General features: G+C 40.4%; 2 protein-coding genes across 17 annotated transcripts; both read right to left on the bottom strand.

Moving 5' to 3' along the window:
* Window positions 1–47707: 47707 nt before the first annotated feature.
* LOC105476714 (Cdc42 guanine nucleotide exchange factor 9) lies at window positions 47708–227573 on the bottom strand. Of its 16 annotated transcripts, none has more exons than XM_071088441.1 (10): window positions 227556–227573; window positions 140030–140209; window positions 121373–121564; window positions 112331–112510; window positions 95139–95371; window positions 90852–90981; window positions 82826–82957; window positions 72348–72591; window positions 56765–56833; window positions 47708–50964 (listed from the first exon to the last, which is right to left on the bottom strand). In XM_071088441.1, exons 2-10 carry the CDS (start codon window positions 140153–140155, stop codon window positions 50783–50785), a joined length of 1488 nt encoding a protein of 495 aa, XP_070944542.1. In that variant the 5' UTR covers window positions 140156–140209; window positions 227556–227573; the 3' UTR covers window positions 47708–50782. The 16 variants fall into 16 exon arrangements, with proteins under 16 accessions (XP_070944542.1, XP_011731202.1, XP_070944541.1 ...); XM_011732900.2 differs by lacking the exon at window positions 227556–227573 and adding an exon at window positions 202818–202931; XM_071088440.1 differs by lacking the exon at window positions 227556–227573 and adding an exon at window positions 170662–170724.
* Window positions 143866–170168, bottom strand: LOC139360631 (uncharacterized). The gene is made up of 2 exons (XM_071088446.1): window positions 169812–170168; window positions 143866–155802 (listed from the first exon to the last, which is right to left on the bottom strand). Exon 1 carries the CDS (start codon window positions 170166–170168, stop codon window positions 169989–169991), a length of 180 nt encoding a protein of 59 aa, XP_070944547.1. The 3' UTR covers window positions 143866–155802; window positions 169812–169988.
* Window positions 227574–288358: the final 60785 nt, after the last annotated feature.

Raw genomic sequence — 288358 nt, 5'->3', positions numbered from 1 at the left:
CCCTGATGTTATTATTATGCATTGCAAGTATGTATATTACAATATTTCACATAACTATATATATTCATCTACCATGTACCCACAAAAATTAAAAACTGAACTATCTTTAGGCAAGGCATAAGAAAATTAGTCTATAAACCACAAAGAAAACTTTTAAATTTAACTGCATAAAACAAAACAAAACAAAAACAACATGCTCTTAGAAATGCATAAGAAAGAAAATACAAAGTCAAGTAGAGACTCAATTTTACCTCCAGGAGCCTATCCACATTCTCACTGTGAAGATGTGAAAAAAAAATCCTTTCATACCTCTAGTAGAAGGAAAGAAAAACTAATAATTTAAGCATACACCAAAAGCGTTTTTCTCCTTCATTCTGTTGTCTGTATGAATGAAGAAAGGCAGGTAGCCAACTTCATTTTACTGTAGCCTCCCTGTGCCACATCAGGGGAGATAAAAGAGAAAGACTAAGAAATTATTCCAAAGGTCATAGCTCTATCTTATCAGAAAAAAATGAATACACATTTATAAGACTATTGAACAATTCTCCTTTTCTCATATCTTTCCAGCACATCAACAGGGCTCCAGGATAACAGCAGTGGATTATAAACGGGAGAGATGCAAGGCTCAGACTTCATTTTAAAAGGAGTTCTGGGGAAATTCAAACAAAGCAAAAATGACATAAACAACAACAGTAGAGAAAATTACAATCTCTTATACTTACAGCCATGACAAAGATTAAATGTACCCTACCTCTTAGCCATATGCACATAAAATCTCACACTGAAGGACTATTTACCAGGCTTTCTATTACTGAATACATCATGTCTGGTTTTGAATAAAAAATTAAAATACATACTAATAAAGTCTGAAGAGGTGAGGGGAGCATCAAACCAGACTTGTATATGGCAGATATTATGGAATTATCAGACTAGAAATTAAAAATAACTATTATTATATGCTAAGAACTCTAATGGAAAAAGTAGACAACATACAAGAACAGATGACCAATAAGAAAAAAGAAGAATCAAATAAAAAAATCTAGAAATAAAAACCACTCTAACAGAAATGATTAATGCCTTTGATGGGCTCACAAGTAGACTGAAAATTCCAAACAAAATAATCAATAAATTTGAAAATATGTCAATAGAAAATTCACAAACTGAAATGCAATGATAACAATAGTACAAAAAAAATCAGAATATTGAAGAAAGGCTGTGAGGTAAACATGATTGTGTGCTAATTAACAACAACAAAAAAGGCTCGGCAGAATACTTATTAAAAACCAGAGAAGCAGATTGTGACTTTCAGGGTTACGTAGACTACTAAGGTTTCTAGAGTGCTAACGTCTATTTCTCACTTAGGAAGCCATTATAATCACATATTGCATTTGAGTTGTTGCAGTGAAACCAATTTCATCTGACAGATGAGGGATTAGGGAAGAGTATAGATACTGGCATTGGTCAGACCTTAAATCAGACCATAGTTTCATTTTCTTCAGCTGAATGATATTAAGAATGCTACCTTAGCTTTTATTTTTTTCTATTGAAATATTGTTTGCAATTGCAAAAAAAATAATTACAGAATATACTACAGTCATATTTTTTCCTGGGATGTTTTGCATTTAAAAGTAGCAGATTAAAAAGCAATTTCGTTTATTAACAAACTCACCAAGAAGAATGCCATCCAACATGATGAGGGTTTCCATTCATTCAGGCATTTGCTGGTTTCCTAGTAGTGTATGAGGCTAGTATTTTTATAGTCAACCCACCTATAAATAACAGAGCTTCTGATTCTAGCTGAAATTCTCTCTTATCATTCTAGTGGATCTTCAAATTCTATTCTCTTTTTAAAATTTATTATTATTATTTTAAAATTTTTGTTGGTATATAGTAAATATATACATTTTGGGGGTACATGAGATGTTTTGATACAGGCATGCAATGTGAAATAAGCACATCTTGAAGAACGGAGCATTTATCACCTCAAGCATTTATACTTTGAGTTAAAAATTATACTATTACATTATTTAAGTTATTTTTAAATATATAATTAAGTTATTATTGACTATAATCACAATCTCTCTATTGTGCTATGAAATAGTAGGTCTTATTCATTCTTTCTATCTTTTTGTACCCATTAACTATGCTTTAATACCCTTCAACCCACTACTATCCTTTCTAGCCTCTGGTAACCATCCTTCTACTATCTATGTCCACGAGTTCAATTGATTTGATTTTTAGTTCCCACAAATAATGAGAATATGCAACGTTTGTCTTTCTGTGCCTGGCTTATTTCACTTAACATAATGATCTCCAGTTCTAGCCATGTTGTTTTAAATGACTGAATCTCATTTTTTAATGGCTAAATAGTATTCCATTGTGTATGTGCACCACATTTTGTTTATCCATTCATCTGCTGATGGACACTTAGGTTACTTCCAAATCTTAGCTATGGTAAACACAGCTGCAACAAACATAGGAGTGCAGATATATCTTTGATATATGTTTTTCCTTTCTTTGGGATATATAACCAGCAGTGGGCTTGCTGGATCATATAAAAGCTCAATTTTTAATTATGTGAGGAGTCTCCAAACTTTTCCGCATAGCGGTTTCACTAATTTACATTCCCACCAACAGTGTACAAGTGTTCCCTTTTCTCTATATCCTCACCAGGATTTGTTATTGCCTATCTTTTGTATGTAAGACATTTTAACTGTGGTGAAATAATATCTTATTGTAGTTTTGACTTGCATTTCTCTGATGATCAATGATGTTAAGCACCTTTACTTATGCCTATTTGCCATTTTCATGTCTTGTTTAGAGAAATGTCTATTAAAGTATGTTGCCCATTTTTTGATAAAACTATTAGATTTTTAAATTTTAATTTACTCTTTTTGAGCTCCTTATATATTCTGGTTATTAGTCCCTTGTAAATATTTTCTGCATGTAACCCCCTTTGACATGATGCTATAAAACTTCCTTCTAGCCTGTTTCTTTGAAGATAGCCCCTTCTCTGCTGTGCTGCCCATTGCAACCTTGCTATGCATTTTTATACCTTTTCTAATAAATCTGCCTTTCTTTACTTCTGACTTTCTTGGTAAATTTATTTAGTGCCTGCTACACCAGCCCCTGCTAGTCACTACACATGACCTATTGGTGGCTTCTATGGGGACTCTTCTTATGGGGAACCATCTCTCTCTGTTTCTCTTCATCAACTCAGGACCCTTGGTGGACTGCATCTAAATATGGCCACAACTGAAGGTCTCCAGCTGGGGCTGCACTGCAGTGCCACTAAAAGGTGTTTATGTAGAAATATCTGATTGCCCCTGTTTGTTTAGGTGAGGGACCTAAGTTTGTTCGTTTTTAGTTTCCCAGTGGACAAATTCTACTATCCCTTTGGAAACTAATCACAATTGGCCAGTGCCACCCCCTGGTGGATCCTGAAGGCCAGGGATGAACAGGTTTGGCGTCCTTGCCCAGAAGGGAGGAAGGCCCTACATTTTTCTGGTCAAAAGCCCCCAATCCCTATGTGTGATGCAACTGGCACACATGTTTTGGGGATCTCAGACCCTCCTCTTTTTACATCTAAATTCTCCTATGAAGACAGCCAGACCTTCTGCTCCAGACATTCCTAAATAAGATGATTTCAAGCAGCCTCACAGTGGTGAATCTCCTTATTCTTGCCCCCTCTCCTCGGCTGGAAGTAGGCTCAGTTCTTTCATTACCCTTTTTCCTTATACTTGGCCTGATCACCCAGCATAGTTGCGTACCTGGACTGATCATCCAGTGTAAGGGCCCAGAACCAAGAGGTTCTTTCTAATAGGTGGGATGCCCTTTTAGAAAGTGCACCCAAGTCCTTCAGCAGATGTTAGTGGGATCTTTTTCTCTTGGTGGGACACCTTGAGAGAAAGTGTGGTTTGTGTCCCCAGTGAACATTAACTACCAGCTAATGTCAGGTCTTGCCAAGGGACAAGCTCCAACTGTTCTTTTGGACTCACCTCCGGGTTGCATCCTAAGACAATGAGACAAATTTAGCCTTCAGACTTTCATAAAGAAACATCTAATTTTCCTGTGTAATACAACATTATCCCTATTAAGAAAATACTCAAATTAGCCTCCTCAGTCTTTTATAACTGAGATCGGAATAAGGAGGACAGGGCTAAGGAGAAAAACAATATCAAGGGACAAAAGGTAACCTCGACTGTCGGCTGTGTTAAAACCCCCTAGCTCCCTTCAGGTTGCCCAAAGGACACTTCTTCAGGCAACTGCTATTGGTGCAGAAGTCCAGTCTACTGAAAGACAAACTGCCCCAATGAGATAAGTGAGAATAAGTCCCAAATGGCTTCCCCTTTTTGCCACAAACTCAGCCACTGGGAACAGGACTGCCCTGATGGCTGAAGGGCCCCTGGACAGAATCTCCACCTCTGATGGCCTTAAGGTGAAGGGGACTCTGCTCCAGCTGGCTTTCAAATCAAACATTGTCATCAACAGAACAAAGCAAAGGGAAACTGTGGAGGTGGCAAGTAAAGTTATAAATTTCCCTTTTGATTTCAAAAGCTGCCTATTTTGGAGATGCATCCTCTACCTCTTTCTGGAAATACCTACTGCTTACATAGTAAAAACCTGGAAAATTACTATCCGGACTTCAGTAGGCTTTTAGATTAAATTACTACTGGAACTGAGTACACCATTAAAAGAAAAAGTTTACGTTAAATTAAGGATACATAATAATGGCATGGCTAGTCTTGGAAAATTCTCTCAAGCAGTTAAAATCCTTTGCAATCTTCATAGTGCTCCAAACTCCTGGAAAGGGCACCAGCAGTCACGTTGTGCTGTAGGTCAATTGTGAGAAGACTTTACCCTCTTACAGTGGTGACCTGGGTTTAATTCTTATCTTTGAAAGTAAGTCATTTGCAGTTTAATATTTGCACTTATTCCATTTATTGATTTGTTTTCCTTCCAAGGACAGCTTCTGATTTTCTGTCTTGAAATTTTATTTTATCTGATTTACACTTGAGACAATTCTAGATATTGTAAATAACTTACCATCGCTTTGGAGACACCTTGTGTGCCCATGTTAAGTCATCCCCTGAGTTAACGCTTATTAATTTCACATAGGAGGTTACCTTTAGTAAAAGATTTGACAACCAGAAATATTAGCTATTTGTCTAGGCTAAAATCTGGCAATGAAAGATTTTAAAATAATTTTTGACAACTCAGTAGTTAGAAATTGACTTAATTTAAGCTGATATTTGGGCTGTATGTGCAGAGATATGGTTTATGAAATTTTGACTTGATTCTCCTTTTTTGTCTGTGTATTTCTATGTGTTGTGTGTGTAATGTTTATATAAAAGAGCTCTAAATAATTGGCTTAAAGAAAAATAAGCACTTAAACATAACATATTGTCAGAAAAATAGAAGCGCAGATGTCTTTTTGGTCATGTGACTCTAATCATCTTAAAAAATAAAGACAGTTTGAAGATCATTGGTAAAGGAAAATAAAATCGTTTTCTTTTTTTTGATGTACAATCCTAACATTAATTAATTAATTAATTAATTAATTTTTTATTATTATTATACTTTAAGTTCTAGGGTACATGTGCATAACGTGCAGGTTTGTTACATATGTATACTTGTGCCATGTTGCTGTGCTGCACCCATCAACTCGTCATTTACATCAGGTATAACTCCCAATGCAATCCCTCCCCCCTCCCCCCTCCTCCCTCCCCATGATAGGCCCTGGTGTGTGATGTTACCCTTCCCGAGTCCAAGTGATCTCATTATTCAGTTCCCACCTATGAGTGAGAACACGCGGTGTTTGGTTTTCTATTCTTGTGATAGTATGCTAAGAATGATGGTTTCCAGCTGCATCCATGTCCCTACGAAGGACACAAACTCATCCATTTTTTAAGGCTGCATAGTATTCCATGGTGTATATGTGCCACATTTTCTTAATCCAGTCTGTCACTGATGGACATTGGGGTTGATTCCAAGTCTTTGCTAATGTGAATAGGGCCGCAATAAACATACGTGTGCATGTGTCTTTATAACAGCATGATTTATAATCCTATGGGTATATACTCAGTAATGGGATGGCTGGGTCATATGGTACATCTAGTTCTAGATCCTTGAGGAATCGCCATACTGTTTTCCATAATGGTTGAACTAGTTTACAATCCCACCAACAGTGTAAAAGTGTTCCTATTTCTCCACATCCTCTCCAGCACCTGTTGTTTCCTGACTTTTGAATGATCGCCATTCTAACTGGTGTGAGATGGTATCTCATTGTGGTTTTGATTTGCATTTCTCTGATGGCCAGTGATGATGAGCATTTTTTCATGTGTCTGTTGGCTGTATGAATGTCTTCTTTTGAGAAATGTCTATTCATATCCTTTGCCCACTTTTTGATGGGGTTGTTTGTTTTTTTCTTGTAAATTTGTTTGAGTTCTTTGTAAGTACTGGATATTAGCCCTTTGTCAGATGAGTAGATTGCAAAAATTTTCTCCCATTCTGTAGGTTGCCTGTTCACTCTGATGGTAGTTTCTTTTCTTTTTTTTTTTTTTTGTATTTTTTTTTAAATTTATTTATTATTATTATACTTTAAGTTGTAGGGTACATGTGCATAACGTGCAGGTTTGTTACATATGTATACTTGTGCCATGTTGCTGTGCTGCACCCATCAACTCGTCATTTACATCAGGTATAACTCCCAATAAAATCCCTCCCCCCTCCCCCCTCCCCATGATAGGCCCCTGTGTGTGATGTTCCCCTTCCTGAGTCCAAGTGATCTCATTGTTCAGTTCCCACCTATGAGTGAGAACATGCGGTGTTTGGTTTTCTGTTCTTGTGATAGTTTGCTAAGAATGATGGTTTCCAGCTGCATCCATGTCCCTACAAAGGACACAAACTCATCCTTTTTGATGGCTGCATAGTATTCCATGGTGTATATGTGCCACATTTTCTTAATCCAATCTGTCACTGATGGACATTTGGTTTGATTCTAAGTCTTTGCTATTGTGAATAGTGCTGCAATAAACATACGTGTGCATGTGTCTTTATAGTAGCATAATTTATAATCCTTTGGGTATATACCCAGTAATGGGATGGCTGGGTCATATGGTACATCTAGTTCTAGATCCTTGAGGAATCGCCATACTGTTTTCCATAATGGTTGAACTAGTTTACAATCCCACCAACAGTGTAAAAGTGTTCCTATTTCTCCACAGCCTCTCCAGCACCTGTTGTTTCCTGACTTTTGAATGATCGCCATTCTAACTGGTGTGAGATGGTATCTCATTGTGGTTTTGATTTGCATTTCTCTGATGGCCAGTGATGATGAGCATTTTTTCATGTGTCTGTTGGCTGTATGAATGTCTTCTTTTGAGAAATGTCTGTTCATATCCTTTGCCCACTTTTTGATGGGGTTGTTTGTTTTTTTCTTGTAAATTTGTTTGAGTTCTTTGTAGGTTCTGGATATTAGCCCTTTGTCAGATGAGTAGATTGCAAAAATTTTCTCCCATTCTGTAGGTTGCCTGTTCACTCTGATGGTAGTTTCTTTTGCTGTGCAGAAACTCTTTAGTTTAATGAGATCCCATTTGTCAATTTTGGCTTTTGCTGCTGTTGCTTTTGGTGTTTTAGACATGAAGTCTTTTCCCATGCCTATGTCCTGAATGGTACTACCTAGGTTTTCCTCTAGGATTTTTATGGTATTAGGTCTAACATTTAAGTCTCTAATCCATCTTGAATTAATTTTCATATAAGGAGTAAGGAAAGGATCCAGTTTCAGCTTTCTACTTATGGCTAGCCAATTTTCCCAGCACCATTTATTAAACAGGGAATCCTTTCCCCATTTCTTGTTTCTCTCAGGTTTGTCAAAGATCAGATGGCTGTAGATGTGTGGTATTATTTCTGAGGACTCTGTACTGTTCCATTGGTCTATATCTCTGTTTTGGTACCAGTACCATGCTGTTTTGGTTACTGTAGCCTTGTAGTATAGTTTGAAGTCAGGTAGCGTGATGCCTCCAGCTTTGTTCTTTTGACTTAGGACTGATGGTAGTTTCTTTTGCTGTGCAGAAGCTCTTTAGTTTAATGAGATCCCATTTGTCAATTTTGGCTTTTGCTGCTGTTGCTTTTGGTGTTTTAGACATGAAGTCTTTGCCCATGCCTATGTCCTGAATGGTACTACCTAGGTTTTCCTCTAGGGTTTTTATGGTATTAGGTCTAACATTTAAGTCTCTAATCCATCTTGAATTAATTTTCGTATAAGGAGTAAGGAAAGGATCCAGTTTCAGCTGTCTACTTCTGGCTAGCCAATTTTCCCAGCACCATTTATTAAATAGGGAATCCTTTCCCCATTTCTTGTTTCTCTCAGGTTTGTCAAAGATGAGATGGCTGTAGTTGTATGGTATTATTTCTGAGGACTCTGTACTGTTCCATTGATCTACATCTCTGTTTTGGTACAAGTACCATGCTGTTTTGGTTACTGTAGCTTTGTAGTATAGTTTGAAGTTAGGTAGCGTGATGCCTCCAGCTTTGTTCTTTTGACTTAGGATTGTCTTAGAGATGCAGGCTCTTTTTTGGTTCCATATGAACTTTAAAGCAGTTTTTTCCAATTCTGTGAAGAAACTCATTGATAGCTTGATGGGGATGGCATTGAATCTATAAATTACCTTGGGCAGTATGGCCATTTTCACGATATTGATTCTTCCTATCCATGAGCATGGTATGTTCTTCCATTTGTTTGTGTCCTCTTTTATTTCACGGAGCAGTGGTTTGTAGTTCTCCTTGAGGAGGTCCTTTACATCCCTTGTAAGTTGGATTCCTAGGTATTTTATTCTCTTTGAAGCAATTGTGAATGGAAGTTCATTCATGATTTGGCTCTCTGTTTGTCTGTTACTGCTGTATACGAATGCTTGTGATTTTTGCACATTAATTTTGTATCCTGAGACTTTGCTGAAGTTGCTTATCAGCTTAAGGAGATGTTGGGCTGAGAAAATGGGATTTTCTAAATATACAATCATGTCATCTGCAAACAGGGACAATTTGACTTCTTCTTTTCCTAACTGAATACCCTTGATTTCTTTCTCTTGCCTGATTGCCCTAGCCAGAACTTCCAACACTATGTTGAATAGGAGTGGTGAGAGAGGGCATCCCTGTCTTGTGCCAGTTTTCAAAGGGAATTTTTCCAGTTTTTGCCCATTCAGTATGATATTGGCTGTGGGTTTGTCATAAATAGCTCTTATGATTTTGAGGTACGTTCCATCAATACCGAATTTATTGAGCGTTTTTAGCATGAAGGGCTGTTGAATTTTGTCAAAAGCCTTTTCTGCATCTATTGAGATAATCATGTGGTTCTTGTCTTTGGTTCTGTTTATATGCTGGATTATGTTTATTGATATGCGAATGTTGAACCAGCCTTTCATCCCAGGGATGAAGCCCACTTCATCATGGTGGATAAGCTTTTTGACGTGCTGCTGAATCCGGTTTGCCAGTATTTTATTGAGGATTTTTGCATCAATGTTCATCAGGGATATTGGTCTAAAATTCTCTTTTTTTCTTGTGTCTCTGCCAGGCTTTGGTATCAGGATGATGTTGGCCTCATAAAATGAGTTAGGGAGGATTCCCTCTTTTTCTATTGATTGGAATAGTTTCAGAAGGAATGGTACCAGCTCCTCCTTGTACCTCTGGTAGAATTCAGCTGTGAATCCATCTGGTCCTGGACTTTTTTTGGTTGGTAGGCTCTTAATTATTGCCTCAATTTCAGAGCCTGCTATTGGTCTATTCAGGGATTCAACTTATTCCTGGTTTAGTCTTGGGAGAGTGTAAGTGTCCAGGAAATTATCCATTTCTTCTAGATTTTCTAGTTTATTTGCATAGAGGTGTTTATAGTATTCTCTGATGGTAGTTTGTATTGCTGTGGGGTCAGTGGTGATATCCCCTTTATCATTTTTTATTGCATCTATTTGATTCTTCTCTCTTTTCTTCTTTATTAGTCTTCCTAGTGGTCTGTCAATTTTGTTGATCTTTTCAAAAAACCAACTCCTGGATTCATTGATTTTTTGGAGGGTTTCTTTGTGTCTCTATCTCCTTCAGTTCTGCTCTGATCTTAATTATTTCTTGCCTTCTGCTAGCTTTTGAATGCGTTTGCTCTTGCTTCTCTAGTTCTTTTAATTGTGATGTTAGAGTGTCAATTTTAGATCTTTCCTGCTTTCTCTTTTGGGCACTTAGTGCTATAAATTTTTCTCTACACACTGCTTTAAATGTGTCCCAGAGATTCTGGTATGTTGTATCTTTGTTCTCATTGGTTTCAAAGAACATCTTTATTTCTGCCTTCATTTCGTTATGTACCCAGTAGTCATTCAGGAGCAGGTTGTTCAGTTTCCATGTAGTTGAGCAGTTTGGATTGAGTTTCTTAGTCCTGAGTTCTAGTTTGATTGCACTGTGGTCTGAGAGACAGTTTGTTATAATTTCTGTTCTTGTACATTTGCTGAGGAGTGCTTTACTTCCAATTATGTGGTCAATTTTGGAATAAGTTTGATGTGGTGCTGAGAAGAATGTATATTCTGTTGATTTGGGGTGGAGAGTTCTGTAGATGTCTATTAGGTGTGCTTGCTGCAGAGATGAGTTCAATTCCTGGATATCCTTGTTAACTTTCTGTCTCGTTGATCTGTCTACTGTTGACGGTGGGGTGTTGAAGTCTCCCATTATTATTGTATGGGAGTCTAAGTCTCTTTGTAAGTCTCTAAGGACTTGCTTTATGAATCTGGGTGCTCCTGTATTGGGTGCATATATGTTTAGGATAGTTAGCTCTTCCTGTTGAATTGATCCTTTTACCATTATGTAATGGGCTTCTTTGTCTCTTTTGATCTTTGATGGTTTAAAGTCTGTTTTATCAGAGGCTAGGATTGCAACCCCTGCTTTTTTTTGTTCTCCATTTGCTTGGTAAATCTTCCTCCATCCCTTTATTTTGAGCCTATGTATGTCTCTGCATGTGAGATGGGTCTCCTGAATACAGCAGACTGATGGGTCTTGACTCTTTATCCAGTTTGCCAGTCTGTGTCTTTTAATTGGACCATTTAGTCCATTTACATTTAAGGTTAAGATTGTTATGTGTGAACTTGATCCTGCCATTATGATATTAACTGGTTATTTTGCTCATTAGTTGATGCAGTTTCTTCCTAGCCTAAATGGTCTTTACATTTTGGCATGTTTTTGCAATGGCTGGTACCGGTTATTCCTTTCCATGTTTAGTGCTTCCTTCAGGGTCTCTTGTAAGGCAGGCCTAGTGGTGACAAAATCTCTAAGCATTTGCTTATCTGTAAAGGATTTTATTTCTCCTTCACTTATGAAACTTAGTTTGGCTGGATATGAAATTCTGGGTTGAAAATTCATTTCTTGAAGAATGTTGAATATTGGCCCCCACTCTCTTCTGGCTTGGAGAGTTTCTGCCGAGAGATCTGCTGTTAGTCTGATGGGCTTCCCTTTGTGGGTAACCCGACCTTTCTCGCTGGCTGCCCTTAAGATTTTTTCCTTCATTTCAACTTTGGTGAGTCTGGCAATTATGTGTCTTGGAGTTGCTCTTCTCGTGGAGTATCTTTGTGGCATTCTCTGTATTTCCTGGATTTTAATGTTGGCCTGCCCTACTAGGTTGGGGAAGTTCTCCTGGATGATATCCTGAAGAGTGTTTTCCAACTTGGTTCCATTTTCCCCCTCACTTTCAGGCACCCCAATCAGACGTAGATTTGGTCTTTTTACATAATCCCATACTTCTTGCAGGCTTTGTTCATTTCTTTTTCTTCTTTTTTCTTTTGGTTTCTCTTCTTGCTTCATTTCATTCATTAGATCCTCAATTGCTGTTACTCTTTCTTCCAGTTGATCGAGTCGGTTACTGAAGCTTGTGCATTTGTCACGTATTTCTCGTGTCATGGTTTTCATCTCTTTCATTTCATTTATGACCTTCTCTGCATTAATTACTCTAGCCATCAATTCTTCCACTTTTTTTTTTTCAAGATTTTTAGTTTCTCTGCAGTGGGTACGTAATTCCTCCTTTAGCTCTGAGAAGTTTGATGGACTGAAACCTTCTTCTCTCATCTCGTCAAAGTCATTCTCCATCAAGCTTTGATCTGTTTCTGGCGATGAGCTGCGCTCCTTTGCCAGGGGAGATGCGCTCTTATTTTTTGAATTTCCAGATTTTCTGCCCTGCTTTTTCCCCATCTTTGTGGTTTTATCTTCCTCTGGTCTTTGATGATGATGGTGACGTACTGATGGGGTTTTGGTGTAGGTGTCCTTCCTGTTTGATAGTTTTCCTTCTAACAGTCAGAACCCTCAGCTGTAGGTCTGTTGGAGATTGCTTGAGGTCCACTCCAGACCCTGTTTGCCTGGGTATCAGCAGCAGAGGCTGCAGAAGATAGAATATTGCTGAACAGCGAGTGTCCCTGTCTGATTCTTGCTTTGGAGGCTTCTTCTCAGGGGTGTACTCCACCCTGTGAGGTGAGTGTCAGACTGCCACTAGTGGAGGATGTCTCCCATTTAGGCTACTCAGAGGTCAGGGACCCACTTGAGCAGGCAGTCTGTCCCTTCTCAGATCTCAACCTCCATGTTGGGAGATCCACTGTTCTCTTCAAAGCTGTCAGACAGAGTCGTTTGCGTCTGCAGAGGTTTCTGCTGCTTTTGTTGTTGTTTACTGTGCCCTGCCCCCAGAGGTGGAGTCTACAGAGACAGGCAGGTTTCCTTGAGCTGCTGTGAGCTCCACCCAGTTCGAGCTTCCCAGCAGCTTTGTTTACCTACTTAAGCCTCAGCAATGGTGGGTGCCCCTCCCCCAGCCTCGCTGCTGCCTTGCAGCGAGATCACAGACTGCTGTGCTAGCAGTGAGGGAGGCTCTGTGGGCGTGGGAGCCTCCCGGCCAGGTGTGGGATATAATCTCCTGGTGTGCCTGTTTGCTTAAAGTGCAGTATTGGGGTGAGAGTTACCCAATTTTCCAGGTGTTGTGTGTCTCAGTTCCCCTGGCTAGGAAAAGGGATTCCCTTTCCCCTTGTGCTTCCCAGGTGAGGCGATGCCTCGCCCTGCTTCAGCTCTCGCTGGTCGGGCTGCAGCAGCTGATCAGCACCGATTGTCCGGCACTCCCTAGTGAGATTAACCCAGTACCTTGGTTGAAAATGCAGAAATCACCGGTCTTCTGTGTCGCTCGTGCTGGGAGTTGGAGACTGCAGCTGTTCCTATTCGGCCATCTTGCTGTGCCCTCCTTTAGCCACCACAGTCATTTCTTCCCTTCTGTCAGACATAATTCCTCAGCTTGGCCTTGCCACTTCTATAGAGTGTGATAACGGACTGGCCTTTATTAGTCAAATCACCCAAGCAGTTTTTCAGGCTCTTGGTATTCAGTGAAACCTTTATAACCCTTACCATCCTCAATCTTCAGGAAAGATAGAACAAACTAACGGTGTTTTAAAAACACACCTCACCAAGTTCAGCCACCAACTTAAAAAGGACTGGACAATACTTTTACCACTTGCCCTTCTCAGAATTCAGGCCTGTCCTCGGAATGCTACAGGGTACAGCCCATTTGACCTCCTGTATGGACGCACTTTTTATTAGGTCCCAGTCTCATTCCAAACACCAGCCCAACTTGGACTGTGCCCCAAAAACTTGTCATCCCTACTATCTTCTGTATAGTCATATTCCTATTCACTGTTCTTGACTACTCATAAATGCCCTACTCTTGTTTATAGTGTCAGTTTACACTGTTTCTCTAAACCATCACAGCTGGTATCTCCTGGTGCTATCCCCAAACTGCCACTCTTAACTCTTAAAGTAAATAAATAATGTTTGCTGGCAGGGCTATGCTAAACCTCCTTAGTCACTCTCTAATTGGATGTCCTGGGTCCTCCCAATTCTTAGTCCTTTAATACCCATTTTTCTCCTTCTCTTATTCGGACCTTGTGTCTTCTGTTTAGTCTCTCAATTCATCCCAAACTGTATCCAAGCCATTCTATACGACAAATTCTTCTCACCCCTTACCACAAAATCCTCCAACTTGACCTCTCCCACTCTAGGTTCCCACACCGCCCCTAATCCCGCTCGAAGCAGCCCTGAGAAACATCGCCCATTATCTCTCCATGCCACCCCACAAATAATTTTGCTGCCCCAGCACTTCAATACTATTTTTGTTATTTTTCTTATTAATATAAGAAGGCAGGAAATCTGAGGGTCCAGAGTTCAAGTCCCTGTTCAGGGATCAAATTTCACTCGTGTCCATGTGAGGAGACTACCAAACAAGCTTTGTGTGAGCAACAAGGCTGTTTATTTCACTTGGGTGCAGGTGGGCTGAGTCCGAAAAGAGTCAGCGAAGGGAGATAGGGGTGGGACTGTTTTATAAGATTTGGGTAGGTAAAGGAAAATTACAGTCAAAGGGGAGTTGTTCTCTGGTGGGCAGGGGTGGGTGTCACAAGATGCGCAGTGGGGAAGCTTTTGAGCCAGGATGAACAAGGGGAAGGAATTTCACAAGGTAGTGTCATCAGTTAAGGCAGAGACCAGCCATTTTCACTTCTTTTGTGGTGGAATGTCATCAGTTAAGGCACGAACAGGCCATTTTTGTTTCTTTTGTGATTCTTCACTTGCTTCAGGCCATCTGGGCATATGCATGCACAGGTCACAGGGGATACGATGGCTTAGCTTGGGCTCAGAGGCCTGATAGCAGGTATGCCCTAAACGGTTCCCAGATTGACTTTTACCTTTAGCTTAGTGATTTGGGGCCTCGGGGTTTATTTTTCTTTCACATTTTCCTGATTTTCTTTTAAAAATCTTTTGGAGAAAGCATTTTAGAAGAAAATGATTCTCCACTCTCGAGTTTCATCTGATCTCTTATGGCTGGGATAGTTATTTCCTAGATGGGTAGGCCCCAAGTTATTAGGAAAGCTCATCTTTAGCAGGATATGAAGTCTCATCTTCTATGAAGATAAAATAAGGGGAGGAAAGCAGAAAAACAACAACAAACAGAAGGACAATCCTGGAAAACTGATATAGGCCACATTACTCTGAAGTTCATATATCAGTAGGCAGGTATGAAAGTGGCTAATGTATTTAAAAGGTTGCTGTTATTTTCTTCTGAAGTTTAAGTTGTCTAGTTTCAGCTCAGAGGGCTTTAAGCAGGAAAAAACTTGCCTTTCTTGTGTTAGAAGCAAGTAAAACTCCACAAAAAAAGAGGTGTACAGAAAAATAAACTTTAGATCTTGACCAAATTTGGGGATATCAGGGATTATCTGTACGGGGTGCTGCCAGTCCTCAGCAAATTGTCCTATTGGTTTGAACCACAAAGATAGCTCAAGTGGTATCAAGCTCCAATAGGAGATTTGTGAAAGGTTAGGGGAACCTCCACTCAGAATCCCTTTGTGGATGCCAAAATATAAAAGCTAAATATCTGAGACAGGTCTCAGTTAATTTAGAAAGTTCATTTTGCCAAGGTTGAGGATGCATGCCTGTGAAGTCTCGAGAGGTCCTGATAACATGTGCTCAAGGTGGTTGGGGCACAGCCTGATTCTGTACATTTCAGGGAGACATGAGACATCAATCAATATACATAAAATGTACCTTGGTTCTGTCCAGAATGGAAGGACTACTTAAAGCAGGGAAGGATCCTCCAGGTCATGGGTAGGTGAGAGACAAAGGGTCGCATTCTTCTGAGTTTCTGATTAGCCTTTTCAAAGGAGGCAATCAGATATGCATTTATCTCAATGAACTGAGAGATGACTTTGAATAGAATGGGAGGCAGGTTTGCCCTAAGCTGTTCCCAGCTTGATTTTTCTCTTTAGCTTAGTCATTTTGGGGCCCTAAGATTTCTTTTCCTTTGGCATACCTGCCACTGAAACTTACCAGTGTAAACATCTTATGCTCATTTTGCCTGTGCCTATCTATCTATCTATCTATCTATCTATCTATCTATCTATCTATCCTTATTGTTTGTTTTTACTGATGTATTCTAGAGTTAGCTGCACACACAATGAATATTTATTCCTACATATTTTGTCCTCAATCTCCTAAGAATAAGGGCATTCTCTTATATAACTGCAAGACAATTATCAAACATAGAAAAATTAACATTGAATCAACACTATTACTTAATATAATACTTATATTCAAAGTTAGCCAATTGTCCCAATAAGGTACTAAATAACAATTTTTCTCCCAGTTCAGGATCTAATCCAATCGAAAAGGTTGTTTTGAGTCTCTATGTCTCTTTAGTATCTTTTAATCTGAAACAATTCCTCAGCCTTTACTTTCATGATACTGGTAGTTTTAGAAGTATAGGCCAGATGCTTTGTAGAACTCATCCTTTTTTATGGTTGCATAGTATTCCATGGTGTATATGTACCATATCTTCTGAATCCAGTCTATCATTGATGGACATTTGGGTTGGTTCGAAGTCTTTGCTATTGTGAATAGTGCCACAATAAACATATGTGTGCATGTGTCTTTATAGTAGCATGATTGATAACCCTTTGGGTATCTACCCAGTAATGGGATTGCTGGGTCAAATGGTATTTCTAGTTCTAGATCCTTGATCCAGTGTAGATTTGTTTTATGTTTTCTTATCATTATATTCAGGTTATGCAATTTTGACAGGAATACCATAGAAATGATGTCTCTTGCTCAGTGTATTACATTAGGAAACACAGGATGTCAGTTTGTTCCATTATTGGTGATGTTAAATTTGATCACTTTATTACCATGAGACCTACCAGACTTCTTCAATGAAAAGGTGGCTTTATATTCTAATCCCAACTAGATTTTTCAACAAAAAATGTAGAATTCCAGACTTATTTATTTTGTTATTCCTCTATAGTGGCTAGCACAAAAGGAGAGAAAGGGCATTCATATGTACTGAGATCTTACCCAACAATAGACCAGTTACTATATTTATACTCTCTCCTTTTCTAACCAAACCCAAGATGTCAGTATTATTGCCCCAATTTCAAAATATGGGACAGAAATTCAAATTATAGGTAACTTGCTTGAAGTCACAACTAGTGTGAAACCAAAGTATCTGAGACAGGTCTCACTGAATTGAGAAAGTTTATTTTGTCAAGGTCAAGGAAGCCCAATGACAGCCTCATGAAGTCCCAATGAAATGTGCCCAAGGTTGTCGGGGCACTAGCTTCTTACAAGTTGTAACAAATATCAGGATTTCCATTTTTTCTTGGAGAAGCTGTAATCTTTTATCATATGTAGATCAAAAGGATTTTTTGGCAGCCAAGAACCTGGAAACACATTCTGGAAGTGATAATTTTCACAGGAAAGAGCACATCTATTTCAGTTGTGTAGGCCTGAGTTAAAGTATATATAGTAAAATCTTATTAACTGATTACTTAGAAAGAAGGCTAATCTGAACTAGAAAAATGTGTAAGTCTATTTTTTGTATTTATTTTATTTATTTATTTATTTTTAAATTATATTTTAAGTTCTAGGGTGCATGTGTACAATGTGCAGAGTTGATACATAGGTGTACATGTGCCGTGTTGCTTTGCTGCACCCATCAACTCATCATTTACATTAGGTATTTCTCCTATTGCGATCCCTCCCCCAGCACCCGACCCCCCAACAGGCCCTGGTGTGTGATTTTCCCCGCCCTGTGTCCAAGTGTTCTCGTTCAATTCTCACCTATGAGTGAGAACATGCAGTGTTTGGTTTTCTCTCCTTGTGATACTTTGCTGAGAATGATGGTTTCCAGCTTCATCCATGTCCCTGCAAAGGATATGAACTCATCCTTTTTTATGGTTGCATAGTATTCCATGGTGTATATGTACCATATCTTCTTAATCCAGTCTATTATTGATGGACATTTGGGTTGGTTCCAAGTCTTTGCTATTGTGAATAGTGCCACGATAAACATGTGTGTGCATGTGTCTTTATAGTAGCATGATTGATAAACCTTTGGGTATCTACCCAGTAAGGGGATTGTTGGGTCAAATGGTATTTCTAGTTCTAGATCCTTGAGGAATTGTCACACTGTCTTTCACAATGGTTGAACCAATCTGCACTCCCACCAATGGTGTAAAAGCATTCCTATTTCTCCACATCTTCTCCAACATCTGTTGTTTCTTAACTTTTTAATGATTGTCATTCTAAATGGCATGAGATGCATCTCATTGTGGTTTTGATTTGCATTTTTCTGATGACTAGTGATGATGTGCATTTTTTCATGTGTCTGTTGGCTGCATAAATGTCTTCTTTTGAGAAGTGTCTTTTCATATCCTTTGCCCACTTTTTGATGGAGTTGTTTGTTTTTTTCTTGTAAGTTTAAGTTCTTTGTACATTCTGGATGTTAGCCCTTTGTCAGATGAGTAGATTGCAAATTTTTCTCCCATTCTGTAGGATGCCTGTTCACTCTGATGGAAGTTTCTCTTGCCATGTAGAAGCTCTTTAATTTAATTAGATCCCATTTGTCTATTTTGGTTTTTATTGCCAATGCTTTTGGTGTTTTAGTCATGAAGTTCTTACCCATGCCTATGTCCTGAATGGTATTGCCCAGGTATTCTTCTAGGGGTTTTATGGTTTTACGCCTAACATGTAAGTCTTTAATCCATCTAGAATTAATTTTTGTATGAGGTGTAAGGAAGGGATCCAGTTTCAGCTTTCCACATAGCCAGTTTTCTCAGCACCATTTATTAAATAGGGAATCATTTAACCATTGCTTGTTTCTGTCAGATTTGTCAAAGATTAGATGGTTGTAGATGTGTGGCATTATCTCTGAGGCCTCTGTTCTGTTCCATTTGTCTATATATCTGTTTTGGTACCAGTACCACGCTGTTTTGGTTACTGTAGCCTTGTAGTATAGTTTGAAGTCAGGCAGTGTGATGCCTCAACATTTGCTTTTTGCGTAGGATTGTCTTGGCAGTGTGAGCTCCTTTTTTGGTTCTATATGAACTTTAAAGTAGTTTTTTCCAATTCTGTGAAGAAAGGCAATGGTTGTTTGATGGGGATGGCACTGAATCTATAAATTACTTTCGGCAGTATGGCCATTTTCGTGATATTGACTCTTCCTATCCATGAGCATGGAATATTTTTCCATTTGTTTGTGTCTTCTTTTATTTTGTTGAGGAGTGCTTTACATTCAACTGTGTGGTCAATTTTGGAATAAATGTGATGTGGTGCTGAGAAGAATGTATATTCTGTTGATTTAGGGTGTAATGTTCTGTAGATGTCTACTAGATCTGCTTGGTGCAGAGCTGAGTTCAAGTCCTGGATATCCTTGTTAACCTTCTGTCTCATTGAACTGTCTAATACTGACATTGGGGTGTTTAAGTCTCCCGTTATTATTGTGTGGGAGTCTAAGTCTCTTCGTAGCTTACTAAGGACTTGTTTTATGAATTTGGATGCTCCTATATTGGGTGCAGAGACTAGGATTGCAACTTTTTCTTTTTTTTTTTCTTTTTTTTTTTTGCTTTCCATTTGCTTGGAAGTTCTTCCTCCATCCCTTTTTTTTTTTTTGAGCCTATCTGGGTCTGTGCACGTGAGATGGGTCCCCTGAATACAGCACACTGATGAGTCTTGACTCTTTATCCAATTTGCCAGTCTGTGTCTTTTAATTGGGGCATTTAGCTCATTTACATTCAAGGTTAATGTTGTTATGTATGAAACTGATTCTGTCATTGTGATGTTCGCTGGTTATTTTGCCCATTAATTGATGCAGTTTCTTCCTAGCATCGATGATCTTTACAATTGGCATGTTTTTGCAGTGGCTGGTACCAGTTGTTTCTTTCCATGCTTAGTGTTTCCTTCAGGAGCTCTTGGAAGTCATGCCTGGTGGTGACAAAGTCTCTCAGCATTTGCTTGTCTGTAAAGAATTTTATTTCTCCTTCACTTATGAAGTTTAGTTTGGCTAGATATGAAATTCTGGGTTGAAAATTCTTTTCTTTAAGAATGTTGAATATTGACCCCCACTCTCTTCTGGCTTGTAGCATTTCTGTCGAGAGATCTGCTGTTACTCTGATGGCCTTCCCTTTCTGGGTTACCAGACCTTTCTCTCTGGCTGCCCTTTACATTTTTTCCTTCATATCAACCTTGGGGAATCTGACAAGTATGTGTTTTGGGGTTGCGCTTCTCAAGGAATATCTTCATGGTGTTCTCTGTGTTTCCTAAATTTGAATGTTGGTCTGCCTCACTATGTTGGGGAAGTTCTCCTGGATAGTATCCTGAAGAGTGTTTTCCAACTTGATACCATTCTCCCCATTACTTTCAGGTACACCAATCAAACATAGATTTGATCTTTTCATATAGTCCCTATTTCTTAGAGGCTTTGTTCCTTTCTTTTTACTCTTTCATCTCTAACCTTGCCTGCTCAGTTTGTTTCATTAATTTGATCTTCAATCACTGATACACTTTCTTCCACTCGATTGAATTGGCTATTGAAGTTTGTGCATGCCTCACGATGTACTCGTGCCATGGTTTTCAGCTCCATCAGGTTATTTAAGGTCTTCTTTACACTGCTTATTCTAGTTAGACATTCTTCTAATCTTTTTTCAAGGTTTTTAGCTTCCTTGCAATGGGTTAGAACATCCTCCTTCAGCTTGGAGAATTTTGTTATTACCGACTTTCTGAAGCCTACTTCTGTCAACTCGTCAAAGTCATTCTCCAACCAGCTTCGTTCTGTTGCTGGTAAGGAGCTGTGATCCTTTGGAGGAGAAGAGGCACTCTGATTTTTAGAATTTTCAGCTTTTCTGCTCTGGTTTCTCCCCATCTTTGTGGTTTTATCTACCTTTGGTCTTTGATGTTGGTGATCTACAGATGGGGCTTTTGTATAGATGACCTTTTTGTTGATGTTGATGCTATTCCTTTCTGTTCATTAGTTTTCCTTCTAACAGTCAGTTCCCTCAGCTGCAGGTCTGTTGGAGTTGGCTGGAGTTCCACTTCAGCCGCTATTTTCCTGTGTATCACCAGTGGAGGCTACATAACAGCAAATATTGCAGAACAGCAAATATTGCTGCCGGATCCTTTCTCTGGAAGCTTCGTCCCAGAGGGGCAGCTGCCTATGTGAGGTGTCCATCAGCCCCTACTGGGATGTGTCTCCAAGTTAGGCTACATGGGGGTCAGGAACCCACTCGAGGAGGCAGTCTGTCCATTCTCAGAGTTCAAACACCATGCTGGGAGAACACTGCTCTCTTCAGAGCTGTCAGACAGGGATGTTTAAGTCTGCTGAAGTTGTCTGCTGCCTTGTGTTCAGCTATGCCCTGCCCACAGAGGTGGAGTCTAGAGGCAGTAGGCCTTGTTGAGCTGTGGTGGGCTCTGCCCAGTTCAAGGTCCCTGGTCACTTTTCTTACCTAATCAAGCCTCAGCAATGGCAGATGCCCCTCCCCCAGCCAGGCTGCCACCTCGCAGATCAATCTCAGGCTGCTGTGCTAGCAGTGAGTAAGGCTCCGTGGGTGTGAGACCCACCAAGCCACGCACAGGAGAGAATCATCTTGTCTGCCAGTTGCTAAGACCTTGGGAAAAGCATAGTATTTGGGCGGGGATTGTCCCATTTTTCCAGGTAGTCTGTCACAGTTTCCCTTGGCTAGGAAAGGGAAATCCCCCAGCCCAGCCCCTTGCACTTCCCAACTTAGGCGATTCCCCCACCAGCTTCAGCTCACCTACCATGGGCTGCACCCACTGTCAAACCAGTCCCAATGAGATGAACCAGGTACCTCTGTTGGAAATGCAGAAATCACCCATCTTCTGCATTGATCACACTGGGAGCTCCAGACCAGAGCTGTTACTATTCGGCCATCTTGGAACCTATTTGAGGATTTCCATTTTTAAGGCAGAATAGTATTCCATTGTGTATATATACACACTGTGTATATATTTTCTTTATCAATTTATAAGTTGAAGAACTCTCATTCAATCCAGCGATTTCATTACTAGATATATCTCCAAAGAAATATAAATTGTTCCACCAAAAAGATACAGGCACCCGTATATTTATCATAGAACTATTCACAATAGCAAAACCATGGAATCAACCTAGATATCCATCAATGGTAGACTGGATAAAGAAATATGGTACACACACATCATGGAATATTACACTGCTATAAAAGTGAAATCATGTTCTTTGTGACAACATGTATGCATCTGGAGAACATTATCCTAAGCAAATCAACACAGAAACAGAAAACCAAATGTTCTTACTTATAAATGGGAGCTAAACATCGAGTACACATAGACACAAAGAAGGGAAAGATAGACACTGAGGTCTACTTAAGTGGGGAGGGTAGAAGGAGGGTGAAGGTAAAAAAAAAATCTACCTATCACATACTATCCTCACTATCTGGGTAACAAAATTATCTGTATAGCAAACCCCAGTGACACGCAATTTACCCATGTAACAAACCTGAACACGTATACTCTGAAGCTAAAATAAAAGTCAAATAAATATATACATTATTTTAAAAATATCTGTTGATAGACATTTAGGTTGACTCCATATCTTGGCTCTTGTGAATAATTTTGCAGTGAACATGAAGGTGTAAATATCTCTTTGAAATACAGATTTCCTTTCCTTTAGACATATACCCAGTAGTGAGGTTGCTGGATCACATGGTAGTTCTATATTTAGTTTTTTGAGAAACCGCCATACTATTTTCAATGATTTTACCAATTCATATTCCCACCAACAGTGTGCATGGGTTCATTTTTTTCTACATCCTTTCCAACACTTATCTTTAATCTGTTTGATAATAGCCATTCTAACAGGTATAAAGTGATATTGCCTTGTGGTTTTAATTTGCATTTCCCTGATAATTAGTAATCTGGGGATTTCTTAATATATCTTTTGGCCATTAGGATGTCTTTCTTTTTGAGAAATGTCTATTCAGACCATTTGCCTAGTTTTTAATTGGGTTTTTAATTTTTCTTATTGAATTGCTTGAGTCTCATATATTTTGGATATTAACCCTTTATCAAATATGTGGCTTGCAAATATTTTCTGCCATTCTGTAAGTTGACTCACCACTCTATTGATTGTTTCTTTGGCTGTGCAGAATCTTTTTAGTTTGAAGCAGTCCCATTTGCCAATTTTTGCTTTAGTTGCTGGTGTCTTTGAGGTCATATCTAAAACATTATTGTGCAAAACAATGCCATGGAGCTTCTCTCTTACGTTTTCTTCAGTAGTTGTACAGGTTCAGGTCTTACATTTAAGTTTTTAATCCATTTTCAGTGGGGCTTGTATATGGTATTAGATAATAGTCTAATTTAATTCTTCTGCATATGGATATCCAGTTTTTCCAGCACCACTTATTGAAGGGTCTGTTCTTTTCCTGTTGCTTATTCTTGGCACTTTTGACCAAAATCAACTGATTGTAAATGTGTGGATATATTTGTTGGTTCTCTGTTGTGTTCCATTGGTCTATGTGGCTGTTCATATGCCAGTACCATGCTATTTTGATTACAATAAAATGTAATAGCTTTGCAGTATATTTTGAAGTCAGATAGTGTGATTCCTACAGCTTTGTTTCTTTCACTGAGTATTGCTTTAGCTATTCAGGGTCTTAGATTTTCTTCTTTTTCTGTGAAAGATATAATTACAATTTTGATAGTGATTTCATTAAATTTTTAGGTTGCTTTAGATAGTATAAGCCTTTTAACAATATTGATTCTTCTAATCCAAGAACATGGAATGTCTTTCCATTTATTTGTATCATCTTTAATTTCTTTCATCAATGTTTTATAGTTTTCAGCTTATAGGTCTTTCACCTCCTTATGTTTATTCCTAAGTATTTTTGTAGCTAATGTAAATACAATTGCTTTCTTTATTTCTTTTTCAGATATTTTGTTGTTAGTATATAGAAATACTACTAATTTTAGTAGTTTGATTGTATATCCTACAACTTTAATAAATTCATTTATTAGTTATAACAGATTTTTGATAAGGTCTTTAGGGTTTTCCATAAGTAAGATTATGTCATTCACAAATGGGAACAATTTAACTTCCTCTTCTCTAATTTGAATACCTTTCATGTCTTTCTCTTCCCTAATTGCTCATTCTAAGACTTCCAGTACTAGGTTGCATATATAAGCGGTGAGAGAGAATCTTTGACTTATTCCTGTTCTTTCAACATTTCAACATTGACTATGATGTCAGCTGTGTGTTTGTCATATAGGGCCTTTATCATGTTGAGGTACATTCCTTCTATACCTAATTGCTGTGAGTTTTTATTATGAAAAGATGATGGATAATACTAAATTCTTTTTCTGCATCTTTTGATATGATTGTATAACTTTTGTCATGCATTATATTAATGTGGTGCATCACATTTAGAGATTTGCATATGTTGAACCAACCTTCCATACTAGAAAGAAATTCCAACTGATTATGGGAAATTACGTGCTGGTGAACTCAGTTTGTTATTATTTTGTTGATAATTTTTGCTTCTATGTTCATGAGGGATATTGGTTTGTAATTTTATTTCCTTATAGTGTCATTGTCTGGCTTTGCTATCAGGATAATGATAGCATTGCAAAATGAGTCGGAAAGTAGTCCTTATTCTTTAATTTTTTGAAAATGTTTGAGAAGAATTGGTACCAGTTCTTCTTTAAATATATGTTAGAATTCAGCAGTGAAACCATCAGATCCTAGGCTTTCTTGGTGGGAGACTTTTATTACTGATTTAATCACTTTACCCATTATGAGTTTGTTCAAATTATCTATTTCATCATGATTGAGTTTTGGTAGTTTGTATGTGCCTACTTATTCATATCTTCTAGACAACCCAATTTTTTGATGTATAATTGTTCACAGTAATCTCTTCCAATCCTTTGAATTTCTGTGGTATCAGTTGTAATATTTCCACTTCTACCTCTGATTTTACATATTGAAGTCTTCTTTTTTTCTTAGTCTCCCCAAAGATTTGTCAATTTTATCTTCTAAGAAAACCAATTCTTAGCTTATCTTTTCTTTTGTTTTTTAGTGTTTATTTCATTTATATCCACTCTGATATTTATTATTTTCTTCTTTCTGCTAACTTCAGGCTTAGTTTGTTCTTATTATTCCAGTTTCATTAGATGTAACATTAGGTTACACCTCCCAATGGGGGCCAACAGAAACATCATACAGGTGGGTGCCCCTGTGGGGTGAATCTTCAAGAGGAAGGATCAGGCAGCAATATTTGCTGTTCTGCAATATTTGCTGTTCTGAAGCCTCTGCGGGTGATACCCAGGCAAACAGGGTCTGTATTGGAAATCCAGCAAACTCCAACAGAACTGCAGCTGAGGGACCTGACTGTTAGAAGGAAAGCTAACAAACAGAAGGGAATAGCATCAACATCAACAAAAAAAGCCCATCCACAACAAAACCCCATCAGTAGGTCACCAACATCAAAGACCAAATGTAGATACAACCACAAAGATGGGACAAAACCAGAGCAGAAAAGCTGAAAATTCTAAAAACCAGAACGTCACTTGTCCTCCAAATGATTGCAGCTCCTCACCAGCAATGGAACAAAGCTGGAGGGAGAATGACTTTAACAAGTTGACAAAAGTAGGCTTCAGAAAATCAGCAATTACAAAATTCTCCAAGCTAACGGAGGACGCTCTAACCCATTGCAAGGAAGCTAAAAACCTTGAAAAAAAGGTTAGACATATGGCTAACTAGAATAAACAGTGTAGAGAAGACCTTAAATGACCTGATAGAGCTGCAAACCATTGCACAAGTACTTAGTGATGCATGCACAAGCTTCAATAACTGATTCATTCAAGTGGAAGAAAGGGTATCAGTAACTGAAAATCAAATTAATGAAATAAAGTGAGAAGACAAGTTTAGAGAAAAAAGAGTAAAAAGAAATGAACAAAGCCTCCAAGAAATATGGGACTATGTGAAAAGACCAAATCTACGTTTGATTGGTGTACCTGAAAGTGATGGGGAGAATGGAACCAAGTTGGAAAACACTCTTCAGGGTATTATCCAGGAGAACTTCCCCAACCTAGTAAGGCAGGCCAAAATTCAAATTTAAGAAATACAGGAAAAACCACAAAGATACTCCTCTAGAATAGGAACCCCCAAACACGTAATTATCAGATTCACCAAGGTTGAAATGAAGGAAAACATGTAGAGGGCAGCCAGAGGGAAATGTCGTGTAATCCACAAAGGCAAGGCCGTCAGACTAACAGCAGACCTCTTGATAGAAACCCTATAAGACAGAAGAGAGTGAGGGCCAACATTCAACATTCTTAAAGAATTTTCAACCCAGAATTATATATCCAGCCAAACTGAGCTTCATAAGTGAAGGAGAAATAAAATCCTTCACAGACAAGCAAATGCTTAGAGATTTTGTCACCATCAGGCCTGTCTTACAAGAGTTCCTGAAAGAATCACTAAATATACTAAGGAACAACTGGTACCAGCCACTGCAAAAACATGCTCAATTGTAAAGACCATAAATGCTATGAAGAAACTGCATCAATTCATGGGAAAAATAACCAGCAAACGTCATAATGACAGAATCAAATTCACACATAACAATACTAAACTTAAATATAAAGAAGCTAAATGCTCCAATTAAAAGACACAGACTGGCAAATTGAATAAAGAGCCAAGACCCAAAAGTTTGCTATATTCAGGAGACCCATCTCACATGCAGAGACACACATAGGCTCAAAATAAAGGGATGGAGGAAGATCTACCAAGCAAATGGAAAGCAAAAAAACAAAAAGAAAGAAAAAAAAAGAGAGAGAGAAAAGCAGGCGTTGCAATCCTAGTCTCTGATAAAACAAACTTTAAACCAACAAAGATCAAAAAAGGCCATTACATAATAGTAAAGAGATCAATTCAACAAGAAGAGCTAACTACCCTAAATATACATGCACCTGATACAGGAGCACCCAGATTCATAAAGCAAGTCCTTAGAGACCTATGAACAGACTTAGCCTCCCACACAATAATAATGGGAGACTTTAACACCACACTGTCAGTATTAGAGAGATCAATGAGACAGAAAGTTAACAAGGATATCCAGAACTTGAACTCAGCTCTGCACCAAGCAGACCTAATAGACATCTACAAAGTCTGCACCTGAAATCAACAGAATATACATTCTTCTCAGCACCACATTGCACTTATTCCAAAATTGACCTCATAGCTGGAAGTAAAGCACTCCTCAGCAAATGTAAAAGAACAGAAATCACAACAAACTGTCTCTCAGACAACAGTTCAATCAAAGTAGAACTCAGGATTAAGAAATCACTCAAAACTGCACAATTACATGGAAACTGAACAACCGGATCCTGAGTGAGTACTGGGTAAATAACAAAATGAAAGCAGAAATAAAGATGTTATTTGAAACCAGTGAGAACAAAGATACAATGTACCAGAATCTCTGGGACACATTTAAAGCAGTGTGTAGAGGGAAATTTATAGCACTAAATGCCCACAAGAGAAAGCAGGAAAGATCTAAAATTGACACCCTAAAATTGCAATTAAAAGAACTAGAAAAGCAAGAGCAAACACATTCAAAAGCTAGCAGAAGGCAAGAAATAACTAAGATTACAGCAGAACTGAAAGAGATCGAGATATAAAAAACCTTTGAAAAAATCAGTGAATCTCAGAGCTGGGTTTCTGAAAAGATCAACAAAATTGATAGACAGGAAACAAGACTAATAAAAAAGAAAAGAGAGAAGAATCAAACAGATGCCATAAAAAATAATAAAGAAGATATCACGACCAATACCACAGCGATACAAACTACCATCAGAGAACACTATAAACACCTCTATGCAAATAAACTAGAAAATCTAGAAGAAATGGATAAACTCCTAGACATGTACACCCTGCCAACGCTCTCAAGATTCAACTTCAAGAAGTTGAATCTCTGAATAGACCAATAAACGGCTCTGAAATTGGGGCAATAATTAATAGCCTACCTAACAAAAAAAGTTCAGGACCAGTTGGATTCACAGCTGAATTCTACCAGAGTTACAAACAGGGGCTGGTACCATTCCTTCTGAAACTATTTCAATCAATTGAAAAAGAAGGAATCCTCCCTAACTCATTTTATGAGGCCAGAATCATCCTGATACCAAAGCCTGGCAGAGACACAACAAAGGATGAGAATTTTAGACCAATATCCCAGATGAACATCGACGCAAAAATACTCAATAAAATACTGGCAAACCGAATCCAGCAGCACATCAAAAAACTTATCCACCATGATCAAGTGGACTTCATCCCTGGGATGCAAGGCTGGTTCAACGTACGCAAATCAATAAATGTAAATCGTCACATAAACACAACCAATTACAAAATCCACATGATTATCTCAATAGTTGCAGAAAAGCCTTTGACAAAATTCACCAGTCCTTCATGCTAAAAATTCTCAATAAACTACATATTGATGGAACGTATCTCAAAATAATAAGAGCTATTTATGACAAACCCACAGCCAATATCATACTGAATGGGCAAAACTGGAAGCATTGCCTTTGAAAACCAACTTAAGACAAGGATACCTCTCTCACCACTCCTGTTCAACATAGTGTTGGGAGTTCTGGCCAGGGAAATCAGGAAAGAAAAAGAAATAAAGAGTATTCAATTAGGTAAAGAGGAAGTCAAATGTCCCTCTTTGCAGATGATATGATTGTGTATTTAGAAAATCCCATCATCACAGCCCAAACTCTTCTTAAGCTGATAAGCAACTTCAGCAAAATCTCAGGATACAAAATCAATGTGCAAAAATCACAAGCATTCTCATACACCAATAACAGACAGAGAGACAAATCATGAGTGAACTCCCATTCATAATTTTTGTGCAAAGAGAATAAAATACCTAGGAATCCAACTTACAAGGATCGTGAAGGACCTCTTCAAGGAAAACTACAAACCACTGCTCAACGAAATAAAAGAGGACACAAACAAATGGAAGAACATCCCATGCTCATGGATAAGAAGAATCAATATGTTGAAAATGGCCATACTGCCCAAGATAATTTATAGATTCAATGTCATCGCCATCAAGCCACCAAAGACTTTCTTCACAGAATTGGAAAAAACTACTTTAAAGTTCATATGGAACCAAAAAAGAGCCCATATAGCCAAAACAATCCTAAGCAAAAACAGCAAAGCTGGAGGCATCACACTGCCTGACTTCAAATTATACTGCAAGGCTACAGTAACCAAAATAGCATGGTACTGGTACCAAAGCAGATATATTGTCCAATGTAACAGAACAGAGGGCTCAGAAATAACACCACACATCTACAACAATGTGATCTTTGACAAACATGAAAAAAACAAGCAATGGGGTTAGGATTTCCTATTTAATAAATGGCACTGGGAAAACTGGCTAGCCATATGTAAAAAGTGGAAATGGGATCCCTTCTTTATACTTAACACAAAAATTAATTCAAGATGGATTAAAGACTTAAATGTTAGACCTAAAACCATAAAGACCCTAGAAGAAAACCTAGGCAATACCTTTCAGGACATAGGCATGGGCAAGGACTTCATGGCTAAAACACCAAAAGCAATGGCAACAAAAGTCAAAATAGACTAATGGGATCTAATTAAACTAAAGAGCTTCTGCATGGCAAGAGAAACTTCCATCAGAGTGAACAGGCATCATACAGAATGAGAGAAAAAGTTTTGCAATCTACTCATCTGACAAAGGGTAATATCCAGAATGTACAAAGAACTTAAACAAATTTACAAGAAAAAAACAAACAACCCCATCAAAAAGTGGACAAAGGATATGAACAGACACTTCTCAGAAGAAGATATTTATGCAGTCAACAGACATATGAAAAAAGGCTCATCATCACTGGTCATCAGAGAAATGCAAATCAAAACCACAATGAGATAGCATCTCATGCCATTTAGAATGGCAATCATTAAAAAGTCAGGAAAAAACAGATGCTGAAGAGGATGTGGAGAAATAGGAATGCTTTTACACTGTTGGTGGGAGTATAAATTAGTTCAGCCATTGTGGAAGACTGTGCTGACTCCTCAAGGATCTAGAACTAGATATACCATTTGACCCAGTGATCCCATTAATGGGTAGATATCCAAAGGATTATAAATCATGTTACTATAAAGACACATGCACACCTATGTTTATTGTGGCGCTATTCATAATAGCAAAGACTTGGAACTAACCCAAATGTCCATCAATGATAGACTAAATTATGAAAATGTGGCACATATGCACCATGGAATACTATGCAGTCATAAAAAATGATGTGTTCATTTCCTTTGCAGGTACATGGATGACGCTGGAAACCATCATTCTCAGCAAAGTATCACAAGGACAGAAAACCAAACACTGCATGTTCTCATTCATAGGTGGGAATTTAACAATGAGAACACTTGGACACAGGGTGGGGAACATCACACACTAAGGCCTGTCAGGGGGTGGGGATCTGGGGGAGAAATAACATTAGGAGAAATACCTAATATAAATGATGAGTTGATGGGTGCAGGAAAGCAACATGGCACATGTATACCTATGTAACAAACCTGCACGTTGTGTACATGTACCCTAGAATTTAAAGTATAATAAAAAATAAAATAAAATAAAAAAATAAAGTTCCAAGGTTGGTTGAGATCACCCAGAAAGCCCTGGGACATGAAGTGCAATGCACTCGATAAATCAAGGCAATAATAATGATAGAAAAAAAAAGAAAATATACTTGATATAATTTATGTATTTTTTTTTTTTTTTTTTTTTTTTTAGACAGAGTCTCACTCTGTCACCCAGGCTAGAGTGCAGTGGCACGATCTTGACTCACTGCAAGCTCTGCCTCTCAGGTTCACACCATTCTCCTGCCTCAGCCTCCTGAGTAGCTGGGACTACAGGAGCCTGCCACCACGCCCTGCTAATTTTTTGTATTTTTAGTAGAGATGGGGTTTCACCATGTTAGCCAGGATGGTCTTGATCTCCTGACCTCGTGACCCACCTGCCTTGGCCTCCCAAAGTGCTTAGATTACAGGCGTGAGTCACTGTGCCCAGCCAATTTATGTATTCTTAAATTTGTTAACAATTATTTTGTATCCAAACGTACAATCTACCTTGGAGAATGTTCTGCACGCACTTGAGAAGAATGTGTATTCTGCTACTATTATATGAAATATTCTGTATATGTCTGTTAGGTCTATCTGGTCTAAAGTGTAGTTTAAGTCCAGTGCTTTCTTATTGATATTCTTTCTGGATAATCTGTTCATTGCTGAAAGTGAGCTATTGAAGTCCCCTACTATTACTGTATTATCGTGTATCTCTCTGTTCAAATCTATTTGCTTTTGTATTTAGAAATAATGAGAACCATATTAATAGGCATGAGGTAATACCTCACTGTGGCTTTAATTTTCATTCTGTTTCTTCCAAAAAAAAATTCTGGAAGATTTTATTTCAAACCAAGATGTAAAATATGTGAACATAGAAACTCTTTTGCCATAAGCAAATAGAATCAATAAATAAGAGCTTTTCAAAATGCAGTGCAGAACTTTTAAGAAAAAGGAGAGATTCTCTAGGTTTCACAATTAAGATGGAATGGAAAAACAGAAAAGTAGGTTGTAAGCTGATGCCATAGACAGTATACATAGTTGAGTCATACTCAGCCACAACCAAGCATTTGTATTTTAATGCTAATTTAGAGGCAGAAGACTGATTCTTGGTTCTTGATAAAACCAGATTTTAGGACTTAAAATCTTACATAAGCTCTGGAATATGGGAGCTGTCATAGATCCTTGGGTATCTAGTCCTGGGTGATTAGGGCAGAGCAATATTGGCATTGAGTGTGAGATCCTGATAGAGGGAATGTGGACTCTGAATTAGTTTGCATGTGAAAGGCACTGCTTAGAAAGTCATTTAAGATCTTTAAGAATTGCCAGCTCTGGGAAGGGCAGAGTCTCCAGTGTCAGCAAGGCACCAACATGTCAAAGGATCAAAATTGCAGCATACAAAAAGCATGATGAATACAGGTATAAGTGTTTCTTTCTGGTATGATGAAAATGTTCTAAGTTTGACTGTAGTTATTGTGACAACCTGAACATACTAAGAAACTACTAAACTGTAGGCCGGGCACAGGGGCTCACACCTGTAATCCCAGCACTTTGGGAGGCCAGAGTGTGCAGATCATGAGGTCAGGAGATTGAGACCATCCTGGCCAACAGGGTGAAACCCCATCTCTACTAAAATATAAAAATTAGCTGGGTGCAGCAGAGTGCACCTGTAATCCCAGCTACTTGGGAGGCTGAGGCAGGAGAATCGCTTGAACCCAGGAGGTGAAGGTTGCAGTGAGCCGAGATTGCACCACTGTAACTCCAGCCTGGCGACAGAATGAGACTCCATCTAAAAAAAAAAAAAAAAAAAAAATTAAAGAAATAAAACCTACCAAATTTTATGATTTAAATGAGTGAATTGTATGGTATGTAAATAGTATCTCAATGAAACTGTTACCAAATGAAAAGAAAATCCATACAAGTCTCTAAATAGAAATTGTAATTTAACCTAAGATAAATTACATACAAACTAAAATTAGATAATTTAGTCTCATTCAAAGTCAAATGTCTCAAATAGATGAGTTCAACATTACTTTAAATTTTAAAATAAATTTTCCGTGGTTGTGTCATTATCAACATGTTTATCAGTACACAAATTTTGTTCCAGGGATGCCATGGTAAATTAGCCACCATCATGTATCCCTTTGCAACAGAGTATGCTGATTATCACATGGCCCTATTACCTACAATGGCAGCCATTTTATTTCTACCACTGTAGATTTTTGGTATTCCTATGTATTCAGGGAGCTCACTTTTCAGTGCATAATATATAACTAACATCCCCAGAAAGAGCTAACAGTAAATAAAAAGCATTTTTTAAAAAGGTTGTACTCCCTTCAGTGATATATTTCTTAGGGATTTGGTGAAGGGTATCTCTTCTGTGCTCTCAATGGGATTAATGTAGCAGTTGTCCTAGCAGGTCATATGTTATAATGTTAAAATTTTTGGTTCCCTCTCCCTAAGTCTGGAATTTTTTCCTTATATTATGCCATGGAATTTCTGGCGTTTCTACCACCTTGAGCATAGGCCATCATGACGGCGAAGTTTCTGTATGCCAACTAAGGACAAATAACTAAGCCTATCTGCTCAAGAAAGATAAATGAATTCAGAATCTCAGGGATGTATCCCCAAATCAATAAATTCAATCTTATTCAAAATTATGTTCTTCTCTCATTGTTTTATCATTTTAAAAATTTATCTATACAGGTGTTCTTAATATTTTGTTGTTTTTATAAATTTTCCAAATTTTGCCACTCTTTTTGTACATACTCTTTCTCCTTTGGGGTTTGACTCTGTAAATCGTTCTGTTGCAACAAGGCCAGTTCAGTTTGGTCATTCATAATTATTATGACTTTCTTAATAGATGCTGGTGGCCTCCAATGTTTAGAGGTTAGAAGTTACTATAGACCTCCTCCCCTACAACCTCCATACCAGGCCTGATAGGTAGAATAATGAAACTCTAAAGATGCCCATGCCCTAATCCCCAAAACCTGTGAATATGTTACCTTATATGGGAAAGTGACATTTCAGATGTTATTAAGTTAAGGATCTTGAGATGGAAAGAGTATCCTGGATTACCCCAGTGGACCCAATGTAATCACAATGTTCCTTATAAAGGAATCATTGTCAAAAAGGCAGATGTGACAACTTAAGGAGAGATCAGAGAAATGCAGTCACAAGCCAAGAAATGCAGCCAGACTCTAGAAGTGGGAATTGGCAAGGACTGGATTCTCTCTCACAGTCATCAGATGAATGTAACCCGTTGATTAGCTAAAGCCCACTGAAACTCATGTTGTACTTGTGACTTATACAACAGCAAGATAATAAATTTGTCTTGTTTCAAGCATTCATGTTTGTAGTAATTTGTAGGAATCGGAAGCTTAAATACCAGATTACACAAAATAAGTTATCAGATTGACACATAAGACACAAAATATTTCTATTACCTGTTAGGTAAACTTGAAGCCTCAATAATTTGTCTTTTTAGATGTTCTGATCATATTTTGGGTAAAACTGTTCATTTAAAGTGGAACCTACAGTATTCTAGAGGAAGGAACCAGCTAATCTTATCACTTGCATAAAGCATACACAATACTCCAACTAAATGGAGGGATACAGGACTGTTTCAGATTCAAGTTTTAATCACCAATCCAAAGAATATGGGTTATAAGGTTTGCTTTTTTTTTTTAACATTATTTCATGTTTGATCAGGAGTCTCTATATCGTATTTCTAGAAAGTCTACATATCTTGTAAACCAATATTTTAATCAGTGAAAATCTACTTCTAGTATAAATTATACTAATTAATAAAACCGCTGGTGTTGATCAAATATAATTATAGCTGAAGAGCTTTTAACAACTGCCCTTGGAGTACAAAATTTCAATTAAATACTAGCTAATTACCCCTGGAGTGTGTTTACAGGGTTAAGGCAATTGGTTGCTCACAGAATATATATTAAAGCTAATGAATATGCATACATATCACTGACTGAAAGAAGAAATAAAATAACAGAATAGAGATACAACTTTCAATTAAATTGAATAAATAGTTAAAATTTACCCCCCACACACATCAAAATAAACAAGCAAGCAAACATAAAAAAACAATTAGCCCAGGATTCCTGGGCAAGATGGCCAAATATGAAAAACTCTGGTCTGCAGCTCCCAACAGGATCAATGCAGAAGGTGGGTGATTTCTGCATTTCCAACTGTGGTACCTGGCTCATCTCATTGGGACTGGTTAAACAGTGGGTACAGCACATGGAGGGCAAGCAGAAGCAGGGTAGGTCATAGTCTCATCTGGGAAGCACAAGGGGTCAGGGAACTCCCTCTCCTAGCCAAGGGAAGCCATGAGGGACCGTGCCATGAGGAATGGTGTACTCTGGCCCAGATACTACACTTTTCCTATGGTCTTCACAACCTGCAGACCAGAAAATTTTCTCGGGTGCCTACACAACCAGGGCCCTGCGTTTCAGCATAAAACTGGACGGCTGTTTGGGCAGACACCGAGATAGCTGCAGGAGTTTTTTTTCATACCCCAGTGGCGTCTGGACACCAGTGAGACAGAAGCATTCACTCCCCTAAGAAGGGAGCTAAAGCCAAGGAGCCAAGTAGTCTAGCTCAGCGGATCCCACACCCACAAAGCCCTTCAAGTTAAGATCCACTGGCTTGAAATTCTTGCTGCCAGCACAGCTGTCTGTAGCCAACCTGGGATGCTTGAGCTTGGTGTGGGGAGGGGCATCCGCCTTTACTGAGGCTTGAGTAGGCGGTTCTCTCCTCACAGTGTAAACAAAGCCACCGGGAAGTTCAAACAGGGTGGAGCCCACCACAGCTCAGCAAAGCCACCGTAGCCAGACTGCTTCTCTAGATTCCTCCTCTCTGGGCAGGGCATCCCTGAAAAAAAGGGAGTAGCTCCAGTCAGGGGCTTATAGATCAAACTCCCATCTCCCTGGGACAGAGCACCTGGGGACGGGGTGGCTGTGGGGGCAGCATCATCAGACTTAAACGTTCCTGCCTGCCAGCTCTGAAGAGAGAAGCAGATCTCCCAGCACAGCACTCGAGCTCTGCTAAGGGACAGACTGCCTACCCAAGTGGGTCCCTGACCCCTGTGTATCCTGACTGGGAGACACCTCCCAGCAGGGTTCAAAAGACACCTCATACAGGACAGCTCTGGCTGGCATCTGGTGAGTACCCCCTCTGGGGCAAACCTTCCAGAGGAAGGAGCAGGCAGCAGTCTTTGCTATTCTGCAGCCTCAACTGGTGATACCCAGGCAAACAGGGCCTGAAATGGACCTCCAGCAAACTCCAGCAGACCTGCAGAAGAAGGGCCTGTTAGCAGGAAAACTAACAAACAGAATGGAATAGCAACAACGTAAACAGAAAGGACATCCACACAAAAATCCCATCTGAAGCTCACCAACATCAAACATCAAAGGTACATAAATCCATGAAGATGTGGAAAAACCAGTGCAAAAAGGCTGCAAATTTTAAAAAAAGCAGAATGCCTCTTCTCCTCCAAAGGATCACAACTCCTTGCCAGCAAGGGCACAAAACTGGATGGAGAATGAGTTTGATGAATTGACAGAAGTAGGCTTCAGAAGGTGGGTAATAAGAAACTCCTTGGAGCTAAAATAACATGTTCTAACCCAATATAAGGAAGCTAAGATCCTTGAAGAAAGGTTAGAGGAATTGTTAACTAGAATAACCAGTTAGAGAAAAACATAAATGACCTGATGGAGCTGAAAAACACAGCACAAGAACTTTGTGAAGCATACACAAACATATATTAGTTAGCTTTTCTGCATAACAACCACAAAATATCAGTGGCATAAACAATGAGCATGTATTTAGCTCATGGGTCCATAGGACATCTGGAGGTTGGCTGATCTAGATTGGACTCAACTTGGCAGCTCTTCTTCAAGCTGCCAGTCTTATAGGACTTGTTCTTCCTTGTTTTGAAGGCAGCTGAGATGTGCTTTACTTATCTCTTATTTTCTTGCACGAGCAGGCTAGCTGTGATATGTTTTTCTCACTGTTGATGGCAGAGGAGTGAGAGAGCAAGGCCAAATATGTAATTAATTTTCAAGCTTCTGCTTGCATCTCATCTGTTATCATTGAATTGACCAAAGCATTCACATGGCCAGGTCTAAAATCAAGGAACAAGGAAGTGAACTCTGTTAATAAAGGTAGAAAGGGGAAAGGTAGAACAGAGGAATCTAACCTACCACAGTAGAAAAATATCTTCATGACTTTAAGTTAGGCAAATATTTCCTTGACAGGACACAAACAGTGTTGTGTTAACTATTCAGAAATTAGACTACTCTGAAATTAAAACTGCTTTATTAAAAACATATTATTTATTAAGAGGTGGTCAGAATTTAACATTAATGCCTTAGCAGGAATATCACAAAGATGATATCCAAATGGCTAATATTAGTCATTACAAAAATGTGTATTAAAACTATCATAAATCCACCAGAATTGTTAAAAAAAGATAGCTAATACTAAGTGTTAGCAAGGGTGTGGAACAAACTACTGCAACACATAACAGTATAGATGACTTTCATAAACATAATGCTAAGCAAATCCAAATATGACAGAAATACACTGCATGATTATGTTCATATAAAGTTCAAAAAACAGGCAAAATGAATCTAAGTGGTAGAAGTCAGGATAGTGTTTCCTCTTGGGAGGTAGTGCCTGAAAGTCTTCATGGAATGAAGGGTGGCAATAGAGAGTTTCTGGAAATTTTTTTTTCAAATTATTATTATTTGAGAGTTGTTTAAATTTGATATTTTTAACTTGTGGAAAACTATTCATCTGAGTCCTTATAATTTGTGCACTTTTCTATGTATGTTCTATATTCCAATTAAAGAATGAGCATAAAAAAATACCATATTTCATGATTAAGTTGGTTTATCTCAGAAACAGGTTTTGTTGTTGTTGCTGCTGTTTTGTTTGTTTTTCTGAGATGGAGTCTTTCTCTGTCGTCCAGGCTGGAGTATAGTGGCATGATCTCATGTCACTGCAGCCTTGACCTCCCCGGCTGAAGTGATACACCCACCTCAGCCTCCTGAGTAGCTGGGACTATAAGTACGTGCCACCACACCTGGCTAATTTTTGTATTTTTTGGAGAGACAGGGTTTTTCCGTGTTTCCCAGGCTGGTCTTGAACTCCTGAGTGAGTTTTTTTTTTTTTAAAGATCCAGAAAAGATTATTATAATTTACCATATCAATAAATTACAAAAGAAAAACATAATATTGTCTCAATAGATACATAAGATGCATTTGGCGAAATTTGATACCCATTCTAGATTTTTAAAAAATACTTAGAAACTTAGAAATAGGGTGGAAACTTCTTTAATATTTTTTAGAAATGTTAATATATTCACATGATTCCAAAATTTTAAAATGTAAAAAGGTGATCACCTAAAAGTCTCAGACCCACTTCCATATTCTCAGTCTTTTTATCACAAGAAATTACTTTGTCAGTCTCTTGTGTATCCTTCCAGTTGCTCTGTGTAAATATAAATGTATGTCTTGTTACCCCCACTCACTTCTATACCAGGGCTAAAATAATATAATAAGCCATTCTATACCTTTTTCCTCCAAAATCATTTATTGAATATTCTATCTTTTCACCACAGATTTATAAAGCTTATTATGTTATGTGTCTGGTGACCATGTATTTCAGTTTGTTTAGACTAAAGCTAGTCTACATTTGTTGTCACAGCATAATTATTAGTAGTTCCTCACTTCACTTTTAAATAAATGCTACCCTTTATATAGTAAACTATATGATCACATGAGTTCTAGGCCAATTCTGCTTAAGTTTGTTGCTAAGCTTTCTATATTTCAATGTACTTTTTGTCTTTGTCTGCACTTCTTCCATACTGCTTGTTTAAATAGGTTTAACTTTTAAAATTGTTTTAGATTTACAGAAACTCTGAGATGATAGTTGAGAGAATTTTCTTATATTCCCCAGTGAATTTCTTCTATTAGCATCTTACTTTACTATGATACATTTGCCCCAGTTAATGAATCAACATTGATACATAATGATTAACTAAACTACATACTTCATTTTATTAGTTTTCACCTAATGTTCTTTTTCTGTTTTAGGATCCCACCCAGGATAATCCATTACATTTAGTTGTCACTTTCCTTAGACTCCTTTTGACTGTGATAGTTCCTTAAACTTTCCTTTGTTTTTGATGACATTAACAGTTTAAAGGAGTACTAGTCAGGTATGTTGTAGAATACCCCTCTATTGGAATTTTTACGGTATTTTTCTCAGCACTAGACTGGTATTATGAGTTTGGGGAAGGAAGATCACAGAAGTAAAATGCCATTCTCATAATATCTACTATAGTTTAGATGTTTGTCCCCCAAAAAGTTATGTTAAAATTTGATACTCAGTGTTGGAGATGGGACCTACTAGGAGGTGTTTGGGTAATGGAGGCAGATGTATCATTAATAGATTGGTGCTTTCCTTATGATAATAAGTGAGTTATTGCTCTATTAGTTTCCACTAGAGCTGTTTGTTAGAAAGAGCCTGCCCACCCATCTCTTCCTTTCTCTGAACCCACGTGATCTCTGCACACAACACCTCCCCTTTGCTTTCCACCATGAGCAGAAGTAGCCTGAAGCTTTCACCAAATGCCTAATCTTCCAGCCATCAGAATCATGAGTCAAATAAACCTTTTTTCTTTATAAATTACAGTCTCAGACATTTCTTTATAACAATACAAATAGACTAGGAGAACATCATAGCAAGAATACATATAAAAATGATTTGTCACTTTTGATGTTGACCCTGATTACTCAGCTAAGGTAGTGTTTGTCAAATTATCTGCTATAAAGTTTATCTCCTTCCTGCCACTTTCAATGCTGTACTCTTTGAAAGAAAATCTCTGTGTGTATCCCACAACTATGGGGAGTTATGCTGCACTTCCTTGAGGGCAGAGTTTCTACATGTATTATTTGAAAACATATTGTTTAAGTAGATATAATTTTATAATCCATGTTAATATCTTATTACTGACTTTCAAAAAGTCTTGAAAAATCACTTTACTTTTTCATATAATGACTAGATTAGGTCAGGTAACATTAACTGTCTTGATCAAAACTGCATTTAATACGTAGATGTTTGGAATAGATCTATCACTATTAAGTCTTTGCAAACTTTGGACTTGTTACTTGGGTGTTTGGTTTTATGTTTTCTATATTTTACAATTTTCTCTGTGAAAATTTAACATGTTGTTAAATTTATTGCTAGTTTTCAAATATTTTTGATAATTTTGTAAATTTTATCTTTTTATTACACTTACTGACTGTTGCTGATGTATAGGAGTGTTATTGATTATATAGATTAAATGTCCAGCAACTTTGCAGAACTAATTCTCTTAGCAAGTAAGTTTGTAAGTCATAGAGCTACTCTTTATGGTAATGATGAATATGAATTTATCATGCCGACCATATGGTGGTGTATTAGTCAGGGTTCTCTTGAGGGAGAAAACTGATATTATATATATACACACACACACAAAACTAATATTGTATACATAGGAGTTTATTAAGTATTCACTTACACGATCACAAAGTCCCACAATAGGCTGCCTGCAAGCTGAGGAGAGCCAGTCCGAGTCCCAAAACTGAAGAACTTGGAGTTCGATATTCCAGGGCAGGAAGCACCCAGCACGGGAGAAAGATGTAGGCTGGGAGACCCGGCCAGTTTCTCTTTTCACATTTTTCTGCCTGCTTATATTCTAGTCATGCTGGTAGCTGATTAGATTGTGCCCACCCAGATTAAGTGTGGGTCTGCCTTTCCCAGTCCACTGACTCAAATGTTAATCTCTTTTGAGAACACTCTCACAGACACACCCAGGACCGATACTTTGTATCCTTCAGTCCAATCCAGTTGACACTCAGTATTAACCATCACAAGTCCATCCCTTGTCAACATGAACCCATACACGTCTCCTGAGATCATACATAATCTTCAAATAAAGACAATAATAAGGTCATAGTTACACCTAACATAATACAGCTATCCTTCATACAACTGGAAATGCACCCAATTCCTACCCAAATACTATTACATAAGGTTAACAATACTTAAATGCTGATGTGAAATCAATAAATCTTATATCACATGATAAAAAGAAAGGAAATAAAATTAAGATACTTTCTTAGTAGAAGTGTATCTATGTGCAAACCTTTTTTAACAAAAGGAGAAAATACTCATGACAATTACAGTCCTCCTTTCTGCAGCTGGTCACATGGTGATAACTAGTATCGATAACTACCTTCTTCTGTTGCCCATCCTGTATTCCCTATGACTTCAGCAAGCACCTCAACAGGTTGCGTATTTGTTCATGGTGGAGTGACCCAAACCTTCATTCCTGAGGGGTTTGGGACATTTGTAGTCCTGCCTGGATTGGACTATTGTAGTTTCCCATTGACCTTAATCACAGGGCATGGTAATACTAAGAGATATCCTAATGGATTTGCTGTATTCCATGCATACTCTTCCTTACCTCCATTGTGGAGTAGTAGACTAATTTCATCTTGATAGTCTGGGTCGATCACCCCAGCCAACACTGTAACTCCCTTCTAAGCCTGTTGACTTAAAGGTAGGAAGAGCCCAAAGTGTCCAGGTGATGATTTTAACTTCCAGTTTAATGAAATTGTTGTGTCTCCTGGTGGCAGTGTTTCTCCCTCTGGAACTAAAACCTCTAGGTCAGCAGAATGTAATGTTGCGGGAACAGGAAACAAAAATTTTGCTGGTGGATCACAAGGGGTGATGGTGAGTGTTGCCACTTTCATTTTCACCCCTTGATTCCTGGACCCGTGAATCCTGGCTATGGGAGAAACAGTACCATGTATTGGCCGCTGATTCAGAGCATACACAGCCTGGTGGAGAACTTTGCCTAGTCCTGCAAAGTATTGTCACCTAGTTGGTATTGTAATTGTGACTTCAAAAAGCCATTCCACAGTTCGATCAAGCCAGCTGCTTCAGGATGATGGAGAACATGGTAAGACCAGTGAATTCCATGAGCATGAGACCACTGCCACACTTTTTTAGCCATAAAGTGAGTGCCTTGGTCAAAGGCAATTCTGTGTGGAATACCATGACTGTGGATAAGGCATTTCATGAGTCCACGGATGGTAGTCTTGGAAGAAGTATGGCATGAAGGATAGGCAAACCTATATCTGGAGTAAGTGTCTATTCCAGTGAGGACAAACCTCTGCCCTTTCCATGATGGAAGAGGTCCAATATAATCAACCTGCCACCAGATAGCTGGCTGATCACCTTGAGGAATGGTGCCATAATGAGGGCTTGGTGTTGGTGTCTGCTGCTGGAAAATTGGGCACTTAGCAGTGACTATAGCCAGGTCAGCCTTGGTGAGTGGAAGTCCATATTGCTGAGCCCATGCGTGACCTCTATCCCTGCCCAATGGCCACTTTGTTCATAGGTCCATTGGGGGATGACAGGGGTGACTGGGGAAAGAGACTGAGTGATATCCACAGAACAGGTCATCCTATCCACTTGATTATTAAAATCTTCCTCTGCTGAGGTCACCCGTTGGTGAACACTCACATGGGATATAGATAGCTTCACAGTTTTGACCACTCAGAGAGGTCCATCAACATACCTCTTCCCCAAATTTGTTCGTCACCAATTTTCCAATCATGCTTTTTCCAAGTCCCTGACTATCCAGCCAAACCATTGGCTACAGCCCATGAATCAGTATATAATCGTACATCTGTCCATTTCCCCTTCCATGAAAAGTGCACAACCAGGTGCAGTGATCAAAATTCTGCCCATTGGGAACATTTCCCTTCACTTGTCCCTCAGGCAGATCCTAGAAAGGGGCTGTAATGCTGCAGCTGTCCACTTTCAGGTGGTGCCTTCACATTGTGTAGATCCATCTGTGAACCAGGCCCTAGTCTTCTCTTCCTTTGTCAAGTGATCATAGGGAAATTGCCATCAGGCCATCAGTGCAGGCTGGAGTAGAGAAGGCAGGGTGGCAGGAGTGGAGACCATGGTAATTTGCTCTAATTCCTCATGTGACTTATTTGTGCCTTCAGGACCTGCTCAAGCCTGTCACGTATATACCACTTCCATTTGGTGATGGAATGCTGCTGTGCAGGGACCACCTAATAGCTGGATAGGTCAGAAAGCACCCGGTTCATGATAAATAGTTCAGGTCACATGGTGACTTGATGACCCATAGTCAAACGTTCAGTTTCAACCAAAGCCCAGTAACAGGCTAAGAGTTGTCTTTAAAAAGGAGAGTAGTTATCTGCCAAAGATGGCAGGGCCTTGCTCCAAAATCCTAGAGGTCTCCACTGTGATTCACCTATGGGGGCCTGCCAGAGGCTCCAAACAGCATCCTTATCTGCCACTGACACCTCAAGCACCATTGGATCTGCTGGGTCATATGGCCCAAGTGGTAGAGCAACTAGCACAGCAGCCTGGACCTGATGCAGAGCCTTCTCCTGTTCTGGACCCCACTCAAAACTGGCAGCCTTTCGGGTCACTCGATAAATGGGCTGGAGTAACTTACGCAAATGAGGAATGCATTGTCTCCAAAATCCAAATAGGCCCACTAGGCGCTGTGTCTCTTTCTTGGATGTAAGAGGCGTCAAATGTAGCAACTTACCCTTCACCTTTGAAGGAATATCTTGACAGGCCCCACAGCACTGGAACCCTAGAAATTTTACTGAGGTAGAAGGTCCCTGAATTTTAGTTGGATTTATTTCTCATCTTCTGGCACACAAATGTCTTACCAATAAGTCCAGTGTGTTTGCTACTTCTTGCTCACTTGATCGAATCAGCATAATATGATCAATGTAATGGAGTAGTGTGTCATCTTGCAGAAGGCAAAAGTGATCAAGGTCTCTCTGAATAAGATTATGACACAAAGCTGGAGAGTTGATATACCCCTGAGATAAGACAGTAAAGGTATATTGCTGGCCTTTCCAGACGAAGGCAAATTGCTTCTGGTAGCACCTTATGCACAGTAATGGAGAAAAAGGCATCTGCCAAGTCAATGGCTGCATACCAGGTACCAGGAGATGTGTTAATTTGCTCAATGAAACCACATCTGGTAAAGCAGCTGCAATTGGAGTCACTACTTGGTTAACCTTACAATAATCCACTGTCATTCTCCAAGATCCATCTGTGTTCTGCACAGGGCAAATGGGAGAGTTGAACAGGGATGTAGTGGAAGTAAGCACCCCTGTGTATTTCAAGTCCTTGATAGTGGCACTAATCTTCACAATTCCTCCAGGGATGTATTTTTTTATTTAGTATTTTTCTAGGTAGAGGCAGCTCTAATGGCTTCTGTTTGGCCTTTCTCACCATAATAGCCCTAACTGTACCAGTCAGGGAGCCAATGTGGGGTTTCTGCCAGCTGCTAAGTATGTCTATGCCAATTTTGCATTTGGGCACTGGAGAAATGAACAAAGGATGAGTCCAGGGACCCACTAGACCCACTGTAAGTCAGACCTGAACTAAAACTCCATTAATTACCTGACCTCCATAAGCCCCTACTTTTAACTAGAGAACCACAATGACGTTTCAGGTCCCCTGGAATCAATGTCAGCTCAGAACCAGTGTCCAGTAGTCCCTGAAATGTCTGATAATTTCCCTTTCCCCAATGTACAGGTACCCTGGCAAAAGGTCAGAGGTCTCCTTGGGGAAGGATGACAGGAAGATTCACTGTGCAAGTTATCAGTAATGTAGTGGGGTCCTTCCTCAATGGGACCTGGCCTTACCTTCATTCAAAGGGTTTTGGGTCTGTAAACTGGGTGAAGTACGGAAAATGATTGAGGTCGTCATGATTCTCTGTTTTTATAATTCAAATTTGTCTTTCACCCATTCTACCTAGAAGTTTTCTCCTTATATAAATTAAGCAAGAATGCGGTAGGCTTCCTACCAATTTCACTGCTAGGAACACCGTGATTAATTAGCCAATGCCAGGGCTCTACATGAGTCAGACTATTCTGATTGCTGCTTTGTCTCTGCTGTCCATTTGGTAGCTATGCCCACCTTGCCATTGATGATTGAGTGCCAACACTTGGCACCTGCCACCTCGGGATCCAATTATTCCCATTGTATTTAAATTTTGTAGTTGAGTGACCATGGTTCTGACTGTTAAATCTGACATATAGAGAACAGCAATTACAGGGCTCTTCAAAGATGCAAGTGCTGTCCTCACAAATCTATTTTGCAAGGCACTGGTCAAGGGTACATCTTCTGGACCCTCCCAGCTGGGATGAGTAGGTCTAAAGTGATTAATCCAGTCCATCATCCCAATCTCCCTAAGCCTTTGGATCCCTTCCTCTATATTAAACCAAGGGAGATCAGGCATTTCCAGTTTGCTCACAGTTGGCCACCTTTTAATCCATCTTTCAGCTAACCATGCAAATAAACTATTAGAACCTTTTTATTTAACTCCCCAAGCTGCAACATTAAAAGCAGAGTCCCTACTTAATGGGCCAAAATCAGTAAATTCGGCCTGATCCAACTCTATGTTCCTTCCACCATTATCCCATACCCTTAATATCCATTCCCATACCTGTTCTCCAGATTTGCTTTTATAAATTAGATAACTCAAGCAGTTCTTTTGGAGTGAAGCCCACCTCCTCATGGGTCATACTCTCAACCTCACCTCTAGGGGCCTGCAAGGACTTTAGTTATAGGTCTAGAAGCAAATAGATGTTGTGGGTTGCTCCCGAGGAAAATCAACATTATTTGTCCTGTCAACTGCCTCAGGGGAGGCCATCACTGTTGCTTTAGGCAGTGTAGGGTTTATTTCCTCAGACAACGGTGGAAAGGCTGATGGCAGCATGGGTCAAGGAGGGGATGTTGCCATTACTGGACATGGGGAAGCTGTTCCTTCTGGCAAAAAGGTTCATCAGAGTTTTCAAACTCAGTGTCCTCAGGTTCATCAGGGTCTTCCCAAATGTCCCCATTCCAAGTTCCAGGGTCCCATTCTTTTCTAATCAATGTCCTCACTTTAACAGTAGACACCTGGTGAGGCTGTACATGTACCTTGCATTGCAGGTCAGCCACTTGCATGATAAGAGCTTGTGTCTGTTTTCCCCTATTTCAACTCTTTCTCTGCATTAGATAAGACTCTCACTCAGGGCAATCTTAGCAGATTGGAGACTCAGTATTTGCTTCTGAAGCCGGGAGACAGAATCCATTGAGTTCATCATTTTCTTTCATCACTTTGTCCACTCCTTGCCTCTCATGAACAGTGAATCAGGAGTATCAAATGCATTTATTTTACATTACTCTCTAAACAGTTCACATCAAAGATTATCAGTGTTATCCATATTATTAGAAGTACAGTCCTTAGCAATTTGGGGTCTAATCGCATTAAGTAGTCAACTCCAGAAACTCCAAAACCAATGAAAGAACTCTATCCTTAGTATTGTGTTCCTCTAGAACCACTCTTGTTACCAAAATTTGTATTAGTCATGGTTCTCTAGAGGGACAGAACTCGTAGGATATGTGTGTGTGCGTGTATATATATATATATATACACGCACACACACATATATATGTAAATGGGAGTTTATTAAAGATTAACTTACACGATCACAAGGTCCCACAATAGGCTGCTTGCAAGCTGAGGAGTAAGGAGAGCCAGTCCGAGTTCCAAAACTGAAGAACTTAGAGTCTGATGTTCGAGGGCAGGAAGCATACAGCATGAGAGAAAGATGTAGGCTGGGAGACTAGGCCAGCCTCTCTTTTCACATTTTTCTGCCTGCTTATATTCTAGCCATGCTGGCAGCTGAGAAGATTGTGCCCACCCAGATTAAGGATGGGTCTGTCTTTCCCAGTCCATTGACTCAAATCTTAATTTCTTTTGGCAACACCCACACAGACACACCCAGGATCAATACTTTGTAGCATTCGATCTAATCAAGTTGATACTCAGTATTAACTGTCACAGGGGGTGTTCAGAAATGATTCTTATGGTGATGAAGTGTTTCATTTTAGGTACCTTAAGAGAGAACCAAGTTTATCTTAGAGTATAAGACCCCCACCATTTGTCTCCCCACTTCTAGTGCCCTTGGAAAGTAGTCAGGGAAGACTGAGACCAGATGCTGCCCTCTTGTTCTCTGCAGGAGGTAACTGAGATTTATTTCTGGAAATTGGGGAAGTTAGGAATTGGCAAGATGCAGAAGTGACTGCTGAGAACTAAGTCCTGCTGATTTTGGTGGGGAGAGATGGCAGACTCTAGGGAAAAGGGAAATAATGGTGATAGCAGAGGAAGGGGTTAAATAAGGAGAGCCAAGAAATGGAGAAAGGGGAAAAGTTGGTGGAGAGGAGGGTTTAATTATCACTTTCTTCAAATCAAATCCTGGGGGTGGTGGTGGGAGGATCTTGAAGGCCAAGGAGGACAGGGCTCACACTCTAATCCAGAGGCCCAACATCTGCTCCCCCTTCTAACTCTATGAATTGGAATAATTATCTGGACCCTTTTAGTAAATAAGCATTTTATTGGGGTGTTTAGTTGCTCCGAAGAAAGGCAGGTAAGGCAATGTCAGAAAGGAACCTCTACTGGGTTTCCCACAGGGAGTATCAGATACCACATAGAGGCCTATTGACAGCAAGGAACATCTACATGCAGGTGACACCATGATGGAAGAAATAGTAAGGTTACTCTACCCACTCTGAGGAATAGATAAGGAAGATATCTACCTCTGAAGAGCCAGGACCAAAGGCTTTAGGAAGGAACTGAGAGTTGCAAATTCCTAAGTGATATGGTCTCTAGATGGGTTCAGAAGGCAGTCTTTAAGCTTCCATGAGGGCCCAGGGCCAGTATTGGGAATTGCTGGTATAAAGAAAAAGAGCAAGGTCAGAAATGGACCTTTAAGTCTTATCAAAGGGCTGGGTGACATGAAGGACAGTCCCATCCATAAAGACATTTGACTGCCCCTGGCTACAGGATCAAACATAATCCTTGTGGTCCACTCTTCCAGAAAACACATGGAAGGCCACAGGTGGCCCATAGGATGCCTGGGAATAGAACAGCAGGGCTGGCAGGTCAAGGCTGGATTGGGGTAAGCTGCCTCATACTAGGCAAATTCCCTTTATTTCACAATTGGCAACACACACACACACACAAACACACACACACACACAGGAATGAGAGCTATGCCAGGAGGTGTCTTTTTACTTCTTTTATTGAACTCCATAAATATTTTCATAAGGCTTTGTGTCATTACAACATTTTTTTTGTTAAACATTTTTTTAACACACAACTTTGACACTTGTTTGACAGAGTCAAACAGTCGGATAAAAGAAACAGAAGAACAAACTGGCAAATGCAGAGCAGCAAGGGTAATCAAAGTCACTGTTGCCCATCCATCCACCCCAGCCCACCCATCCCCAAAGCACTAAAAGATCACTATTTGGCTTCACACTAGAATTGTTAGAACTCTCTTGTTGCTGTTCTTATAGATCCATTAGAAATATACACATAGAGAGAGGGGGAGAAAAAAAGAGAGAATAATTAGATGTCTGTCTTAGGACTCCCGGTAGCAGGTCCCATAGAACACATTAGCAAAGCCTTTTGGAGAGCAAATCCTGGCCTCATTGAGTTGAGGAAAAGGGAGCTCGGGGCCATGTGGAAATGAGAGGATTACAGAATTCTTGGGGTTACCATTGCTGTCAGGACACAACAGGTTAGGATACTGAACCCAGGTATTTAATTGGGCTCCCCTTGGGGCTGTTGGCCACTGGTCTGCTTTGATGCTACAGGCTGTGGGAATACTCCAACCAACAGGGAGATGATTTCTTGTTGTTCACAAATTACTGGCATCTGGTGATGCCAGTGGGTTCAGTAGAGAAGTGAGGGTTGAGAGGTAATATCCCTGATCATGGAGCCCTGGGCACAAGGCCCAAGGAGGGAGGAAATGAGAGGGCCTAGTTAAGAAATGTAGGCCCAGAAACTTGTCCAAGCATCCCCTCCCGGTGTGCTGCCAACCCTCGAAGAAGCATGTCAAGGCCAAGCCTAGTGAGGAGGAGTGAGAAGTAGGAAAAAGAGGTACACTGAAGGGAGGCCTGCACAGCTACCAAAACACTCTGTTTGCCAGACAGGATATTCTAGCCTGGGTGCTGGGCACCAGGTGCCTTGCCAAGGAGGCTTACGTAGTTAGGTCATGTGCTGAACAGCGGTGGCCAGTCCCGAGCCCCGGCCCTCTCCCCAGATTAGGCTCATCCTTGACTTATAATACAAATCTGACTTGGTTGTGATGGAATAGAAGCTTAAATAGCTTGTAATTTGATTCCCACAAAGAAAAGATTCCCAGGCTGTTTAATGCCTGGTCTGGATCAGGAAGCATAGAGCAGTAAACATGTTAGCTATGCTGAAGCCTCCACACAGCTATGGCTGCTGCTTGGTAAGCTGAAGTCCTTTCATGATGAAGTCTTCTCCCATGGGGTTTAGGACAGACTCACAATCTCCACATTCCTCACTACAGTGGCTTGCTCTCCACAGCAGAGTTCATCCTTATTCCTTTATACCCTTTTTGTTGTTCAAGGTCTATCCATGAAAAGGGCTCTCTGTGGAGGAAAAACAGGTACTCCGACACCCATAGGAAGCCTGCCTCTTTGTGAAAGAAGTTCAATTTTCCCAAGCAAAAAGCTGGCCAAAAGCTAGCTTAAGGGTAGCAACCCTGCCTCAGACCCCTTATTCAGAGGGAAAATTGCCCCTGGGTCCCGCACTCACTTGTCCCAAATGTCCTGGGAAGAGAGGATGTTGGAAACAGGGCCTTCTTTGAGTGCCAGAACAGCTTTAACTATATCAATACCAAAAATCCTCCTGTGCTAGGATGGCAGGAGAAAGAAGAAAGAGAGAGGGAAAGAAAGAAGCCAGGGAAGATTGTCCATGCAATCTGTTAACAATGGGAGAAGTCTCACACAATTTTGGGGTGGTAGAAAATGCAGGTACAATACTGTGGATCAAGGCTATCGCTTTCCATTCCCATCCCTGTTCTTTCTTGTAAAAGGTTACTATCAGCCTTGGACCCTGTCCAGGTCAGTAATTTGAAGGCAGCTGATGATCTTGGTCAGGTGGGCTCTGTCTTGAACCCCTCCATACTCCTATCAACACTGTAAATGGGAGCAGGGACAACCAGGACACTGAACTGATTGCTGTAGGGATCCCTGCCCTAAACCTATCTGGTACTAGGGGGCAGGTAAATCCCTCCTCTGGGAGGCAGAATCTCAACCTCTTTGCTTCCAGTTCAGATCTTTTGGGCTAAGGGAGAGACAGGCCTAGGAGGAGGCCTATAACAAAAGTGACTTGAAAAAAGAGAACACCTGGATCAAATTAACCCCTAGATGTAAAATTGCAATGACCCAGCAGTGCTGCAACATGGGAAACCCCAGTGATAGAAGAAACAGCCCAAATGCAAAATGTTCCCTGAACAGAAGTCCACTCAGCATCATTATAGTCTGATACTCCCCTGCTTCTGTTTGGTTTTTTGATCTCTCCACAGTACCTAAAACACAGTAAAAAGCAATAGGAATACTGAGCAGTTATGTCACAGGGCACAACAGAGCATGTCCAGACTGGCATGACTGAGGACAGAGGATGCTGAAAAAAGGTTATTTGGGGCAACTGCAGGGCTGAAGGAACATTTGAAAATGATTGGCTGAAGGAGAGGATAAAAGGAGATCATTCCCTTCCTCAATGGAAAGTAAAAGAGGCAAAAAAACCCCAAACCTCCCAACTCTACCACATCAAATAAAATTAAAAATTCATCAACATCAGTATCATCAGAAAAGAAAAAAAAATACAAACATCTATGGTAGTAATGACAAGGCAGTGAATCACTCACAGGGGAGCAAAGAGATTATCTTAACAAGAAAAGGAATAAATAGAAATGTCAACTTCTGAAAGCAAAGGGAAGGGGGACGGGGTAAAAATGGAAAACTTTTACGACGGGATCACATGTTTGGAAGTCATTGGTACCTCTTCCTACCAACCACAGATTTCACTTGCCCCAAAAAACAGAAAACACTTTTGTTCCTTATCTCTCTCTCTCTCTCTCTGTGTATGTGTGTGTGTGTGTGTGTGTGTGTGTGTGTGTGTGTGTGTATGTGTACTCAAGGGTCTCTCTGTGTGTGTGTGTGTGTGTGTGTATAAATTTCAACAGTGCTTCTCCGAAAAAAGGTCCATCTATAAATATAATTTTATTTACTTTATTTTAAAATTATCTGCCTCCCTGTAGGTATCATTTTTTGAAGGGGGTTAACCTGCTGAAGTTTTGCCAGAATGGTGACTGACTGCGCTTGGGTTCGGTGAACTCAAAGACCTGCGACTGAGCGATGCCGTCGGGGACCAGGTACTGGCCGTGGTTTAACGGGTCCTGCGGTGGTGGGTAGGACGGAGGAACTGAGCGGGCAGAGTTGACACCTAGAGTAGATGAGAGATCAAAGGTAAAGGGTATAAGTTATGTAACAAAGGGCTTCTCAAATTACCCAGTGACCACTCTGGGCAGACAACTCAAGGCAGACTGGTTTAGAGAGTGTGAACTAGTATTACAAATCATCCAAGGGGAGAATTCCTCTTTCAAACAGATTTTGCAATACCATGGTTACTACCGCAACCCTACACACTTCCACATCTAGTCAGGTGTCAAAGAAATTTTGGGTATTGCTATCATCTATTTTACGGGTGAGAACACTGATGTCTGAAAAGAAATGTCATACCCAAGGTCACATGGTAAGTTAGTGACAAAGCAAGGGTTAGAACCTACATTCTTTGACTTCTCAGTTCAGAGCTCTTTCCAAGACACCAGAATCCCTTATGCAGGGCTTGGTCCTGAGAAGAACCCAACACACTCTATTTCTCCTTTTCCAGGTCCCCCCTGGAAGTTTTAAAAGAGCCTGGTTAAGAACTATTGACTTCAGGATAAGTTTCTGGGAGAAATTTTCTAAAAGCATAAGGTACAAGTGATTTAGTGTTCTGTCCTGGGTTGAGAGTGATGAACCTGCATTTAATAGGGAATTGACATTAGTGGGTGAAGGAGAAAGTAAACTTACTATCAGAAGGTATAATTCATGGGGAGCAAGGAAGACAGAATATATGTGTGTCTTTTCCAACTGAATAGCTTAAATGACACTAACATTAAAAGACTTCTCAACATTTGTAGATAGGTTTGCAACCATCAAAGCAAAATCCACATTAATGGAGGATACCAGGAACCTGGAGGCCTAAAGTGAAAGTTCAATCCTGATCTACATTCACAGCAGAATAGGACGAGACATACAGCATACAATTCAGACATGCCAGGAAGGCTTCTCTGCTGCTCCCAAATACCTTCCTCATCTTCTACTCAGGGTCTGAAATTCCAACATTACAGTTACTTTGTCTTTGCTTGATGACTAAGTTCCTTTACTCTGGAAGTAGTATCATTTAAGCCATCATCAGCCATTGGCACTTCAGTGAGAAAGATCAGATTCTTTTCTAAGAGCTAGTTTTGCAAGGTGGTGTCAGAAGTATTAGGGTATTGAATGCCAAGAGACAATACAGAGATATTAGAGAGGGAGTTTTGTGAGTACTAATTTGATTTTTTTTTAAAAAAGCACTTATTTGAAATCATTACAGATTCACATGCAGTTTTAAGAAATAATAGAGATCCTGTGTACTCTTTACCAAGTTCCCAGTTTTCCCAATGGTAACATTTTGCAAAACTTATAGTACAATATCACAGCCAGGATATTGACATTATAACAGGATACAGTCAAGATATAGAACATTTCCATCATTACAAGGATCACTGTTGTTACACTTTTATAACCACAATCTCTTCCGGGTATATATCTAAAATAAAGGAAATCAGTATGTTGAAGAGATATTTGAATTCCTAGGTTTATCGCAGCACTATTCACAATAACCAAGATATGGAATCAACCAAAGTATCTGTCAATGGATGAGTGGATGAAGAGAATGTAGTATATATACACAGTGGAATATTATTCAGCCACAAAAAGAATGAAATCCTGTCATTTTCAGCAACATGGATGGAACTGGAGCTCATTATGTTAAGTGAAATAAGCCAGGCACAGAAAGACAAATATCAAATGATCTCACTCAAATGTAGGAACTAAAAAAGTGGATTCCATGGAGGTAGAGAGTACAATGATGGTTACTAGAGGCTTGGAAGGATGGTGTTAGGGAAATGTAGAGAGGTTGGTTAACAGATTCAAAAATACAGTTTGATAGATGGAATAAGTTCTAGTGTTCAGTAGCACAGTAGGGTATCAGTAGTTAACAATAATTTATTGCATATTTCAAAATAAATAAAACAGAAGATTTGAAATGTTCCCAACACAAATAAATGATACACGTTTAAGGTGATAGATATCCTAATTACCCTAATTTGATCATTACACATTGTATGCATGTATCAAAGTATCACATGTACTCAGTAAAGATGTAGAGTTATTACATATCAATACAAAATAAATTTTAAAATCAATTGGGCATATTTGTGTACATTTATTTCTGGGTTCTGTGGCGTTGATCTAATATGTCCACCCTTCTGCCAAAATTACATTGTCTTGGTTAATATAACTATATAGTGAGTGTTGAAACTGGGTGGATTGATTACTCACATTTTATTCTTCTTTTTCAAGATCATTTTAGCTATTCTAGGGGACTCATTTGATTTTGTGCTGGCCCCAAAGTCTCTGGAGATGGAGTCTGTGCTCATAGCCATGGGGAGCTGTATATTGATCAAATTAATTAGGTTTATGTACCAGGAATTAGCATATAACTTTCAAGAAGTTATACATTAATTCTTAAAATGAAAGCAGCGTGAAAGACAAAGGTCAAGTGAAAAGGCCTTTCTTGGGGCTAGAACTGATATTCTCTACTGTTATTTCAGCCAGGCTCCCCATGTCCCAGAGCAGTAGACTGAGTTGATAATGTCCCAGTGTTACAGATGGGGTTGGAAGGGGACACTAGAGTAGTACCTATCCAGTGACATCTGCATTGGAGACCTCTTAACAATGCCCCACACTTCCTGTGATGGGTCATTGAAAAGGTCAAGGAACCCAGCTTTCATGGTTATCTTAAAGAACCCCTTCTTGCTCTTCCCATGTACATATTGTAACTACTGAATTCCTACATTTGAGAACCACTTCCACATGTATGGCACCCTTGAGTCTCAAAATATATCAGTTATTACAGCCCTGGACTAGGAGAGTCTTGAAGACCAAAAATAGAAACAAGGGAGGAGATTTGCAGTAATCTCGGGTGCAGTGGCTCACATCTGTAATCCCAGAATTTTGGGAGGACGAGGCGGGGGGATCACCTGAGGTTAGGAGTTCAAGACCAGCCTGGCCAACATGGTGAAACACCATCTCTACCAAAAATACAAAAATTAGTCAGGTGTGGTGGCAGGTGCCTGTAATCCCAGCTACTCTGGAGGGTGAGGCAGGAGAATCGCTTGAAACCAGGTGGCAGAGGTTGCAGTGAGCCGAGATCACACCATTGCACTCCAGCCTGCATGATGAGAGTGAAACTCCATCTCAGAAAAAGAAAAAGGGAGGAAGGAAGGAAGGAAGGAAGGAAGGAAGGAAGGAAGGACGGAAGGAAGGAAGGAAACTAAATGAATTTCTTTGAAGACTTTAGAATTGCTGTTAAGGAAAGAACTGTTCAAGTGAACCCAGTATTTAGACACTGGGAGACAAGAAAGGCCCTAAAAGGAATGGCCTGGAGATACATAGGGTGGGGAAGGACCTTGACCAAAATGCTTGGCATGAGTTAGCAGGGCTATCTTCTGGTTAACTAACTCCTGGTTGCTTTATAGATATTCCCTTGTTTGAAGTGTTCTCAGTGAAAAGACAATTCAGTCTCAGATATGCTTGAGGAAACTGGGCTTGGATAAAGGAGTACCATAAAGGTTAGCATGGTGGATGTGATGGTTAATAGTGTCAACTTGACTGGATTGACGGATGCAAAGTATTGTTGCTGGGTGTGTCTGTGAGGGTGTTGCCAGAGATTAACATTTGAGTCAGTGGACTGGGAGAGGCAGACCCAAGCTCAATCTGGATGGGCACCATTTAAACAGCTGCCAGCATGGCCAGAATAAAAAGCAGGCAAAAGAACACAGAAACACTAGACTGGCTTAGCCTCCCAATCTACACCTTTCTCCCATGCTGGATGCTTCCTGCCCTCAAACATCAGACTCCAAATTCTTCAGCTTTAAGACTCGGACTGGCTTCCTTGCTCCTCAGCTTGCAGATGACCTATGGCCTATTGCGGGACCTTGCAATTGTGTCAGTTAATACTCCTTAATAAACTCGTATATATATCCTATTAGTTCTGTCCCTCTAGAGAATGCTGAAGAATACAGTGGGGGAAGTTGCGGAAATCAGAGTGAGAAAGTTCAGAAGTTGAGAGCATCCAGGAGACAATGGCAAGGTGTTAAGACGGTATCCCTTTTGCAGCCTGAAAACTTCAGTTGGCTGGGGCTCTTTTCTGCTCACATTTTTGTCTGAGGAATTGGAGCAAAATCTTAGAGTTATGTTAATATAGGCCATATCCTTACTGACATTAACTCCAGATTGCTTTCTAACACCATCTCTCACATGTTATTATAGCAATCAAAAGGTTGGGAGTTAATTCCCCACCGTAAATTAACTCCCAACTTTTTGGTGGCTAATTAAGGCTGGCCTTATTCCCTATATAAGGGGAATCACAGTCCCATGATGAGGAAAAGAGACAATAAGGGCCTCCCAAGAGCAAGAAGTAATAAGCAATTGAAGGGGAGGCATGTCTAGTCAGCAGAGCTAGGTTCACTGCTTAACTGGAAATCAGATGTTCACAGGCATTCAGCCTCAATCAAAAGGAGCTTCAATGGAAAAAAAATAATGCTTTACATGGCTGCTGGAAATTTCAGGAGACTTGAATCTGATCATTTTGGATGGTGATTCATTCAGAACCACAAAGCAGACTGAGAAAGCAGAAGGAAAGGCCTGGGGAAAGTAAGGTCTCATTAAGATTGCCCACACCTAGGGACAGTGAAAATGGCTATCAGTAATAGAAGCGGCTGTCAGTAATTGATGCAAGACAGAAAACCAAACTCTTTTTCCAAGCATGGGGCTTCATCAGGACCCTGAGATGGAGAGGAGAAAACAGTGGACTCTGAGTCAAGCCAATTTAAGGTTCAGAGTTACTTCACTCAAAGACCCTCAGCTACCTCATCTGAGAAATAGTTAATACTGCCCAGCTTCTCAGGATTATCATAAAGATCAAATGAAATAACTTATATAAAGTGACTGACACTGAATAGGTATTCTAATAAGCAGAAGGTAGTTCCTTCCCTTTGACTGAGCATGGTAGTTTTCTTCTGGTTCATGATAAAAGAGAAACTAAAGCTTTACTTCAGATTTAAATTGATTTGCAAGGTATTTTTTCTTAAATACTTTGGCTTGCAGTTGAGAGAAAGAAAGAGAATATCTGAATCTTTTGTCTTGGCTCAGTTTGAGGTTCTTTATTGTGATTCGGGGCTCCTGATTTGGCACGTGCCCCCAGACCAGTGACAGAAAGCTGAACAATATCTTTATACTTTTTTTTTTTAGATGGAGTCTCACTCTGTCGCCAGACTGGAGTGCAGTGGCACAATCTCGGCTCACTACAACCTCCGCCTCCCGGGTTCAAGTGATTCTCCGGCCTCAGCCTCCCCAATAGCTGGGACTAAAGGCGTGTGCCACCATGCTTAGCTGATTTTTGTATTTTTAGTAGAGACAGGGGTTTTACCATGTTGGCCAAGCTGGTCTCGATCTCCTTGGTCTGCCTGCCTCGGCCTCCCAAAGTGCTGGGATTACAGGCGTTAGCCATCACGCCCAAACTATACTTACTAATAAAGCATATATATACTACTGTCCATTGATCTCTAAATTATTAGTAAAGTTTCTCTTATTTTTAAGTAAGAAAAAAAAAGAGGAACAGAGGTTCTCTTTTTGCTAAACTCAATGAGCTATCTTTGGACACCAACACCCTATACCATTCACTCCTTAGCCTTAAGCATTTAAAACCATTTGCTCCCTGTCATCAAGGACACCTAGGGACCTGGATATTCCTTCACCACCCTCAAGTAAACCTCAGCACAGAAATGGGCCTAGGAATATGTAAGCATATAGTTTTTGATTCCACAGTCTTTCACAGAGACTGAGTGGGGCTGAGGAGGTAAAGGCAGCTTTACCTTTTTGCTTAGGGACTTTTCTCACAGTCATTGCAGCCTGCCTCTTCTGGTTTTCAGAAATTTCAAAGCCTGAAAAAGAAAAATATATGATTTTTAAAATGAGAAACACATACCCTTCTTGAGTGTATAAATGAGTAAACTTTTCTGTAAGAAAGATTTGGTAAGACATAAGACATAACAAAAATCTTGAAATACAAAAAAAAAAAAAAAAAAAAAAATCATTCCCTTTAACCCAGTAATTTCTTTCTAGGAATTTCATTAAGGAAATTTGTCACAAACTTGAACAAAAAGTTAGCTACAAAAATGCACATCACAGAATAGAGCCAAAAAAAGAATCATGGACATGGGCTAAGAGTCTGTTAATGGAGAATGGTTAAATAAAGCATGACACAGGGAAAAAAAATATTTTGTAACCAAAAGCAAAACTATAAAAAAGGACATAGTGAGGCAAAAGATATAATTCAAAAAGAAAATATATATACAGACAATGAAAGTTTCAGAAGGAGGAAAAAATCAAATGGAAAATAGTAATAAAGAAGTAACAAAAACTTGGCTAAGGGGAAAAAATATATATATATACTTACTGTAGAAAGAGTAAAAGGTTTTACTAAGTCCCAGGCAGGATGAACATACATAGATGCACATCTACATATTGACTAGTATAATTCCCAAACTTCAGGATAAAAAAAAAAAAACTCTGACAAGCTTCGCAACAGAAAGGACAGCTTACTTAACAAAAAACAGACATTATATTACTAGAATCCTCATCTGAAATATTGGAAGGAATAGCCTTCTTCCTTTTTTTTTTTTTTTTTTGGAGGCAAGGTTTTGCTTTGTCACCCAGGCTGGAGTGTAGTGGCATGATCATGATCATGGCTCACTGCAGCCTTGACCTCTCAGGCTTAAGCAATCCTCCGACCTTAGCCTCCTGAGTATCTGGGGCCACAGATTCATGCCACCATACCTTGCTAATTGTTTTTAAGTTTTATTTTTTGTAGATATGGAGTCTCCCTGTGTTTACCAGGCTGGTCTTGAACTCCTGGGCTCAAGCAATCGTCCCACCTCAGCCTCCCGAAGTGCTAGGATTACAGGCATGAGCCACTGTACCCAGTGTAATAGCCTTATGAATAAACCCTGGATCAAAAGGAAACCATACCTGAAGTTATAAAATATCTAAAAATAAATAAAAAGGACATTTTATATTAAAACCGCCCTGGGAGTGTCTGCTTTACGCAGGTGTAGATAGGGATGAAACACGTCCTAGTCTCCTGTGGCACCCCTAGGCTTGCTAGGATTAGGAAATTCCAGCCTGGTGAATTCTAGTCAGACCGGTTCTCTGCTCTTGAACCCTGTTAAGATGTTTATCAATGACAATGCGCGCACAGTGGGACATGGAAGTTCATTAGTGATTCTAGTTTCATCCTGACCTTGTGGTCTCGCCCTGACCTTCTGCCTTGTGATCTTTTGTTGCCCTTAAAGCATGTGATCTCTGTGACCCACACCCTATTCATACACTCCCTCCCCTTTGAAAATTGCTAATAAAAACTCGCTGGTTTTACAGCTCAGCGGGCATCACGGACCTGCCAACATGTGATGTCTCTCCCGGACACCCAGATTCAAAATTTCTCTCTTTTGTACTCTTTCCCTTTATTTCCCAGACCAGCTGACACTTAGGGAAAATAGAAAAGGACCCACGTTGAAATATCGGGGGCTGAATTTCCTCTGATATCTGGCACCCACATGGTTTTTTTCCCAAGTGCATGTGGGAACCTGATTCCCTTTGGTAGGTGTGGAGAAACATCATCGGTTTTGTCCACAGAAATGCTTGTTTGACTCCCTGATGACTGGTGAGTAGTCTGTGTATGGTCCAGGTTAACTATGGGTCATGCAGAGTCTAAAGGTCATGCTTATCTCTGCTACATTAAGCTCCTGTTAGAACAGGGCAGTGTCCGAATAACCATGGAAAATATGGTCACTCTATTCAAGGTGGTGGGAAAACACTGTCCTTAGTTTCCTGATAAAGGAACCCTAGATGTAGAACTATGGGATCATGTTGGTGCAACATTCTGGGAACTGGTCTCAACAGGGAATTATGTTCCCGCCACTGTTTGGGGTGATTGGGCCTTGGTAGTGCCATCCTAATGCCACACCAATCCTATGATCCCCTACAGTTACCATAATTCTCTGAATCTGATGACCCTCCACCTCTTCCTCAACCATCCTCTCCTGCATTGACTTTGTTATCTGATCAGCCTCTCTCCCTTCAGCTACTCCTCCCCCATCTGACAATGTTGAGGATTCAATGTCTAACTCTGGTGACTTTGGATTATGGTCACCCCCTGATGATCTTATTTCTTTTCACGAAGAGCTGGTACCAGTAGCTCCTGCGGCCCCGACTCAGACAGCCTGGGACCACATATATGTAAATTCTTCTCTCTTCAAACCTCCAGAATCACCTAATGGCTCCGGGACCAAACTACAATGTACCTATAATTATTCAGGCCCTCCCCCATCCACTTCAGCCCCTCGCCCTCTTGTCGTTTCAGTTCCTCAACCGGTCAGTTTGCCATCCACTCAGCCTGCTCTGTACCCTTCTTCACACATGGACACCAGTAATCACCAGTATACTTCTGCTCCTTCTGCTCCCTCAATACCCCTTTCTCACACTCTCATTCCGGTCCGACCCCCTCACCCTCAGTTTCCCTTATCTACACATGCTTTTCCTGTCACTTCTATGCCAACTCCATCTCAGATGCCTACTCTTGAAACTTCAATGCAATGCTTATTATGCCAAAACAAAGAAACAAGTGGATTAGATGCATGGACTTATCCAGTTAGGCTAGACCCTCCTAACTTCTAAGGTGTACAAATGCATTGTTATGTACCTCTTAATCTTACATTTTTAAAATAATTTAAGGATGCTTGTACTCAGTATGATCCTACTTCTCGTTATGTTAAAATGGTATTTGAAACTTTTTGTACTGAGGTCATTTTGCTTCCTTTAGACTGGAACCTTTTGGCAAAAGCTGTTCTAACCCCATCTCAGCATTTACAATTTCGTACCTGGTGGTCAGAAGAGGCCCGTTTGCAGGCTCAGCTAAGTCAGACTAATGGCATTCTAATTACTCAGGCTCAGCTCACAGGCTCCAGTAGTTTCTCTGATGCTTATGCCCAATTAAACTTTGACGCTCTTACCACGGAACAAGTAACAAAGGTGTGTATGAGAGCTTGGGATAAATTACGCGCTCCTGGCCAAGCTCCTGTTTCTTTCACCATGGTTAAACAAGGTCACTCTGACTTATACCCTGATTTTTTAGCTAAATTACAAGATGCCGTTCAAAAATCTGTCTCTGATGAGCACACTCAATGTATTGTCCTTTGTATGTTAGCTTTTGAAAATGTGAATCATGAGTGTAAAATGGTCATGCGTTCTATCCAATAACAAAATTTACCTGATCATGAGGTGTTTGTTGCCTGCATATATTAAGTCTTCTGAAGGCATTGGATCAGACACCCACAAAGCTATTTTATGGGCATGGGCCATGAAGGACACCAACCAAACTGGTCCCACTAATTCTTTTCTTGGAGCCTGCTATAATTGCAGTCAACTTGGTCATACTCGAAAAAATTGCACTGTTAAAAGTGGCCAAGCCTACTCAACAAACACGGCCAAATGCTGATGCTACTGTTTGCCCACATTGTTGCAAAGGTAAACATCGGGCAAGTAATTGTAAGTAAGTATGGAAAATCCCTGCCACAACACCAGGAAAACGGGGAGTGGGGCCAGTCCCAGGCCCTGATATCAAATGGGATGCTTCAGACTCAGACCAACGTTGCGTTTCCGCTTCAGGTGGTCCCAATGCAGCCACCAGCACAAACAAATTTACCTACAGCCAACCCAAATAGGTCCCAGCCTCTCCTTCTGTCTCAGTACAATGCTTGTCTACCTCTGTGGAAGGGGGCGGGGTGGTCAATCTCTGTATACTATTCCTCTACATTTACTACCTAACTCTTTGCCTTTAATTGTCCCCACGGGGGTCACTGGCCCTTTACCTCAACGTTTGGTGGGCCTGGTGTTAGTTAGGGCATCCACCTCTGCTAAAGCAATCACCATTCATACTGGTATCATTAATTCTGATTCTGTTGAAGAGATTAAATTAATCGTGTCTGTCAAGGTTCCTGTTTCCATTCCAGCTGGTGAGTCAATTGCTCAATTGCTTTTACTACCTAATATCATTTTAAACAAAGGAGATAAGACACGTGGGATGGGCTCCGGCGGCAAAAAGGCCACTTATTGGATTTTTGTAATTTCTAAACAACGGCCCACCTGCACCATACACATTCAAGGAAGAAAGTTTGAGGGCCTAGTAGATACTGGTGCTGATGTTTCTATTATTTACTCTAATTTATGGCCTTCCTCCTGGCTTAAGCATCCCGCTAACATGGGACTAGTAGGTGTTGGAAAATCCGAGGAAGTTTATGAGAGCACATTTATCTTGCCTTGCACCAGCTCTGATTGTCAAAAGGGTACAATTCAGTCTTATATCATGCCAATCCCCATTAATCTTTGGGGTAGAGATTTGCTGGCACAATGGTGGGCTGAAATTAATATTCCACATAACTCTTATAGTGCTCCCAGTCTGTGTATGATGGAAAACATGGGGTTTGTTCCTGGACTCGGTCTCGGTTCAAAACATGAAAGGATTACTAAACCCCTCCCAATTACTGTAAAAGAAGACAGAGCTGGTTTACATTATCCTTTTTAGTGGCAGCCGCTACAACACCTCCTGATCCTGTCCCTTTACAATGGAAATCTGACACACCTGTTTGGATAGAGTAGTGGCCGCTTTCTAAAGAAAAACTAGAGGCTTTAACTCAATTAGTTTCTGAACAGTTACAACTTGGAAATGCGGAACCTTCTCTTTCCCCCTGGAATTCTCCTGTGTTTCTAGTAAAAAAGAAATCAGGCAAGTGGCAGATGGTAACTGATTTAAGGGCCATTAACACTATAATTAAACCTATGGGGGCCGTCCAACCAGCCATGCCTGCCCCTGCTTTAATACCTAAAAATTGGCCTCTCATAGTTATTGATCTTTGTTTTTTTCATATTGCTTTACCTAAATCGGGTTGTGAAAAAATTACTTTTACTGTACCATCTATCCATAATCAAGAGCCTGCAGCTCGTTATCAATGGAAAGTACTTCCTCTGGGAATGCTAAATAGTCCTACAATCTGCCAGCTTAGGCAAGTGCTTTCACCAGTTCGAGCCCAATTTCCTCAGGCCTATATTCTTCATTATATTGATGATATTTTAATTGCTGCCCCCACTTATAAAGAATTAATTGACCATTATCAAAGTTTGCGCCGCCGTGTTACAGAGGCTGGATTACACGTCGCTCAGGATAAAATTCAAGAGACCACTCCTGTTCAATATTTAGGAATGGTGGTCAATAAACAACGTATTCAACCTCAAAAAGTTCAAATTAGGAGAGATTCTTTGAAAACTTCAAATGACTTCCAAAAACTTTTCGGTAACATTATTTAAGACCTACTTTAGGTATTCTAACCTATGTACCGTCTAACTTATTTTCTATGCTGTGGGGAGATTCCAATCTCCGAAGTCCCAGGACTTTGACCCCCGAGGCTTCACTAGAACTGGAATTCGTAGAGGAAAGAATCCAGACCGCCTATTTACCTAGAGTACAGCCATTTCAGCCTTTTCAGCTTCTGGTTTTTGCTTCATTACACTCTCCTATTGGACTAATAGTTCAACATAATGATTTAGTGGAGTGGTGTTTTCTTCCTCATTCTGTGTCAAAAACTGTGTATTTATCTAGATCAAATGGCCACTCTAATTAGACAGGCATGGTGTAGAATACTTAAAATTTCCAGATTTGATCTGAATTTAATTGCAGTTCCTTTAAATAGGCTGGAAGTTCAAGCCGCCTTTCAACGTTCTGTACTGTGGCAAATTCACTTGGCTAATTTATTGGCGTTATTGAGAATCATTATCCAAAGAACAAATTGTTTGATTTTATAAAAATGACGTCTTGGGTGGTCCCTCGATTAACCAAAGATCAGCCCATTCCTGAGGCCGTTACAGTATTCACTGATGGCTCCAGTAATGGCAATGCTGGTTATGTAGGTCCTACAGACAAGCTTATTTCTACCCCTTATACCTCTGCTCAAAAGACAGAGTTAATAGCTGTCATTACTGCCTTACAGGAGTTCCCCAAACCTTTAAATATTGTCTCTGATTCTGCCTATGTTGTACATGCCACTAAAAACATAGAAACCACTACTGTCAAACATATTGATAATTCTGAATTGGCTTCTTTATTTTCAAGGTTACAACAGGCGGTTCGCCAATGTAGACACCCTTTCTATATTATGTATATTAGATCTCATACCACTTTACCAGGACCTGTGTCTGCCAGTAATCATAAAGTCAACTGTTTGGTCTCTTTTGCAACCCAAGAAGCTCAGGAGTTCCATAATCTCACTCACGTCAATGCTGCTGGATTAAAAGATAAATTTGCCCTTACCTGGAAACAGGCTAGGCTTATTGTTCACAGCTGTCCTCAGTGCCAGGTTTTTGTACTTCCAAATCAGGAACCTGGCATTAATCCCAGAGGCCTAACTCCTAAGGCTTTATGGCAAATGGATGTGACTCATGTTAGCTCCTTTGGCAGACTGTCATACGTGCATGTCTCTGTAGATACCTTCCCAGGTTTTATCTGGGCTACTTGCCAAACAGGGGAAGGCACGGCCCATGTTAAAAAACATCTGTATTCTTGCTTTGCAGTTATGAGGCTTCCATATCAAATAAAGTCAGACAACACCCCTGGATATATTAGTAAGGCTTTTGATTTATTTATGAAACAATGAGGAATTTCCCATATTACTGGAATCCCTTACAATCCTCAGGGACAGGCTGTGGTGGATCGGGCCAACTGCACTTTTAAAATCCGATTGTCCAAACAGTCAGAACAACAAAAACATAATTTAACTACCCACCACTCCCAATTACATTTAACATTGTTTACTTTAAATTTTTAAAATGTTCCTAAAGATAATAATCTAACTGTAGCTGAATGCCATTATACAGGCAAAAAATTCTCCCTAAACAAAGGCAAGCTAGTGTTATGGAAAAACTCCCAAACCAATACCTGGGAACCTGGCACAATTATAACGTGTGGGAGAGGATATGCTTGTGTTTCACCAGGAGATCATTAATCCCCTGTCTGGATACCCACTAGGAGACTCAAGCTTCGTGTGAATACTGACGACGAAAACCACATGGAAAAGAGGTCTGTGTCAGAGACTGCCCTCAGACGTGGTGAGATCTGTGCTAACTCCTTAAAAGCTGGCACACCAAATCACAATAGGTCTGATTCAATCCTCCCTGATGGCAATGGAGACCCATCTAACTAATTCCACTTCTCCTGATTACCTTTCTTTTTCTCCTTACAAACCTAAAAATCTCAACATTTCTATTAGCCTAAAAATAACATCTCTCTGTTTTCTCTTCCTCCTTCAGCACTGAATCTCACTTACAACAGGTTTTATTTAATGATTATCCTCCTTATAATTTCTGTCTCACCAGTTTCCTCTCACACTGATTTACCTGCTACACAAAATTATTCTTATTTGGCTTAAGTGCCTTTTCCTCCACTTATTCGACCTCTCACCTGGAGAGATGCTCCTGTAGAAATCTACACTAACAATAGTGTGTGGATGCCTGGAGCTACAGGTGACTGTTGCTCTGCTCAACCAGGAGAAGAAGGCACTGCATTTAATATTACCATGGGTTATAAATACCCCACTCTGTGCCTCAGACATGCACCTGGTTGTACCACCTAGAAATTCAAGTCTGGGCTGCTTATCTTCCGGAAAGATCAGCTACAGAGGAACTGGGCCATTTGGTCCATAGCCTCTCCCTTTCTCCTTTAAAACAAATGAAAGGGGGAGTAATGGGAGATACCCCATACTTTCAATATAAACCTGCAGGAAAACCATGCCCTAAAAATTTTGAGGGCCCATCTAAAACCTTAATTTGGGAAGACTGTGCTAACTCACATGCGGTAATATTGAAAAATGACTCATATGGTTTAGTAATAGACAGGGCACCAAAGGGCTATTTAAAAAACAATTGCTCCTCTGGAGGAAGGAAACGCCTGGAGGCTACTTATTTTATTTCTTATTGGGAGAAAGAGAATCATCATTCTACTTTGCACAGGAGGTTCAGCTCATTCTTTCCCTTAAAATGGGAAGATAAAGGCATTTACCCCCTCCCACCTCGAGGCCTCATATGACACTCCCCATTCTGAGCCCAAAACACCCAGAACTTTGGAAATTGGCTATTGCTATGTCTGGGCTGCGAGTACGGGAAGGGGAAACTATTCTGTCTGTGTCCCCGCTACCATCCCCCTCTCTCAGTATCAACGTAGATCCAGACATTCTGTTTCACTTACCTCTAAACTGACTGTTCCCATACAGAGTTGTGTTAAGCCTCCTTACATGCTGTTAGTGGGAAGTATCAAAATTTGGACAAATAATCAAACTGTCCAATGTATTAATTGTCATTTATACACTTGTATTAACTCCCATTTTGACTCCAGGAAAAGTGTAATGTTGGTTCGAGCTTGAGAAGGAATCTGGATTCTGGTAACCTTGCCCAGACCTTGGGAATCCTCCCCCTCAATACATTTAATTAATGAAGTGTTACAGCGAATTCTAAAAAGATCTAAGAGATTTGTTTTCACTTTAATTGCTGTGATCATGGCCTAATTATAGGCACTGCAATGGCCACCACTACTGAAATGGCGTTACATCAATCTATTCAAACAGCTCATTTTGTTAATGATTGGCAAGCCAATTCCACCCAAAGGTGGAATTCTCAACAAAGCATTGATCAAAAATTGGCTAATCAAATTAATGATTTAAGACAGTCTGTTATTTGGCTTGGAGATCAAGTAGGGAGTCTCCAATATTGCATGCGAATGCAGTGTGCTTGGAATACTTCAGATTTCCGTATCATCCTGTATTCCTACAACGAGACTGATCATTCATAGGAAATGGTCAAAGGACACCTTCTGGGTAGGGAAGATAATTTATCATTGGACAGAACTAACTTAAAAAAAAAAAACAAACAAATTTTTGAAGCCTCCCAAGATCATTTATCCATTGTGCCTGGAGTTGAGGCGTTAGATCAGGTGGCAGAAAACCTTTCTGGACTAAACCCCACCACTTGGATTAAGTCTACTGGGGGCTCCACTGTAGTAAATTTTGGAATTATGTTTCTCTGTTTAATCGGCTCATCTTTAGTGTGCCAGACCAGTCACAGACCAGTCAAAGAATCCTGCGTCAAAATCAAGAGAACGAACAAGCCTTCATCACCATGGCACATTTATATAAAAAGAAATGGAGAGATGTTGCAGGAAGTCAGGGACCCTGAATGGAGGAACTGGCTGAAGCCATGGCAGAAGAACATAAATTGTGAAGATTTCATGGACATTTATTAGTGCCCCAAATTAATACTTTTATAATTTCTTACACCTGTCTTTACTGCAATCTCTGAACATAAATTGTGAAGATTTCATGGACATTTATCACTTCCCTAATCAATACTCTTGTGATTTCCTATGCCTGTCTTTAATCTCTCAATCCTGTCATCTTTGCAAGCTGAGGATGTATGTCGCCTCAGGACCCTGTAATGATTGCGTTAACTGCCCAAATTGTTTGTAGGGCATGTGTGTTTGAACAATATGAAATCTAAGAACCTTAAGAACAGGATAACAGCAATTTTCAGGGAACAAGGGAGATAACCTTAAAGTCTGGCTGCCTGTGGGCCGGGCAGGACAGAGTCATATTTCTCTTATTACTGAAAACAGACAAGAGAAATATCACTGAATTATTTCCCCAGTAAGGAATATTAATAATTAACAGCCCTGGGAAAAGAATGCATTCCCAGGTCATGGCCTCTAAAATGGCCGCCCTGGGAGTGTCTGCTTTATGCAGGTGTAGATAGGAATGAAACATGCCCTAGTCTCCTGCAGCGCCCCCAGGCTTGCTAGGATTAGGAAATTCCAGCCTGGTGAATTCTAGTCAGACCAGTTCTCTGGTCTTGAACCCTGTTAAGATGTTTATCAATGACAGTGCATGCACAGTGGGACACGGAAGTTCATTAGTGATTCTAGTTTTGCCCTGACCTTGTGATCTCGCCCTAACATTCTGCCTTGTGATCTTTTGTTGCCCTTAAAGCATGTGATCTCTGTGACCCACACCCTATTTGTACACTCCCTCCCCTTTGAAAATTGCTAATAAAAAATTGCTTGTTTTATGGCTCAGGGGGCATCACAGAACCTGCTGACATGTGATATCTCCCCCGGACACCCAGCTTTAAAATTTCTCTCTTTTGTGCTCTTTCCCTTTATTTCTCAGACCAGCCGACACTTAGGAAAAATAGAAAAGGACCCATGTTGAAACATCAGGGGCTGAATTTCCCCTAATAGATTTCATAAAGATAGAGAGTGGAATGGTGATTATCAGTGGATAAGAAGGAAAGGCTCAGGTCAATGGAGAGGGGCTGGTTAATAGATACAAAAACACAGTTAGAAGAAATAAGATTTAGTTTTTGATAGGACAGTAGGGAAATTAGAGTTAACAATAATTTATTGTATATCTCGAAACAGCTAAAAAAATTTTGGAATGTTCCCAACACAAAGAAAAGATGAGCATTTGAGGTGATGGATATCGCAATTACCCTGATTTGATCATTACACATCATATACAGGTATCAAAATATCACATGTACCTTAAAAATATGTATAATGATCATAAATACATAAAAAGATCAATTCTCCCTGATAAGCCTGATTAAAAAGATTAAAGTGAGAAAATAAAAATATATGAAATATTATGAATGAGAAAGAAGAGAGATAACCACAATTATGGAAGATATAATAATTAGAAAATATTATGTGTAGATATATAGCATTAAATTAAAAATCCAGAGGAAATGAACAATTTCCCAGAAAGATAGAAATTATCAAAAGTAACATACAAAGAGGCAGAAATGTACAGAGTCTAAAGAAAACTCTACCTTAATTTTCCTGAAGCATACAGAACAAGACTTTGATGAAAGAAGAGCAGAGCCTTGTTCTTAAATGTGAAAACTTAATAACAATGCCAAGCCTTTACATATTAACAAATTTAATATAATGCCAATCAGAATCCAAATGGGCTTTTTATGCCAGTTTTTATGGCAGCATTTTTAAACCTAGAATAAATAAATTTGATATTCATATCAATGAATAAACATCTAAGAACTGCTAAGAAACAATGATAAAAGAAGAGTGAATAAGAATTGATTGTACCAGGCATTAAAACTTTCTCAATATACTGCAATTAAAACAGTATAGTCTCGATACAAGAAGTGACAAACAGAAGAGTGGAACAGAATAGAAAGTTTAAAGACACATCTAAGTATATATGCAGAGTTACTATATATCAAAAATGGCATTTAAGTTGTGTGGAAAATAAATGATTTATTTAATAAATGATGCAGATGCAACTGGATATCCACCTGGAAGAAAAAAATGAGACCCCTTCCTCATGCCATATAAAAATGTAAATTCCAGTGGATTACAGTTCTAAAAATAAACCAAAAGTATATTTTTAATTAGGAAATTTTATAGTTTTGATGGCAAGAGATCTTAAGCAAGATGAAACTAGGGGCCAAAAAAGGAATAATAGATACATTTTTTCAAAGTAAAAAGTTAAATATTTATAGAAGTAGGCAATATAAACAAACTCAAAGGACAAAAAACAGACTGGTGAAAACGTGAAATTCATGACCAACAAAGTGTCACATCCCAAATATAGAGTCCTTCCAAATTTATTTTAAAAGAATGACAAAAACTACAAATGAATAAAGGGTATGAGACAATTCACAAAAGAAATGAAAATAGCCATTAAGCATATGGAAAAAAAAAAAAGGTTCCAACACTTTTTTTCAATTTACTAGTTGAAAAATGGCAAACTGAAACAAACAGATGCTATCCAGTGCTGGTGAGGGTATGGGGAAGTAGGTACTCATAAAATTATGCTAGGAGTATAGATTCTACAAATCTTTCAGAATTTAATATGTAAGTATGTATTAAAACCGTTCACATTCTAACATTCAATCATTCCACTTTAGGGTATCTATCCTACAGGAATAAAAGCACCAATAAGTAACAATGAGATATGTACACGGATATATATTACAGCAATATCTGTAGTGGGAAATAAAGCTAAATATAAAATGAATGTCTAGCAAAAAAAAGAACAATCAGCCCTCTGTAACCATGGGTTCCACATCTGGATTCAATCAACTATGGATCAAAAATAATCAGAAAAAAGCGGCTGGTTGCTTCTGTACTAAACACATATGGATTTTTGCCTTGTCTTTATTCCCTAAACAATACAGTATAACAATTATTTACATAGCATTACATACATAATACCTAACATTGTGTTAGGTATTATAAATAATCTAGAAATGATTGAAAGTATATGGAGGATGTACATAGGTTATATGTAAATATTATATAATTTTATATAAGGGATTTGAGCATCCATGGATTTTGATATCCACGGGAGCCCTGGAACCAATATCCCGTGCATAGCAAGAGATGACTGTGGTTACTACATAATATTATGGAATGTTATACAGCTGTTTATAAGAAAAGTGTGATGAATTTATTGATATGACCATTTCACTATAGTCCTCACTAATATAGGTGTTGCTATGAAGGTATTTTACAGATGTAATCAAAGCCCCTGATATGGTTTGGCTCTGTGTTCCCACCCAAATCTCATGTGGAATGGTAATCCCCATGTGTTGGGGGAGGGGCCTGGTGGGAGGTGATTGGCTCATGGGGGCAATTTCTCCCACGCTGTTCTCATTATAGTGGGTGAGTTCTCACGAGATCTGATGGTTTAAAACTATGTGGCACTTCCCCCTTGCTCTCTCACTCTCTCTCCTTCCACTATATGAAGAAGATGCTTGCTTCCCCTTTGCCTTCTGCTATGATTCTAAGCTTCCTGAGGCCTCCCAGTGATGCTTCTTGTGAAGCCTGCAGAACTGTGAATCAATTAAACCTCTTTTCTTCATAAATTACCCAGTCTCAGGTAGTTATTTATAGCACTGTGAAAAGGGACTAATATAGGCCCTAATCAGTTAACTTTATATAAGGGAGAATATCCTACATAATCTGGATGGACCTGACTGAATCTGTTGCAAGACCTTAAAAGTAGAGCTTAGGTCTCCCACAGAAAGGGCAGAAATTCTACCTGTGCACCACAGCTTTAGCCCATGTCTGTGCCATTTCATCCTTCTCATGATCTTCTCTTCCTGACTGCCTGTAGATGACAGCTTTGGCCTATGTCCATGGGTTTGAGCCTGCCTGTGATCCTCCATTTCTGACTGCCTGCTCTATGGAATTCTGAGCCACTTAGCCAACATTCACAATCGCATAAGTCAATTCCTTGTAATAAAATTTTCAGCAGTGGTATGATAGATCTCCTATGGGTTATGCCTCTTTGGTTGAACCCTAACTGATACAAGGGGTTATAGTTAGATTCTATATTATTTATCTGGGGAGTTACCTATGATAAATTAAGCTAAAAAAGCAACTTACAAGGTAATATATATAATTTTTATATAAAAGTATTATATTTGTATATGTTTATATGGGCATGAGAAAAGTATGGAAAGGGGAATACTGAACTGTTAACACTGGTTATTTCATTCAGTATGGAAGTGACAGAAGGGAAAAGAATGCTAAATTTTCTTTATGTATGTCCATATTTGTTTAAATGGTTATAATGGTCATGCATTAATTTTATAATTAAAAAGTAAAAATTAAAAAAAGCTATGATAAAACTATATGACCCTCATAAAATAATGATTAAAAATATGAAATGGTTTGATAGAAATGCTAATAATGATGAGTGAAAATGAGGATACAAAATTATATCTATCCACCATAGAGAGGCAGGTATGGGGAGAGAAAGAAAAAAAGATTCAGTCACCTTGGTTTTTCTAATTAGACACATTAAAAAGGCTGGAAATATATATCAAAATGTTTATGAAAGTTATTACTGAGTATGTTGATGTGTGATTTTTACTTTTTTCTTATATTTTTCTGTTGTTTTTTCTCCAAATTTCCTACAATGGAAGTGATTTACTATTATCAAACCAAAAAAAAACCCTCAATATTTTTAAAGATGAACATATGCCTGTTCAGAAAGTAATTTCTGGAAGCTTTTCTATTAGAAGCATATAGTTAAAGTCACAGGTTTATTAGGGCATTGTGTGGGAGACATTGTGTTAGAGCCAATGGGAATGGCAGGGACCTTCTAATTGATTCAGGGTCTGAATACTAAGACCATTCCTTTAATAACTCTAACAGCCTAGGCAGGGTCAGTGGCTGCTGCTGCTTGCCATTGAGAGGAGTAGCCAGCAACATTTATATACCACTCCACATCATGTCCCAATGCAGTGTCCACATACTAAAAGCAATCTGATTCCAATGAGACTCAAAGTGAGTTATTAATGTGCACTCTACGCAAGTTCTGAGGAGAAGACTGGAGTTAGATTTGTCTTTCTGACCATCCTTTCTTACCTCTGGACAATTTCAATCACCAACATGGAAGGATAAGAGAACCCTTTTGTACCAGGATTCAACGAGTAGGCCCATTTTTCTAGAGACGATTTCCACAAACTTGAGCATACAGGCATTTTAAAGTACAATTTCATTCCCATAAGCAATGGGGCAAAGACAGAAACTGTATGTCTTCTCAGGGAATTAACAAGTCTGGTTGCTTGGTATTTTTAATGACAGAAAGGCAGGACCATGAGCAAGAGACCAGACAGTACTTTATAAGTCACAAAGCTATAACCAATGGCATCTAAATCCCACAGTTGGGAAGCAGCATGAAAAATATCTCTACTATCTATATCCCCTCTGGAAAAGAGAAACAAAAAGGCAAAAAAAAGTATGTTTCAGTGTATTCGAAATCATGAAAATGGTCATGGTTTTAGGTCCTGTTATATTTTCTATAGTTTACTTTAAATACTTCCACACAGAAAGTGTGATGTGTATGTGCATATTATTTTAATCTATAGTCTAGGGGGATTTAGTTAACATCTGAAGTATCCTAATCAGGAGTACAAACTATGCACCTAATGACAGAGAGCTGAGGCTTTATGAAGATTACAGAACAGGTAGTGTAACTGATTTTTGTTTATTTGCTAATAAATGTATGTTTGGGACAATCAAGCCTGAGGCCTGAGGCCAGCTTTCAGTGTGATATTCTTAGCTAGTAGGGGAGGACAACCTATAGTTCAACCTACCACTGACTAATGGAAGCTATTGATACTTACCAAAAACAACCTAATAATAAGGAACCACCAAAGTAGCTTAAGTCAGTCTGCAACAGAAATCTTCCCTCTGACTCTAGGAAAATGGAAACCAATTCAAACCTCCTATGTTCTTCATAGCCATATTCTTCTTTCTACTCTCAGGTCACTTACCGATTTTTTCATCTTCCTGTACCATTTTCCTCTCTTCTCTGAAAGCCCTGAGCCAGCGTATTTTTTCCTCCAGCTTCTTGGCAAAGAACAGATGTATCTCCTCAGTCTCCTTGTTGTGAAGCTTGAAGGCATTCTTCATGCTGACATTAAAGTCATCATCTCTGCCATCCTCAATGTCAACTACCTCATATTTATCCATGTCAATGCGGCCTTTGTAGTATAGGATGTCTCTCCGGATTAGGTCCTAGATGGGAAGGAGAGGTTTCTTGAAGGTATGTGCAGGGTGAGTACTAGAAGAGTTGGCACATAGGCACAGCAGAATGCTAACACTGTCACCATTTTGAAGTAGCAATGGGGGTTGGTTTGTTCTAAATTTGGCCAGGTTATATTAGCAGTCTGACATTGACAGGTTGGTTAACTAGATGCCCAAAGAAAAAGCCTCTGTCTCACCTTGAAAGATCATTTCAGACACCAGAATCAATCCCTGGACGTGTGTGCAAGTCTGCTGATAGGAAGTAGGAAACAGTAAGTCACACAAACACAGCTAGCAAGGGCGTCTTCTTTTCTAAAACATCAGCAAGCCCACTAGAGGTATGAAATGAGCTGGCTGGTTGCCTAGAGTGTGTTCAAATATCTGTGCAGGCCAGTGAGACCTGAACACCAGAGGAGGACTGAGTGGTATGAGTAGCTAGGAGGCCACAGACTGTTGGCAAAGGATTACCTAGGGAGGGTCTAACACTTAGCACTCTGCGGATTTTTAGAAAAGACCCAGTCTGACAAGAGAAATGGAGGTAAAAGTAAATAAAGAAGTTCACATATCAACACAGATGAATGTCACAAATCTTATGGAGAAAAACAGAAGTTGTGGATGGACACAAACAGTATGTTGCCTATTTGTTATTGCTGTTTTGCTCTCATTTATACAAAATTGTATTAATCCTAACTCTAGTCCATGAAACACTCATAATTGGTTCATGCATGGCATTTTTATTTCTCTATTCATTTACTTACTTATTTTAATAATATAAAGCACTGGTGAATCTGCCACTAATACAAGGCATCCTCCATCCTAAATCCTATGTTCATCATTTCCATGGTTTCCTTTCTATATAGTTTTACCTCATCTATATCTGTTCCCTTGAAAAACATACAATACAATGCCACATAATGTTTAAAGACACATAGTATGTAGAAAATTATAAAGAAATATGTGACAATGATATATGCCAAATTCCAGACAGTACAGAGCAGAAAATGGGGAGGGGCAAGAGAGGAAGGAGAAGAAAAAGAAGCAGAAGAGAGGGTAGGAAGGAAAACTATTTGTAATTAATTATTTCTTAAGGTGGATAGTAAGCATGTGGATACTCATTATATTATTTTTATATCTTTTTGAATGTGAAATATTTAATAAGTTAAAAAAGAAAACAGAGGGACGGATGAAATGACATATAGACGTATGGAATGTCAGATCTTATAAATATCTTGAAGTGGTCTTTCAGCCCCTCCTCTTCTTGGCGCTGCCCTCAGCCTCCTCTGATAACACATCCCCTGCTGGGAGATGTGGTATGGCTGAGTCAGGCTGAGGAAGGCCCCTATAAGCCCTGTCCTGACAGATGTCTTCAGGCCAGCTCTCCCTCCTCTCTGCTTTATCTGCTCTTTCAGTCAGCTGGACAGTCAGAAATGCTCATTAATTTTTATTAGCATATTACAGTTCAATTAAACCATTCCCATTCTACTGAATTGCCTTACTTGACTCACTTCTCAGCTGTGTGCTCCCTATGAAGGATCTTCTTTTGGCCACTCACATTCCCAATCCTAACTCTTCACACTGTGCAGTACACTGAGATTTTCAGTTGGGCTGGGAAAGGCTACCTTGCAGGATTCCCAGCATAGCTCTGTCAACCTCAAAGGCCCAGGCTGGAAAATACAGATGTCATTGAATTGCTTTTGAAAAAATAACAATCATGTTGCTTTTTTTCCTCCCATAATGACTTCATATAAATAAGAAAAGAATATAGATGGATTCTGATCTATTGGTTGTCCCCAGGATCAAGTTCACAGGAGAGGAAGAGTTCAGCTATACAGAGAGGGCCAATGTTGTCCCAAGCCTATTTCAGAACCTGGGTTCCTTTTACCATGTTCAGTGTGCACAAGCTCAATCCTGGCCAAAAGGATAGAGTGGTACCCATACACTGACTTGCACAATTCTCAGGAACACTTTTTGAGACACGTGTATAAAAAGTGGGCCCTATCAGGCTAATCTAAGTACAAAACCAGGACAAGCTAGGGAGAATGTATGAATTTAATTTATCTTGATCTCAGAAAGGTTTGAATTGTGCCTTACCATACATAATACAATACATACAAACCTGGAAAGCCAGATCTGAACCACACATTCTCACTGGACCACACTGCCTAAAACAGGCAGCCTCAACTTCCTTGTTGCTAACTTCAGTTCGCAGCCTCCTTCCACTCCGCCCCCATTCCGAGTTGGTGTGTCATAGTCATTGAGACCTTTCAACACCTTTGCTATTTCCCAAAAATAGAAAGAATATGCATGATCTTGGAACTACATTAAAAGCATCAATTGAACCTCCTATTGTTTCTTTAGATATTTAAGGATGACAAGAAGCTAAAGAGAATTTCTGCTTCTGTGGTGGGGAAACATGGCTAGAAAGATGTGTCACTAAAATTATTCCTTTGCCTGTTCTCCCTGGTCCCCTAGAGGGTTAAATGTGAGTTTTCAGGCACTAGATTAGTCATAAGCCAAATGTAGAGATGTGATAGGAATAATTAAGAATGACCTACCAGTTCAGGAATTCCAATCATAAAGAGTAGCTAAGACTATAAGCAGTAAGCAGCATGGAACAAAAGAAAGAGCATGATGTAGAGTCTGAAACCCTGAGTTTGATGCCTTGCTGCTTAACCTATCAGCTCTATGGTTACAGACAAGCCAGTTAACCTCTCTGAGCCCCAATTTCCACAACTAAGAAATGAAGACAGTTTTCCTTACTCTGTAAAATAGCTACAAAGCTCTAATATAAACATGTCATTTCCAGGACATGAGGCCAGACTTGTCCACCAAATACAGCCTTGAACTTTCTTGCTCCTGGGCCAGTGTTTCATAGTCCTTAAAACCCTCTTTTAATAAACTTAAAAGAAAAAACATCTCACTACCTCATTTAGCTCATTCAGACTTTCCAAATAATTTAAATATTGTGAGTAAAAATAAGTCAAAGCAAGGGTAACTCTGAATATTTTTTCAATTTACATAGCTGCCCCACTGTCCCTGGAAATTCTATACATCCTTTCAGGACAGGGTGGTATTTGCCAAATGGTATTTGTCACCAAACAACAGATATATATTTGGGGTCACACTAATATCTGCTCTCTGGCCCAACCAGGCTTCCTATTCTAATCTTAGCCTTTGAGGTCAAACTTACACATTCTTCTTCCTCAAAGAAACTCCCTGACTGCTCAAGCTGATGTGGCTCCCCTTCTCCAAATTCTAACACCAATTATGAAGGCCCTGACATACTACACACTTGACACTTAGCCACCATGCTGCTCACAGCTTTTAGTTTGCCTGCCCATTAAGGCTGTGTCCAGCACTCTATCTTCTTTGGTCTTGCTTCACTCAGGGTTTGTCCAGAGAAGAGCAGCTGACAAAGCCCCGGAGTTTCCTCTGGTTGTCCTCTGCACATGGCAAGGGGACAAAGTCCTCCTGAACCCTGGTTGCCTGTGGTCCTATTGGAACCAGGCTGCCTACATGCCACTTGTTAATGGTAGTCTGAGTGCCTTCCCAGGGACATGGTGAGCAGGTGCTCAAAACAGATGCTATTTGGATCATCACAACTTTCCTGCCTAATGAAGTTTATCATTTCCAATAAAATGCCAGCCTTCCTCCTTTTTCCTTGTGCTCGTCTGAATTGGGAGACATTAAGGGAGCTAGTTCCTCCCCAGGAGGATCCTGGCAATCTGCAGACAGACACTCAGGCTGTGGTCCTAGTCTGTGGCTCCAGCAAGAAGTCTACTCTGTCCCTGATGCTACATAACTGAACAGCTGGAAGCTATTTCAATTTGGCCTCACTGGGTATGCCTGGAGTTTAGTAAGACGTTGCAGGATATTATCTACAAATGACAGATGCTGCAATCTGGGGAATGTAACTGTTCAGGATTGTAGCCTGCTTCATTTGTTTGTAAATAAGGTCCTCCCTGCCCCTTTATAGAGGGGACACTAGTTACTCTTCTCTAGCCTTTTCTCTCCAGATCCTGGGGAAGGTACATGGGGCTTGGACTGGATTAATTTCTCTCACTACTATATTCCAGCATCCTAGAATGCATGCTTAATTACAACAAAATAACAACAACAATAACAGCAACAGTGACCCCTTAAATAGCACATATTATGTACCAGGTACTGTCCTAAATGCTCTGCATTTATTAACTTAAATAATCCTCCAATGTAGGTACTGTTATAACCCCATCTGATGAGGAACTATAGACATAGAGAAGCTAAAAAGCTTTCTCAGGAATAGAATGCTTATACACTGCTGATGGGAATGTACGTTAGTTCAGCCATGATAGAAAGCAGTTTGGATATTTCTCAAATAACTTAAAAAAGAACTACCTTTTGACCTAGCAATCCCATTACTGGGTATGTACCCAAAGGAATATAAATCATTCTACCACAAAGACACATGCATGCGTATGTTCATTGCAGCACGTTTCACAGTAACAAATACATGGAGTCAGCCTAGATGATGATCAATGATAGACTGGATAAAGAAAATGTGGTACATGTACACCATGAAATACCACAAAGCCATCAAAATAAATGAAATCATGCCTTTTGCAACAACATGGATGGAACTGGAGGCCATTATCCTAAGCAAATTAACACAGGAACAGAAAACCAAATACCACATGTTCTCACTTACAAGAGGGAGCTAAATATTGAGTACACAGGGACACAAAGAAGGAAACAACAGACACTGGGGCTTATTTGATGGTGGAAGGTGGGAGGAGGGTGGGAATAAAAAACCGCCTATCGGTACTATGTTCATTACCTGCATGATGAAATCATTTGTGAACCAAAATCCAGCAAGATGCAATTTACCCACGTAACAAATTTGAATATGCACCCCCTAAAGCTAAAATAAAAATTGGAAGAAAAAACTGAAAATTTTCCAGGAATAAAAGATACTACATGGCAGAGCTTGGCTTTGGGTTCAGGCTGTCCAGCTCTAAAATCTCTGCTTTTGTTTACAATGTGCTATATTGCCTCTAAATAAAAAAGTACTGAACGAATTATTAGTAACACTGCATATATAGTAATAGTATTAATAGCTAACATTCACTAAGTACTTACTATGTGCCAGGCACTACACCTGCATTGTCTCATTTAACCCTCACAACCTCCCTTCCTTGTAGATAAACTGTCATTCCCATTTTGCAAACAAGGGCATAATTATAAGCACAGAAAGTTTGTCCAAGGTCATATAGCTCACGGGAGAAAGGAGATTGCCCTCTAGTCTGGCCCTAGCATCCATGCTCTTAACCCTATACTCCACTGCTCCCCATTACCTCAGGTGGTTCTCTCCCAAAGCCTCTTGAGATGACTTCTATCATCAGCCTGATTTGACATTGAGGACGATAAGGACAAAGTTAAAGAACTGGCCCATGGTTAGAAAAGTTAGTAAGAGACAGAGTAAAGATAAGTACCCAGGAGTTCTGGTTTCAAATCCCCTTCTTCTTTCTGCTCCAGCCCCATCTCTATTGCTATTATTGAATTTATAAGCTGTCCCAAATAGCTCATCCTTCAAGTCTGACCCTTCAGTGCAAGACGAAATTGTCCAAATGCAGAAACTTCCCTGAACAGAAGTCTTCTGCCCAACATCATTACATGCTGCTTAGTTCTGATTCCCTTGAATATGGTGAAAGCAATGAGATAAAGAGCAGTTATGACACATGGGACAACAGCACATGTCCAGACTGGCACGATAGGACAGAGGGTGCAGGAAAAGGGGATCTGCTCCTTTCAACAGTAAATACTCAAAGAGGAGAAAATCTCCCCAAAGCATCAAAATAATTTCCCAAATAATTATATCAGGAAGAAAATAATAAAACACATCAAAAACTAAAATAAAAATGTAATGAAACAGAGGAGCAGAGACAGACAGTATAGATAATACGAAAAAAGAGAACAGAGTCTTATTTGGATTTTTTGAAAGAAAAGTTAAAAGAGTGGTGACAGCAAAAATTAAAGAAGGGGTCACATAATTAGAAGTCACTGGTGACTTTCCCACATACTATAATTGCCATTTTAAAGGTACCTTCACATACGCCCACGTGCTCTCTTGCTCTCTTTCTCTCCTTCTTTCTTTCTCTCTCTCTCTCTCTCTCTCTGAAACAAGCTACAAGCTGCATAAGTTGTTTAAGCTGCTCTGAGTGGATTAGTCAATCCCAATTCCCAATGTACAAAACAGGCATAAGTGACTGGGAATTAAGGGAATCTTAAGAGTTGGATGAGAACTTGGTGGTGAGGCCACATGATCATGGAAAGAGATCAGTGTTTCAATGTTTACTATACTATCTTTGGCACATAATAATGTAGCCCATATTTGGGTACATCTCGTGATGAGGACCTCACTACTTTATAAGGCTATTTCTTTGTTGGAGGTTGGGTAAGATGAGATTAATGAGTACTAGGCACTCTATCAGGCATTTTATATGTATTGATTCCATTTAATCTTCATGACAATCCTGTAGAATAGTTATCATCACCGTTTACAATTGATATAATGGAAGTACAAGAAGCAAAAAGTCACTTGCTTGAAATCACATAGTTATCAAGTATTGAAACCAGGATTTGAGCCCAGAATTGTCTGACTACAAACTTTATGCTTTTTCTATCACTTTATATGACTTCTGTCTGCAAGGAAACCATGGGAAAATCTGAAATGCAGGAGGATACTCTCTGTCCTGTGCAATCCTCCTATCAACTAATTAAGTTACTGGCAAAACAGACTGAGTTTTATGGGATATGACTCGTTCTTAGAAAGCCAATGATGACCCCTGTGGCCACTGTATCTCTTTCTAAATGTTCACAGGCTGTTTAATAATCAAGTACAGAATTTTGACAAGCTCAATGGTAATATTGACATAAATATTACCAATGTGGAATCTGGAGCCAGCTTATCTGGATTTAATTCCTGGCTCTATCACTCATTAGCTATTTCACCTTGGGAAAATCATATAACTTATCTAGGTCTCACTTTACATATCCTTAACATGGAAATAATAATAGTACCTACCTCATAGGTTTGTTGTGAGGATTAAATTGAGTTAATAAGTGTAAAGTTCTTAGAACAGAATCATAGAAGCACTCAATAAATGCTAGTTCACTAATATTTTATGGTTGATCTCTACTTTCTAGAACATACAATTTTTGCTTTGAAAACTGGTACATTCTCCTATCTATAGTCTTCTCACAGATCTCCTAGAACCCATAATTCTGTCAAGATGACCTACAGCAATTCCACTTGGGACATCTTCAAATTATTTCAGTGCCCTGGGATGTATATTTTTAAAATAACATCATATTTAACTTCTGTTAGACTAGAATCCCTATGAAAGTAGAGCTGGTTGGCACAGAAGAGGGGCTCAATATCTACAGAATGAAAGAATTCAGAACAGTAAAGTACTCTCTTACAACCTCAGATCCTTTGGGCTTCAATTCCCTTTGAATCAAGTTTATGCCTTCTTTTCCTTGATAGAGAAGGAATTTATATTCCTCTGTTATCAGTAAACCATCTGCCTCAAATAGGAGGTTGTCAGACTATCACTTCTTTTTTCTTCTTCATTTGAACATAGCTTTAAAAGTAATTAAAATTAAGCATTTTTAAAAACTAATTTTGACTCATTCTAGGATTCATGAAACTATTTTGTCACCCCTGTTAAATATTATATATAAAATATTATATATTATTTAGCCACTTGCTAGGGGTCTTTATTTCCTCCTTTTTGAATATGAGATCATCAGAAAGCTTAATGTGGCCATATTTCATTATTTAGCATCCTCACCTCCTTTCTTCCCAGTAAAAAGGATTACTGAACTTTCAGATATCCATTTAAATTGTGTGCTTGAGGTGAGTGAAGTGACAGTCTCACTCACCTTGGCCCAATCCAGACATTCCCTTCCTTTCCTCCATGGATTCTCTTTGTCAAAGGAATTTTCACCTCCAGAAAGCCTAGTTCATTCCTCCCAGCTCTATCTCAAGAAAAGAGTCTTTTGTAGTAATGACAAAGGTCCCTAAACAACCCAGCAGACAAAATACCTTGTCTCTTTGCATACTTTCTTTTGGCCCCATGATCATTTTTTCAAAAGTTTATCCCTACTTGCTGAATGGAAAGGTTTATTGTAGATAACAAATGGAAATCTTCAAAACAAACATCAGGTAGTTTTAACGGCCTTTGAACAATTAGGCTATAATTGCTCATGTTCTGGTGTCAAGAACACCCAGGTATATGGAGTTAGTAGCCTTTATACCCCAGACTCTAGGCTGGCTGTGTCTTGGGAAGAAAGCCTATGGTTCTTGTAAAAACAAGAAAGCTGCCTTCTGTGGGAAGCTATGATTGCTTTGAGGTTTCTCTTGTTTTCACCATCCCTGTTATATGCTTCCCCTACCCTGTCAGCTTGGCTGGTTTGAATCCCCAGCCCTGTCTTGACTTCTAGTTTCTTCCTAATCATTGGCTCTCACAATATGTGGCTTAGACTTGGCTCATTACTCCATCTTGGTCTTCCATTGCCCCTTGGGTTCTAAGTTAAGCCCATTGTTTATCTTGTTTCTTCCCCTTTGTTTTTGACTTCTGACTCATTGTTTTATGTTCTGGATCCTGGTCTATCTCTTATAGCCACTGCTTTCTAGAGCCTAGTTTCACACTTTAGTTAAAGTAATCCCAGCCTTGGCTAACAGATGCCAAAATTAATAGGGCCTGGGGGGGTACAGAACTATAAAATAAGCCAGGTTCCTATTTGTTTACTGTCTCTATGCCTACTTGTTCTAAGTGTAAACACTTTAGTGGGAAGAATAGGCACATTACTGTTAGTGACATGGCTGATATGCTGAGAATTTCCATGGCCGCCTAAATTAACCCTCAAAAATCCTAGCTCCTGATTTTATGAAAGTCCTGAGAAGAGTTGGGAAAGCTAAAAAGAAGCATTAGTGTTTGGCCGAGTTTCAGATTCATAAAAGTTCTCTGTTTGAGGGTCAGCTCCATACTAAGGTAAGTTATTATCCCCATTAACTGACTGGCTATTGGTTCCAGAGTGGACATTCAGAGCTTATCACCAAACACTGAGGCAGTCTGAACCTAAGCTCAGTTTTTTTCCCCTCAATCCACTGTCAAAGCAAATGGATAAAGATTCAATACAAGATATGCCACACACATACACACACAGAGGACAGGGGGCTTAAAACAACTGTGTGGTTCATGTTCCAGCCCAGAAAAATATAACACTATTTACCCTGGTATTCTGTGACTCAGCACTCCTCTTCAGAGGCATTCACTACTGGGTGAAGGAGAGGACAAAGGGACTGGATGATGGCAAAAGAGCCAAGGGTAGGATGGTGAATCTGTAACGTCACTCTAAGCATTCTGGTTTATTCCTCCATTTTTACTTTCCCTGGTCCCCAATTCTTCCCAATCAGTCCCTGGAGCCAAAACTGGTCTGAACTCTGCTATGAGTGAGGAAGTAGGGGGAAAAGTATCCCATAAGGAGGAGTGATGCTTAGAACATACGCCACCCTTCCCAGCCTCACCAAGGAGAAGAGTCCAAGAAACCAACATTCACAGTTATCCAGGAGTCAGTGACAAGAGTAAGACCTCTCCTCAAATGGATTACAAAGAAGGAAGAGTGGAGAAGAGCACAGTTGGGGGTTGTGGGGAACCAGTGTACCTTGTATAGGAAATAGGAAGAGGCATGGAAAAAATTCCTATATTACAAAGGTACCTACCTGTCAGGGCAACAGTAGGAGGCTCCTTGTTGTTTCCCAGGGCAGGGAGGGGCCACATGGCCAGAGCCATTAGAGTGGAAATGAGGGAAAGTGCTCAGGGAAACTACTATTTACCAACTAAGATAGACATATTTCAATATTTTTAACAAATGGTGCAGACCAGCAGCTCTGGGTAGAAGAAAGTGAGAAGGAGCACCCCAGGGTCATTAGGGCAAAGGGTAAGAAAAATACCAAGATGAAATGTACCAACTTCAGAGTTTTTCACTGCCCACAAGCCAACCCTGCCTGTGACATTTATGCCACATTAGTGCTCCTGATACAGAACTGCTGCAAATCTCCTGTCTGTTTTCCCCCCATCAGTATTTGCCCACTTTGTTGGGAGCCTGGGGATGATGAAGAGGAGGGTCTGGTACCCCATTAGGTACCCATCTCCCTCAGGGAAGAAGGGGGCAGGGTTACCTTCTTGCAGAGGACCATCTGGTGGTCAAACAGGAAGAAGACCCGCTGCTGGTTGCGGCCGTAGGGCTGGTAGATCCAGGCCATCTCCCCAGTGTAGATCAGCTCCGAGCTCCTGTCTAGGATGTCCTCGCCCTGGGAAGGACATGCGATGATGAGAGGCAGCCAGGCAGAAGGATGGCACCATCACCTGCCTGGAGGCACCCAAGGCTGGGCATAGACTGGGACAGTAAGAGGCCAGAAAGGCCCTGGTAGAGACAGAGGGAGAGAGGGACTCCTGGGACTCCTCAAAAAGCTTTACAGCTCTGTGAGCTAGGAAGACCCATTTTCTTATTCACCCCAAGGCCAAATGTGCCCCGCCACCTGGGACTGCTACAGCTTTTCTATGCCAGTTACCCTCTGGTCCTATAAGTTCTCTGTCATGTATATGTGTGTGTTTGTGTGCGTGTATGGAGAAAGAGAGAGAGAGAGGATATATATATGTATATATATATGATATGTATATATAGTATCATATATATATTACATATATATATATATATATATATATAAAATCTCCATCTCTCTTCTCTATAAATCTCTTTTTCTGTTCCAGTCTCTCAATCCCTGCTGTGGTCTCTGTCTCTTTCTAATACTTAAAGAATAGGCCTTAATCTCACTGCTTCCCACATGAGTAGAAAGAAATGGGAGGACAAGAAGGAAGATGGTAACAGAGGGAGAGAAAAAGAACCCACTCCCCTCTTATAATTGTTTTTCCTTCTCCTCTCAGTTCACCAAAATCTACTGATTGAATAAGAAACTTAACTGCCACATGCTTCCCTGGTCTGTTATCCAGAGAGCCTAGAACTACTTCTCCTCCTTGCTACAAAGAGTCAGACACAAATAGGCACCAAGACACCTGAGTCCTAGCTAATTCAATTCTATAGAGTTTCCAAGTCCTACCCCTTCTTTATGGCAACTCTGATAGGTCAGAAGTATGCTGCGGGTGTGTGTCAGATGTCAACGTAGACCTGGCCCCTGTCCTCAAGGAGCTTACGTCTTCATGGAGGAGATGAATGTAGGTATGCTCAAAACTCATGAAACACAAGGCAAACCAGCACCGAAGTTGTGGGCACAGGGGTGAGTGTTCCAGGGCCTATGTGAAGATAAGGACAAAGAGCAGTGTCCCAAGACACAGAAGAATTAATATTTCCTGAGCACCTATATGGATCAGACAGTGTGCCAGATATTTTCAATCTATCTTATCTGAGCCTCACGATAGCCCTGGGAAGTAAATATTCTTGCTCCTATTTTACAGTTTGAGGTACAAAAAGATCAAGTGATAAGCCAAAGGTGCCCAACTAGTTAGCTACAGGTCCATGACCCAACTCCAATCTCTGGGGTTCCACAGAGTATGCTCACTCCTTGTACTACATTATACTGTCTTTAGGGCAAAAAGGCATTGGAGAACCCACTCCTTCCTCTCTCTAGGTGTCACTTTTTCCAGACGTAGTATGAGGATGATCTTCATGGTCTTAGTGCTGATACCTTGATGCTAAGATCTCAGCTTTACACCCAAAAGCTTCAAGGCAAGGTTAGAGATAGAGACCTTCATACCTCTCAGAGATAATCAGAGGCAAACACAGATCAGGCAGGGTAGTAGGCCAGAGAGTGGGGCATCTAGAAATGGTGTATTCGAGCATACCATTTTTTTCCCCAGTCGAAAGGATGGGAAGGAAAGGGGGAACTCAGTAGAATTATTTTCTAATAATAGAAACCCGCCCCTACCCCGAAAAAAAAAAAGGCTTAGAAATACTGCTTCAACTCTAGGCTCAAGACTTAGCCTCAATATTACCTAGGAACTAGGTAAACACTCCTTCTAGAGGGGCTGACATACTAGCACAGAACCTCTGGAGGCCTGATACTGGGAAAGAAAGCCACCAGGGTTGTGGTCCAACCTGCTCCCCAGCGATTTCCTGCTGGAGGGATGGGAAGCTGAGAGAGGTTCTCGCCCTGATGCAGGCTAGGAAGATGTGCTACAGTCCACTTTGAATATGTATGAAGTCCAATAAAGCCATAAAAGAGAGCCAATGCCATAAGAAGATGGTCAGAATGACTTTTAAATATACCATTTACTAAATGTGGATGATACGACCAGGAGGGCTACCCAGTATTATCTGGTCCATCCACTCCCCCAGTCAGGGGCATCTCAACTCTGAATTTCTTTGTTTGTTTTTTGGAGACAGAGTCTCCCTCTGTCACCCAGGCTGGAGTGTAGTGGCATGATCTCGGCTCACTACAAACTCTGCCTCCTGAGTTCAAGTGATTCTTGTGTCTCAGCCTCCCAAGTAGCTGGCATTACAGGCGTGCGTGTGCCACCATGCCCAGCTAATTTTTGTATTTTTAGTAGAGATGATGTTTTGCTATGTTGGCCAGGCTGGTCTCAAATTCCTGACCTCAAGTGACCCACCCACCTCAGCCTCCCAAAGTGCTGGGATTACAGATATGAGCCACGGTGCCCAGCCTCAATTATATTTTAATTACTTGCAACATGTAACTCCACCAAGTAGAAAAAAAAATTAAAATAATACTCCTCTGTGCTCACCAACCAGACTAACCTTGAGCAACACACGTAGTCTTTCTATAACTCAGTTGCTTCATCATTGAAATGGGCATAATAACAGTACCAACTTCATTTGGGTGCTGTGAGGATTATTTAAATTAAAACATATAAAGTGCCTAGAAAGTACACATCACACTATAAGCTCAACATAAGTGATACTTATTATCTTGACTATTACTGTGTGCTCCAGTTTCCATACCTATCCTGTCTCCTAGTAATACAGCAATCCAGTAAGTGATGTTTTCTTATTACCCCAAAACCAAGGTCAAAGAAATTGGAAGTAATTTGCCCAAAAGGGCAGAAGCTAGGTCAGAAGCCCTCCAAAACCTATGCTCTTATCCACCAAACCACATTAGAATGATGGCCCCCACCCAATCTCCTCCCACCATCGCCAACCCAGGGAACAACCAGCTGCCATGGAAGATTTCTAAGGTGAGAATCTCAAAAGACCTGGGCTCTGAGTCCAATGCTGCTACCAACTCACTCTCGAGTTGGAAACTAGCTTAAACTCTCACAATCTGTTTCCTCATTTGTAGAGTGGGAATATTAAAACAGTTCCTATTTGACCCACTTCACATGGCTGTTTGAGAGCATCAAATGAGTTCATGGAAAGGAGACAGTCCTCTCATTGTTTAGAGATCTCACCCTTGCTTCCTCTGCTCCACTTATATAACACATCTCTTTGTCTTGCCCCAAAAAGTACAACTCCTTCCAAAACTCCCCAACTGTGGGCCTTTGGATCTGTTCCCTTCCTCCAGGATTTTGCCCACACTGTTTCCTCTGCTGGGATATGTTTGACCCCACTAGATGTTCAAGGCCACATCTCATTGATCTCAATATCCTCATTGCCCAACATAGGGTCTGGCATATGAGGGGAAATGCTCAAAACATAAATCTCATAATTTCACATATTTGCTCAAAAACCCTCCAGTGGCCCCCATCTCACTCAAACTAACAAGTCAGTCTTATGAAGACAGGATCCGACCTCCAGTCACCTCCCTAACTTCATTTGCTCCCACTCTCTCGCTCACTTACTCTACTCTGGGCACACTGGCTTCCGTGTTGTTCCTTTAGCACACACTCCCATATTTCAGGGTCTTTGTGTTTGTTTTCACCTCTGTCTGGAATTCTATGCCCCAAGAAAGCCACATGGTTTGCTCCTTCCTCTCCTTCAGGTCTGTTCTTAACTGTTGCTTCCTCAGCTAGTACCCCCATTACTCCCTAACCTGCTATCCTACTTTATTTTTCTTCAGAGGCCCATCTACCTGATGATATGTTTGTTGCCTCTTTTCCCTATTGGAATATAAATCAATGAGAGTGGAAACTTTGTCGTGTTCACTGATGTATGTGCAGAACATAGAATAAGGTCCGACACAGAGTACTTGATATTTAAGTACTCAATAAATACTGTTTGACAACTAAACCAATAGGTGTGGAATGAACAGTGGCCACAAAAAACTACCCAAAGCTTTCTTGCCAGCTTATCTACCTTTCTTCCTTGGGGTCAGAGCCTGAGAGAAGAGGCCTCTAATTCTAATTCACCCCATTCTGCCTGATTTCACCCCATTCTAATTATAGGCCAGTTGATGTGGGGCTGTAATCTGAGCAGATCCAGGGAAAGGATAAGGGGAATACCATACTTTTTAACTAGTTTATTTTCAATGCTGCCTACTGTCAGGAAGGAAGAGGAATAACAAATCCATCCAGCCCTACATTTGATCTTCTGGTCCCAGGAGTATGCCTCATCAAGCCACTTTAGCTTTTAAGTAGATGCTTTTGCTGCCTTCATCATGTTGGGTTTTCTTGTTTCCTCCAACTCTTTGGATTCAATCATCAAATAGTAAACTGGAACAGGTCTTTGGGTATTATACAACCAGGCTGGGAGGAGAGGGAAGCCACAAAGAGGAAATCACAACCACACATAATCAAGCTCCCAAACATGAGCTACAATCTTAAGTTCCTGCTACAAATCTCCAGAAAAAAAAAAAAAAAAAAGATTAAAAAGAAGCTATCCAGGATATGTTACCTTTCCCTTGTTTTCAAGTGGATTAAATGAGTGTGCAAGGTGGCAAAGTGACAGCTCAACCAAACCTCAGTGTCACAGAAATTAGAAATAGGAATTTCCCAGAAACTGTAGTCCCTGGGAACAGATTATTCTCCCTGCTTTTCCCACATACTGCTCTAATGTATTGATTAGTAGAGAGATGACTGACACTTTTATTCATCCATTTGATTTTCAGGAGTCTTCGGGGGTGGGGTAAAAGGAGAGGGACTTCAGGAACTCTAGTCCCTACAGAATGGTAGAGGGCAGGGATAATAACCAGAGTTGGGCAAAGAGACCAAGAATGTTCATGGAATAAGCTAAGAGAAGGGTCAGGCCTTGATATAATGCAAGGCTTCCTGCTCTGTAGCCAGACACTCTGATTTATTGAGCAGACACTAATTGCCTGCATGCTACCCTCCAAATTCCTCTTCAAGGGAGATTAAGCTCTGAAGGTTTCCCCTATGACTCCTCTTTTTCATTTGACAAATGAAGCTGAAATCATCATGTGGATGCTTTAGACAGCCACTCTGTTTGTTCAAACATCTGGGAGGCAAGGGGGTGGCAGAGACAGCAAAATATGGCGTCTTGTTCTTGATTTGCATGGTCCATTCACAGCAGTCCTCAGCAATCTGGCAGAATATCTCTCCCTGCCTAGACAACTTCTTGGGCAGGTGGAATGCACAAATAACCTATACCAGGGAATCTGAAATTGAGCCACCAATCCTAATAATCATCAAGCCATGGAGTATCCATGTCTCACTGCTTTCTTGGGGAGACTCCCCAGCCCTCACCCACCACCTGACTGGGATTTGGATGACCTCCCCAAGGTTGTCTCACTGTCTTATTTAAATATAGACTCTTTACTACATACAAAAAGCAAGTCATTGCAGTATCACAAAGAACAGCAATTGGGCTGTGAGAGGCAGAAGGTTGAAGGAATAAGTGGTACATTACTGAAAACAACGCACAAGGAATCAGGAGACTAGATTCAAGTTCCAGCTTTGTCACTGACTTGCTGTGTGGCCTTGGTAGGAAATAAGCCTCTCTCTGCCTGTCTGTCTTCCACCATCACTGCAAGGTGTTTGAGAGTAAGTGTGTGAGAGTATGTGTGTATGTACATATGTGCGTGTGTATACACACAAGAATCATCAGGGTTGTAGGGGGAGTCCTCAAGAGCCTTTGTGATTCTGACATTCTAGACGTCTTTAACACAGGTATGGTGAATATGACAGAAACTTTAGGCTTGGCCTCTGAAATGTTCCACAGTGGCCTCAGTCTGACAAGAAGACCATGAAGAATTTTTCTTCCTACAAATTGCTATAGGCTGAATGTTTGTATCCCCATAAAATTCACATGTTGAAACATAATCTCTACTGTGATGGCATTTGGAAGTGAGGCCTTGGGGGATGATGCTCATGAGAATGAGGCTGTCATGAATTAAATGGGAACAGCATTCATAAAAGAGACCCCAAAGAGTTCTCTCATCCCTTCTGCCATGTGAGGTTACAATGAGAAGACAACAGTCTATGAAGAGGGCTCTCACCAGGCACTGAATCTACTGGTTTCTTGATCTTAGACTTCCCAGCTTCCACAACTATGAGAAATAAATGTCTGTTGTTCATAAGCCACCCAGTCTATGGTATTTTGTTATAGCAGCCTGAATGAAGTAAGATGTCAATTTAGATAAAGAAAGGCTTTACCAAGCAGGAGCGTACAAGGGATGTGTGGGCTTACATGAGATTAGAGTACCAATCAATCAGGCTAACAAAGGAGGCAGAAACTGTTAGAACCGTGTTTTTGTAGCCCCATCCAGACAAACATGCAGGAAATTCCTTCGGAGGTGCTGAGTCTTTAAATCATACCCCAGTGTTATTGAGCTTGGTGCTACTGAAGCTCCCTGGGTAGGCCAGGGAATTTCATGCTATTTTTGGTTCCCCATGGCTCCTGCTCCAAGGACTGATGCCCCAGAGCATACAGGGGAATTAGAAGGTCTTCTAGGCATTGGGAAGTTGGGGAGATGCTCCAGGGAATAGGAAGACAACCGCTGCTGGGCACCTTCTCTTATAAAAAACCCTGCCAACGAGAGAGAATAAGGCCAGCTAATCCACCTTAATTTTAGTGTTTTAGAGTTGATGGGCTTGCTAGAAGTCATTTGGTCCAGCTCTCTGCCTCTAATCAGGCAAATGGCCAAAGCAAGGCCAACACAAGGAAAAAAGGACCCACAATTTTCTAGTAAGTCTGGCCCAGTGCTGGCTTCTGCTTAAGAGAACGAGGATCTCTTCATCTAGACAAATTCCTTTCTCTGAAAATCAAAGTGCTGTTCTACTTATATGGGAACATTATCCTTCAAATATAACCCTAAAGGATGTCAACTGATCAGAACTGTGGTCTTTTTCAGCAGTCTACATTAAGGTAGGACAGAGGTAGCAGAATAAAAGGAAGATGACTTTTTTCTGGGCCTTGGTTAAGTAGCTGTTTGTGAGGATGATGCTTGGTTCCCTTGGAATGGGCTAAAATACTTTAAGTATTAAGAGAGATACTACCTCTTAATCACTGAAAATGACACTTGAGTTGAGGTCAGGGGAATTGGGAGCAGACCCTACCTCTATATTGTGACCACAAGGCTTAAGATTGCTAATCCCTCCCTAGTAGCACGTCCAGCCTCTCCCATCTTGGTTATTTTAGCCAGCAGACTATCAGATTGCACAACCTGGGTCTGCAAGACATATGCGAAATGTCATTACTCCTGGTTCTTTTGGTGGGCATCTAGGAAGGAAAGGTCTTTCAGAATTCAGAGAAGTCATGGCTGTCTGCAATGAACTGGAAGGCTCTCAGGTATTATTTTAAAAACAGATGATAAAACTGTGGATTTGGCAGGGATGATGGTTGTGGCCTAAAGTGTACAGGCCTAATAGAGAGACCTAATAGATGTGTCAGGGTGAGTGATATAACTGATTAAAAAAAAAAAAAAAAAAGTATGTTGGCTATCCTGCATGGTTGGGAACAGGAGAACCAACCTTGTATTCCATGTCTGAAAGTAAATTAGTATATACTACTTCTTATCTAAGTGTGAATCTGTTGGTCATAAATCCAGAAAGAGCTTTGAAAGGCTACTGAGTCAACCCAATTGTTCCCTGGCAATACCTAAAGAAATGAACCTTTCATTTCTCAATGAGGTATCATCACAAAAATTCTCCAATCTTCTTAGAAAGTTATTCAAGTATCCAACACTTCTCGCTAGCAGGAAATTTTACCTTGAGTCTAATCTAAATCCTTCCTGGTGCTCTTCAAATCTAATTTCTCTTCACCTATCCTTAGGTAAGATGGGAAGCTTTTGCCAAGCTATTCAGATTCCCCAATACCCTGGTTGGTAAGTTTCCTACCTCCCAGTCTAGGACAGAAGCCTGCCACTGAGCAATCTTGTCAATATTCTCTAAACGTCGCTTGCGTTCGTTGATCTGCTGAGTCACATTTCTCATGACAGCCAAAGCAGCTGCCACATACCTGTAGTCACTGTGAAAACAAAAGAGTGCAAGTTGAACGAACCAATGTGCCAGAGAACCAATGTGCTAGGTGCCAATCTTAACATCCACTCTCCTCTACCTCCTTAGTAACAGAGTCCTGATTTTCAAATGGGAACCCACACCACCTAAAGACTACATTTCCTATCTTTTGCTTCAGCAAAAATGACTATGCATCTAAGTTTTGTACACTGATATGTAAATAGAAGTGTTGGGTAGTATAAGAATTAAAGAAAGAGGAGAGAAACATGAAGGATGGCTTTTCAGTCAACAGGGAGAGGTTAATTTAAATAAACCTGAGAGGAGCGGCTGGCCGAGTTAGGTCAGAGCCACACTTTCTTACAGACTAAGAGTTTTTAAGGATTCAGGGTGGGAGAGTTTATCAGAGGCATAGACTGTTTCTGTGCCTCTTTGTTGCGCTTATCTGGGAGAGAGAGTTGTGTGTCTGTTCCCATACATCTTTTTGCAGCTGCAGGCATATCCCCTGAGTCTGCTTTTATCTTCTCTATCTTAGTGCACCTGAAGGAAAAAGAATGTGCTTATTAATGGCCACTGTTTTACTGGGGCCCATTGTATGAGGGTGAAGTTTGGCAGTTACCCAAGAGACTTTCCCCTGACCTCCTTCTGTGCCTGAGCTCTCTTACTGTCTGCTATTTCTGGCTGCTTGTAGTTAGAAAAGAAGTGATTTCTTGAAATGCATGAGCCTAGAAAGGGAGCTGGAACTTAAAGTGGTGGTGCTTGTCCAAGATGATGGTGTTCCTGCTCTACCAGGTAGGCCTTCTGAGAAATCACCTTTAAGGAAGTGAGCAAACCCTTCTTTAGCCTTTACTCAATCCTGATGCTTGGAATGTTGATGTGATGGCCGAACCTCTGGTAGCCATCTTGGACCATAAGGACAAGGTCAATACCCTAGGCATAGGATAGCAGACAGCTGTAGGGTGCTCATGTTTCTGATAGCTGTTGGGTGCTCATGACCATGGGGCCGCCATACCAGTCATAAACTTCAGAATACATACTTCTTTTACATGAGAGACAAATGGGCCGCTATTTTTTTGCATCACTTTTTTTGTGTCCTATCTGATACAGCCAGCCAAGGACCAAAAAGGGAGCCTCACACATGACGCAGTATAGACCACCTTACCATCTCTTCCATCATCTATTTCTATGGAGCTTCTGCCCAAAATCACTGTGAAATATCATCCTCACGTTTGCTTTTGCACAATATAGAAACAGAATGTAGTACAGTGGGTAAGAACACAAAGTCTGAAGCCAGACTTTGTGGGATCAAATGTCAGTTTTTCTCACTGACTAGCAGTGTGGCCTTTGGCAAGTCTCACTCCCTCTCTCATTGACTCAATTTTCTCATCTGTAAAATGGGGAAAAGTATAGTTTACTGAAGGTTTCATAAATTAAATACAATCATCCATGTAAACTATTTTACTCTTGGCATATAACAAATGTTAATAGTATTACTATTACAAATCAAACATTTCTGTAGTAGAGACATCACATGGGATGCCTCTTAAAACCCCCAGTCTCAGAAGTATAATCCTTGGCCTCACATCCTGGGACCCTGGATAGCAGACATGTTGAGAGTTACATATCCTGTCCAGGTTTTTTTCTGCTGTTCTTTTCTGATTTCCAACTGAATGGCTCTTGAGAAAGGCAGGTTGATAGGGAGATCTCAGCCATTCAGTGGGGGCTAAAATAAACTGAGAAGACAAGAGGATGCATTACAGTTCAGTGTTAACACCTTTCCTTAGAGAAACTGAAAATGCCTTGTGGTCACTAGTCTGCTCAATCTCTCAGTACCATTTTTTTTTAAAGGAAATAGAAAAAAAAAAGATGTGCAACAACTGCACATCTTTGCACAACTGCACAACTGCACACCCACAACATTGAATAGTGGGTTGATGGACCAAAGAAAGGCAGAGGAAAAGGACTTCTAATTGCCAGGAAGATCCTATGTAGTACCTCCTCTTAACTTGCATCCTTCACTCCAATCTGTGCTCTGCACACCTGTCAGAGCCATAGCTCTCAAACAATGTTACAGTATCACCTCCAGTGAAAGGCTCTTCACTATACTTCCTAACCAGTCTATTCTGTCTCAAGACAAATATGTTAGAGAAGTCTTTATTCTGAGCCTCAATGAATGTTAGCTATTATCAGTTTTTCTTCTGGATCCCACTGCTGACCCATATTGAGCTTATGGCCAACTAATACTTCCTAAGTCTCTTCAAAACAAACTCTCTCAGCCTGTCCTTGAGCTATTTATTTCTTATCTTAGACACAATGGTAACACTCTACATTTTTTTCTGTTACATTTCATTCTTTTACAGTTAGTTGCTCCAACATATGAGGATCTTTTGGGCTATGTGACATTACCAAAGTTTCTCCTTGGCAAGATGTCTGAGCCTGACACTTAGAAGGAGGTAGAGTGGTGACAGAAGGGAAGACTGCAGCACAGAAGCTGCTAACATAATTAAGTGCTCCTATTCTTTGGACCCATTTTCTGCCCCTGTACCTTTCCTTTCTCTGATTTGAGGAGATCAGTGCTCTAAGCCACTTTCTGGGAAGTAAAGCACAGAGCTGTACTGTCCAATATGGTAGCTACTAGCCATATTTAATTAAAATTAAGTAAAATTTAAAATTTAGTTCTCAGTTGCAGTAGCTATGTTTCTTAGTACTCAATAGTCACATGTGATCGGTAACTACTATACTGAATAACACAAATATAGACTATTTGCATTGTTGCAGAAAGTTCTACTGGGCAGTCCTGGCATGAGAACGTTCATTTCCTCTACGCCAAGACTACCCGGCCATGGATTCCTCACTGTCAGTGTCCCATACTGCCTATTTTTGCCATTTTTAGCTGGCTGCCTTTCTCAAAATGGCTAGAGGGGGAATGTGCCCATCTCTAACCTGTCCTACTAGTTTTAGCAGTCGGCGGGAGAAGAAAGGAATGGCTGTGGTTCAGCCAAACCCTGGTCAAAGCCCTCAGATGAGGTCTGGGCCCAGCCTCTTACTGGGGAGAGTAACAGAACAAAGAGTTTCTACTTCCAGACATGTCAGCCAGCCTCCCTCTTACATGCAGTCTTCATTCTCATCAACTTAAGGAAGGTAGGGTAGGGAATATATGTCAATCATCTGTAAGAAAAGTCAGTATTCTTCTCTATTTATCATTTGTCATCTAATCTTCTCCCTCAGAGGCCTTCAGTCCAACCTATCTGAACACCTATCTTACTAAGCTTCCAAGTTGGCATCAGCCTTTAATTGCCTTCAAATCCAAGCTACTCTTGACATGCATGGCAGGAGCCATCATCTTAATATAGATTCCTGAGACCTGCCAAAAGGGGTTGTCCATGTCGTGGGAGTTGTGCTGGGCCGAACAGGTCACTCTGAGAAAGGGCAGGAATTGATGTAGCCTGACACTGCCTGAGCGACTCTACTGTCACTCTGGAGCGCAAGACGGGGGAGGAGAGGGAATCAGGAACCTAGATGTCAAGAGGACTTTGAAGCAGGAGTTCCAGTCACAAGGTGAAAGTGCACAGAAATGGCAAATCCAAATTGAATGTCCTATCTTTTTGGTGCACACCAAATCCCCCAAAAGCTCTGATGTTGTTTTGACCTAAGAAACTAACATAGCTTTGAGTTATGCTTAAAAACTTTTTTCTGGAACTTTTAAGATGAATTATGCCATATATAATTTACCCAGTGAATATTATCAGTCCACAAGTATGATTTAGCTCCATTGCTTGGTCTCTTTGGGGCTAACTTTCAGACCCAGATTCATTAGGCCTTGGGTGTGGGCCAGTTGGTTTGGTTTACATATTTGGGTTCATTTTTGAGTTGATGTTGCTTCTCTAACAAATCATATCTTATATGCTTTAGTGGTGCTGGAGCCCTAGGCAGATTTCAGATTTTAACCCAAATATAGTGGCCCTGGACCCTCCTTTTGTGTGAGTAACAAAGCCAGTGATAGCTCTGCCTTCTGTACCCTGTTGGCTATGAGGCAATCAAGAATGTATCATCCTATTTTGTAGATAAGTTAATAGAAACTCAGAAAGGGCAAAAGGATATGTATTCTCAATGAGAACCAACAGATAGAGGAAGTTCCCTCATTCACTCCTGACTCCCTCAATCCCTTACCTGTGGTCTTGGGCAGTATACTTTAGGAGCTCAGCCAACTGTAAGGGATACTTGCAGATCTTCTGCACTGGAGTCAAAAGGAAACCATCGATAGCAATGTCAATCATCTGCTGCAAGAGGCGACAGGCCTCAAAGAAGTGCTGGTAGCGGCTGTCTTTCATCAGTTTGGAGAGCTCCATGCAAGCATCCAGGTGGTTGTTACAATACTCAGAGTATATCCAGAATCCATCTTGCTGTGGGAAAAGAAAAAACAGAAAAGAAAAGGCTACAGAGGACCCCAAAAGAAGTCTTAAAGTAATGGAAAGAGAGATCATATTCTTAGGCAGAAATATTAAAATGATAATGAAGTCAATTATTCTTAAATTGATTCATAATTTAATAATACAATAGCAAAACAAATTATTTAGTAACAAGACAAACTGACTGTAAAATTCTTATAAAAAAATGAGTAAATAGCAACAGTAGGGACATTCTGTAAAAGAAGGGTAACGAGGGAACACCGGTCCTAACAAGAGTAAAACACAGCATGGCAATAAAACTCTGGGACTGGATCACAAAAAGTAAGAGATCAGTGACTCTACTTCTGGCAATGACAGACTAAGTTGTTGCAGACAAACCCTGCCACTGAGAATAGCTGGAAAAGCTAAAAATAAATAAATATCTGTATGAAGGAATCACATAATCCAGACCCTGATATTATCTCCATAAAATGTCCCTAAAGAAACACAATGTGATGAAGTGTTTAGAGGTAAGGAATCTAAGATGTATGCAAGTTAAACACTAATGGCTGAGAAAAAAATGTATGAGTGTGTGTATATGTATATATATGGACATATAAATATGTATATAAAGAAAGGGGAAGAGGAGAGAGTCAGGAGAGAGAGGGAAAACACACTCAAATAGTAAGACAAAATGGTGAAATGTTAACAACAGGGGAATCTGGGTATGTTTTGTATGGTTATTATTTTTCAACCTTTCCATAAGTTTGAAATTAATTCCAAGTAAAGTTTTAAAAAAACTCTATAATTTTTATTATACATTGACAAGTACTTAATAAAAGATAACCCGATGTATTAGAATAGAAAATGTTTATAAAACCCAAGAGAAACAACAGGCAATAGAAACTAATCAACAAAAAAATCAAGATGGAGTTATTATATTAGGGTTGAAAAACAAGCAAAATAGCACATAAAAAGAATAATATACCATGATCAGGAGAGACTTATCCCAATCCAATTCACCACATTAACAGATTAAAGGAGAAAAATTACATGATTGTTTCAATAATGCAGAATAAGCATTTGAGAAAATAAATTTATGACAAAGACATCAGCAAACTAGAAATAGAAAGAAACTACCACAATGTAATAAAGGGCACCTATGAAAAATGTTAAGCTAATTACTTGGTAAAATATTGAATGCTTGCCCCTAAGATCAGAATAAGACAAAAATGCCTGGTCTTACCATTTCTAGTTAACACTGTACTGTATGTCCTGACCAGTGAAATAAGAAATAAAAAAAGGAAATAGAATATAGACTGAAAAAAGAAGAAATAAAATGGTCTTTTTTTCAGAGATGACATAATTGTATATGCATAAAGTCCTAAGAAAGCTACAAAAAAGTACTGGAACCAATTAGTGAATTTGGTAATGTGTCAGGACACAAAGTCAGTGTACAAGAATCAACCGTATTCCTGTGTAATAGCAATAGACTACAGGAAACTGACGTTTTAAAATACCTTTACACCAGCAGCTGAAAAAATGTTAAATACTTAGAAATCAACTTTTAGGAGAGGATGTCAGTAAGATGACAGAATAGGAAATATCAGCCTTCCTTTCTTCAGCAAACAACAATTTGGTAGCTATCCATGAACAAAAAATAATTCTGGAAGAGCTTAGGGGTCCACTTAAGAAGCCACAGCAATATAGTGAAAGAAAAAGTCAGAAAACAAATACACAAAAGTAGTAGGAAAAATAGTTTCATTTTGCCTGCATCACCCCATCCCCATAGCTGGCACTGCTCATTATGGAATGGAAACTCCTTGGATCTTGTGTCCTACATACAGGGAGAAGGAGACAGGAGTATACAACAAGGTTCCCCAGCTTTATGGGACACTGCCCAAATTAACAGCTTCAGTTTCATCCCACCCAGATCTCTGAGAAGACAGATATAGCCTAGATATCTGGAGACAGCAGAGAGCAAAGAATAGGGATTAGTTATATCAGTATCAGCAAAGTAGCAGGAGTCGCAGTGATCTGCCGTGGCCTGCTCGACACAGAGCCCCAGTAGGCCTCTCTGTCAAGGACCTCAACAGCCCTCATAGCCACTGTGTACCTCCTGTAGATTTTACCTCTCAAGATCCTTCAGTGTTCAGTCACAGACCCCAGAGGCTTTTTCAGCTTTTACTGCTAAGAAAACCAACTGCTAGTATAGTAACAGCAGACCCCCTGCAGCTTATACTGCTAAGGGTCCATGGGTTGTTTTTTTTTTCCTTCTCAGTTTTAGGAGAAAACAAACAAACAGCAACAACAACAAAAAAACCCCTGCCTGAGCCATGTCCCTTCTTCTTACTTCCTGGAGCCACCCAGAGCTGCCCAACTGCTGCTGTGGTTACTATAGCCCAGTGGGAAGGGGTGATGCAGGCCAACAGCTTTCACATTCTCCAGATCCCTGATCCACCAGAGCTTTCCCTCTCCCATGTCCAGAGCTGCCTGAGCTACTCCTACCACAGGTGCCTTGGCCAAAGGACCCAGCACAGGAGCCTTTGCATTCTCTAGGTACTTAAGCCATTACTAGGCCAGAGCATCCAAGGAGACAGTAGTAAGTACTGCCTCCTTGGATGCTCTGGCCCAGTGACCCAGCACAGCTACCATGCATGTACCTGCAAACAGCCCTTGGATGCTCTGGCCCAGTGACCCAGCACAACTACCATGCACACACCTGCAAACAGTCCTAGGGTCCCAAACTAGGGGTTCCAGTCTCACTACCACGTGTTACCAAAGCTGACCTACACAGATAGGCTATCACACAAATTCTTCTAAAGCACACATGGAATACTGTCCAGAATAGATCACATGTTATACCACAAAATAAGTCTTACCGAATTTAAGAAGATAGACATCATATCAAGTATCTTTTCTGGCCGTGATGATATAAAACTACAAGTCAGTAACAGGAAGAAAACTAGAACATTCTTAATCAGTAGAAAATAAACAACATATCCCTGAATAACAAATGGGTCAAAGAAAAAATCAAAAGGGAAATTTAAAAATATCTTGAGACAAATGAAATTGAAAGCACAACATACTAAAACCTTTGGGATGCAGCAAAAAAAGTTCTAAGAGGAACGTTGATAGCATTAAAAAAATCTGATATAAACTATCTGATATTACACCTCAAGAAGAAGAACAAAGTAGACTCAAAGATAGCAGAAGGAAAAAAAATAAAAGATCAAAGCAGATATAAATCAGAGAACAGAAGAACTTAGGGAAAAATATCAACAAAACTAACTTGGCTTTTAGAGAAAATGAGCATATAGGTAAATAAAATTAGAAATGAACATGAAGATATTACAAAAGATGTCTCAGAGATGAAAAAGATTACAAGGGACTATTAGGAACAATTGTATGACAACAACTTGGAAATACCAGAGGAAATGAATATATTCCTAGAAATATAAAACCTACTAAGATTGAATCAAGAAGAAATAGAGAGCCTGAACATTAACAAATAAAGAGATTGAAGTAGAAATTTAAAATCTCCCAACAACAAAAAATCCCAGGACCAGATGGCTTCACAACTGAATTCTACCAAATACTCAGATAAGAATAGTAGCAATCCCTCTTGAACTCTTCAAATACATATATACATACATACATACATACATACATATGTATATACATAAAAGAACTAAATGTTCTCAAATGATTCTAAAGTCAGACAAAAACACAAAAAAAGGGCCGGGTGCGGTGGCTCATGCCTATAATCTCAGCACTTTGGGAAGCTGAGGCAGGCGGATCATGACGTCAGGAGATCAAGACCATCCTGGCTAACATGGTGAAACCCCGTCTCTACTAAAAATACAAAAAAATTAGCCAGGCGTGGTGGTGGGCGCCTGCAGTCCCAGGTACTCGGGAGGCTGAGGCAGGAGAATGGTGTGAACCCAGGAGGCAGAGCTTGCAGTGAGCCGAGATCGCGTCACTGCACTCCAGCCTGGGCAACAGAGCACAACTCTGTCAAAAAAAAAAAAAAAAAAAAAAGAAAGAAAGAAAAAAACTACAAGCCAGTATCACTAATGATCATAGGTACAAAGATTCTCAATAAAATAGTAGCTAGCCAAATTCAGTAACATATCAAAAAAATCATACATCATGACCAAGTGGGATTTATCCCTGGGATGCAAGTATGGCTTAACAAATCCAAATCAATTATTGTGATACATTACACATCAGCAAAAGGAATAATTTAAAAACCACATGGTTATTTCAATAGATGCGGAAAAAGCTTTCACAAAGTTCAACATCCTTTCAGGATAAAATATCTTCACAAATTACGTATTAATATAAAAAATTTCCTCAACATAAGAAAGGCCATTTATGAGAGGCCCACAGGTAACATCATAATCAATAGTGAAAAATGGAAAGCTTTTCCTTTAAGATCTGGTATAAGGCAAGGATGCCCACCCTTGCCAATTTTATTCAAAACAGTACTAGAAATACTCACCATGGCAATCAGATAAGAAAAATAAATAAAAGGCATCCAAATTGGATCAGAAGTAAACTAGCCCTATTTGGAGATAAGATGATTACATATGTAGAAAGCCCAAAAGACTCCCCCCAACAATAAAAAAATAAAAAAATAAAAACTCTTAGAACTAATAAATGAATTCAGTAAAGATGCAGGATACCAAAAAATCAGTGTACAAAAATCAGTTGCACTCTTTACACCTATACTGATGTATCAAAAAAAGAAATTTTAAAAAATCATATTTATGATACCATCAAAAAGAATGAAATACTTAAGGAATAAATTTATTCAAGCAGGTGAAAGATCTGTGCACAGAAAACCAAAACACCGTGATGAAAGAAACTGAAGAAGACACAAAGAAATGGAAAGATTTCCCACGTACAAGAATTGGAAGAACCAATATTGTTAAAATGTCCCTACTACTCAAAGCGACATATCAACACAATCCCTATCTAAATTCCAATGGCATTTTTCATGGAGATAGACAAAAACATATATAAAATGTCTATGGAACCAAAATAGACCCTTAATAGCCAAAGCAACTCTGAGAAATAAAAATAAAGTTGGAGGCATCACACTCTTTGATTTCAAACAATATTATAAAGCTACGGAAATCAAAACAGTATGCTACTAGCATAAAAACAGACAGATATACCAATGTAACAGAACAGAGAGTCCAGAAATAAACCCAAGCAAATATAGTGAACTGATTTTTGACAAGGGCACCAACAGGACACAATGGGGAAAGTATAGTCTCTTCAATAAATGTGGTTGGAAAAACTGGATATCTATATGCAAAAGAATAAAATTGGGCCCATATTTTACACCATACACAAAATTTAACTCAAAATGCATAAGAGACTGAAACACAAGAGCTGAAATCATAAAACTACTAAAAGCACTACTGCTGTGCTTTTTCTTATGACACCAAAAGCACAGGCAACAAAAGCAAAAAGAAACAAGTGAGACTGCATCTAATTAAAAAGCTTCTATGTAGAAAAAAAAAAAAATCAACGGCATGCAAAGGTAGCCTATGGACTGAGTGAAAATATTTGCAAACTGTATGTCAGATAAATGGTTAATATTCAAAATATATAAGGAACTCGCATCATTTCATAGCAAAAAAACAAATAAACAAATAAACTAAGAAATGAGCAAAGAATTTGAACAGACATTCCTCCAGAAAAGACATAAAAATAGTCAACAGGTATATGATGATGCTCAACATCATTAATCATCAGGAAAACGCACATCTAAACCACAATGAGAAATAACCTAGCATCTATTAGGATGGATATTATCAAAAAGATAAGACATAACAAGTGTTGACAAGGGTTTAGAGAAAAGGAGACCCTTGTACACTATTAGTAGGAATACATATTGGTACAGCAGCCACTGTGGAAAATAATACCTTTAAGATGTTCCCAAAGAAATTAAAAATAGAATTATCATATTATCCAGTAATCCCTCTTTTGAGTATATGCTGAAAGGAAATGCACTCGCCACCTTGTAAAGATATCTGCACTCCCTTGTTCACTGCAGTATTAATAACAATAGCCAAGATGGGGAAGCAAACAAAGTGTCCATTAATGGATAAATGGGTAAAGAAACTGTGGGGTGTATATGTATATGCAATATGTTGCCTCTATTTTAATAAATTACCTCTATTTTTAATTTATATATATATATATCATATACATACAGAGACGCAGAATAGAATATTATTCAGACTTTAACAGGAAGGAGGGAAGGAGATCATGTCATTTATCACAACATGGAGGAACCTAGAAGACATTATGCTACATGAAATAATCCAGTCACAGAAAGAAAACTACTACATGATTTCACTTATATGTGGAATCAAAAAGAAAAAAATGAATACACAGAAACAGATTAGGATGGTGGTGACCAGAGGTGAGGGGGTGGGAGAAAATGGGAAGATATAAGTCAAAGGGCACAAAGTTGTAGTTATGTAGGAAAAGTCTAGAGATCTAATGCACAGCATGGGGACTAGAGTCAACAATATTGTATTATACACTGGAAATTTGCTAAGAGAGTAGATTTTAGATACTATTACCACAGAAAAGTAACTATGTGAGATGATATGTTAATCTGTTTGACTGTAGTCATCACTTCATCATTTATATCGAAATATCATATTGTACATCTTAAATTTATACCTTAAATATTTTTTAAAACAATCAAATTTTAAAAGGTCAAAATCATAGAATGAAAACTAGAAAACAATCCTGAGCGAAATCACAAAAAAATAGAAATAAACAGTTAAATGTTCATGGATCTGAAGACTCATCATATCAATGTTCCCAAAACTGATCCACAGATTTAATGCAGTAACAATCAAAACACTGGTATGGTTTTTGTTTGTTTTTGGTAAAATTTGGCAAGATTATCCATAAATTTATATAGAAATACAAATAACCTAAAATAGCTAAAATTGTTTTGAAAAATAACTATGTTGGAGGAGTTATGCTACCTGACTTAAAGACTTGCTATGAACCTATATTAATCAAGAAAGCGGGGTACTATTACAAGAATAGTCATATAGATCACTAGAACAGAAGAGTGCACCTAAAAATAGATCTCCACATATATGCTTAATTGATTTTTGACAAAGGTGCCCAGGCAATTCATTAGGGGAATTAGTATTTTTTAACAAATATCCATACAGAAACCAATTAACCTTGATCTGCACTTTGTGCCATATATAAAAATTACCACAAAAGGGATCATAGGCCTAAATGTAAAAAACAAAACTACATAACTTCTATTTTTAAAAAAGTAGAAAATCGTTATGCTTTTGAGATAGGCAAAGAAAGTAAGAAACAAAAAGCATGACCCATAAACTAAAATAAAGCGATAAACTGAATTTCAATAAAATTAAAAGTTTATGCTTTTCAAAAGATACTCTTAAAACTAAAAATAGAATTACCATTCAATCCAGCCATCCCATTACTAGGTATCGACTTACATAAAATAAATCATTATATCGAAGGAATACTTGCACTTGCATGTTTACCACAGCACCATTCATAATAGCAAAGATAAGGAATCAATCTAAGTGTCCATCAACAAATGAATGGATAAAGAAAATATAGAACTTCTACACAATGGAATGGTACTCAGCCATAAAAAGAATGAAATTATGTCATTTGCATCAACATAGATGAAACTAGAGGTCATTGTCTTAAGTGAAATAAGCCAGGCACAAAAAGACAAATATCACATGTTCTCATTTATTTGGGGGTGCTAAAAAATTTGAACACATAGAAGTAGACGGTGGAAAAACAACAAAGGCAGGGAAGTGTGAGTGGGTGAGAAGGGAGAACATGAATATAAGTGGGTTAAAGGGTACAAACATAAAATAGAAGGAATGCATTCAATGTTCAATAGCAGAGTAGGATGACTATACTTAAAAAAAATGCATTGTACCCCAAAACCTGACTTGATCACTATGCATTATACATATGTTAAAAATTTCTCACAGACTCTATAAATACGGACAATTTTAAAAAGACACAGTTAAGGAAATGAAAGGCTAAGCCACAGACTGGGATATAACGTCTGCAAATAACTTATCTGACAAAGGACTTGTTAACAAAATATATAATTCTCATAACAGAATGTCACCAAAATAGCACAGTATAAGTTATGTAGCTTTACTCTCCTCCACAGAAAACCAAAAAGAACTAGCCACTGCCAAGATTATCAAAAGAAATATTCCAGAACTCAATGACTGAAGCTGTGACAATCCCAGAGGCCACAGAGAACAGAAAAACTGCAAGCAAAATGTAAAATAGCTCCTTCTCCAAGCTGCCAGGCACTGTGTAGAAAGGTACCCTCAAAATCAAGGTTCCTATACTGGAAAAAGTAAAAGTGGACAGCTAGCTTCCCCACCATCTTAGATCCCTTTTCAGAAAAATTCTTCCTGCCTCAACCTGTAAGAAGCCTCTTGAATACCTGCAGAGTAAAAAATCCCAAAGGCAGCTAGAGTTAGAGGGTGGGGATGGGGTTAGCAACACCCAGTGCATGAAACTCCACAGCTTTCCTTCACCTGAACTCAAAAAAAGACACCAAATCAGAAAGGGTGTTCAACAGCATCACGTTGCAGGAGGCACACTTCATCAGTCCTCTGGGAACAAACCTCCATCCAGCTTCCCACAGAGCTGGGATATCTTTGGGATTCCTTCCCATCCAGGATGGGTAGCACTTTGAACTTGAGAAAGACTATGTCAAATCTGGGTTCCGGGTGCCATCTAGTGTTGAAAAGGAGGCAGTGATCTCAGGCTAAGGGAGCTAAACAGTCACTCTGCACAAAACCTCTAGACAAACATACTTCTGAAAGACCAAACCAAGCCAGACAGTGAAGACTGGAATAAAGAACTAATCCTTCAATGCAAATGCACAGACATACATTCATAGAAAGAGCAAATAGGAAACCATGACATTCCCAAATAGACAAAATAAGGAGCTAGTGACTGACCCTAATGCGATGATGTTGTGTGAGCTCTCAGATCAAGAATGCAGAATAGCAATTTTCAGGAATTCAGAAAATGCCAATATAACACAGAAAAGCAATTCAGAAATGTATTACAGAAGTTTAACAATGAAATTGAAATTTTAAAAAATTAAACAGAAATCCTAAAGCTAAGAAATACAATAGTCAAACTGAAAAATGCATGGGATGGTCTCAACAATGGAACTGATCAAGCAGAAGAAAGAATCGGTGAGCTCTAAGACTATTTGAAAACTCACAATAAGAAGAGAAAAAATAATGAGAAAAATGAAGAACACCAACAAGATCTAGGGGATAGCCTCAAAAGAGCAAGCCAAAGGGTCATTGGCTTTAAAGAGGATGTTGAGAAAGAACAAAAGGTAGAAAGCTTATTCAAAGTAATAATAACAGAGACTTTTCCAAACCTAGAGAAAGATATAAATATCCAGATATAGGGTTAAAGACTACCAAACACGTTCAATCTAAATAAGATTACCCTAAGGCATATAATAATCAAACTCTCAAAGGTAACGGACAAAGAGGGGAATCTTAAAAGCAGCAAGAGAAAAGAAGCAAATAACATATAAAGGAGTTTCAATTCCTCTGGTAACAGATTTTTCAGTGTAAGTCCTACAGGGTGGGAGGGACAGGGGCAACATACTCAAAGTACTGAATGAAAACAAAACAAAACAACCTCCCATAAATACTGTGCCCAGCAGAGTCATCCCTCAAACATGAAGGAGAGATATAGACTTTCCCAGACAGAAGTTGAGGGAATTCATCAGCAGAAGATTTATCTTACATGAACTGCTAAAGCCAGTTGTTCAATCTTAAAAGAACACTACTATGTAAAAAGAAAACATCTGAAGTTATAAAATAAACTGGTAAATGTATGTAGACAAATTCAGAATAAATTATGCAGACAAACACTGCGTTGTGGTGTGTAAACCGTTCATAGCTTTAGTATGAAGACTGAAAAAAATCTATCAAAAATAATGACAATTTATTAAGGTCAGCCCGGCCAACATGATGAAACTCCATCTGTACTAAAAAATACAAAAACTAGCTGGGTGTGGTGGCATGTGCCTATAATCTCAGCTTACTCAGGAGGCTGAGGTAGGAGAATCACTTGAACTCGGGAGGCAGAGGTTGCAGTGAGCCAAGATCGTGCCACTGCACTCCAGCCTGGGACACAGAGCAAGACTCCATCTCAGAAAAAAAAAAAAGGCAATTTATTAAGGGATAGGCAATGTAAAAAGATGTAAATGGAGACAACAAAAAGTTAAAATGTGGAAGTAATGGACTTAAATTGTAGAGATTTTAGTTTTTAATTTTTCTTTTGATCTAAGTTAAGTTGTCATCAGTTTATAATAAGATGTTCTAAGCCCCATAGTAACTACAAAGCAAAAACCTGTAAAAGATACACTAAAAAAAGCAAAGAATTAATACATACCACCAGAGAAAAATCACTGAACAACAAAGGAAGACGGTAGTAAAATAATGGAAGAGAGGAGTTATAAAACAATCAGAAAATAATAACAAAATGGCAGTAGTGAGTCCTTACCTTTCAAAAATAACACTGAATGTAAATGGGACTAAATTCTCCAATTAAAAGAGAGTGGCTGAATGGATTAAAAAAAAACAGCATCCAACTATATGCTGCCTACAAGAATTTCACTTCTTTAAGTGAATTTCTAGTGAATAAGACACATATAGACTAAAAGTGAAGGGATGAAAAAAGATATTGCATATAAATAGAAACCACAAAAGAGCAGCAGTGGCTACACATATATTATATGAAATAGACTTCAGGTCAAAAACCGTAAGAAGAAACAAAGAATGTCACTATATAATAATAAATGAGTCAATTCAGCTAGAGGATAGAACAATTATAAATTCATATGCACCCAGCACTGGAGCACCCAAATATATACAACAAATACTAGTAGATTTAAAGGGAGAGATAGACTACAACACCATAATAATAGGGAACTTCAACACCCACTTTTAGCAACGAACAGATCATCCAGACAAGATATCAACAAAGAAATACTGGATTTCAGTTGCACTATAGACCAAATGTACATAACTGAAAATAACTGAACATGTCATCCAACTGCTGCAGACTACACATTTTTCTCATCAGCATATAGAACATTCTTGAAAATAGGCCATATGTTAGGCCATAAAGCAAGTCTCAACAAATTTTAAAAAGTCAAATTCATATCAAGTGTCTTTTCTCACCACAATGAAATAAAACTAGAAATCAGTAACAAGAGCAACTTAAGAAACTGTACAAATACACTGGAATTAAATATATTGCTCCTGAATGACCAGTGGGTAAATAACAAAATTCTTTTAAAAAATAGAAATTTCTCAAAACAAATGAAAATGAAAACACAAGATACCAAAGCCTATGAAATACAGCAAAAGCAGTACAAAGAGGAAAATTTATGGCAATAAAAGCTTTCATCAAAAAAAAAAAAAAAAGAAAGTCTTCAAATAAATAATCTAGCAAGTCACTTCAAAGAATTAGGAAGGCAAGAACAAACTAAACCCAAAGCTAGTAGAAGGAAATAAATAAAAAAGGTCAGAGCAGAAATAAATGAAACTAAGGCTGAAAAATACAAAAGATCAATGAAATGAAAAGTTTTCTTTGAAAAGATAAACAAAATCAACAAACCTTTAGCTAGACTAAGAAAAAAAGAATACCCAAATAAATCAAATTAGAGGGGAAAAGGGAGAATATAACTGATACCACAAAAATACAAAGGATCATTACAGAGAATATGAACAACTACAGGCAAACAAATTGGAAAACCTAGAAGAAATGGATAAATTCCTGGATACATATGACGTACCTAGGTTGAACCATGAATAAATAGAAAATCAGAACAAACCAATAACAAGTAACAATATCAAAACAGTAATAAAAAGTGTCTCATCAAAGAAAAGCCAAGGACCTTATGGTTTCACTGCTGAATTCCACCAAACATTTAAAAAAGAACTGATACCAATTCTATGCAAATTATTTCAAAAAAGTGAAGAGGAGGAATACTTCAAACTCATTCTATGAGGCCAGCATTACCCTGGTACCCAAACCAGACAAAAACACATCAATAAAAGAAAACTACAGGCCAATAGTGCCGGCAAACACAGATGCAAAAATTCTCAACAAAATACTAGCAAACTGAATTAAACAACACATTAAAAAGATCACTCACAGTGATCAAGTGGGTCACATCCCAGGGACAAACGTTTGGTTCAACATATGCAAATAAATAAATGTGATACATTACAGTAACAGAATCAAGGACAAAACCCATATGATCACTTCAACAGATGCTGAAAAAGCATTTCATAAAATTCAAGATCCCTCCATGATAAAAAGACAACAAACTGGCTACAGGAGGAACATGCATCAAAATAATAAAAGCCATATATCACAAACCTAAAGCTGTCATCACACTGAACAGGAAAAAAATCAAAAGCCTTTTCCCCAAGATCTAGACCAAGACAAGAATGCCCACTTTTACCACTTATGTTCAGCATAGTACTTCATGTCCTAGCCAAAGCAATTCAGGCAAGAGAATGAAATAAAGGGTATCCATATTGAAAAGGAAGAAATCAAATTATCCTTGTTAGCAGATAATATAATCTTATATTTAGAAAAACCTAAAGACTACATACACACACAAAATGCTGGAAATGATCAACAAGTTCAGTAAAGTTGCAGGATACAAAATCAACATACAAAAAGCAGGTGCATTTCTGTTTGCCAATAATTAACAATCTGAAAAAGAAACCAAAAAAGCAATCCCATTTAAAATAGCTACAAAAAATAGGAATAAATTTAACCACAGAAGTGAAAGATCTCTAGAATAAAAACTAAAAAGCAGTGCTGAAAAAAATTGATAACTACACACAAAAAGGGAAAGATATCCCATATTGATGGATGGGAAGAATTAATATTGTTAAAATGTACTGCCTAAAGCAATCTATAGATTAAATGTAATTAATTAATATTAAATTAATATTATTGAATTAATATTGTTAAAATATACTACTGAAAGCAATCTACAGATTAAATGCAATCTCTATCCAATCTCTATCAAAATACCAATGACGTTCACCACAGAAATGGGAAAAAAAAATCCTAAGGTTCATATGGACCCACAAAGACCCAGAATAACCAAAGCAATCCTGAGCAAAAACAACAAAGCTGGAGGCATCACACTACCTAACTTCAAAATATACTATAAAGTTATAGTAACCAAAAAAGCATGGTACTGAAATAAAAACAGACACATAGACCAAATGAACAGAATACAGCATCCCAAAATATACCCATGCATTTACAGCCAATTCATTTTCAATAAAGACACCAAGAACACATATTGGAGAAAGGACAGCCTCTTCGATTTATGGTCTTGGACAGATTGGATGTCCATATGCAAAAGAATAAAACTAGACCCCTATCTCTCACCATATGAAAAAATAAAATCAAAACGGATGAATGACTTAAACGTTAAGACTTGAAACTATAAAACTACTAGAATAAAACATTGGAAAAATGCCTCAGGTCATTGATATGCACAAAGACTCTACTGAGTAATACCTCTAAAGCACAGATAACAAAAGCAGAAATAGCCAAATGGGATTATATCAAGCTAAAAGCTTCTGCACAGCAAAGGAAACAATCAACAGAGTGAAGCAACAACATACAGAATGAGAGAAAATATCTGCAAACTATCCCTCTGACAAAACATTAACAACCAAAATATATAAGTGACTCAAACAACTCAATACCAAAAACAACACAAATAATCTGATTTCAAAGTGGGTAAATGCTCTGAACAGACATTTCTTAAAAGAAGACATACAAATGGCCAATAGGTATATGAAAAATGCCCAACATCATTAATCATCAGAGAAATGCAAATCAAAATCACAAGGACATATTATCTCGCCTCAGTTAGAATGGTTATTATCAAAAAGACAAAAAATAACAAATGCTGAAGAGGATGCACAGAACAGAGAACTCTCATACACTGCTGATCAGAATGTAAATTAGACGGCCATTATGGAAAACGGTATGGAAAACTAAACATAGAAGTACCATATGATCCAGCAATCCCACTGCTGGGTATATAATATATATATCCAAAAGAAGAAAAATCAATATGTCAGAACAGATATTTGCACTCCCTTGTTTATCACAGCACTATTCAAAATAGCCAAGTTATGGAATCAACCTAAATGCCCACTGACGGATCAATGGATAAAGAACATGTGCTATACATACACAATGGAATATCATTGAGCTATAAAAAGAAAATCCTGTCATATGCAGCAACATGGATGGAACTGGAAGACATTATGTCAATCGAAATAAGCAAGGCACAGAAAGACAAATATCATGTTTTCACTCATATGTAAGTAGGGGCTATAAAAGTTGATATCATGGAGGTGGAGAGTATAGTAGTAGTTACCAGAAGTTAGGCAGGTTGTGGGGAGAGAAAGATGAAGAGAGGTTGGTTAATGGGTATAAAACTATAGTTATATAGAAGAAATAAGTTCTAGTGGTTGATATCAGAGCAGTTAACAATAATTAGTTATATATTTCAAAATAGTTATAATTATAAAAACAATTATAGTTAACAATAATTAATTGCTTGTTTCAAAATAGCTAGAAGATTTGGAATGTTCCAAACACAAATAAATGTTAAATGTTTGAGATGCTGGCTATCCCAATTACCCCGATATAATCATTATACATTGTATTTATGTATCAAAATGCCACATGTAGTCCCAGCACTTTGGGAGGCCAAGGCGGACGGATCACGAGGTCAGGAGTTTAAGACCAGCCTAGCTAACATGGTGAAACCCCATCTCTACTAAAAAAAAATGCAAAAATTAGCCGGCATGGTGGCACATGCCTATAATCCCAGCTACTTGGGAAGCTGAGGCAGGAGAATTGCTGGAACCCGGGAGGTGGAAGTTGCAGTGAGCCAAGATAGCGCCACTGCACTCCAGCCTGGGTCACAGAGTGAGACTCCATCTCAAAAAAAAAAAACAAAAAAACACACTACATGTACCCCATAAATATGTGAAAGTATTATGTATTAATTTTTAAGAAAAAAGAACTCTCAAAACAATAAGAAAACAAACAATACACTTAAAATGGGAAAAATACATGAACAGACACTTCACCAGTTTTTATACAGATGGCAAATAAACACATGAAAAAAATGCTCAACATCACTATCCATTGGAAATGCAAATTAAAATTACAATGAGATACCACTACACACCTACATGTTAGAATGGCTAAAATAAAAAAAAAAAAATTAGTGACTGGCTGGGCACGATGGCTCACGCTTGTAATCACAGTCAGCATTTTGGGAGGCCAAGGCAGGAAGATCACTTGAGGTAAGGAATTTGAGACCGGCCTGGCCAACATGGTGACACCCTGTCTCCACTAAAAAGACAAAAATTAGCTGGGTATAACGGCACATGCCTGTAATCCCAGCTACTTGGGACAGTGAGGCAGGAGAATTGCTTGAACCTGGGAGGCAGAAGTTGCCACAAGCCAAGATTGCACCACCGCACTCCAGCCTGGGTGCCTGGGTAACAAAGTGAGACTCTGTCTCCAAAAAAAAAAAAAAAAAAAAACTGATAATATCAAGTGTTGACCATGTGGAGTAACTAGAACTCTTGTGTATTATGTATTAGTAGTGAAAATGAAAAATGGTATAGAGACTTTGGAAAATAGTTTGGCATTATCTAATAAGTTAAAAAATCTACCATGCCACCTAGCAACCCTAACCCTGGAAGCCCTTATCCAAGAAAAACGAAAACATATATTCTCAAAAAACTATTGTACCTAGAATGTTCATAGCAGTTTTATGCATTAGAGTTCAAAACTGGAAACAACCCAGATATCCATTAATTGGTGAATAGGTGGTGTATCCTTGCAATGGAGTGCTACTAAGCAATAAAAAAGGATAAACTAATGATATATGCAACAACATGGATGGATATCAAAGGCATTATGTTAAATGAAAGAAGCTAAACACAAAACATTATATACTGTATGATTTCACATATATGACATTCTAGAAAAAGCAAAATTTCAGATAAAAAGGAGATCAATATTTTCCAGTAGCCAGGAGTAGGGGCACAGATTGTTTGCAATGTCAAGATAAGAGGACTTTATGGAGTTATAGAAATGTCCTATATTTTGATTATTATGGTGGTTATACAACTATATACATTTGTTAAAACTCCTTAAAGTATACACTTAAAATCACTTAAAATGAATGAATCTTATTGTATGTAAATTATATCTAAGTAAAGCTGATAAAAATGAAACTCTAGAACTAATAAAAGGGTAAACAATTAATTCTTTAAAAGGAAAAATAATACATTAAAAGAGATAACACACTGTGAATATTTTGAGTTCCTCAAAAAATACTGAGTCTCACGGAAACTTAACAGAAACAGAAAAGGGAAGATGAAGAAAAATTCTACTGGTAACTGCCAAGAAGGAAAGGGAGAGGGGAGGGGAATGGTAAAGAAGGAGAATCCTAGGTTGCTTCTAATGGTACTCCACCACATACGACACTGCCACGCAATCAACAACAGCCTTGTATGTGCTCCCTTGTGGACTTCTGTGAGAGTTTCTCTGGAATATACATTCGGGAATGGAACCAGCAGGTCATACACATGCTTAACATTTATAGGGCAAATCACAGCACTTTTCTAAGTCCTTGTTTCCTGGCTGGAGACCAGGGGTCAAAATAAGGGCCCGAGAGGAACCCATTCCCCACTGCAGGGACAAAGCAGCTGAACAGAACCAGACAGTTCAAACGCTCCTTCCATTGTTTCCTAACACCTCTCAAAACCCTCCCCAAATAGATAAGATACTTACGTGCTCTAGGAAGCAGGGTCCTATCTCGCTGAGGTGGGGGTCATCATTGTTATACTGTTTCTCCAGGTCTCTCACAAAGCCCATCTGAAATCTGTAGATATCTTCAATGTTCCCAAAGATTACCTTCAGTTGCTCGTCACTGAACATGTCCCTTCTCTTCCGGCACTGCTTCAGATAGCCCTGCAGACACAGAAAAACCCTAGGTTGAGGAAGTCCCTGACTTACAGAAGGCTTTACACTTCCTAAGCACTTAAGAGCCTCATTTTGGTCCCAAGAAGTAGGCATGGAATAATTATTTTCATTTTTCATATGAGGAAACTGAGGTTTACAGAAGGAAGTCACTCCCCCAGTGAGTAATTAGGAAAGCTGGATTGCCAGCAAAGGTCTTAAGAGTGCAAAGACTCCAAAGTACAGGGCTTTTCCCTTCATTCTCTATGAAGAAGACCCCAAAAGTCAAATATCCCTTTCCAAGAAGCTGGCTGACCACATTTTCACAGGTCTTATTAGCTACTGGTTTAGCTGGATCCATTCACATCTCTAAAGTTCTATTCCTTATAAGACCAACCCAAAGGTCTTAATAACATTGACAAAAATTTGGGAACAGAGGCCAGAATAGGAAAACTTCCCATAAGAGAACATAAATTGACAAGACAAAACCATTTCTTTAAAAAGAAAAAATTCCCTTATGAACTTTAATGTCAGGAAATAACCAGGAATAATAGTTGTTTATCATTTTAGACTTTCCCTGTTGTGTACATCGAATTACACATACGATCTTTTCTTAGACATTCATGTCTTCACATACTTTAAGAAAATGCATTCATACTATTCACATCATGCAAATATCTGCCAAACCATTTCTCAAAGCAAATGTCTCAACTATCTAAGGTAGCTGGCCAGGAGTGATCATTTAGATGAGCTCAGCCAACAAGCCTATGCGTGCCTGGACATGGTGTTTCTAACACAGCAGGTGTTTAGGACACATTTATTTACAAATGTGTGGCCAGCCTAGATAGCTCATTTACAAATGTGTCCTAAACACATTAATGTGTCCTAACACATATGTCCTAAACACATAAATGTGCCCTAAACACATAAAACACATTAATAAAGATAACCACTGATGAAAGAGAAAAAAAGGATGAAAGAGATTCTTGGTCTAGTAAGAAAGCATTGGGGTAACATAAAGACTCAGGGCATAATGTAAGTCAGGACAAAAACAGCCCTGATCTAAATTGCATCTTCCATTTGGAACCTACTATTATGGGTTTTCACTTGATAGTTACTGCCCTCATTAGAAATCAGTAGCACATAAAAATGTTCTTGGTGAGGATAAATTATGGTCATTTGCTTTCATCAAACAGCTAAGTGAAATTATCTTAATACCTTTCTTAAGGGTTGAGACTCCAAGGAAGAGTTTTACAGGGACTGATTTACCACATATAGCCCTGTCCCTATCCTCACTTTGTCTCCCTTAACACAGCTACCAATGAGGTAATCTGGGCACACTCCAGGAAGATCCTCATCCCTGGCTTCAATGCCTTTTACTGACCCCTACAACAAACCTCACTTCCCATATCTGTTCTCAGTCTCCAATTTAGCCATTAATTAGTAAGTGTCTTTAAACAGTAGGCAAATTAATAGTCTATGCCTATGTTGACATCTGTTTAACTAATGATTTGTACCCTCATTGACTGACAAGTTGAAAATTTCCTGCATTCTTTCATATGCAATTTTTGATTAGGAAGAAAATTCCCAGAACACCCTTTTGGCTCCACTACCTTTACAGAGGTTGCTCCCCAAATTCTGCCTCCCTAGAAAGCTTTACATTGACTACCAGAAGGAATGGCAATAAACCCCTGTAGGCCCTTCCCTGCCTAATATGTAATTACCAGAGCCTAGTATGTCTGAGTTGGTCTGCGCCTGTGTGCCTGTCTATCTGTCTCTTTCACCCTACCATCTCTGGACATTTCTTAGCTACAATGGAACAGGGAGAGCAGTGAGCATATCATCTCAACATTAAATGGGAGTGGAGGCTTCCTTACCCCTTCTCCCACTTTTTTCCCCTAAGGCAGGCCGAGGAGCACAGCTGGGGGAAAACAGTAACAGTGGCACATTCAATATATTACTTCTAGGTAAGTAATAGGTACTGATGAGTGACCACAATGGGAGACAGAAGAGGCCAGCCTAGATAGCTCATTTATCTCCTGAGAAGCCAGTTCAGAAAATATTTAATAGTTCTATCCGCTGCTCCTATTTGAAAAGTCTCAGGCGAAAAACAAAACACCATAAAATCACCAAAATTCAACAAGGATACTAGAAGTCAGCATCAGCATAAAATATAACAGAAATAAAAATAAGAGAGTGGTCTTAGGAAAAGAGAATTAATGAAGATTTCAATCCAACTTCCTAAGTCCCTAAATATATTATTTATTGCCACTCTCAAGGAAATAATTTTCTTTCTATTATATGTTGTATGTTATGGTAGGGGATATATCAGGAAGAATGTCCACAGGATGGTAGGAACCTAGAATGTTTTATCAACTCTTATTTTTAAAGCCAATGATAGACTATAAATATATTCTGGTACATTTAGCTTGATGAAATATTACATAGCAGTTAAAATGATAATTAGGAAGACCATGTAGAAACATGGAAAATTGTTTATGATACAATGTTAACAAGTAGAACATAAAATGGTATATCAGTGTGATTACAACTCTGTAAATATATATACATATGGACAGATTTGAAGAGATTATGCAAAAGTGCAAATAATTCTGCTATAGTTGATGGATTCTGGCTGATTTTTGTTCCTATTTTTAAACTTTCTCTAATGCTGTTTTTTAATTGTCTTCATGATCAAAAATGGGATCTCTTTGCCAGAGAGTGTAAAGAAAAGAAAATGCAGCTATAAGAAGGTTGCCTGGAATGAAATATTATCAAGAAAAGAAGAGGGAAGACCCAATGTCTTCTTAAGATCTCCTGCAGCCCTAGTGTCTAAGATTACTCACTTGCTAAAGATTACAAATAATAGATGTAAACTGCTCTTATCAAAAAATAAGCGATGAGACATAAGAATATGGGAGTAGCTGGATAACCCCAAAATGTCACCCTCGACCTCTATATCACACAAGCTTTTGGAAAAAAGAAAGGCCAGGAGAAATGATTAGCTCCCTGGAGTCTTGCCTTTTTTATCCCCTTCTTCTGGCTGGCCTGAAGGCTATCAAATTTTCCACATCAGTGGTGAACAGAGGGTAGACTTAGGGGGTCAATTAATACTTGTCTCCTCTCATTCACTCATTTTTAAAGGTATGTAAGTTTAAGATGAGTTGGCAGTGAAATGTGATTGCCAAAAAGCCTAATACCATTTTCAGTTAGAAAAAAGAAGAAATATATTGCGAGCCAAAAATGAGAGAGGTAATTGGAAGGTAGTCATACCACTGCAGGAGAGCAGAATTAAATTCTGAGTCCACCCTCTTTTCAGAGGAACACCAAGAAAATAGCACACAGCCAGAGGGGAGTGAGCAGGGTAGGGAGGTGCCTGAAAAGCAACATAATGAAGAATAATGGAAGAAATAAAATTTGTTTATCCTAGATAAGTCTCAGGGCCCACTGAAGGCCTGTCACAGGGCAGGGGGAACAAAAGGGGTCTGTGGCTCTTACTGCCAGGTATGCTTTGAACACCCTTTGACCCCATCTGAATGGTAACAGGGAACAGGGTACTATGGCTCAAGGGAGGCAGTTTTCTAGAGCCTAAACTCTGTCTCCTAGGAGTAAAGTGGGCATGGGTGGGCAGGCAGGCCACAGAGTAGCTAAGATAAATGTGGGTATTATCAAATCAGTCACAATTGGCATAAATTAGCCCTGGCATTGTTATGGTAACAGCGAGGAAAGCTGCCCATCTATTTCACTTTGTTCTTAAACTCACCAGGGCTGATGTACGAGTTGAGACCTAGTGCATTGATCTAGAAGTAATGCCTTGATATGGGATATAAACAATACCCAAGATCTCCAGAAAAGATCCTAGAAACTACCAGGAAATAGGATGAACCAATGAGCCCCTGGATCACCTGGGGTTTAGGAAATTCTTTAGGGAAGGTCCTCACAAAAAGTTTAGACCTCAGTGTCTCTGTCTCTAAAATGAAGACATCGAAAAAGATTTCCATGGATCCTTTCAGTTCTGACATTCTAGGAGTTTCATATGTCTTTTTTTTGCCTGGAAACTGAGGCCTGATGGGAGACCTGACAACCATCTTGAAGATTTTTTTAAGAAAATTAGGAGACAATGACCATAGTTGTTATTCACAGCTATATCGTCAAAGTTTAACAGAATACCTGGCATATAGTTGCTGCTCAGTTATTTGTCAACTAAATGCTAATTAGTTCTTCCCATACTGGTGATGATCAAAGGTAAGTTAGAAGCAGAATGTTCAAATTGGTGGTTTTCTTTTATTTCCTTCTTCCCCTCTTTGAGATAGGAAACCCTTTCTTCAAATGAAATAAAAAAGATATTAAAAAACAAGAGAATGAAGAAGATACTTGCAACATGGAAAGCTGACAAGGAGTTCATATCTAGAATATACAAGGAACTCTTATAAATCAGCAAGAAAAAACATAAGAAACTCCATGAAAATGGGCAAAGAATAGGAACAGGGCAAAGAATGTCCAGATGGAATGGACAGGTAGGGCCTATGGCAGGCAGAAGCCCCTCCCTGGGCTTGGTGTTTTAGGCTGACTAGCTGACTCATACTTTTATCCTAGCATGCTGTACAAATATTACTATTTTATACATGTGTTATCATTTTCTATGTGCCAAGATGTAAACACTATTGGGATGTATTGAGATAGGCAATCTGCAGAAGGGAAAACCCAAATGGCTAATACATTTGAAAACCCTAGGCTTAAGATACCAAATGGAAATGACTTGAAGCTACAGCATGCCTAAAGAAGAATTTCTTGATAGTGAAATGGTATGATCACTAATACAGATGAGTGAAGAAAGGTAGGCCAGCTTCTCTGGAGGCATTTGAAGACAGAATGTATTTCATAGGTATCAGATGGCTGAGATTATCTTCCTCAAGAGAAAACAGACAAGACAGCTTTATAAAGCATCTTTAGCTCTGCTTACTCTTGCCTCAGTTTCCTTGATTGTACTTTGAGTTCTAAGGTTACAAAAGGCAATATCACCAACTGTTGGTCAAGGTGATCGAGAACTAAACTGAAGGTATTTTATACCACTGTCTGGGTTTAGAAAGAAGAATGTAATCTGCAGAGAACTCATTTGAAAAGATTATGTCTCTTACTGACCTCATTGAATGACTTCAATTAAAAATCACTTTATTTCCCACTTCTTCATTTGTAATATAAAGGTATTGTAACTTAAATGTTTGTAAAGCACTTTCTGCTCCCAGGAGGGAAAAAGAATGTCCTCTAATAAATAGTGTGACTTTTTTTTATATTGAATATAATTTTCCCCCTTTCCACTTCAACAAGTACAAGAGTAGGAAGTGTTTAGAGCTCTCCCATAACCTACAGAAAGAGTGGTTTATGAACACATTCGTGCTTGAGTAAGACATGCTTCCAAGGGTACCAAGAAGGAAGAGGCAGAAAATGCAGAAGTAGCCTGGCTCACTATCACAGTTTTTCTCTAGTGAGGGCATATCTACATCTTACAGAACTAGAGAAAAAGTAAGAGCCAGACAGAACCTAAAGAGCTCCTCCAACCTATGCAATTTAGAGATGGGGGACAAGGCCTAGGGTGGAAAAGACTCATCTGAGATTCCCCAGTCAGTTAGTGACCAAGGTAGGTCCTGAACCCAGCACTCCCATTTCTGAGTCTGGTATTCTTTCTGATAAATCATTCGCTCCTCACAGCTTTTGGTTTAAAGATTACACGATCCTGGGCTAAACTACTGTCTTCTGATCCAGCTAGACACAGCTTTCTCCACCTCCCTTTTGATGCCTGTGATTATAGGGTGAGACAAAGAAATGGCTCCCATTTAAATACTTCAGCACCAATAATCGTTGAAAAAAAAGGAACCAACAAATTGTCAACAAAAGGTTTGATTGGGTTGGCTGGATTGGAAAACTCCTTAAAGCAGGATCATATCACCCCCCACTTTCTGGAAAGACAAATAGCTTCCATTGCTGTCCTGAGCCTGTGTCCCATAGGAGGAGGCCAAGATGTGTGGGAGTTGGGAGAGCCTTCTAAGGACTTCCACTGGGCTAGTACCTAAGAGCTCTGGGAAAATAAATTTGCTTCTTAGAGACTCAATCTATTGATCTAGAAAATAGGAATAACAATAACAACTTTTGTCCTCTTTGAAGATCAAATGACATATGATGTGAATGTACTTTGCCAATCAAAGCAGTACATACATATGAGCAATTATATTTAATTTTGAGTTTAAGCAATATTTATCAAGCATCTAGTATGTACCAGGCACTGTGCTGGGGGAATATATCAGTAAATCAATAGATGAAAACCCCTGCCTTTCATGGAAAGTACATTCCAGTAGAGGAGACAGACAATAAACAAAATATATAAGTTAAATATATAATGTCAGACAGATAAATGTAACAGATAGAAATAAAGCAGGAAAGGGGCAGAGGTAGTGCAAGGTTACAGGTTTAAATAGAATGCTTACAGAAGTCTCAAGAAGATATTTGAGCAAAGACTTGAAGGAGTTGAGGATGGGAGCCATGTAAATGTGGGGTGGGGAGGGAAATGCTTTAAGCAGAGGGAAAAACCAGTGCAAAGGCTCTAAGGGAGAAGCATTTTAGTAATGCTGAAGGAAAAGCAAGAGGCCAGTATAGCTGTAGTAGTAAAGAAAGCATAGCATAAAGGAGCAGGAGGTGAAAGTCATAGAGGCAAGGATGGGTTGACCACACAGGCCCTTGTAAACAATAATAACTTTGGCTTTTACTCAGGTAGAAATGGTGAGTCACTGGAAGGTTCTGAGCAGAGGAGTGATATGACCTGACTTAGATCTTGACAGCATCCCTCAGCTACCAAGTGAAGAATAGACTGTACTTAATTTTATGAAAAACACTATGACATTGTAATATAGGTATCATTTTGGAGCAATGCTCCTCAAACTTTAATATGTATTATACATCAAATAGTAACTTTGTTAAAATGCATACTCTGATTCAGTAAGTCTGGGTTGGAGCCAAAGATTTTGCATTTATAACAAGTTCCCAGGTGATGCAGATGCTGCTCTAAAGTATAACACTTTGAGACAAGAAGTTATGTCCAGGCCTGGCACAGAATAGAATTCCACTAAAAGTTTGCTGAATGAATGAAATGTCAGTGGTTTGATGCTGAATGCCATGTAGCACATTCCAAGGGGGAATTTTTTTTAGCACCAGCCATTGATGTGAAGGGAGAAGGAAGGAAAGAAGGACATCTGGATGGATGGGTGAATAAATTTAAAAAGGGGGCAAAAAAGAAAATTACCTTTTTCCAAATACAACATATGTTATTGCAATATTCTATTTACTTAATTTCCTCAACAAACGTAAGAAATTGTTATAATGAAGCCCATTGGAAAAATAAGAAAATTGAATGTCAGAGGAGTTAAAGGCTATCTTCAAGCCCACAGGGTTAATTAATGACCAAGTTAGAATGTGAAAAACCAGCATTTCATGTCCCCAGACCTCTTGTTCTTTCTACTCTATCTTGCTGCCTCATGGCAGGGCAGGGAGTGGGGCGGTGGGAAAAGATAACTTTTAATCTTCCTGAAAGGGGTGAGAAAATGAGTTGAGATAAAGAAAGTTCAGGTACAAAATCCTTGGCCTTGGTGCTTCCAGAGCTATACTGTCCAATGTGGCTGTCATTACAGACACATGGTTACCTAAATTAAAGCTAATTAAATGTAAATACAATTTAAAATTCCACTTCTCAGTCATACCAGCCACATTTTAACTCTTCAAAAGCCACAAATTGTTGGCTCATAGCTACTATATTGGAGAATGCAGACATGGAACATTTTCATCATTGCAGGAAGTTCCATTGGGCAGTACAGATGTAGAGAAATAAGAACTTTGAAAAATGTTGGAGCTGTACTACTGACTCCACAGTGGACCCTAGGCTAGGGGACAGAAAATAGAACCTAACCCCTCCTCTGGAAGGAAGGAGACCAAAAGATTCAATGCAGAGTTTTCCCTGAGTCAAGAAAAAAGATACAAGAGTGTGTGTGTGTGTGTGTGTGTGTGTGTGTTTAATCCTTTTAAAACGCTGCCTTCATTTCCCATTGGTTTTCCCTTCCTGTTCAGTAAACTGCCCTTTGAAAATGCCAATTTGCATCTACTAAGCTTAAGAGAGTACGAGAGTAAAGGCTCTCATCTTCATTTAGGACAGAGAGATGGAAGGAATGCGGTTAGGGAATGTAGAGAGACAGCTCCTGGGGAAAAAAGTGACATACTGAAGGAGCCCAGGTTTGTCCATCCAGCCTTCATCTTCTGTAGATTCCTGTCTCCAGGCTCTTTTCTGCTTAAACTCACAACCAGTGTTCTCCAGGTGAGACAGTTAAGACCAGCAGCATCAGCATCACCAGGGATGCTCATTAAACCTAAACATGCTCATGCCTTACCTGAGACTGATAATTCATGATGTGGGGGACAAGAGTGAGAGGGCTGCTTAACAAGCTCCCCCAGAAACTCTGGTACATGTTAAAGTCTGTGAATCACTGGCTTGGCGGGAGATGCATTTTCCTTTAATGAATGAGGTTAAGCCCTTACATGAGATGGCTGTAACTGGATCAGATACCAAGAAGATAAAGGTAGAGACGCAGGGGAGAGAAGGAGGAAGACACAAAGAAAGGGTAAAGGGAGAGAGACAATGAATATAAATGAATTAATATTAGAGAGAAAATGTGAAAAACAGAGATTGAGAAACGCTAAGGAAGCAGTTTCACCTCACTGAACAGAATCTGGGAGGCTACGTGCCCTTTCCAACATTTTGGGACTGTCACAGGCGGGGCCCAGGAGGGTTGTTGGTTCTTCATGAAGTGCCTCCACATGAACCACCATGGTTACCTCACAAATATCCTTGAGGTGCTTGATGTAGTGACGTTCAGTGCTCATTATCTCATTGATGACGTTGGCCCGCATCTGGTCCCGGTTCTGTAGTGGCCGCCCCAGACAGAGGCAGTCTGAATTGGGGTCCAGGTGTCCATTCTGCACATCACTGGGCCCCTCCTCCACCTCATCCTCCTGGTTCACCCAGAGCTGTGGATGCAGGCAAAAGAAAAATAATGAGTTAGCTTCCTTCTTTGAGAGGTTTCCAGACAAGTAAAAAAAGGATAAACTGAACTTCTCAGGTATTCAGAGAACCTTCAACCAGAGACCTCTGCAAGTAGAATTCCAAACCTGGCTCTAGGGTGACTTTTTGCCCTGGGCATGGGTTTAATCTTCTCTAGGTCTCTGGTGACCTATCTTTAAATAGAGTGGAGGGACTACATTCATTCATGCTGGAACACATCTAGGTAGCACAACTGGATTTTTTAAAAGGTTAAGCTATACATCTTGAGTGCCACAGCTGGATTGCTGACAAAACACAGCATTTATGCACCTGCAAGTATAGAGACCAAAGTTAAATACTAGAATGGGTGTCTTGAAAACAAAGTTCAGTGCTGATTTCTGCGATAGGACATAAAAATAATCATCAAAATTTGACTGTAAAATGCCTTGAACATGCAAAGATCTCTACCTCTTCAAGATTGGGATGGGGATGGGAGAATATTTACCCATCACATACTAGCAATAGCTATTAATTGGCACCAACTATACACCATTCACTGTGTTAAGAGCCTGCAATATACTGTATTCAGCCCTGCTAGATAGGTACCACTATTACTACCATTTCACAGAAGAGGAGACTGAGGCTCAGAGAAGTTAAGTAATCTATCCCAAGTCACACAGGAATCAGAGGAGCTGGGATAGGAGCCAGTCTGTCTGTCTCTAGAGCCTATGCTCTTTTTTTTTTTCTTTTTTATTATACTTTAACTTCTAGGGTACATGTGCTCTTAAACACTGTGCTAGAACCTTTGTGCCCCTGGTTCTAAGGAAGACAGGAAAAGAAAAGGAAAGGGCTTGGGCCAAGGTGGACAGACAATTATTAGAATCATCAGAAACTGATGAATTCAGTAACAGTTGAGACTGTTCATTCTAAATCATGAAGGCAGTGGGAAGCTAAAAAAAAAAAAAAAAAAAAAAAAAAAAAAAAAAAAAACCTTTGGGATGGCCGAGTGAGATGTCTCTGGATCTTCTAGATGACTTTGACGGAAAATCAAGAAGATGGCCAAAGAAGATGGACCTTCCCACCACCCCCCCAGTCCTAGGAATTGCGGAAACCATGGGGGCAGGAAGCAAAAGAAGGGTGGGCCCACTTGGCAGAGTGACAAAATTTGTCAGGGGTAATAAGCAAAGAGCTTGCCAGTTGTCTCAACAGGTTTAATCAATTCTCCATATTTTCCATATTTTCCTTCCTTAAACCCCAGCTTTTTCCACATTCCTGCCTCAAGAAGCTGAGATCACACAATTTAGATGCATCCCTATTTCTGCCATCAGAAAAGCCTTTTAGTGGGTAATCATTCGGGAGGAAGAGGCTTTGGGATAGAACTAGAAGGACGGTAGTTACTTCCCAACTCTGTATATTCTTTCCTCTTTCTTTCTCTCATAGGAGGTGAGGGGGCATGATTACCACTCAGTGAACTTAGAGATGTCACCAGCATATATCTCACTAAATTGTCACAGGCCAAAGTAAATAGAGCTCACTCTGTTTTTATGTATTTTGTATACACAGCCAAATTTGCAAAATGTATCTCTATCCAAAATCTATCACCCTCTGCAAGTGCTCCATTATAAATCTCTTTCCAGCTTCTAAAAGGTCAGCTTTGTGTCTTCAATATGCTAATAGCTGTCCTTTAATGCAATCAACAGGCAATATGAGAGATAATTATTCAAAAGAATGAACCTGGGCAAAAAAAAAAGTGATTTAAGGCACTGAAACAAACATCTCATATACATGATGCTGTCTACTTGTAACAATGAAAACCTCACCCTCTTAATAATCCATTAGCTTTTCCCTGCTTCTCACAAAGCAAGCTAAGTCCTGCTATGGAAAGGGTAACATAGGCGGGCCTTTAAAGAATAAGAATCATTTATTTTCTTCTTAGGAGTTTAAGAAAAGTCAGGTCCAAATGTTGGCTTTTGGATAGCTGGAATAAGATGAAAATTTTGAACAATTCTAGTGGGAAGGAAGACAGGATATGAAGGAAGGGGGAGCAGATGCAAAGGCAGAAACAGAACCACATTTAGGTTCAAGCTATACACCATGACACTATCGTTCCAAATAACAATAAGAAAAGACGAAGGCAACTGCAGCCAAGTGAAAACAGATTCCTTATAAAGAATTTGGTAGAGAAGTCCCTTCTGGTTATAACTAAAGGCCTGTGTAGCAGGGTCCTTCATAAGGAGCTTCGGAGAAGACATCTTCATCTACTCTACTGCAACAACCCCAGAAGCCCATTCCTTAGGTTAAGATGCTGCTTTCACTGCAAAGAACTACTAACAGATTCATTCATTCATTAAATCTATGCTAAGTGCCGATAATGTGCCAGATATTAGGGATACAACAGCAAATAAAAAAGAAATCACTGCCCTTTATAGAGCTGACATTTGAGGGAAGATGTTTCTTAGCCTAGAACAAGGTGGCACATAAGGTCTAACTGTTTTTCTCCTGATCCCAGGTTCCCACAAAACATCCCCTGGGCCTAATGATAAGACTTTCTGGTCTAACCTCTAAGTTCTCTGCTCTTGAGAGCTTCCCTGTTCTGTGCAGAGGAAGGTCTTTGTCTGCATGTATGTCAGAGTGCATTGACACAGGTCAGCCCATAAGCTTATCTGCCCTGGTTGAAATATCAGACAAGAGAGCCTTTATCAACCCTGCCCAACAATCTGTGAAGGCTAATGTGTACCTTTTCTTCATTAATGCTGCAATTAGCACATATAGATGCCTGGGTGACAAGTAAGAAGATGGACAATGCCTAGAACCTGCCAGGTTGAAAGGCTGTCCTGGAAGTCCTCTTAGAGTACTTAAAGGCTGGTTTCCCCAGCCTTCATTGAACTCTGAAGCAAGGCTGATTAATGCAGTTCAATTTAACAAATACTTACTTTGGACCTATTCTGTGCCTAACCACTAACTGTGAAGGACATGCAGATGAGCAAGACAACTCACTCCTCCCTCCTCCTTCTAAACCATGGAGTGCTTTCCAAACTGAAGACAATGTCTGTTCTTTATTGCTCCCTTTTCTATTTTCACTGTCATTGCTCTCATAGTTTTATACCTGAACAAGTCCCTGGGTGATCCTCTAGATTTTACCCTCCCCACATACCACTATTAGACCAATTTCCTTGACTATCACATTGATTGGCTAATCCCATCAACCCAAAATCCTTAATAGCTCTCCACTGATTATAAAGCAAGTCCAAATCCCTCACCCTGACATTCAAATATTACCATAATTTGACTCTAATCTGTATTTCCACTCTTACTTCCTACTACTTCCTTCAGGAGTATTGGGCTCCTCCCAGACTGGTCTATTTTCCGTCCACAAATACTCCCATCTATGTCCTTTAATCCCGTGCTCAAACACAGAAATACTATAGTCCAAAGGCTTTCAAAAACTTCAGCAACAGTAATCCATCCTCTCAATTTCGTAATAAAGAAACTGATATCCACAGAGACAGCCAAGGAGTCAGCAATATACCCACATCTTTAATATGCATTTTAATTTTGTGCCTTCCATTTTTTTCATTTTTAAAATTATACGTTATACAAGAACACATTTGCGTTGCAAAAAGTTAAAATAGAAAAAAATAGATTAAAATTATTAAAATCATGGATGAAAGAAATATTACTACCAGTCCTACAGAAATAAGAATTAAAGGGAATATTATGAACAATTGTATGCCAATAAATTACATAACCTGATGACATGGACAAAGTCCTAGAAAGGCACGAGCTACAGAAACTGACTCAAGAAGAAACAGAAAATCTGAGAAGACCTATAACAAGAAAAAGATTTAATGAATAATTTCATGCAATCCTGAAAACTTCCCACATGGGGAAAAAACAAAACAAAACAAAACAAAACAAACAAACAAACAAAAAATCTCAGGACTAGATGGCTTCACTGGTGAATTGTACCAAACATTTAAAAAATAACTAACATCAATCTTTTACAAACCCTTCTAAATAACAGAAATATAGAAATCCTCAATAAAATACTAGCAAACCAAATCCAGCAACATATTAAAAACCAATTGTCGCCAGGCGCGGTGGCTCAAGCCTGTAATCCCAGCACTTTGGGAGGCCGAGACGGGCGGATCACGAGGTCAGGAGATCGAGACCATCCTGGCTAATATGGTGAAACCCCGTCTCTACTAAAAATACAGAAAACTAGCCGGGCGAGGTGGCGGGCGCCTGTAGTCCCAGCTACTCGGGAGGCTGAGGCAGGAGAATGGCCTAAACCCGGGAGGCGGAGCTTGCAGTGAGCTGAGATCCGGCCACTGCACTCCAGCCTGGGCGACAAAGCGAGACTCCGTCTCAAAAAAAAAAAAAAAAAAACCAATTGTCCACCTTACCAGATGTGATTCCAGGAATGGAAGGTTGCTTCACATATGAAAATCAGTCCACATAAGTTACACCATATTAGTGAAGTAAGGTTACAAAATCCCAGATGATCATCTCAACAGGCACAGAAAAAGCATTTGCAAAATCCAACACCCTTTCATGATTAAAAACAAAAATACTAAACAAACTAGAAATAGAAGGGAATTTTTCTCCAAATAATAATGTACATTTATAAAAAATCCATAGTTAATACCATATTTAATGGTGAAAGACTGAAGGCTTTCATCCTACAATCAAGAACAAGACAAGGATATTCCCTTTCATCACTTCTATTCAACCTTATACTGAAGGTTCTAGCCAGAGCAATTGCACAAGAAAAAGAAATAAAAGACATTGCATCAGAAAGAAGTAAAACTATCTCTAGTCACAGATTATATAATGTGATATACAGGAAATCATATGGAATCCCCCAAAAAATAAACCTGTCATAATGAATAAATAAGTTCAGCAATGTTGCAGGATATAAAAATCAATCATGTTTCTATATACTAGTAATGAACCATCTGAGAGTTAAATTAAGAAAACAATAACATTTAAATAGGAACAGAAAGAATACACAGGAATAAATTTAACAAAAGAAGTGCAATCTTATACAATGAAAACTGCAAAGCATTACTGAAAGAAAGTAAAGAAGAACTAAATAGAAAAACCTCTCCTATTCATGGATTGGAAGATTTAATGGTGCTAATATAGCAATACTCCTCCAATTAATTCAGATTCAACACAATACATATCAAAGTCTCACCCGGTGTCTGCAGAAAATTGAAAAACTGGTATTAAAACTCATATGGAATTTCAAGGGACCCAGGATAACCAAAACAATTTTGAAAAAGGAGAATAAAGTTGGAGGACTCATACTTTCTGATTTCAAAACTTACTACAAACCTACAATAACCAAGAGAATGGGGGACTGGCACAAGAATAGATATAAAGATCAATGAAATAAAACCAGGAGTCCAGAAATATATCCTACATTCATGCTGAACTGATACTTTTCAAAGGTGCCAAGATTATTCAAGGGGGAAAATATAGTTTTTTCAACAAATGGTGCTGGTACAACTGGATATCCACACGAAAGAGAATGAACTTTGGCTCCTACTTCACACTATACACAAAAATTAAATCAAAATGGATGAAATATCTGAATGGAATCAGATTATAAAAGTCATCAAAGAAAACATAGAGGAAAATCTGTAACCTTAGACAATAGTTTCTTAGATATGATACCTAGAACACAAACAACCAAGCAAAAATAAAGCGGACTTCATCAAAATTAAAAACTTTGTGCTACAAACGATACCATCAATAAAGTGAAAAGACAACCCAGTAATGGGAAAAAATATTTGCATATCATATATTCGATAAAGATGTAGTATTCAGAATATATATAACTTAACAATAAAGTAACAGCCCGCTTAAAAATGGGCAAAATATGTGAATAGACATTTCTCCAAAGAAGACATATAAATGGCCAATAAATATATGAAAAGATGCTCAATATCGTTAGCCATCTGAGAAATGCAAACCAAAACCATAAAAAGATACCACTTCACACTTCCTAGAATGGCTATAATAATTTAAAAGGTCAATAACAAGTATTGACGAGCATGTGGACAAATTGGAACTCTCATGCACTGCCGGCAGGAATGTAAAATGGTATAGCTGCTGTGGAAAACATTTTGGCAGTTCCTCAAAAAGTTAAGCATATAGTTACCATATGATACAACAATTCCACTCCTAGGTACGTACTCAAGAGAAATAAAAACACACGCTCACACAAATTCTTGTACACAAATGTTCATAGTAGCATTATACATAACAACCAAAAGTAGAAACAACCCAAAAGTTCATTAATTGATGAATGGATAAACCAAAATATAGCATACTTACATAATAGAATACTATTATTATTGGAAAATTGCTAAGAAAGTACAATTTTAAATGTTCTCACTACAAAAAATGATAAGTATACAAGGTGACGATATGTTAGTTTAATCGTTCCACAATATGTGTATACATACATAAATATATATATATATCAAAACATCACATCCCCCAAATATCCAGTTTTATCTATTAAAAATGATTTTTAAAATATGTTCCAGAATTAGACAACGGTGACGGTTATAGAGCTTTGTGAATATACTAAAACCCACTAAACTGTATACTTTAAAATGGTAAATTTTATGGTATAGAAATTATATCTCTATAAAAATAGATACATAAAAAGCTGAAACTGTCTAGATAAGGTGAAATTTCCCCTGACTGTTCCCCATCCTAACCATATTCTACCTCTCCTGAGGAAACCATGGTTATGGATTTTCTGTGAAATCCTTGTCAACCTCTCTCCTTGCATTTATATACCTATATGAATATTCCAACAGACTCACCATTGTTCCATATGATAAAGTGATTATTACCCAGCCCTTGGTACACCCTCTTCAACATCTTTAGTAGCCCCTCCCTGCAAATGGATCAGTAGTTCTAAAAGAAAACTACCATAATATCCAGTCAGTAATTCCTTCATAAAGTCAATAAAGGCCCAAGGAGTGTCTTAGAAAGCCAGCCGGCCCCTGTCTCCAGCAGTGTAACATTTCTAAGAAGAGAATGGGTAAGTGGTATTGTCTAAATCTCACCTTGATATTTTCAAAGGCCAAATCTAGTCAACAAGAGAGGAGTAAAAAGCAAGACATCCTTTGAGAAGGTGATGGGTTATTATTGCCAGTCTCATTGAACAATAGACTCTCAGAGCTATAGAATCAGTTTATAAAGGAAATGGAAGGTGGACTAGTCCATGCCACTCCTTGCTCCCCAATCAATACATAAACTCCCTTGACAACATACCCTGCCAGCAATTGCACGGCCTATAAGCTTGAACACAACGAGTGATGAGGAGACCAGTGTCTCCCAAGGCAGCCCTTTCCTTTTTAAGATAATTCTAATCATGAGCTCTGTCTCTGTCTGAATAAAGTTGCCAGCCAAAAATCTCAGCAAATACTACAAAGGGGAAAAACACAGATAAAGGAGAGAGTATGGAGGGAACGTGAACTCTTCCATAACAAAGGTCACCAAAAGGCCTTTTCTCTGCCACCACAGTGAAGCAATGGCGAGGTGTGGATACAAAGGTGAATGTGAGGGACTGAGAGGAACCTGGTTAGTTGCAAGCAGAGCTCCCACTTCACACACACACACACACACACACACACACACACACACACACACCCTGTTTTAGAGCCCCATTCTCAGCCTTCAGGAGGATCAGAAGTGCTTAGGGATCCCTGAAAGTGCATGCCAGGAAGCACTTAGCATTCCTGCCTGGCACAAAGACAATCAGCATGGTATGTACAGTCAGGCACAGAAACTACTCCTCTACCCCTCAAGGGAAGATTTAATAACTGTCACTAATTATATGAAGGATCATCATAAGAAGGCTGCTAACAAATTGTTCTCCCTCTCCAGCACCGACACAATGAGAAATAAGGAGCTCAACCAGAGCAATGAAAATTTTTGTTATATAACAGACAAAAAGAGAAAAAGAAAAGACCTGTGTGAATATCCTGTTTTTGCATTCATGGCTTTCCATCAGCACATTAAAATGGGCCTGACCCACTGAGCTTCACTGCTCTTCAACAGACGTGTGGCCTCAGGCAAGCTACCCTTTCCATTCATTCCAACACATTCTGTTTATTCACACCTCTGTACCTTGTATCCTTCTAATGCCTGCCCCCTACTCCCTCTTCACGAAGGCCTTCCCTACTCTTTTCTATCATTCTTCTTTTGTCCCTGGCTTCTCTGAAAACCTAGTTCAAGAACAGTGCCTTCCCACAGACTCTCTTACTTGGACTTCAAAACAGCCCTGTAAGGCAGGCAAGCAAACCTTTTTCTTTACATTTCCCAGATGAGAAATCCAAGGCCAGATAGGGGGATGCATCAAAGTGGCAGTCAGGATTGAAGCAGTCTCCGGACTCTTAGGCCAAAATTAGGAGAGACAGTCTATTACAGTGTTTGTAAAGGGTGAAGACTCAGGAGACTGATTTCAAATCCTGGCTCTACAACTGCCTCGGAGTAACACAGAGTAAGCCACTTTAACTTTTCTGATCCTCAGTTTCCTTATCTCTGAAATAGAATAATATCTTTCTATCTCATGGGGCTGTTGTGAGGATTAAACAAGGTAATGCATGTAAAACAGTTTCTAGCACTGAGTCAAATATTAGCTGTTCTTGTTATTATCCCCTAGGTTGGTATCATCTGCCCCTAGAACAATGAAGCAACATATGAGAAACACTGTCCTTTCTAGTCAGGGAAGAGTTTTAGGAAGTACTTTTGTAATTGCTTTCACAATTGTCCCAAATTTCTTATACTCCAAATGCCACCTCCTTGACAACTAGACTCAAAAACCCTTCCCAACGAATGGAGACTTATTTAGTCGAGGCTGGAGGTATTGATGATTTCTGCCCATGACAAGGCTTCTTAAGGTGAGAACTCAAGCTAGAATGGGGGTGGATTGGAGTGTAGGGAAACCCTTCACAGATAACGTAGCTTCCTTCCCAGTCAAGAAAACTTCCTTCCCAGTCAAGAAAATGAATCTAATCCCTTCCCTAACTATGAACTACACTCCACGCTACCCCTAAGTCTTCTTCTTTCATTGGTTTTCATGGAATTATCCTGCTTGGACTTTGATAGAATTTAGGTTAATCAGTTAAGTGGCCACAAAAGGAGTGCTCTGCCAGGACCTTTAGAAGTTCATTTCTTCTGTATTTCCTTTGATTTGCTTTCTGTTTGAGCTAAAATAAAGAGAAGGCTTCTATTTAAGCTATTCAGATATGGAAGTACTGATTTCATTACGAAAGCCACACTAGGGAGAATGCTGAAATCAAGCCGACCTGAGTTACTCATCCCCCGGAAAGCTTGCAATTATTTGACAGACATTTAGAAAAAACAAAAACAAAAACAAAAAAAACCACTTCAGGATGGTGGATGTGGCAAAACACTGGCTTTGGAGTTGGAATGCGATCTTGTTTGGGCTATGCCATTTACTAGCAAGTTAAAGGCAAGTCTGGCAAGGTCTCAATTACTTTCTGATCCTCCAGGATAGTACCAATGCCCTAGATGGCACCTGTTCTCTATTGAGGCTTTTCCCGCAACATCTATCTTATGTTTTTTACTCCTTTCAGCCTGTATCCAGGCTGATGTAGTCTCCTGTAGCTACTGAAGTCATATGCCTCTTCCCGACCTCACTTCTTATGAATCTAATCCCTTCCCTAACTATCCTCTACTTTCTACTTGCTAACATTTGTACAAAACATTATACCGTCTACAGACTGAGAGGAGAGAGGAATGAGGTGTGAGTGCTAATGAGTATGGAGTTCTTTTTGTGGTGATAAAGAAGTTCTGGAACTAGATAGTGGTGATGGTTGTACAACACTGCAAATGCATTGAATTGTATACCTTAAAATGATTGAAATGGGGAAGCTGATGTTATGTTTATTTTACCTCAACTAAAAAAAGATTTGCTGGGATGGTGGCTCACGCCTATAATCCCAGCACTTTGGGAGGCTGAGGCAGGTGGACTGTTTGAGTCTAGGAGTTTGAGATCAGCCTGAGCAAAATGGTGAAATCCTGCATCTACAAAGAAATACAAAAATGAGCTGGGTGTGGTGGCGGGTGCCTGTAGTCCCAGCTACTCAGGAGGCTGAGGTGGGAGGATTGCCTGGGCCCAGGAGTTTGGGGCTACAGCGAGCCATGATCATGCCACTACACTTCTAGCTTGGGCAAAAGCGTAAGATCCTGTCTCAAAGAAAAAAAAAAAAAAAGAAATTATGGAGAAAGGGCTAGAAAAGTTCTTGGAGTATATCTGTTCCAACCCCTCCACCTTTCAGAGGAGCAAAGTGAGATTTGGCAAAGGGAAAGAACTTTACTAAAGTAACAGAGCTTAGGCAAATAACCTCCCTTATGCATAAGTTTTCATATCTACTATCAGACTCTTGCAGGATGGGCTGAAGGTCTAGAGTACCTCTGTATTTTCTCAGTAGCCATTTGATAATCATCTGTTGGGTGAATGAAATTTTATTAAGTCCTTAATTCTACAAATTAAGAAACCATTTTCACTATATACTCCCTGCCTCTGGATACCTGGTCACCATGCTTTACCTGCTTATTGAAGCACACCAAACAACCTGATGTTGGACCAAGTAATACCAGTCACTTGTCATGACAACAAAGCCACCCTCTTTCTGCTGCCTACTGATGCTACACTCTACCTACTGTGCTGGACTTTCTCCCAATATTTTCAGTTGGGAGGGTCCTCACCCACTGCACACTCTCAGCCTATCCCAACCCACAAGGGAAAGTGAACTTCCAGGACCTTCCCCAAATTCAAGTTCATCTGTTGTACTGTTTTCAGGGCTACTGCTGGCCCCGTCCCATATATAGCATCTTTATTAAGTGTACCCTTAACAGTAAGCTATGCTTACTTTATATGTAACTAAATGTGGGAATGAGTCCATCCCACACATGGCATTCAGGGTCAAGCTCTACTGAGCAGCAATGTCAATAACTGTACTACCTTAATAAGCTTATCAAAACAAAGAGTTGGACGAATGGGCAGAATTTGCAGGTCTATTATTATGGCTCTTTTCCCCCAGGACATCTTAAAAAGAAGGTTTTCAATCCTTTCCTTTGTTCCTACATATAACACAGTGTTCCACCATTTATTTGTTCATAAATGGAGACTAACTGCTGATGTATGGCCCTAGTAACATTATTATGCCTGTTGCTAGAGGTCAGAACAGCCAAGATAGAACATTGTCCAATTACATGTTCAGCAGGGTCATTAGTTGTAATATAATTCCTATTAGTCTTGAAAGCCTGGCAGTGTCAGCATGTCCAGGCTTCCATGTAGCCCATGTACTCATATAAGTGGCTGAATGGAGTGGGCCTTGAATGCCCAGATGGCCCCAGTCTAGCCACTCACACATAGCAGCAACAAGAAGCTGATTCATCCAAATAATGGTTAAAAGATGAAAGCTCAGAAGCCTGGAGGACAGGAGAGGCTTGGCTGACCTGGTCTTAGGTTTCAGATCTCTGACGGGCTGCAGACAGAGTGGAGAGTCAGTATATTCCCAGAGGGTTTGAGAGAGGAGCAGGGAGAAATGAGGATATTATTTCTACCATTTATATTAAGAGTTTGCTGCAAGTATTACCAGTATTATTATTGAGTGTTTCCTATGTGTCAGACCCCATTGTCAGTGCTCTTCCTGTATTTTGTTTAGTTCTCCCGACAACTTAATGAGGTAGGTGCTGTTATATCCTCAATTTAATGATGAGATCACTGAAGCACACAATGGTCACTTTGCTAATAAATGGAAAGACTCTGATTTTAATCCAGAAAGATTATCTCCAGAGCCAGTTCTCTTGGACATTTACACCCTTCCCATGAGTAGAAGCTTCAGAAAGACAGATTCTAGTTCAACACAAGGACAAACTATTTCAGATCTGTCCTGAGGTATAACTGGTGGCCTGAAGAGGTAGGGAGCTATCTGTCAGTTTTCACCTCCGAAAACTAAAGAAAAGGGGACCCACCCTCTTCTGAGTACCGTTTCCTTAGTGACCCTCTAATATAGAGGACAACAGACCTCTCAAGATGCCAGATACCCTTAGCACTTGTCTAGACCACTCCAGGAGGTGGCTGTTGCTAAGCACTAGACAGTCACTTTTGTTCAGGACTCAGCAAATACTGGTGAGAAGATATTAATAGCACTAGAGCCGTATAAAGATAAGCGGTTTCACTCTTACTCATAATGATAAATATACTGATGAAAAAAGAAAAAAGATATATACAAGTATGATGATTTTCCAAAAATTTTGTACTTTACAAAGAGCCACAGAAACAGACCTCATCTCCAGGTACTCAGTCATGGTCCTCCTCTCAAGTCATCACACCACCAAGGCAGTATACACATGATGCTAGGAAGGCCTAAGCTGATCCCCAAATGAACCCGGGGGGTTGATTACACAGAGTAAAACAGGTGCCAGGCCCAAGATCATAGCCTCAACTCAGGCAGCCACCCAGGTTACAAATCCGTGCTATGGGTCAACAATAGGGCCTTGGAAAGCCCCAAAGCCAAGAAAACAATTCAGAATGTCTCCTACTGGTGCCAACTCTTAAATATCATCTTCCTATTGCAAAAAGCAACATATTTCAAGACATTGGCTCACACTACAGCATAAGGGCTAGTAGCTGGAAATAACAGAGTAGGTCAAGCTTGGTTTACAGATGTTGGCCAGGTTCTCAAAAACCCAGGGTAATTTTAGCTCTGGTCCTGCCTGGAGGCTGAGGGATAGGCTATATGACTCTCAAAGTTGCTTTCAACATGGGATTTCTATGAGGGTGACCTGCCCTACCTAATTTGGAGGAATCATCTGGGTGATGTAACAGCTACATTTAAGGATCTCTCTGAGCTGAAGAGGTCTCCATATTAAAAGAAAAAAATAAAAAACCCCCAATTAGCCAAATGATGTACTAGATGATGTAATCCAAAAAATGTGCATAGTGAGAAGCCATTAAGATGGATTCTGTGAATGCAAATTAGTTCTAATAATGCCATTTGAAATTCTAGTACAGGGGAGAGAAATTGCCATGGTCCAGGGAGAAAGATTCTCCCTGCTAATGTCAGCCTAAACTCACAACCTATAATGTGCTACCTCTAGAGCCACAAGCAAGACCTTCTACATAAATGATATAAATGTTTAAGACTAGAGACTTATGAACACTTTGAAGCTTGAATGGATAAACAAGGGTTGGTATATTGAAACTCCTCTAAAGAAAGCAAAAACACTATTGCCTTTAGTCTGGAATGGAAGGTAAGTCCTCAAGTGTTAACAGTCTTGTTAGCAGCCCAAGCCTGCCCTTTCCTGATTGTGCTATAGGCCAGAAAGCACAGGATTAAGATTCAGAAGGGGATAACATCACTAAAAGTGGTGGAGCAGGGCACACAAAGAATCAGTTCTTCCACTGAAACAACCTTAAACTGGCAATGAATGATAGAACCCATTGTTTTAGAACTCTAGAATCTAATCCAAAACTTGCAGCAACTTACAGGGGACTGCGTAACGCAGAAAAGGGCAGCAAAAATTCGGTAATAGAGCACTGAAGCACTTTTGCTTATCCCCTTACCATCCCTCATTCCCCAGTGGCTGAAGTGACAGTGGCCCACATTCCTGGTGTGGCTTTCTGGTGCCAGGAGATAATGACCTTGTTCTTTACAATATTTTAGCTGCGCCTTTTGACCTGTTTGGCACTGAGGGACTAGCACAGAGGTTGACCTCTGGCTGGAGAGGCTTTCCAGGCTGTGGCTGCCTTTGTTGAAAGATTTAAAGACATACACTGCTCATGCCCACTTGGGACAAGGGATTGTGGACAGGACAAACAGCAAACAGATGCAATAGCACAAGAAGGAGGAAGCTAAAAACGAAGTTTCTTTGGGAAAAAGGAAGTTTCTTTGGGGAATAAAGGCCATCATGCATACCAGGGAAGTCACACTGTAACACGCATGCCCAGGACCAGACGCATGCTCAGAAAAAACCTCAGAGGACCATAGGCTTGTATTTCTGGAGGATGTGTGATCTACATACAAACAGGAGGAGAAGGCTGAGACAAAAGAATTGATGACCTGGCACAGTCTCAAGTGAGTACCCCAGCTCAGAATCAAGCGGCAAAAACCAGGAAAGTAGTATTGTTTTTTCTTCTTGGCTCCAGATGTTTAAGGAAATGTCAGGTTATTGGCTGACCAACGAGATAAAATAACAGAGACTTCAGCAACCATATATAACAAGAATACAGTCTTGCAAAAATAGTTGGAAAAAGTCACTAAACAAATGGACAACTGCAACCCTCAACAATCAACAGTAGCAAACCCTGGGGAGAGAAGAAAATCTGATTTCTAGAGTTACCACATTATAATATTCAAAATGCCAAGTTTTCAACAAAAAATTACGAGGTCTACAAGAAAACAGGAACATATGACCTATTCACAGGAAAAAAACAATTTGGCAGAAAACATACCAAAGGAAGCCAAGACATTAAACTTATTAGACAAAGACTGTCTAGTAAAAAGTTGTCTTAAGATTCAGGAGGCCTGGGTTCAAGTCCTGGCTTTGCCACTAATTCCCTACATGAGAAAGCAAGTTATTTCCATTTTCTGGGCCCATATCTCCTCAGTATTTATACAATGTGGAGGTAGGGTGACTAATGGCAACAAGCTGGGTCCTTGGGAGATAATTTATCCTACAGATGTGTTCTGTTTGATGCTCACTGTGCTTCTTTAAAAATATGAATTACTCATTAACATTTTTAAATATAAAGAGTTTTACATAAAAATCCAATTCCTGGCTTTTCTTGAAATACTAGAAGATCTGGCCCCCCTGGGCTTTCCTCTCCACTATACCCCACTCTAATGATGGAAAACATCCAAGTCACTTTTGCTGTCCTTAGATGGGGCATGGATTTCCCAATTGGACACAGGCGCCCCTTGTCTCAATTTGCTTCACTCACTTAATTGGCCCCTGTAAGCATCTAAGTTGGCCACTCTTGGCTAAGATGGGTCTTTCCAGTTCTAAATCTACAGTGAATCTAGGGTTTCATAAAGGTGAAAAGCTTTTCCCAAGTATCTCTTTTTGCAGCCAAAATGAGACAAAATACAAATAAAAGCCAGGTCACACTCTAGAACAATGGGCTTTCCTTTGAAAAGTTGGGTTTCCATGATATTTGGTCTGTAGAAAACCAACAAATGATGTTAATGACTGGCTTAGATCATCCTTTCATTTCCGTACTTCCAAGCAGGCCAGAAATGAGAGAAATAAAGAATTTGAAAGAACAAGAAAAGTATATATCCAGCTCCTGATAACACCTCAGCAAGCTCTTTACTTTCTGACCAAACCCGTGCCTTGTCACATGAGCCCATCAGTAACAGGCTGTAATGTGTCCTGTTCACAACCTACCCTTAATTAGGCAGCAAGCTCTCCTCAGGCCATGGCCCAAAGTCAGAAAAAAAAAAAAAAGCCTCCTTTTATGCACAGTGACAAAGGAAAAGAGCCTGAATGACTTGAAGTTAGGGCCTATTAGACAAAAGGAGGCCCACCACAGACATGAGAGTTGAGACACAATCATATCCTAGCAGTTTACCCTTAGCTCCTAGCAGGGAAACCAGCCCAGGAAAACAGCTGAAGATGTCAACAACTAGATATGAGGACTGATGTTCAGCAAGTTTAATTCATTTAACCTTACCTACTACTGGGAAGGTATATCAGCTCCTACATTGCTCTTGTGAAGCCATGTCCCCAGTACAGAAAGGAAAGAACCTGAGCGCGTGCGTACACACACACACAAGCACATACAAGTATGAAATTCTGAACAACAGAGGAGACAGATGTGAATAGGTTGAAGACACATATACCTGGTAAGTTCCTGTACAGTGGCCAAATGGCATCATAATTCGTATTTACAAGTATCCAGCATATCACAGGTAACAAAGCATTTTTACAAGACTGAATTGTCCCCATTTTACAAGGAAGAAAACTGATATTTGAAGATGCATAGGAAGCTGCTCAAGTTACAATTCTAATAATAGAACTGAGGCAAGAATCTGGGTTTCCCAGACTGCAGGTTGGGTTTTAATGTGTAACAACAGGTAGGGCTAACTTGAACAGAACCACACTAAACACCTTGATTATCCATCCTAGGGCTCAAATGTCAGCAATGAGACTTCCAGGTAGGGAATGAAGATACCGCACCATGTCAGTCACCAATTTAGTCAAATGATCTTATTTTACTAGCCTGGAGCCTGGGTGTTAGTGTTTTTGTTTGTCTGGGTTCTTCTTGTTGTTTTTTGTGCTACTGAAGTGATTCTATTATATAGCCAGGGTTGAGAACCACCTGGGCTAGACTCTATACCAAGTGGCTGCTGGGGCTGTGTTCCTGTAGGAACACTCCTCCTGGCCTCGGACTTAGGGACATTAATGGCGCTCACTGATATTCTGAAGTCTGGCTCTGTCATTTGCTTCCCTGAGCAATCCTGGCTTGCTCAATCATTTCCCCCCATCCTTGGATTTACTATTTATTATAAAAGTGACATTTCCCTGAAAATGAAATGCATTTGGATTTGGGTGACATCATCATTGGGTACAGTTTAATCCTTCTTTTAAAGAGGGAGGTCTGTAAGCACAAGACATACCAGCTGTATGCATACAGGACCTCACATTAGTCCTGAAGGTCTGTGGTTATTGATATGCTTTTTCTGACTATCCCTGGGACTGATTCATTAACCAGCAAAGATGAGCTGGGACACAGATGGCATTTGCAGACTCTGACAGAAGAGAAGAAAAGATTGGATATTTCATTAGAAGATTCTCATGATAGAAGGGAATGAGAGGTAATTTTGTCCCTTCCTCTGCTTCTAGGCAGTGCCCTCACCTAAACTGTCCCAACCAGGTAACAATGCTTTCTGGATTTTTTGCCTTGAGGAAGGAGGCCTCTATCAACCTCAAGGGAAGCCTTGATATATGGACCTTCTTGGAGCTAAGAAGGTGGTGGTGATTATTATAATTATGACAAAACAAGTTACCATTGGCTAAGTTCCTAATATCTGTCTAGCACTGTGCTAGACACCTTATTGGCATGTATGATCTAATTCCTTACAAAAAGTCTGTTATCCCTATTTTTCAGATGAGGAAATCAGGGCTCAGGGAAGTTAAAAATCTTACCAAAAGCTATAGAGCCAGAAGGTAGTAAAACTGTATCTTAAGTTTTCTAACTCCAAATGTCCTCTTCCTTTCTTTATATCACATTGCCATAATTCTAATCTTAAGGCCCTTCAACCTCTACGAGCCCTAGAGCTAGCCCTTCTGATCTTTTGTTTGGGGTCTAGAAGACTTCGGCCTAATTTTACAGGAGAAACTAACAAAATGTGATAGGCTGTAGTAAGGATGGTTATAACACACCCTCATGTGGCTTCAGTACTTGTCTTGCCACAAAGCAGTTTTCGCATGTTTTATCTCATTCACTGTGACATGCCCTGGCATTAAAGAACTGTCAAGACCATTGTGCAGATGAGGAAAATCAGAGCTCAAAATAGTCAAATAACTGATTCCAGCTCACAATTCCAAGAAAGAATAAGAGCTGAGACACCTAACCAATGTTCTTTCCCCATAGCACCCTGAGGTCATAAGCACATTGGGATCACTTCCTTTACAGTAACCCAGAAAAAGCAAAAGCTGCTGAGAAATTCCTCCCAAGAGCCTCTCTGTTAAGGGCCAGATTCTTCATGGTACAATGTCAAAGAGGCAGAAGGCTTGCAAGACCTTACATGCCACTTGCTTCCCACCCCCGGCACATTTAGATCCCAGCCACTTGATTCTCTTGAAAAAAGTAAAATCTGATATCAGTAAGCTCCAGCCCCTGGGGGGCAGGGAGCTCACACTCTTATATTAACATCTGAACACACAGTGACAATACACAGGGGTGTGAGAGGCAATGAAGTAGACAGGAAGGAGAGGAGGAGAAGAGCAGAGGAGCAAGAGAAGGAGATGGGAAGAAACTACGAGAAGAAAGGATAAAAAAGATGAGAAATAGAAAGTAGAAAAAAAGAGATAAGAAAGACAAAAGTTCACAGCAATATAGGGTTAAAAAGTTATTCAAAAACCACCAAGGCCAACCCCAAAAGAGGAAACCAAGACCCAGACAAGGTAAGTGATTTGTACAAAGGTGGGAGGTGGTGGGGTGGGGGGTGTTAAACAAGAGACAAGGGAAAAGACTAAAAATTAAAAGGGCACAGATTAAAGGAAGCCCAGGTTCTCTGTATGAGACAATTTAAAAAAAGGAAAAAAAAAATATGAGAAAAGCCACCAGGAGAGAAATAAACAGGAGAACAGAGGCTGGTGAAGGGGAAGCCAGGTACAGGCAGCCAAGGAAATAGGAGAGGAGAGTGAAGACTGACACTCACCCTCACAAAGCTGGCAGGAAACCATCCCTCCTCATCGTCGATCTGGCCCCACCACCAATCCTTGTTGGAAGCATCCAAGACTTTGATGACGTCGCCAGCTTTAAATGCCAACTCCCGGTTGGCCATGGTGACGTGATCCCATACTGCCTCAGCACTAACGATGGAATCTCCAGTGATCAGCTTAGGAGACAAAATGAGAATGTGTTCAGTCCACACAGCTACCTTGCTTGCCCCTTCCCCCACCCACAGAGCTCTACTACTTATAGAAAAACTCATATACTCGAGTGGTGAGAGATAGGGGTGAGGGGGATGGCACTGGAACACAAGTTCCATTGAACTACAAGACAAACAATACTGTCAACTCTCTGTTAGTCAGTGCATGGAATGACCCAGAATATGAATATGTACTACATATGTCTTATGCTTTTTATCCCTAATCATGAACTCCTCCTACGCAGAACAAAGAAAGCTCCAGTCCATCTCTCCTTGGTGGTTCAAGGTGGCTCTGGGTCAGGAATGGGTGGAGAGGCTGAAAGCAATGGCTAAAATGAGAATCAAGCTTATTTGCTTTCAATTCCCTGTGCTCCTCCCCCTTTCCTCCTCCTCCTTGGAACTGACTAATTGAGAGTTGGTGGTACATTATTTAACCCCACTGTGCCCCTCCTCCTGGGGTAACAGACCATAACATTCCTCACGCATAATGGACCCCAGTCCTGCAGCCTCCTCCTCTCACTCACACATGATGCCATCCAGAGAGGTTATGGGTAGGAAAGAATATGGCTTTCTGTGATGCCTTACACCCAAGAAACTCAACTTTAGCACAGATTCTCTCAGTGGTTTGTACAACCATTCTGTGAGACACGGTAGGGGGAGAGGTCGGGGTTGACTTCTGCATTTGATGGATGGCAAAACTTAACAAGGAAGTGAACAGATGAGCTGGAGATCACCCAGCAAGGCAGGACCTGTGCATGGAATGGACCCTAACCCTGCTCACCAGACGTTATGGCTAGCAGGACTGGGCTCCACACAAGAGCAGGCAGACATCTATTCCACTGCTGTACGAGCAAACACACATTCATGAAATTCATCTAAGCACAGTGATAGGGATGGGGTGAGGGTGGGGAGGTAGTCTGCCTCTCTCTACCATCCTGCCCACTGTGTTATTTTTTCTTTTTCCCTCAACTGTTCCAGCTTGTATGGGCCATCAGTCTTCTCAGCATTTGAGGTAACACATTCCAGAATAGAGAACACATGGCCTATCAGGCAAAGAGACTCAAGCACTCTCTCCCCAGCACTGAATTTCTGAACAAGTCCTCTAGAAGTCAGCTTTTCCATCAGCCTACTTTGCTCAAGGCAATAATGGCTCCATAAGACCAAAACTAAAACAACTTAAAGATAATCGAAATAGTCTATGGAATATATATCCTCTCTCATATATCTGCCCTCCAACACGCTAGCCACAGAATAACCCTAGGTTCTCAAAATAAATGCACAACAAATATGAACACATATATATGAACACGCACACACATACTCACACGCTGATCTTTGACTTAAGTTAACATGTTTTGTTCAGGTCCTGCCTGATGCATCTGTCATGGCTCAGAATTCGTCTTTGTGCCTTCCATAGAAGGTAAGGCATAGGGAGAGCTCTTCAGGATAGATAAAAAATGAATTTCCAGCAGGACCTTTCACAACACCACCTTTCAAATACCTCATGCTTTACGTTTTGCAAAGTGTTTTCATATATACTCCATCACTTGATCCTTACGGAATAAACTGGGCCTCACTATTACCATTCATTCATTCATTCATTTTAATTTTTTGAGATGGAATCTCACTCTGTTACCCAGGTTGGAGTGCAGTGGCGCAATCTTGACTCACTGCAACCTCCACCTCCTGGGTTCAAGTGATTCCGGTGTCTCAGCCTCCCAAATAGCTGGGACTACAGGCACACGCCACCATGCCCAGCTAATTTTTGTATTTTTAGTAGAGATGGGGGTTTCTCCATGTTGGCCAGGCTGGTCTCAAACTCCTGACCTCAAGTGATCTGCCGACCTCAGCCTCCCAAAGTGCTAGGATTACAGGTGTGAGCAACTGCACCTGGCCATTTACCTATATTCTAAATATGAGGAAACTGAGGCTCAGAAATGTGACCTGGTCCTTCAGCCAACAAGACAAGTAACACATTATGAAGCTGGGTCTTCTAACTTTGTGTCTTCCTATAATTATCAAACTGTACTACCAATGTCTATTCATTACCTACACTGAACTCCATCTATGATATCATAAGCCAGTTGGCTCCTATTCTTAAAGAACCCTACAGGAGATTTACACAGCCACCTTTAATCATAGGTGCCCATGAGGCTGAGGACATTCATTTTTATGTTGAACTTGCTTTCTTCCAATTGTACTAAAAGTCAATTTCTCCTTATTTTGGCTTCAGTGAAGAAAAAGAAAAGCTGGTCACTGGCCTACTAAAGTAAATTTTTATAGAGAAGTCTCCCCTCTCCTGGAAAAGATGGGTCCCAAGTGGGCATTGTTAGAACTCAGTAAGCACATACAGCCCCAACCCAGAACACCACTAAGACCTGTAGTTTAAAGCTATATTCATAGCTTTTTATCAAGGGTCAAAGAGTATCTCAGCATCAATTACCAACCTTCTGCTCAGGACACTATCTGTGGTGCTCTTTGAGGTCCCCCAGGCCCAGATCTGGCTGATTCCACTGTCTATATTTTTTACTTTGCAGTCTTCTTTTTAGGAACTCCATGCTTGACTTTTCCCAGAAGCAGATAGCTGACTTTTGTCCCCCATTTAGTCCAGTTGATATACCTGGGCCCTCAGGTCACAAGGCTCAGCTATACCCTGGACAAAGCCAATCTAGGACCTAGTGGTCACAAAAACAACTAACCAACTTGCAAGCCTGTTGTCAGGGCCTACTTAGAATCAATGACTGTCAGAATTGGACAGAATTTTAAAGATCATCACCTTCATGCCCTCATTTTATCGATGAGGTTTAACAAAAGTACAGTCATCAAATGGTCAGCCTCCTGGACCAGGGTTTTTTCTAACATAACACCACAGAGAGGGAAGACAGGTAGAAAAAATAATCTGAATTTAAGACCTTGTTATACTACTAAAGGTGTAATGATAATTATGATGATGTTAGCTAATACGGAGCGTTTACTATATGTCAGGCACCATTCTAAACATGTTATAGACATTCATTCATTTAAGCCTCACAGAAGCCCTGTAAGGAAAAACTATTACTACTCATATCTTACAGATGAGGTAGCTGAAGCTCAAAGAAGTTAAATAATTTGCAATTCACACAGCCAATAACTATTGAAGCCATCATTCCATTACAGGCACAGTCTGGCTCTAGAGACTCTGCTCTTAACTTACAAACTATTCTACCTCTGGGTCCCAGTTTCTTCACATATAAAATGGGGATAATTCTACTCTACCATCTGCTTTGTAGGCTATAAAACACTGAACTGAGAGCTGACAGGTATATGCATGGAGGTGAGAGGAATGCTAATCCAGAAGGGATTAATAGCTGTGTGGGGCTTCTGTGTTCTCTCCTCACAAACACAAGCAGGAGCAAGGGGATGTTCCCCCTTCATCTTCTGAGTTGTTTTTAAAATGTAAACTAAACTTAACCAGGAAATTGGTTCCAAATCTTCCATTTGAGTACAGAATTAACTTTTAACTTGCTACAATTTTTTTTTTAAATGCACTTTGCTCTGCTCATCCATCTTCCATCCAACATTCATTCACTGGGCTCCTACTGTGTGTGGGGATCTGCTCGCTATGACTCAGTTGCAGTCCTTACCTGAAGAACAAAGGGTTTCCAGGTACCAACAATGCTTTCCAGCAGGATGCAAAGGTGGTTTTATGGGCAGGCAAACCTACCTTCAATTCTGGGCTTTACTACTTTAGAAAGTAGCAATGACAACAGGAGGTGAGGAATAGAAGGGGAGTCAGAGAGAAAAACTTAAATGTAATTGTCAGTATGTAATTATGACATCTAAGAGTACAGTTTCACAAAAGCCAAAGACAAGAGTTTCTAATTATACAACCTTGGGTCTCAGTTTTTTCATCTGCAAAATGGTGGTAATGATGTTTGCCTCACAGGCAGGGTTATAGAGAGGGTGAACTGAGAGGGTGGATATACAGTGCCTGGCATGTGCTGGCCTAGCACGAGACTTCAGAGAAAGGAGGTTGATTATACATGGGCATTGGGCTCTAGAAAGGTTTTGTGTGGCAATGAAGATAGCCCTTAAAGAATGGGTAGGATGGTGCCAAATAGAGAAGGAAAGGGAGGGGCATTTGAGGCAGAGGAATGAGATTAAGCAAAGTCTCAGAGATGAAGACTGGGAAATGTGATGGTCAACGAGTAGTGGAGTTTGGAGAGAGTAGGGTTGGGAAAGGGGAGTGGAGGGAGTGATGGCTAAAAAGGTAAGTGAAGTCATGTTTGGAGGACATTGAATCTAGTTTGAGGAAAAGAAAAAGGTCAAAGTTGATTTTTGGGTGCAAACGTCAACTAAAGCATAGGGTAAATTAGAAGGAAATATTGGCTTGGCTTGGCTTTGCAGGAGAAGAGACGACAAATTTTCTCTTTAAAGTATTAAATATGGGGGGCCAGCAGGACACCCAGGTGGGTGGGAAGCTCAAGAGCAATTAGGGTATATATACAGGTTAGGGAATCAATGGCCCAGAAGAAATTGTGAAAATCAGAGTTTGCCCTGGAAAAATGTGCTAAGAAGTCCAGAAGCCTTGGGAAATCAAGATTTATGTTTAAAGATGGAATGTGAGGTAAGGAACAGAAAAAGAGCTACACAAACAAAACTAAATGAAGCTGTTAGCACATCATTAGGATACAAAGGAGTATGATCTCTCAAACTCCAAGACAAGAGTTTCAAGCAGCAACAGCTCATCAACATTATCAAATGGTACAGAGCTATAAAAAGAAAACCAAGAAAAGGCCATTTGGGAGTAGCGATAGCAGGGATTATATTCTCTATTCCCAAACTGGTTTATATTCCCCTCCCTGCCAAAATCCAACTGTTACCATCCTTCATCTTGCAAGCCTATCATAAAGCCAGAAGATGGAGCAGCATCATTCTAGAAAGGTACTCAAAGAGCTCTGAGCCTTAGGACAGTAGTACTGTGGCTTCTAACACAATAATTCCCAATCCCCAGGACATTTTAGAGGAAGCACTAAATATAGGGTGGCTCTTGCTCAATCTTACAAGTGAGGGGGACACATAGTGTTTCCCACTCCCACATCAACGAAACTTTTGGACATGAATAAGAGGATGGGGAGGGTTAAGAGTCCTGCATTATGCTTAAAGACGGAATAGGGTATTATTTCTTTGTATCCAGATTTCTGAAGACAATCCTAATATCAAATATTCTATCTAATTGCTCCCCACAGTAGATACATCTGTTATCAGCTGTCATGTGCCTTGATTTTTAACCTAGAAATATGATTGCTATACCCTGGAAGAACTGGGAATCTGAGATCTAAGGCAGGTCTCTGTGACCAAAAAAGGCATGTGTGTTTGCAGTGAGCTTGGGGTGGCCAGTGGACCCTTTCATTGGGAACAAAAGAAGAAATGGAAAAGACAGAAGGAAAGTAAAAGAGTTAGAAAGGGAAGGAGGAAGCAAGAGAAGCTTACACTTGAAGAAAACATACACTGGAAACTGGATAAAGGGCTATCTTTTGTGATTTCAACCTCTATAATTCTCCAACGTAAGCATTAACATCTCCGTTTTTACTGAAGATAACTTGTGATATAAATCAAGTAGTCCACGGTTACCCAGTTAGTAGATGGTGGAACAGATTTGAATCTCCAGCTGGCCTTACTCTACAGCTTTGCTATTTGCCAGTCCCCCAAGGTACCTTCAAATGGCAGGGAGGGGGACCAACTCACCCTGTGAATGACCTAAAGGTCAATTCCTCAGAGGGCTTGTTAAAACACAGGTTGTTGGGCCGCATAGGTCTTGAGAATTGATTAGGTAGGTCTGAAGTGCAGCTTGAGAACCTGCATTTCAAACAGATCCCCAGGTGATACTGATGTTGCTGGTCTGGGAATCACAACTGGAGAACCACTGCCCTAATGGACTTTCCTAGTGTAGGCCCTACCCTTGCCTCTTCTGATGCCTCATTCTTCACAGATTTCCCCATGCCACACCAAATGTTGTGCTCCCTGCCTCCAGCACTGCCTGCCTATCTCCAAAGCCTTCCTCAGTGGTTGGTAAATGTCTGAAAAAGAGTATTTGGGGTCATGTAAGGAGCATGCCCAAAGTCAGGCTGTGTTAACACAGGAAAAAACTTGGGATTATGGCTGTCATCCAGTCACTTACCTACAACTTCTTGTTATTCCCCTCTAACTCAACAGCACCACTCCCAAAATAGATATTTAATTAGTTTTGGTGGCTGTCAGAAATATTAGTGTTTTAATAATAAGAAGCAGAAGGGAATTAATATTAATATATTAATTAATTAATATTAATTAATATTAATATTAATATATTAGTGTTTTAATAATAAGAAGCAGAAGGGAATTAAAAAATGTGAACTTCACATGTTGTATGGAAAGCAAGTATGCCAATTGCCATGAAGGTAGATGAGCTGGACCTGCCTTCCAAGAAGCTTCATAGGAGGAAAAGTAGGGACATGATGGGGGTTTGCCTATGAGGTTTTCTCAGTTTGGTGTCTGCCCATATCCTCCCAGAAGGCCCCCTTCTCCTTAACAGCTAAACTTGGAGAAGAGCAAATTATTTTCCCTTGGTCCCTTAAGCATATCTAAAACAAGCTGAGATTTTATGCCCTCTCCTGAAAAAGCTAGATCTCCTTTTAATACAGCCTTGTAAACACTCTGGCTATCTTGCCCAAAGTGTTGAAGGATAACCATCCTCCCTATTTTTGGAAAGGTGTGAACCAGGCTGCCCCAACAATAGCTACGAGGTACCACAGTATACAGCAAAGACTCAGATTGGCTATAGGAAGAAAATCTGCCAGTAACTCACCAAATGATCTTGGACAGGTCCCTTTCTCTGTCTCAGCATTTTTTTTTTTTTTTTTTTTTAGACAGAGTCTTGCTCTGTTGCCCAGGCTGGAGTGCAGTGGTGCAATCTCGGCTCACTGCAACCTCCACCTCCTGGGTTCAAGCGATTCTCCTGCCTCAGCCTCCAGAGCAGCTGGGATTACAGGCACCTGCCACCACACCTGGCTAATTTTTTGTATTTTTCATACAGACAGGGTTTCACCATGTTGGCCAGGCTAGTCTCGAACTCCTGACCTCAGGTGATCCACCTGCCTCGGCCTCCCAAAGTGCTGGGATTATAGGTGTGAGCCACCATACCCAGCCTGTCTCAGTTTTTTTACATGTCAAGTGACAGACTGGAACCATATAGATGATCTCTCAAGTCCCTTCCAGCTCTGGTATTCTACTGAGGCTAACAATTACTCTGCAAAGGACAGAGATTTCATTATTGCAGCGTATTTCTCCTCACCCTTCTTTGTGCTTGATAGGATGCTTTTACCGCTTTCTGCTCAAAAAAAAAAAAAAAAAAAAAAAAAAAAAGAGATTTTTTTTTTTCCTGAAGATAACTCACTCAAGCATTGCCGGCAACAGTCAGACTATCTGGGAAAATTGAGAAATGGGCTTCCCACTTAAACCCTTGACTGCCGCATTCAAAAGTCAATAGGGACCTTTGCTTTTTGTTCTCTCCACTTAGTTCTTCAGATAAATCATCCTTCTCATGACATCAGTTCTCACTCACCTCCAGTCCTATATTTCCTACTGCCTGCTCCACATTTCACTGGATAGTCTGCTACCACCTCCAATAAAATGCAAAATTCATCATATTCCCCCATTCTCCCTCCTTCTCAATTTTTCCCATTTAAGGAAAATCTTCTGGGCTTGCTATTTCTTTCTTCTAACCGGCTTCCTTGGCCCCTACAGGTCTGTCCCTTCCTCAAGCTATGCCTTAATGATGCAAATCTTAAAGCATTTTTGCTAGTATCACTCCTCAAGCTCAAGAAGCTTCAGTAACTCCCCACTCTCTCAAAGCTCTCCTTAATCTAGCCTCATCTCTGGATCCAACCTTTGCCTCTAACAAGGCAGGGGTTTTCTATCACTCTTGCCAGAACGAGTCTCTTGCATCCTTCTCATGACATCAGCTGTCACTCACCTCCAGTCCCACATTTCTTACTGCCTGCTCAACATTTCACTGGATGGCCTGCTACTGCCTCCAACAAAATAATGATCAATCCTACTTCTGTGCCTCTGATTTGGCCATATCCTTAGCCAATGGTTACACGTAGCGACACTGGAGCCAGGCTGCTTCTTCCTAGCTGTATGATTGTGGCCAACCTACTCCTTAATCCCTTCTCTGATGACTCCAGGCTGTATCCTCTCTCTCTCTGCCTCTTTCAGTAACCTTATCTACCTAGGATAAGGAGAAAATGAAAATTTGGAAGAGTTATTCAAGTTGTTGACTAGAGTATTATTCTTCAAATAACCAGAGTGTACACTTCTAAATGATAGGTCTAAAACATAAGCTTAATCCATAATGAACAATTTGTATACTCCATCTAAAGTTCTGACTTGAGTTCTAAAAGCAAGCAAACTCTGAGGCAGAACACAGCAATAGAGTAAGCCTCTCTGTCAGGTGGCAGAACAATCTATGGGGCCAAGGAAATTGTTTACATAATATGTACCCAGCTGCCCTATATGCCAGGCAATTGTTGCCAGGATTTATTGCCAGGTGGCTTCTATGGAAGGCCAGTTTTTGCTAAACATCTGTACAGGTGCCCAATGATCACCAGGGAAAGAAACAGAGATAGATGCTAGGTAAGAAAATTCCCACCATGAATATCAAAAACATCCCAAGAGTTGCCTTTTCTTTTCCTCAGGTTTTAACATTTCGCACTTGTTTCCAGTTTCAATGTGGTTGTTGCTATTGCCCATAAGTAAATAATTTCATTTCTTGGCAGAATAATTAATGCACTCAAGTGATAATGACTCTAAATGTGCTGAATGGAAGTATGTAAATATATTTTTTCATGACACAAAATCATCTTTTTCCTAATTTGGGTGTGTGATTTGTGAGTCATCACACATCAGCTTCCTTCAATATCCCATTATACCATACAGTTTTCACTTTAATAAAATGAAAGATCTACTGTTCAGCCACACCTGGCAGACACAAAAGGTAAGCCTATATAGGGGTCAGCCTTGAGCAAGACAGACCACCTGATCTAGAGTTCAATATGAACAGTGGTCATAAGCCAATTCACACTTTCCAGGACCTTTTAGGACATTTTAGCTTGGGAAACCCAGAGAAGCCCCTTAGAGCATGATGCCATCTGGAATATTTTCTCATTGAGGCTAATAACAAAGAACAGCTTCTTCCTGCACTTCTTCCAAAGGAAGTTAAAAGGTGATCTCTGCTCTAATGGTGACCCAACAGATGAGAGAAGGGTTGTTGCTTGCTTTTCTGGACCTTAGCAATAGATGGTAAGAAACCCAAGGCAGTAGCTCAACCAAATGGGCTTAGGAGTTTCTGAAGTGAGACCCAGCTGCTGCCTCAAAGTTCACAATGTTAAGAACTTGGTCTTGTTGAGAGAATGATCCCCTTTAAAGAAAATGCAGCCAAATGGGCCAAGGATTGCACAGATCAGAGAAAGACATGTTTCTAAATGACCAACCTAGATGATGTTGGCTAGAGAAGGTTCTATACTACAACAACTCCCAATCTGATAAACATTAGCTTGTATCTCCAAAATGTCTTGGAAACAGGAGTAATTGTCAAGTTATTCTGGGATATTTTGGCCTGACTCAAGCACTTCTGATGCATTATGCCACTGTTTCTTAATGTGAGGTTCACAGACCCCTGCTCAGAACCACCCTAATATTTTTATTAATAACAAACAACCAGGGTGATTCTGAATCACATGCCACATGGAAACCAACTGTCTTAATCTTTCTGGGACTAGAGAGTTTATATTACAGGAATTTCCCCTTACTGCACTGCGCCACTCAGAAGAAACCAGAATCTCTGGAACTCCAACTCTAGGCTTATCCTTCTTGTGCTAGATTCCAGAAAGTCTGAGGAATTATGGTGGCCTGTCCGAGAGGATTTCTCCCAGCCTGCCTTGAGAGACTATATGCTTCTGCTCTGTTCCACCCTCATTCCTGTCCAAACCTTCAGGCACTGAAGCTACCACTAGTTCTAATAGAAAGTCCTAGCAGCATCTCTCTATGCTATAATCTGGAAGCAATTTCCTAGAGCTGTATTAAATCTCCCCAAGGCAACCTCCAATATTCTAAGAGACAAATGGTTAGTAAAAATAATAATAATGGACTTAGCAATGCCCTCTCCAAGAGTTCCTGAGTCAGAACATGCCATCTCAAGCTTGAGGTTACCCTGACCTTCACCCATCTGTTGAGCCAGCTTGGGTCATATACCCAAAATGTTCCCGCCTTGGGAGTCATGCTCGTCTTCTTGGACTTGGTGTGAATGCTGAGCTCCAGCTACCCACTGGAATCTTTTGTTGCCTTACTACCCTGAGATATGGGAGCTGACCAGGACAAGCCTAGGGAATATGCAGGGATGCTCTAAGAGCCACAAATCCCTTAGGCGACCTAAACTCATCTTAGAGTCTGCATCTGGGTTCCTCAATTTCTTCATGTAGTCCCCTTAGGACCAGTCCTGGGAGCTTTAACTTTTCCTGGACTATGACTTGAAGCCAGGCCTTGGAGTTTTCTGGGCAGGGGTGGGCTTCCTTTGTTTCCAGAAGGTAGGAGGAGGGGAACTACATGAAGAATCTGTCCTCCATGCCTCCCACATGCATGGTTCTATACTCAACACCACAGGCAGAGGGTGGGTGGGCAACGCAGAGAGAAAAAGGGAACATCATTTTTTATCCATTTGTCAGATGTCGTGTTAAAGTCTTGTAGAGAAAGGAGAGCGGAAGGTAGGGGGAGGAGCAGGAGAGGAGATAGGTTGGAACTAATGGTCCTAACGTCATTAAATGTAGCCATCTGGTTTACAGTGGCAAGAACAGGAACAACATTTAGTTAGGAGCACTGTGACCTGCTCCTATATCTAGAGATGAAACAGGAAAAATAAATACATTTCAATTAACTGAAACCACCTTCAAGTCTGCTGAGCATGCCCAGCAAGGAAATAGGCTTGCAAAACCTCTAGACCTTGGCATGTTTCCAAAGAGAATGTAAGTATCTCCTAGGGAGTTTTTACAGCCTAGAGACTACATCTACATTTAAACAGCCCATCAAAAAGTGGGAGATAGTTTCCAGTGGTGCAATGATTTCCCTCTGCCTATTGGTTCACTGTGAGAGAAAAGACATCCAGCCAAGGCCAAGGCACCTAGCAATGCCTCTAGTCCATGTCAGAAGCCTTTTATGCTCAGGAATGGAGTATGTTCTCCTAAAAAAGTCTAGCCCAGTCCTGGATGAGGAAGTGGCAGAGGGATTCAGTGAGCAGCCATTGGATCAGGCCCCAAGGGACTCAAACTGGCTGAGCTGGCTTCCCCTCAGACATTGTAACCAAAGACTTAGCCAGAGGGATACAATGACTAAACCTAGGCTGCCAGAGAGGACAAAATAGAAGCAAAATCATACACACCCTCAAAGCTCAGGAGGGATGGCACCAGGTCTGTGTCTACAGGAAAAGTGGTTGTGCTTGTAACAAAACAATGTCAAGTAGGTTTGCTAAACTTATGTAAGGAAGCATCTGCCAGTCTGGGTTAGGTGAAAGTGGTGGGGGTAGAGAAGGGAAGGAAACCAAGGCAGCTGATAGAGGGACAAAGCATCTAGTAAGGTGTCAGGGCTTGAACTCCTTTTAACTGTCTCAGCTCAAGAGCCCCTTCAAAGGCAGTGGATTCTTATATTCAGAGTTGGTCAGGATTGGAGATTTCCAAGTAACTAGTTAGCACACCTAGTTCAGTCCTCCCTTTCTTACAGGTAAGAAAAATGAGGCTCCAATGAGAAAAGTTTCCTAAGGCATCAAGTTAATTAGCAGCAGAGCTGCCAAGATTAGAAACCAAGCCTATAGTCTTAGAAGAATGGTAGCCAATAGTTTTTGGATCATGTACCTCTAACGTTAAAAACAAAAATACAAACATTTAGCTATTCTTGTCACAAAAAAGTAATTATGTGAAATGACAGATATGCTTCACTATAGTAACCATTTTACTATCTATCTATATTACAACATCATGTTGTAAACCTCAAATATACACAATAAAATTTATTTTTTAAAAAAAACAAGAAACACCTATTCCAATATTTAAATACTAATGCAGTATGTGTTTTATTTAAAAAAAAACTCCACAAAATAGAAATTAAATAACAATGAGATTAACAATTTAATATATAAAGAACTAATATTTTCTCCCTCACTTTGGAGGTCACTGCTTTCAACATTTTCTGGTGCTTTTCTCTCCCACTGCTCTATAGATATCATCCCTTCAATACTACAACCAGAACCTGCCTTTCCCTCCCTGCTTAGGGTCCCAAACAGGTCTGACCCTGAAGATTAAAAGATAAGAACACTTTAGTATGAAGGATGAGTAAAGATACTTCCAGAATCTCCCTCACCACCAGATGTTTTTTGCTAAGGAATCTCAAATTCAAATTCACACTAAAATGCAAATGTCAGTAATAAAAACTGGGATGGGAAGAATGAGCTCCAGGTGTAGCTTGATTCTGGACTTGCTATATGAACTTGGGCAGATTCAGCTCCTCTCCGAGCCAGTTGCATTAAATTATTTCAAATGGAAAGTTGAGGTCATCTTTGATATATGCTGCTGCTTTGCTTCTAAAAACAGGTTTTGACAGGGGTGGGGTAGCCCCCCCCAAAAAAAAAAATGAAACAAGGACATCAGGAGAGGGATGGGGTGGAATAAAAAAGGTCAGAAGACAAAACCTGAGTATTTCAAATTTTTGCCATGGGCTATCCCCCACTCAAAATACAACTCCAGTACAGGGATGGCTTTTGGGTTCACTGGCAGAAGGAAAAACACTGCCTCTTCCACCCATTCAGACCACTGGGTTCAAGCCACCCAAAGTGTCTATGAAAATATTAAGTAGCACTTCTTCCATCTGTTCAGAACATCACAATTGCTAAGTTGGCTTCATATTCATGAGCTCAGTAGATCCTGCCAGAAATCCTGGGGATAAGCAGAGTGGGGATGAGTTGTTCCATTTTAAAGGTAAGGAAACTAATTCCTGAAAAAAGGAAGTTACCCAGCTATCCCAGGAGCACAGAGGCCAGGAGAAAACCTAGATCTACTGTGCATGGTCCAGTGAGGTTTTTTTCCTAATAATAAAAAAAAAATGGCTAACATTTATTGAATGCTTACTATATGTCAGAGACAAATCTAAGTTTTTACACATAATAACTTGTTTGATCCCTAGTTTAAGATAAGGAAACCAAAGTTCAGAAAAATAATGAAGTAACTATTGAAGTTCATGGAGCCAGAATCCAAACCTGAACCTAGACAGTTTCATTCTAGAATCAGTGCTCTTAACCTCTATTTTCCACGGCACATCTTCACATCCCCAAAAGGTGAAATTCAATGAAGTATCAAAGAATCTCCAAGGCACAGCAAGGTGCAGAACAATATGTGTTGTATATTACCATAAAAAAGAGAAAGAGGAATATATTCATATTTGTTTATACATCCACATAACATTTTTCTGGAAGGACTCATTGGTGGCCTCTGCAGAGGGCAGGGGGTGGGAGAGAGACTTTCCACTGTGCACTCTCTTGGACCTTTCGAATTTTGAACCATGTGAATATATTTCCTATCCAAAAATAAAAATTTAAAAATGAGATATCTATGGTCAAAAGAGATTAGGAAACTGCATGGCTACTTCTTGGCAAGGCTGAGCCAGCTAATCTTTTCCTATTCACTTCTGGGCTCTCAAATTTGAAGAAAAGTAGTTCCTCTCCCTGTTTTTCCTGAAGCACTGCATTCCCCCCACCCCACTTCCCCGCCCCACTGCTTATCCAATCCCACAGAAGACATCCCTCAAAATGACTACTGTAGTCATTTTGGAGGTTTGAGCAGCAAAAGTGAAGATTTGTACAGATTGGATTAGGCTCCCACAGCTGGTCAGTGAAAGATAGGAAAATAATGCATCAGCAGCAATACAAATGAAGACAGAGACACAAAAGGCCTTTTCCTCCGATGCCTACCCCTCAAGGCCTGAGCTCATCAGATTCTTCCATCTAGGCTCAGAATAGCAAAAACAAGCAAGCTAGAAAGACTCCAGGAAATCTGACTGAACACAAGAATCTGTGGCATACAAAGGAAAATCACACTAAGGGAGAAAAAGCAAGCCCAGATGGGTTTTAATGTCCCCATTGAGGCCAGGTGAAATTCAGCCCAAATGGTCTCCAGAGACACTCCCAGTTTTGGTTCTTGGATTATTTCCATAATCTTATCCCTCAACTGTTAGCACAATCCTCCAGAGATCAAGGCCCTCAAATATATTTCCTTAGATCCCTTTCAGCCGACCCCTTAGGCAGGTCAGAGGTACTCAAAAAAACTGTGAGGAGGTGGGGGTGACCAAGGTGGATTAAGTGCCTCCAAGAATCCTCTTATTGTCTTGAAGTGGCTTAAACCGGCAGAAGGATTGCTCCTCACAACAGCCTAACATCTCCAATTCTTCACTGCTTCCAACATGCAGGAGACAGTGGGACATGAGCTGCTGTGGGAGGGATGAAAAGTAAATCAGTGTGTCTCTCTTGGGCAAGCAGGGAAAGTGCTGGGTAAAGCTGAGCCCCAGAGAGCTGTTTGTCAGAGAAAAATCTAAGTTTTTATATATATTTACTTAAGTAGCCTCTGGCAGCTTCCTTTAGCACTGGAATTCATTGGTGGCAGCCCAGGGCCAGAGTACACTGGGTTGGGAATCTGAAGGCATGGCTTCTAGTACTGAATCCACCACTGCCTAATCCTGTCACCTCAGACTTGTTTCTCCTTTCTCTGAGCCTCAGTATTCCCATTTGTAAAATTGATATAATAATGGCTTAAAAGAACAGTATGGGGAAGGGGTAGAGAAATAAAGTGAAGTTTCTCAATTACCTCCAAACTATGTGTAATTACAACCTGGATGAAATCTTAACAATCCAAAGAGCAGGAATACAAGTTCAACATTTTACAAGACACTTTTCACATCCTATGTCACAATGAAGTCTTGCGCTTAAAACTCCTATGAGAGACTACAGTTAAGCCCATTCCACAGACCAGAAAACTGAGGGTCAGGAGAACTTTGCCCACAATATCCGCAGCAAGGGGAAACTTGAACTACATAGTGCCTGACCTTCTCCCTCTCAGTAAACCAGATAAAATGGCCATGAGCACAAACACTTACAAACAGTATTCTCTTAGAGCCAGAGCTGGCACTCTAGGCTGCCTCCTCTGGAAGGTGGCAGGTACAGGTGACCTGGCCTTGCTTTCTAATTTAGGAAGAAATCCCTGCTCCTGATGCCTCCCCTTTGCTCATTACCTAAGAGATTCCTAAGGAACCAAAGCTACATGACCACCTAAATGTTGCAAATCTGTTTTTTTTTCCCAGAATGACTGACCTGGCATTGAAAATCATCTGTAGAGGTGGGGGTAATCTCAGCATAGCTTTAACCAGCCTGACTCCATGAGGGTGTCTTCTCTTGGCTCCTTTTTGTGGCCTTTTCTGTCTACAGCTACTCCAATAGGAGTCAGGTCCAACTGTTGGCAGTAATTGAATCCAGTTTAGGGACAATGATGATGCAGCTTTATGCATGGAGAAAAGTGTATCTTCAAAACATCTTCTCAACTCTTAGCCTAGCTGAGCCTTTCCATCATCTAAGGGCAATACTGGATGTTTTATAAATAAAACAAGTAAGACTCAGACAGCAGAGGGGAACGTGACTGAGACACACTGTAAGAGGCAGAGCAGCAACTGAAACTCATGTTTCTTGACCTCAAAGCCAAAGCTGAGAAATGGGCATGAGGCTGTTATAGTTAATAGTAACCCAACTGAGGCTCTGAGGATGCTGCTCCCAGGCAAGCCTGGTATTCCCCAGCTACCTGTATCCGTGCTTCCCACCCTTCCCTAAGACCCAATCTAGGGCCCTGTCTTTCCAGCTTCAGCCTTTGGTACCAAGGACCACAAAGGCTTCCCCAGGACACCATGACCTGGTTTCCAGCTTGAGGAACTCTAAAAATAGCAGGTCTTCATTAGTGGGGCCAGATGGCCCAAGATGCTGTGCCTAGGGGCTAGGTTGTGGTCATTAAGGATGTGGCTGGTCTCAGGCCACCACTAACCCAGGAGAGGGTGGGCCACTGCCCAAAGGCATCTCCTGCTTATGCATCCTACCACTTCCGCTCACATGCTAACAACCACAATTTAGATATATTTACTCTAGTCCAGGTTGTTATTTCATTCCCAAGAAAGATGAACTTTAATATTCAGTGACTTTAGGCCTTCTGGGACATTGCTTCATAACCATATCACTCCACAATGGTTTGTAAGTGAACTGGGGGATGAAGGAGTAGGCTCAAGCTTTCTGCATTGATCAGTCCCAATTTGCGTTTTCCATTCTTCTGCATCTGCCTATTAACTCACATCTGAGGGCTCTGCTCTGAACCCTGTTTACCTTACAGAGACTGCTACAAAACATGCCATCTTGAACATCCATTTTATTACTGAGCTTACTGCCCTCTCAAGTCTAATTTCAAGGTCAAAGGAGAGCCAGAGCAAACTTATGGAGGCCCACCAGCTGGGACCAGTACCCTGTCATGCCCACTTAGAAGAAAGTGACAGCTGGCTGGCCCTAAGGGAAGGACGTGTTCTGCGTCAAAATGTGTCCCACAGGGCTGTGTGGAGCATGTGGATATGTCCCATAGGTGTGTTCAAGTGTGACTCAACACTCAAGTGTGGAGTGTTGTTTGCCCAAGTATGTCTTTAGGAGTGTGTATCTCAGGTACAGAAGTGCATGTCCTGGGTAAGAGTATATCTGAGAGTGCATCTCAGCATGCCCCATATATATGTGGGTGCACAATTGTGCCTTATATGCATCCATGTGCATTCACACATGCAGATGTGCACAAGCATCCCTCGTGTGTGTTCCTGTGTGTGTATCCTGCCTGTGCTGAGAATGTGCAAGTGTGAATATTCCTCCCATGTTTAAACGAATGTGTGTTCCAAGTGTGTTAATGTGAAAATATGCTCCAGCTGTGTGTCCCATGTGTGTCCCAAATACAGCCTATGTGTCTGAGTATGTGTAAGTGTGCATCGCATATGATCTATCATGTATGTGTATGTGAAGGTACGGGCATAGAGCATGGATAGACAGCAAAGCTGAATCAATTTTCTTCCCCATCAATTTGTTTCTAACAGCTTTCCTTCAAGTCTGGGTCAATCTGCTCTTAAGCAGCACAAAAGACCTGGGTTCAAATTTCATCTCTGTCACTTCCTGAATGTGGTAATCACAGGTGCTTTTCCCAGGAGGCTTAGCCACCCTTCATTCATCTAAAGAGCCTCATAAATGTAAGGTAAATTAGCCAATGGCTGAATAGAGAGAATGGGTGAAGATCGAGGACAAATTCTGAGACTTTGGGCAAGTTCCTGTCTCTCCTTAGACCTCAGTTTCCCCAGCAGCACACTGAAGGAACGAGCTCAATGCATGGGTTCCTCTCACCGTTACCCAGTCACTTATCAGCTAAAGTACTATGGACAAACTCTCCTCCCTCCTCCCAACACCACAAAGAACCAGTGTGTAGATATGTGCATGTGGATTAGCACCTGCAGATGTCTCATCCCAGCTAGGCTCTCTCTAACCCTCAGCAAGCTATTGGTTGTCTCCCTATTTCTGTCATTCCACACTCATTTTCCCAGTGGCCTGAACCAACTGGAGTAAAAGCAATGGCATACAATCTCCACCAAAGCCCAGGCAAAATGACATGTATTTTATCCAAATCACTCTTCTCCATCCTTTGTGATGACCACAGACACTGGTAATGGTAAAGAGCCAGCTTTTAGGATCAAGGCCCAGTCTTTAAGAACACGGCCAGATAAACCCACAAAAACATCCAAACTAAGTAGGTCACAAAAGACTGCAGAATCTGGGGCCACTTTTCTTCATTTTGAAAGGCCTTTCATGTATCCCTGGACAATATGATATCCAGATGAATTTATTGTAGATCCAGTGGATGCACCAAAGTACCAATTAATGGTTCAATGCCAACCTATCCAGTTATCCAGTTGCATCTGCCTACTTCTTTCTTCTATCTTGATTAACTTTTGTAAAAATGCTTAGAGCCAGGTGTGGTGGCTCACTCCTATAATCCCAGCATTTTGGGAGGCTGAGGTGGGTGGATCACTTGAGGTCAGGAATTTGAGACTAGCCTGGCCAACATGGCAAAACCCCGTCTCTACTAGAAACACAAAAATTAGCTGGGCTTGGTGGCACGCAGGAGAATTGCTTGAACCTGGGAGGCGGAAGTTGCAGTGAGCTGAGATTCCACCAGTGCACTCCAGCCTGGGTGACAGAGCAAGACTCCGTCTCAAAAAATAAACAAATAAACAAAAAACAACAACAAAATACTTAGAAGCAAACTACAGAAGGAATCTTAATAAATGGCTTGCCTAGAGACACTTGGTACTGGTGAGTTGGTAATATCTAACTCCATATGCTATGTTCTTCCTAGCACACCACTGACTTTACGATACAGTACTGACCCGAGTCAATCAAAGCAATTCTCTGAGCTTCAATTTCCTTAGCCATAAAATTGGGAAAATAATCTTGGCTTTGGCCACCTCATAGTGTAATGGAGAAAACAACATGTGTCAGGAGCAGAAGACTATATAATAGTCTTTATTTTCTTGTCCTGTCCCCAGATCAGTGAGATGTTTCCAAACAAAATAATGCAAGTATAAGTGAAGATAATGCAAATATAAGTTGATTTGTTCTACACAGCTCATTGGGCAAGAACCTGCAATTTCTAAAGCAATTTTTGATCATATCATGAAAACTCAATAATCCACACAAATTCTAGCCAAGGATCTAGAGGACAGAATTGTTTTTTAATTGCCATGTCCCTAAGTGGTTTATGGCTTGATGGACTTAAGAAGGTGCTAAATAAAAACACAATTCATTTTCGTTTTCTTCCAAGTCCCTCTTTTAACTTTGCAGGAGATGAGGAGAGAGAAAGTTAGTCTGCTATTCATAGCAACACGTATGTGACTGCATGGGAAATGGAGCTTGGGATAAATAAAAGAAAGCTTATTTAAAAACAACAACAACAACAAAAATCAAAAAACAAAACAGTTTTCCACCAAGCACCCAAGACATGGGTCAGGTCACAGGGCCTTTCTTCTTCCAAGGGAGAGAAGTAAAAAGAGTCCTCCAAAAATGACAGAGAGAAATGAGGGACAGAAACAATGGGATTTGTTCAAGGTCACACAGCAACTGACTTCACATTTGTACCTCCATTTTACTCATGTGTACATCTTTCATTCAACCAAACCTTTATAGAGGGCTTACTGAGTGTCAGGCCTCCACTGGGACAGTCATCCACAGATAATTTCTGCCTGAACTGAAAAATAACAAACTCCTAGTTCTGTGACACTTTGCTTTCCATCACACCACACAGGTTTCCCCAAACAACCCTTGAAAGACCACAGTGGCTTGCACATCTTGTAGGTCCAGGAATTCACATCCTTGCCAGGCAATGTTCTAATTCCAGCACTACTATAAATGTACCACATTTCCTTGGGCAAGTCCTTTTCTTCTCTAGGCCTAGTTCCCCAGCTTCCACAATGAGGAGATTAGAATCAGGACAGCTCCAGCACCTCTTTTTCTAGAAAATATAGCTAGCTGCCTGCAGTGACTTTAAGTGGCACTATAATTTCCAGAGCTGAAGCCCAGAAGGCCAGGCTGGAAGCAGCTATGTAACAGTAAGTCTTTGAACATTCTTTTTCTCACCTGTGAAATGGAGATAATCTCAGCTCTACCAGCTTCATAGGGCCATAGAGAAAATCAAGTGAGATGATGTACAAAACCCACTGAAAAGCCTAAGACTGTTCAAGGGGAGTAGTCAAGAACCAAGTGAATATCCACTAGCCCCAGTTGCTTTCCTCTTAATCCAAGTAGAGTGTAAGTCTTCCCATGCAGTTCAGTCTAAATTTACAAGACATGCACCTCAGCTGGTTGCATGCTCCAAAGGAAATTAATAAATCCCTCCACTCCCTTTGGGTCCTAAGCACAAAGCAGTCTCATCATTTTGCTTTTTTCTGAGCTCTCCTGCCACGCAGGGCTTATCAGAGCCCCTCCTAGAGATGCCTAGCTCCTCCTCTGCCTCTATCCCAATGCCAAGGCACCTACTGCCCAGCCTTCTTGCCATCCTGCACAATTCACAGAGGGAGGAGGGAGAGAGTAGGTGGAGGAGAGGCTGTGGGAGGTTCAGCTAAAAGTAGCTACTGCCTTTAGGCACCACACTCTGAGGGGGTGGGGGGTGGGCTCTTAGTACATCCTTCCTGTAGCCAGCTGGGCACGGAGGTGCATGGCTTTCCTTTCTCTAATGAAGGCAGGCAGGTGGAGAAATCAGCTGCCAAAGCCATTCCCAGAGCTGGCTATGGATGTGCAGTGCCGGCCTCCTCTGGGCCCTGAGGGTACATGGCCACTCACAGGGCTGCATCTACTGCTCTCTGCCTCAGGAGAGCTAATGTGGCCTTCAGGAGACTCTGTGTTCCCCTCACCCCCATCCCACTCCCTGGAACTTCAAGGACTACTAACAGGCCTGCTCCCCCTCCAGGAGGTTATATAATGCTCTTGTTCTCCCAGCCTCTTGTCAGCTTGCTTTCTCCAACCAAACCTGAAAGAGCATTCAGGTCTCTGATCCAGCCAAAGGAGCATACAGCCAGAAACCTATAGGGCAGGTAGCAAGTTACAGCAGGCAAGAGCCCTATTTAAAGAATCAGAATCCCAGAACCATCACTGCAACTTTGGACACGTCCCTTTCCCCTCCTGTGCCTTAGTTTTCTCACTTGTAAAAAAAGGAGTGGGGGCAGTGTGTTGTACTAGGCACTTTAATATCTGCCCCTATGTGATTCTCTGTAAATCCTGGCCACTTAAATGAAATACCCACCCCCATCACACAACACCATCCAAGGGTTCCCTATCTCCCCAAGCACTATGGCTGGACTTGGCAGAGCCATCTCCACTCTTCTAATTCCAGTTCCTCTAGTGACCAAAATCTGCATAGGCAAGATGATTGCCTGGAACTTTAGACTCTGTCCTCCATACCTGCCCCATGCCCATTTCAACCAGACAAGCTGTGCTTTTTCCTGTTTTATATAGAAGCTTCTGGCTAACATTCCATTTGAGAACATGGCTCTTTTACTGAAACCACTCTCACTTTAGTGACATGGAAACTGAGACCTAGGTGGGAAGGGCCTTGATCAAGATCTGGCAGCAAGGTAGGTACAGAGCCAGGGCTTAATCCTAGGGCTCCTGAGGCCTTTTCTTTTTTCTCCTACTGCATGTCTGCCTTCCATATGCTATCCTTCTGCCATGCATGTACAACTTTCCTTCTTCTCTGCTACCAACACTCAAACTTGGCGCTCAAAGATCAATGCCCAATTCCCATCAGGGGCCTGGAACTAGCACATAAGAGTGATAAGGGCAAGAGAAAAACTGGCCTGAACACATCCCTCTCTAAACCTTTTTCCTTCCTCCACATTGCCCCTTTTTGCTCCTTTCTTCAAAGCTTCCTCCTGAATACTGCTCTATGTCAGTAAAACCCCTTTAATTCTCAGAGTTATGACTGCATCCTGACCACAGAGTCCACTATGCGGGCTATACCAGAAGCACTGCAGAATGTTTGGTATCAAGACGCCTTAGAACTACCACTACCACTAGTCACTACCACTACCTGTGTGACATTGAGTAAGCTGCTTAATCTCTATGAGCCTCACTTTCTTAACTAATTTTAGGTTTGAGGAAGAAGCCCGTGAAATAAATAGGAAACCTCATTTGTTGAAATTCTTATTAATAGAAGTAGTATTATTAACCAAGTGAATGGCTACTTAAAGTACTGCAGGAAGGGGCTCTGAGCTGTCAAAGCAATCCATCTTTTTCAGACCTATGAGACTGGTTCTATATCTATGAGAGGCAATTCTCAATTATCCATATGAGATATTTCTTTAATAAACAGAATCCCAAACTGGCACACCCTTGCTACTCAATTCACTGTACCACTTCCTTCCCTGTTTGGCAGCCAGTGCGCGTTCATACAGTCTCCTTTCCTGCTTGGCAGCCAGTGGGTGCTCAAAGAATACAACCTAGGTTCACTTGTTCTAAAAGAAACCTAAGCCAAGTATAATTAAAAAGGCAAAACTGCTATCCTTAAAACCATCCTGTGTATTCTAAACCTGCTAAAATGGATCTCTGGATTACCTGCAAGATTTAAATAATATCTGTACTCGTGTTGATCACAAAATAAGCACATATTGTTGGAGCTAGAAGAAATCTTTGAAGTCATCAAATTCACCCATCCTTATTTTGCTGATGAAGAAAACCAAATTTCAGAGGAGAGAAGTAATTTGCCTGAGGTCACTAGTAAATGAGCAGAATCTTCCCCATCATGATAGCAAATGTGTAGGAACTGAATTTTTTTTATTCCTGAAGGGTTCAAACCATCTCACAGCTGATTATTTTAAATACAATTAGGTCTCCAGACTACTCATTCCCTAGGGTTGATTCCTCCTTTTTAGAGTGAGCACAAGCCCCTGGAACTTATCAAGGCCCCCACAGTCCTAGAATAAAATCTCACCATCTGTGAAGCTTGCCTAGTCACATGTGTGATAAGTCAGACAGACTGAGCTAACATTTCCTATGAAGCATTCCATAGCAGTCATTCTCACCCCTGGCTGAACATTCCCATCACCTCAGAGAACTTTTAGAAAAATATTGATGCCAGGAAGCCACTACGACCAACTCAATCAGATCTCTCCCAAAGATTCTAGGAATTGTTGTTACTCTTAATATTCCAGGTGATTCCAACGTGCAGCCAGTGCTGAGAACCACTGGGTTAATGGAAACAATTAAGTAAAACAACAAGAGAAACATACACAAAGAGTTTCCGGAACTCTTTGAGCACAAAATATATTCTGTTTTAAAGCTAAACCCATTATGTCCTGCTTTTTCAAAGAGGAGAAAGTAATACACAGAAACTACAGTTGTAGTACTGACCCTCCGCCAAATTCTGAACCCAGTTTAGAAACATTCGCTTTGTAGGCACAGAAAGAAAACAAGAAGCTCTGGAGCCCACAACCAGATTTACCATGAGTAAGAGGCCAAGTAGCTTATACTCCCTTTTCTGATGGGGCTATCAGTTTGGCAGATGCTTGCTAAGAACCTAGCATATCTTGATGCCCACAAAGCATACAACAAATCTATCATGCTATATTATTCACATTAACACCTTGGTAGGATAAATGCTAGCACAGCCAGGTGCAGTCTGCACTGGTTGACCAGATACATACAAAAATTAACATGTCCCAACTCCAAGAGGGGCTCTGGTGAGGTGACAGAAGAGCTAGCATTAATCATATCATAGTAAACATTTCTTTGAATCAACAATTCAAATGACATTTATTCAGTGTTCAAATAATGCAATGCTAGAAGAGGCTGCTAACCTGTTGTGTGACATGAAGAAAAAAAAAAACACCTCCCAAAGGCTAGAACAATAGTCCAACCAAACAAAATAGAGTTTAACTGATGCAGTGCTAGAAGGGACTGCTAATTTGTAGCACAGCATGAAGAAAAAAGTTTAAAATCCACAGAAAGCTAGAATAATGGACCAACATATTAAGACAAAATGTAGCAAATTTGGTTCAAAAAACCCTAAAGTGGCCAACTTCACAAGAGAGTAGAGGACTGGACTAGACAGGAAACGGTTTGGACCTACATGCTCAAAGGCTGAGTCTTAACCCTGGCTGCACATTTGAATCACCTTGGGGAATTTTAAATTAAAAAATAAATAAATAAAGCTCCCTGGGATCTAGTCCATGAAAATTAAATCAGAATCTCTCAGATAGGGGGCCTGGCATGGGTATTTAAAAAAAAGCTTCCCAAGTGATCTGAATGTTCAGTGAGGGTTGAGAATCAGTAGAAGGCTGCATTATTAGACATTTCACAGACAAAACAAAGTTCTTTTGCACTTGATCTCAGTCAGGTGGCACCTAGAGTAGCATGAACAGTTCTGGGCAGCACATTTTTAAAGAAATATAGAAAAATAAGTGTGCTTCAAAGAGAAGAACAATTGTATGAAAACTACAGTTCCTTCAAAACATTCTGTATTTTAGACTTCAGCAATTCACACTGGCCTTTCACCTTGAAGATCCCAAATAGTGAGTTTTCATAAAACTAAATAGAACTCATTAATGTATATTCAAGACAAAAAAGGCATTTTATTGAATGAAAATTCTGAGCAAAAGTGCTATACAAATGAAAGTTATTTAAAAGCATTAAAAACGTGAGTAGCTGAGGAAGCTAGTATGACTTCAGGGATGACTCCCAAATCTCCCTCCCTGCTTCCTTCCCTTTCCCTTTCCCTTTCCCTTTTCCTTCCCTTCCCTCCCTCCCTCCTTTCTTCCTTCTTTCCTTTCTTTTTTTGTGATGGAGTCTCACTCTGTCACTCAGGCTGGAGTGCAGTGGCACAATCTTGGCTCACTGCATCCTCCACCTCCTGGGTTCAAGCCATTCTCCTGCCTCAGCTTCCCGAGTGGCTGGGACTACAGGCGCGTGCCACCACGCCCGGCTAATTTTTGTATTTTTAGTAGAGACAGGGTTTCACCATGTTGGCCAGGCTGGTCTCGAAATCCTCACCTCAGGTGATCCACCCGCCTCAGCCTCCCAAAGTGCTGGGATTACAGGCGTGAACCATTGCGTCAGGCCCTCCCTCCCCACATTCAACATCACACTACCTAGGAATGACCAACTCTGACTCTCCTCTCTGTTTGAAAGGCAGACCCACTCCCATCCCAACAATCTTGCTGACCCTTACTTTCCTCATCTGTAAAACTGGGAATAACAATCATCTCTACCCACTTCACAAGGCTGATGTGATGCTCAAGTTAGAAAGGGTGTGAAATTCCTGCGTAAACTCTATAGGCCCATGCGCTGATAAGGAGTTATTAGTATTGTCATTACTGGACTGCTTCCTGAGGCTTCTCTCCCCTCTAGGTTCTTCCCCTTCTAGTTTTTCCTCTTTGTACTTTGGTGCTAGAGCAAAGTACAATAAACTAAATACTCTACAGAGCTAGATCCACCTAAGACAGAAGGAGACACTCTGGGCAGATACTGGAGAAGCTAAACTTTCATCAAGGATTCTTGGAAAGCCAGAGACTTGGTTGGCCTAGAACAAGTTGCAGAGCTGGAAATAAGAGCTAGAGAGTCTAAGATTCCCCTCCTCCATTCCATTTCTTGGGGCAAAGCCACTGGAGCTAGATCCAGATGCCTTGTAGGAGGTCTTCTGAGGAGGCAGTTATTTTGGGAGAAAAGGCTCAATTCTTACATCCCTGCCCAGAGCAAGCACTCTGCAGGCCAAGGGACCAGAGGCTGAGATGGCAGACAAAGGTTAAAGAGGAAGACATGCTTTGTTACCATCCCTCAAACCACCAGACTGTGACCTCTGGCTGCTCTCAATCTGGGCCTTACCTCAAGGGCAGAAGAGCACCTCACCTACAGCCTTGTTGGAATCTTTCAGCTCCCTAGTAGCTGAATCACACACACACACACACACACACACACACACACACACACACACACACCGGTGGGTGAGAGTCTCTGAGCCAGGGTCCAAGCCCTGTTCACCAGCTCCATTATCAAACTTGCTCTTTCAACTTGTCCAGCCTCCCCCGTCAGAAACTACTACACCAAAACCACAGAAAGAAAAATTCCCAAATTCTATAAAGCTAGGCTGATCAGGATTCCCCAAGCCACAGACAAAATTGGGGCACACTGCACAAGCACACTGCAGGTTCTGACAGATGGAGGCTGTCTCAATGGAAGAATGCTGTTCAGTTTGTTCCCACCAAGATATCACTTCACCCCCTCCCTGATGCAGCCAAAAGTCAGGGTGAAAAAATTTGTTTTTTCAGGGCCTGCAGAGCTTCTGGCACTAAAGCTAGGCAGTGAAATGGCACAGTTAATCTTAAGGAGATGGGACTGACTAGAAAGGAATTTGAACCCAGGAGTTTTCTAATAAACAATCTCATAGCTGGATGAGGCTAGGCTGTATATGTCTGCTGTGGACATGTTTCCGAGGCATTTGCGGGAAATGGGGATTCTGTTCTTTCTTTGTTCCCTCCCCAAAAGCATCTCTCCAAGTCCCGCTAGGCTCTAGCCCTCTTTCTCTAGAGTCACTGGTGCCTGGGCCTTTAAAGGGTGGGCTCTGGAGCCCAGTGGGTGCTCAGTGATACAGGGGTTGCTAGGATACTAGTAGAGGGCATTTTCTTTAATTCTTTGATGAGGATCCGGGAGCCAAAATCCCTAAGCTGGGATTTTGTCCCTCCTACATAGCAAAAGCTTATCCTATACTCAAAGGGGCCAGAGAGGAGGGAATGGAATGGAGGAGCTTTATTGGGAAAAGTTGGGACAAATCAGAGAGGAAAAGTCCTCTTGTCTTTTTTACTTCTCACCCATTTACAGTGGGGAGGTGGGAGGAGGAGGTGGTGTCAGGGGTGGGAAGAAAGGGAGAAGGAGAAAGATTAAGAGAGAAGGCAGAGGAGGAAGGAAAAAAGAAGACAAGTCAAAATGCATAGGGTTCCACTTCTCTGGGCTGCATTTCTCATTTTCTCCCACTCTTTTTTTGCTAGAGAAAAATGTCCTCACAAGTCTGAAGGAGAAATGCCAAACCTTTAGGATTCACACAAGTAAAAAGTCACACTGCTACCTTTTGTTCTCTACTCTCAAATTCCCTTCTGGTTGCTAGATGGTGGCCTGCCATCTGGCTAGCAACATCCCTTTATTTGCCTGGAGACAATTTTAAAAGCGCTAACCCATTTCAACAGCTAAATTACTAATGGAAGGGCTCATTCAAGACAACTCCTTAGCCTGAGGGGTTTTAGGTGGTGAAAAGAGGACTGGCATGGGTGATACCCATCCATCCCAGCATTTGTGAAATCCTTATAGGTCCTAGAACAAGGAGGCCATTCAGAACTGTGGAACTCAATACCGTCTTTCCTCATTCCTACCACCACACCCCGCATCCACACTCAGGAGTGTGCTCCCCCACACACCCCACCATGAACATACTGCCACACACCCTACACACATACATTCCCAGAGGCTTTCTGCCAAAGGTCTGTCAGGCTCACAGAGGATAAGGTATTTCATGACACTACTTAAGTCATAAACCGAGATCAAAGACTAGTCTCAGAGACCCCTGCTCCCCTTGGGGGGAAAAAAGTCAAAAAGCTTTCCCTTATTGTTGTCCCAGTTTCCTTCCCAAATAACTAGGCAAAAAAAATCCCTTAGCTTAAACTTGTTATCCAGGCTCTACTACCAGATATCCTTCCCCTCCTCCCACCACCCTTTTGATTAACATTTTGTTTTCCTTTTCACCTGTCTTTCCAGTTCATCTCCCCCCACGCCCACTGACTTCAAGTGTCTAGGGGTCATAAAATCATAAAATGCAAGAACTTGGAGGTCACCTAGTGGAAGCATCCAAAAATGCCAATGTTACTGGGAATCTCAAACCCACCGAGGAGGAAAAAAAGTGCCCAAGGTCAAACAGCTGCTGAATGGAAAAAACAAAAAACAAAACAAAAAAAAAACAGGTCTGCAGCTGCCCAGCAAAGAGCCATTCCCCACTCTCCAACACTGTATCAAAACAAAGTGCCCAGACAAGATATAAGCTTACTTCAAATAATACACTGAAGCTAAGGGGAAAAAAAAAAAGAAAACTCACTAAATTATCTTTGCAAAGAAATAGGTTCTCAGTTCCATCCAGGGGGTCTCCACAAACGGATCAAAGAGTAATTAATAAGAATCAGTGCCAGCAAACTTCCCAGATCATGTTTACACCATGGTACTAATCTCATAAAAACCTCAGCTTCTCACCCACACCAAGTCAAGGATAGCATGCTTTGAGGCCCCAAACCCCCTCTGACGCCATTAAATAATACTTTCTGGGTCCTGTGGCCAAGACAATTTCAAAGGCCCTCTTCACAGCCCCTCTCCTTTCAGAATCATTTCCAAAGAGACTGGAAAACCGGACATGGAACTTGACAGCATAATGACAGCAGATTTGCACATCAGACATGAACAGCCACCCACATGGGTGGAGGGGGAGCATGTGTGTAGATGTGTATGTGCCCTGATTCACTGCTATAATACATGAGCCATAAATGGCATTATTTCAAGCCAGGTAAGCAATGGAATGGGGAAGGCCGGCCTACATTAACAGGGGAGAAAAAAAAAAAAAACGCAAAAAAACAAGTGTTATACAGACTAGCATCGCAGACATTTCTTTTCCTGGCTCTGCCAAGAGCTTTCTCAGAGGAAACAGAAATATAAAAATAATAGCAATCGCAATAATAACAGAAACCACCACTACCATCTGATACAGACAAGCAGTCATATCTCAAACTGAAATGTCGCTTCCAGCTCATGTTTTCCATGCTCTCATCCCTTTCCATCTAGACATTTTTGGTTTTTGGTGATCAAATTTAGCACCAAAATTTGGTAACTCTTAATTTAGCACATTACAGACTTTCAGTTTGTTATGGGACTGTTTCAATTACAGAGACCTCTGATCTTAAAGTAACAAACAAGGGAGCAAACAATAACATCACCACTTTCTCATCAACCTTATCAAGTTATATTTAAAATGTAGTTCAAGAACATCATTGCAAACGAGATTACCCCAAAGGAGCCATATCCAAATACTATTATTCCCAAGGTGAATAAAGAGCTGGGTTCGTGTGTGTGTGTGTGTGTGTTTGATGAGACAGACAAAATCCCCAAACTCAAATCCAGGGCTACAATCTTTGGGAAAGGGAGCCCAAATAGCTCCTGTCAAAGTCCTCTCTTGCCAGTTCAAAAAATCAGAGAATGCTTTTACATACTATTTCATGATTCCAAAGACACTAACATTTTAAATATCTTAAAGCTTTAAGGTTCAAGAAGTGTTTTAAATGTGGCTTCTTTCAAAATTGAACCCTGGAGAGCAAATTGAGATTCAAAGGACACAGTCACCAACTGCCAGCACAACAGACCCGTGTCACTTCCCAAATTCTTGCTGCTCATTAGAGACTAAAGAATCATTTTCCCTAAATCCATTCCTTGCATCGATTATTTTCTCTCTAAATATCCAGTGCAAAGACTGTCTTTCCCACGATTGCAAATATTCATCATGCTCTTCCACAAACGCTTTTCCCCTCAAACAAACCCAAATGCACTCCTGATGGCAAGAGAAAAATTTTGACTAAAATTCCCTGATGGAGTTTAAAGGTAGTCTTCAAGGAAATGAGTTGAGAAGACACCACAGACTGCAAAGCCACTGTTTAAGGACGCAGAGCTTGCTCCATGAACGCCACATAGATTAAAAATGCACACACGCATGCACACTTAAATAAAAAGCATTTCTTCATCAACAATTTCACTCAAGCAATAGGCAACTTTAAGAAGGCACGGGCATTCTTAAAAGACAAGACACGACAAAAGATTTAGGGAGAGATAATATACCAACGTCATACATATCACAGCGAGGCCATGTTGAAGCTCAAAACGTTTTCCCCCCTGAGTAAGAAAGCTTGTTCTTTCTCTCTCTTTCCCTGTCTGTCTGTGATTTTTTTTTTCTCGGTGGCTCTCGGGATGAAATCAAAGCGAGAGTTCGCGACAGCTCAGGTGGCTGGACTCCATTCAGCGCGTTCCCAGGAAAAACATGAGTATGACATTGACAAGCAGGAGGACTACAATCACGGCAAAAACGACTACAGTTTGCACATCCAGGGTCATGGTGCAATGCAGAACACTGTAGTGTTCCAGGTGGGGGGCCGGCAGATTGGGAGATGTCAGTCTCTGTTCTGTCAGACTGTCCATACAGCCACCATGCTAGAAAGGAGAGGAGGAAGTAGGATGGTTAGGGAAGGGCTGGGTTTGGCGCCCGAGTTTAGTCGGGGGGAGGGGAGGGGGATGGGGATGGGGTGCTTGGTTTCCCCCTTCTCAGGATTGGGCTGATCTTCGTCCCTAGCTGAGAAATCTTAGCTTGCGCTGAAGTCGGCAGAGTCCAGCATTCTCTCTCGGGCGCCACGGGAAAGGCAAAATCCTAGCTTTCAAAGGGAAAGGCGGGGGGAACCTGTGAGTGGTTCTCCGGCGCCTGCTCAGTCTGTCCGGGCGTGCGTCCGTCCGCCTGCCTGGCTACCGGTCAGTCTCAGTCTCCCCTACTCCCTTTAGTTCGCTCGCTTTCCTAAGCTTGCTCGCTCTCTTCGCTGGGCTCCCGGCTGCCAGACACTCCTTCGATCCCTGCCTTGCTGGCCCTATCCCTCTTCTCTCCCCATCCCCCGCTCAGCCCGTAGGCTGCCTTTTTATTCACCGAGCGACTGCGGGCGCTTGCGTGAGGCGCGGCCAGAGCCACTGACATACCCGCCGACCAATAACAGGTGCCGCAGTAGCACGTTCGCTGCCCAGGGGCGGGACTTGCGCTGGCGTGCTAGCCGCGACCGCCAATCAGAGGGCTCAAGGCTCCCAAGCAAGCTCGCTCTCTCCAGATCGGCGAGAGTCACCAGGCACCAGTTTTGGTTTGGGGGTGGGGAGTTTCTTGGGGGCGGATAGAGGGGGTATATAAGGAGATGGGGGAGGAAAAGAACTGGGAAAGAGGGAGGGAAGGGACCCAATAGGATGCAAAGGAAGGAGATCACGTGAAGAGGGAGAAAAAGAAGAAAACACGAGGAGGAAGGAGAAGAGAGGGAAGATAATGAAGAAAGAGAATTGTGGGGAAAGGCAGAAAAAAGGATGGGAAAAAAAAAAAAGAAGGAATGGGGGGAAAAAGATAGGTAGCTGTGGAGAAGGCATGTACCTAGCAGCCACTTTGAGCCTGGGCCAAGGAGGAAGCAAAGGTGCCTTTGGCCACCGCCTAAGAATTTACAGGCAACTCACAATTAGCTATAAAAAGCTAACAAACCAGTGTTGTGGACATAATCACAGGGACACACGACAGAATTTCCAAAATCCAATTCTATTTGGCTTTCCCTGATACCACTGCCCTTACCTGGTCAGATTTCCTGTCTTAATTATTGTTTCTTCAGACTAGGACAGTTAGCTTGCACTTTTCCAGCATTCTGGGTACTATGAAGGGAAGCCAGCATAGGGTTAAACATTTGCCATGGAAAATCCTCTATAGAACTTGCAATCTGCTTGTAATCATTACCCTGCTCTGTGACCTGGTATCTGGAGCTAAGCGGGGATAAGCCATGGAGTGGAGACCAGAAGGTTTCAAATTTACTCTCAGCCTTACCTCAAGCTTGCTGTATGACTTTTGGGCAATTCCCTTTTCCTCTCAGGGGTCTGTCTTCTGTCTCCCTGTTGTCAATGAGGACTTAGACTTATCTGAGAATTCAGTTAAACCTCAGAACCCTCACCTCAGAAAAAAACAATTTCAGTGGTTCCCTGGGCCTTCAAACCAAGGACTCCCTTACACAGGAGATCTCTCAGAGCCTTTTTGCTCTTATATTAGAGGATTATATGACTGAACAGTAGGTATATACCTAAGAAAAATGAAAACACGTCCACACAAAAACTTATACATGAATGCTAATAACAGCATTATTCACAACAGCCAGAAGATGGAAACAATTCAAATGTCCAACAACTGATGAATGGGTAAACAAAATGTGGTATAGCCATACAATGAAGTATTATTTAACAATAAAAAGGAAATGAAATACTGATACATGCTACAACATAGATGAGCTTTGAAAACATGCTAAGTGAAAGAGGTGAGCAAAAGGCTTTTGTATTATTCCATTTATAGAAAATATTCATATAGTTAGGGTAAATACTGTTTCATGATGCTTTCGTTTCAGTTATATACAAATATAAATGTACTGGCCTGTGATGTGAAATGTATTTCTTATAGCAAGTAATACTCAAAACAGTTTGAAAACTACTCTTCTAGATTATGTTGAGACAGATACTGGTGATCAGGACAGTACCATAATATAAGCCACTACAATCTGTCTACTCGTCTTTGAAAGCTCAGTCTTATCCTGTCTCTATTTCCTCACTATCTTTTGATCCCTCAACCCACTGCATCCTGGCTTTACCCTCATTATCCTATAGAAAACTGAATCCTCTTGTGAATAGAGAAAAAAAAAAGTGTTACTAAATCTCATGGCCAAGTTTCAATCTTTACCTTTCCTAACTTTTCTCGCATTTGACTCCACTGATGCCTTCCTCAATCCTGAAATGCTCCTTTTCCTTGGGAACACCATCCACGTGACCTGTATGTTTATGCTGTCTTCACTTCCTGCATGGGTTCTTCTTCATCCAGTCATTAATGCCATGATTTCTCAGAGCTCTTCTGATCACAGTCCCCTTTTCTTCTCATTCTGCATTTGCACTAAATGGGCTCATCTACTTCTAAGGCTTGAACTACCATCTACATTGCACATTGATGCACCTCCTTTCAACAAAATTACAACACCACTGGGAAACAAAACAGACATAGGACCTTGCTTGCACATAAGCAGAGAGCTGCTGATGACTCCAAGGTAGCTCTCCTGGACCCCAAAAATGAAGGTCCTACTGCTTTCTGGATATCTCCTCCTTAATATCTCACAAGCATATCAAACTTTAAAAGTCCCAAATTGAAGTCATCTCCTCCAACTCTTGCTGATTTCCTTCTTCCCCTGAGTCCTTTGTCTCTTGGGAATGGCAGTCACACACTGAACTAGCCAGAAACCAAGAAAATATCTACAAGTTTTTCCTCTCCCTCACCTCATTGATGGCCAACTAGTCTTTTAGTCCTGTTGATTCTCTTCCTCCTTAATCTCTCTCATTTGTCCCTTTCTCTCTCTCTCTGCTGTCACTACTTTTAATCAGTTCCTCATCATCTCTGATCCATCATAATTCATTACCTGTTCTCTTGTGCTGCTCTCCCTCCCCAATTAAGCCTGTACTCTTCCACCCCAATTCTTTCCTCAAAAGCAGTTTTGCTCTTCTCAATCTTGTGTTAGATACTCTGGATTGGTTTTTAAGGATCCACTCCTTCTAGCCTGCCTTCCTATATTGCTGAAAAGCTAAAAACCAAAAAACTGCAACAACAATAAACTGGCATTTCCAAGATTCCTTTGCAGCCAGCGTTCTGGATATGACATAGTGATGCCAATCATATGCACATGCACAATATTTAGAAGGAGGTGGTTGGTAAGGCATAAGTCATGTCTCTGTTGCTTCTGTTGGAAAGTACAATGGTGAAAGTGTTGGGGATTTTTGTGTGTGTTACCATAGGTTCCAGTGTCTAGCCACTGGCTTTGTGCATTCCGAGAGCCAGAGAATGGGACTTTTTTTTTGTTACTGAGGATCTGGTAGGCATAGTGATACTCTAGCCAACAGATGGTTAGGGCTGTGGCAGCTTCCTCATTCCTAAATTGCAGACAAGGCAGCATGCTCCTAGAGCCCCTGACGCCTCATCTTCCTGCTTGTCAGAGAGAGAGAGCAGCTACCCTGACATTGTTCTTGGAGGCATAGCCTAAAGCTTGCCCCTCCAGCCCTCCCACCAATTTTGTAAGCACTTTATTTTATATATTAAAACCCCTTCTGCTGAAAAGAACTACAGTGGTTTATTTTTGCAGCTGAAATCTGACTTATATAACGCCTCTGTTCAAAGGCCTTCAATAGCTCCTCTGCGCATTTAAGGCAAATTCTGTAGTGTGGCATAAAATGTCCTGCCAATCTGATGTCCTTTGGCCTCTGTATCCTCAGCTCTTACCAGTGCCCTCTCATTCTCTATTCTCTAGCTACATAGAACCTATGGTAGTTCTCATAACTCATGAGATTCTCTTGCCTCAGGACCTATATAAACTGCTGCTTTATTTCTCCAGCTCCCCATCTCAAAGCTCAGCTGAGGTGCCACCACCTCCAGAAGGCTTTCTCTAATGTTGTCTTCCTCAAAAATATTCTGAATGATAGTCCTCTCCCATAGGATCCTATGTTTAACTCTCTTGAAACATTTATTAAACTGTATTGTATTTTTTTCTTGTCTGTATCCTTTACTGGACTGTGAAGCTAGGAGGGCAGAGACCATGACTGTCTTGTTCACTGCTTTCTCCCTTTGTGCCCAGCACAGTGCTGTACACTTAGGTGCTTCATAACAAACATCTGTTGGATGCATGAATGTCTCCTTCATCCACTGGTCTCCACTCAAAGACTCATATCTTCCAACCACAGAAGGCAAGACCTGATGGAACCACAGAGAAAAATCTAAGCCCTTATATTCCAGGTTCACAGAGAAGGGATGCAACTTGTCCAAGATTACACAGCTAATTGCTGGCAGAGTGGGAACCAAAGCCCTTGTATCTTAAGTCTCAAAAGTACTTTTGGGAGATTTCAGACCCTGGAACATGGCATTTGATACCAGCCCTGTCCATGTGTGGGTAGCTTTCTGAGTTATATGAACATTCAACTTTGCTCACAATTTTTTTTTTAATAGACGAGTCCTCTACATTTGGAGTAGCAATACCCCCTCCCAGATATATCCCTTCTTGCTGACAAGTCTCAAGGAATTAGATAATATCTTGGTCTAGCACAACTCCGGTTCCATCCTGCCATCCCTTCTGCAACATCCTCGCTAAGTAGTTATCCAGTCTCGCTCCAATACCTACAATAATGGGGCAGTTGCTCTCTCCCAAGACAGCCCGTTCATCTTTGGGACAATCTCAGATGGCAGAAAGTTATTCTATCTCTTTGAGCCAGATGTTGTCACTACTTTTACCACAGCCAGGGCTGAGGAGCTAATCACTGCATGAGAGGGTCTGGAATAATAATGCCCTCAAATTCACACTAGTTCTCGGGTCTGAAAGGCAGTTCAACAGATTATGATAATGATAGTTAACACTTACAAACTGCTTACTCTGTGCCAGGCACTGTTTGAAGTCCTGTACATACATAAACTCTTTTAATCCTCACAACAACTCTATGAGGTGGGTACTATTATTGTCCTTATTTTGTAGATGAGGAAACTGAGGCAGAATGAAGTTAAATAATTTGCCTAAGGTCACATGGCTAGTAAGATATGGAGCGCAGATGTAAACTCAAATTGTCTAGCTCTAGAGTCTGCTATTAAACACTATTCTATATAAATGTCAATAGGTGACACATGTCCCATCTTTCAATAACATCTGACATGATGTCTTCTAGGTCACAGGAATAAAGTGTTTCAGTGTCCTGATCTGGGCCCCAGTGGCCTACCTCCCAAACCCAAGATCCCTAGTTCTCAAATCTTTTCCTTCTATCGGGGAAAAAAAACACAATTCCTAGTTGTCCTTTGCTTCTCATGTTTTGAATAGTTCCCAAAGACCCACTTCTGCCAGGAAGCACTCCCAGGCAAAGTTCCATTTTTTTGTCCCGATCCCCACTGGTGCTCACTTATTTCCCATACAACCCCTACCCTATCTTTCTTATAGTCCCTCATGCTTGCTACAGTCTACAGATATTGAATCCTGTCTGTTTATTGTCTTAGCTACTGATACAACTAGATGCTCTTGCATGTTCATGGATATCATCTCTATTTAAGACAGGCTGCCCCCTAAGGACAAAAACTCCTGTTTAGTTCAATTATTCAGCACAGAAATCACTACTCCTCCAAAATCAGTTCAATTCAATAAGCCCTTATTCTGACAGCTAAGGGATACAGAGTGGATCTCAGGGATTTTACAGTTTAGTGGGAGAGCTAATCAATGATGCACATAATTTCAATGTCATACAGTAAGTATCCCAAGCACAATCAGGTAATGAATAAAGTTGTTGATGATTACAGAAAAAATAAATAATTTTATGTTCAAAAGGGAAAAAGAGATCATCTCCTCCCAACCTCCCTGTGTAGGTATCCTCTCTACAGTATATGAAATGTGAGGGAGAGGAGGAGAAGGAAACACCTACTTTGGGCCCACATGGTGCTAGGTCTTTTAACATATTATTTTACTTAATTATCCCTAGAAGTTTAAGAAGAAGAAATTGTTATTATTTTAAAATTTTAAAACTATACCTGAGAGTGCTTACATCATTTGCCCATAACCATACAAGTTTGATGAAGCAGTAGCAGGATTTGAATTGAGATCTCTTTCCAAAGCCACCCTTTTCTTCAATTATCTCTTGTAAGTTTTGTCAAGCAGCTGCTGGAGTCTTTTCAGTAATAGGAAACTCATTCTGAAGTATCCAAGGCCATTATTCACTTTTACCTGAAATTCACTCTTTTATGACTTCTGCCCATTTGTTAGAGTGCTACCCTCTGGGCCATGGGGGGGAAAAAAAAAACTGAGTCGTTCTAAGCAATAGAAAGCAGAAGACATATATTGTGGGTTCAAACCCTAATTTCTCCTAAGCAACCTCTCTGCATGCATGTGCATGCACACATACATACACACACACATGTTTTCCATAAAGAGATATATTACCATTTCTTTAAGCTCTTCCATTTGTGACATGGTTTGCAATCCCCTCCCCAGGCTCATTGCTCTTCAGTGTATCTAATCACTCAGAACACATATCCAGGTGGGAATGACAATGAGCAGTAGATAGGGACTATCACCTCCCTTATTTTGAACACTGGTCGTCCTGTTAATGCACCCTTAGGAAAAATTACCTGCCTCACATTCACATAAAATGACTTATGCTCAGGCGTGCTGATGTGTCCCCACAATGCCTTGGAAAGTTCGTGCGAATTGAGAAGAGCAGTGGATAGGAAGTTAAAACTCATACGTAAGTCCAGTCTCTGCTTCTTGGTAGCTGTGTGACCTCAAACAAGTCTCTTATCTTTCCAAAAGCTCAAACGGCTGACTTATTTTTAGTGGTAGATTTTAAAAAGCATTGGTAGTTTTAAGTCTTCAACAGCCTTGCCAAAGGTGTAGCAGGCATACACTTGGTTTCAGATGGTAACCTGTACAAATGACCATGGGTGATTAGCTTAAGTTGAATAATTGGGTTGCATAAAATTGTGTGGTGGAGGGTAGAATTTTAGGGGGAAAATCAAACATAGGATTAACAATTTGACTCTGCCCAAAGGCTTTTTAATTTTTTAAATTTGTTTAGCTCTTTCACCTCCTCAAAGAATATTTCCCTCACAACCCTCTCTAAGATTACACCACATCACTCTCTACCCCCTTATGCTGCTTTTCTCTCATGGTCCTTATCACTACCTAAAATATTATATATTGTTATTGTCTATTGATTTATTGTCTCCCTTTATAAAATGTAAGCTCCATGAAAGCAGATTGCTTTGTTCATATCTGTATCCTCAGCACCTAAAATAGTGCTTAGCACTCAATAAATATATTTTTAATGACTGAATAACTAAATTAATGAATGAATAAGTGAGTGAAGAGCAAGGCATAGCCCTGAGGACTCACAGTGTAAAATGTAAAGGAAGTCTTGTTATGGAAAGTATTCTCTGCTGCAGCCTGCGAATGCCAGTCTTCACCCTTCTCCCACCTCCAAGGGTCTTCATTAGTAAGTACTCCTCTAAAAGGTACTATAAAGATTACAGGTTGAGAATTTCAAGATCTCTTTGGTTTTCTGTTCTCTGATGACATAGTTGCCACCCTACACCACCACCCAGAAGCCTTTCCCTCAAGAAAAACTGCCTATACCACCCTCCTGTGGCTAATGACTGAATAAATACCTGAGTAAATACCCAGGAAACAGCAGTTTCCTTCTGTTCCTTCGCATGAATCTATTTTGGGCCTATTTCATATTTATTTTAGGCCTCTTTCAGTTCTATTTCAAGCAAACTAGTAGGCCAGACCATCTGGCTCTACTCAGGGTAGAGAGAGAACTGGTTGGAAAAGAGCAGCAAAGGTCTAAAAGCCCCTTTAGAGGAAGTACAATGGTTTCCTGTCAAGCTCAGGATCTTTCTGGGGCAGCTAAAGTCAATCATGCATCAGTTCAAGACTGTGGTGGGGAGTGAACATTTCTCTCAGTATCAGAACCCAGTGTTTAGTTGTAGAGCCTAATCTCCTGGATAATTCAACTCCTGAGCCTCATAACTCATTCAGTCAGCTAAACCCCTCTGACCTCCGTGTCCAGGTGTATTTGTTTACAATTTTTATTTGAACTGCAAACCATTAGAGACCAATGCCCCTAATCACCCATCATCAAATTAAGCATGGAGCTTTGCTTGTAAGAGCTACTCAACAAGAATCACATAGATAAGCAGGTAGGTGGGCAGGTAGGTAGTCAGGATATGGTAATATGTTGAAATTGCAAAACATGAGAGGGGGTGAGTATAGCTGGGGATTTTGTAAGAGGCTAGATTATGTGTCAGAGGGAAACTAAGGAATTCACTTTGAGGGACTGTATTTTCTGTAGAAGGCCAAGATAGTCTAGCAATTAAACTCCTGGGAAAATGTTAAGAAAGGGCTGGACATCCCCAAAGATTGGTAAAGAAGAGAAGTGTGCAGGACACATAAATAGATGGGGGATTGTAGAAATTCATGAGGGCCTACCTAAGACTGCTGAAGCTCTCTGTGGACTGATAGGGAGAGATTTTGAAGATATACAATGTGGAGAAAGCAAGATGCAGAATACAGTTGACCCTTGAACAACACAGGTTTGAATTGCACAGGTCCACTTATACCGGGACTTTTTTCAATAAAAGTTAATACAAAGTGTGCCTGCCTCTCCTGCCTCCCATTCCACCTCCTTAACTTCTTCTGCCTCTGCTATCCCTGAGACAGCATGAGCAACCCCTCCTCTTCCTTCTACTCTTAAGCCCACTCAATGTAAAAACACTGAGAATGAAGACCTTTATGGTGATCTACTTCCACATAATGAATAGTAAATATATTTTCACTTTCTTAGGATTTTATTAATAATATTTTCTTTTCTCTAGCTACATTATTGTAATAATACAGTATATAAAACATATACAGAATATGTGTCAATCAACTGTGTTTGTTATAGATAAGACTTCCAGTCAAGAGGAGGCTATTAGTAGTTAAGTTTTTAGGGAGTGAAAAGTTACACGTTGATTTTCAACTTCATGGAGGGTGGGATTCAGTGCCCCTAATCTCCACGTTGTTAAAGGGTCAAATTTAGTATTATGATGTGTGATCTTTTAGGTAAAGAAGAGGGGAAATAAAATATATTTGGATTTGCTTATATCTGCATAAAGAAACTCTAGAAGGATACATAGAAAGCCATTAAGTTTGTGATCTCTGATGGGTAGATAGAGAGATAGACTGTATACATTTTTTTCGTTTGATTTTTTTACCATATAAATATATTAGCTATTCATATATTAAATTTAAAAATGATAAATCCATTATGTGATCTTAATAAGTCCTCTTTCTCTCTCTCTCTCTCCCCGTGCCCTCCCCCCACCCCGTGCTTCAGTTTATAAAGCTAGGAAGATCCTAAGAGTTAGAAGTAGTGTATAGCCTTATGGCTAAGAATATAGGCTCTAGAGCCAGCCTACTGAGATCCAACCTTAGTTCTTTCAATTGCCAGTTGTGAGAACTTGAACAACTTATTTAATGTCATTGAGCCTCACTTTACTCATCTTTAAATCAGGGAGAATGGTAGAATGTCATGATACTCATGCTGCCCCTCATTTTGAGCAAACCCCTGACTCTCAGTCACCTAGTTTCCTCATTTGCAAAACAGGAGTAGGTGTTCATGAGGGTTTAATGAGTGAATAACTGTAAAGTACTTACAACAATGTCCAGCACATAGTAATGCTCAATAAATGATAATAAATACTATTATTTGAGGGTGTGATTATATGTGCCTAGCTTTAGGCAAATCATAAACTCTTTGAGCCTCAGTTTCCTCATCTATAGATAGACATAATGCCTGCCAAAGAGATGATGAGATCATGGATTTGAAAGTACTCTGTGGAATGAAAACTCGATTAGTATATCAAGAATTGCCATAGTTCAACTTACAGAATGGGTGAACATTTTTGCAATCTATCCATCTGACAAAGGTCTAATATCCAGAGTCGACAAGGAACTTAAACAAATTTACAAGGAAAAAACTAACAACCTCATTAAAAAGTGGGCAAAGGACATGAACAGACACTTCTCAAAAGAAGACACTCATGAGACCAACAAACATTTAAAAAGTTCAACAATGCTGATCATTACAGAAATGCAAATCAAAACCACAATGAGATATCATCTCACTGCCATTCTGACTGTCAATTATTAAAAAGTCAAGAAACAACATGCTGGCAAGGATGTGGAGAAAAAGGAATGCTTTTACACTGTTGGTGGGAATGTAAATTAGATCAACAAGTGTGGAAGACAGTGTGGCAATTCCTCAAAGATATAGATGCAGAAATACCACTTAATGCAGCAATACCATTACTGGGTATATACCCAAAGGAATATAAATCATTCTCTTATAAAGATATACGCATGTGTATGTTCATTGCAGCACTATTCACAATCGCAAAGACATGGAGTCAACCGAAATGCTCATCAATGATAGGCCGGATAAAGAAAATGTAGTACATATACACCATGGAATACTATGCAGTAATAAGAAGGAATGGGATCATGTACTTTACAGGGACATGGATGGAGCTGGAAGCCATTATCCTCAGCAAACTAACACAGGAGCAGAAAACCAAACACTGCATGTTCTTCCTTATAAGTGGGAGCTGAATGATGAGAACACATGGTGGGGAAACAACATACACTGGGGCTTGTTGGAGGTGTTGTGGGAGAGAGAGGATCAGGGAGAATAGCTAATGGATGCTGGGCTTAATACCTGGGTGATGGGTTGATCTGTGCAACAAACCACCATGGCACATGTTTACCTAGGTAACAAACTTGCACATCCTGCACATGTACCCTGGAACTTAAAAGTTGAAGAAAAATAAAACAACAAAAAAGAATTATCACAGTAGAAAAATGTGAAGTACTAAATGAAGATCTCACCTATTCAAGGCCCCCCCTTCCCACCCCCAGCATTCCAAATAAGATTGTATCAGAGGGGCAAGTGGAGGTCTTTAAAGGCCATGAGTCATTTCTGTATTAAGTTTCAGGAAATGAGTCCCAGTTCCCACCTCCCAAAAGCAGAGTGGACAAAATGAGCTGCACACCAGTAGTTGCCAGTCCATCATGAGATGCCAAGTGTTTCCATGTAACTGTTCCTATTTCTAGGAGATGCTAGAGTTCAGTGCTGCCCCCGCTCCCCTCAGCTGCTTTTCAGAAAGGAAAGGAAGTAGCACCAGTTCCAAAGGCTCACTCTCCCCTCTCCACACATACACCCAGTTAACAAGGATTTAAAAATTAAAAAAAAAAAAAACCCTCACTTAAGCAGGAGCACCAACTCTTCAGATCTTAGCAACCTTAGCAACCAGCCCTTACAGTCGTATTTTATGACATAGAAAGTTGTTTCATAACCATTATCTGATTTGTACCTCACAAAAGCCCAAGGAGACTGGAAAGGGGTAGTGGTGGGGGTGGGGTGGTTCATCATTCCCATTTTCCAGAAGGGAAAGACTTTCTGAGGAAGCAAATGACTTACCACTGCTCTTACTGCTTTATGAAAGAGTGGAAAGAACAAAGGATTAACAGCCAGAAGACCCAGTTCCGGAAAAAGTGTTTTGGAATCTGTACAGTTCTATACATTTGGGATTTTTAAAAATTGTCATGCTAGAGCCAGGCCTAGAACCTGAGTTTCCCATCCTCCCGGTCAGAATTCTTGAAGCTTTACTATACTGTTAATGGAGAAGGGAAGAGCAAATAAGGACCTAGAAAAAATTATCCCCTAAGAATAACTGCACCTTACATGTAAACAGAATTTTACAGCTTCCTAAATACTGTGGCTTTTTATCACGTATCAACCTCCTGACAACCTTGTGAGGGAAATGCAGCAGGAAATAGGAACCTAAAATTTTAACCACCCACATGCATACTTCCTATCCATCTTCTCTGCTGCATTTTTCTCCTTAGCATGTAAAACTACCATATTACATATTTAGTCATGTTCTTAGCATATAACTTCCCTTTTAGAATATATGTTCCCTGAAGACAGAATTTTTGTCTGTTTTGTACACACATCTAGTGCCTAGAACAGTGCCTGCTGCATAACAGATGCTCAATAGTACTGAATGACTGAATGAATGTGTGTGCATGCACATTGAGAGGAGGAAATGGAGGCAGGGAGAAAGGCCCCATTTGTGTAAACTGATATCCAGAGGAGTTAGGTAATTTTTCTACGAATGACTTCTGAAGTGTCTTGTTTCAGCCTGTTCCCCTCACCCTACTGCTTGGCTGGTTCAGTGGCATCTTACCTGGGCCAAAAGAAACATTTTCTACCAATGCCTCTGTCCTCTCTAGGGCCAGCTCCAGGCTTGATGGCTACAGGTTGCCTGAGGTTCACCCCTTCATCAGCTCATTCATCCACTCCACAAGCAGTAACAGAGTGCCTGTTATGTCTACAAAAGGCATTCTGTCAGGCTTCACTGCCTTTACATACCCAAATGTATGCACCTCACAAACACCCAAAGGGCTTTTCTGAGTTTCCCTCTCTGGAATGTACAATGGTGAAAGAAGAAAGGGCAAAAATCATTTGAGTCTTCTCAGCACATGGCCTGAGTGTACCTCTCTTCTGTGCCCTACCTGCATTTTCCTCACTAAAGAACTGTGCCCCTCTAGCTCTCATCTTGTGTCCCCTACATGTGTGTGCCTAACCTCAGCTGAGCCATCCAAGACGCCTGATCACCAACCCTAGTCCCCTATGCGGCCCCTCATCCACTCCGACAAGATGAAAGAAACAATCACGAACCAGGAAAACCCACCAAACTACAGGAAAGGAACTGCTCAGAGAAAGAAGGAAGTGGTTCATAAAACAGCCACAGCAGATGATTAAAAACTTCAGTTCTCTTTAAAGAAGTTCGAGGTAAACAATGTCTCTGGTATTGAAGAGGTGAATATGTTTACAAACCAAGGAACAGTGATCCACTTTAACAACCCTAAAGTTTAGGCATCTCTAGGAGTGAACACTTTCACCATTACAGGCCATGCTATGACAAAGCAGCTGACAGAAATGCTACCCAGCATCTTAAACCAGCTGGGTGCAGTTTGACTACTTTAAGGAGACTGGCTGAAGCTCTGCCTAAACAATATGTGGATGGAAAAGCACCACTTGCTGCTAGAGAGGATGATGATGATGAAGTTCGAGATCTTGTAGAAAATTTTGATGAGGCTTCCAAGAATGAGGTAAACTGAATTGAGTCAATATCTGAAGAAGATAAAACTTGAAGAAGTTACTGGCAGCTGCTATTTTATATTATGACTGCTTTTTAACAAATTTTTGTTTATAGATCTGATAAAATCTAGTTCTCTAATATTTTTAAGCCCAAGCCCCTTGGACACTGCAGCTCTTTTCAGTTTTTGCTTATGAACAATTTGCGCTTTGCAGCTAATTAAGATGAAGAAGGCTGGGAAGAAAGTTTGAGATAAAGGTAAATAAAGTTATTTAGTTAAAAAAAAATTGTGCCTACCTCATAATTTCGTTGAGAAGATTATATTAGATACACATGCAAAAACATTTAGAACAGCGCCTGGCACAAAATAAATGCTGGCTTGGTAAAGGTAAGCTATCTTTCTTAAGACATACTGCATTTATAACCTTATTCCTGGTACTCCTCACCTCTAGAATGAAGGAGACTGGGCACTGTTCACTCCTGGGAAGTGAGAAGAGTAATGACCAAATAATTACTATGGAGTTATACACCTGGTTTTCATTCTGGCTCCGTTTGGAGATAGTTGTATGGAGAAGATATTCCACCTCTTAAAGCCTTAGTTTCCCCACCTTTAAAGTAGGGAGAGTGTTGTTGTGAGGATTACATGAATTCATGCATGTCATGGCACTTTTTATTTCAGTAGCTTTTGGAGAACAAGTGGTTTTTGGTTACGTGGATGAATTGTATAGTGGTGAAGTCAGATTTTGGTGCACCAGCCACCCAAGTATTGTACATTGTACCCAATATGTAGTTTTTTTTATTTCTCATCCTCCAACCCTCCCCCCTCTGACTCTCCAATATCTATTATACCACTTTGTATGCCTTTGTGTACCCATAGCTTAGTCCCCACTTAAAAGTGAGAACACACAGTATTTGATTTTCCATTCCTGAGTTACTTCACTTGTAATAACAGCCTCTAGCTCCATCCAAGTTACTTCAAAAAACATTATTTACTCCTTTTTTATGGCTGAGTAGTATTCCATGGTGGTTTATATACCACATTTTCCTCATCCACTCATTAATTGTTGGGCACTTGGGTTAATTCCATATCTTTGCAATTGTGAATTGTGCTGTGATAAACATATGTGTGTAGGTGTGTTTTTGATATAATGACTTTTTTTTCCTCTGGGCAGATACCCAGTAGTGAGATAGCTGGATCAAATGGAAGATCTACTTTTGGTTCTTTGAGAAATCTCTATACTGTTTTCCATAGAGGTTGTACTAATGTATATAATATTGTTTGACTCTGTGTCACCATGCAAATTTTACCTTTAATTGTAATAATTCCCACGTGTTAAGGGAGGGGCCAGGTGGAGATAATTAAACATGGGGGCTGTCTCCCCCATATGGTTTTTGTAATAGTGAATGAGTTCTCATGAGATCTGATGGTTTTATAAACATTTGGCATTTCCCCTGCTGGTACATTTTTTCTTTGCCTGCCACCATCCACTTAACATGTAACTTGCTCCTCCTTGCCTTCCACCATACTTGTAAGACCTCCCCAGCCATGTGAAACTGTAAGTCCAATTAAAACTCTTTCTTTTGTAAATTGCCCAGTCTCAGGTATGTATTTATCAGCAGTGTGAAAATAAACAAATACAGTAAATTGGTACTGGCAGTGGGGTGCTACTAAAAAAGTTCCCCAAAATGTGAAACTTTGGAACTGGGTAAGAGGCAGAGGTTGAAACAGTTTGGAGGGCTCAGAAGAAGACAGGAAAATGTGGGAAAGTTAAAAACTTCCTAAAAACTTGTTACATGGCTTTGCCCAAAATGCTAATAGCAATATGAACAATAAAGTCCAACTGTGGTGGTCTCAGATAAACATAAGGAACTTGTTGGTAACTGAAGCAAAGGTAACTCTTGTTATATTTTAGCAAAGAGACTGTTGGCATTTTGCCCCTGCCCTAGAAATTTTTAAAACTAAACTTTAAAAAGTAATTTATGGTATCAGGTGAAAAAATGTCTAAGCAGCAAAGCATTCAAGATGTGACTTGGGTGCTGCTAAAGGCATTCAGTGTTATAAGAAAAGCAAAGCATAAAAGTTTGAAAAACTTGCAGCCTAACAATGCAATGAAAAAAAAAAAACTCATTTTCTAAGGAAAAACTGAAGCAGGCTACAGAAATTTGCATAAATTACAAGAAGTTAAATGTTAATCCCCAACACAATGGGGAAAGTGTCTTCAGGGCATGGCAAACCCTCCCATCACAGGCATGGAGGTTTAGGAGGAAAAAATTGTTTCTTGAGCTGGGCCCAGGGTCCCTCTGCTGTATTCAATCTAGGGACTTGGTGCCCTGTGTCCTAGCTACTCCAGCCATAAATAAAAGGGGCCAAGGTACAGCTCAGGCTGTTGCTTCAGAGGATGCAAGGCCCAAGCCCTGGCAACTCCCATGTGGTGTTAAGCCTATGGATGCACAAAAGTCAAAAATTAAGGTTTAGAAACCTCTACCTAAATTTCAAAAAAATATATAAAAATGCCTGGATGCCCAGGCAAAAGTTTGCTGTGGGAGGCAGGATGCATAAAAAACCTCTGCTAGGGCAGTGTGAAAGGAAAATGTGGGGTCGAGCCCCCACACAGAGCCCCTACTGGGGCACCACCTAGTGGAGCTGTGAGAAGAGGGCCACTGTCCTCCAAACCCCAAAATGGTAAATCCACTAACAGCTTGCATCTTGTGCCTAAAAAAGCTGCAGACACTCAATGCCAACCCGCGAAGGCAGCCAGGAGGGAGGCTGTTCCCTGCAAAGCCACAGGGGTGGAGCTGCCCAAAACCATAAAAACTCGCCTCTTACATCAGCGTAACCTGAATGTAAAATATAAAGTTAAAGGAAATCATTTTAAAAATTTAAAATTTAATTGCTCCACTGGATTTGAAACTTGCATGGGGCCTGTAGCCCCTTTGTTTTGGCCAATTTCTCCCATTTAAAATGACTGTGTTTACCCAATACCTGTACCCCCACTGTATCTAGAAAGTAACTGCTTGCTTTTAATTTTGCAGGCTCATAGGCAGAAGGGACTTGCCTTGCCTCAAATTTTAAAATGTAAACTTTTGGGTTAATGCTAAAATAAATTAAGGCTTTGGGGGACTGTTGGAAAGGCAAAATTGGTTTTAAAAAGTAAAAACATAAACTTTGGGAGGAACCAGGGGTGGAATAATATGGTTTAGCTCTGTGTCCCCACCCAAATCTCACCTTAAATTGTAATAATCCCTACTTGTCCAGGGCGGGGCCAGGTGGAGATAATTAAATCATGGGCGTGGTTTCCTCCATACTGCTCTCATAATAATGAGTGAGTTCTCACAAGATCTGATGGTTTTATAAGTGCCTGGCATTTCCCCTGGTGGTACATTCTCTTTGCCTGCTGCTATCCACATACAATGTAACGTGCACCTCCTTGCCTTCTGCCATAATTGTGAGGCTTCCCTAGGCATGTGAAACTGTAAACTGTAAGTCCACTTAAACCTCTTTCTTTTGCAAATTGCCCAGTCTCAAGTATGTCTTTATCGACAGCGTGAAAACAAACTAATACAGTACATTTCAACCAGCAGTATATAAGTGTTGCCTTTTCACCACATAAATGCCAACATCTATTGTTTGTAGACATTTTAATAATAGCTATTCTGGCTGAGTAAGGTTGTATCTCATTGTGGTTTTAGTTTGCATTTCCCTGATGATTAGTCACATTGAGCATTTTTTCATATATTTGCTGACCATTTGTATATCTTGTGAAAGTACTTTGAAAATATGAAATACCAAATGAATGTGAAGGATTATTATTACATTGAAATAGTAAAGGCTATCGTTAATTGAGCCCTTGCTATATGAAAGACACTGTACCAAGTGCTTTAAATGAATATTATTCATTTAAATTAATATTTCATACTCAAAACAATAGTACCAGTGACTGGATATTATCATTATTCCGGTTTCATAGGCAAGGCATGATGATCAATTTTATGTGTCAACTTGGCTGAGCCACAGTGCCCAGATAATTGGTCGATTATTCTGGATATTTCTGTCAAGGTATTTTAATAGATGAGATTTACATTTAAATTGGTGGACTTTGAGTAAGCCAGAATACCCTGCATAATGTAGGTGGGCTTCATCCAATCAGTTGAAGAACTTATTATTATTATTTTTTTTTTGAGACAGAGTCTCATTCCATCATCCAGGCTGGAGTGCAGTGGCATGATCTCGACCCACTTCAACCTCTGCCTCCCAGGTTCAAGCGATTCTCATACCTCAGCCTCCTGAGTGGCTGGAATTACAGGCATGAACCACCGTGCCCGGCTAATTTTTGTATTTTGAGTAGATACAGGGTTTCACCATATTGGCCAGGCTGGTCTTTAATTCCTGACCTCAAGTGATCCACCTGCCTCAGCCTCCCAAACTGCTGGGATTACAGTCATGAGTCACCATGTCCGACCTGAAGATCTTAATAGAATTAAAGACTGACCTTCCCTGAGCAAGAAGGAATTCTGCCAGCAGACTGCCTTTGGACTCTTACTGCAACTCTTCCCTGGGTCTCCAGCCTGCCTACCTACCCTGCAGATTTTGGACTTGCACCACCAAAACTCTGTGAGTCAACTCCTTAAAATAAATCTCTCTTTCTCTATGTATGTACATAACTTATTGGCTCTGTTTCTCCGGAGAAACCTCACTAATAAATATGGAAACTGAAGCTTAAACAGGTTAAGTCACTTGCTCAAAATTACACAGCTGGTCTGTGGCAGAGCCAGAAAGCTAGGGGTCATCTGTCTTATATGTCTCTGAATTAATTCACCAGCAAGTCCCATTTATTTTATTTCAAAAATGGATGTCGGTCTTCCCTCCTCTATCCAACTCAAATAGCTGAATGGATTTTTGCAGCAGCCACTCAATTGGGCTTACCATCTCTGCTTTCACCATCTCCTATCCATTCTCTACAGGGCCATATGCAAAAGTCCTTTTCTTGTATCACAAAGCAGACCCTATCATTCCACTCCTTTGAACACTTCCTATTGTGTTTAAAATAAATAATGCTTGCCATGTGCCCAGTACTGCCATGCACACTGTGAGCATGTTAACTCACTTAATCCTCACAATAACAGGATGAATAGTGTCATTATTTTCCTCACTTTTCAGAGGGCATTACTGAGGCACAGATTCGGTAACATTCTCAAGGTCACATAGCTAAGAAGTGACACAGTCAGAATTTGAACCCAGGGAGTATGGTTTCAGAGTCTGTGCTATTGACCACTGAACCACACTGACTTTGAGTATAGCCAATTCATACTTTCCTTGGGCTTACAAGGTTCTTTGTGAGCTGGTCTCTGCCTTACTCTCTACCCTCCTGTCATGCCACTTATCTCGCTCTCTCACTGTGCCAGTCACACTAGCCTTCTTTCTGTCTCTCAAGTGTACCAAGTTGCTTCAACCTGAAGGCCTTTGCATGTGCTATTCCTGCTGGCTCCCCTCAACTTCCCATAAGCCGCACTGTCTCTTCCTTTTTAAAATTGTAATCCAAATGTGTCAGGATCTTTCCCCAAGTCTCTACACAACTGACTCAGCTGAAATGTCATTTTCCTGGTGTGCTAGGCTGACCCTTTGACAATATATCTCCTCATGGCAATAGGATCTTTTAGAGATAGCTAAATGCATTTCTCTCCTCCACTGTCCAGTTTCCATCATCTAGCAGCTTAATCACTTACAGAACTAACCACATTCTAACACACACACACACACATCAGCATCATATGAAAACTTTACAAAGCAATGATATCTTAAGAAGAAGCTCCTCACATTATGTCAGGACTGTTTGGTGTTTTTCTCAGTCTTTTCTCCAGCACAGAATCCAGGAAGTCTTGGATTGGGGCAGGAGGGATTGTTCCTTGTGAATAAAATTCCTATTGGATTTCTTAGCACTCAGAGGAGGAGAAGGTATGATCTTCTAAGGTATGAATTCAGGGAAGTGGAAAAGACCATACTCTGCCCACCCAAGTGTGTGTCTCCTCTGTCCTGTCAGGAATAATGATTACTCCCCACATTGATACAGAGTAGCGCAGTTCACACAGCACTTTCCCATCTATACCTACTCAATCATCTGATTCTCACAGCAGACTGGGAAGATAAGCGAAGGCTATGTGATAGTTAATTTTAATGTATCAACTTGGCTGAGCCACAGGGTGCCCAGATATTTGATCAAACATTACTCTGGGTGTGTCTATGAGGACTTTTCCAGATGCAATTAACATTTGAATTAGTAGACAAAGTAAAGAAGATTGCCCTCCACAATGTGGATGAGCTCCCATCCAATCAGTTGAAGATATGAATAGAACAAAAAGGCCTAGTAAAAGGGAATTCCTCCTGCCTGACTGCTTGAGCTGGGACATTGGTTTTTTCTAGCCTTAAGACTTGGACTGAAACATCAATTTTTCTTGTGTCGCAAGCCTGACGGCTTTCAGACTGGCATTCACACTATCAGTTCTTCTGGTTCTCAGGCCTTCATACTAGGGCTACACCTATACATTGGCTCTCCTGGGACTTGAGCTTGCAGAATGCAGATCTTAGGACTTCTCAGACTCCATAATCATGAGCAAATCCATTATAATATCTATCTATCTATCTATCTATCTATCTGTCTGTCTGTCTGTCTATCTATCTATCTATCTATCTATCTATCTATCTACTTATCCATTCACCCATCCATTCTATTGGTTTTATTTCTCTAAAGAACCTTTGCTAATACAGGATATTATCCTCATTTAATTGATAAGGATCCTGAAGTTCAGAGAGGTTTAGCAATTTGGCCAAGGACATATAGTGACAGCTGCTGGTGGAGGTAGGACTCAAACCCAGGTCCATCTGACTTTTAATCATACTTTTTTTCCCAAGAAATTTCTACAACAGACATTCATTTCAGTCAGAGTATTTGAGATTGCCTATCATAATATCTGTGGAATTTGCCTCTGGTTGTCAAATGCAACCCCTCTCCTTTTCCAGTTCGCTCTGCTGGTGTCCTGTGTCGCCAAAGGAATCCTCCACTACTTTGTTTCATCATGTCATTATCCTTTCTACCAGGCAAAGCTTCTGAGCTCTTCTTGTTCTAGCCCCAGTACACATTTCCAGAATTACAGGCTCCAGCCACACCAGAACACTAATGTACTATTTCCAGAACTTATGATTCCTTTAATGTCTTGATTCTTTATCTTATGTTGTACCCTCTGCTTGAAACATCTCATGCTTCACCTACCATGCCTACTCCCCATCCCAAGCAACCGTGCTATGTGAAAGGCTGTAAAAATGCAGTTTATATAAAAACCCTAGAAGATAACATAGAAAACACTATTCTGGACATAGGCCCTGGAAAAGATTTCATGACAAAGACACCAACAGCAATTGCAACAAAAACAAAAATTGGCATATGCAACCTAATTAAACTAAAGAGCTTCTGCACAGCAAAAGAAACAGAGTAAACAGACAACCTACAGAATGGGAGAAAATGTTTACAAACTATGTATCTAACAAATTTCTAATATCCAGAATCTACAAGGAACTCATACAAATCAACAAGCAAAAAAAATACAACCTCATTAAAAAATGAGCAAAGGACATGAACAGACATTTCTCAAAAGAAGACATACATGTGACCAACAAGCATATGAAAAAATATTCAACATAATTAATCACTAGAGAAATGCAAATCAAAACCACAATGAGATACCATCGCACACCAGTCAGAATACCTATTATTAAGAAGTGAAAAAATAACAAATGCTAATGAGGTTGCAGAGAAAAGGCAACACTTATACACTGTTGGGAATGTAAACTAGTTAAGCCACTGTGGAAAGCAGTTTGGAGATTTCTCAAAGAACTTAAAACAGAGATACTATTTAACCTAGCAATCCCATTACTGGGTATATAGCCAAAGGAATATAAATCATTCTACCATAAAGATATATGCACATGTATGTTCATCACAGCACTATTCACAATAGCAAAGACATAAAATCAACCTAGATGCCCATGACAGTGGATTGGATAAAGAAAATATGGTACATATACACCATGGAATACTACACAGCCATAAAAAGGCAAGAACATGTCCTTTGTGGCAACATGGATGGAGCTGGAGGTCATTATCCTAAGCGAATTAACACAGAAACAGAAAACCAAGTACTGCATGTTCTGACTTACAAGCGTGAGATAAACACTGAGTTCACATGGACACAAAGAATGGAACAATAGACATTGAGGCCTACTTGAGGGTGAAGGATGTGAGGAGGGTGAGGACTGAAAAACTACCTATCGAGTAATATGCTTATTACCTAGGTGAAGAAATAATCTATACATCAAACCCCATGACACACAATTTGCCCATATAACAAACTGGTACACATACTCCTTGAACCTGAAATAAAAATTAGAAGAAAAAAATAAAAATAAAAAATAAAATAAAAAGTATATTTAAACACTGTCTCTTGGAAGCCCTACTCAATACCCTGAACCCCTCACCCACCACATTCTTGCTCCCCTATTTTCTTACATTATCTTCTTTATACATTCCTAAAGCATTTAGTCCAGCCTGTCTTTATTTCCCCCCTACTCAATCCTAAGCTCCTTGAAGACATAAGCCACATCTTCCTTTGACTCTCCTACACCTCCGTCCAGTACAGTGCCTCCGAAATCATAGCTTCTAGCTAAACATCCATTTTCAGCCTTGTTCATCATATCTAATGACTGGAGACAACCCAATTCACCATCAACAGAGGACACAATGGAATCCTATGTAGCCATACAAAAGGAAGGCTCTCTACTTGTACTGATATATAATAATCTCCAAGACATATTGTTAATTAAAAAATAGTTAACTATAACAATGTAAGAATATGCTACTATATGCATGAAGAAAGTGTGTGTGTGTTTCTGTGTACTTAGGTATATGCTCATGAAAGCTCAGAATATCCCAGCATGAACACCTAAGAGCCTGATATCCGGGGCTGCTGCTGGGGAAAAGGACCAGGTAACAGGATGAAGGGAAGAAGGGAGACTTATTTTTCACCACATTACCTTCCCTACTCTGAGTTTTATACTCTACACATGTATTAACTATTCAGGATAAAGACATAATATTTGTCATGAATTTATTACATGGGAGAGGAAACATAATTGACTTCTTTAGTATTGACATAAATTTATTTCCCAGATTAACTTGAAAGGACCCTGAGGAATGCAACATGATTAGTCAGTAATAAAATAAAGCTGTGTTTCTGAACCAACTAGAATGGGCTCTGACTCTGAAGGAAATGTAAAATAATAACAACAAATATTTATATGACTTTTACTCTGTATCAGGCATTGTTCGAGGTGTTTTGCATGTATTCACTCATTTCATCCTTACAAGTATGCTATGAAATAGGTATGCACTACTATCTTCCCACCTTTAAAGATAAGGATACTAAGGAGTCAAGTGGGATGCCCAGGACCACACAAACAATAAGTGGCCAGAGCCAAGGCAGAAGAGTAAAAGCTAGTGATACTGAGACAGTATCCCCGGCACCCAGCAATTTGTAAATGATCAATAAATAAATTGGATAGATGAACAGATGGATAGATGGATGGATGGATAGGTGGAGGAATTGATGGGTGAATGAGAGGATGTGTGTATAGGTGAGTGGATCAGTGGGTGAATGAGAGGCACATAGAGGAACGGGGAGTAGATGGGTCATGGGTGGATAAGTGGGTTGTGCAAAGAGTAAGCCTTTTGCAAACAAATAGATTTGGATTTGAAATCTTATGTTGCCCTTTGTTTAACCCTGAGAGAGATGCCTAAGCTGTCTATTCCTGTTTCCAAGCTGGACTAGGCTATGAATTCTGGGAAGATAGAGACATTTTTTTGTTTTGTTCCCTGCCACATCTCCAGTGGATAGAAGAGTACCTGACACACAGTAGATGCTCAGTGAATATCTGTTGCATGGATTTATAAACTAACACATAAACACATGTAGACATTAAGGGACTAATTTTGTAGGGGTTAATGTGAGGATTGATTGGGATAACATTTAATATAACTGGCACATGCATAACAGGTGAGCTTCCCTTCCCTTGGCCCTACTAAATTTACCTCACAGAAGAAGCACACTCAATGGAGAATTCAGATCTGTGGGTTCTTATTCCAGTGACTGAGCAGCTGCATGGTCTTGGGTAAAGCACTCTCCTTTTCTGAACTTCAGTGTTCACAATCTATAAAATGAGTAGTATTCAAACATTTTGTGTGGGGGATGGAGGGAATACAGGATAAGAAAAACCCCCTTTTTCCAAAATCTTAAGCAACAATCCAATGTATAAAGCAAAAGCCCAGGTGCTGTAGACCAGAGGTGAGAGATCCACACTCCTTCCTGCTCCTTTCTCCCCCTCCCCAAGGCACTGCCATGGTAACCCTAGGGCTCAGAGCCAGGAGTCTGCAAACCTTTTCTGTAAAGGGCCAAATACTGAATTTTTTAAGCTTTGGGGGCCATATGGTCTCTGTCACAACTACTCAACTCTGCTTTTGTATAACAAAGGCAGCCACACACAATAAGCAAATGAATGGGCATGGCTGTGTTCCAATGAAAGTTTATTTATGGATGCTGAAATTTGAATTTCATTATAATTTCATATACTTGTACCACCAAACACTATTCTTCATTTGATATTTTCCTAGCAATTTAAAAATGTAAAAATCATTCTTAGCTTGTTGGCTAGATTTGGTCAGCAGGCTATATAGTTTGTTGACCCCTGATCTAAGGAGTTGAGCTAGATTATCCCCAAGGTCATCCAACTTGGACATTATAGCTCAGGCACTCCAGAAGCAACACAAGTACTGCAGAAAGTAAAGCCTGAAACAATAGTGCTGACATGTAAATTTTAGAAAGTAGATAACAGTGGACTGGGTCTGTTCTAGGTTAGGAGAATTAAAAAAGGAGGTTCAAGTTCTGCTCCTACCTCTCACTTTCCCAGGCTGTACAGCACTTTTAAATGTTAGGTAGTTCATCTACCCTCAGAACTTCAACTGTCATCAATGCCTCCCAATCCCTTCTGAGCTCAATATCTGATCACCAACTGCCTATTAGATATCTACAATGTAAGACTGTCCAAGCATCTGAAACTCATCAGGGCTGAGACTATACTACTGTACTAGTCATCTCCTTCCCCTAAATCATCCAGAAACACTGCTCTATTTTGCATCCCCTATCTCCATGAAGCATGTCATGTATTAGCCCATTCTCATACTGCTAATAAAGACATACCTAAGACTGGGCAATTTATAAATGAAAGAAGTGTAATTGACTCACAGTTTAGCATTGGCTGGGGAGGCCTCAGGAAACATGATTATGGCAGAAGGGGAAGCAAACACATCCTTCTTCACATGGAGGCAGCAAGGAGAAGTGTAGAGCAAAGAGAATAAAAAGCCCCTTATAAAACCATCAGATCTTGTGAGAACTCAGGCACTATCACAAGAACATCATGAAGATGACTGTCCCCATGATTCAATTACCTCCCCAGGTCCCTTCCATGACACATGGGGATTATGGGAACTACAATTAAAGATGAGATTTGGGTGGGGACACAGCCAAACCATAACATTCCACCACTGGCCCCTCTGAAATCTCATGTCCTCACATTTCAGAACACAATCATGCCCTTCCAACAGTCCCCCAAAGTCTTAATTCACTCCAGCATTAACTCAAAAGTCCAAGTCCAAAGTCTCATCTGAGAAAAGGCAAGTCCCTTCTGCCTATGAGCCTAGAAAATAAAAAGCAAGTTAGTTACTTCTTAGATACAATGAAATTATAGACATAAAGATGCCTAGATACAAAGACATTGGGTAAATACGCCTGTTCCAAATGGGATAAATTTACCAAAATGAAGGAGTTACAGGTTCCATGCAAGTCCAGAATCCAGTGAAGCAGTCAAATCTTAAAGCTCCAAAATAATCTCCTTTGACTCCATGTCTCACATCAGGTCCACTCTGTGGGTGGACTCCCACAGGCTGGGGCAAATCTGCCCCTCTAGCTTTGCAGGGTACAGCCCCCTCCAGGCTGCCTTCATGGCTGGCATTGTCTGTGGCTTTTCCAGGCACACAGTGCAAGCTGTTGAATCTATCATTCTGGGGTCTGGAGGACAGTGGCCCTCTTCTTACAACTTTACTAGGCAGTACCCCAGTGGGGACTCTGTGTGGGAGCTCCAACCCCACATTTCCCTTCCACACTGCCTGAGCAGAGGTTCTCCATGAGGGCTCCACTCCTGCACTGAACTCCTTCCTGGACATCCAGGCATTTCCATGCATCCTCTGAAATCTAGGCAGAGGTTCCCAAACCTCAATTCTTGACTCGTGTGTACCCACAGGCCCAATATCATGTATAACCTGCCAAGGCTTGGGGCTTGTACCCGCTGAAGCAATGGTCTGAGCTCTACATTGGCCCCATTTAGCCACAGCTGAGATGCAGGGCACCAAGTCCCAAGACCTTACAAAGCAGCAAGGCCCTGGGCTGGCCCATGAAACCATTTTTTCCTCCTAGACCTCCAGGCATTTGATGGGAAGGGCTGCTGTGAAGCCCTCTGACATGCCCTGCAGACATTTTCCTCATTGTCTTGGCAATTAACATTTGGCTCCTTGTTACTTATGAAAATTTCTGCAGCCAGCTTCAATTTCTCCCCCAGAAAATGGGTTTTTGTTTTCTATTGCATTGCCAGGCTGCAAATTTTCCAAACTTTTATGCTCTGCTTCCCTTTTAAACATAAGTTCTAATTCCAAACCATATCTTTGTGAATTAATAAAACAGAATGCTTTTAAGGGCACCCAAGTCTTCTCTTGAATGCTTTGCTGCTTTGAAATTTCTTCCACCAGATACCCTAAATCATCTCTCTCAAGTTCAAAGTTCCACAGATCTCTATGGCAGGGGCAAAATGCTGCCAGTCTCTTTGCTAAAGTAAAGCAAGAATCACCTTTGCTCCAGTTCTCAATAAGTTCCTCATCTCCATCTGAGACCACCTCAGCCTGGACTTTTTGGTCAAAACCCTTCAGTCGTTGATCAGCGTCAATTCATAGTAGATCCTCTACATTTGTGTTGAATAAATTAATAACCCAAAAGTACCTATAAAAAGGCACTTTATCCCCATTTAATGTAAGAGAATACTGAGAATAAAGTAGGTTTGACAATTGGTAATAGTTTCAGGACTGAGAAATGTAAAAGCCAGGCCCTAAACCTAAGGCCTAAACCATTCTCTAGGAAGCTCCAAACTTTTCCACATCTTTCTGTCTTCTTCTGAGCCCTGCAAGGTGTTCCAACCTCTGCCCATTACCCAGTTCCAAAGTTGCTTCCACATTTTGGGGTGTCTTAATAGCAGTATCCCACTCTACTGGTACCAATTTACTGTATTAGATCATTTTCATATTGCTATGAAGAAATACCAGATACTGGGTAATTTGTAAAGAAAAATAGGTTTAATTGACTCACAGTTCCACATGGGTGGGGAGGCCTCACGATCATGGCAGAAGGCGAAGGAGGAGCACGGGCACATCTTACATGGTGGCAGACAAGAGAGCCTGTGCAGGGGAACTGCCCTTTATAAAACCATCAGATCTTTTGAGAACTCACTTACTATCATGAGAACAGCATGAGGGTAACTGACCCCATGATTTGATTACCTTCCACCAGGTCCTATCCATGACACATGGGGATTATGGGAACTACAATTCAAGATGAGAAGGGGGTGGGGACACAGCAAAACCATATAACCATCCATCTAGTTTCACAAAAAGATTGTTACTAGTAGGAAGCATAGGAGGACTAGGATATGTCAAGTCTTTATTGATCCTTCACAAGATTGATGGCAGCATTTTTACTATTAGCAACATCTATCAGGCTTTGGCCCACAGTCCAAAGCTGAGTACAAGCCCTTAGATTCTGTGTTTCTACAATCGCAGGCATACAGTTCAACTAATCATGACAATGACTTCTGGTTATCTCCCAAAAACATCATTCTTCCCTTCTTCCTCTGTATTAGAAACACCATTCCCAAATTTTAGGTGTACACTTGCCACCTAGTTTATATAACTGCATTTCCTAGCTTCCCTTGCAGCTAGCAGCAGCCATGTGACACAGTTCTTCAATGAAACATAAGTAGAAGTATTAAATAGGACTTCTAGGAAGACTTCTTAAAAAGGAGGGGTCAAGAACTTTTCCTTCTTTTTTGCCTTCTGAAATTATGGATGTTAATCGATTTTCTTGAGCTTTAGCACTCATCTTGGACTATGAATAATGGAAGCCAAGTGCTATGGATGATAGAGGAGAAAAGTCTCTAAAAACTTCCTGAAGCTGCCATAGTGGCTCAGGTAGGTACGCCTGTTTCCTGATTTTTTTATGTGAAAAAATAAAACCTGTGTGTTTTAAGTCAGTATAGATATTCTTCTGTTATTCATAGCTGAATAAAGTAAAATCAGCTGTTAAGCCTTGCAGTTGGTCCTTCCATCTGGAGAGATTGCCACAGAGTCATATATGACTCTTACACAGTTCATATGGCATTTGGCATGGAATTGGTCCACAATTCCATATTCTTATCCAGAGTGGTGGCACACCAAAGATGTGGCAATGGGAGCAGACAACCCAGGGTGCAGGCAATAAGAGTACACTAGCTACAGAAAAAACTTTTTAAGACTAAAAGTCAAAGTGTTTTCTATCACCATGCACCAGCAATTTTAAACAACATTAGAAATAAAACATTCCTTCCTTAAAACAACAAACGAACAACAACAACAACAACAACAAAAAAAAACAAAATTTGGTTGGTCAAAGTTTTAAACAATTGTTGTGGTTACTATTGACTTTTAATAATATATATGAAGCTTGAAATTAGCATCTTTTTATTTATCCTTTAATCGACACTTTATTCTACATGGAAGTTGACTCAGAGAACTCCCAGTTACATCATTGGTCCATGACGCACACAGTTGTAACTACAAGTGTTCGTTCAGCTCATTTCAGTTTGTAAAGGTTCAAAATCATTCAAGAGAGCTTTAGGTCAGTTTTGTGTCTGTAATCCCTCTGGTACTATATGTTTCAGCATTTACATAGTAGGTTGAAAGTAAACAATAATAACGTAGTGATTATAAAGACAAAGAAACAGAATGTGGGTCACTTCAATTCTGTCATTCCTGTGACCAATTGTAGTTTTATGTGTGCTTAAAATCTAAAACAGTGAAACAATGAAAACTGAAAGGTGTAATACTTCTGTTTAGAGAGTGCACATTGTAGTTTATACATGAGATAAATTTTGAATTTGAATATGTTTACCATTAAAATGTATTGTTTTCCTTGGTAATTGAAAATTAAAGAACAAATCAAGAAAATAATAAATAGTACTGATGATTACTGAAAATAATTTTTTCATATAGAAGACTATAAAAAATTATCCATTCCAGATATTACAGATAAACAGTAGGTATACCACAACCTTGAGGTGCTAACAATACACTTAAACTTCTTCTCCAGAATCCCAGAAAGCAAGATATTAATTTATTGGTAATCCACATAGAACCAAGTCTCAGTTAGCCCTAACATGGTCAGAAGACCAAAAACAGATCACTCGAACATTGACTTAGATATGAAATGCCCCTCCATGTATACACCCACTCTATGTTCTTTCAGGCCCCACTCTTAGCTATCTGAGGGTCCAAGCAGGTGATCAGAAAGGAGAAAGACATGTTATCATCTATAAACAATGATGTCAGTCATTTCATATAGACCTCATCTCTACCATTATCACCCTGATCCAAGCAACCATCACTTCTAATCTGGGCTTCCTCACAGTTCTCATCCTTGTACCACTACAATTTAGTCTCCTGTTAAAATTTAAGTCAGATCATGTCCCTCATCTCTTCTAAACCTTTCAATGGCTCCCAATTTCAGTCAGAATAATGCCCTATAAAAGTGGCTGTTTTCTCTCTGACTTCATCTATCCTTCTTTCACATAGTAATTCTTTATCCCAAGGACACTGGTCTCCTTGCTGTTCTTTAAACAAACCAGTTGTGTTCTTTCTGGATGTTCCTTATGCCTAAAATCCTCTTCTCCTAAACATATACACAGAGTTTGTTCCTGCACTTCCTTCACATATTTGCTCAAATGTTCCTTAACTAGTGAGGCTTTGATGGATACCATCCAACTTCCCATGTCTCTCTATTCTCTTAACAAGTTTTATTTTTATTCCTAGTGATTACCATCTCCTGACATAGTGTATATTCATTTCCATTATGGTTTAATGAACCTCCCAAACACTAGAATGTGAGCTTCATGAAAGTGAGGAATTTTTTTTTTCATTGTGATCTCCCCTGAACTTAGATCAGTGTCAATTCATAGTAGATCCTCTACATTTGTGTTGAATAAATTAATGACCCGATAGTACCTATAAAAAGGCACTTTATCCCCATTTTATGTAAGAGAATACTGAGAATAACGTAGGTTTGACAACTGGTAATAGTTTCAGGACTGAGAAACGTAAAAGCCAGGTCCTAAACCTCAGATATGTTACTCTGAGAACAGTGTTCTTTCCACTTTAGGCATACTGGCTAATCCAGCACAAACTGGCATTGCAGGAAGAAGCCATGAATAAATAACAATTTACCATCCAGTGTGAACTCACAGTTTAACATCCTCTATCTATGAGACAGATTTTATTCTGTAAAATCTTGAACAATGTTGTATGTTCAAGGACCATGATTTACATGTAACACTTGAAATAAGTTACTACAGTCAAATGTTCTAAAAAGAAATCTCACTGTTATAAAAAGCTCAGTTTGTACTTCGGGCACCTTGCAAATTAAAGAACAAGGAGCAAAGACCTTTCAACTAGCCACATTATAAAATGGTGGCTAGATACACAATCCCAATTTGTTTATAATGAGCTACTAGTTAAATTTTATCCAATAGATACTTCTAGGAATCTGAGAATCTAAGACCTGGAAGGAATTTTGGTGATTATTAACATCCGCATTTAATAGGTAAGAAATCTGAGGCCCAAAGGATTTCTATTAGTGGCAAGGCCAAAACTTAGAGGTTCCCTGCCTCTCAGGCAAGAATAGAGTTTACTACTCCCATCTCTTGCATTCTGGTAAAGAGCTAAATAAATGCTTTCATCATATAATATTCACTGCCTCAGTCCTCTAAAAATATTATGAGATTTTTCCCCATCAACCAATCCTTAATTACGTAGTCTCCACAAGATGTCTGCGACCCTTTTCTCTCTCATACACAGTTGGCAAAATTTCAGATTTCTCCATTAATTTAACCTGCTGTTAATGAGTGGCTCTGGGCCCCTATACTTCAATATATTTGGAAGAGGAAGGAAGTCTCACCCTGACCCAGTTCCCAGTTGCCAGAAATGCCAGGACTGGCATGGGTTTTTTTCAGGCAATTTTTTTTTTTTTTTTTTTTTTTTGAGATGGAGTTTCGCTCTTGTTGCTCAGGCTGGAGTGCAATGGCACAATCTCGGCTCACTGTAACCTCCGTCTCCGGGGTTCAAGTGGTTCTCCTGCCTCAGCCTCAGGCATGCGCCACTACACCCAGCTAATTTTCTCTTTTTAGTAGAGATGAGGTTTCTCCATGTTAGGCTCATCTTGAGCTCCTGACCTCAGGTGATCCACCCGCCTCGCCCGCCCAAAGTGCTGGGATTACAGGCGTGGGCCACCGTGCCCGGCTTTCAGGTAAATTTAATGGCACTAGATCATCCTGAAGAAAGTCCTTTCCCAAGATCATGACCCTGTTCCTTTCTGTCTCTTTCAGCACCATTCGAACAGATGATTGGTGGAGCAGTTGGGAAGGACTGACAGTGAGGAGACTCAAGTGCTAGACTCAGCTTTGCCTCCAAGGAGTTTGTGGCCTTGAGCAAGTCTCTCCCACTCTCTGGATCCCAGCTTTCCTGGTTGGACAGCAAGGACTCTAAGGTCTTTACCTGCTCTAATCTTTTCTGGTTCTACAAACATTTGATGTAGCTTTAACGGGACCTCAGGGAAGTAGGGAGGTCTGAGAGGAAGGGTCTCTTGAAACCCTGGTACATAGGCATATGAACTGGATGCCCTTAAGAGCCACCGAAACAGAGATCTAACAAAACTCTGAGGAAGGGAAGAGGACAGGTGCTCTGAATATAGTCCTAGCCCACACCAGATTCCCTCCTCCCTTCCACAATGAAAGCAAAAAAGGAGTTAAATATCAGTTTTTGCCCAACCACTTCAGGCTACTTTCCTTCATCTGCGTGTCATGGGAGGCAGTGTAGAAGTGTGGGCTGTATTGCCATCAGTGCCTGCTGACCCAACCTAACTGCCCTCTAAGGCCCTTTTGCTTATGCCTCCCAACTGAGGACAAAGTCATGGTGGCCTCCCACTCCCCAGAGGCCCTAAGCAGGCTTAAGCTGCTCCTGGCTAAGTCAGAGAGGCATCAAAATGCAGCCACCACTTCCTCTCTGCAAAAGGAAGTCATTCCAAGGTCTCCAGGTGGAGAAGGGAACACCATGGCATAAAATGAACTGTTGGAGGATTATGCTAAACAAACACACAAGCACACACTCCTTGAGAGGGAGAGAAGAGCTCTGTTAACTGACTGTGGCCCAAACCCATTTCCAGAATGTGGGTTTCTGCAGTTGTCTCTCCTTGACAAAGCCCCAAGTGTGGACAGGGTGACCCCAGCCCAGACAAGGAAGGGCTTCAGGGCCCCCTCAGGCAGCTTCCTGAGAGAGAAAGTGTCTCTCTGGCCCTCATGCCCTGGGGCTGACCAGGGGAAGGAGTTGCAGGAAATCTAGCTGAGGGCGGGGGGCGGGGGGAGTCATGCAGCTCTCCCATAATGCCCCCTCCACAATTCCAGGCTTTGTGACTGTCCCCTCCCCCCCCCACAACCCCGTGCCAGCTTGTCAGCCTCCTGCGAGCTTCACTGCTTCCAGAGAAGCCCTCTGCCATCCCCCTTCCCTCTCTGGCCTCCCAAGTGACCCCTGGGATGTTCCTGGGAACATCATCTGGCCCCCACCCCTATTCCACCTTAATCTCAGAGGGAGATAGAAAAGTGGAGGGGGATGGGAGGGGGGTTTCCTGGGCAGGCGGGCGAGCAGGGACTTCTAAAATGGCCACAGCAAGCTCACTGGTGTCTCAAGGACGGCGGCTAGGGCGGTGGGCAGAGGCCAGGGTGCTCACTGCGTTGTGGCTCCTTGGGGGAACTGGAGGTGGGGCTGGGGGACTGATAGGCTCAAGCAAGGGAAGCCAAGGCTACATGCACTCACCATTCCCGATCCTCCCCTTATCCACTGCATGGTGCTTGCGAAGTCCGGCTTCTCTGAGGCCCCGGAGCTGGCGCGAGTTGTCGCGGGCTGACTAGGAGGGCTGGGCTGAAGCAAGCGAGAGCCCCAGCGCCCCCTCCGCCTCCCCTCCTCCACAACCCTACAGCCCAATCCCCTCCGCCCCGGACCTCGCCTTCAGTCAGGTTGTTCCATGCCAACCGGCAGGCTCTGTCTCTCCGCCCTGCTGCTCCTAGAGGTCTTGGCAGGGAGAGGTGCGAGTGTGGGGGTTCCCAATGGGCTGCCTTTGTCCCCCACCAAGGCTTGAGAATTGTGGGGGTGGGATGCAGGGAGAGGATGGGGGCGAATAGCCTCCGCCCGCCCAGAAGAAGGCAGCTGCTACCTCTGCCTGCCTCCCGCTGCGCTGGAGTTAGATGCTGTTTATTGTGGGGCTTCCCAATTGTGTCGAGTCAGCGGAAAGTCCTTTCCAAAGTTACCAGAGGTGTTGGGCCAATCTCCAGAATAATAAGATCCTGCCCCAATGGAGCCATGCCAGCACTCTAACGCCTCCCTCCCCCGCCCTCCCTCTGCATACTCCCTTAGGGTCTTCTCTCTTTGTGTACTCTCTTAGAGCTTTCATCTGCATTACTTTCACTTCTCAGAACAACCCTGTAGAGGCAGGCATTAGTATCTCCATTTTACAGATAAATAAATGGAGGTTTGGAAGAGGGATGGGGCGTAAGGTCACATTAAAAATAATAATAATAATAATAATAATAATAATAATAATAAAAAGATAAACCCTCGACTTTACCCTCTGCAGCTTTCCAAGCGTCTTTCGACTATCTCTCCCTCTCTCTCACACACACACCACTCCAGGCTTCTCCTTCATACCTTTAGGAACATGAAAGGTAGCTTGTTGATGGACAAATTTTCCATTTGCTTATTTTGCTGAGAATGAGTTGAATGTACATCAGCAAAACAGGCAAACGGAGAAACCGCCCGCCTCTTTAGGATTCCCCCAACTCTGGGGAACACAACACAGGCTGGTACCTTTGCTTAGGCTAAAAATTGACTTTGTCAGTCACACTGACATCTGTTATTATCCCTTATAGTCCTCACAGTAACTCTGAGATGGACGCAACAGGGATTCTTAATTGGCCACTGTTACAGACTTGAACACTGAAGCCCAGAGACTGAAAGACATCTGCTCAAAGTAGCACAGCCTAACAAGACAAGAATCCAAGGCTCCTGACTAGAAGAGCAGGTCAGGCAAAGACAGAATTGTGAAAACAGAGGTTGCACCCAAAGTATGATATTAGAAAGAAGTTCCTGGAGATAATTGGCATGAAGACATCACTGGCCTGTTACACATACAACTTCATTTGTCCTCTTCTTTTTAGCATAACTTCTGCACTTCATCTAACCTGTTGTTTTGTCCAGGCAGAGCTGGCTAAAGATAGAAGCAGTACCTTAATGAGCACCCCATCATGGGAGGTATACAAGCAGAAGCTGAATGACCCTTTGGCAAGGGATTCCTGAATTAAATGGGAGGTTGCCCTGGGTGACCTTTCAACTTCCCTCCCAAGTCTCGTAACCCAGGCATCAGTGATTCCACAATTTTCTCTCACTTTCCCATCTCTGGGCCTTCTCTCATGCTGAGTATCTTGGATGCACCTCCCCTGCCAACCATCCCATTCAAATTGTCATGACTGTTTAAGATCTGGCACCAGGCACACCACCTTTAGAAAGCTTTCCAGGAATACGTCCAGGCCCTGATTTTGTCATCTTTCATTTGATTCCTGTAGCACTATGATTTTGCTCTCTCAATTAAAAATGATCTTTTTATTTCCTGGTTGTTACGGGCTGAATTGTTTTCCCCCAAAATTTATGTGTTGAAGTCCTTCCCAGTACCTCAGAATCTGAGGACTCGTAGAAGACAGTTATCTACAAATCAAGCCAAGGAGAGAGGCCTCAGAAGACCCAACCCCACTGATAACTTGTTCTCAGGCTTCTGGCCTCCAGGACTATAAGAAAATCAATTTCTGTTGTTTAAGCCACCCAGTCTGTGGTATTTTGTTATGGCACAGCCCTAGCAAACTAACACAATGGTCATATGAACATTTTACTATCCCCTTTCACTTAAATGGCATTATGGTTTTTTGAAGCAGTGGCAATGAATTACTCATTTCTGTATCTTCTACAGTGGTGACTGGCACATAGTAAATACCCAATAAAAACTTGGAATTTTTTGATGGATGCATTCATTTGACATTATCATTTAGCCCCTATGTGCCAGGCATTGGGACAGATGCTCAGGATACAAGACAAAGTTCCTCATGGACCTTACAATCTACTTAGAGAAGAGGGAGACAATAAATACGTAAACAAGCAAAATATTTAGAGATTGTAATATGTACTCTGAAGTATATAAACCAATTTATGTGATGTGAGTAGCCCTGGAATTGTAGAAAGTATCTGTATCAGTCATGGTCCAATCAGGAAAACAAAAACCACCCTAGGTCTTTTAAACTGTGAGCATTTAATGCATTACACTTGCAGAGCTAAAAAGTCAAACAGAGGATGGTGCAGCAACCTAGCATTTAACAAACACAGAAAGCTGCTACCACTCGTAGGGATGGATGGATAACAGATGACATCATGCAGAAGCTAAAATCACGGGTTGGACAGCCTATTGGAAGCAGGTACCATGAATGGAGGAGTTGTTCAAGAGGAGCTGGAGCCATGGAGGAAAACAGCTACCACCAGAAAACACTTCTGTGATACAGGAGGTGGGAGAAATACCCTGGGTTCTCCCTTCCTCCTAGCCACTAATCTCCTTTACATGTCTCCCACTGGACAAAATAAGTGAGAAAGCAAGGAAATCTAAGAAATGTAATTTTCAGGAGAAGAGGGAGAATGGATCTGGATGCAAATAGGCCAGTGTTAATATAGAGTCTAGGGACTCCTGCAAAAAAACAAGTGCCTAGAGACTCCTGCAAAAAAACAAACAAACAAACAAACAAACAAACAAAAAAAACCGGTGTTGATCCCAGAAGTGTAAACAGATGCTGTTGAATCTGGTCATTATTTCTTGAGCACCTATTTGCCTAGAACCATATGAGTAGTTAGAGGAGATATAATATAGTTGGTAGGACATAATCTTTGAGGTCAGAACAACTTGGATTGTATTCAGTTATTGACTTTGCCACTTACTTGGGCAGATTATTCAATGTTCTCTGCCCTGACAGTTTTTTTATCTGTGAATAGGGCTGACAAGTTTGTTACAAAGATGTGATAAATTTGTCTAAGGAAAGTACTTAGCACAGGGCCTGGAAGCCAGTAAGAATTCAGGACAGGACAATAGAAATCTGGAAAAGGGGTTTCCACAATCTCTGTGTTCACTCTCTTGAAGTCCTGTGATCTCCCAGAAGCCTATCTGGTACCTACCCAGGCACCAGTTCTCCACTCTGGTAGAGAGCCATGAGCAAAATGAAGAGAAAGTCATGTCCCAGCTTATCTGTTACTCAGGTTCTCCAGTCATACAATGAACATACTAATTGTCTACCTAAGAGTGTTAAAAAATCACTGATCCATAGATATCAGAGTTGGCGTTAATAATTGTAAGGATTATTTCCTCCAACAGTCTCATTTTACTGATGAGAAGATATAGCCCCAGGGAATGGAAGGAACTCCCAAAGTCACAAAGTTAGTGGCTGAGCTGGGATAAAAATTCAAACCCTTGATTCTCCAGTGAGTGGAGTGCAGTAGTGAAAAAGGATAAATACTGAAAGGACACAATTACTATAATTCTAAATATTGGAGGCCTAAGACTAATGTGTATATTATAAACTCTTATCTTTTTTTACAAAGCAATATTTGGTACATACATTACTATCTATTTTTATTTATTCATAAAATCAATAAATATGTGTGCCTACAATGTTCCAGGTATAGTATGTTAAGCACTGATTCCATAGCAGTGAACAAGATGGACAGATTTCATGCCCTCATTTCTATTCAATGAACAAGTAAATCCGGTAAGTAAATGTGCTAATACAGATGGTGATAAATGCTCTAAAAGAAAGAAAGTGAAGGGATAGGGTAACTCTGAGGGAGGAATGGGAGTTTAGATAAGGAAGGCTTCTCTAAGGAGAAGGTATTTAAATTAAGGCCTAAAGGCTTAAGGAGAGCCAGCCATGTAAGAGGTAGGGGGAAAGTATTCCAGGCACAGAAAACAGAAAGTACAGAAGTCCAAAGGATTGAACTGGCATGTAATGTCACAGGAACTAGAAGTGCAATGAGGCTGAAACCTAGAGAAAAAGAAGGAGAGTGATAGGAGACAAATTTGACAGAAGCCAGGTCACATAAAGCCTTGAAGGCCATAGTAAGACAATCTGGATTTGTTCTATGAACTACAGGGAGAGAGGGGTGGGAATTGATGGATTTTTAAGCAGGAGAATAAACTGATCCGATTTACCTTTTTAAAAGACAACTCAGCCTGCTATGTGGTAAATAGATTGAAAGGGGACAAAAGGTAAAAACTGTTGTAGTAAGACAGGGGAAAGATGATGGTGACTTGGACTGGAAGAACAGTAAAAGAACAGTAAAGATGATGGACAGAGGTAAAAAGACTTGAGATATATTTTAGAGATAGAAATAACAGAGCTTGATGATGGATTGGATGTGGAGTATGAGGGGAAAAAATGAATAAATTCCAGATAACTTTAGGTTTTTGGTTTGCAATACTGGGTAGATGGTGACACTTTGGCTAAGGTGGGGAGACTGGCATAAGCTCAGGTTTGAAGAGGGAAAAAATCAAGATTTCCATTTGGATGTATTGAAAGTGAGCTGCCCAATAGATATATTATTAGAGGGGATGCCAGGAAGACAACTAGATATGAAAGCCTGGAGCTCAGGAGAGAAGATCTGGTTGGACATATACATTTTGGAGTCTTCCTCATACTTATGATATTTAAAGTTCCAAGACAGGTTGTAATCATCTAGGAGAGAACACAGATTTTTAAAAGGGCCCTGGACAAATTCTGAGGTTCTTAACAATTAGATAAAAGTTCCATAGAGAATGAGAGATATATCTATAGAGACTGAGAAGCAGTGGCCAATAAGGTAAAAATAAAAAAAGGGTAAATCATATTCAGGTGAATGTTGCAAGACTAGCTGTGTGAAATGTTGAAAAGTTAAATGATACGCCCATTGTACTAGCAACAAGGTTGGTGATTTTGACAAAAGTAGCTTCATGGCATGAGAGTAAGAAAGATCATATTGGAGGGGTAGAGGAGTGAATGAAGGGAATAAAGAGTGAGCAAAGGTAAACAAGTAGAGACAGTGAGTATAGACAACTCTTTGAGAAGTTCTCCTGTGAAGGGGATAAGACAAGGCAATATTTGGAAGGGGATGTGAGGTCAAGGAAGTCTTTTTTATTCTTTTAACATGCAAATAAGGACATAGTGATATAATGATTGGAATGAGAGGAAAGGCTTATCACATAAGACCTTGCTAGTTGAAGCATGGTCGACAAACCAACAACATCATCATCACCTGGGTGCTTGTTAGAAATGTAGAACCTCAGGCCCCATCCCACATCTACTTAATCATAATCTACATTTCAACTAGATCCTCAGATTATCTACATGTACTTTAAAGTTTGAGAAGCACTGGTTCAAGAGCGGGAATACCTGCAGGTGCAAAGTCCTTCAGAAAGTGAGAGGGGATGGGTTCCAGAGCAAAAAGATTTGCCTTGACAGGAGCAGAATCACTTCCTGAAATCTAGCAGAAAAGAAGAGAAAATGGGTAAATGTGCAGGTGATGGTGAGCCTATAGATTTGGTGAATAAACGGGTAGGAAATGCCCCTATAACGTTTTTAAATGTTTTCTCCATGAAGCTGAGAGAGGATTATGGAGGGAGGTGTCAGTGGAGGTTACAGAAAGGAGGAGCAAGTGTGAAATAGTTCTTTCAGCACAGTGGCTCTCAACTTTGGCTGCATATTGGAATGATGTGGGAAGCTTTAAAAACCATAGATGTCTAAATCCCACCTTCAGGGATTATTATTTCATTGGAATGGGATACAGCCTGGGCATCAGGATTTTAAAAAGCTCCCCAGATGATTCTAATGTGCAACTAAGGTTGAGAGACACTGTCTGAGAGGGAGTTGAAAAGTAAGCACATCAGGGACATATGGTAGGGTTTGCAGGAAATGTTAAGCATCTACAAAAAAAAATAAATAAATAAAAATCAGTATCTCTTAGGAACAGGGGCACACAACAAAATAAATGTTGAGTGCCTAATTCAGACTTGTGGTAAAGAAAAATAAATCATCTCAACTGTAGCAATTGTCTCCAGTCTATTTTGCTCTTCAGGCACAGGCATAGAAATGACAGGTGGTTGGGTGAAATCTGGAGGAGATTTGCCATGCAAATACAATGGGAAAATAAATGGATAATAGAGTTGCAAGTATTTGTGAGGAAGTGATCATAATAGTGGACCAAGGAATCCAAGCCAGACACAAGGAAAAAGAGGGTATGAAGAAAGGTATTGGGTAATGGGGTAAGGTCAATTAAATGGTAGGGACAATGAATTGGAGATCCTGATGATGTGGAAGAATTGTTGGAAATGTATCAAAGTGAACTGGAATAAGAGGACAGAGTAGTCAGAGAGAAGACGCTTGAAATCAATCAACATTGTGGAAGTAATCCAGTTGGTTACTGGTTGTGACAAGATCTAGAATGTTATCACAGAAGTGTTCTGGTAGAGTGAAGTGAATAAAAAAGTTGTTAAAGGTGGGGTCATTGTTGAATAGGCCACCTACAGGAATGTTGAGGTCATACAGACAGAAGAAAGGATTAAGACAAGTGATGATCTAGAAGCTAAAGTCTTCAATGAATGAGAAAGAACATCCAGAAAGACAGTCTATCAACCAAGAATTATGTATTAAGTGCCTACTATATGCCAAAGTCTGTTCTAAGTGCTGGGTATACAGCAGTGAATAAGACAGACTAGGTCTCTATCCTCAAGGAGCTTATGTTCTAATGGACAGATTTAGACATTGAACACAAAAACCAAAAATAAGGTAACATAGCTACTAAATAATTATTATAAAAATAATAGTGTAATAGCAGGTGACTGGTAGAGGGAGATACTGTTTTACCTAGGCACACAAAGAAAGCCCCTCTAAAGAAGTGGCATCTGAGTTGACACTGGAATGATTAGAAGAAAACAGTCATTCAAAGGTCTGAGGAAATAGCATTCCAAATAAGAAGGAACAACAAAGGCAAAGGCCCAGAGATGGAAATGAGGCTGAGATGCACAAGGGATAGGAGGAGATGAATGTGGCAGAGTTTGGGTAACTATAATTATTGATAGAAAATGATATCAGGGACACAGGCAGGGCCAGAATATCAGGAAATGAAAGCAAAAGGAAGAGATAGTGGGTGGCAGAGGCAGATGGCATGTGCTGCAAAGAAGCTGGGGTTCTGAAGGCAGAGGGGAAAAAATGGGAAACATGATAGATGTTATCCTCAAATAAGCTAATACAAAAAATTTAAAGCAAGATGTTAGTGCAATGGGAAAAGTACATATAGGTACATACATAAATATAATCTTAGACTTTGAGAAGAAAAATCCAGCTAAATGAATTATCAAGGTAATCTAGCCCCTTGATACTACTCAAAATATGGGGCTACATCACCTGAGAGCTTACTAGAAATGCAGAATCCTAGATGTACCCCAGACCTACTGACTCAGCATGAACATTTTCATAAGTTCGCCAGTGACTCATGTGCCCATTAAAGTGTGAGAAGCTCACCTCTAGACCAAACTCCTGTCATTGTGTTGGAGCCATTAGGGTGATTTTATTTGCCCTGCCCCTCTCAAAAGGAAACATCTTTATCAGTATTTGGAAGCACGATAGTCAGAGATGCTGAGGACAAGCAGAATTCCTGATTTTAAAAAAAGGTTTACTGAGTGTGTGGGCTCCCATCTCCTCTGTGAGAACATCAGCTAGGTAGATATCCCCCTCAGAACACAATTCTTCATCCCCATGTTTTCCAAACATGTCCCTGACACTGTACACCCACGGTCCCCAGGGAAACTTGAAGCAAGCTCTTGAAGCAGCTCCAAGCAGATCAGGGAAGAGCAGAAAGTGGTCACACTTGTCTTCCTTCAGACAACAATAGTCAAAGGCTAGAGACAGGATCAGATGCTGCTCAATAAGCTGCTGCAGAAAGCATCACCCTGGAAAGTAGGGGGTCTTGGCCCAATAGTCTCCCCCAGGCCACTTCAGCTTGATCACCCAGTCAAATGAAAGGCCTGTTCTTTCCAACAAGGTATAGACTCATTAGTTAGTCTCATTCTTTAAGCTCTCCATGGGCTCTCTACTGTCAAATCTGTATAACTGAAGTGACTTTAAGTTCACTTCTTCCTAACAACTGTCTCTTTCCTCTTTACTTCCCTCTTATCTTCGTCCTCCCATGCCATGCCTTCAGCCTCAAACAGCTTCCTGTCCACCAAATAATTTGCTCTCCAGTTCACTATTAATTTTCAGGACAAAGGCAGGAGCTGAAATAATGGCATGAGAAGTTTCAATTAGATGATGAGATTTAACCTCCATCCAGACATGGTGTTGATTAAATCACTTGGGTGGATTCAGGACCTGCAAGTCTCACATATATTATGTATCTCTGCAAAGATTCTCTGAAAAGCTAAATTCACATATTAATGTCCAATCTTATGAATCCCCATCACTGAAGGTATCCAAGCAGAGTCTAGAAAAGTACCTGCCAGTGATGCTGTAGAATGACTCTTCCATTGATAGAAGGCTGCACTAGGGAACCATGCAAAGAAGTTAGGGAGCCAAGGGGAGAAGGGCACTGGACTAGGAGTTAGGTGACTGCTAACTTCCTATGTAACCTTGGATAAGCTATTCAGTCTCCTCATCTGTCAAATGATGTGTGTGATTAGAACCTCTCAATACTTTTTGACCTCTGCTTTTGTAGAGTGTGGGAAGGGTCCTTCAGAGGCTAATTCTTGTCCTGGGAGACATGTGGGAGACTGAGTGGGAGGAGTTCTAGGCTCCACTTTAACCAAAGTGGTTCTCCTTTCTCACCTGTTTTACACATTAAACTTCCAGGTAAGATTATGATTGAACATAGTTCCTGCTTCTAAAAAACAAACCAAAACTACATCAAAGGCTATAAATGGAAAGTCTGGACAACTGACCTCCTGTTTTATTTGCCCACCACAGTGTCTTAAATGCCTTTTGGATGCTAAACAATATGTTTTTCAAAATACTCAATGTATTTTACATAAAAATCTGGGCTTCACATAAAAATACAGCTTCTTTTGAAACACTGGAAAGTCTGGGCTTGTATTCCTACCTTGCAATAATGAGCTTGAGCTCGACAGCAGCTACGTTCCTTAGAGCCAGAGACCCTGTCCACTGGCCCCTGCCCACCTTCTGCAGGCATCTGCGTGGTGACCAGATGCCTGGTCACCAGAGACCACTGCCCTCCAGGTTTCTCTGATTTTCAGCTTCTTTACCCCTCCACAGGTCTAGGAGACCAAACCCAGAATGGGTTGTTCTAGAAATGGCCGTGTCCATGCATGAGGAGTGAGGTCTACGTAGAGCAGTGCTTCTCAAACTTTAATGTTCATGGGTGTTTTTGTTAAAGTGAAAATTCTGATTCAATAGGTCTGGGGTGGTGCTTAAGGGTCTGCACTTCTAACAGGCTTGCAGGTAATGCGGATACGGCTCATCCATGAACCACACTTTAGATGTTAGGAGCCCGTAGAAAGAAGAAACAAGTGAGGAAACAAGAGTGTTGGCCCTTGGCCCCTATTCTCACTAACCTTCAGTGATCTGGGGAAACCACTAAACCTACTGTTTGGTGGGCCTGCTAAGCCTTTTTCCAGGGAGGTGGTGAGAAAACAAAAAGAGAATCTTCCAGTCGGAGGAGTGCTTGAAGAGAAAAAGAATTACAAAGAAAGCCAGCATGGTGTCTGTTTAGAGGGAGGTGAGGCTTCTTCCAGGGGATCTGACCCCCTTCCCTGACCTCAGATGTCTTAGACCACCTCTCAGGTTTGAGGAGTTGATTCTTGAGCTCCAAGGGAAACTTGTTTTATTGGCAAAAGTTTTGAGAGGGTGAAAGAAAGGAGAAGAAAATGAGGAAAAGGAGGAAGAAGATAAAGAGGAGGATGAGGAAGACAGGGAGGGGAGGAAAAGGAGAGACAAGAAAAATGGAAAAGAAGGAGGATGAAGACATGGTGATGAATGAGGAGAAAAGAAGAGGAGGAGGAGGAGGAAGGAGAGAGGATAAGGGAAAGAAGGAGGGATGAGGAGGAGGGAGCCTTAAGAGATCAAGGCTGAAGTTTTTCCTAAAGTCCCTGTATTAGTTCATTCACATACTGCTATGAAGAAATACCTGAGACTGAGTAATTTATAAAGAAAAGAGGTTTAATTGACTCACAGTTCTGAATGACTTGGTGGGGGGTGGCTCAGGAAACTTACATTCATGGCATAAGGCACCTCTTCAAAGGACAGCAGGAGAGAGAATGTACAATGAGCAAAGGGGGAAGCCGCTCCTTATAAAACCATTCGATCTCATGAGAACTCACTGTCATGAGAACAGCATAAGGGAAACCAACCCCATGATTCAATTACCTCCCACCAGGTCCCTGACTTGACACATGGGGATTTTTATAATTCAAGGTGAGATTTGGGTGGGGACACATAGACAAAACACATAAGGCTTCTCACTAGACTCCTCTATCCTCATTGGGCCCCTCCTCACAGTAAGGCATTCTCATAGGAGGATCCTAAGGTCCACTTTCCAGCTCTAAAATTCAATGCTCTTCTGAAGTGCTATGACAACAGGATGAGCTGGCTCCATCCAGCCTGCCTATGGTGAACTGTCTCTTCTTTCTCTCCTGCGTCACACCAGGAGCCACCCAACAAAGCCAATGCTTCCTCTTTCTGATACGATAGATTTACAGAGATCATATAGGCTGCTGTGGAATCCCTAATGGGGTAAACTGGGAAGGAGAAGAGAAGGCATTGCCTCTACACATATACATATTAGTTGCCAAGGCCTGTTACCTCTAATCCTATGGCATTTCTTCTGTGTATCCCCTCCTCTCCATACCCATAACCACTACCCTGGGTCATACTCTTGTTTATTATGTCTCTCCTGAACCATCCCATTGGCCTCCTATGTGTCCACTCACCTAAATTTTTGCTGCCTTCCAATAAATTCTCACAATGCTGCTGAAGTTATATTCCAAAATCACTGCTTGAATCAGATCAAACACTTTTAATGACTCCCAATTGCATACAAGATTAACTTCAAATTCCTTAGCAAGATACTAACAAGTATCTACAACCTGTCCCTAAGTACTCTTCTACCTACTTTTTAGTATCTTTGTATATTCTCTCAGAATTTATTTTCCCCTACTTCTGGCTGTCTACATTCTAGCCATCCTTCCAGGTCTGGATCAAATGCCATCTATTTATTGAAGCCTGGACTCAAGTTGAAATCCACCTCTCTTTCTGTAAATGCAAATGACATTTTGCTGGTGCACTTTTTCAGCCACTTGCCACCACTTCGTTTATGTAGTTAGCCATTTATGAACTTATCTCCTACATATAATTTTGCTTGCTCATAGCCTGTCAGAGCCCTAGTGTTGAGAGGCTCTCAGAAAATGCTTGTTGAGTGAATTGGTGTTCAGAGAAAGGAGAAAAAAAGGCCAGAGCTTGGGTTCGGACAAAGGCAGAGCAAACTCTGAGAGGGCCAGAGAAAGCTATGCAGGGTCCAACTTTCACCACTCTGAGGCTTGCTAAGGATGCCTCCATCTCCTCCCATGTCTCTCTTGATGACTGAAATTTCCAGAGTGACACCCTTTGGGGTTGGAAACATTTTGGATGTCTCTGAGAAATGCAAACAGCCTTGAAAGAGGGAAAATACCTAAGGCAGTGATTCTCAAAGGGTGGTTTGCAGACTTTCAGTGAATGGTGAAGTGGATTCATATGTGTGGTAAAATCAATTAGGTATATCGTGATGAGATTTTTTTTTTTAACAGAAAATATCAGACTACAAGTAAGGTTACACCAACATCAGCTGGAAGCAACATAGGACTTGAGCTAGTTTGCCTCTCTGTACCTCAGTTTCCTCATCTGGAAAACAGGAATAATAATAATACCTATATCAAAAAGTTGCTATGAGGAGTAAACAAGTGAGTACATGTAAAACTTTTAGCACAATGCCTGGCATATGTTAGCTCTGATAATAGTGATTAGCTGTTGGGTGGAAGTAGAGGTAGGGTTGAGGGGATTGCAGAAAGGACCACTAAGGATGATGAAGGACTTTACCAAACCTGATGCAGACCATGTGGACTGACACCCATATATGATAGGTGCAGACTATAAAAACACTTGTGTGGGCAGCTGGCAAGATGGCCAAATAGGAAAAGCTCAGGTCTGCAGTTCCCAGCGAGATCAACACAGAAGGCAGATGATTTCTGCATTTCCAACTGAGGTACAAGACTCATCTCATTGGGACTTGTTAGACAGTGGGTGCAGCCCACAGAGGGTGAGCAGAAGCAGGACGGGGCTTCACCTCACCTGTGAAGCTCAAGGGGTTGGGTAATTCCCTCCCCTAGCCAAGGGAAGCCATGAGGGACTGTGCCATAAGGAATGATGCATTCCAAACTAGATACTACACTTTTCCCATGGTCTTCACAAGATGTAGACCATGCGATTCCTTCTGGTACCTATGCCACAAGAGCCCTGGGTTTCAAGCACAAAACTGGGTGGCTGTTTGGGCAGACACTGAGCTAGCTGCAGGAGTTTCTTTTCATATCACAGTGGTGCCTAGAATGCCAGCAAGACAGAACCATTTACTCCCCTGGAGAGGGGGCTGAAGCCAGGCAGCCAAGGGATCCCACCCCCACGGAGCCCAGCAAACTAAGACCCACTGGCATGAAACTCTTGCTGGCAGCACAGCAGTCTGAAGTCGACCTGGGATGCTCCAGCTTGGTGGGGATAGGGGTATCCACCATTACTGAGGCATGAGTAGGTGGTTTTCCCTTCACAGCATAAACAAAACCACTGGGAAGTTCAAACAGGGCTTGAACCCACTGCAGCTTGGCAAAGCTGCTGTAGCCAGGCCACCTCTCTAGATTCCTCCTCTCTGGACAGGACACCTCTGCAAAAAGGCAGCAGCCCCAGTCAGAGGATTTTAGATAAAACTCCCATCTCCTTGGGACAGAGCATCTGGGGGCAAGAATGGCTGTGGGTGCAGCTTCAGCAGACTTAACCTTTCCTGCCTACCAGCTCTGAAGGAAGCACTCGAGCTCTGCTAAGGGACAGACTGCCTCCTCAAATGGGTCCCTTACCCGCATGTCTCCTGACTGGGAGACACCTCCCAGCAGGGGTTGACAGACACCTCATATAGGAGAGCTCTGACTGGCATCTGGCAGGTACCCCTCTGGAACAAAGCTTCCAGAGGAAGGAACAGGCAGCAATCTTTGCTCTTCTGCACACTCTGCTGGTGATACCCAGGCAAACAGGGTCTGGAGTGAACATCCAGCAAGCTCCAGCAGACTTGCAGCAGACGGGCCTGTTAGAAGAAAAACTAATAAACAGAAAGGAATAGTATCAACATCAACAAAAAGGATGTCCACACCAAAACCACATCTGAAGATCACCAACATCAAAGACCAAAGGTAGATAAATCCACAAAGATGGGGAGAAACCAGCACAAAAAGGCTGAAAATTGCAAAAACCAGAACGCCTCTTCTTCTCCAAAGGATCACAACTCCTCACCAGCAAGGGAAGAAAACTGGACGGAGAATGAATTTGACAAATTGACAGAAGTAGGGTTCTGAAGGTGGGGAATAACAAACTCCTCCGAGCTAAAGGAGCATGTTCTATTCCAATGCAAGGAAGCTAAGAACCTTGAAAAAAGGTTAGGCGAATTGCTAACCAGAATAACCAATTTAGAGAAGAACATAAATGACTTGATGGGGCTAAAAAACACAGCATGAGAACTTCGTGAAGCATACACAAGTATCAATAGCTGAATTGATCAAGCAGAAGAAAGGGTATCAGAGATTGAAAATTCACTTAATGAAATAAAGTGAGAAGACAAGATGAGAGAAAAAAGAATGAAAAGGAACGAACAAAGCCTCCAAGAAATATGGGACAATGTGAAAAGACCAAACCTACATTTGATTAGTGTACCTGAAAGTGACGGGGAGAATGGAACCAAGCTGGAAAACACTCTTCAGGATATTATCCAGGAGAACTTCCCCCAAAATAGCAAGACAGGACAACATTCAATTTCAGGAAATACAGACAACACCACAAAGATACTCTTCGAGAAGAGCAACCCGAAGACACATAATCATCAGATTCGCCAAGATTGAAATGAAGGAAAACATGTTAAGGGGGGCCAGAGAGAGAGATCGGGTTACCCACAAAGGGAAGCCCATCAGACTAACAGCGGATCTCTCTGCAGAAACCCTACAGCAGAAAAGCCAGAAGAGAGTGGGGGCCAATATTCAACATTCATAAAGAGAAGAATTTTCAACCCAGAATTTCATATCCAGCCACACTATACTTCATAAGCGAAGGAGAAATAAAATTCTTTACACACAAGCAAATGCTGAGAGATTTGGTCAACACTAGGCATGCCTTACAAGAGCTCCTGAAGGAAGCACTAAACATGGAAAGGAACAACCTGTACCAGCCACTGCAAAAAACATACCAAACTGTAAAGACCATCGACACTATGAAGAAACTGCATCAACTAACAGCCAAAATAACCAGCTAGCGTCATAATGACAGCATCAAATTCACACATAACAATATTAACCTTAAATGTAAACAGGATAAATGCCCCAATTAATAGAAATAGACTGGAAAATTAGATAAAGAGTCAAAACCCATTGGTTTACTTTATTCAGGAGACCCATCTCATGTACAAAGACACACATAGGCTCAAAATAAAGGGATGGAGAAATATTTACCAAGAAAATAGAAAGCAAAAAAAGCAGGTGTAACAATCCTAGTCTCTGATAAAACAGACTTTAAACCAACAAAGAAAAAGGAAAACAAGAGCATTACATAGTGATAAAGGGATCAATGCAACAAGAAGTGCTAACTATTCTAAATATATATGCACCCAATACAGGAGCACCCAGATTCAGAAAGCAAGTTCTTAGAGACCTATAAAGAGACTTAGACTCCCACACAAAAATAGTGGGAGACTTTAAAATGCCACTATCAATATTAGACAGATCAACGAGACAGAAAATTAACAAAGATATTCAGGACTTGAACTCAGCTCTGGACCAAGTGGACCTAATAGACATCTAAAGAACTCTCCACTGCAAATCAACAGAATATACATTCTTAGCACCACATCAGATGTATTCAAATATTGACCACGTAATTGGAAGTAAAACACTCCTCAGCAAATGTGAAAGAACAGAAATCATAACAGTCTCTCAGACCACAGTGCAATTAAATGAGAACTTAGGACTAAGAACCTCACTCAAAATCACATAACTACATGGACACTGAGCAACCTGCTCCTGAATGACTACTGGGTAAATAACGAAATTAAGGCAGATATAAAGATGTTCTTCGAAACCTATCAGAACAAAGATACAACGTACCAGACTCTCTGGAACACAGATAAGCAGCGTTTAGAGGGAAAATTATAGCACCAAATGCCCACAAGAGAAAGCAGGAAAGATCTGAAATCGACACCCTAACATCACAATTAAAAGAACTAGAGAAGCAAGAACAAACAAATTCAAAAGCTAGCAGAAGAAAAGAAATAACTAAGATCAGAGCAGAACTGATAAAGGTAGAGACACGAAAAACCCTTAAAAAAATAAATGAAGCCAGGCGCTGGTTTTCTGTAAAGATCAACAGAATAGATAGGCCACTAGCCAGACTAATAAAGAAGAAAAGAGAGAAGAATCAAATAGATAGAATACAAAATGATAAAGGGGATAGTACCACTGACCCCACAGAAATACAAACTAACATCAGAGAATACTAGAAACACCTCTATGCAAATAAACTCAGAAATCTAGAAGAAATGGATAAATTTCTGGACATATACACCCTCCCAAGTCTAAAACAGGAAGAAGTCGAATCCCTGAGCAGACCAATAACAAGTTCTGAAATTCAGGCAGTAATTAATAGCATACCAACCACAAAAAGTCCAGGACAAGATGTATTCACAGCCTAATTCTACCAGAGGTACAAAAAGGAGCTGGTAGCATTCCTTCTGAAACTGTTCCAAACAATAGAATAAGAGGGAACCCTACCTAACTCATTTTATGAGATGAGTACCATCCTGATACCAAAACCTGGCAGAGACACAACAAAAAAAGAAAATTTCAGGCCAATATCCCTGATGAACATCAGTGTGAAAATCCTCAGCAAAATACTGGCAAACCGAATCCAGCAGCGCATCAAAAAGCTTATCCACCACAATCAAGTCAGCTTCATCCCTGGGATGCAAGTCTGGTTCAACGTACACAAATCAATAAATGTAATCCATCACATCAACAGAACCAATGACAAAAAACATGATTATCTCAACAGATGCAGAAAAGTCCTTTGATAAAATTCAACACCTCTTCATGCTAAAAACTCTCAACAAACTAGGTAATGATGGAACATAATTCAAAATAATGAGAGCTATTTATGACAAACTCACAGCCTATGATATTGAATGGGCAAAAACTGGAAACATTCCCTTTGAAAAATGGCACAAGACAAAGATGCCCTCTCTCACCACTCCTATTCAACACAATATTGGAAGTTCTGGCTAGGGCAATCAGGCAAGAGAAAGAAATAAAGGATATTTAAATAGGAAGAGAGGAAGTCAAACTGTCTCTCTTTGCAGATGATATGATTGTATACTTAGCAAACCCCATCATCTCAGCCCCAAAACTCCTGAAGCTGATAAGCAACTTCATCAAAGTCTCAGGATACAAAATCAATGTGCAAAAATCACATGCATTCCTATACATCAATAATAGACAAACAGAGAGCCAAATCGTGAGTGAACTCCCATTCACAATTGCTACAAAGAGAATAAAATACCTAAGAATACAACTTACAAGGGATGTGAAGGACCACTTCAAGGAAAACTACAAACCACTTCTCAAGGAAATAAGAGAGGACTCAAACAAATGGAAATTTGTAGATTCAATGTAATCTACAAATTCAATTGTTGTAATATTGTAATATTCAATTACAATATAAATATAGTAATTTATAGATTCAATGCTATCCCCATCAAACTACCATCGATCTTCTTCACAGAATTAGAAAAAAACTACTTTAAAGTTCATATGGAACCAAGAAAGAGCCCACATAGCCAAGACAATGCTAAGCAAAACGATCAAAGCTGGAGGCATCATGCTACATGACTTCAAACTATACTACAAGGCTACAGTAACCAAAACAGCATGATACTGGTACCAAAACAGAGATATAGACCAATGGAGCAGAACAGAGCCCTCAGAAATAACACCACATATCTACAACCATCTGATCTTTGACAAACCTGACAAAAACAAGAAATGGAGAAAGGATTCCCTATTTAATAAATGGTGCTGGGAAAACTGGCTAGCCATAAGTAGAAAGCTGAAACTGGATCCCTTCCTTACACCTTACACAAAAATTAACTCAAGATAGATTAAAGCCTTAAACATAAGACCTAAAATCATTAAAAAAAAAAAAAAAAAAAAACTGGAAGAAAAACGAGGCAATACCATACAGGAGATAGGCATGGGCAAAGACTTCATGACTAAAACACCAAAAGCAATGACAACAAAAGCCAAAATTGAAAAATGGGATCTAAGTAAACTAAAGAGCTTCTGCACAGTAAAAGAAACTATCATCAGAGTGAACAGGCAACCTACAGAATAGGAGAAAATTTTTGCAATCTATCCATCTGACAAAGAGCTAATATCCAGAATCTAGAAGTAACTTAAACAAATTTACAAGAAAAAAAAACCCCATCAAAAAGTGGGCGAAGGATACGAATGGACACTTCTCAAAAGAAGACATTTATGCAGCCAAAAAACAAATTTACAAGAAAAAAAATCAGACTATCCCATCAAAAAGTGGGTGAAAGATATGAACATACACTTCTCAAAAGAAGACATTTATGCAGCCAACAGACACATGAAAAAATGCTCATCATCACTGGCTATCAGAGAAATGCAAATCAAAACCACAATGAGATACCCTCTCACACCAGTTAGAATGGTGATCATTATAAAGTCAGGAAACAACCAATGCTGGAGAGGATGTGGAGAAATAGGAATGCTTTTACACTGTTGGTGGGACTGTAAACTGGTTCAACCATTGTGGAAGACAGTGTGGCGATTCCTCAAGGATTTAGAACTAGAAATTGACTCAGCCATTCCATTACTGAGTATATACCCAAAGGATTATAAATCATGCTGCTATAAAGACCCATGCACATGTATGTTTATTGCGACACTCTTCTCAATAGCAAAGACTTGGAACCAATCCAAATGTCCATCAATTATAGACTGGATAAAGAAAATGTGGCACATACACACCATGGAATACTATGCAGCTATGAAAAAGGATGAGTTCATGTCCTTTGCAGGGATATGGATGAAACTGGAAACCATCATTCTCAGCAAACTAACACAAGAACGGAAAACTAAACAGCGTGTGTTCTCACTCATAAGTGGGAGTTGAACAATGAGAGCACATAGACACAGGGAGGGGAATATCACATACTGGGGCCTGTTGGGGTTGGGGGCTAGGGGAGGGATAGCATCAGGAGAAATACCCAATGTAGATGACGGGTTGATGGGTGCAGCAAACCACCATGTCATGTGTATACCTATGTAACAAACCTGCACATTCTGCACATCTATCCCAGAACTTAAAGTATAATTTTAAAAAGTTAAAAAAAAAGACTTGTTTGCATGCATTGACACAGACACACAGAGTGGTCTCACAAACCCTTAGTCTCTATCAGCAGCCAGGTGTGCTGGTTGCTTCACTCCTATGAGGAATCTGTGCCTGTCACAGAATAAGGTGCCTGAGGCCAGGAGGAGAAGGGTGCCCTGGATTGTGGCAGCAACTATTAGAAGCAGTGAAAATATCCCAACCCCAAACCCCAGAGCCTAGATTGAGACATTCTCATGAAACCCTGGCAGCCACACAAATTAAATCCAGGCAGGCATAAGACAACGTGTTTATTTTTCTTCACTTTTTCTCTCCTTTTGTGCTATGATTCTTTTGTGAGCCTCCCTCTAGAACCTCTCAGGGTGTTTAGGTTTATTTTATATTCTTGAAGAGAAGGAAAGCAGTAAAGGGAAGGATACAGTGGGGGAAGCATTTGTTTTATTTATTTATTCAAATAATATTTATTGCATACCTTCTATGTGTTAGGCACTGTTCCTGTTCCAGGAATTGGGGATATTTTGGTGAATAAAACTGTCAAAATCCTTGCTCTTATGGTGCTTATATTCTAGCAGGGAGAGACAAATGACAAACAAATAAAATATATAGTATGTCAGATGGTTATAACTGCTATTGACGGGAAAAGCAGAGAGGGTGGGGAAACGTATTATGCAATTTTTAAAAGGATGGTCAGGGTAAGTCTCATTGAGAAGATGACTCATAAACAATACTTGAGCAAGGTGAGATGCCAGCCATGCAGACATCTGAAAACAGAATGTTCCAGACGAAAGGAATAGCCAGCAAGGCCTTAAGGCCGGCATGTTCCAGGCAACTCTAAAGAAGAGTGGGGAGGCTGGTGCGACTGAAGTGGAATGAGCACTGAACTATAGTAGAATATAAGGTCACTGAGGTAATGGGGACCTGATCATGTAAGGTCTTAAATATAATTGTGAGAATTGAGCATTTACTCTTAGTGAGATGGGAGACAATTGAAGGATTCTGAGCACAAGAGTGACATGTGACATGATTTGACTTAAGTTTCAATACACTCACAGAGGATGTTGTATAAAGAATCGACTGTAGGACGTTAAGGGAGGAAACAGAGCAGTAGGGAGGATAATGTAGCATTCCTAGATAACAGTAGTTTAGACCAGAGTGATAGCAGGGGAGGTGGTGAGAAGTAATCAATTTTAAATATATTTTGAAGGTAGAACCAACAGGATTACCCGAGGGATTAGATGTGGGATGTGGAAGAAAATGAGCCATAAGGCTTTTATTCTGAGCATCTGGAAGGAAGCATCTGGAATTTGCTATAAATTGGAGGAGGGAGGGAAAAGTACCGAAGAACTTGATCTTGGTTTTTGTATCAGGAGTCCAGTTTGGGACATATTAAGTTTGTAATGCCTGTTAGATATGCAAGTGGAGAGGTTAAGTAGTCAGTTCGATATACATGCTGAAGGAAAAGGCCAGGCTGGACATATAAATTTGGGAGACATTAGCTTTTACTTAATGAGTCTAAATGAGGTCACCAAGGAAGGAAATACATCGGAAGAAAAGAAGAGGTCCAATGACTAACGCCTGAAGACTTCTAACATTTAGAGGTTGGGGAGGTGAGAAGAAAATAGCAAAGAACTCTGAGAAGGAGCAATCAGTGAGGTGGCAGTGAAACTAGGAGAGTCTTGAAAGCCAAGGAAGTCTAGGAATCCAAGGAAGAAAGAGTTTCAAGGAGCAAAGGTGGTCAGCTTTGTCAAGTGCTGATAAGAGGAATTCTTTTGTGGTTGAGAAGGGGTCCAGCCCCATGGAAAGCTGATACAATGGTGGTATGTGTTCTCAAGGGATAGGGAAGGTTGACAACTCCTTGAGTGGCTTGTACAGAGGCAGTGTGGCATTCAGGTTCTAAGCTGAAAGGCACACTAACCTAGGCAAGATTGGCCAGTGATTCTGTGTGTATGGTGTGTCATCTGAGGCATTTAATACAGACAGCAGAGCAGATGGAGCAGTGAACCTCACTGGAAAACCTGGCCAACCAGTCACAGATGTAGAGAAAGTGGCTACTCATAGGGTACAATCAGAAGCATGTTAGAGCGGTCTCTGTTTCCAAACATACTTTCACCATTTCAACATCAGATTCTAGGCTTTCTTTTTTTTCTTTTTATTTATTTATTTTTTATTTTTTATTTTTATTATTACTATACTTTAAGTTCTAGGGTACATGTGCACAATGTGCAGGTTTGTCACATATGTATACTTGTGCCATGTTGGTGTGCTGCACCCATCAACTCGTCATTTACATTAGATATAACTCCCAATGCAATCCCTTCCCCCTCCCCCCTCCCCCCTCCCCATGACAGACCCCGATGTGTGATGTTCCCCTTCCCGAGTCCAAGTGATCTCATTGTTCAGTTCCCACCTATGAGTGAGAACATGCAGTGTTTGGTTTTCTGTTCTTGCGATAGTTTGCTGAGAATGATGGTTTCCAGCTGCATCCATGTCCCTACAAAGGACACGAACTCATCCTTTTTTATGGCTGCATAGTATTCCATGGTGTATATGTGCCACATTTTCTTAATCCAGTCTGTCACTGATGGACATTTGGGTTGATTCCAAGTCTTTGCTATTGTGAATACTTATTTATCTGACAAGCACTTATGTGTTAAGAACTTTTCTAAGCATTTACAAATAACAACTTAGTGAATCTGCACAACGACCCTGTGAGGTAAGTTCTATACTTATCCCTTTTTTACAGATGAAGAAATGGAGGCAAAGAAAGGCTAAGGACCTTGCTCAATTGCACATAGTAAGAAGTAGAACCCAGACTCAATAATAATAATAATAATAATAATAATAATAATAATAATAAAAAAGAAGTAGAGTCCAGACTCTAACTCTGCTGTCTCCAGTGTCCATGCTTTTAGCATTTACACCTAGGCACTGGCCAACTACAGTGTAAGCCAAATTCTGCCTACGGCCTGTTTCTGTATGTTTTTGTACTTTTCTATAGGGTCGTTTTAAAAGAAAAGAAAAACATGCAACATGCACCTAGTTTGGTCCATAAAGCCTAAACTATTTACTGTCTGGCCCTTCACTGAAAAAGTTTATCATCCCCTGCTTAGCACTGTAAAATGGGCAAGACAATACCTCTAATTAGTTTGTGGGTAGATCAAATGATGTAATTTATAGGAAGTGCTGGTAGGTATTCAAAAAACAACAGATTTTATGATTAATTTTATACTCCTTCTGCCATTAGCTCTTTGCTTCCTGCACTCTCCCCCAAAGGAATTCCTCTTAGATTTGACTCATTCCCAGCCCTCATGTTTCCCTCAGCCTTTCCTGAAAAGTTACCATAGACAGCCATACCAATCATTATTTGTTAAACATATACATTAAAAGAATAATTTAGTAGGAATTTCAGTAGCTTTAAAATACCTAAGTGAATTGGACGAAGCACGTAGGTTCTAACTAAGGAAGTCTTGGCAACAAATGCTAAATAATCCACTAGATGTTTTTCCCAAATGGCAATTGTAGAGTTAGCAAATAAATATGTAATGGGTTATATCCCCTAAAAAGTAAAATTTGAAATAAGCATTAAAATTTTTTAAAGCAAGTAATATTTCATTTGGTTATTAGATATAAGGAAAAATTATAGAACATCAGAACCTGAAGACTCCATAGAAATTCTCTAGGCAAATACCTCAGATTAAAGATTGGAAATGTGAATCCCAGAGACAGAAGGATACTTGCACATGGCCACACAGCAAATTGAGCTAGAATCCTGTTCTCCTAATGTAGTGTTCTTTCCATTACAACAGTGCTTGGAAACTAGTTATGTGGGGCTGGATTCTACGTTTAGTTTGTCCCACATAATGTAAAAATGAAGTTGATCCATTATTTAAAGAGCAAAATATTATGTAAGAAAATCTGGATTTCCAGATTCCATTGAAGAAAATCAGAAGATCTGGCCATTTAGGAAAATGAACTAGAACTGGGTAGTGGCTTCATTTAGACATAGCATGTGATCTCTAGTTTGACATAATCTCCACCACTCTTTTTTTTTTTTTTTTTTTGGGGAGATGGAGTCTTGCTCTGTCACCCAGGCTGGAGTGCAGTAGCATGATCTCGGCTCACTGACACCACTGCCTTCCGGGTTCAAGCAATTCTCCTGTCTCAGCCTCCCAAGTAGCTGGGACCACAGGTGCATGCTACCATGCCTGGTTAAGTTTTGTATTTTTAGTAGAGAAGGGGTTTCACTATATTGGTCAGGCTGGTCTCGAACTTTTAACCGCGGGTGATCCACCCGTCTCAGCCCTCCAAAGTGCTGGGATTACAGGTGTGAGCCACTGCGCCCAGCCCCACCACTCTCAAATGCATCTACCCTGCAACGTCTTTGTCTCTCATGTAACTTACCAATCAACTCTATTTAAGATTTTGCAGTTGACTTTCCCTACCCTACACCTTGCAGCATTTTCCCAAACAAGGGGTGAAAGCTCCCTTCTGAGGGTTCCCAGGAGGACCATGGGCTGAGGCATCATAGCCATGGACTATGGTAAGACACTAGTTTTTCATTCTTGATTGTTGTAGTAGAGAGACTACTAGTTGCCCACTGAAAACCAAATTTCCCTGAAAGCTGTCATGCACCATTTTTGTTTTTCCCACTGTTTTCAATGGGGATATGACAACTGGAGGTTCACTAGCCATCCTGTGACCTTCAGGATAAAAACTATGGTATGAAGTTACCATACCAACCCTGAACAGCCTATCTCTAGATCTTTCTTACATAATATAAAAATAAATGTCTGCCTCATTTAGGCCACATTTATATCCCATTTCTGTTACTAGCAGCCAAATGTAATTCCTAATATATAAAACAAGCATGAAAGTTCTTGGCCTTGCGGTGGCAAAAATAAGTAAATCATATAACTACTTAACATCTGCGTGCTTCAGTCTCCTTGTATGTAAAATGGAAATAGTAATACTCTCTACTTCAGAGGATTATTAAGTGAGTTTGATACATGTGAGGATTAAATAAATTTAATACATATAAAATACTTAAAATAGTGCCTGACACAGGGTGTGGTAGTTATAATAAAGACCCCCTCCCCCCATCCACCAAACATATTCACATACTACTAATCCCTAGAAACTGTGAATATGTTAGGTTACATGGCAAAGAGGAATGGGGAATTAGAGTAGCAGATGGGATTAAAGTTGTTAATCAGTGACCTTTAAAATAGGGAGATTATCCTGGATCACCCAGGTGGTCCCAATGTAATTGCAAAGGTACTGAAATGTGAAGGAAGCAGCAGAGTTAGTTTCAGAGTACTGCAATATGAGAAAGACTTGACTAGCCATTGCTGGCTTTGAAGATGGAAGGGAGCCATGAGTCAAGAAATGCTAGCAGCCTCTAGAAGCTGGAAAAAGCAGGAAAGTTTCTCCTCTAGAGCCTCCAGAAAAGAATGCAATCTTGTTGACACCTTAATTTTAGCCACTAAGATAAATTTTGGAATTTTGACTTCCAGAACTGTAAGATAATAAATGTTTGTTGTTTTAAGCCATCAAATTTGTGGTAATTTCTTCAGGAACAATAGGAAGCTAATATGCATTGTAAATGCTCTATAAATGATAAATATAAAACTAAATAACTCAATCTCAGTTTGTATTTGCAGAAAAGAATGAAGACATTTTTCATTTGATATTTGCAAACTAGTCCCATTTTATAGCTGGGGAAACTAAGGTTCAGAAACAAGTAATGACTTACCTAAATTCAGCCAGTGAGTTAGCAGCAGGATGCTTTCTCCTTACTTGCTACCAGCAGCTGCCTGGCTACCCTGTAACTTGTGTTTCCAGCTCCAGCAGTGGCAATTTTGCAGACAGACGCCCACATCTGCTGTAACTAAAGTGTGATAATTGGTTGCTAAGCCATGCAATCGGTTGCTAGGCTCCTTTCCCCCTTTCAGGCTCCAACACACTTCAGCAACTGGAAGTTAATAATCTGCCAGCAAATTGAATTTGGTGAAAAGATCAGACAGCGTGTTAATCGAGAACCAGGCGATCCAGGCTCACCTCAGAGGACTGTGTGAGCTTCTACCAAGTACACTCCCTGCGTGGGCTGCGGTTTCCATACCAGATACATGAACTCTTGGACCTCTATGTATCTAAAGGGGGCTAGATATATTTCTTTGAGCTGCTAATGAATATCTTCATGCCTTTCCCTGAGCATTTCTCTGTCTCAAATGCCCTAAGCTTGATTGTGTTTCACAGAGTGTTGTAATTAAAGGGGTGATTATAGATGGGTGGTGGAGGCCTTATTGCATAGGGCAGATGTTGTCACCCAGGGCTGTACATGAGAATCACCTGGGGAACTTTGCAAAGACCCAGATGCTGGACACCCATCCCAAATATTCTAATTTAATTGGTTTGGATGGGGCCTAAACATGGGTATTAAAATGAAAACAAACACAAAATCTCCCCAGGTAACTCTCATGTGCAGCCAAAGGTGCTCTCCCCTGAGCACTGCTGGAGAAGTCAATCAGCAAAGAGACCTGGAGCACAAAGCCCAGCTTTGCTACTTACTATTTGTGCAACCATGATAAATTGCTCAAATCCTCTGGGCTATAGCTTCCCTGTCTATAAAAGAGGGAAGACAATACCCCCATAGTATAACACTGCCACAGGGATTAAATGAGTTAGAACACATAAAGCACTTAGGAACAAGCAGTGTCCGGGCAAATGAAATTATTGATTTGTAGCACTTAGAACTGCTTCTAGCAGTACTCAACAAATGCTAGCTATTATTACATTAACAACACATTTAATAGATGTTTATTTTTAATGTATATTTAAGAACAGATAACTAAATCAATTTACAGCACTAGAATAAAACTCTGTTTTTAAATTATTAAACTTTCCAAAATTGAGTCACTTTAGGGAAAATAGTAAGCAAAATGATGTCTGTAAATGACAGAAATTATTGTGTTTGAAAAACACTGACCTAACCTCTTCCCATCCTTCCTCTCCTCACTAACTCCGTATTCCTAGTCCTACCTCTTTTTCCAAGCCCAGAATAGCATAGTTGCCACCTTCACTGGAAAATGCCCTCTGATCTCCTCACCTGGAAATGTGTTTCTCCTCTGGATTCCCACAGTTTTTTTTTTTTTTCTCTCTTATATATGCATCTCAAACTTGACTTGGCCAGTAAAAGCTCTTGAGTCTCACTGGTTTCAGTCCCCTCCCCCACCCCATGTTCCCCATTTCTTTAATTAGCAGTGCCACCATTCATGTAGTTGATGGGGACAAAATCTAGCAGTAATCCTTGATTTCTCACTTTCCCTCACATTCCCTACCTACTCTGTCTGCAAAGCCTGTTGTTTTACCTTCTAAATATATCCAGTCACTGGCCACTTTCCATCCACCTTGCTCTAAACCAACACCTTCTCTCACTTGAATATTACAATAGCCTTCTCATTGAGCTTCTGGCTCCCTTGACCCCTACAGACCATTCCACACACAGAAACCAAAGAGCCATTTACATTATGCCACTGCCTAGCCCAAATCTTTCCAGTACATTCTCATTACAGAATAAAATCCGAACTTTTTATTATAGCTTCCAAGGCTCTTGCAGGATCCTGCCAACCTCTTTGACTTCATTTGATTACCACTCCTCCCTCCCAACAGCTATGAGCACATGGACTTCCTTAAGGGTCTAAAGGACCTTTTTCCAAAAACCAAAGGAGAGCCATTTAAAGAAGTTTGCTTATATTTACATTTCAAACACACTACTGGCTGAAGTGTGGAGAATAGATATATAGGGGCTGTGAAGGTAGACAGTTGGGAAGGTTTCACTACCCATAGGCTTGGCTGGAGGAAAGACAAGAGTTCAAATGCCAACTCTAACACCTACTAGCTTTGTGATGTTGTGTCTCCGCTCTTAAAACTTACATTATTTGTTTGTAGTGGTAACTCATGTAACCTTTCTAATTCTCAATTTCCTTTTGTCAAATGGGGATTTAAAAATATAGTCCCTGACTCTCAGGGTTGTTGGGAAGATTAAAGACATTGTTTATTTGTAATGACTGTTATCACAATGTCTGATAGCACTCAATAAATGTTCATTATTTTACCAATCCAGGCTTTATGAACAGAAAAGAATATAAAGCGAATGTATTTAGGCAGTATTTTATGAGAGATGAGCAGAATAGGCTCTGAGGCCAGACTATCTGAGTTGTGAATCCTTTCCCTTCCAAATCTCATGTTGAAATGTGATCCTCAATGTTGAAGGCAGAACCTAGTGGGAGATGTATGGGTCATGGGGGCAGATCCCTCATGAATGGCTTGGTGCCTTCCCCACAGAAATGAGTTCACAAGAGATCTGGTTGTTAAAAAGAGTCTGGGATCCCCTCTCTTGCTCCTTCTCTAGCCATATGACATGCCTGCTTCCCCTTTGCCTTCTGCCATGAATAAAAGTTTCTTGGGCCTCAACAGAAGTCAAGCAGTTGCCAATGCCATGCTTGTACAGCCTGCAGAACTGTGAGCCAAAAACTGCCCAACATCAGGAATTAATTTATAGCAACACAAATAGGCTAATACACCCTACCATTTACTAGCCCGTAGAACCCTGGCCACAATATATAACCTCCCAGTGCCTCATTTATCTCATGTGTAAATGGGTATGATAACAAATGCACCTATCTCCATAGAGTAGTTGTAAGGATTAAGTGAATTAATATGCATACATTGCTTTGGTGTTTGACCCATAGTAAATGGTGCAATAAACTCAGTAAGCATTTAACAGGAAAATAATATTAACTATTTTCACTACTGTTGTGGTCTGAGGCATGTCTGCTCCATTCTACTCAGTCAGTGATTTTATTTGCCCATTTTTTAAATCATCATAGATTCAAATTTCTTACAGACTCAACTCATTTCAGTTAGCTGTTACCTTTTGTTTTCATGTGTCTGTAAGTTTTTGTTTTATTTTTTCACCTGTCACTATTTGGCCAGTGGGGGCACTTTTCAGGCTGGATTGTCATTAAACAACAAAATTACCTTACAACTCTAAAAAGACCCTTTCTGAAAGCTTGTAGTATAGTATTTACAAGCATGCATTCCAAAATCAAACTACCTAGGTTCAAATCCTAGATCTGCCACTTACCGACTGTGTGACATACAGCAAGTGATTTCACCTGTTTGTGCATCAATGTCACCTCTGTTCGACAAGCATGAAGATGATACTAGTATTTACCCCCTAGAATTGTGAGAACTAATTCATGTGAAGCTTACAGAATAGCATCTGACAAGGAGTAACACTACAACAGTGTCAGCTATCATTATTAAAAACATGTAGCCCAATATAGATACTCAATACATAGAGTTAATATTACTATTATCATTCATACATACATATCACTTTATAATTTTTTACTCATTTTGACATTCATTATCTCATCTGAGTTATACCATGGTCCTGCTGAACAACCAAAAAAGAGATTATTAATTCCAGTTTACAGATGGGAAACTAAGGCTTGACTAAACTCTTTATTCACATTTCTCATGCTTTACATGGTCATTTCAAAATTTTGCATGAAAATCCCAAAACTCCAATGTAAGATTAGGTGTTGTTTACCGCAATGTTATCTTTTAAAAAAAGTTTTTAAGCTAGTAAATTATCTATGATTCCTTTAAGAAAACTGACTGAATAAAAGTACTCTGACCTTATTATTAAATATCAGCTGTAACATAACTACATGAAAGTGTTAAGCTGTAATAGTCAAAAGTAATATGTGGCTGTGAAATCCTTCACTGTATAATAAATTAAAAGGGTGTGTGTGTGTGTGTGTGTGTGTGTGTGTGTGTATAAGAGAGAGAGAGAGAGAGAGAGAGAGACCTCCTAATGTCATCCAGAATGTAGCTTGGTGCCATCCTCCACAGATAATCTCAGATATCTAAATCACTAAATAAGGGCCACTAGTCTTATATACACCTTAATTTCCTCAACTTGCATTACAGCTATAGCCAAAACCCCACTGAATCATGTCCCCAGGGAGGGTGCCCACAATACTTCACCCCAACCTCAGGACACTGCATCTTGTATGACTTCTGTTAGCATATTGCTTTCTCATCCATTTGGTCCCTCACCTCAGGAGCTATACAGGGTAATCATTATTGCATTGCACAGATGAGGAAATGGAGGCCCCCCAAAAGGGGCAGTGATTAGAGCAAGATCTTAACTTATAACCTATAATCTACGTGCTAGGCACAATTCTAGCAACTTTACCTGGAGGAGGAGATCATTGAACCCTCACAATCCAGTGAGATAGGTGTTATTATCATTCCCAATTTATAGACAAAGATACTGAGGTAGAGAGATTAAATATATTGTCTAGATCACACAGATTGGCAGTAACAGAGGGAGGCTCCAAACACAGCAGTTTGTTTTCAGAGCCCACACACTTTTACCACTATGTTTCACAGCAAGCAAATGACAAGGAGAAAACCAGTGATTTTGCCATGCAATCTGCTCCTGCCATAAGGGGGAGGAAAGGCAGTCTTATATGGCAGCCCTATCAGTGGTATCATAAGAAATGATAAGCCCAGGCTGGGGTCCCAAGTAAGCTCTCCTTTCCCCTCCACTGAGAGGCCAAAGGTCTGGAAGCCATTCCTGACACTGTCTCACTGGAACACAGGATGGAGACATGGCGCAGCCAGGGTCTTGCTGGCTTTCAGTGGGGAAACAGGTACTATGGGACTGCAGGGGAAAAAGCCCGAAGAGAATGTACTTGGACTCCAGACACTGAATCACTTTGGCCAGTATTTGTGGTCCTTCCAGTTCCCTGGACCCACTATGCCTCTGTGTTTTGTAGACCTGACTGTAGCTTCAGCAGATCTCTGTGAGAAATTCAGCTCAGAACAATAAGGACTTGCATGTCTTTTGCCAAGGATCAACATTGGATTTATTCCCTTAGAGGGACTTGCTAAAATTCTGGTCACTTTATAAATACATACACCAACAGAAACACACACACATCATGGAACTAAAGCTCTGTCACCCACCTCCAGTCTCAAATAAGGGAAAATAAAGATCTTCTCTTACCCTTAACTCAGTCAAAAAATCCCCAGTTTGGGATCCTTTTCTTACTCTTATCAACATCTCCATACTGTGTATCATATCCTAAGGGCCTGGGAAGTCTTCGGCCTGGCCTGTCAGGGCCTTTCCAGCTCTTTTTTCTCCCACTCATTTATAAGGTCAAGCTCAAATGCCATTTTCCTTCACCTTCCTCTGAGCTTGGATGCCTGTCAGGACAGCATTCTGAAGAGGGTTGGAGTTAAATGGAAGGGCAGACAGGTGGGCACAATTTTCACTGCTCTGACACATCCCTTTTGCCAAATTGTAGTTTAAACTAAAACATTCATTAAGTACTATGTCTATGCCAAGCACCTTGTATGCATTCTCTCATTTACCCCTCCCCACATGCTGGGAGGTGAGGAGATTGCTTGTAAATATTCCCTCTACTGGCATGTCAGCTCCACAAGATTAGGGATTTCTTTCTGAAGTGTTCATTGTTGTATTCCAGGTACACAGAAGAGTACCTGACTGGTATGTGTTCAATAAACATTTGTGAATAATGAGTTCCATTTTCTAGGTGAGGAAACTAAGACTCGGAGAACTTAACTGCCTTGTGTAAGGTCACAGGGCTAATATGTAGCGAAATCAAAATTTGAACCGAGGCCGACTAGTCGGGAGCCAACGCTCTTACATGCTACCTGAGAAGTGAGGGACTACTGCAGCCCTTACAATCACATTATATATTCAGGCAACAAACTACTTCTCTTTCTGTGGCCCTTAACAACATACATTGGGTCATTTGTTTACTGCCTGTCAGATTCCAGGCCTACACTCTAAGGCTGTAGGCAATACCTTTCCCTTGCCATTTGTTGCAGTGACACTCTTAGGTTTTCTAGGCCTCAGATTTTTGCCTGGAGGTGCCTCGTGACCTGCTTCCTTCAATCCTTTGGAGGCTCCATTCCCAATGGTGCATCACTTCATCCTTGGACTCTTGTAAGGAGAAATGATGGCAAGGGCAGTTTCTGATTTCCAGTCTGGACTTGCCCTTGCTGTGTGACCTTGGACAAGTCAGTTCTCTTTTCTGATGTCTCCAGCTCCACTGCTGGGAAGCAGGCAGAAGAAATAATTTTGTGTCCAGATTTAGCAACACAGGATGTAAAAATGAAGACTTTTGTATACTAAATGACAGCTTAGGAGCAAAAATAAAATAAAATAAAATAAAATAAAATAAAATAGCCATCATTTCAAAGAAAGGTCAAAAGAAGATTCAAATGAAGAAGCTTAAAATGGGGGTGGGTTGAAGAGGTATCTGCTACTAAAAGTCTAAATGGGCCCTCAGCTACAGTAGGTTTCATATGATAAGCTATCTTGCCATTAAGGTCACCACGCATTTTTTTTCCAGGATAAATCAGGTTTTGACCTGCATATTTGGCCTTGTTGCTCTCTGAGCCTCCCCATCCTACTGCTGAGCAGCTGCTGCTAGATGGGGGAGGCTCGTTCAATCCCTCTTTGCCCCCACATTCCTATCCCTCTCTGAGAGGTGCTTGCTGAGTTCGGTGGTGAGCACTAAGCAGCTGATATGCCTAGTCTATAAGCTGACCCAATTTAGAAGATTTTTTTAAAAACCTGAGAGTGCTGCTTTTTATGCTGCACTACAGTACACAGAGAGACTTGAGCAGAAAGCTTCAAGGTTTTTCAAGTCACTCAAGCAATATTCATTAGGCACCTGCTGTGAGCCAAACATCATGTAGAACCCTATGATGAGGAAGACTCAGACTCTGCCTTAACACAATCATATTGTGTTTGTGTGTGTGTGTGTGTGTGTGTGTGTAAGAGCAATAAAGGAGATATATAGTTCTGAGACAGGGTAGAATATGTTAAGTGCTACTGAAGAGATATAAACACAGCCTGAGGAACAAAAGGTCACATGTGATGTAAGGGCTTTGTGGAGACTGTGGCCTTTCAGTTAAAAATCTACTTAGGTGAACAGAGGGGAGGACATTACAGAGAACAGGATTGGATTGGCACAGGACAAGGCTCAGAGATTGGGAAAGCAGCTGCTTCTAAGGAGAGAAGCCACTGGAAAATCTGTGCTTGATGATGGTGACTCTTGTATGTCAGACAGGATAGACCAGAATCAGAGGCTAAGTGGGAGGCAGGGAGAACAGCTGGGAGGTTACTGTACCCTTCCAGGTGAGAAGAAATAATGCCGTTTGATTAGGGCAGTAGCAGGGGAGAAGCAGGGCAAGACAAAATCAAGACATCATAAAACTAGAATCTGCAAGACCTTGCAAATGACTATACAGAAAGAGAAGACAGGAGGAATCAGAGAAAACTCTGAGGTTTCATAGCTGCATAACTGGGATGATGGTAGAGCTAATAACCCAGAGGGATCACTCAGGAGGTGAGCCAAATTTAGGTGAGGTCATACCAGTAGTACAAGCTAAAGCATATTGATTGGGACAGAGATGCTCATGGGATTTGTAGATATACTTAGTCCAGCAGGCAGTTGATATATAGGTCTGAATATCAAGAAACAAACTGATACTTGATATCTTTGGGGGAGAGTCATCAGATAATGAGTTTCATGGGGCAAATTGTGTCTCTCCCACAAATTACCATGGTGGTATAACTCCCAGGACCTCAGAATGTGAACTTATTCAGAAATAGGGTCGCTGTAGATGTCATTAGTTAAGGAAATATGAGATCACCCTGGAGTAGGGTGGGCCTATAATCCAATATGACTGGTGTCCTTATAAAAAGGGGAAACTTAAACACAGACACAGACACAGACACACACACACACACACACACACACACACACACACACGAAGAAGAACACCATGTGAAGATGAAGGCAGAGATCTAGGTGATGCAGCAGAATTCAAGGAATGCCCAAGATTTCGAGCAAACCACCAGAAGCTAGGAGAAAGCCATGTAACAGATACTCCCTCACATCTGTTAGCAAATGGGAATTCTAGTGCTGGCTGACCAATTAACTTATCTCTTCAGGGAGGTCACTTAACTCTATAGCACCAGAAAACTTGGGGGAAATTTTAAGATGGTGGTAAGGGTTATCTTCATGAAGCTTTGGTGGAGTTGGTAAGTTTATATTCACACTGTGAGGAGATTGCTGTACCTGTCCCCCTCCTAGGGTTGCCTTTTGCCTCTTTCTGTCTCTCTCATCTGCATTTGCTCTGACAACCTGGAATAGTACCAGATATGCAGGTTTACTGAGACCTTATTTTCCTTCCATGCCAGTTTCTAATTAGTCCCCAGTTCCAACATACCTTGACCATTTTCCTCTTTCCTTTTGCATGTTCCAGTTACCATAACTTGCAACGACTTCCTAGACCATACCCACAATATTCTCAAGGTACCCCAGGCTGGTTCACAGCCCCTCTAGTCCAGATCTCCGACAATGGAGACTCTGTAAGAGCAGGGCTTGAATAACCAGATGACAGCAAACCCCAAGGTGAAGGAAATTGCCTAACATCCTTGTTTTCCTCAGTAATCTATTATGCTGCGGTCATTCGACTACCTAGCTCAATCTTTTCCATTTTATATTTTTAGTCACAGATAAAATTGTTTGTATATATCATATAGAGCATGATGTTTTAAAGTATTGTGGAATGTCTAAATCTAGCCAAATTAACATATACTTTACCTCACATGGTTATATTTTTTGTGGTAAAAGCACTTTATATATACTTTCTTAGCATTTTTCAAGAATATAATATATTAACTGTTGTCACTATGTACTAAAATAGATCCTTTGAACCTAATTCTTCCTATCTAACACAAATTTTTGTATACTTTGACCAACATCTCTCCAACCATCACCTCCTCAACTGTCCCAGCCCATGGTAACCACCATCCTACTCTAGAGTTCTATGCAAACATTTTTTTAAGGTTCCAAATATAAGTAACATCATGCAGTATATGCCTTTCTCTGCCAGGTTTATCTCACTTAACTTAATGTCCTCCAGGCTTATTTGTTTTGTGGCAAATGGCAACATTTCCTTCTGTTTATGGCTGCATAGTATTCCACTATGTATATATATCACGTTTTCTTTATTCATTCATCCACTCATAGACACTTAGGTTAATTCCATATTTTGGCTATTGTGAATAGTGCTGCAGTAAACATGAGAGTGCAACTATCTCTTCACCATCACTGATTTTATTTCCTGTGGACATATACTCAAAAGTGAGATTGCTGACTCATATGGTACTTCTATTTTTAATTTTTTGAGAAACCTCCATAAAGATTTCCGTAATGGCTGTACTAATTTACATTGCCACCAACAGTATACAAGGGTTCCTTTTTCTCCATATCCTTGGTAATACTTGTTTTCTTTTGTATTTTTGATAGTAGCCATTCAAACAGGTGAGAGGTAATATTTTCTTGTGGTTTTAATTTGCATTTCCCCGATTATTAGTGATGTTGACTATTTAATCATATAATTTTTGGCCATTAGTATGTCTTCATTTGAGACATTTCTATTCAGGCCCTTTGTCCATTTTTTAAATTTAACTTTTATTTTAAGTTCGGGGTACATGTGCAGGTTTGTTAAACAGGTACACCTGTGTCATGAGAGTTTGTTTTACAGATTATTTTGTCAACCAGATAATAAACCTAGTACCTATTAGTTATTTTTCCTGATCCCCTTCCTCCTCCCACCGTTTATGCTCAAGTAGACCCCAGTGTCTGTTGTTCCCCCCATGTGTCCATGTGTTCTCATCATTTAGGTCCCACTTACAAGTGAGAACATGTGGTATTTAGTTTTCTGTTCCTGAGTTAGGTTACTAAGGATAATGGCTTCCAGCTCCATCTATATTCCTGCAAAGGATATAATCTTGTCCTTTTTTTATGACTGCATAGTACACCATGCTGTATATGTACCACATTTTATTTATCTAGTCTACCATTGATGGGCATTTAGGTTGATTCCGTGTCTTTACTATTGTGAATAGTGCTGCAATGAAAATACCTCTGCATGTGTCTTTATGATAGAACAATTTATATTCCTTTGAGTATATACCCAGTAATGGGATTGCTGGGTCAAAAGTTATTTCTGTTTTTAGGTCTTTGAGTAATCACCACACTGTTTTCCACACTGGCTGAACTAGTTTACACTCCCAACAACAGTATATAAGCATTCCTTTTTCTCCACAACCTTGCCATATCTGTTATTTTTTATGGTTTTTAAAATTATTATTATTCCAATAGGTTTTTGGGGATCAGATTGTGTTTGGTAACATGGATAAATTCTTTAGATGTGATTTCTGAGATTTCAGTGCACCCATCAACCCAGCAGTGTACAATGCACCCAATGTGTAGTCTTTTTATTCCCCTCCCACCCTTCCCCGCAAGTCCCCAGAGTCCATTATGCCCTTCTTATCCCTTTGCATACTCATAGCTCAGCTCCCACTTATAAGTGAGAATGTACGATGTTTGGTTTTCCATTCCTGAGTTACTTCACTTACAGTAATAAACTTCAACTCCATCTGGGTTGCTGTGGATGCCATTATTATGTTTCTTTTTATGGCTGGGTAATATTCCATTTTATATATATATATACACACACACATATGTATATATATACACACATGTATATATAGATATATACAAGTGTATAGATGTGTATACACACATGTGTGTGGATATATATATACGTGTGTGTGTGTGTGTATATATATATGCACCACATTTTCTTAATCCACTCATTGGTTGATTGGCATTTAGGCTAGTTCCATATGTTTTCAATTGCAAATTGTGCTGCTATAAACATGTGCATGCAAGTGTCTTTTTTCATATGATGACTTCTTTTCTTTGGGTAGTTACCCAGTAGTGGGATTGCTGGATCATATGGTAGTTTTTTAGTTCTTTAAGGAATCTCCATACTGTTTTCTATAGTGGTTGTACTAGTTTACATCCCCACCAGCAGTGTAAAGGTGTTCCCTTATCAGCACATTCACACTGACATTTATTATTTCTTTGATTTTTAAATTATGACCATTCTTGAAGGAGTGAGGTGGTATCACATTGTGGTTTTGATTTGCATTTCCCTGATTATTAGTTGCATTAGGCTGTTTTCATGCAACTGATAAAGACATACCCAAAACTGGGAACAAAAAGAGATTTAATTGTTCAGGATGGCTGGGGAGGCCTCAGAATCATGGCAGGAGGTGAAATGCACTTCTTACATAGTGGGAGCAAGAGAAAATGAGAGAAGAAGCAAAAGCAGAAACCCCTGATAAACCCATCAGATCTTGTGAGACTTTTCACTATCACAAGAATAGCATGGGAAAGACTGGCCCCCATGATTCGATTACCTCCCCCTTGGTCTCTCCCACAACATGTGGGAATTCTGGGAGATACAATTCAAGTTGAGATTTGGTTGAGGACACAGCCAAACTATATCATTAGTGATGTTGGGCATTTTTCATATGTCTGTTGGCCATTTGGATATCTTCTTTTGAGAATTATTTATTCATGCCCTTAGCTCACTTTTTGATGGGATTTTTTTTTTTCTTGTTGATTTGAGTTCCTTGTAGATTCCAGACATTAGTCTTTTGTTGGATGCATAGTTGCAAAGATTTTCTCCCACTCTGGGAGTTGTTTGTTTACTCTGTTGATTATTTCTTTTGCTGTGCAGAAGCTTTTTAATTTAATTAAGTCCCATCTATTTATCTTAGTTTTTGTTGCATTTGCTTTTGGGTTGTTAGTCATAAAGTCTTTGCCTAAGCCAATGTCTAGAAGAGTTTTTCCAATGCTATCTTCTATAATTTTTATGCCTTCTGGTTTTAGATTTAAGTCTTTCATTCATATTGAGTTGATTTTTGTATAGACTGAGAGATGAGGATCTGGTTTCATTCTTCTACAAGTGGCTTGCCAATTATCCCAGCACAACTTGTTAAATAGGGTATTCTTTCTACACTTCATATTTTTGTTTGGTTTGTCAAAGATCAGTTGGCTGTAAGTATTTTGTTTTACTTCTGGGTTCTCTATTCTGTTCCATTTGTCTATGTGTGTATTTTTATACCAGTGCCATGCTGTTTTGGTGACTATAGCCTTACAATATAGTTTGCAATTGAGTAATATGATGCCTCCAGATGTGTTCTTTTTATTTAGTCTTGCTTTAGCTATGTGGGCTGTGTTTTGGTTCCATATAAATTTTAGAATTTTTTTAAAAGGGTATTTATTTACTTTTTTATTTTTTATTTTTTTATTTTTTTAAATTATTTTTTATTATTATACTTTAAGTTCTAGGGTACATGTGCATAACGTGCAGGTTTGTTACATATGTATACTTGTGCCATGTTGCTGTGCTGCACCCATCAACTCGTCAGCACCCATCAACTCGTCATTTACATCAGGTATAACTCCCAATGCAATCCCTCCCCCCTGCCCCCTCCCCATGATAGGCCCCGGTGTGTGATGTTCCCCTTCCCGAGTCCAAGTGATCTCATTGTTCAGTTCCCACCTATGAGTGAGAACATGCGGTGTTTGGTTTTCTGTTCTTGTGATAGTTTGCTAAGAATGATGGTTTCCATCTGCATCCATGTCCCTACAAAGGACACAAACTCATCCTTTTTGATGGCTGCATAGTATTCCATGGTGTATATGTGCCACATTTTCTTAATCCAATCTGTCACTGATGGACATTTGGGTTGATTCCAAGTCATTGCTATTGTGAATAGTGCCACAATAAACATATGTGTGCATGTGTCTTTAGAGCAGCATGATTTATAATCCTTTGGGTATATACCCAGTAATGGGATGGCTGGGTCATATGGTACTTCTAGTTCTAGATCCTTGAGGAATCGCCATACTGTTTTCCATAATGATTGAACTAGTTTACAATCCCACCAACAGTGTAAAAGTGTTCCTATTTCTCCACATCCTCTCCAGCACCTGTTGTTTTCTGACTTTTTAATGATTGCCATTCTAACTGGTGTGAGATGGTATCTCATTGTGGTTTTGATTTGCATTTCTCTGATGGCCAGTGATGATGAACATTTTTTCATGTGTCTGTTGGCTGTATGAATGTCTTCTTTTGAGAAATGTCTGTTCATATCCTTTGCCCACTTTTTGATGGGGTTGTTTGTTTTTTTCTTGTAAATTTGTTTGAGCCTCCCGAGTAGCTGGGACTACAGGCATGCGCCACCGCGCCCGGCTAGAATTGTTTCTTCTAGTTTTGTGAAGACAGATGATGGTATTTTGATGGAAATTGCAGTGAATTTGTAGATTGCTTTTGGCAGCGTGGTTATTTTTACAGTATTGATTCTACTCATCCATGAGCATGGGGGATGTTTTCATTTGTTTGTGTTGGCTATTAGTTATTTCAGTAGTGTTTTGTAGTTTTCCTTGTAGAGGTCTTTCACCTCCTTGGTTAGGTCTATTCCTAAGGATTTTACTTTATTTTATTTTATTTTTTGCAGATATTGTAAAAGGAATTGAGTTCCTTATTTGATTCTCAGCTTGGTCGCTGTTGGTGTATAGCAGTGCTCCTGATTTGTGTACATTAATTTTGTATCCTGAAACTTTACTGAATTCATTTATCAAATTGAGGAGCTTTTTAGATGAGTGTGTAGGGTTTTCTGGTATACGATCATATCATCAGCAAATAGCGACATTTTGACTTCCCCTTTAGCAATTTGGATGCCTTTTATTTTTTTCTCTTGTCTGATTCCTCCGTCCAGGACTTCCAGTACTATGTTAAATAGAGGTTGTGAAAGTGACAGCTTTGTCTTATTCAAGTTCTCAGGGGGGACGTTTTCAACTTTTCCCTGTTCAGTATAATATTGGCTATGGGTTTGTCATACATGGCTTATGTTACCTTAAGGTAAGTCCCTTCTATGCCAATTTTGCTGAGGGTTTTAATCATTAAAGGATGCTGGATTTTGTCAAATCCTTATTGTGCATCTATTGAGATTATTATGTGATTTTTGTTTGTAATTCTGCTTATGTGGTGTATGACATTTACTGACTTGCTGTGTTAAACCATCCATGAATTTCTGGTAGGAAGCTCTCTTGATCATGGTGGATTATATTTTTTGGATATGCTGTTGGATTCCATTTGCTAAAATTTTGTTGAGGATTTTTGCATCTATGGTAATCAGGGATATTGGTCTGTAGCTTTTTTTAATGTCTTCTGGTTTTGGTATTAGGGTGATACTGGCTTCATGGAATGATTTAGGGAGCATTCCCTCTTTCTCTATCTTTTGGAATAGTTTCAATAGGATTGGTACCAATTCTTCTTTGAATGTCTGATAGAATTCAGCTGTGAATCCCTCTGGTCCTGGACTGAATTTTGTTGAAAATATTTTATTACCATTCAAGCTTCTTGGAGGTTTTGTTCATTTTTAAAAAATTCTTCTTTCTTTGTCTTTGTCAGGTTGGCTTAATTTGAACACCTTGTCCTCAAGCTCTGAAGGTCTTTCTTCTACTTCTTCAATTTTATTGTTGAAACCTTCCAGTTTACTTTGCATTTCTCTAAGTGTGGCTTTCATTGCCAGAAATCGTGATTTTTTTAAAATTTATGCTATATATTTCTCTAAAGATTTTTTTCTATTTGTATCCTGTATTATTATTTTATTTTCTTTAATTTGGTTTTCGCCTTTCTCTGGTGCCTCCCTCAGTAGCTTAATAATCAACCTTCTGAATTCTTACTGAAAATTCAGAGATTTCTTCTGGGTTTGGATCTATTGCTGGTGAGCTAGTGTGAACTTTTGAGGGTGTTAAAGAACCTTCCTTTTCTGTATTACCAGAGATCTTTTTCTAGTTCCCTCTCTCTTCTCATTTGTGTAGACCATGTCAGAGGAAAGATGTGGGGTTCAAGCACTGCTGTTCAGATTCTTTTGTCCCACAGGGTGATCCCTTGATGTGGTGCTCTCCCCATTCGCCTAGGAATGGGGCTTCCTGAGAGCCAGACTGCAGTGATTATTATTGCTCTTCTGGGTGTAGCCAACCAGTAGAGCTACCAGACTTCATGTTGGTACTGGGAAGTGTCTGCAAAGAGTCTTATGATGTGATCAATCTTCAGGTCTCTCAGCCATGGATACCACAGCCTGCTCCAGTGGAGGTAGCAGGGAAGTAAAGTGGACTCTGTGATGATCCTTAGTTATAGTTTTGTTTAGTGTGCTGGTTTTCTCAAATGCCGGTTGTACTAGTGGTGAAGATGTCAAATAGGCAGACTCAGGACCTCTGGACAGCCAAGATGTTAACAGATGGTGGAAGTAGTTGTTGTTTTCTCCTTCCTTGAAGCAGGGTTGCTCTGTTATGAGTTGCTGTAATGACTTGAGTTTGTTGGCCTCTAGCCAGGAGATAGCATGCTCGAGAGAGCATCAGTTGTGATAGTATGGAAGGATACAAGCTTGACCTAAGGTCACCCGGATAAGTATTCTTTTGACATTTTAGTCATAGCCATTTTGACTGGTGTGAGATGGTATCTCATTGTGGTTTTGATTTGCATTTCGCTAATGATCATTGATATTGAGTTTTCTTTCATATGCTTGTTGGCTGCACGTAGGCCTTCCTTTAAAAAGTGTCTGTTCGTGCTCTTTGCCCACTTTTTAATGGGGTTGTTTGTTTTTTTCTTGTACATTTAAGTTTCTTATGGGTGCAAGATATTAGACCTTTGTCAAATGTATAGTTTGCAAAAATTTTCTACTATTCTGTAGGTCTGTTTACTCTGTTGATAATTTATTTTGCTGTACAGAAGCTCTTTAGTTTAATTATATCCCATTTATCAATTTTTGCTTTTGTTGCGATTGCTTTTGGCATCTTTGTCATGAAATCTTTGCCCATTCCTGTGTCAAGAATGGTATTGCCTAGGTTGTTTTCCAGGATTTTTATAGTTTTAGGTTTCATATTTACATCTTTAGTCTATCTTCAGGTGATTTTTGTATATGGTTGTAAGGAAGGGGTTCAGTTTCAATCTTATGCATATGACTAGCCAGTTATCCCAGGCACCATTTATTGAACAGGGAATCTTCTCCTTATTGCTTGTTTTTATCAGCTTTGTCAATGATCAGATAGTTGTAGGTGTGTGGCTTATTTCTGGGCTTTCTATGCTGTTCCATTGGTCTATGTGTCTGTTTGCGTACCAGTACCATGCTTTTTTGGTTACTGTAGCCCTGTAGTATAGCTTGAAGTTGAGTAGCATGATGCCTCCTGCTTTGTTATTTTTACTTAAAACTGCCTTGACTCTTCATGCTCTTTTTCAGTTCCATATGAATTTTAAAATAGTTTTTTTTCTAGTGCTATGAAGTATGTTCTTGGTAATTTCATAGAAATAGCATTGAATCTATACATTGCTTTGGGCCATATGGCCATTTTAATGGTATTGATTCTTCATATCCATGAACATAGAAAGTTTTTCCATTTGGTTATGCAATCTCTGATTACTTTGAGTAGTGTTTTGTAGTTCTCCATGTAGTAATCCTTCACTTCCCTGATTAGCTGCATTCCTAGGTATTTTATTCTTTTTGTTCCTTGCCCATTTTAAATCATGTTATTCATTTTCTTGTTATTGAGTTGTTTGAGTTTCTTATATATTATGGAAAGCAGCCTCTTATCAGATACAAGGTTTGCAGATATTTTACCCCATTATATGTGTTGTCTCTTAACTCAGGATTGTTTCCTTGACTGTGCAGAAGCTTTTCAATTTAATGCTAACCCATTTGTTTATTTTGCTTTTGTTGCCTGTACTTTCAGGGTCATATCCAAAAAAACAATGTCATGGAGACTTCCCCCTATGTTTTTTTCCTGTATTTTCATAGTTTAGAGTCTTATACTTAAGTCTTTAATCCATTTTCAGTTGAATTTTTTATATAAAGTGAGGTCACAGTCTAATTTCATTATTACGCATGTGGATATCCAGTTTTTAAGCACCATTTATTGAAGACTGTCTTTTCCTCAATGTGTGTTCCTGGCACCTTTGTCAAAAATCAGTTGGCTGTACATAAAAAGGAATAAATTAACAACATTTTCAGTGACCTGGATGAGATTGGAGATTATTATTTTAAGTAAAGTAACTCAGGAATGGAAAACTAAACATTGTATATTCTCACTGATATGTGGGAGCTAATCTATGAGGATGCAAAGGCATAAGAATGATACATTGTACTTTGGGGACTTGGGAGGAAGAGGAAGAGGGGCGAAGATAAAAGACTACAAATGTGGTGCAGTGTATACTGCTTGGGTGATGGGTGCACCAAAATCTCACAAATCACTACTAAATAACTTACTCATGTAACCAAATACCAACTGTACCCCAATAACTTACATTAAAAAAGCAGTTGGCTATAAATGTGTGAACTTGCTTCTGGGCTCTCTATTCTGTTTCTTTGCTCTATGTGTCTGCTTTCATGCCCTTTCCATACTGTTTTGGTTACTATAGCTTTGTAGTACATTTTGAAGTCAGGTAAGTGTGATGCCTCCAGCTTTGTTCCTTTTGCCCAGGATTGCTTTAGCTATTCAAGATCTTTCATGGTTCCATACAAACTCTAGCATTGGTTTTTCTATTTCTGTGAGGAGTATCATTGGTGAGAAGAGCCTGGTTCCCAGCGTCAGTGATGTTGGTCCTGAAGTGGTGCAGACTCGAAATGGACTCTGCCTCACAGACGTAAAGCCTGGTGCTGTGATGTCCCACCTGCTACCAGGATAGGTCTGGTGGCTCAGTCTGCAGGTTCTTGCCTGGAGTATGGAGCCCTGGTGACCTGCCTGGTGCTTGATTTTACTGTGGCAGGCCCAGCGTTCTGGTCTAAGGCAAAGATCTGTGCTCACTTCCTTCTTTTCCCCAAGCAAGCAAAATATCTCCCCACACTGTGCTAACTGGGGTTGAGGGAGGGGTGACACAGGCCATATAAGACTCTCCTTTCTACCCACTTCCATGTGTCTTTACTCATTACTGTGGAAATAAACAGTATATCTCTCTACATTGTGCTAACTGGGGTTGAGGGAGGGGTGACATGGGTCATATAAGACTCTCCTTCCTACCCACTTCCATGTGTTTTTACTTATTATTGTGCTATAATCATGTTCTGTGGTTTTCTTAGCTCCTGTGAAGGTATTTTCATCTGTAGATTGTTGTTTGAATTGGTGTGTCTGTAGGAGGGCTATACTATAGAGTCCCATTCCACCACCTTTTGCTGCCTCCCCTCAATCTTATTTATTTATTTAATCTGGGAAAAGTGGTGAGATATAGTGGAAAGAGCACTGAATGAGGAGTCAGAAGACTTTGCTTTTGCCTTTATGCCTTTCTTCAAGAAGTCTGCCCCAGTACCCTCCACCAATCTACCTCTTCTCTTTTCCCTTCACTCATGAGTAATCAGTGCATTTTATTCTTCACCATTCCTCACTCAGGATAAGGCCCTGTGTCACATGCTGGGAGAGCAGAGGATAAAAAAACGCATAAACTGACCTTGATAACATGTTTCTGACCCTGAGGATATGTTTCTTACCTTGAAGAAACATTCCTGAACCTGAGGAGCAACCAATGTGATAGGAGGTCTGTATTCTGGAGGACATTGCACAAAACTTTGAGTTAGAAACTCTATCTACACGTCCCCCCTCTGCCACTTAACATTTCTGTCACCTTGGAGTAGTCATTTTAACCTATTTGAGCCTTAATATCTGTATTTACAAAACAGAATTAATAACATTTTAATAATAATTTTGCTATGTCCCCACCCAAATAACATCTTGATTTGTAGTTCCCATAATCCCCATATGTTGTGGGAGGGACCTAAAGGGAGGTAATTGAATCATGGGAGCAGTTCCCCACATGCTGCTTTTCTCATGATAGTGCGTGAGTTCTCATGAGATCTGATGTTTTATAAGGGGCCTTTCCCCTTTTTGCTTGGCACTTCTCCTTGCTGCTGTCATGTAAAGAAGAACATGTTTGCTTCCCCTTCTGCCATGATTGTAAGTTTTCAGAGGCATCCCCAGTCATGTGAAACTGTGAGTCAATTAAATCTCTTCTCTTTATAAATTACCTAGTCTTGGGTATGTCTTCATTAGCAGTGTGAGACAGGACTAATAGAGTAAATTGGTACTGGCTAGTGGGTTGTTACTGTAAATTCCCAAAAATGTGGAAACAACTTTGAAACTGGGTAATCGGCAGAGGTTGGAAGAGTTTGGAGGGCTCAGAAGAAGTCAGGAAGATGTAGAAAAGCTTGGAACTTCCTAGAGACCTGTTCAATGGCTTTGACCAAAATGCTGATAGTGCTATGGACAAACAAGTCCAGGTTGAAGTTGTCTCAGATGGAGATGAAGGACTTGTTGAGAACTGGAGTAAAGGTCACACTGGCCAGGCATGAGTGCATTTTGCCCTTGCCCTAGAGATCTGTGAAAATTTGAACATGAGAGAAATGATTTAGGGTATCTGGCTGAAGAAATTTCTTTCTTTGGGGGGGATTCCAAATTTATTCTTTTTTAATTTAATTTTATTATTATACTTTAAGTTCTAGGGTACATGTGCACAATGTGCAGGTTTGTCACATATATATACATGTGCCATGTTGGTGTGCTGCACCCGTTAACTCATCATTTATATTAGGTAATATCTCCTAATGCTATCCTTCCCCCATATCCCCTCCCCACAATTGGACATGGTATGTAATGCTCCCCTTCCTGTGTCCAAGTGATCTCATTTTTCAATTCCCACTTATGAGTGAGAACATGCAGTATTTGGTTTTCTGTTCTTGCGATAGTTTGCAGAGAATGATGGTTTCCAGCTGCATCCATGTCCCTGCAAAGGACACGAACTCATCCTTTTTTATGGCTGCATAGTATTCCATGGTATATATGTGCCACATTTTCTTAATCCAGTCTGTCACTGATGGACATTTGGGTTGATTCCAAGTCTTTGCTATTGTGAATAGTGCCGCAATAAACATACGTGTGCATGTGTCTTTAGAGCAGCATGACTTATAATCCTTCAGGTATATCCCCAGTAATGGGATGGCTATGTCAAATGGTATTTCTAGTTCTAGATCCTTGAGGAATCGCCACACTGTTTTCCACAATGGTTGAACTAGTTTACAGTTCCACCAACAGTGTAAAAGTGTTCTTATTTCTCCACATCCTCTCCAGCACCTGTTGTTTTCTGACTTTTTAATGATTGCCATTCTAATTGGTGTGAAATGGTATCTCATTGTGGTTTGGATCTGCATTTCTCTCATGGCCAGTGATGATGAGCATTTTTTCATGTCTCTCTGGCTGTATGAATGTCTTCTTTTGAGAAGGGTCTATTCATATCCTTTGCCTGTTTTGATGAGGTTGTTTGTTTTTTTCTTGTAAATTTAATTGAGTTATTTATAGATTCTGGATATTAGCCCTTTGTCAGATGAGTAGATTGCAAAAATTTTCTCCCATTCTGTAGGTTGCCTGTTCACTCTGATGGTAGTTTCTTTTGCTGTGCAGAAGCTCTTTAGTTTAATTAGATCCCATTTGTCAATTTTGGCTTTAGTTGCCGTTGCTTTTGGTGTTTTAGACATGAAGTCCTTGCCCATGCCTATGTCCTGAATGGTATTACCTAGGTTTTCTTCTAGGGTTTTTATGGTATTAGGTCTAACATTTAAGTCGCTAATCCATCTTGAATTAATTTTCGTATAAGGAGTAAGGAAAGGATCCAATTTCAGCTTTCTACTTATGGCTAGCCAATTTTCCCAGCACCATTTATTAAATAGGGAATCCTTTCCCCATTTCTTGTTTCTCTCAGGTTTGTCAAAGATCAGATGGCTGTAGATGTGTGGTATTATTTCTGAGGGCTCTGTTCTGTTCCATTGGTCTATATCTCTGTTTTGGTACCAGTACCATGCTGTTTTGGTTACTGTAGCCTTATAGTATAGTTTGAAGTCAGGTAGCATGATGCCTCCAGCTTTGTTCTTTTGGCTTAGGATTGTCTTGGCAATGCGGCATCTTTTTTGGTTCCATATGAACTTTAAAGCAGTTTTTTCCAATTCTGTGAAGAAACTCATTGGTAGCTTAATGGGGATGGCATTGAATCTATAAATTACCTTAGGCAGTATGGCCATTTTCACGATATTGATTCTTCCTATCTGTGAGCATGGTATGTTCTTCCATTTGTTTGTGTCCTCTTTTATTTCACTGAGCAGTGGTTTGTAGTTCTCCTTGAAGAGGTCCTTTACATCCCTTGTAAGTTGGATTCCTTTTTGCACCTATTGAGATAATCATGTGGTTTTTGTCTTTGGTTCTGTTTATATGCTAGATTACGTTTATTGATTTCCGTATGTTGAACCAGCCTTGCATCCCAGGGATGAAGCCCACTTGATCATGGTGGATAAACTTTTTGATATGCTGCTGGATTCTGTTTGCCAGTATTTTACTGAGGATTTTTGCATCGATGTTCATCAGGGATATTGGTCTAAAATTCTCTTTTTTTTGTTGTATCTCTGTCAGGCTTTGGTATCAGGATGATGTTGGCCTCATAAAATGAGTTAGGGAGGATTCCCTCTTTTTCTATTGATTGGAATAGTTTCAGAAAGAATGGTACCAACTCCTTCTTGTACCTCCAGTAGAATTTGGTTGTGAATCCATCTGGTCCTGGACTTTTTTTGGTTGGTAGGCTATTAATTATTGCCTCAATTTCAGAGCCTGCTATTGGTCTATTCAGGGATTCAACTTCTTTCTTGTTTAGTCTTGGGAGAGTGTAAGTGTCCAGGAAATTATCCATTTCTTCTAGGTTTTCTAGTGTATTTGCGAAGAAGTGTTTATAGCATTCTCTGATTGTCGTTTGTATTTCTGTGGGGTCGGTGGTGATATCCCCTTTATCATTTTTAATTGCATCTACTTGATTCTTCTCTCTTTTCTTCTTTATTAGTCTTGCTAGCAGTCTATCAATTTTATTGATCTTTTCAGAGAACCAACTCCTGGATTCATTGATTTTTTGGAGAGTTTCTTGTGTCTCTATCTCCTTCAGTTCTGCCCTGATATTAGTTATTTCTTGCCTTCTGCTAGCTTTTGAATGTGTTTGCTCTAGCCTCTCTAATTCTTTTAATTGTGATGTTAGAGTGTCAATTTTAGATCTTTCCTGCTTTCTCTTGTGGGCATTTAGTGCTATAAATTTCCCTCTACACACTGCTTTAAATGTGTCCCAGAGATTCTGGTTGTTGTATCCTTGTTCTCATTGGTTTCAAAGAACATCTTTATTTCTACCTTCATTTCGTTATGTAGCCAGTAGTCACTCAGGAGCAGGTTGTTCCGTTTCCATGTAGTTGAGCGGTTTTGATTGAGTTTCTTAGTCCTGAGTTCTAGTTTGATTTCACTGTGGTCTGAGAGACAGTTTGTTATAATTTCTGTTCTTGTACATTTGCTGAGGAGTGCTTTACTTCCAACTATGTGGTCAATTTTGGAATAAGTTTGATGTGGTGCTGAGAAGAATGTATATTCTGTTGATTTGGGGTGGAGAATTCTGTAGATGTCTATTAGTTCCACATGGTGCAGAGTTGAGTTCAATTCCTGGATATCCTTGGTAACTTTCTGTCTTGTTGATCTGTCTAATGTTCACAGTGGGGTGTTAAAGTCTCCCATTATTATTGTATGGGAGTCTAAATCTCTTTGTAAGTCTCTAAGGACTTGCTTTATGACTCTGGGTGTTCCTGTATTGGGTGCATATATATTTAGGATAGTTAGCTCTTCCTGATGAATTGATCCCTTTGCCATTATGTAATAACCTTCTTTGTCTCTTTTGATCTTTGATGGTTTAAAGTCTGTTTTTTCAGAGACTAGGATTGCAACCCCAGCTTTTTTGTTGTTTTCCATTTGCTTGGTAGATCTTCCTCCATCCCTTTATTTTGAGCCTATGTGTGCCTCTGCATGTGAGATGGGTCTCGTGAATACATCAAACTGATGGGTCTTGAATCTTTATGCAATTTGCCAGTCTGTATCTTTTAATGGGAGCATTTAGTCCATTTACATTTAAGGTTAATATTGTTATGTGTGAACTTGATCCTGTCATTATGATATTAGCTGGTTATTTTGCTCGCTAGTTGATGCAGTTTCTACCTAGCATCGATGGTCTTTACATTTTGGCATGTTTTTGCAATGGCTGGTACCTGTTGTTCCTTTCCATGTTTAGTGCTTCCTTCAGGATCTCTTTTAGGGCATGCCTGGTGGTGACAAAATCTCTAAGCATTTGCTTGTCTGTAAAGGATTTTATTTCTCCTTCACTTATGAAACTTAGTTTGGCTGGATATGAAATTCTGGGTTTAAAATTCTTTTCTTTAAGAATGTAGAATATTGGCCCCCACTCTCTTCTGGCTTGGAGAGTTTCTGCCGAGAGATCTGCTGTTAGTCTGATGGGCTTCCCTTTGTGGGTAACCCGACCTTTCTCTCTGGCTGCCCTTAAGATTTTTTCCTTCATTTCAACTTTGGTGAATTTGACAATTATGTGTGTTGGAGTTGCTCTTCTCGAGGAGTATCTTTGTGGCGTTCTCTCTATTTCCTGAATTTGAATTATAGCCTGCCTTACTGTTGGGGAAATTCTCCTGGATGATATCCTGCAGAGTGTTTTCCAACTTGGTTCCATTTTCCCCCTCACTTTCAGGCACCCCAATCAGACGTAGATTTGGTCTTTTCACATAATCCCATACTTCTTGGAGACTTTGTTCATTTCTTTTTACTCTTTTTTCTCCACACTTCTCTTCTCACTTCATTTTATTCATTTCATCTTCAATTGCTGATACTCTTTCTTCCAGTTGATCGAGTCGGTTACTGAAGCTTGTGCATTTGTCATGTATTTCTCGTGTTATGGTTTTCATCTCTATCAGTTCTTTTAAGGTGTTCTCTGCATTGATTATCCTAGTTATCCATTCATCCATTCTGTTTTCAAGGTTTTTAGTTTGTTTGTGCTGATTACATAGTTCCTCATTTAGCTCTGAGAAGTTTGATCGACTGAAGCCTCCTTCTCTCAACTCGTCAAAGTCATTCTCCATCCAGCTTTGTTCTGAGCTGCGTTCCTTTGGAGGGGGAGATGCGCTCTGATTTTTTGAATTTGCAGCTTTTCTGCACTGCTTTTTCCCCATTTTTGTGGTTTTATCTGCCTTTGGTCTTTGATGATGGTGACATACTGATGGGGTTTTTGTGGGGTTGTCCTTTCTGTTTGTTAGTTTTCCTTCTAACAGTCAGGAACCTCAGCTGTATGTCTGTTGGAATTTGCTTGAGGTCCACTCCAGACACTGTTTGCCTGGGTATCAGCGGTGGAGGTTGCAGAAGATAGAATATTGCTGAACAGCGAGTGTTGCTATCTGATTATTGCTCTGGAAGCTTCATCTCAGAGGTTTACCCCGCCACGTGAAGTGTGAGGTGTATGTCTGCACCTAGTGGGGGATGTCTCCCAGTTAGGCTACTCAGGGGTAAATGACCCACTAGAGCAGACAGTCTGTCCTTTCTGAGATCTCAACCTCCATGCTGGTAGATCCACTGCTCTCTTCAAAGCTATCAGACTGGGGCATTCACCTCTGTCGAGGTTTCTGCTGCTTTTTGTTTAGCTATGCCCTGTCCCCAGAGGAGGAGTCTACAGAGGCAGGCCAACCTCCTTGGGCTGTGATGGGCTCCACCCAATTCGAGCTTCCCAGGGTCTTTGTTTACCCACTTAAGCCTCAGCAATTGCGGCCGCCCCTCCCCCAGCCTCACTGCAGCCTTGCAGTTAGATCTCAGACTGCTGTGCTAGCAATGAGGGAGGTTCTGTGGGTGTTGGACCCTCCCGGCCAGGTGTGGGATATAATCTCCTGGTGTGCCATTTGCTATGACCCTTGGTAAAGCACAGTGTTAGGGTGGGAGTTACCCGATTTTCCAGATGTTGTGTGTCTCAGTTTCCCTTGGCTAGGAAAAGGGTTTTGCTTCCCCCTTGTTCTTCCCAGGTGAGGCAATGCCTCGCCCTGCTTCAGCTCTCGCTGGTCGGGCTGCAGCAGCTGACCAGCACCAATTGTCTGGAACTCCCCAGTGAGATGAACCCAGTACCTCAGTTGAAAATGCAGAAATCACCCGTCTTCTGTGTCACTCATGCTGGAAGCTGGAGGCTGGAGGTGTTCCTATTCGGCCGTCTTGGGTGTGCCCCCAGCTGAAGAAATTTCTAAGGAACAAAGCATTTGAGAGGAGACAGAGCATAAATGTTTGAAAAATTTTCAGCTTGGTGATGCAGTACAAAAGAGAAACCTGGCTGGTCGCAGTGGCTCATGCCTGTAATCCCAGCACTTTGGGAGGCTGAGGCAGGTGGATCATGAGGTCAGGAGTTCAAGACAAGCCTGACCAAGATAGTGAAACCCCATTTTTACTAAAAATACAAAAAAAAAAAATAGCTGAGTGTGGTGGCAGGTGCCTGTAGTGCCAGCTACTTGAGAGGCTGAGGCAGGAGAATCACTTGAACCTGCAAGGTGGAGGTTGCAGTGAGCTGAGACTGTGCCACTACACTCAAGCCTGGGTGACACAGTGAGACTCTGTCTGAAAAAAAGAAAGAAAAGAAAAAGAAAAACCCATTTTTCTGGAAAGAAATTGAAGCCATCTACAGAAATTTGCATAAGTAGTGAGGGATCAATAGTTAATCCCCAAGACAATGAGGAAAATGTCTCCAGGGGATGTCAGAGACCTTCATGGCACACCCTCCTATCACCGTCCTGGAGGCCTAGGAGGGAAAAACGGTTTCATGGGCCAGACTCAGTGCCCCCCTGCTCTGTACAGCCTCAGGACATGGTGCCCTGTGTCACAGCTGCTTCAGCTCCAGCCATGGCTAAAAGGGGCCAAGATATAGCTCAGACGATTGCTTCACATGGTGCCAGCCTTAAGCCTTGATGGCTTCCATGTGGTGTTGAGCCTGTGGGTGCACAGAAGTCAAGAATTGAGGTTTGGGAACCTCCACCTAGATTTCAGAGGATGTATGGAAATGTCTGCATGTCCAGGAAGAAGTTTGCTGAAGGGGAAGAGCCCTCATGGAGAACATCTGCTAGGGCAGTGCAGAAGGGAAATGTGGGGCTGGAGTCCCCACACAGAGTCCCCACTGGGACTCTTGCATCAGAGTGATCTGGATGTGAGACAAGGAGTCAAAGGAGATAATTTTGGAGCTTTAAGATTTAAAGACTGCCCTATTGAATTTCAGACTTATATGGCGCCTGTATCCCCTTTGTTTTGGCCCATTTCTCCCATTTAGAATGGGTATATTTACCCAATGCCTGCACCCCCATTCTATCTAGGAAGTAACTAGCTTGCTTTTGATTTTAGAGGCTCATAGGTGGAAAGGACGTGCCTTGTCTCAGATGAGACTTTGGACTGTTTGGTTAATGCTGGAATGAGTTAAGATGTTTGGGGACTGTTGGGAAGGCATGATTGTGTTTTGAAATGTGAGGACATGAGATTTGGGAGGGGCCAAGGGTGGAATGGTATGGTTTGGCGGTGTCCCTACCCAAATCTCATCTTGAATTGTAGTTCCCATAATCCCAGCATGTTATGGTAGCGACCCAGTGGGAGGTAATTAAATCATGGGGGCAGTTACCCCCGTGTTGCTTTTCTCATGATAGTGAGTGAGTTCTTACAAGATCTGATGGTTTTATAAGGGGCTTTCCCCCCTTTTGCTTGGCACTTCTCCTCGTTGCCTCGATGTGACAAAGGATGTGTTTGCTTCCCCTTCTGCCATAATTGTAAGTTTTTTGAGGCCTCCCAAGCCAAACAGAACTGTGAGTCAGTAAAGTCTCTTTCTTTTATAAATTACCTAGTCGTGGGTATTTCTTTATTCGCAGTGTGAGAACAGACTAATACACTTACAGCGTGACCTACCAATGTTGTTGTGAGGTTTACGTAAGCTCACATATCTTGCTAAACTTTTTAAACTAGGAATTCCTAGCCCTGGGTATGCATCAGAATCACCGGAGAAGATTAAAAAGTAGAAATTTCCAGTCCCCATCCCAGACCAATTATGTCAGAATCACTGGGTATGAGGCCCAGGACTCAGTAGTTTCTAAATATCCTTAGGTGATCCCAGTGTACAGCCAGGACTGAGAACTTTTGATTTTTTCTTTCTTTCTTCTTTTCTTTTCTTCTTTCTTTCTTTCTTTCTTTCTTTCTTTCTTTCTTTCTTTCTTTCTTTCTTTCTTTCTTTCTTTCTTTCTTTCTTTTTCTTTTTTGAGATGGAGTCTCGCTCTGTCACCCAGGCTGGAGTGCAGTGGTGTGATCTCGGCTCACTGCAACCTCCACCTCCCAGACAACCTTTCATTTAAACAGCAAAACATACAGGAATAATACCATCCCCACTGATTGAACATTGGACTGAATAGTAGGTGTGTTTCAGGTAATTTCCCTTAAGGTAGTCCTATTAAGATAGTCACGTGTAAATGATGACAGTACATGGCAATATATTCGGATGTTGTAAGGGCTGTGCCAATAAAATTGTTCTGGATATATAGGAAAGAAAGAGATTGCCTCCAACTGAAGAGCCCAGAAAAGTTTTCATATAGGAGGTAGCATCTGAACTAGACTTAGAAGCAAGGTAGTATTTCAAGAAACAGAAATAGAGGGACAGTAAGGAATGATTAGTTCAGGCACAGAAATGCATAATCCATAGCCTAAATTATGTATGTGCCTCATATGTATTTAATCTTCACAAACACAACACAAAGGTTGTCAGTTATCTTTTACAGATGAGGAAACTGAGGCACATATAAGTTGAGGTCATACAGCTAGGAAATAGCCTAACCAGGATAGTTGTCCAAGCAGGCACCAAGATGCTCTACATTTCTCACATGTGCAGTGCTTTTCCTTGGGAAGATTAATCTGGCCATAGAATAGATGATGATGACAGAAGGAGTGACAGATGAGGCCAAGACATAGGCTAGTGCAATAATTAGCCTCGGATGTGACAGAGGTTTGAACTAAAATATTAAGCCCTTGAGTTATTACTATAGGTAAGGCTGCTCTTCTTCTCTATGAAGGAGAAGAGGAAATGGGTTTACGTTTTATCAGGAAGGATTTGAATTAACTCTGAGAAAGGACTGCACTATGGTGAAGGTTGGTAGAAAAGGAAACAGAACCAGAGGGGAAGGAAATTGGGGGATCTCTTAGGAAGGTTGGGAGATTGAGAAGACCTCCTAGCATCCGTCCAGGTCTTCAGACTTTCTGAATCGCCTGTGCTTAATAAATAGCCTACCTGGATCCATGAAACATGTTGGAAATCTAAAATGTACACAAATGAGTAGACAAACCAATCTTTTCATTAAGGTCTGAATTTGCTAATGAGTAATCTTCAGGCAGAAAGGGGTTTTCTTTGCTGGCTGGAACTCCCTGCTTCCATTCCACAAAGAACAGTAGCACCAGAGGCTGACCTCTTCCTTCAAGGTGATTCCCCAGAATTCTATGCTCCATACTTTCTCTTGCTTCTCCCCCATCTCCCTTTCCTTCCTTTTCTCCAATCCATTGGCACTAAGCCCAGGATATTACTCATAGAAGGAAGGGCAGTAGGCTCACCCACCCAGTTTCACCAGTTTGCAAGCACATCTCACCTTGCTGTTCTGAGCCCAACAACCCCTTTCTTCCTCCATACTGAAGGACCACCTTTCCCCAATCTGAGACTTGCCAGAACAAATAGGGAAACCTGCCTCGATCTGTTTTTTCAGATTGGGACTTCCCAAGCTATGCCATAGGAATACTGGGCTGGAGTGGGGGCCAGAGAGCCCTAGGAAACTAAGGGGATGTTCTGTTTAAAGCAGAAAAATGTAGGCAGCCCTTCCCAGTGTGGTCTTCCTGTCCTATTCATGAAGTGCCTCACTCAAGAACCTGGTGGTATGTGGCACAGGGCAAAGAATACTGTGTGGGGAGTCAGAAGACCTTGGCTTTATAGAGTGTCCAGTTCTGTCAGCCTCATCCTGGTTTGAATCTGTTTCCCTCATCTGTAAAGAAGAGAGATGATATTATTACAGAAAGAGAGCTTCCAGATGGAGTGACACAACACTATCTGTGAAGGAGTTTGGCCAAAAAACTGAATCAGAATCTGATCAAGTGTCTATATCACCTCAATTTACAGGGAATAGAACATAGAAAAACATTATACCAAAATATATGTAGTCAGTAAAATGCAGACCAGATTGTGCAAAATGCTAAAACAAAGAAAACAAAAAATGGTTTCCCCAATAAACACAAGGAGGGAAGGATAGAGGCAAGGAGAAGGAGAGGGAGAGGGAACCCAGAACCTAAGCTTAAAGAGCCTTAAGAGACATATCAGTCATTCGTAATGTATGGACCTTTGTATTCTTGTGGGAATACAGCTGTTTGAAAATTATATTTGTGAGATGCTCAGTGAAATCTGAACACTGAATGGATACTGTATGATATTAAGAATGTATTCTTAGTATATTTAAGGTTTGATAATGGTATTACAATGATAATTTTTAAAGAGTCTATATTGTTCAGAGATACATGCTATTTTCAGACAAAATGATATGGTGACATCAAGGATTTGCTTCAAAATAACCCAGAGATGTGTGGTGAGGGAGTGAATGGAGAAATAAAGTTACTAATTGCTGAAACTGGATAATAGGTATATAGGGGTTCATTATAGTTCATTATACTGTTTTCTCTACTTTTGTATGTGTTTGAAAGTTTCAATAACAAAATTTAAAAATAGAAAGGATCGTCTACTCCAGCAATTTTGGAGTCCCAGAATTCTGAGAAAAGACCTGGAAGGTTATTATAAGGTGAGAGGATGTATGTATGGGAATGAAGGCATATAAAGCCCATCCCTGCTTCATTCTCAGCAATGCCACTTTAATATGTTTTCTGGACAGCTTGAATACTCTATCTTTGGCAGCCCAGGAATACTTGAGCTTGATTTGAGGCTGGTCAAGCTGCTTACACTTTAGCCTGAGGGAGATCCACTTTCAAACTTTTCAATGCAAGCAAAAGTAGAGTAGAGTATAAACCGTAGACTTTCCAGCCCGCATTCTTGGACTGCTCTGCAGCCTGAGATCCCTGGAATTTATTGTCTCCTGAATCAGGGGTCTCTAAGACCTCTGACCTGGTTCTAGGCACAGTCTGTGAGTGTCAGGAATATAATTTCCAGTTTGCCTCAGAGAGCCCTCCCTCACTGCCAGACCTCCATCTCTCCCCTAGTGAATAAGGTACACCCACACCTCCAACCTGGATGACTTGTTCTTCAGAAGCCTACCTGCCTCCGTTCTTCCACTCCCAGTAGTTTTTTGTAACCAATCATTACATTTGTGTTGAAAATGCCTTTCACATACAATACAATGAAAAGTCATAATTTCCAGGAATAGGAGAGCTAGAAAGACTTTAGGGGAGGGCCAGGGGAGGGTCATAATTTTGTGTCAGATCTGCCCTGACTAGGGAATAAATGACTGTGCGACTTAGAGTGTGCAATGACGTGAACCCTACTGATTTGATTTGGCTCCGTGTCCCCACCCAAATCTCACCTCGAATTGTAATCCTCATAATCCCCATGTGTTGAGGGAGGGGCCTGGTGGGAAGAGATTGGATCATAGAGGCAGTTTCCTTTATGCTGTTCTCATGATTGTGAGTGAGTTTTCACAAGATCTGATGGTTTTATTAAGTGTTTGACAGTTCCTACGTTACACACACTCACTTTCTTTTTCCTGCTGCCTTGTGAAGAAGGTACTTGATTCTCCTTCCCCTTCTTCCATGATTATAAGTTTCCTGAGGCCTCCCCAGCCATGCAGAACTATGAGTCAATTAAACATCTTTCCTTTATAAATTACCTAGTCTCTAGTAGTGTCTTTATAGCAGTGTGAAAAAGGACTAATACATCCACCAAATGAGCATGTCAACAAGCAGGCATATTGTTAAATATTCTGTTGGGGTAGGAGTCAGTTATGGATGCTGAGCTGGGAGAACAAAGTCACTTTCAGAGCCTAGATGAAACAAAAAGTGGTCCTCAGTTGATGCCATAGTTTAGATATTTGACCTCATCCAAATCTCATGTTGAAATTTGATCCCCAGTGTTGGAAGTGGGGCATGGTCATGGGGGTAGATTCCTCATCAATCGCTTGGTGCCTTCCTCAAGGTAATGAGTGAGTTCTTGCTCTATTACTTCTGCAACAGATGGTTGCTTAAAAGAGCCTGGCACTCCCCTCTCTCTCTCATGCTTCTTCTTGCCATGCGATCTGCACACGCCAGCTCTCGTTCATGTTCCACCATGAGTAGAAGCTTCCTGGGGCCCTCATCACAAGCATATATTGATGACTTGCTTTCTGTACAGCCTGCAAAACCACAAGACAAATAAACCTCTTTTCTTTATAAATTACTCGGCCTCAAGTATTCCTTTATATCAATACAAAAATAGACTAAGTCAGTTGGAAGGGGAGACCCTGTCAGACTGCCCCTCTCATTCTCTAACTTCATAGTCCTCTCCTATCCTATGATAGCCCTAAAACGGAAATAGAAGCAGCTCTGAGAGACAATTCTAGAGCACTGAAGAGGAAGCTTTAGTGACTTTGTGTCTCCCGAGAATCAATCAGATGGGAGCTAGGATGCTGAAGTAGGGCCAGTCTACCAGCCACACTCTCTGAATTTTACTCCAACCCTGTGAAGAACAAATCCTTGCCTACCCAGAGAGGTATGCAGCACCTCATTCCTGCTCCCAATTCTCGCTGTTGGCTTGCAGCCATCAGCTCTCTGCAAAATCCAGCAAGCATACTGTCATATTTAGAACTAATATGAAAGGACAGCTTTCACGTTCTCCCAAAATTTACTTTTGCTGAATGTCAACTTGGAGGAAATATTTCCCTACTTGCCCGTATCCCAGTCTCTGTTCATCCCTAGCAATAGATGCTTTCTAAACAGCTTGGGTTGGAGATGCCTGACAGGGCATCCTTTCAGTGTGTCAGGATCCAATGAGATGAGAAGTTCTGCTTTACAGAATTTGGTGCTCATCTTCAAGCCTTCTCCTCCCTCAATTGGTGGAGGCACCAGAATGCTAATTATAAAAATGCAGGGCAGCTCCAAGCACCAGATACTCAAGCTCTTAAGGACAGGAAGCATCTTTTCCTGGGATTGGAACCCAAGCTTCCCTCCTGCCTGCGACCCATACAGCTGCTGAACATTTATGCACATGGCCCACTCCATCAGTAAGTGAAATCCACAATAATCTGAAAACTTAATTTCAGCTACTATTATATTACCAGAACTCCCTGCTCCACTGCACTTTTCCTCATTTTACTTTTTAATATGGAAATATTCAAACATACATACAAATAGAATCATATAGTGAATCCCCATTTACCCACTACCCAGCTTCAAAAGTTAAGAATTCATGGCCACTTTTGCTTCAAACTTCCTTTCTGGAGTATTGTAAAGCATATTGCAAACACACCATCATATAATTTCACCCATATATACTTCAGTTTATACCTTTTATACATTTTTTTTAACCAGATATGAACAAAAGACATAAAAGGCTTCTTTAGAGGTAGGGAAATTCTGGTCTTAGTTCTGCCACTGACATACACTTTAATTTTGGGATAGTCCCTTTCCCTCTCCATACCTCAATTTTCTCATCTGTGTAATGGAGTAGAAGATGTGGGAGCTGTGTGTGTGTGTGTATGTGTGTACGTGTGTGTGTGTGCGTGCATGTGTGTTGTGGGAGTGGCTAAGTGCTTTCCAAGTTTTAAAGTACACCGGGGTTCCCTGCTACAATGGAGATTCTGATTCAGTAAATCTGAAGTGGAATACTGGATCATGCATTTCTAAGAAGTTTTCAGGTAATACAACTGCTGCTGATCCAAGGACACGCCTTGAGTAAGAAGGCTAAGTTATCACAAAGTCAGGGATATTCCAAGTTCTGCAATTCCACAAGACCAAAATTCCTGACAGTTTTGTCCATCTTTCTACCAGTAGGTGGGAAGCATGGTTTAAATCCTCCCAGGCAAACCAGCCCAATTTTTAAATCTTCAAGTGAAGGCTAATCACTGATTCCAGGCAGTGGTGTGTTAAAGCCAGCTCACACCAACCCTCAAGAGCTGATTGTAAACAATTTTCAGGAAATTTGTGAGCCAGTTGTCAAAAATCAAACCATCATTAAAAATTAAATTAACATCCATGTTCCTAGTGCTATTATTTGCAATAGCCAAAGGGTGTGCTGACAGATAAATGGATAAAGGAAATGTAGTATACACACACAATAGATAGTACTCAGCCTTAAAAAGGAAGGAAATCTTGTCACATGCTACAACATGAATGAACTTTGAGGACATTATGCTAAGTGAAATAAACCAGTCGCAAAATGACACTGTATGATTGCACTTATATGAGACATCTGAAGTAGTGAAATTCATAGAGACAGAAAGTAGAATGGAGGTTATTAGAGGCTATGGGAGAGGGAAATGAGGAGTTGTTGTTTAATGGGTATAGCGTTTCAGTTTTACAAGATGGAGAAGTTCTAGAGATCTATTTCACAACAATGTAAATATGCTTAACACTGCTGTGTTTTTTATTGCAATTGAATTTTCATTAAATTATACAAACTTTAAATTATATTAGAAACAAGAGTGATAACTATTCAAAATTCATCATTTCCAAAAATATTTTACTACATTTTACTATTATCTGTCATATTATTACTATATTATACATGTGTATTATATATGTAATATATAACAAATATTTGTACTATTTTATTTGCATGTTAGCAACACTGTATAATAGTGTGCTACTGTGTGTCTCTTCCCAATTCTGCATTCAGTAGCATGGAGTTGATAGTTTGAAACTGGCAAATGCTGCAAATTAGGTTGCTCCCTTCCCTCCATGTCCTGGAGAGCCACTTGTAAATATCTACCAGCACACTGCTGGTTTCAGGCCTTTCACTGCTAGTAAATGCTTCCTCTAGAATTACCTCAAAACCCACCTGTTGCATTTTAAAATTTATTTTCCAGAATGGAGGTGGAAATCAAGTCTTTGTCAAAGCATGGCTTTAAATTGACCTTCCAGCCACTATGGTAAAGAAATAAGAAAGAGGCTTAGAACAACTCATTACTCAATGAATATTAACTGAGCATCTGTATGTGCCAGACTCTGAAATATTAAAATTGCAAATAATTTAGAAAACCTATGCATGACAGAATTCATCTCTAAAGAATATTCTGTCTCCGGTCAAAATTGGTTCTAAGACTTCTATTAAACCATTTTTTCTGCATGAGTGGTTTCATCTTAGTATAGAAAGGGCATTGGGTTAAGAGACTTGGGCACAAATATTGGGTTTAACACCAGCTGTGGGACCTTAAGCACATTATTTCAACTCTCTGTGCCTCAGTTTCCTCATGTGTCACATGGGAGTAGAAGGATCATCATTATCATCATCATCATCATCATCATCATCATCATCATAGCTAACACATATATATGCTCACTGTGTGTCAGGCACTGTTCCAAAGGCTTTACGTAACTTCACTCACTTAATTCTCACAACAACTCTAAGAAGTTATTTGCTATTAGTTTCATCGCCAGTTTACTGATAAGTAAACTGAGGCACAAATAGGTGAAGTAGCTTTCTCAATGCTACAACAGTTAGTAAATGAAGGGGGGTTATTATACGACCTCACAACTCAAAGAGTCATTCAATTATCTTCTGAAGGAACCACTGCCAAGCTGAAGCTGGGAGCCCTGATTAGGCCTCAAGGCTACACTCTGCTGATTAAACCTGAGTCACAGGGCAGGACCTCACAGATCTGAGAAGCAGTGAGGGCAGATTTGAGTCTCTTGAGACTTGGGAAATGAAACCAGGACTTATCTGTCCAAATTGGAGCAGGAAATCCAGAGGGCAGGACAGGTGGTGGGAAGTCCCCTTCTATAGCTTCAGTCTAGAGACAGAATGTCACATTTTCATTGGCAACCCATATTCTAGCAGGTTCCATCAAATGTTTTACACAGGATGTTCTCAAGGCTGATGTTTGGAACTGAGCAGGGTCAGGAAACTGGTTCTATATTGTTTCTTGATGGACTTAATTTGTTCTCTGGATTTGAGTAATTTGTATGCATTTCCCTTGACCCATGGAGGTCCCAAAGGACAAAATGATAGGTGTTCCTAATTGGAATCTGCAGTGGATTCACTCTTTCGCTGAAAGAAAAAAATGTTACAGAGTTACATGTCAGGAACTTGGGTATCATTTGGCTTGGCCAAAGTCTCTCATGAACCATTCCCCAGCCTTCTCTCTTGTGGACACCTTCTTTACTTGGCTTCTTGCTTTTTGCCTCCAACCTGAAAGCTATTTCCAAGCACCACAACAACCTAGAGAGCCACTGCAATGTTCATTAAAACAAAACAAAACAAAACAAAAAAACTCTTTTCTCATTTGTCCTTCTACCAAAATGTCCCAGGGAAAGGTAATATGCCCACCTGTAAGAATAACAAAAAATACCAAAACATAAAGAGTTAAAAATCAGCTTGTTCTCAAAGGCACCAGAACCATTTCACCCAAGATGAAACTCTGTCAGAGGCCAGAATATTAGCTAACAATAGTGACTCCAATATCTTATAGTCCAGAAAAGAGGAAGCTAGAAATGACCTTGAGGCATCATCTGATCTAGCCCCCTTTTTCTAGTTGGCTGAATGTACCAGAGATCAGCTCACTTACAGGGACAGCTTCTGGGGTGTTGATGACCAATCTGCTTTGACCACAAGTTGGCATATCTACCATCTTCCTAAGGGATGCTACAGGTATGTTCATTCCACTGGAGAGACTCTGTTATATTCAGATCTCTCTTGGTCTCCAGTCTATTGTGATTATAATTTTATCTTCCACATTGCTGCTGCTGTTTGGAAAATGACTGCTTTGTGGAGAGCATCAAACAGAGGCTAGTCCACATGGTATCATACAGTTCAGAGATCTATTATTATCCTCTAAATTTTCATTGATACTGAAGATAAACCTGGAAATCTGATACCTGTCCTTGGAAGCTTATAATTCTTCCTTTTATTCTAAAACAAATCTAGCCAAGGACCCCGCACAAGGTCACTCTCTAGCAGATATAAATGCATGCCTGCACCAAATGAGAGGCAGTGTGCAGGAGTGGAATGAGCACAGGCTTTGGAAACAGGCTTTTGGTGTTTCTGTTTCCTCATCAATAAAATGAATGTAGTGTATATAAAGGTCCTGGCATGGAATAGGAATTTAGTAAGTGTACCAGTTCTTAGCAAATGATAGTCCAGTACAGGGGTGAATATTTTCCCCTTTCCTTCAACAGTGCTCCCCAACTCAATTCCACCCCAAAGGCATTGAGGACACTGGAGCCATTCTAACCTGACCTCCCCATTTCTTGTTCTTTCTTTTTTTTCTGTTTATTCCTCCCCATTCCTCCTCATCTTTAATTCCCCTCTTCCTCTTTAATTTCTCACCATCCCCTTCACCTTACTTCTTTTACCTCCCCCTCTAGCTAACACAGTGAGTTCTGTCTGCACACAGCAGGTGAGAAAATGTAATTCACCTGGATGGCAAATGACTTGCCAAGTGGATTTGAGGGGTTGCAGTCCTCCTTCCTGCTGTGGTGCATGATTATTATTTTGACTAAGCCTCTGGAGAAAAGAGTGACAACTGAGACAGATCCACCAATGTACGCCTATCCCACAGGCTTTTGCTGTAGGCCTAGCAGTTGACTCTTCCTTATCTAGGACTCAGGCAACTCCCAGCCCCCAAGTTAGAGTGCCAGAAAAATTAGCTCCAGATCTTAAAACATTCTGTTCTTGGGGGAAAGAGGAGGGAGGAATACAGTCTCTGTAACTAAAAGGGTTATGGAAATTGCCTAGCTAGGGGATCATTTCTAGGCAGAAAGTGATGATAAAAATAGTCACTTGTAACTGAAATGAAGCTACACCCGAGTGGCTTCAAATAATCTGTTTCCTTCTTCTTCTACTGACACAAACACATTTCTGCTACAGTTAGGACCACACAGGCAACTGGACAAGAATAGGGCAGTGTGAATTCAGACCCTAATGTGTCTGCAAAGGAGCTGTCAGCAGAATGCCAGCAGCAGAAGCAGCAGCAGCAGCAGCAGCAGCAGCATCATCAGCAGCAGCAGGAGCAGCAGCAGCAGCAGCAGCTTCTACTGCTGCATTTTGGGGACTGATGACTGAGGCACAGCAAACAGGGCTGAATTCCCAGGAGACAGTGAGGATCCCTGGACTCAGGTGTAGTTTGTTGGACTGTGTATTAGTTAGGATTCTACCACAGACTGGGTGACCTTAACAACAGAAGTTTATTGTCTCACAGTTTTGGAGGCTAGATGTCTGAAAGTGTTGGGAATCAACTTAAGTGTCCATCAACAAATGTACAGGTAAAGAAAAGGTACTAATACATACAAACCAGAATACTCTCCAGCTTTAATAAAGAAGAAAATCCTGCCATTTGCAACAGCATGAATGAACCTGGAAGACATTTTGTTAAGTGAAATAAGCCAGGAACAGAAAGACAAATACAGCATGACCTCACTTATATGTAGAATCTTAAAACATTGAGCTCAAAGAAGTAGAGAGTAGAATAGTGGTTACCAGGGGCTGGGGCTGGAGGTGTTGAGGAGACATTGGTCAAAGGACACAAAGTTTCAGTTAGATGGAAGGAATAACGCAAGAGATCTATTATACAACATGGTTACTATAGTTGATAGCAATGTATCGTGTACTTAAAAATCACTAAGAGGAGATTTTAAGTGTTCTCAACACACAAAAAAAGTTTGAGGTAATGCATACATTAATTAGCCCAATCTAGCCATTTCATATTACATACATATTTCAAAATATCATACTGTACATGATAAATATATGAAATATTTGTCTGTCAATTAAAAGATAATTGGATTAGAAAAAAAAACTTAACTGCTGTGGAAATGAGGGCTTATTGATATTCCTGAGGAAGAAATAGCCAGTATCTTTTGTTATTCAAAGTGTATGGTAATATCCTGAGCTCTAGTAACATCCACCCAGCCTGGGCCACCTAGTTTGAGGCCATTATCTCACACAGTACCTCACTAAAACTCTTCAGTTTCCAAATTCCAATATGAAACCACCGGAGTGACCTCCCTGTACTTTCAAATTAGATGAGAGTGCTTCAATTTTATCTAATGGATGATCTGTCCTTTTTCCTATATGAAATTAGCTGATAGCAGGAAGCTGGAGAATAAAAAACAACATTTTTCATTAATCAGAAAGCTATTTTGTAAAAGTTGGAGCTGCAGAAATTATTCCAGAGATATGGTTGCTAGCCATGTCTACTTTCACTCTTCCTGTATCTGTGAATCATAAAATTGCACCATTTCTATTCTTTCTTGAAGTTAAACTGTCAACTCAATGTTTTGCCCACAGTAGTCTCTCAACACATGTTTGCTAATGGATTGACTCATGCTACTCAAAACTGAACCATCATATAAATGTGTGGCCTGAGAGCTACATGAGAATGGAATCCAAAACTTGGCTTCATGCAGCAAGATACACAAGATAACTTCACATGACATGGATATTGATAAACTTTTAAATTTGTAAATATTGTACATTAGATTATATCTTCTTATTGGAGAAAAGAGTTCTCAAAACCAACTCTAGGGTTCCAATACGTGTTAAAACAATGGACTAAAACTTCTGCCAGTTTTTAGTAGAGACCTAAGGAACCATTTGAGTTGACAAAAAGCTTCCAGCCCATGGTGTCTCTCAATTCATGTACTGTGAGGAACGAATAGTATCTTTCTCCCCCTACCCCATACTACTCTCAGTGTAATCCCTAGCGTAATTAAAATTTATGGAAAATTAGAGCTGGTTGGTAGTTTTGGGAACATTTATTGAATAAGCTCATTGCTATGGTTTGAATGTCCCCTCCAAAATTCATGCTGAAATTTAATTGCTGTTGTGATGGTATTAGGAGGTGAGACCTTTAAGAGGTAATGAAATGATAAGGGCACTATTAATGCTGTTATTACAGGAGTGGGCTCCTGATGAAAGGATACATTTGGCCCTCATTTTCTCCCTAATTGCATACACTTCCTCACCATGATGCCTTCAACCACGGGATGGCCCTCATTATATGCCAGTGCCATGCTCTTGTACTTCCTAACCTCCAGAGCACTGAGCCAAATAAATGTCTTTTCTTTATAAGTTGCCCAGTCTGTGGTATGCTGTTATAGCAGAAAAAAAAGAGACTAAGACACTCACCTTCTCCTCAAAAGTGAAGATGAAATCCTTACCAATGAATATAGCACTCCCTTCACAGTAGGTTGGCAGGCCATCTGCTGCCAGTTTGAGGTTTTGGGCAGCTTTTGCCTTGTGCCTTTGCCTCTTCTAGCCATTCCCTACTAGGCAGCCCCTGGAGGAGACTGTTGGGTCTTCAAATTGGCCAGTCTACCTGTTGGGCTGGCCTTGTGCTGAGAACAGACTGGCCAGCCTCCTCTATGTAAACTTGCCTAGTTACCTCATTCTTTTTACTATCCACTGCTGTCCTAAAGTAAGACTTTCCTGATAATTAATCAATGGAGAAAAATTAAAGGAGTTGGGGTTAGTTGATGGAGCAAAGAAAGAGAAAAGTAAAGAAGGATAGTTAACACTTTATTGAATTAAAAGCCATTTTATTTATTACAGAACATTGTTCTTGATGAGAACAGAAAAAGATAAACTAAACTAGGACAACAACTTTAAATATTTAAGTTATATTTAAAGAATCATTTTGGAAATTGAATTGGATGATAACCAAGAGAGGAACATCTTCCTGGAGCTCTTTAGGGATAGAGATGGGGGAAATGTGGAGACAGACACCTCAGAAGGTGCTTCTTGCCCATTTCTGATGCTTACACACCTCTTTATGGTTTAAAATGCCATTTCCCACGGACAGTGAAGGAAAGAAGGAATCTTAAAGAGGCAACTCAGCAACTCTCTAATTTTAGGTCCATGTTTACATTCTCCCAGGAGGGAAATCTATCCCATGTAAAAGAACTCCAGAGAAGAAAGTTCTAAGGCCTCTCTCTCATTCACCTTAAAGTTTAACAGCTCTGAATGGCAAGAATGTTGCTTTATATTTATCCCAAATCTTCCCTATTAAAAAGAATCAATTTTCTTTTGTTCTAGCCTCTGGAAACGAAAAACAATTGGTCATACATCTGAAGACCATTTCTCAATAGCCTCGCAGTCTCCTTTTCTCCAAGATAAAGATTCTCAGCTTCTTTAATCTTTTTTGAAGATGTTCCCAATGCCCTTTGTGGCTCTCCTCAGGATTCCCTTCACTCTCTCTTCATCTGCCTTTAAGTGTGGAACCTAGAATTATGTAAGTCTTCTAGTACGTATTTGAGTACAATGAAAAGCTCCCTTTTCCAGTGATCAGACTGTTTTTGCATATTCAGGTTGCACAGCCTGTGCTGTGATAATAGCTACACTCCTGTCATTGGTCACTGAGGTTGTCTTCCATTATTTTTGCTTAGTAAATTATGGAATAACTCAATGGAATATTATGCAGCCAATGAAAAGGATCATAATTACTAAGAGTGTATAGCCAGAGGTGGAGAAAAGGTTTATGTTTAGCAGATGGGTAAGTAAAAAGATGCAAATGACAAAATTATGTGGCCTCTTATCTATGGCCACACAGTACTTTATATACCACTTTATTACAGCACTTAGCATTTTCTACTACTGTCATTTGTTTCTGTGCCTATCCATTCTTCCAAGCCAATGAACTCTGAGGGCCTAGGCAGTACGTGAGTCAACTCTGTTGTGCCAGCACTGGGTGCAGGTCCAGGCAGAGAGTAGGTACTCAGATGTGTTTGTTAAATGAATAGATAAAGTGAATAAATTTCATGCTATATAAAAATACCTAAGCATGGAGATAGAGACTTGGATATAATAAGACGAAATCAAAATAAGTATGCTAGTATGGTGGAATTACAAGGGTTTTATTCTTCTCGAAAATTGTTTTTCACCTATTGTTACTACCTGGAGAAAAAGGGAGGAGATGAAAATCAGGCTTACAGTGTTTACTCCTGGCTGACAGGTTTTTCAATGTCCTACTTTCCATGCAGCTTGTTTCATTGTTACTGGACTGTGCACTGCCTTGGTATCTGAGTGGACCCTTTGGTTTACTTTTAGTAAGAACCCTCAGAAATTTTGAGCTCCTTTCCAAAGACACTGCTTACCAATAAACCCTTTCCCCCAACCTGGTCTTCCTTCTCTTAAACCACACACGTGTGTGACTGTAGTAAGCATGTACCAGGGACATCGTCTCATTTTAACTTTCTAACAATGCTGGAAGGTAGTCAAGATAGGGACAAATCTATGTGTGAAAGATGTGAGAACAAAGGCTTAAAAAGGCCCATGGTGACACAGCTAATAAAGGGAAAATAAGAACCAGACCCCAGGTTCTGACTTCAAACCCATGAATCATACTATCCACTGCTCTGCTGCAGGAGCTCAGATCTAACGACCCTCAGATTCCCTATGCCCCAAAGCCTGTAACTACTTGATCCTTTCAGTTGCGAGGTGAAAAGGCAGGTAGGGATAGAAATGAAAAGTTAACATTTACTCTATGCCTAAAATTTATCAGTGAACCAACCTCTGGTATGTACTATTATTATCCAGGCTTTTCAGAGAAGAGGCAGCAGACTCAAGGGGGTTAAAGTGATTTCCCATGGTCACACAACTGGTAAATGGCAGAGCTAATATTCAAACACAGATCTGTCTAACTCCAAAACCCAGGCCCTTGGCACTACATCAGATAGAGTATAAGCTTTACCTCAATTTAGTAACATGGCCCAGGCTCCAAGATCAACCACAGACAAGCTCTTTCCTTGAACACCGTCTTAGACATATCTCCCGGAAGGGAGAAGGCAGGCTTAGAAGAAAAAGCCAAGCTTGGCAGGTAGCAGCTGTGGCTTCAATTTCTGTTGAGTGACATTGACTAAGTCAACCATGTACTGCTCCCCAGCTTGCAGGTGTCACTCTGAATGGGTTTAGCCTTTCTACCAGGCCCAGAAGTATGTTATTTCAGCTTTAATCCTGTGTCAAACCACGTGTCCCCTCTCACCATCACCATCCTCTTTGCTAATCTGTGTTAATATGGGTAGAACAACAGAGGGAATATACATTCTCAAAGTGCTCTGTGCCAGACATGTTCTAAACGCCTAACATATTTAATCCTTACCACAACCTTATGAGGTAGATACTCTTATATTCCCAATTTTACTAAGGAGCAAGCTGAGGTACAGAAAGGTTAAATACTTGCCCAAGTTCACACAGCCAGTGAGTGGCAGAGCTGAGATTTGAACTTGAACAAATCTGCAAGAGTGCATGTTTTTAAGCACAACAATGTATTGATAGCCCACGTGTGATGTGATAGCAGCAAAAAAGCAGGACAGGAAAGGCCCAAATTGATGCTAAAGCTGACAATAGCAACAATATAGCTTCCATCTAGACAATGCTTTACAGTTTGCATAGCACTTTGCACATCTATAGACTCAATCCGTCCTCACAACAATGGCATAGGAAAGGCAGCACTAATATTATTAGCCTCCGTTTTTAAGGAGGCAGTATAGAACAAAGGTTGCACATCCGTGTTCTGGAGTTTGACTTGGATTCAAGTCCTGGCTCTGTTCTTTCCTAGTTATGCTTCACTAAACATATCTTTTCTGGGCCTGAAGATTTTCATATGTAAAAATAGCTTCATAGTGTTATGGGGAGGAATGAATGCAGTAATATATGTACAATGTTTCACAGAGTTCCTGACCCAAAGAAAGCCATCCACAAATGTTAGCTATTATTATTAGATGATGGAACTAAAGGCCTAAATATGGAGGGACTCATATATACAGCACTCAGGGAGGCAGGAGTAGATCAGGGTCTAGATTTCATGCTCTTTTCCCCATTCCAGTGTTCTTCTAGGATTTGTCACCCTGAGGCTGCCATTTTGTGTTTTGACAGGCCAGTGGCCTGCCGCAAGACTGCTGAGGATGAGCATAATTTCAGATCAGAATGTTCATTTTGTCTGCCACTTCCACCCCCTCCTTGCCACTGATAATTAAAATACAACACCTGGCATAAAGCTGGCCAGTAGCAGGCCCTCAGTAAGTATCTACTGAATGAATGAAATACGTATGCCATGAAAGTGTTCCCACTGTATCAGAGAGAGAGAGAGAGAGAGAGAGAAAGAGAGAGAGAGACAGAGATAAATTAAACCATAGTCTTTGCCTTCATGAAATTCACAGTCCTACAAGAAATATAGATTCCCAAATCAATGATTGCCCAATAATGTGAAAAATAATGCACTATAAGGCTAAAAAGGAGCTACGGGAATACCTTGGAGGGGAGGAAAACCTCTTTCTATCCATTTGTTACTAATCCTACCATCCCCTGGAAGCAAAGAGAGGAGAGTGACAAAATTATTTGTAAGAAAGTGGATACCCTGAGGTGACAGCCAGAGCTCAAATTCTGACCTCAAATCCAAAGTGTCTTCAGCGATAAATTTCTCTATTTCTAGATGAGAGCTTGCTTTCTTTACTCTCAAAAAAGGGCAAGGAGAAAGGGACCTGTATTGACTTACACAAGGAGACTACAGTTAGCTTTTTTAAAATTAAGAACTCCTTAAATAAGGAGTTGGGAGACGTTGTATGGCACCGATCCAAGGTAGGTTTTTAAATCTCATGACTGTGTCAAAGCCTAGAAGATTGTCTGTCCAAGATTATTAGGGTGTGAGCTGGAGGCAAAAGGAAATCCTTCATACCTTTGATAGAGCTCTACTCTAATAATGACTTGGAGTGTCAAAATGAATTTCAGTTCTGCTAAGTAAATGGGCCTCTTAAATCAGGGCCATAGATTAGGCATTCTGAGCTCACTGGGCATTGAGCATGGTAATCCATTGCCCACTGTGAGCTTTTGGTTAGAGATAACAAGAAAATTGCCAATTTTATTCCATGTCTATTTGGCATCACTGCAGAACTATATGCACCCCTCAACCTGCTGCAGGAAGAAAACATAAAAATGATTACTCTGAGTATTAGCAGCATTATCTTCTTCAGTTATTCCACAGAAATTACCACTCAGCATCAATACCTAAAAAGAAGAACTTCATTTTGTGCCCTTTCTAGAGAAGCAAAGGGGGTTTTGGCATCTCTGCCCTAACCCCTCACACCCAACAGTCTCTTTCTGTTTCACTCTCTTTCTCTTCCCTTCTCCCTCTCTCTCAGTCTCTGTCACATAGACACACACACACACACACACACACACACACACACACGCACACACACCATTTCCTTCAGCTCAGTTTGATATCTAGGCCAATTCATTAAACACTAGCTCAATTATTTATTAGCTGTGTGACCTACAGAAAGTTACTCAACCACTCAGAACTTTTTTTAATCTTTAAAATGCAAATACCATTATCTACCATAGAGAGAGTTTGGTACTCAGTAGGGGTGTTCAATAACTGGAAGCTGAGTCAGAGTAGGTGCTACCTTCTGGATGGTAAAGAGAGAGTGTCTCAGCATGGAGGAATGTGAGTTGAAAAGTGCTGGTTTTTCTAGGCATTTGAGAGACTGAGATGGGCTGACTCATTAGGCATTCTGCTTGCATCAGGCAGCACCAGCAATCTTAATGCAGGCTATTATATAAGTTACAAGACAAAGCAACTCTCCTCTGGTATTAAAACTTACTTGGACAGCAAGACTGCTGTAAAAGCATGATTTAAACTCTTCACCTCCTTTCCACCTACCCCAGATCCCTGCCATTTCCAGATCCTTTCACTCACTGTCCCATGCCCACCACGTCCTGTAAAACTCCAAACTCATTTTGTCACTCACTTACCATCCCGTCTGTCACAATTAAAACAACACACGTTTCTTCAATTATCCTCCTCCTGCTGGCAGATGACAAGCGTGGGCTGTTATAACAATGGATTCCCTAGGTAGGACTTCAAAAGAAACCAGGGGATTGAAGAGATGTATACAGAATTTTGGAATATTTTAATTAAATAAAAGTGTATAAAAATGAACCGTTTCACTCCAGATACAGTGGTGCTGCTGATGTGTCTTGTCACTGCAATATTTATCTTCTGGCAATGTGATGAAAAGACTTGTGCTCCCCTCTACCTGACAGGTCAGTAAGTCCCCAGTGCTTTCCTTCTCCCCTGGGGCCAATGTGTGGGCAGAATTTTCAGCAGGGTCAGCTCTTTAAGCAGACTGCAGCAAGAGCAGCCTTGTAGAACTGGAGCAGCAGTGTTGTAAAGGGCCCTTAGAAATCCACTATTCCATAACTTGAACTGGCCACTATAGACAGAACAGAGAGAGGAAATGAAAAAGAACAGACCCTGAGGAAAGGAGAGACTCAGAGAGATATTCAGAATAAGATCCATGGGCTACAGAAAAATAAAGGAAAGAGGGAAAAGTTAAGTAAGAGAGAGAAAGTAAGCATGAGAAAAAACAAGAGAAAGACTGGCCAAATGTGAGAATTTGAGACAACAGAAATAACAGAACAAGATAAAGGAAAACTTAGAAAAAGACACAAGTAGCAAAAAGGCCTTTGAAGAGAGGAAAAATGAGAGGCAAAATGAAAAGATAGATAAAAAAGAAGCAATTAAATGGGTTGTTGGGGGAGGGGCAGAAATTACCAGGGCCCTAACTAATCTGTTTCTTACTTGGCATTAAACAACTCTTGTTATATTCATAATAGGATTACACTTGACAGATGTCAAGGTTATCACCTTGACAAGCAAGTGTGGAAGATAATTTGTTTTGATATCCACTGCACACCTGTAGACATTTAGAAGCTGCAGTAACTCGGGCAAGTTGGGAAGAGATCAAGAGAGAAAAGCTAGGAAGAGTCTTAGCAAGCCCAGAACTTTTGCCCAAAGTAGGAGGAGAGAGAGAGAGAGAGAGAGAGAAATACAAAGACAAATGTACACACATGCACACTTTGACACTAATTTTTGTTTGAAAATTAATAGCTTTACCATACACTCTTCTAGCAAATGAAAGTGGCCACTTTTTCTGTACCTCCATTTCCAAAGTTGGCATCCTTTTCTCCATCACTACAACCCAGCCTCTATACAGGCGCTCCTAAATCATCACTTGGGATGATTGAAACCATATCCTTCCTAGCCTCCCTGCCTCCAGCCCTGCCTGCCTATCTAAACCCTTACTCCCAATCATGTTCTGGACCATCCTGCACTCTGGGATGTTTATCCTGGCATGCTAGAGTTGGGGGTGCCATGGTGGCAGTGACAGACTTGTCCCAAGTTGGACAGTGGTGACTGGACTATAGTCTGAAGAGGCTTTCACTCTTTTTTTTTTTCCTGTAAATAAAAGAGGTAGAGGATTTGGGAGACTGAGGCAGGAGGATAACTTGAGGTCAGGAGTTCAAGACCAGCCTGGCCAACATGGTGAAACTTCATCTCTACTAAAAATACAAAGAATTAGTCAGGCGTGGCGGCATGTGCCTGTAGTCCCAGCTATTTATGAAGCTGAGGTGGGAGGATTGCTTAAGCCTAGGAGGCAGAGGTTGCAGTGAGCTGAGGTCATGCCACTGCACTCCCGTCTGGGTGACAGAGCAAGACCCTGTCTCAAAAAAAGAGGGTGGGGAGGAAGAAGATTTTGTGTTTTCTACCAAATTGTTTTTCTATCAACCTAATTTACATGATTGTTCTATTAAAAACATAAAGTTAAATTAGTTCAGCCCAAATGGTCTCCAATTACATATTTCTTTCAAAAAACAGACAATTAACATGTTCAGTGATGAAGTATAACTATGGTCTAGTTGAAAGAAAACGTAACTTAGAGTCAGGCTGATCCTCCAAACATTCCCCTTTCATGTGCCTGAATGCTTTGTTCCCACCTTGCCAATGGCATGTATATAACATGTGTAAAATTAGAAGTTGATTTTCTTGTCTCCTCAGCTGGACTCTGAGTTTCTAAAAGGTAGCCTTTCCTCTTTCATCTCTGGATAGCCTAAGAGATTATAAGAGTTGCCCTTAACAAACATCTGTTTGTGAATTAGAGCACTTTCCTGTCTAGTTAAATCCCATAGATCCAATCACCATTTCGATAAACAATGAAATTCTTCTCTTGGAAGGGGGCAGGGAAAGGGGACAAATTGAATGAACATCTATTGAACATCTATATCAGGCACTGTGCCAATCCTTTTCACACAGTTTCCTCCAATTCTCAAAATAATACTCAGCAGTAGATATTACTCTCATTTGACAGAAACCTGAGATCCTAAGAGGTTGAATGACTTGCCCATTGTCACTCAGCTTATAATTACCAGTGTTTAGGTTTGGATGCACGTCTATTCAATTGCAAAGCCCATGCTCTTATCTCTAGAATACCTTAGCTCCTAAGGTTAGTAAAGCCTCTGTGGCCAAAGCCAACTGCCTTTTTTTGGGACTTACCCTATTCAATTCCTCTGAATACTGATACCATGAAATTATTTCTACTTCTTGAAAATTTTTCTTCCTGTGCTTTCCTTGGCTCTATTCTGCCCTGAATTTATTCCTATGCCTCTGACCACTACTTCTCAGTTTTTTCTACCCTGCTTTCCCAGACTCTTAATTGAAGGTCTTCATATTCTCTTTGGGCAATATCATTAAATCCTACATTTTCTCCAAGTATTTAGAGGTGCCAGGCTCCCAATATTGTATTTTCAACTCAACCCCTTTTCCCAAGGTTAGACTAAAATCATTACTGCCTCATGAGCCTTACTACATGGATAGGGTATTGTCACCTCAAAACCAGCATCACCAAAGTTCAACTCACCAGTCTTACCCCCACCAAGCCAAAGTTGGGACTTCCCCACTTTCTTCCCATCTCTAGCATGACAATTCCAGTATGTGAATTATATCTCCATAAATCCCTTATCTAAACAAAGATATAAAGATTTTCACTAATGCACTATCTTTTTATTGTAGTAAAATATACATAAGATATAATATACCATTGTAACCTTTTTTTTTTTTTTTTTTTTTTTTGAGATAGAGTCTCCCTCTGTCACCCAGGCTGGAGTACAGTGGTATGACCACAGCTGACTGCAGCCTTGACCTTCCAGGCTCAAGCAATTCTCCCAAATCAGCCTCTTGGAGTAGCTGGGACTATAGGTGCACACCACCACATCCAGCTAAATTTTTTTTTATTATTTTTTGTAGAGACAGAGTTTCACTATGCTGCCAGTGCTGGCCTATTATTATTATTGTTTAGAGACTGGGTCTTGCTCTGTCACCCAGGCTGCAATGCAGTAGCACTATCAGCTCACTGTAGCCTTGAACTCCCAGGCTCAAGCAATCTTTTTGCCTCAGCCTTCTGAGTAGCTAGGACTACAGGCATGTGCCACCACACCCAGCTGATGTATGAAAAAAAAATTGGTAAAGAGTTGGTATGTGACCAGCCTGGTCTCAAACTCCAGGGCTCAAGCATTCTTCCCACCTTGACTTCCCAAAGTGCTGGGATTACAGGCATGAGGAACCATGCCCTGCCTATTATAGCCATTTTTAAGTGTACAGTTCAGTGGCGTTAACTACATTCACAGTATCATGCAACCATTACCACTATGTATTTTAAGAACATTTTCATCATCCCAAACAGACACTCTGAATCCATAACTCTCCATTACCTACACCCCGCCCCCTGGGCCTTCTGTCCTTATGAATTTGACTACTCTAAGTACCTCACATTAGTGGAATCACACAAATTGTCCTTCTGTGTCTGGCTTGTTTCAGTGAGCATAATGTTTTCAAAGTTCATCCATGTGGTAGCATGTATCAAAATTTTACTCTTGATTATGGCTAAATAATATTCCACTTCATGTTTACATACCACATATTCACATATTTTTATCCATTCATCTGTTGATGGACACTTGAGTTGTTTCTACCTTTTGGCTATTGTGATAGTGCTTCTGTGAACATAGGTAGATAAGTATATGTTTGTGGTCCCTGGATTTAATATTTTGGGGTATAGCCCTAGGAGTAAAATTGTTGGATCATATGGTAATTCTATATTTAACTTTGTGAGGCGCTCCAAAACTGTTTTTCAGAGCATCTGCACCATTTTACACTTTCACCAGCAATGGAAGGGGGTTCCAATTTCTCCACATCCTTGTCAACACTTTTTATTTTCAGGTTTGTGTGTGTGTGTGCGTGTTTCTTTTTCTTTCTTTTTCTTTTTATTTTTGATGGAGTCTCCTTCTGTTTCCCAGGCTGGAGTGCAGTGGTAACCTCTGCCTCCCGGGTTCAAGAAATTCTCCTGCCTCAGCTGCCCAAGTAGCTGGGATTACAGACATGCACCACCACGCCCAGCTAATTTTTGTATTTTTAGTAGAGATGGGGTTTTACCATGTTGGTCAGACTGGTCTCGAATTCCTGACCTCAAGTGATCTGCCTGCCTCAGCTTCCCAAAGTATTGGGATTATAGGTGTGTGCCGCTACACCCGGCTTGTGTGTTTGTTATTTAATAATAGCCCTCCTAATGGGTGTGAAGTGGTATTTCATTGTGGTTTTGGTTTGCATTTCCCTAATGACTAACAATATTGAACATTTATTTTTGTGCTTATTGGTCATTTGTATATTTTCTTAGGAGAAATGTCTATTTCAGTCCTTTGTCCATTTTTTAATTGGCTTGTTTGATTTTTTATTGTGGATTCATAAATATTCTTTATATATTATGGATATTAATCCCTTATCAGATATATGGTTTGCATATATTATCTCTCATTCTATGGTTTTTCTTTTCACTTTATTGATAGTGCTCTTTGAAGCACAACAGATTTTAATTTTGATAAAGTCCAATTTATTCTTTCATTACCTGTGCCTTTGGTGCCATTCCTTAGAAATAATTGACCAATACAATCATGAAGACTTTCCCTTATGTTTTCTTCTAAGTATGTTCTAGTTTTAGCTGAAGCATTATCTCTAATATTAAAAAAAAAAAAAGGAAAAACCTAAATGACCATCAATTGAGTCCTGGAAAATAGTTAAAATATTTAAAAGTGATGAGTAATGTAAAGTATTTGGTAATATTTTGTACTTTTTGTGGGTAGAAATCATTATTGACTAGGTAGAATAAGGTAGACATCCTCAGACAACATTGATAATAAATAATTATAATAAAATAATTAAATATGATTAAATGTTTATAAGAGCTGAGCACAATTCTAAGCACTTTTTATTATCTCCTTTAATTCTCACATGAGTCTAAAAGGGGAGGGGTAGTATTATTATTCCCATTTTACAGTTGAAAAAACTGAGGCATATCCATGTTCAATACCTTGGCAAAGATTACACAGCTAGGAAGTGTTAGGTCAAGATATGCATCCAACCAATCTGGGTTTCAGAGCCCACACTCCAATAAAACATTATCCTGTATTGTCTCACATGTGGATCAGAAAACTACTTGGGAATGTAGGCATTATGAGGTAGAAAAGACTAATTTTTGCTTTCTTGCAACTAGAAGAAACAGGGCAGAACTGAGAGGAGAAGGTAAAAGGAAACTTGCCTGATATCATGTGAAGAAAGATTTAAGTTGAGGGTAAAAGAAGATACATTGAGTTTCTGCAGGCATGCTATTTCTCCCACTGACCAGGCCTCAATAAAACACGTGTTCAAATTAATTGATGCTGCGTATACTAGGTCACCCATGGACACCACATGATGGTCCAGGGCTCAGGACTAAGAGTTAATTAATCCCTAATAGCTTTGGGGAAGTAACATAGGTTACTAAGTTACTGTAGCAACCTGAAAGTGTGATTGTTTTCCCTACTCCTTGGCACTCTCATGCCCTACTCACCACTTGCTGAACAAATCAAGAACTTTGATTCCTCTGTGCCTTTACTTGGGCTGTGCGTTCTCCCTGGAGTGCTTGTCACTAGCCCTACCCTTTTGTATAGTTGGAAAACACATACTAAAATATCCCCTAAAACATCCCATTCACATGCCATCATCCATGATAGCTTACAAATTAATGAGTTCCATCACTGTTCTCTAACACTTGTTATTTCATCATATGTATGTATACCATTCCTACCCTTCATTAGACTGTCAGCACTTTGAGAGAACATGCTGTGCTGTGTCTGACTCATCTCTGTAACCCTTGTACATAGCATAGTGCCAAGAGGGGAAAGGCAAGAGCAAATATTAAATTTTCATCACTGTCATTGTCGTGGTATCACCATCCCAAAGGCCCAATTTGAACTTGTCTAGTCATGGGACTGAGGTAAAGCATCTATAGGTTAACAATTTCATGAAAGCATGACCTTCAGAACCAGGTAGATGTGGGTTTAAATCACAACTTTACCACTTACTGGCTATGTGACCTTGATACGTCATATTACCTCTCTGAGCTTCGTTTTCCTCATCTATAAAAGAGAAGTAATAATTGCCCTTCTTTCACGAGTTTTTATAAGGATTAAATGTAATCATGCATGCAGAGCACAGAGTATTTAATAGACACTTAAATAGTAGCTCTTATTATTAGGGGAGTGTACCTGTGGGTGCAAGTGGAGACCTGTGTCTGGTTGGACCCAGCTATTTGTCTATTATCACTCATTTTCTCAGCAACTCCACAGCAGAAATGTCTATCAAGCCATCGCTGGGGCCTTGAACAGTCCCACAGATGACAAACGAGCCAGAGTATAAATTTCTGCTATGGATGCAAGAAAAACCTCTGTGGAGATAGTAGCCCATTGCTTAGGAAAAGAAGCACTTGGTACCCAATTCCTGAGAGGACTCCAATAAAGCTGTTACATTTGTCATCACATCGACAAAATCTTAGTGTGGAGATATGAGTCTGAGGAGCCAAAGTGCACCTAAGATGGAAAAGATGACTCTTTCCTTCCCCCATAGCCTGGCTTCTGGCCTTAGCTCTATCACAAACTGGACAAGTTATTTCCCCTCTTTTGACCTGTTTCCCCAACTGTGTAACAATGCTGTTGGATAAAATGTTCTGTCCAAGCCTACCAGCTCTGACACTTGAATTCCTGTTTTTCCTCCTTTCCTACATGCCTCTCTGCCCTTGGCTAATTCTAATGTCTCAAGAGCCAAGGTGGAATCTACTGACTGAAAGGATAGAAAAGATGTACTCTCTACAACAGGAAGTGGCCACATCTCAAAGTAGAGCAGCAAGACCCTGGCTTTTGACTTTCTAAGTTACAACATATATGCCCATACATGCATGCCCAGAGTGATGGGGCATGCTATCTCCTAAGTGAAGAGGGCAGACAGAAGAACACAAAGAGAGGAGACCCTCCCAAGGGTGATGGTATTTTTGGCAATCACTATGTGACTGACAAGTAGCCAACCCTGGGCTACGATTTTGGTCTATCTAACCCAGTCCACATCATCCCATGAAAGAAAAGGAGAAACTAAGGGAGACAGTGACCCCGGCCTCCAGAACGGCCGCTCTCCCTCTATTTCCATCTGATATCCAGAGGCTGACTGATGTGAAAGGCTGTCCCATTAACTCACAAAGATTTAGCAAAAGCCTCAGGTCCCATGGCCTAGAAGAAACTTGTCAAAGGAGTAAATGGAATTAACATTTGTTGAACCTTTGCAGTTGTCATGTAAGCACATGGTAACCTTAGAATAACCCAAGAAAAGTAGGGTGGAAAATGCCTGCCCAGGTGTAAAAACATAGTGGGGATTTATGTTTCAGAAGCTATGAATATTTTTATTTTCTTAAGAGATCACTGTCAAGAAAATAGATGTCTAAGTGTGACTCCTCTTCTAGCAGAGACAGGAACTAGAACTAAGTGTTTACATAGAACAAAATAGTAGGAATGGGCCATAGTGGATCCAGCTAAGCATCAAGGAGGGAGGTAAGTGGCCAAGATACAGGCCAGTAAAAAGAAAGAGGAGAGCTACATTTCAGAATTAAAGTGGCAGAAAGAGAGTTAAGTGGTAGTGAAAGGTATTAAGCAAGAAGATAGGGCATAGAAGGTGTATGAGGGTTTAGAGAGAAGTTGGAAGCTTGAAGAAGGAAGCGAGCCACAGCTAAAAGATAGGGAACTGGCAGAGGACCAGGGGATAAGTGAGGAAAGGAAAGAGTTTGAGGGTTATAAAAGAGGGCCAGAAGGAGGTTGCTGGGGCCAGCGGAAAAGGATTTCACCTACAAAACTAATGCCTTCCCAATGGGAAAGAAAACAAGCAAATGTAGATACAGAGGGAAGAGTGTCTTAGAAGGTAGTCAAAAATAAATAAGGGATTGGGAACTCAATGATTGGATAGGGGCTTAGAGTGAGGGAGTTTCTAAGAGAGGTGACCAGGGCTGTATGAAGGATAAGAAGTACTGTCATGAGATGATGTTAATTGAGGGATAAAACTAATTAAGCCAGGAAGGCATGTGAGGGGTAGGGATAGGAAATAAAGAAAAGAGAGGGGGTCTTAGTGAGCAAATGTGAGTAATCAGGGGATTAGGATAAGTGATAGAATGATCATCGATCATCATGCATATGGGGGCTAAGAGAAGGGGCAGGACCTTCAGGATGAGGTGCAGTTGGCTGTGGAAAAAGTAGCTCAAGGAGAAAAAGAGGGCTCAGGAGAGGGGGATTTAGTAAGGAAAATTGAGTTACAAAAGAAGGAAGATTCACTAGGGGAATGGGAGCTCTGTGAGTGACTACGGTTAAGTGAGAAGGGGCCTCAAAGAGAGGTGAGGCTTCAACAATCATCAGTAAGGAGAAGAGAATTCACTGGGAAAGGAGTTCAGTGACAGAGGTATTGGCTCTGTAAGTTTGAAAGTATATGTAAGATGGAACTGCAGTTTGGACTGGATGTTGAAGACCCATTTCTCTCTGATCCTCTTTGTTAAGACAAATATAAACCTTGGAAATAATACAGGAGGCAACCAGAGGATAACTATGAAAGGTAGTAAGAGAAAAGCAGTCTGGTTAGGGACATCAGGACTAAAGGAGTAACTCAGAAGCAAGACATCTTATGACCCCCTCCCATCCAACAGAGGAAGGCAGCCCAAACCTAGCATTACACAACCTTTATTCTAGTAACTGAAGGCAGCCTAGGTAGATTCATCCCTCCCCTGATTGAAGGGAAGTTTCACCAAAAAGGTAAACTCAGCAGAATGAACAAGGAGGATACATTCAGATCCCCACTGACAATAAGCAGCCAGATCAAACACTCCTTTGCTGGGGCTGACACTACCTACTGCCTCAAGAGATATAGGGGCAGCCAGGCAGAACCACAAAACCAACAAAGGAGCCTCAGCTACAGTAAGCATCCTATTCATGAAGTCTCTATGTACCCACATGTCTGAGAGTGCCCTTTCCCTGCTAGAGAAACCAGGACAACTGGGGGTCACCAGTGAAGAGACCTAGCTACATGCACTGGGCTAGAGAAGCTTCTTTGTTTCCATGGGTCTCAGAATCCAGTCCCCACCAGTCATACTGGGCTCCCAAGGGACACCAGCAAGGGGATCCACCAGAACAAGAAGCCCAATACAGAAAGTTTATTTGTCTCAATAGCACTAGATAGTTTAAGCAGACCATAAGAGCACCACAGAAGGCTCTAAAAATTAAATTATCATTGGAATCACAGCCTACAAAAATAGGTGAGGACCTGTGTGCTAGAGCTAAACATGGTGACAGCCTATTAAAAGGAAATGTGTAAGAAGATATTTAAATAAGATCCAGAATTGTCACACATGATAGCCAATATGTCCAGGATACACTGAAAATCACCCATCATACCAAGATCCAAGAAAATATGACCTAAATTAGAAATGACAACCAACAGATGCCAATGTCAAGATGAATACGATATTGGAATTATCTAGCAATGGTTTTAATGCAACTGCCATTAAAATGCTTCAACAAACAATTACAAATTCTTTTGAATTTATGTTTTGAATTTTTATTTTTTAAGTATATAAAATTATAAGAAAAGAAGTGGAAGTTGTAAATAACAAATGAAAATTATAGACTAAAAATGTACATTAGCTGAACTGAAAAAAATTCTGGATGGGCTTAGTAGTAGAGAGATGACAGAGGGCAGAATTAGTGAACACGGAGACTGACTAACACAATTTACATGATCTAGACAGAAGTGAGAAAATAGAATTGAAAAAATGAACAGAGACTCAGGATCCTGTGAGACTATAATAAAAGATTCCCAGATTCATATCATCAGACTGGCAGAAGGAGATGCAAAAGAAAGTAGAACTGAAAGTGTATTGGAAGCAATAATGGCTAAAATTTCCCAAATGTGGGAAAAGACAAACCTACAGATTCAAAAACTTGAATGAACTTCAAACAGAATATATCCAAAGAAATCCATAGCAAGACACATTATGACTAAACTTATGAACACTAAAGACAAAGAAAAGTAAAGATGAGTAAAGAGATGAATTAGTAGTAAACAATACCCACAAAGAAATGCCCAAGCACAGATTACTTCACTGGTAAATTATATCAAGTATTTAAAAAAAGAATTATTAACAATACTTCATAAATTATTTCAAAATATAGAAGAGGAGAACACACTTCCCAACTCCATGATGCCAGTATTAACTACCCTCAAACCAAAACCAGACAGAGAACAAAGAAAGAGGAATGGGGAGGGAGGGAGAAATGGAGGAAAGAAAGGAAGAAAGAAAAGTAAACTACAAACTTACATCACTCATGAACATAGAATCACAAACTCCCCAAATACTAGCAGCTCAAAACCAGAAATGTATAAAAATTCATATATTATGAGCAAATCAAATTTATTGCTGGAAACAAGAATGGTTCAATATCAATCAATGTAATTTCCCGTATCAGGAAGCTAAACAAGAAAAATCATATGATCATATCAATTTATGCAGAAAAAATATTTGACAAAAATCAAACAAGAATTCATGATAAAAACCTGTCAACTCAAGCAAGGAATGCAGGATAATTACTTTACCTTGATAAAGAACATCCACAATATCCCTACCTTAACATCATATGTAATAGTGAAAGACTAATATGTTTCATCTAAGATGGAGAGCAAGACAAGTATGTCTACTCTCATCACTACTATTCAACATAGTACTGACAGTTCCAGCCACTGCAATAAGGAAAAGATAAGAAATAAAAGGCTTTTGAATTGGAAAATAAGAGATACAAATGTCCTTGTTTAATATAAGCTAATTAAGACAAGAAATAGAAATAAAAAGCATACAGATTGGAGAGGAAGAAATAAAACTGTCTTTGTTCACAGAAGACATAATCATTCACATAGAAATCTAAAATCACAAAAAAATGTTCCTGGAACTAATAAGTGATTATAGCAGGGTTGCAGGATTCAAGATTAGTACACAAAAGTCAACTTCTTTCTTACATATCATCAATAAAATTGTGTAATTCGAAATTCAAAATACAATGCCATTTACATTAGCACCATTCCAAATGCAACACTTAGTTATAAATCCAACAAAATATGTACAATATTTGTATGAGAAAAAGCACAAAACTCTGATGAAAAAATAAAATAACTAAATAAATGGAGACATATTCCATGTTCATAAATATGAATATTCAATATTGTTACGATGTCAGTTCTTCCCAACTTTATCTACAGAGTCAATACAATCCCAATAAAAATCCCAGCAATTTGTGGATATCAACAAAGTGATTCTAAAATTTATATGAAAAAGCCAAAGACTTGGAATAGTCAATTCAATATTGAAAGAGAAGAACAAAATCAGAGGACTGACACTATCAGACTTTAAGCCATACTATAAGGCTACAGTAGTGAAAACATTGTGGTACTGAAAAAACAAAAAACACAACCAAACCAAACCAAACCAAACCAAACAAAAAACAGACAAATAGAGTAATGGAACAGAATAGAAGGTCCAGAAAGAGATAAACATAAATATAGTCAACTGAACTTTGAGAAGGGAGCAAAAGCAATAGAATAGAGAAAAGATACTCCTTTCAAAAAGTGGTGCTGAACAACTAGGCATCAACATGACAAAAAATGAGTCTACACACAAACCTCATGCCCTTAACAATTAACTCAAAATGGATGAACTTAATACAGATGTAAATGTAAAACACAACATGATACAAATCCTAGAAGATAACATAGAAGAAAAATCTAGATCATCGTGGATTTGGTGATTTTTTTTTTTTTTGACAGTTTAGCTCTGTCACCTAGGGTGGAGTGCAGTGGTGCGATCTCACCTCACAGTAAGCTCCGCCTCCTGGGTTCACCCCATTCTGCTGTCTCAGCCTCCCAAGTAGCTGGGACTACAGGCGCCCTCCACCACGCCTGGCTAATATTTTTGTATTTTTTTAGTAGAGACAGGGTTTCACCACGTTAGCCAGGATGGTCTCGATCTCCTGACCTTGTGATCCGCACGACTTGGCCTCCCAAAGTGCTGGGATCACAGGCGTGAGCCACCGCGCCTGGTGGGCCATTACTTTTCAGTTGCGATACTAAAGGCACAGTCCGTGAAAGAAAAACATGATAATCTGGGCCTCATTAAAATTAAAATTTCCGGGGGGCGGAGCAAGATGGCCGAATAGGAACAGCTCCAGTCTCCAACTCCCAGCGCGAGCGACACAGAAGACCGGTGATTTCTGCATTTTCAACTGAGGTACTGGGTTCATCTCACTGGGGAGTGCCGGATGATCGGTGCTGGTCTGCTGCTGCAGCCCGAGCAGCGAGAGCTGAAGCAGGGCGAGGCATTGCCTCACCTGGGAAGCGCAAGGGGGAAGGGAATCCCTTTTCCTACCCAGGGGAACTGAGACACACAACACCTGGAAAATCGGGTAACACCCACCCCAATACTGCGCTTTAGGCAAACAGGCACACCAGGAGATCATATCCCACACCTGGCCAGGAGGGTACCAAACCCACGGAGCCTCCCTCATTGCTAGCACAGCAGTCTGTGATCTACTGGCAAGGCAGCAGCGAGGCTGGGGGAGGGGCGCCCGCCATTGCTGAGGCTTAAGTAGGTAAACAAAGCTGCTGGGAAGCTCGAACTGGGTGGAGCTCACAGCAGCTCAAGGAAACCTGCCTGTCTCTGTAGACTCCACCTCTGGGGACAGGGCAATAACAAACACAGCCGAAACCTCTGCAGACGCAAAGGACTCTGTCTGACAGCTTTGAAGAGAGCAGTGGATCTCCCAACAGGGAGGTTGAGATCTGAGAAGGGACAGACTCCCTGCTCAAGTGGGTCCCTGACCCCTGAGTAGCCTAACTGGAAGACATCCCCCACTAGGGGCAGTCTGACACCCCACACCTCACAGGGTGGAGTACACCCCTGAGAGGAAGCTTCCAAAGCAAGAATCAGACAGGTACACTCGCTGTTCAGAAATATTCTATCTTCTGCAGCCTCTGCTGCTGATACCCAGGCAAACAGGGTCTGGAGTGGACCTCAAGCAAGCTCCAACAGACCTATAGCTGAGGGTCCTGACTGTTAGAAGGAAAACTATCAATCAGGAAGGACACCTACACCAAAACCCCATCAGTACATCACCATCATCAAAGACCAGAGGAAGATAAAACCACAAAGATGGGGAAAAAGCAGGGCAGAAAAGCTGGAAATTCAAAAAACAACAGGGCATCTCCCCCGGCAAAGGAGCGCAGCTCATCGCCAGCAACGGATCAAAGCTGGACGGAGAATGACTTTGACGAGATGAGAGAAGAAGGCTCCAGTCCATCAAACTTCTCAGAGCTAAAGGAGGAATTACGTACCCAGCGCAAAGAAACTAAAAATCTTGAAAAAAAAGTGGAAGAATTGATGGCTAGAGTAATTAATGCAGAGAAGGTCATAAACGAAATGAAAGAGATGAAAACCATGACACGAGAAATACGTGACAAATGCACAAGCTTCAGTAACCGACTCGATCAACTGGAAAAAAGAGTATCTGCGATTGAGGATCAAATGAATGAAATGAAGCGAGAAGAGAAACCAAAAGAAAAAAGAAGAAAAAGAAATGAGCAAAGCCTGCAAGAAGTATGGGATTATGTAAAAAGACCAAATCTACGTCTGATTGGGGTGCCTGAAAGTGAGGGGGAAAATGGAACCAAGTTGGAAAACACTCTTCAGGATATCATCCAGGAGAACTTCCCCAACCTAGTAGGGCAGGCCAACATTCAAATCCAGGAAATACAGAGAACGCCACAAAGATACTCCTCGAGAAGAGCAACTCCAAGACACATAATTGCTAGATTCACCAAAGTTGAAATGAAGAAAAAAATCTTAAAGGCAGCCAGAGAGAAAGGTCGGGTTACCCACAAAGGGAAGCCCATCAGACTAACAGCAGATCTCTCGGCAGAAACTCTCCAAGCCAGAGGAGAGTGGGGGCCAATATTCAACATTCTTAAAGAAAAGAATTTTCAACCCAGAATTTCATATCCAGCCAAACTAAGTTTCATAAGTGAAGGAGAAATAAAATCCTTTACAGATAAGCAAATGCTTAGAGATTTTGTCACCACTAGGCCTGCCTTACAAGAGACCCTGAAGGAAGCACTCAACATGGAAAGGAACAACCGGTACCAGCCATTGCAAAAACATGCCAAAATGTAAAGACCATCGAGGCTAGGAAGAAACTGCATCAACTAACGAGCAAAAGAACCAGTTAATATCATAATGGCAGGATCAAGTTCACACATAACAATCTTAACCTTAAATGGAAATGGACTAAATGCTCCAATTAAAAGACACAGTCTGGCAAACTGGATAAAGAGTCAAGACCCATCAGTCTGCTGTATTCAGGAGACCCATCTCACACGCAGAGACATACATAGGCTCAAAATAAAGGGATGGAGGAAGATTTACCAAGCAAATGGAGAACAAAAAAAAGCGGGGGTTGCAATACTAGTCTCTGATAAAACAGACTTTAAACCATCAAAGATCAAAAGAGACAAAGAAGGCCATTCCAGAATGGTAAAGGGATCAATTCAACAGGAAGAGCTAACTATCCTAAATATATATGCACCCAATACAGGAGCACCCAGATTCCTAAAGCAAGTCCTTAGAGACTTACAAAGAGACTTAGAGTCCCATACAATAATAATGGGAGACTTCAACACTCCACTGTCAACATTAGACAGATCAACGAGACAGAAAGTTAACAAGGATATCCAGGAATTGAACTCATCTCTGCAGCAAGCAGACCTAATAGACATCTATAGAACTCTCCACCCCAAATCAACAGAATATACATTCTTCTCAGCACCACATCATACTTACTCCAAAATCGACCACGTAATTGGAAGTAAAGCACTCCTCAGCAAATGTACAAGAACAGAAATTATAACAAACTGTCTCTCAGACCACAGTGCAATCAAACTAGAACTCAGGACTAAGAAACTCAATCCAAACCGCTCAACTACATGGAAACTGAACAACCTGCTCCTGAATGACTACTGGGTACATAACGAAATGAAGGCAGAAATTAAGATGTTCTTTGAAACCAATGAGAACAAAGATACAACATACAAGAATCTCTGGGACACATTTAAAGCAGTGTGTAGAGGGAAATTTATAGCACTAAATGCCCACAAGAGAAAGCAGGAAAGATCTAAAATTGACA

The sequence above is a fragment of the Macaca nemestrina genome, chromosome X (assembly GCF_043159975.1).
Source record: "Macaca nemestrina isolate mMacNem1 chromosome X, mMacNem.hap1, whole genome shotgun sequence".
Taxonomy (NCBI): Eukaryota; Metazoa; Chordata; class Mammalia; order Primates; family Cercopithecidae; genus Macaca; species Macaca nemestrina.
This window is presented reverse-complemented; position numbering and strand designations above follow the sequence as displayed.

Bases quoted from the DNA above. Each gene is read 5' to 3' on its own strand.
- LOC139360631 (XM_071088446.1), bottom strand. From the start codon at position 170,168: ATGGACAGTCTGACAGAACAGAGACTGACATCTCCCAATCTGCCGGCC.
- LOC105476714 (XM_071088440.1), bottom strand. From the start codon at position 170,709: ATGTCAGTGGCTCTGGCCGCGCCTCACGCAAGCGCCCGCAGTCGCTCG. The intron at 121,565-140,029 runs GTGAGTGTCAGT...CTGCATCCACAG, and splicing joins TTCCTGCCAGCTTTGTGAGG to CTCTGGGTGAACCAGGAGGA. The intron at 112,511-121,372 runs GTAACCATGGTG...CTGTGTCTGCAG, and splicing joins ACCTCAAGGATATTTGTGAG to GGCTATCTGAAGCAGTGCCG.